The 288,358-nt window shown below is 37.7% G+C and overlaps 2 protein-coding genes and 2 long non-coding RNA genes across 7 annotated transcripts; 3 read left to right on the forward strand and 1 right to left on the reverse strand.

The window, feature by feature from the left end:
- Positions 1–4,133: 4,133 nt before the first annotated feature.
- On the reverse strand, positions 4,134–64,548 carry SH3BGRL2 (SH3 domain binding glutamate rich protein like 2). The gene is made up of 4 exons (XM_015073996.3): positions 63,994–64,548; positions 28,928–29,113; positions 12,199–12,279; positions 4,134–9,246 (listed from the first exon to the last, which is right to left on the reverse strand). Exons 1-4 carry the CDS (start codon positions 64,531–64,533, stop codon positions 9,235–9,237), a joined length of 819 nt encoding a protein of 272 aa, XP_014929482.3. The 5' UTR covers positions 64,534–64,548; the 3' UTR covers positions 4,134–9,234.
- LOC113598790 (uncharacterized) lies at positions 41,844–55,858 on the forward strand. Of its 2 annotated transcripts, none has more exons than XR_008298509.1 (4): positions 41,844–42,296; positions 47,303–47,427; positions 52,112–52,400; positions 54,080–55,858. It is a non-coding gene; the product is annotated as an uncharacterized LOC113598790 (long non-coding RNA). The 2 variants fall into 2 exon arrangements; XR_003419510.2 differs by having other exon boundaries at positions 47,314–47,427.
- LOC113598791 (uncharacterized) lies at positions 64,183–69,879 on the forward strand. Its single transcript, XR_008298510.1, has 2 exons — positions 64,183–64,432; positions 64,775–69,879. It is a non-coding gene; the product is annotated as an uncharacterized LOC113598791 (long non-coding RNA).
- Positions 69,880–96,066: 26,187 nt separating this feature from the next.
- LCA5 (lebercilin LCA5) lies at positions 96,067–239,904 on the forward strand. Of its 3 annotated transcripts, none has more exons than XM_027057368.2 (8): positions 96,067–96,227; positions 182,636–182,978; positions 187,684–188,213; positions 223,259–223,396; positions 232,437–232,533; positions 233,241–233,383; positions 235,509–235,641; positions 237,364–239,904. In XM_027057368.2, the coding sequence occupies exons 2-8, from the start codon at positions 182,780–182,782 to the stop codon at positions 238,233–238,235; spliced, it is 2,112 nt and encodes a 703-aa protein (XP_026913169.1). In that variant the 5' UTR covers positions 96,067–96,227; positions 182,636–182,779; the 3' UTR covers positions 238,236–239,904. The 3 variants fall into 3 exon arrangements, with proteins under 3 accessions (XP_026913169.1, XP_053078515.1, XP_014929480.2); XM_053222540.1 differs by lacking the exon at positions 96,067–96,227 and adding an exon at positions 145,557–145,954; XM_015073994.3 differs by lacking the exon at positions 96,067–96,227 and adding an exon at positions 167,007–171,770.
- The last annotated feature ends 48,454 nt before the right edge of the window (positions 239,905–288,358 follow it).

Raw genomic sequence — 288,358 nt, forward strand, 5'->3', positions numbered from 1 at the left:
CTCCACCACATGCTAATAGTGGACAGAATTCCTTTAAGCAGGTGTCGCTCACGAGTAGGACGTGAAGCTTTCTCAGTTGGAGGGTGAGGGAGGGACACCACAGGAGGAAGGCGGCTCTCCTGTGCGGTTGCTGCATAGTGGGTCACTGGTGTGGGTCTGATAGTGCTGCCTTAACTCAAGGCACGTGGCCCCAGAGCACATGGCCCCACATCGACCCTGAGCTCTGGCCTGGCAATAACCTCCCTGCAGCCCCCTGACATGGACACGCTCCAGGTCTTCTGTCTGCAGTGGCATCTCCACTCCCTCTGCAAGCACACATGCCTCGCCATAACTCGAGGTAGCTTCCTGTTGCGTGGTGACTGTAGACTTGGGGAAACCAGTGAACCTCTGTGCCCTCTAGTGAGCTGCAAATATAACTTCTCCAAGGAGCTCTGAGGCCCAGCTTCTCTTCTGAGTTTGTCCTTCCTCGGGTATTCTCCCTAAGCCACAGGGTACGATATGCTTTCCTTGTATCTGATAGTCACTCCTTTATCACTGTTTGGTGATTCTTTATATTTAACTTACTGTTTAAATAACCATGTGGTGTTTATCTCCTGGTTGGTAACGGACTGATAAAACACATTTTACTTAGCAACTGGTAACTGTCAGCAGAAAGGACACAAGGAATAGAAGTTACTAGTGATACAATAAGAAAACTAGACTTTTCAGTTCATGGCCATGTTTTTAATTACCAAATAGACTAAACACATACTAAAATAGACTAAAACACATACTAATAAGCCATGTATTTTATTTGACTGAAAGGACAGGTTTTATATAACAAATTTATTTATACAAGTTAAAAAGGACATACACTAATTCCTCTCTCTCTTTTTATAATTCCTCTCTTAATAAACCTGACCCAAATCAAATGGTATACAGTAAAAAAACACTGGGGCGTCTGGATGGCTCAGTGGGTTAAGCGTCCGACTTCAGCTCAGGTCGCGATCTCACAGTTTGTGAGTTCCAGCCCAGCATCAGACTCTGCTTGTCAGTGCAGAGCCTGCTTTGGATCCTCTGTCTCCTCTCTCTGCCCCTCCCCCACTAATGCTCTCTTTCTCTCTCTCTGAAAAATAAACATTAAAAAAATAAATATAAAAATAAAAATAAATAAAAACACCAAGAAAAGCAACTTCCGAGATACTAAACAGTGAACATTTACAAAGAGTTACAAAGAGTACCACACTTTCATCATCATGCAAACGTAAACACTGAGTCTCATCAAACTCACACACTGGTCTTAATACAGGATTAGAGACAACGGATCTGGTTTTTATAACATCGTATTTGGGCTTAACTGGTGACTGGTAGTTATATCAGTGAGATACCCTCACTGAAACAGGAAAGTGCTATTCTCTCCTTTCTCAGATGTTTACCAGGCGAAAGATACAAGCTGACATACCAATTAAAACAACAACAACAAAAAAATGACTTCCTAGCACACAGAATTCTTGGGCTTTGGCTGGACAGCTTATTTGGTGACTCTTAGTTCAACACAAATCATGCAAAGGATACTCTTCCAATCAGCAAAAAATTAGAATGTAAATTAGAACTATACTGAAAATATTACCCAATAAAAGGTTATTTGCAATGAGAATGCAATAAACAGTTTTCAGCAATGGTGAAAACATTGGGGAAAAACAGACCTTCACCAACATTTGAAATCTATTTTCTGCTAAAATTACCCATTTTCAGGAAGACAGCCAATTCTTTAGGTAGACACCACTTCCACCCAAATTCCGCTATCACAACTTGTCATTTTGCCTGCATATCCATCTAATTCCAGTAGTACCTCTGTCCACCCTCCCTGTAGATGTTTACGTTTTGGGGTTCTAGAGGACTGAGTCCTTATGGAATCGTCTCAGAGGTACCCTGGTCCCCAAATGAGTTAATGATAGGGAACAAGTTTCCAGTTGTCATTCAGCAACCACCCACAAGTCTGGATGCTGTAGTCATTTCACCTGCCAAATATGTAACTGTTAAAATTCTGTTTGCCCAGTCACCTCATGATGAGGCTGGGAAATCTGTCAATATTCAGTTTATCATTTATGATTGCCATAGTGTAATAATAAACGCTTACTAGGCGTGTAGCATAGTACAGTGAGGGAAGCTGCAGCTGGAGTCCCTCCTGGGGAGTAAAAATATTGCTGTTATCATCACTTCTGCTACCCATACCAGTTGGCCATATCTGTGGCCAGGAGCAGATTGTTTAAGAGTGGTTTACCACTAAAGATAGGCAGGGAGAGAAAAAACGGTAAGTCTGGTCTAGGATAACAGAATCAATGCCAAATTACTGGTCTTTTTGCCCCAGCTATTGATCTCAGAGTCATCTTTGAATCTAGTTATAGGCTGTCCCAGAGCCCAGAATCTATATTTCAACCTAGTGATGTGATCAGTACATGGAATGAAATGGACTGATAATGGAGAAAAATACTATCCCAATTTAACAGACTTGGGATAATAACATCAATAAGCTAAGTCAAATTAACATGAAAAATGTTCATCTATAATGCATCTCAGACAAATTATGGAGTTATTCCATCCATCCTCAAAGGATAAATCCTACATAGGTATGGTAGTTCAGGAGAATGACAAATAATGAGCCCCAAGGCAACACACAAAGCAGCTACATGAAACACAGTTGGCATCTCTTGACTTGCAAATTCTCCTACTTAACAACTGTCACCATCAATTATTTCAATAACAAATAATACAGGTTTTCTCCAAAAATTATCTTGCTAAGAGTAGAAACAAGAAAATGGTTTCAAACCCTGGGCAAAGAAAGGCAGATCTTTTTCCTTAATACTCCCATTCTGTTTTAACATTTGGCAATGAGCCCAGAAAGAAACTTTCAAAAAGCAGATTATCCATATATTCTTATGAGCTCAAATGAGTTTTACAGATACAGACAGTTAACATTTTAGGTAAACTAGGATAAAATCCTACTGATACTCATCACTGTTTTGCAGATTATAGATGCATCTGTATGGTTCATTAAATTCCCTCTTAAGAAAAAGAAAACACACACACACACAAACCACCATGCCTTTGTTCACAGATGTGAACCAATTCAATATAAGACACCAACTTTGTAAGACAATAAACGAACAAGAGGTTGGATACACAGAGAGATGCCCCCATATTACAACACACACAGATTACTCCTCTTCACTACGAAAGTGCTTTAAGCTAGAAGGGCAAAAAAGCAAAATGAGAAAAACATTTCTCTTGGCAGAAGGATTAGAAAATTCTATTCCAAAAGATGTTCACATTTTCTTTCATTTTACAAACGAAGGAAGGAGATACTTTGCAGATTTTGTAAATTCTATTGTAAATTCAGGTAAAGAGGCTGGTACAGAACAGTACTGTCCAATAGAACTATGATGCAAGCCATACATGTAATTGAACATTTTATAGTGGCCACCTTAAGAAAAAGTGAAATTAATTTTAATATTTAATTTAACCCAAAATATCCAAAATATTATCATTTAAAAATGTAATCAATCTAAAAATATGATAGTTTACATTCTTTTTTTCATACTAAGTCTTCTAGTATGCCCAGGTCCTTAGTCTATTAAAAATGCTATCTACTGGTCAGCAGAAGCCTCAGAAGACAAGGCTACATTGTAATTTCTTGTTCTTAATACCCACCAGTTTATACACACAAAAACAAGATATACAGACAACACACTGGGTTATATTCACAGGATACAGATCTATCTCATTCAGCTTAGGGATTATTTAATTATGAGTACAGGTTCGAAAACAATCTCCTGTGACTTAAATAAACCTTTCTAATGTCCTTTTAAGTATAACATCATTTTGGCCTAGTGTTAAGTCTCTATATGTTGGTATACCAAGGAACTGTGCATATATAAATATGCAGTCTATATAAAGATTTCCTTTTGATAAAATCTTGTTGCAGAAAACCAAATATGACATTAATTTGCTACCAAATAACTAGAATTGATGAGCCTTAAAATAGCTTCAGAGAAAGAACCCTGCTAGAGCATAATAGTGGTTTCCAAGGTATGTCTTCTCTTGGCTAATATGTTGACAAGCTGAAAATTAGCACACAATCAGAACACACAATATATACATTTAGCTTTATTTTTTCCAAACAGAATAAAATTTCACATGCTTTTCATACTTCTGTAAATAGCTTCAGAAGATTTTTCTACTCTAAATATAGTTTCTCTTTAATAGTTAAGTAAGTGTTAACTGATAAAAGGTAAGTATAAAGAACTTTTAAAAACAATTAAAAACAGAACACAATAGGAAAAAGGGTAAGAGACATGAAGAAGAATTTCCAAATTCCTACTTAGGAATTACCATAATGAAACATGTTCAGCTTATTAGTAATCAAATATGTGCAAAATGAAACCACAATGAGATATCATTTTACACTTTTCGGCTTGTCAAAAATTTGATTCTGATGATCCCAAACACTGGCAATAATCTCGAATACTGAAAATTCTAGGATACCAGTGAAAGTGTAAGTTGGTACCATGACCTTGGCAAACAATTTGGCCTTATCTATTAGAGTTGATAATGTGCTTTATTGTACGACACAGCAATTCTACTCAAGGTAATACATTCACTCTTGGGTATGTGCACCAGAAGTCATAAAAAAGAATGCTCCACTGCCTTTTTCTTTTTCAAAGAAAGATGTAGTTCAATATCCAGCAACAGGAGAAGGGAAAAATTTTGATACAGTCATACAATGAAGTAATACATAGCAGTGAAAATAAACAGGATACTTGTTACAAAATGATAATGCCCAATTGCAATGAACATACAAATGACAGAAGAATACAGTTTAATGCCATTTATTATTATTTAAAGGTATATACATGTAGGTAAAATGATAAAGGACAGAAAGGCTATGATCAACAGAGCTCAGGACAGGGGACCCACTCTCAAAACAGGGATGGGATAGGGCCAGAGAAGAGCACACAGTGCCTCAAAGGAGAGGCAATGAGCTGGTGGCAGGCACACATGGGTTTTTTTATTACTCTTTATGTTTGTGTGTGTGTGTGTGTGTGTGTGTGTATTCTATTGCAGGAAACAATTTTTAAACCAGAAAGCATTCTAACAAACAAAAAAAATTGCACGTAATGTTTCAGAAGACAAACTGTCATCTGGAGCGCCATAAACTGACCTTGACTCTATCATTCACCACTTGTAGTAACTGCTGCTCTTGCTTCTCTGTTTCTCTCCTCCTTCAGGATGGAGACAGATAGTGCCACCCAGATAGTGCCCATTACATTCCAGGGGCTCAGCAAATGCTGATTGAAAGAATGACCAAACTAACCTGACCTGCATTTCTAGAAAGACCAGGGAAACTGAAATGTGGCCTACAAGTGGGCAGTGATTACTTTGGCTTATTTGTTTTCACAATTTAGCACATTTCCTGCAAACTGACAGCCTGTTCTCTTTTATCTTCTCCTTCACCCTCCTTCTGTCTTGGTGTTTAAGGTTTGAAATAGCTCAGAGATGAGATCAGCCTCAGACTTTGCCTTCAGAATGCTTTCTTCTGCTTTCAGAGAGGGCTGTATCAGAGGGGGCCGTGCTATTTAAGGGTTGCAGCAACACTGTACTTGGTTTTTTGCACCCAATTAAGGGAACAAATCCACCAATCCAGCTTCAGTGTATGCAGGAAACCACAGTCATCTGTTGGAACCAACCAAGGGAGCAAGAGATTTAATGCCGTCCTGGGTCACTGTCGGAGATGATTCTGTGATCACCTCCCAACACAAACACACAGAGGACCACAAACATGAATGTCTCCTCGAATGGTCAGATGATCCATCTGCATTTTCCCAAGTAACCCACAGCATTCAGGTATGAGATTCACAAATGGGGGTAGAAATATAGCATCCCAACAAAACAGGAAGTCTTCAACCAAATACAGAACTAAAATTAGAAAAGGTATAAGAAATGGTAGGGAAGGGGTGCCTGGGTGGCTCAGTCGGTGGAGCGTCCAATTTTGGCTCAGGTCATGAACTCGTGGTTCATGAGTTCAAGCTCTGCATCACGTCAGGCTCTGTGCTGACAGCTCAGAGCCTGGAGCCTGCTTCTGTGTCTCCCTCTCTCTCTGCCCTTCCCCCACTCGCACTCTCTCTCTCTCTCTCTCTCTCAAAAAATGAATAAACATTAAAAAAATGGTAGGGAATAAACACTCCATTTTCAGAATACATGTTTCCTGGAATTTATTCCTTTTTAATGCTGAATAGAAAATCTGAGATTTCACCAATGCCTTTTGAGACAAACACATACACATTGAAATCTAAAAACAATAATTATGCAGATCAAAGTAGGCCCTGACACTTAAGAAAAGGTGTTATATGAAAAGCATTTCTAGAAAAAGCAAAATGCTATGTAGCAAAATCAAATTAAAATAAAAAAACAGAAAGAGGCTTTGGTACCTTTAAATAACAAAGGACAAAAATAAGTTTAGTTCATTATTAAATTCATGTAATATAAAAACATCTAGGTGTTTGAAGGAATCTATAAAACAGAAACAAATCTAAAGTGTATCAGAGCCTGAGAGACAAAAAAAAATCTTCCTTTTATCCTCTTTGATTTTAATAGAACACCAGAATTTGGAAGAATTTATTTTCCCAACTAAATTTTCTTTTGGTCTGCATATACCTAGCAGGATGGCACTCTGTATTTGATCTAATTTTAAAATGGCATTTTATTTTTAGCAGCACATTTCCTTTGTCCCAATAAGCCTACTACAGGAAATAAAAATTGTCTTGAAATGCCTTTGATACTACATCTATGTCTCCAATATTCCCACCTAGTTCTTTCCTAGGTTTTCAAGACTGTGAATATTCAAATCTAAAGGCAGTTAGTTAAAGAAGGGAACAAGAATCATTACATGTTTGGAATTTAGCTGGTAAAACAGTACAAGTAAAGAAACAATATTCTCTGAATACAATGTGGTCCCAGAAGGCAATATGTCATTACTCTGCAGAGCCCAAGTATTGCGGTAAACGCCATACCGTGTGCTTTTACCTCACTCATAACAAGTACAATACCAGCCAGGACTGGTCTCTCCTAGTTCTGTGCTGATTAAAAAAAAAAAAAAAAAAAAAAAAAAGGCGGGGTGAGCGTTAGACGATGTGTAACTGGTAGCAATTTAGCACTACTATCCATCTAGTCTGTTCAGGAGAGCCATTCTGGTCCTACTGTGACCACAGTAATTCAAAAGTTTCAAGATGAACAAACGTGAGTAGCTGTCTTAGTCTAGCAAATATCATGTTGATCCCACAACCCCAGAATTTCCCTCAATCTTACCAAGTTGGTTCTTAGCACTCACTGGGAAGAGAAGACTAATGTAAGTTAGCTCACTGTAGCATTAAACTTTGAAAATTGTTGATATCTGAAAATGAAAGTCTAGGTCTTATCAGAAGACTCATTTACTCAAACACAGTATCCAGTTGAAAAAAAAGTTTCCTGGATAGTCCCTGGGATTTAGCAAACGGAATATGACCTGGAACTTATTTAATAATGCCAACTAAACAGTAATACCCATAATTTCACAACAGCTTTCCTTGGAGAGAAAATCGTGGATCATGTATTTGTTCTAGTCAAGTAGAAATCTGTGGCATGCTTTTCTTCTGGTTGTAGTCCTGGGCTGGAAATCTCAGGCTGGGATTTCAGCTTTAGCATTCAACAAGTCCTTTAGAGTAGTCCACATTTAGTTAGTTGGAGGATGAAACAACACATGTGACAGGGCTTTCTTCTATTCTTTCAATTTCTTACATCCTGCTCAGAATCTGACCAACAAGTCCTGCATTGGGATGCTTAGAACAGCAGGATATTTTAGGCAGCCCTCTTGGAATTTATCCTATTTAAGACTGCTCATGTTTGGCAATTAAAAACTCTGAAGACTGTAAGCAGGGATAAGGATGGAGAAAAGCAGCCTCTGCCCTAACGGAGTAGACATGTTCAGCATCCACTCCAAAGGGAGTAGAGATTTTACATGCCAAGTACAATTCAGAGCTACTCTCTGACAGCCTTTTTCTCATATACACTGCTCTGAAAGCCCACTGGAAGCCATATATGGAATGAGAACATGTATCTACATTACTCTGAAAAATCTGGGACCGTACATTGGTCAGATATGTGAGCAAAGCTAGAGGTTCAATGAAAAGCAACACAGGAAAAAAATTAAACTGTACCACAATATTAGTATCTTTTAGTAAACCTCATCAAGGGTTCACAAAATATATCCAACCAAGATCTTCCTTTTCTCAAAAAAATATAATCCATTCACAAAATAGACTAAGCAGCTATTAGTTAGGGAAGCTGCATTTAAAAATATGCTATTTATGCATAAATAAGTTGCTAGAGCTGAAAATCCCTTCAGATAGGAGTCAGGTAATTTCCCTATAAATTTACTATCTAATTAATTTGTACACCTTCTAAAATATACCTTTTAAGCTGTCTTATATATTTAAATGAAATTTTTCTCTTGCAAGAGATAAAGAAGCCTATCTTTTACAAAATAGCAACTATTTTTATCCCTGTAACTTGGTCCCGATCACACATAGTTGCAGCAGTGATTTTTGGAAACATCTGTAGGAATTTGGAGGATTTATGGAAATAAGTGTCCATCACCAAAGGCAGCCAGAACATCTAACTTTTTCTATAGGTGCTATTACAAAGCACCAGAATCGTGACATTTGTGATTTTGCAGCAAATTTTTCAGCTCTTTGTCAACCAGCAAATCTTTCTTTCTGATCAAAAGATTTCTAATAGCCTGGCAAACTAATTTCGAGGATACAATCCAGGCAGCTTAAAGAGAGGCCAGTCTGAACAATACTGGCATCAAATACAGCCCAGGGCAGATCCAACATTTTCTCTCCAGTGGTCCCACCCACTTATTTTTCAGTCATTAAGGAAGCACACCTGTAACAGGTAAAATCTAGTACCTCCAGGTGAATGAGGCAGCTGCAGGCAATTCTGAAAATAACAAAAAACCCACCACAGTCCTGATTTGGTTTTAAGCAATCATGCAATCCCCCATTATACCCATGTCTTCCTAAAACACCTCTCCATGGCAAGCAAAGTTACTGATGATGCATGTGGCTTTAGTCACAGTGATGCATTAGGTAAGCAGGTGTGTGCTGAGTACCAGGGGGTGCTCCAAAATGCATCTCCGTCATCTTCCACTTGTCTTCTCTAAGATTCTGTCTATTTATTAAAAAAAAGAAAGAAAAAAGTCAGTTATTGCATTGGGTTGACAAGAAAATTAACCCTGGCAATGACATTTTAAATGTCAGGAATGGCGATGTTGGAAATCATAATAATCACCCCCATGTGATTGAGGAATGCAAATCCTAGCATTCAGGATCAGCACAGATTTATGATATCCCACCGACCTCCCACATATAAAAGTGGAAAGAAGCCACATGTTTCCAGAGACTGCCGAGACTGCTCTCAGAGGCACTGTTCCACTCGTACCCAGGTGAGTGGGGCATGCATGGGTCCTCCACTCAGGGGGCCTGCAGAGGGCGACCATAGCTGAAGAACAGCACCAGCATGGCCAAAATATGCTGCCGCCCCAACTCCCCAAGTGCCACCTCTGGCCCTCCCCCCGTGACAGCTCCATGTTTCAACCACAACACAGACACCTGGCATAAGGCGGCTTCCGAGACCTGCTCTAGGGAGCTGGGGCTGCTCAGTGCCCAGGATTTAGTAGTTATGACATATTTTGAGGATCACCCCTGAATAGCAGGGATCCCAAAGCAGAAACTTCTCCAGGCCCTGCCTTGAGTCTATTTAAACAAGAAACCTGATGGTGTTCTACCTGAAAATTATTGGTGAAATGGCCTCCTTTTCTCCTAGGTACCATCTTAAGAAGTTGTGACGTTCTTTTCCTATCATCTCTCTTCTCTGTCACTGTGTAAGAGCAATCACAGATGCTAACAGTGTTTTTATACGTTCCTTGGCAGGCTTTCTAGCCCTATTGTTTATGTACATATACTGCAGAGAGGGTAGGGAAGGAAAGGAGAAAAGAGGGCTTCCACCTTTTAGTACATTCTCCCTGTGAATGCTCTGTCTAGGCCTTTGAGTGTGGATTGTGGACTGAGTGTGTACACTCAGGAAAAAAAAAAAGGGGGCACCTGGGTGGCTTAAGTGTCAGACTTAGGCTCACATCATGATTTTGCAGCTCGTGAGTTCGAGCCCCACATCGGGCTCTGTGCTGACAGCTCAGAGCCTGGAGCCTGCTTCGGATTCTGTGTCTCCCTCTCTCTCTCTACCCCTCCCCTGCTCACACTCTGTCTCTGTCTCTGTCTCTCTCTGTCAAAAATAAATAAACATTAAAAAAAATTTTTTTAAATAAGTAGGAAGGGGGAAAAGGTTGAATTACTCTTAAAGATATTTTTCTTTCTCCCCTCTGCAGATAAAGTGTGAGTTGCTATTAACCATTAAGGCCCTGAAAGATTCACAAGACAGGGTGGTACAAACAGTGCACCATGGACTTATACTCTACTTCCATGTGCTCCTGCTCATAGGACTGATTCGGGGGCCTGAATAGGTGGGCTGAATGGGTGGAGTTGCCCAGGGCCTTTGGAATGATCTACTGAAATCAAGTAAATGTCAATGGCATCAAGACCAAGTTTAATACTATGACCACAAGTCATGTGAAAACGCATGTTTTATAGATCATGGACTTTCTGAGAAATTCATGAGAGAATAAATATTTTTAAAGAGTAAAAAAGTCAGCCCTCAAGTCTCCAAGGAATTTACATCTTCAGGAAAAATGAGAACAAAGATGGCAAACACACAGTATTTTTTTTAAAGGTTTTTGCATAGATAATAATGTCCACTAGATTTATGTGTCCATTAGATTACTCCCACCCCAGTTTTTTCCAGTTCTTTGAAGATAAATCTGGATTGTTTAATATCTTTGGATGAGATATGTTATAAAAATACTACAATTTTCCTAACAAGTATTCCAATGTTCCATCTTTATAAAAATAGTTTTAAGAACCTTTAAATATTACATGTGTGGGTTTTGCCACTGTTTAAAACATATGCATGGAAACCACCCACAACCATCTGTGGACTTACTAATGTAAAAACAAAGCAAGATTTCACATTGGCTCTGAACTGCAGGTGCTGGTGTATAATTTATATTATTCATGGTCTCTGCTTTCCTTCCATAGGTGTTCTAGAAAGGGTACAAATCCTGGGTAGCCTCAAAAGACCTATTACTTACAGACATCAAAGTACCCAGTAATGTACTCTCATTTCAATTCAGTGTTAAAAATAGACGTTTTAGAATTCAGTCTCACTTGAAATACAGTCAAAACCTCAACTGCTTTGTATATAAAGATTGCAAGGAAAAACACACACAAAAAGTTAACATGCTGATCTCTGGGTGACGGAATAATGGGTGATTTTTATTTTCTACTCTACTGTATATTTTCCTAATCTTTCTAAATGAACCTAGGCTATTTTCATGATCAGAAAAAAACCCAGTATTTTTTAAAGGAGGGAATAATCAAAATATTATCTTATTTCATAAAGAAATACTATTTCTTATTTTGAAAGTGAATCTCTGTGCTTCACAAAGTTGTAATAATACATATAAATAACTTCTGGTCTAAACATTAGAAAAGCTTGAGCCTTTTATGTTCCATAAAAGACACAGGACATAATAAAGTAGCTTTAAAAAACATGTTGATTAGTTTAGGAACTGTAGCGTTTTTTTTTCAAGTTGACCATTTGTTATTACAGACCATCTCCTTTCCAGTGTAAATGAGTTAAATGTGCAGAAAACCTTAAAAATATGGCTTTGATTCTGTTGTTTCAAAAAATGTAAATCTGCACTTTGAAACAGAAAGCACTTACTCCCTTAAATTCTTCTTGGAAAAAAGGGGTATAGATTATAAATAAAATAAATTATAAACAAAAATAAACTCTAATGTACAACAACAGTTGAAAATTGGAGGAAAAAAACAAAAAACCTGGGCTTCTTTGTGCGTGTTTACACTGGGCAGTCCCTAATGTGCATTTGAGAAAGTGAAACCTACAACTTTAGGAGACTACATGTGCATTCCCCTAACACCTTCAGTCTCAACCCCTAAGGACAATTCAAGAGAGATGAATTTTAAAACAAGAGAAGATTTTACCTACCTTTGATGCCAATCGTGATTTCAGGCCTAAGAACGAATAGACTGTGTTGCTTTCCTTTGATTCAAAAAAACTGTCATAATCCTAGAAAAAAGAGGAAGAGACAATAAACAAAAGCAAATAATAATTGGTATGTGGTGCTTCTGAAAAATTCTTTATGGAAACAAAAAAAATGTACCATTGCTTCATCCAGGCCAGGGAAGAGCTACATAAATCTACTGGATTTGCTCTGCTTGAGCATAAAACTTTCTCTGAGTATGATGATGAGGTAAGCATGTTGTTAATGCAAGGCCTGTGATAGGACTGAAATGTAAAACACTGACAACACAAGGGAAACCGGAACATGTTCCCTTTCTCTCATGTGCTAAACTAACATTTGTGTAAAATCACTCTAAGATTTTACTCTAGTGCATCAATAGGAAAGGCTGACTCCCAATTCCATTCTTGATATTTTGTTATCTAGGGCTTTAAAAAAAATCACTGGGTAAACACAAAGCCATAAAGGTCTCCATGTGTCAATGCAAGTGCTTCTATTCTGCTTTTGAAGTCTGCCACATTCTTTCAGACTATGTCTTCAGAGAGAATAAAAAGATCAAATAAAAACTAAAGGAAAGCAGATTCTCTATAACATTTATCTTTGCTTCAGACCTGGAATCATTTTTCTCTTTCTACTTTCACAAGAGAAGCCATCAAGAAATTCTGACCAATATGTTCATCAATTGTTTCTTTTCAAAAGTTTGCATATGTGTTATTGTATGGTTTCTGAGTTAGTGTAAAGCAGTCTTAAAATCTGTAAAAGTCCCTTTGATAACTTGACCCTAAGGATAAATATTGCAAGCAGAGCATGATCAGAATCATTTTTAGCCATCTGCTATATAACAGGTGCCTTACAATCAATACTTCATTTAATCCCACCACAGACCACCAGGTTGGAGGCTGGCTCAAAGCAAAGAAATATTGTACCCAAGTTTGATAGGCAATCTGTGAAAAAGCTGAGATTTGGGGCCAATTCTCCCTGACACTGAAATCGATGCTTTTTGTCTTCTGTGATGCTTCTTGGCCAAGAAGAAGCCAGCTATGGGGCACCCTGTATACCAGAGTCATTAAGCCCTAATGAATCCACTGCTGAGCCAAGCCAATGGCATCACAAGTACTCCTGAAATCTGTCTAGCAATCTAAATGAGAGACCATGACTTACAGAATAAAGATCTGCTTCTTGCAAAGGATGCCTCAGTGGTGAACAATCTTTTAATTTTTCACTCTGTATAGAGGCTCTCTTGTTCAAATGCTTTAGCAGGTTGAGTCTCATGTGGTTTTGAAGGTAGCTTCATTTTCATTCATGATCATCTCAACCTCGGGCCTTACACTCGATGTTCCTTCTGAAGATCTTCAGGTGGTAGCTCCCTCTGCCATTTAGGATCTGGCCCAATACAGTTCACCTCTAAAGACAGGCCTTCCTTGACATGCTAAGAAGGAGCAATCCATCTGAAGAGGGAGGCTCAGCAAAAACCCACTTCAAAAATGGCATTTTAAGTTGAAATCTGAAGGATACGTACAGGTGACCAAGTAAAGCACTGGAACAGGGGATTCAGGACAGGGAACAGCACTGATGAAGAGCAAAGCTGGCAGGTCTGACAGGAATAAGCACAGGTCAGACTATGTAAAACCAAGAAAAAAATTTTGAATTTTATCTTAAGTATAAAAGGAAATCATGTGTGGGTTCCAAGTAAGGGAGCAGAATGATCTAGTTTCCTTTAAGAAAATAGAGAATTTAGGGGCGCATGGGTGGCTCAGTCGGTTGAGCGTCTGACTTCAGCTCAGGTCATGATCTCACGGTTTGTGAGTTCAAGCCCCGCGTTGGGGTCTGTGCTGACAGCTCAGAGTCTGAAGCCTGCTTCGGACTCTGTGTCTCCCTCTGTCTTTGCCCCTCCCATGCTCATGCTCTGTCTCTCTCTGTCTCTCAATAATAAATAAACATTAGAAAGGAAGGAAGGAAGGAAGGAAGGAAGGAAGGAAGGAAGGAAGGAAGGAAGAGAGAGAGAGAGAGAGAAAGAAAGAAAGAAAGAAAGAAAGAAAGAAAGAAAGAAAGAAAGAAAGAAAATAGAGAATTTGGGGTGCCTGGGTGGCTCAGTCAGTTAAGCATCCAACTTTGGCTCAGGCATGATCTCACAGTTCATGAGTGTGAGCCCCACATTAGGCTCTGTGCTGACAGCTCAGAGCCTGGAGTCTGCTTTGGATTCTGTGTCTCCCTCTCTCTTTGCCCCTCCCCTGCTCTCACCCTGTCTCTCTCTCTCAAAAATAAATAAATATTTTTAAAAAAAATTAAGAAAATAGCGATTTTAACTGTGTGGAGAATGGCTCAGACAGGCCAGCAAGAAGGAAAATGGGGAAAAGTCAGAAGAGTACTGTAGTAAATCCAGGTAAGATGGTGGCAGCCTGAACCAGACCAATGATGGTGAAGAGAGAGAGAGAGAAATGCAGACAGACTGGAGACATACTCTATATTCTGGAGGAAGAATTTTTCGTCTATGTGCTGCTGAAGCGAGTAGAAGGAGGAAGAATTGATCATACTCGACTCTGGAATTGGGGGACAGAACTAGGGAGAATTAAGACTTGGAGCAGCTCTGAGTTTTGTAACTTGATGGGAAAGACCAGAGAAAAACCAGATGTAAGAGTAAGGTTGAAGTGGAGTTTCAAAATGTTAAGTTTGAGAAACTATATGAGACAGACAATCAAGTAAAGAAGACACCAACGGGGCAGTTGGAGGTTATGAGAGTTTCTAGTGGCTCTAGGATATTACAGATTTCATAGAATTTTACAAAAAATTTTACAATTTTTTGTAAGAAAAACCACGTCACAATTAATACAGGTCTAGCAGAACTTCTGCAAAATCCTATGAACCAAAAATGTTATAAGCATTCTTTTCAACAATGGTATTTTCGAACAGTTGAGTACCATTTCACTGATCGGGGTTCAAGAAATTATCCTGTTTGGTGCATCCTTTCTCTGCCTTTAACATCACTATGGCAAGCAGGTTTCTTACCTGAATATTGAATTGGATCCTCCCAACAGTTTACAAATTGTCATTAAGGTAATTAACTCCTTCCAAAGACACAAATATAAGATTTGGTAATTAACTTTAAAAGCAGAAAAACTGAGGGGTGCCTGGGTAGCTCAGTCAGTTAAGCATCTATTTGTCTCAGCTCAGGTCATGATCTCTTGGTTTGTGAGTTCAAGCCCCACATTGGGCTCCATGCTGACAGTGTGGAGCCTGCCTGGGATTCCCTCTCTCTCCCTGCCCCTCTCTCTGCCCCTCCCCTGCTCACTCTGTCTCTCTCTCAAAAATAAATAAACTTAAAATTTTTTTTTAAAAAATAAAATAAAAGCAGAATAATTGAAAGGAAGTAATTTTTCTTTATTTAAAAAAAATTTTTTTTAACATTTATTTATTATTAAGAGACAGAGCCAGAGCATGAGCAGGGGAGGGGCAGAGAGAGGAGGAGACACAGACTCTGAAGCATAGAGCCCGACCCGGGGCTTGAACTCACAAACTGCGAGATCATGACCTGAGCTGAAGACGGACGCTTAACCGACTGAGCCACCCAGGCTCCCCGAAAGGAAGTAATTTTTAGAGTGAATGTTGGGACAGTGCCTGACACACACCAGGTTAAGCAGATGAAATGAGTTGTGTTTGCTAATTAATGACTGATGTTACATGTTTTAGGTAATCTCATATGAGTAACATAATTTGAGTAAACCCTATTTCTACTCTATTATGGGTTTTTAAAAATTATGTAAATTTGTTTTCTGATATTTAAAAGTCTGATGAATCTCAAAGTGTAAAAGGTTTAATAAATTATTTTTTGTCATATTTAGGCAGAGTAGGTGATGGATAATTTAAAATCTAGTATTTTTTAATTGTTAATACCTCCTTTCAGAGACAATACATTAAACAGTATGACTGAAATAATTTAAGAGTGAAATAGTATTAGAAATTTTAAAATCATGTCCTATTAAAGCTGTAAGTTCTTATGCCCTTAGGCATTCCCCAATATAAGAGAAAGATCCACTTTCTTATCAAATCCATTTCACTTATCAGGCTTCTATTTTTAAAAAATATATTAAGACTCTGTACTGCAAAGTTAAAAGCATTGTATTTTAAAAACCCAATATAAAGTTTCTAAATAGGCTTGCTGAATTCCTTATAGTTAAAGATGCTTTCTCTAAAGTGTTTATAAATACACCTGCAAATTACACAATCAACCATCTATAACTATAAAATATAAAGATCAGTTAAAATCATCTTTGGAAAAGGGTACAAACATACAAAGCATATTCAAGATAAAATCGCCCAGTTTTAGAAGCTGGAACATTTTTATCACACATAAGACAAAAGATGAAAAACTCACATTGTTTTTAGTGCTAACTGCCTATGAAAAGAGAAATTTCTGGACTATATAGGTATGTTATCAACATAACTGAGCACTGGTACTAACAGACCATCTATCTAAATGCTGCAATTTTAAGAAAAATACGGCAAGCTAAATAGCTGTTAAGAAGTGGGAGGCGGGGGGAGTTTCTGTTACCTATACTTCTGTTTGCATTCCAGGAAAAACCAATGTTAAGAGAATTTATGAGCTCATGATAAAATTTACAACAGGTAAAATGCACAATGGTCTCATTCTTCCACAGAGCTTACTTAAGTACATTACCCGTACACCATGATTAGACTATTATGGACTAGACAAGCATTTGAGACAAAGACCTTAAAGTTCTTTGCCCTTTTAGTGTTCCCTAAGAGAACAGTGAGGAAACCCACAGCGGCCACGCTGTAAAGCTGTACTGCTTCCCACGCTTAGTCAATGACAAGTGACAGACTCATATTATTTCCACATGCCAAGGGCATATCCAAACAGGAGGCTGTGGGGAATAAAAACAATACAAGGCCTACAAGGAAACGGCAGCAATCAGTTCTAAATGAGCGAAAGCAAATCTGGTTTACCCAAAAGAAGAAAAAAAAATTTTAATTTTTTTTAAGACTACAAGAATTACTGCTGCTGCTGCTAAAAATGGGCAGAGGCTCATTCTTCCTAAAATTTGTTTCAAGCCTGAGGGTAGCCTCTGAGCAGAATGTCTTGATTTAGTGGGTAAGGACTATTAATGCTATGTTCTATTTTATAAAATCTTGACATAGAAGGAAAAAATAGTTGACAGTTGCAATCCTGGTACAGTATGTAAGATGTATTGTCTGAAACAGCTTCATTCAGCAATTTCTGTGCCAAACACCAAATATGGGTAAGCCCAAAGCAGACGATTTTAAATTTCTTTTTTTTTTTTTTAATGTTTATTTATTTTTGAGAGAGACAGAGACAGAATGTGAGTGGGTTAGGGGCAGAGAGACAGGGAGACGCAGAAGCAGGCTCCAGGCTCTGAGCTGTCAGCACAGAGCCCAACACGGGGCTTGAACTCACGAGCTGTGAGATCATGACCTGAGCCGAAGTCAGACATTCAACTGACTGAGCTACCCACGCGCCCCAAGGATTTTAAATTTCTAATTCATGTTTAACATTTCTTTTATTTCCTTTTTAATTTTTTTTAACGTTTATTTATTTTTGAGAGAGACAGAGTGCAAGCAGGGAAGGTACAGAAAAAGAGGGAGACACGGAATCCAAAGCAGGCTCCAGGCTCTGAGCTGTCAGCACAGAGCCTGACAAGGGGCTCAAACCCACGAACTGAGAGATCACGGCCTGAGCAGAAGTCAGACGCCCAACCGACTGAGCCACCAGGTGCCCCCGATGTTTAATATTTCTGACCATACTAGTACAAGATAGCAGGGCAAGAGGATACATCTACCCAGGCACCAACTGAAACTGGATGGGGAAAAAACTTTGTACTAAACATAGGAAAAGGAACCAGCAATAACATTTAAAAAAATACCCAGAGGAGTTAAGTGAAAAGGCTAAAATTAATTAAGAGAATCTCTTGGCTATTGACATTTATGTCATTCTCCTTTAAGCCACAGGGACTTGGTAAAGTAGATACATACCCTCCTCTATGCTCACACAACTAAACAGCTCAATAGAGATACTAATATCTTTAAAACAAAATAAATATTAAGTATGTTTATATATTTTATAATAGTTATTAGGTCACAGAGGAGAATGTGGCTGCTATAATCTTTGCATGGGGGAGAAATGAAGAAGCTGTAAGAATGCAAATTTCTCTTCATCTTTCAAGGAAACAAATGCAGTCTAATTTTTACATCAAGGAATATAGGTACAATGTGTATTCACACAGAGTGGTGGTAACTCAGAGAACTACAAAGAAGAACCTCACAAGAGAGGCTATATCTCATGGGAATCAGGGGAGGGCGCATATAAAGAAAGGGCAGAGGAAAAGTGTCTTTGCACTTTTGACCCTCTTTACTGTTGTAACACTGAGAGTATTAACATGCCCTTGGTGTCTTAATAGTTTTGTTTTCTTTTCATTAAGTCTAACTGCATACACTCAGAAAGAGAAACATTTTAACAGAGAGAAAACCGCCCATGTGGACACTATTTAAGATCTCCTATTAAACATGCAACTGGGGCAGCCTCAACCTGTCTGGATGAAGGTCTTCAGTATTCACAGCACAAGCCATCATTTTCATGAAAGACGTGTCCCAGGGATTCATCACTGTAGAATACTGCGGCAAACATCTCAGTGAGGTGAAAATGGGAGATTAAACATTTATAGACAGAAGAATAAAAACTACAGCTATACAAAAGAGATAAAACCGCAAAGAATATCTAATTAAATTGTTATGCTTCTGGGCATACAGCTGATCAGCAAGTGATAAAGAGGAATTTATATCACCCCTTTCCCCACCACCCAACCTTCTTCCTTTCCTAGTATCTGTGAGGATGTCATATAAGATTATTTACAGTAAAACATTTGAAGATTCTCCTTGATTAGATAAGTTACCTTTTAGAAAGAAGGCTTTGAATAGAGATCTTCAAATTCAGATTAATTTTTTTTTTTTTTTTTTACTGTTTATTTTTGAGAGAGAGAGAGAAATAGCAGGGGAGGGGCAGAGAAAGAGGGGAACAGAGGATCAGAAGCAGGCTCTGCACTGACAGCACAGAGCCCCACATGGGGCTCAAACTCACGAACTGTGAGATCATGACCTTACACTTAACTGACTGAGCCACCCAGGCACCCCTCAGATTAAGTTCCTAAGAAAATTCTACCTGTGAAATAGGTGAGTTTCTAATTGAGGTGATTTTCCAAATAGATTTCATTGTAAAATTTAGAAAAAGGTTCAATAAGATTCCCTTTGAGACATTTGCCTTTGACTTTTATTAATAAAATGGAAATGCAAATGCTCAGAACTGACAAGGCGGGGCTGAACAGAACAGGTTAGCTACCTGCTCCGCTGAAAACATCTGTGCAGCCATTCACCCATTCACATGACTAATTCTGGTAAGTATGTTCTGGGTTCCTAACACTATGCAGATACTAAGATAGACATGCCTGCTGAGGTGAGCACAAGGAAGCTTGGAGACTGGCTGAGGGGAAAGACATGAAAAAAAAATTTATGACATAAAGGTCATAATAGGAATGAGGCACAGGTTTGCTGGACCTGGGGGAGGAGCAGTGATAACCAGAGCCCTAGTTAATTAGAGAAAGCTCAATAAGAAGGCCCATTTGAATTGAGTTCTGAGAGAGAAATAGGGCAGAATTAGATAGGAAATAAAAGTCACAGGATTTAGTAACCAAGTGGGTATTGAGGCAAAGAAAAGTGAGTTTGGGGTAACTTTCAGGGCCTTCCCTTAATTAACATGTAGATGATGTAGTCATTAAGCCTACATAAATAGCATTCACATTTTAAATGTTTATTTTTGAGAGAGAAAGAGACAGAGAGTACGGGGAAGAGACAGAGAGAGAGAGAGACAGAGGATGTGAAGCAGGCTCTGTGCTAACAGCAGACAGCCCAATGGGGGCTTGAACTCACAAACTGCAAGATCATGAGCTGAGCCAAAGTTGGACGTTTAACTGACTGAGCCACCCAGGCACCCCAAAACACCCATATTTTAGAAACAGAGCACAATCTCCTGTGAATAACAATGAAAATTTTAAACTTTAGCTTCTTTTTTTTTTTTCCTTTTCCTTATTAACTCCAAGCAGAGTTCTAGTAACACAAGTCACTGCCAGTCAGGCTTCCACATAGGCCAAAATTCTCACTATGTTCCACTCCATATATCCATCCTGCCAGATAATATACTTGATTTTCACAGGGGAGATTTGGAAAACAGCTAATCCTGTGTTTCTCAAATGTGACCACTAAAGAACCCCAGGAGGTGGAGGAACTATGAAGGGACCATCTAGAACAGGGGTAAACTATGGAGGGGCTTCTGTGCTGAGTGTGGTTTGACATTTTTAAATGGTTAGAAAATAAAACAAAGACCACCAAACCAAAAAAGAAGATGCGGCATAGAACTGGTGGCCTGAAAAGCCTAACGTATTTACCAGGGGGCCAATCCCTGATCTAGAATATTGGAGAATATATTTTGAGGCAGCTTCTATGAAAGCGAAATTCTTTGAAGTCTTGTTCCATCTTAAAATTCATGGAAACCCAGCATCCTGCCCCATAATATATCAGTGTTTCTTCTGCTATTAAAAAATATGCTTTTGGGAAGTGCCCGGGTGGCTCAGTAGGTTAAACATCTGACTCTTGATTTCTGCTCAGGTCAATCTCATAGTTTGTGAGTTCGAGCCACTGACAGTGTAGAGCCTGCTTGGGATTCTCTCTCTCCCTCTCTCTCTCTGCACCTCCCCTGCTCATGCTCGCTCACACACACTCTCTCTCTCTCTCTCAAAATAAATAAACATTCTTTAAAAAATATGCTTTGGCAAAGTACTCAAAATCTTCAAGCCAAATGCTGCTCTGGGCAGATAGGCAATCTTTATTCTAGAACCTTGGGCACCCCTAAGAAACTTAACTTTGGTTTTACTATCAATACATATAATAATCATCTCGTTTTGACTTTTACTAGTTTTCATTTCACCAAGTGACTTTTTCTTTACTTTGAACCCAGCTTCTGGGTTCAACAATAACCCTTCACATCTTGATAATAGTATACCCCCAAATATTTTTGCTGTTTGACTGATGACTCTAAGGGAAGAGAGAAAAGTGACTATAAGGAAAGGAAAAAGAGTAGAATAGCTTAAATGAGAATGTACTTTATAAAATAACATTCTTCAGAACAGCTTGCCAGTTGCAAACAATTATTTCAAGTGACTGGAAACAACTAAATAGTCCACAGTGAGGGAATGATTAAGTTAATTATAATTATCCAACCCAGAGAATAATATGTAACCTCTAAATATATGCTTACAATGACAGGGAAACTATTTTTTTTAGAGAACAAAGCAGGGCACAAAATGGTATATATAGTATGATCAAAAATAGGATTTTAAAAATTTTAATCAATTTGTAAGAAAAGAGAAGTTGCATTGACCAAATGTTTGCAGTTGTATTCAAAAGGCAGTATTCATTGTCCCCCCTTCCTTATTCTCATTTTCCCAATTTTCTCTACTTCCATACTCATTTTAGTGCTAAGAAAAAAAGAAAAAACAACAATAACGTTGGATAACCAACTCAATATGAAAATCTCTTTAAATATCTCTTTCCAACAACTTCTTAGGAGACTTTTGCTGAAAGTCATTTCTTATATTTATGTGTGGAGATGTGTGTGTGTGTGTGTGTGTGTGTGTGTGTGCATGTGTTCAAATTCAATATATTCAGATATAGACATATATGTGTGTGTTCAAATTCAATATATTCAAATTCAAATATATTATTTAAAAATATATAATCATATGTATGAATCAGGGATTTGAAAACTGACAATTAAGGGACTTGGTTCTGCATGCTTCAAAAAGATGTCCAAACACACTTAAAATATATTATCCCAAGCCAATCTTCTCAGAAGTCTTACATAACATTGCATTTGGAAACAATACAACTACATACATTTAGGTGCTCTGTGGTTCTTTTAAGCTTCCACCAATGGTAAGAAGCCACTAACACATCTCCTTGTCTCCTTTCACGGGAAAGAAAAAGATGCCACAAGGAACCACTGCTGGTCATTTAGACTTTCTGAAACTCCTTAAGAGTAATCTAACCCATCTCTAGTCTACTTTCAGGCTCCAATTAACCCAGGTAATATGAGGAAAGGCAGTCAGAGTTGGCCCGCAAATCATTACTTAACCAAACTAGTCAACAGCTTTAATGTAAACGTTATTTGATTAGCAGTAGACCCAATGCTTAGGTACAAATTTAACATCTTACAAGTATCATCTAAAAGTACCAAAAGAGTAATTCAATAGTTTTAAAATATAAACAATCTTGCAAGTTGCCCCATGGAAAATGATCAAAATGGTTATTTTTCTATAAAAATATTCTTCCATTGGGGTGCCTGGGTGGCTCAATCAGTTAAGCATCCAACTCTGGATTTCGGCGCAGGTCAGGATGTCACATTTCGTGCTGCAACATGGAGACTGCTTGGTATTCTGTCTCTTCTCTCTGCCCCTCCACTGTGAGTGCATATGCATTTTCACATGCTCTCTCAAAATAAATAAACGTTTAAAAAAAAAAACCCTCAACAACAAAAAATCAAATAGCCTAATTAAAAAATGGGCAAAGAACCTGAATAGATATTTCTTCAAAAATGATATACAAGTGGGCAATAAGTGTATGAAATGCTCAACATCACTAATCATCAGAGAAATGCAAACCAAAATCACAATGAGGTATCACCTCACACCTAAAACATGACGAAACAAACAAAATAACAAGTATTGTTGGGGATATAGAGAAGTCAGAATCCTTGTGCACTGCTGACGGGACTGTAAAATGGCACAACCACTATGGAAAACAGTATGATGGTTCTTCAAAAAATTAAAAGTAGAACTACCATATGATGCATATATATACACGTATATATTGTGTATGTGTACACACATATATATTGGGATATAGATTGTGTATATCTACACACATATACATTGGGATTGTTGCATTTTATACACACACACACACACACACACACACACACACACACACACACACACCTGAAAGCAGAATGTCAAGGAGTTATTTCCAAACCTATGTTCAAAGCAGTACTGTTCACAATAGCCAGGAGACAGAAGCAACCCAATTCATCAACAAATGAATGGACAAAAAAATATGGAATATACACACAATGGAAGACTTAAAAAGAATTGAAATCTTCTCACATGCTTCAATGCTATAGGAGAAATGTTTGTATCTTCCCCCAAAATTCACATGTTGAAATCTTCATGCCCAAAGGCCTTTAGGAGGTGATCAGGTCATGCGGGTGGAGCCTTCAAGGATAGGAGTAATGCCCTATAAAAGAGCTCCCTTGTCCCCTTTCACCATGGAAGGAAGTTGGCAGGAAGTTGGCAGTCTACAATCCAGAAGAGTGTCTTTGCCAGAACCCAACCCTTCTGTCACCCTGATCTTAGACTTGCAGCTTCCAGAACCATGAGAAATACATTTCTTATTTGCAAGATACCCAATCTGTATGTATAACCCAATTTTTGTTAGAGCAGCCTTAATGGGCTAAGACATACAACATGGATGAACTTTGAAGACATTATGCTAAGTGAAGTGACTAGTCACAAAAGGACAAACATTGCATGATTTCACTTCTTTTTTATTATAAAAAAAATTTTTTTTTAACGTTTATTTTTGAGAAAGAGACAAAGCATGAGTGGAGGATGGTCAGAGAGAGAGGGAGACACAGAATCCAAAGCAGGCTCCAGTCTCTGAGCTGTCAGCACAGAGCCCAACGCGGGGCTTGAGGTCATGAATCTCGAGATCATGACCTGAGCCAAAGTCGGATGCTTAACCCACTGAGCCATCCTGGCACCCCTGTATGATTTCACTTCTGTGAGGTGTCTAATGTAGTCAAATTCACAGATAGAAAGCAGAATGATTGTTATCAAGGTCTGGGGGGGAGGGGACAAACAGGAATTATTTAATGGGTATAGAGTTTCAGTTCTGCAAGATGAAAAAGTTCTGGATATCTGTTTTACAACAATGAATATATTTAACACTACTAAACTGGACACTTAAAAGTAAGACACTAAGTATTACAATATATGTTTTTCCACAATAAACGTTATTAATAAAAAATAAAATAAAAATATATTTTAAAAATCCAAAACTTTTTTTTTTTCCTGAATAGGAAGGAAGAAAAGAAATGAACGGGTAGTAAACATTTTCCTTCCGTGCAGATGTGTGTATTTCATTTCTGGTGCACTCCACACAGGCAAGTTCCACAGAGAGAGAACAAAGTTTAAACCCTAGACATGAGGACCTGAGCTTTCCAAAATCCAAATCAGACACTAAAGCCCATCAGAAAAGTCTAGGTGCTAGGATGTTTACCTTTAGATTACCCATTTCCAGAGAAGACTCTTGCTCATGGTACGGCTACTCCCAGAAAATAGCAAGAACAACCAGTCTGTGCAATTTGGATTCCTGACCACAAACAACCGAAATGGACATTAGCAACTTAACAGGAAAAGAATTTATGGCAGTACAGTGGGAAGTTCTAAACCCACATTAAAGCTGGAGAACCAGTTTATAAGAAGAATTTCTATGTCTGGGTAGCCAAGAACACACCCAGGCCACACCCCAGGGTCGGCCCCATTAGCACACTAGCCATGGCTATCCCTGACCCCAAGACCCCTGTCCAACTGATCCTGTGTTTCTACATCATACCCTCAATGTTCAAATTCTGGGGTGGGAAGAACTGACTGGGCATGCCCACGAGCTTCCATTCAGTGGGGAATTCTTACAACAGACGGATATTCAAATACTAAAGGGCAGAGAAAAGGAAATTACCTACACTGATTACCAAGTAGCTTAGCAAATGTTTATGTCTCACATGCCTAGCTCACCCAGTTTAAAATACTACAAAGTAGTAAGTTTCCAGCCAATTCCAGGAAATAGGAGAATCTTCATGCTCACTGGATCCTGTCACTTGCAATGCGGCAGGTTTCCACGAGTTATCCAACCAGATCAGACCACTCATAAACTATCACTGGGTAAAGCAAGGTGCACAGGGGCGGGTAGGATGAATGTGACCATGGTTAGTTGCTCTCTAATGCTTTTGCTTTTGTCAAAGTCGAATTTACTTGACCGTGATAAGAGCAGACACTGTCTTCAAAACTCCTGCTAGAACAGACTATAAAGACAGAGCGTGGACTGGTGTTGCTGTCACTGTCACCATAGGACTAACATTGCTCAAGCAGAGAAGATGCCATTTATCCAGCACAGTTTAATCAATGTGTAAGCCCCTAGTCGGCTCCCAGACAGTCTATCTGAAAAAATTTCCATAGACTCTGTAGAGCAAAGATACACAGAGATTTAGAAAGTCGTAGAGAAGTGAAAGCAAGGTTAAGCAATTAACTTTACTTCACACTACAGTCTTTTCTTCATTCATACATTCCTCTATCCAAAGGGCTCTCAAGACTTCTACTTTCACAATGATAGAGCAAAGATGTCTCTTCCTTTATCTTGAAAAATCAACAAGAGTTTTTTTAAAAACCAGAAACACAATTTTTAAAAAATAAAACAGGAGACATCTTATAGCTCTGAACCACAACATACACAGGAAGTGGGGAGAGAGACAGTGAGGGGCATCAGAGAGCAGAAGATGGGTCAAACCTCAGTGTTTGCAAAGCAGCATCAACAAGACACAAGCTGCAGGGCCCCAAAGACATCAGGAGCTGGAGGCATCAGCTACTGTGAGGGTGGGGTGAGTGGGCAAAGATAAGAAAACAGGGAGATGGTTTGAAAGTCTACATAAGCAGCAGTTAGATCCCAGGGTGCCTCACTCTCCCCCAAAGGAGCTAGAAGGTACACCCTTAATAAACATGGCTTCTGGAAGCAACAAACTTAGAAACACCAGAATGGAAGACAGTGGGGTTTCAACAGGGATATGAAGAGAAACTGTGCATGGCAGAGAGGGAGAGCCTCCAGTGTCTCACCTACAGGTCAAGAACTCCAGTAGCCAGGCTGATATCCCCAAAGCAAGAGACTGAAGGGCCATTCTCTGGAAAAGCTAATCTATCATCTGAGAAAAGACCAACAGATTTTATTATCAGTATCTGCAATGAGAATGCTAACAGGCTACCCAGTCATCCCTACAGGGAAGTGGGGGAAGGGAGAAACAAGCCCACATGGGTATATAAGGACACCTGCAGCTTCTAACTAGCTTTCTAGTGCCTCACCTCTTAAACAAAAGACCAAGATCACCAGAGATCTGAGGAAAGCCTACCACACTTGAGAGAAAAGACCAAAATAAAGTGAAAACAAGGGAATTAGTAGGACAGGGACAGTACTGGTAAGAGAAGACCGCAAAGAAATCATATTTAATATCTCACTGAGCTAAGATCTGGTATTCATCTCATAAAGGTGCATTATTAAAAAGAGAAAACCAGAATGTAAGGAAGGGAAAAAAAAAGATGACATAAAAATTCAATGAAAACATTCAGAGGTAAGCTAAAGAAATCTCCCAGAAGTAGAAACAAAGAGGACAATAAAAAATATATATATATTAGAAATTCACTGTAAGAAGTCCACTATTTAAATTAATGTGTATTCCAGATAAAGAGAACAAGGAGAAAAAGCAGGGGAAATTTTTTCAAAAAAAAATGCTACAAAAACATTTAATAATCATGTAGTTCTTGGAGAAGGACCTACTGAGCACTCAGCGCTGTGAATGAAAAATAGATAATAAAATTTTAGGATACCCATATGATAAGAGATTAAAAATCTGCATAGAAGAAACTGGCAAAAACATACAAATCAAGAAAAATGTCACCAGACTTCTCAACTGCAGCACCAGAAACCAGATGATAATGATGCAAAACCACCAAAATTCTTTCCAACCTAAAATTCTGTAATGAGCCAAATTACCACTCACCTACAAGACCACAATAAAGGAATTCTCACATCTGTGAAGGCTGAGGAAAATAAAGCTGTGAGATTTTTGTTTTAAGCCTTCTAGCCCTATTTGACTCACAGTTCTGCGTTGTTCTGAACTGTACAGTTCACACACATTCTCAACTATGCCTCATTTTGGTTTGCAGGTACAAGAGTACATTTTCTAGGCCTTGTAATCATGAATGGGATACACCCTCAGTTACCACATACTTCCCCTAATAAAATATGAGATCACAATACTAAAAAATTCCATAAAAATAGTAATCTTTATTCTTATATAATGTACTTAAAAAGTATTTTATAGCCACAAATATCATGTGAAGTAAAATAGATATTATCATCCTTTGCTTCAAGATGAGAAAACTGAGGGACTCCTGGGTGGCTCAGTCAGTTGAGCATCCAACTCTTAATTTTGGCTCAGGTCATGATCTCATGGTTCGTGGGATCGAGCCCCACGTCAGCCTCTGCGCTGACAGTATGGATTCTCTCTCTCCCTCTTTCTCTGCCCCCTCACCTACTCAGTCTCTCTCTCAAATTAAAATTTCAAAAAAAAAAAAAAAAAGATGAGAAAATTGATTCTTTAAGAGAAAAATGACTTTTCAAAGGTGTCAAAGCCAACATAAAGCACTAGAACTCAAATCTAAGTCTAGTGCCATGTTTGGGATTCTCCTCTGACATGAATGTAGGAACTCTGTGCACAATCTTTATCTCCTTCTCTCTTCTGTACATGGGAATGGTTTCACCTCAAGGTATGATAAGCACGATTGTCCCTTTTCTCCACTCTTCTACAACCCAGCTATTTATTTCACCGTAAGCACCTCAGCACTGTTGGCCCTTCCCCTTCTCCAGGCCATCCTTAAAGAACTGGAGTACAGGTCCCAAAGTAAATACTTACGTATATACTGAGAGTATAACAAAAGGCAAACCTTAACTACTCATTAGAAAGAAATTTCTCAACTTTTTTTCTTAACCCAGTGAGAAGGAAAAGAGATAATCAGACAAAAGTGACTTCATCTTCTCATATGCTACATACAGGAAAAAGGCACCTAATAATGTATTTTTGATGTTCATAATGATCCATCTGGCTCATTATCATAAAAAAAAAGAAACTCTGGTTTATAATCAGTTATTAACAGTTTTTTATACCATACAGGGATAAAGATTCAAGGATAATTATCCCGTCCACTCTGCTCCCAAAATGTATTAATCAAGAAATATGCTTCGAGGGGCACCTGGGTGGCTCAGTCAGTTAAGCATGCGACTCTTGATTTTGGCTCAAGTCATGATCTCACGGTTCATGAGTTCGAGCCCTGCATATGGCTCTGCATTGACAGTGCAAAGCCTGCTTGGGATCCTCTCTCTCCCTCTCTCTTTGCCCCTTCCCTGCCACTCTGTCTCTCTCTTTCAAAAATAAACCTAAAAAATCTACATGCTTTAAAATTTAGAGCACAATAAACACACACACACACACACCCCTTCCCTTCTCACCACTTTACCACTTTCCCCAAACAGACAGGAACACTAAGACATGTATGTATTCACATTCACACACAGTCTGCAACCTTGGACTCATATACCCTTCTATTAGACTGTGGGCCTGAATGGCCCAGGGTGAAGAAAGCACAGTCCTCACTGAGAAAACCCAACTTCACTCTGGTTAACTGTGTTTTCAATCAAGCAAAGAAATAGTGTGGTAACAATCCAGCTACTTACTCCACAGTATCGGTCACCATTAAATATCTGAGGTGGCAGAGGATTGCCCTGAGCAGGCTTCTTTTCTGGGGGGATGTTTTTGTACATCCATTGTCTTTGTTCTTCTGACATTGTGATATCCACCTCCTCAAATTCTATCTTGTTGGCTTCCAGAAATCTAACCACATCCTGCTGTTTCTTCTTTATCTAAAGAGAGAAGACAGACAAATGAGAAATGCTTATCTGAAACAATATGCAGATATTTCCAAATTGAACTAGACTTGATTTCTCATGGTCAGAGGTCACCAATGCAAAACCAAGAGGCAATTTTCACAGGCACCAGGCACCGTCCACTCACTGGGTATCCAGCAGAAGTCTAGACAAGTCCTGACACGATGATTTCTTCACCTAGACTCCCCAGAACACTGGGGCACAGCCCTGATCACCTGGAAGGATCAGATTATGCATGAGGTGAGGGACTTCGTTCTCAGAGGGACACAACCACTGCCCCTCCTAGTTACAGAAGCTGACATTTTACAGTCATGAAAACTCCCTCTGCAGAAACCATTTGAAAACCAGGGAGAGCCCATATGAGATGTCGACATTTCACTGATTCCCGGGAGCAGCAACATTTCTATTCCCCTCAGCAGTCTCTTTCAGGTATTCCACAGCGGTAGCCACTGTCATGAAAGCATCCTTTCATCAATTCAAAAGAGAAAAATGTTCTCCACTTCTAAGGTGAGAGTAAACAACAAGCATCAGCTGACTTTGAACTCTGTATTCCTTAACTCTCTTTGTTCCTCTCACCTTCATGTTTCCTTCTTCAGTCACTAGGGGTCAGGTGTGCTCCTGAAGAGCTGCAAACACATCTGTAGGTTTTCAAAATCTTACCGGTTTTATTTCAGGGTACATATTAAATAATTCAGATGGGGCAACAATATTCAATATCTTAAACACAGCATGTAAAACAGGAGACCACACGCCTGCTTTTTCTAAATGATTCTAGGAAATGTACACAGAGACTTAACACAACCTAAGTGGTGAAGTAAATTTTATAAGGGCCAAAGAAAAGAATCATTTTGAGAGGGCAAGCCGCCAGAAAGACCTCTCATCTAGAAAATGAAATGCTTGAAGAACAAACTTTCACATACTGATTGCCTCCACCAATTTCCTCCAACTTCCTCTCAAAAGCCTCAATGACATGTGCTTCTGAGATGGAAATTTGTTGTAGGTCATGAGCAAAGAGATTCTGATCACTGGGTTGAAGTCTATGAATGAGTAACAAGATTGTACAGTTAGCATGGACAGAAATGGCTAGCAAAATACAGTATCTTTACCCTCGACGATATGAGAAAACAAGAGACCTAGTATATGGTTATAAATCAAAATGGATACATTATCTTGTTTCTTGAACCAAGCTATTTCTCATTTCTGAAAAAGTTAACTTTTTTCCCCTGATACACAATTTTCAGAAATGTAGTTATGTTATTTCGAAACTTTGGCTTGCAGAAAAAGTATTATCCATACTACTTAGTTTCCCCTTACAACCCTACAAGGCAGATAAACAAGGTTGATGCTGAGGTCAAAACTGGTCACCTATTTTGATGGAGGTCTTAGTATGTATTCTTGTCAAGATAATCATGTCATTCTCCTATTTAAAATCCTTCTTTAATGAGTCCCCATTGCCCTTGGAAGAATACATACATTTCTTAGCATAGCACAATGTCCTTCATGATCCACCTCCTTTGATTATAAGAGCAAATGTATTTGCATTTTTAAAAGTCTAGAAATTGTAAAACAAGCAAACTGTCAACATTTAATTAGAGGAAAGGGTCAAAAATTAATTAGAGGAACGGGTTTGGATTTAATGTCCATAGGTAGAGCTTTACATATCCAACATATTTCAAATGTTCATGAGTGATCAAAAGTGAACCTGACACAGTCAAACCTTAGTTTTCCATATGATGTATGTACACATAATATCCACCCCACCTCCACGTCTACCTCGAAAGGTGAATACCCTAAAACTCACATACTCTTAATACTAGGCTATATCAAAGACACACAGTTTCTCTACATCCCAGCCCCCTAGCCCTACACATACACATACACACACACACACACACACACACACACACACACACACACAGCATTTATTGCTTAACTATAATCCCCTACTGCTCACTGGTCATTCCTTTCATACGATCACACTCGATAAAAAGAGCTGGGTCTTGCCCCTTTCATTCAAGAATGTACCCTGTGTACTGTCGTGTCATTACAAATTTTTCAAGGGCACTTAGGTGGCTCAGTCAGTTAAGCCTCCAACTCTTGATTTCAGCTCATGTCATGTCTCACGGTTCCTGGGATTGAGCCCCTGAGCACACTCTCTCTCCCTCTTTCTACCCCTCCCCAGCTCACATACACACTCACTCTCTGTCAAAATGAACATTGTTTTTTTTCAAAAGCATGAATTTTTATATCTGCCTAGCAACCTATCATGTAGATGTTTTCAGTCAACTACTATTCAATTATTGGTATTTAGCATATTTGTAACTTTCAGCACCAGAAATATCATGTAGTGAACATCTTTACTTAAAAATCTTTGACAGTATCTCTCAATACTATTTTAGGACAAAACCCTATGAATGAAACTCAGATCAAAGGGCAGAGACGTTTTTCGGGCTCCTGGTGGACCCATGCTAACCTGCTTTTCAACAAGTCCTTGTCAATATGTTCCCATTAGCAATGTATGAAAGTGTCCATGTCTCAACACCCCTCCCTCCTTACAGCCAATATCTGAAAGATGTATCACAGAATGTTAAAATCCAAACAATGGGAGGTGACGGATGTGTTAATTAAACTAACTGTGGTAATCATTTCACAATATATACAAATATCGAATCATTATGTTATATACCTTATACTTATAGAGTATTATATGTCAATTATATCTCCAAAAAATTGAGGTGGCGGAAAACAAATTGGTTGCTGTTAAAAAAAAAAATTCAAGGGGCTCCTGTGCGGCTCAGTCAGTGGAGCGTCGTCGTGCTCTTGATTTCAGCTGAGGGCAGGATCGCAGGGTCACGGGATTGAGCCCCATGTCGGGCTCTGCACTGCACATGGAGCCTCCTTAGGATTCTCTCTCTCTCTCTGTCTCTCTCTCTCTCTCTCTTTCTGCCCCTCCCTGACTCATACATGGGCTCCTGCACTCTCTCTCTAAAGTTAAAAAAAAAAAAATGCATCATTACACACTAACACTGCTCAAGAAGCAAAGGACAGTTACTAACAAAGGTGAGAATTGACAGCAGCATATGGAGTAAAATGTAAATAATTGTATCTCTGTTTTAAAAGAGGAAAGCAGGGGAGGCACCACCAGGTTTGGGCTTCAAAGAGATCACTTTAATACTATGCAACTTAAAAAGAAAAAAGGAGGAGTTCTGTACATACTCTTAACACTGCTATGAAAAGATCTCCAAGACAGATTAGTAAGTGAAAACACAAGGAACAGAACTGTGCATAGACTAGGAACATTTTTTAAAAATAGAGAAAATAAAAGAACACATTTATACTTAACGTTAAAATAAGCTCTGGAAGGTTATATAAAAAACCAACAGAAATAGTTGTCTGGGAGCTAGGAAAGTAGGGACTGGGGGTGACGGAGGAAAAATGGGAGCAAAAGTCTTAGCTCTCTACGTGTGTAAACTAAACTTTTTTGCACAGTGTGAATATGTTAGTATCCAAAAGATTAAATACAAGAAAATTATGTAGAGAAAGAGAGCTTCACATAGAAGGGAACAGGAGTATGTAGCCATAGAGATGTAGTATTTTATATAAATTGGGTTTTCCAACAGGAGATGGAAGCCCCACAACTCAGAGCACGTTGTTACTCGTGGGCCTTCATGTTTACTCACACTTCTTCTAAGAAAGGCCAGATGATGAAAAATCATTTTTTTTTTTTTAAAAAAGCTAAGGCCACAGAAAACTAACCAATACTACAGCAAATCACTCAAATAAACAAAGGACAAAATTTAACCCAGGGAAGGAAGTTTTCAAGTGGATATCTGTGGCATTAGCATGAGGAAGGAAGGAGAGTCATGAACAGATACCACGAGCTATTTTGAGATCTGCAGAGGCGAACGTGGCCTGGAACTGTGGGAGCCCAGGCGTCCGTGGCAGGGGGACAGGCCACCTCAGGTGGCAGGGACTTGGGTGAAGAGATGGGACTGCTGGGTGGGACCCCAGGTAATAGGCTTCCCATGTGGCAACAGGAAGCTGCCAGGGATGCTGCATGTGCTGGCATAAACCCAGAGTTCAAGTAGCAATAACATATACCATCATTTCCTTGACTCCAAGGGCTTTTCCTCCCCACATTTCAAGTATCCTGAAACAAAATGTACCTTAAATCAATATCAAAAGCCATCTGAGGAGCAAATGGGAAAGAAGTTAATTGTGGGGCAACAGTAGCTGCCTTCACCCATGTCAATTTAGCTATGAGTGCAAGGTACCTATAACTCAGGGGGTGTTTGTTGTTGTTTCTTTCTTTTTCTTTTTTTTTTTAACACACTTAGAAGCCATGGAAGATAATGCTAGGTTTTTACCCAGTAGCCAATTTCCCTTTCTTTTTTTTTTTTTTTAACGTTTTTATTTATTTTTTGAGAGACAGAGACAGAGCACGAGTGTGGGAGGGGCAAGGAAAGAGGGAGACACAGAATCTGAAGCAGGCTCCAGGCCCTGAGCTGTCAGCACAGAGCCCAACGCGGGGCTCGAACCCACAAACTGTGAGATCGTGACCTGAGCAGAAGTAGGCGCTTAACCAACTGAGCCACCCAGGCGCCCCAATCTCCCTTTCGTTCTTAATAATAGAAGGCTGGTATTGTTTAGGAAAGCAATGTGCTCTGCTACAAAAACTTGTTTTACCCAGACTCCTCTGCAGCCAGGGGTCATGACACAGAATGAGACAGAAGGCAGATGTTCTCGGGAAGGCTCTACTTGATGAATAAAACCACAAAGCCCAATTTGTCCTCTCTCGTCTTGCAGAAATGCAGAAGTAGTGCCTGGAGGTGCAGAAACCATTGTACAAATGTGAAAACAAACGCCATATGCTAAGGATGGTCAAGCAGAAAGACAGGAGCTTGGGTCCTTGATATTTTATAGCTGCCACACCAGTCTTGTGCAGCCCACTCTAAATCTTTCTGTATTAGACAAATAAACATTTAATTGCTTAAGCCACTCGATCAAAGTTTTTCTATAGCCTGCACTCAAACACAATGCTACCTGAAGAAATTCTTAACTGCTACTTAAAATGTCTTCAGAAATACTATAGTATGATGGATTGAAAATAAAAGCTATTACTGCCTAGCAGAGCCTAGAAATAAATGCTGTAAGACATAAATTTAAGTGAAATGAATATTTGTCACTGAATAAACATGAATTTTCATTATTTTCTTCATAAAACAACCACAGGAAAAAAAAAGAAAAAAGAAAAGAAGTCGTTGGACCCAAAACAGGAAGATATCTACAAAAGCATTAGAGTTAGATTTTATTATGTTATTCACACACACACACACACACACCATTACACATCATCCAAAGCAACTAAAGGGAACAAGTGCTTCAAAATCTCTTAGGCTAGATCATGGGAAGGCAAACTATGGCCCACGGGCTAAATCTAGCTCACAACAGGTTTTGTATGGACCATGGCCCCAAATGGGATACTTTTAAATGTGGCTGAAAAGAAAATAAAAATAATAGTATCACATGACATGTAAAAAATACATTAAATGCAAATTTCAGTGTCCATAGATAAAGCTGTATCGGAAGATAGCCACACCCACTCATTTCCATACTAACTGTGGCTGCTTTGGCCCTGACAATGACAGGGTTGAGTGCTGCAACAGAGGCCTCATGGTTCCCAAAGCCTAAAGAAAAAGTCTGTCCTTTACAAAGTGTGCCAACCCTGGGCTAGACCACAGATCTCCATTTCCGGCTCAAAGTTCAATTCCTTAGTGAGGCCTTCCCCAACAACCAGATTTTACATTTTTACCAGTGGCACTCCATACACACACCCCCTCTCCAACTCCCTACTTCCCTTCAAGGCTTCATTTTTCACCATAGCACTTAGTATCTGATATACTAGTGGTGTTTTCAGTGTTTTCTTTCTTTTCAGTATTTCTTCCTCTACCTGCCCTAATAGAATATAAATTCCATAGGGTGAGGGATGTTGTCTGCTGTTTTGTTCATTGCTGTACCTCCAGGGCCTAGGATGGTGTCTAGCATATAGCAAACACTCACCAAACAGTTGTTAATACACAGGAACTTCACACATGGAAGGGCTGGCGTGACAGGAAGGCTTCATCCTGACTCAGCAATGTTGGTTCTCTCATCGTTTACCTTACATATCACCTCCTTGGAGAGTCCTCTCCAACCACCTTAGCTGAAGTTTTATTGTCTAAATCTATTACAATTTTATTTACTTATCTGTGTACTTGATTTTATGCTCATCTCTCTCCCCACAATGTCACTTCTGTAAGCAAGAGACTGGCAACGCAAGAGGCGTTCAGTAAATATTAACTGAATGGATGATTAAAGAATTATCACCCCAGCCCTGACATCAAAGATTTCCAGGTGATGTTCAAGAGATCAAACTGAGTTGGTAATTTAACTTAGGAACAAATGTAACTGAAGTTTAGCCAAAAAGGAACGTAGATCAAATGCCAGTATTTCTCAATTAATGCTAAAGCTGTATGATTTTAAAAAGCAGTGTCTCTAGGACGCTACATGTAACTGTAAATTGCCTAAATAATTCAGAACAATCTGTAGACCCTGAATGTGAAAAAAGCTTTCCTTTAACATTGACAATGATACTGAAGAAGAAAGTTTATGTGACTATACGTTTAAATAAATGCTGTTGTCAGTTCATTTCAAAAACTGCAAGTGCATAATGTAGTGTTTTGTTTGGCCCAAATGTTTTAATTAAACTGCTGATATATTTGCAAATTGACGGCAATTGCGAACTAAGCAAATAGGTCAGTGTTTCCCTGACTCTGCTTCCAACTGCCACGATAGGATTCTATCACCCCCACCCACTTCCCCCAGTATCTCCAGCAGCTCTGAAGCAAGCTTCGAGACAGCCATCTTGGTCCAGCTGCTTCAATAAATGGTCTGAATGTGTTCCCCTCAAAATTTATATGTTGAAACCTAACCTCCAAGGTGATAGTATTACAAGGTGGGGGCTATGGAAGGTGATTAGTTTACTAGGACAGGACCCTCATGAATAGGGTTAGTGTCCTTATAAAAGAGACCCGAGAACATCCCTGCCACTTTCTGCCATTGAGGACACAGCAAGGAATCCCGCAGTCTGCAACCAGAAGAGGGCTTTCACCAGAACCCAACTGTGCTGGCAACCTGAACTTGGGACTTCCAGCCTTCAGAACTGTAAGAAATAAATTTATGTTGCTTGTAAGCTACCCAATCAATTTTGTTACAGCAGCCCAAACAAAGACAATGAACCTTTACCCTTTCCACTCCAAATCCTGGGCCTGCTGAGGACCCCAAAGCCTGCACCCACGCCTTGGTAACCTACCCCCACAGGCGCCTGGGTGATAAACTGTCTGGGCTGGTGCTGCTGAATTGGCTGACCTGGCATGAACACTCAGTGACCCGTGAAAATCTTAGTGAAGATGTTTGTAGCTCTTTCACTGGCAACCTCCTGGCTCCAGGAATCCCTAGCGACTGGATCTGCGGCCAGGCTAAGTAAATTACATTGTACTTCAGTTAGATTTACCCCTACTCTGTGGCACTTTTAAGTAAACTTGCACTCCTTCACTCTCTCTTCTTGTCGGATTAGTTCTTTCCCAGACGGCTGACAATTTATGTAATTAAGTAGCCCTTCCAGAAGAATCCTTCCATATGCTTCTAGGCATGCCTGGTCATGTTTGAATTCTGGGGTATACACAGCTGTTGCTGCACCTTGGGACCTTGAGAGTCACTAGCAAATAACAAGAAATAATCAATTTGAATAAGATAGTTGTTTTTTTAATTGAGATTTAATGTGCACAATTGTGGGAAATCAAGTTTAAAGACAACTAATTGTGGGAAATCAAGTTTAAAGACAACTGAAGTACAGGCGGATGACAGCAAGGAAAACTGGGGGCGAGAGGGGAGTGTGTATTTTTGAGTTAGACTGTCTGGGTTTTAATCCTGGCCCTATCTGTTGGGTAGCCTTGGAGAAATTACAAAGCTTCTCTCAGCATTAGTTGCCAAATCTGTGAAATGGACCCAGTATCTTTTTGCATAGGTTCATTGGGAGGATCAGATACAAAAAGAGCTAAGCAATCGCAGGCACTTGCTCAATTGTTCCATTCATTCAAACACATGAGCTTTTCTTTCGTGGCCCTAGATGGGGCCCTCTGCCAAAAACATGAAATGACTTCTGGGTACTTTCAAAGGTTTTAGGTATTCAATGTAACAGTTCTTTATTTCACTTACTTTCACACTTCAAATACACATTTTTCTTTTTTCTGACTTACAGCAGATGTAGGACTCATTAGGCCCTTTTATGTATCTCACATGGAAAAAGTCGAAGGCAGAGGAAGAAAACCAAAAAGTAAAAATTTTCCTAGAACAACACAACTTACAATGGAGAGACTGGACTAAGGGGAAGTAGAGGGAGGGCTCTAAGACAACCCCTTTCCACTACGGAGGGAGAAAAGACTGATGACCTTTCCCTTGTAAGAAGACCCTTGCTACTTCTAGCAATTAAGCAGAGTATCTCAAAGATACATAATTTCATGGCAAATTCTTTAACAGTTCACTGTTGGACTCACTAGGCATTCTACTGTCATAAAGAGGATGCAAATGGCAGAAAGTATTATGGCAGACACTGGACCAGTTACCCCTTTTCTGTGAAGGCCAAAGTTCCAGAGGGAGACACAGAATCTGAAACAGGCTCCAAGCTCTGAGCTGTCAGCACAGAGCCCGACGCGGGGCTCGAACTCATGGACCGCAAGATCATGACCTGAGCCGAAGTTGGACGCTCAACCGACTGAGCCACCCAGGCGCCCCCCAGCCACTCTTGTAGCTGGGCAGCTCTGTGACCCAGATCTAGCCCCTGAGGTGTGAGCCAAAGTCTGCTGGGTAAAGCTTCTGGTCAAGGCTTTGCTCTCCTGCTCAAGCATATGGATTCAGGTGTTAGGCCCTTTGTCCCTGCCCTTCCACCTCCTTTCTGCTTGGAACCTCAGTGTGAGGGCTAGAGACGTGCTGGCAGCTTTTCCGCCATGAGCCAGTAAGCATCAGGAAAAGGCCAAGAGAATGCTAGAAACACAAGCCCTGAACAAATCAGCCTCCAGAATTACAAAGAGAGAAAACTTCCGTTCTTTTGAGATCTCATTGGCCATGTTCTCCCTTACCTGCAGGTGAACACATTCCTAACGAGAACACTCACCGCTAAGGTTTCATTGTTGGGAAGTAGGGCAGGGTGTAGAATAAACCCCAATAAGCCATCTGCTAACCGTCAACATTCTAACACTGTTTAACTAAACAGGAAGTTACACATAAAGTACTGTGTGTCTGGTGTCTATTGCAGTTTATCTTACTAGAAAGCAAATACCAGGTTACCAAGCCAAAGATAGCAGTGCGAGAGGCTGTCTAGCAAGAGATTGAAACAGGAGTTTTAAGGAATCAGAGTGTCAGAAAGAGATGGATTATGCAACACAGGACAATTTTTGAAACAACCAGTATTATATGTTGTATTTTAAGGCAATAAAATTTTAATGATGGAAAAACTTGTGCTTTTTCACCTATGTACCATTAGCACAATCCATGCTACTCAACAGGCACTCAGTGTGTTTATATTAAACACAGAAACATTACTGAGTTTGAATAAATACCTTTAACATATTTGCTTTTGAATCAGTCAACATTTTCCATGCTGTTTTCTTAACCAATTTGCATTAGTTTCTTTTTCCTGTTTTTGTAAGTCATCTTTGCAATGTAAGTACTTTTTTATTTAAAAAAAAACCCACCATAATCCCATCATCCTGAAGTAATTATTTCTTATAGTACCTTCCAAGGACACAACATTTAGAAATATACTTCATAGGGGCGCCTGGGTGGCTCAGTCGGTTGAGCGTCCAACTTCGGCTCAGGTCGTGATCTCACAGCTCATGAGTTCGAGCCCCACGTGGGGCCCTGTGCTGACAGCTCAGAGCCTGGAGCCTGCTTCGGATTCTGTGTCTCCCTCTCTCTCTGCCCCTCCTCCACTCATGCTCTCTTTCTCTCTCAAAACTAAACATTAAAAAAAAAAAAAGAAATATACTTTATATAGTTGCCATAATAACATACACATTTGCGGTAGGATGTTTCAGTTTTATTACAAATATTTTGTTTTTATAATCTCCATAGTTATCTTATTGCGTGCATACATTCTATTAAGTACTTTAATGTTTAGAACATTATCCTACCATTGGAAATTTAAGTGTGTTCCAAGGATTTTTTTTTTAATTAAAGAAGAAAACTTGGGGCACCTGGGTGGCTCTGTCGGTTACACATCTGACTCTTAGTTTCAGATCAGGTCACAATCTCATGGTTCATGGGTTCAAGCCCTGCATCAGCACAGAGCCTGCTGGGGATCCTCTCTCCCTCTCTCTTTCTGCCCCTCCCCTGTTTGTGCTCTCTCTCTCTCTCTCTCAAAATAAATAAATAAACTTAAAAAAAATTAACAACTTTTGCATGACCGATGAATGGAATCAGAAAAATGATTACCACTGTTCTTTAAGTATAATGGTGCTCGTCCTCCATCTGCATCTATGTATTTTTGGGTAGTTACCTTTTCAACAATGACAACTGTTACAGCAGACCTGCAAATTGTAGTATTGATTGTTAGCTCACATTGTTCTCAGTAAGAAAAACTGTTTCTGATGGGAGAAAAATAATTTTTTATCATTAAAAAATAAAATTAATAATATTGTTTGAACTGTGCCCATGACATTTATTGCTATTTTGTGGACATTTTATGATTTACATCTTTTATTGGCATAGGAGCATATACACAGCATGCATTTAAAATACACACATATGGGGATATGTACTCAAAGAATTTTTAAATTTTTTTTAATGTTTACTTTTGAGAGGGAGAGAGCAAGAGCGAGCAAGCACAAGTGGGGGAGGGACAGAGAAACACACAGATTCCGAAGCAGGCTCCAGGCTCTGAGCTGTCAGCACACAGCCCAACGTGGGTCTTGAACTCACGAACCCTAATATCGTGACCTGAGCCAAAGTCAGACACTCAACTGACTGAGCCACGTAGGTGCCCCTCAAAGAATTTTTAAGTTATGATTGGGGTATGTGATCAAAAACCTTTACGGACTACTTCACTTAAAAAAAACCGTTGGCGGGGGAGGCGCCTGGGTGGTTCAGTCGGTTAAGCGTCCGACTCTTGAAAGTTACCAGACTGATAAAGAAATTGTAAAAATCTAACCTGAGCTTCACTGTAAATGTGGCAGCACACTATACTGCTAATATATTTTCTATGGGTTAACATAAATAAGACATGGTGCTAAATCTAGACTCAGAAAAGACAGGAATATAAGCATATACAATTGAATCAGGCGAGGGAGAGAAATCTTAACATCTGGGCGATATCCTTTATAATCTGTTTTTTCTTCATACTAGTCCTTTTGCCCTTGAAGACATCACATACTTCCATGACTTCAAATCTCACCTGTAAGACTTAGAAATATATATCTAGGGGCGCCTGGGTGGCGCAGTCGGTTAAACGACCGACTTCAGCCAGGTCACGATCTCGCGGTCCGTGAGTTCGAGCCCCGCGTCAGGCTCTGATGGCTCAGAGCCTGGAGCCTGTTTCCGATTCTGTGTCTCCCTCTCTCTCTGCCCCTCCCCCGTTCATGCTCTGTCTCTCTCTGTCCCCAAAATAAATAAACGTTGAAAAAAAAATTAAAAAAAAAAAAAGAAATATATATCTAAACTATATCTAAAACTTGCATTTCAAAATTGGCATCTTTCACAAGGGTCAATCCCCCAGTTCCAGAGCCTTTCTGGAAATGTATGCTTAAATGTCCCAGCATCACCTCAAACTTGATGGCTAAAACAGAACAAAAACAATGTTGTCACAAAGTCAACCCACCAGTCCACCCTTTTCCCTGAACTTTCCTGTTTCTATCAACAAAACAACACTTTGTTGATGACTCATCCTGACAGGAGAACTGCCTATACAAGTCCACAACTTAACGTCATTACAAAAATAACCTACCTAAATGAAAACCACACACTCTGTTATTAGACGAGATGAAGGGAGCCTCTCTTGTGCTCAGTTGGGCAGCACTAAAAATGGGACAGTGTAAAGAATAAAGAAGGTGGGTGGTAAGTACGGCCAAAGCAAGCTTGGCTCTGAGGTCTGTGAGGGGCCCTGGTCCATCTGGGACTTTGCTCATGATGCTTAGAACACTGTGATAAAGATGCCAAGGGCAGTGGCCTGATCCTCATTTGGGCCGCTTAGTTCTGAGTCATGAGCTAGTCCTGGACAGACAGAAATGGATGGATCGGTATCACCTTGGACAAGTTCCTTATTCTATCAAAGCCTTAGTTTCCTCATCTGTGAAATGCAGATCATAATTCATCTCAGAGGATAGCGATGAAAATTAAATGGCATAATGCTCACAGAGTTGTACACGGCCCACTGAAAGAACTCAGTACATGTTTTAGTTATTATTATAACTTTTATTCTAGGGCCACAAACCTCATTCTCTATTCTGTTCTTTAGCAAGTATATTCTGCTAGTCAACTGGGGATACCTGGACCCAGTACAACTCCACAGCCACCTGGCTTCTCTTTCTCCATTCGTTCCTTGATTCACTTGTGTTCATTCCGCAGGGATATTCTGAAGGTCTAGGAGGTGTTAGGCCTGTACCAGGCCTGCCTCTGCCTTACTTCAGCTCATTTGCAAGTGAGCTGTGAGTTACAGGAAGTCAATATCCAAACTATAAAACTTGATTCAAATGGACAATCCACTCTTAAGGATTGTACATTTTAGTAAGAATGGGTTTCCCTTTAAATGTGAACATGCTTTCTCACCAGTAGAACATGCTCTTTGAGGGTTTATTTTCCACACAGGTTCATGTTCATGCACATGCTCCCATCCTTGCCTGGGCAGCAGGCTACAGCGGACTGAGAGGGATGAGCACAGAGGAGACCCTTGCACAGGGGCTTGTGGTGAGCAGAACAGAGTTCCACAAATAGATGCTATTCATTGTTGTGTGCTCACAAGAGTAACCTTTTTGATTTTCCCGTCTCTGTTGCATACAGGAACTGAGAGGAGGAATGGGAAAGTTAAAATGACAAAGTGGAACAGGAAGAACAGGAGATTTCAGCCAAGGTAAGAATTGACAGATGTCCCCACACTATACTCTCAGACTTAAAGTCAGTACCGGTGTATTTGTTTTTAAACTGGTGGTCAATGTCAATTTAAACACCTTTTTATTGTGAGTCATAGTTGTCTCTCTTTTGGAATCACAGATTAAGATCAAGAAGTTTATGTGTAATTAAATCCAATCACTTCATTTAGTTCCCTAACTGAAACTTAGGAAGGGTGTCAGAGTGCATGGTCTACTGTCCTTGAGTTGAAATAATTCAGAACAGATGAGAGAGAGGTTGCCACTGCCCTGCCACTGGCAGAACAATTGTTTCCACGAACTTGGCTCTAACCACCATTAACGAAAACGTCACCCGTACGTATTTCCTGATTGGGAACAAATATTTTCAGAATAGCTTAGTCAACTCCTTTCACATTCCGGATCATGGGCTGGTGAGACATTATTTGCTTCTAATTCTTGGCATAATTTTAAAAGATAGCTGAGTAGGACAATACTAGGACTGAATTAAAATTTAAAAGATAAGTCTGTAAAATCTGCCACCTTAAGCTTAGTCGTTTCATTTCTCAAAACCATGCTTACATGTTTAATCCCACACGATTACTTGTTCATGTTAAGAAACTAAACCAGTATCTTTCCCAGCCCCCCTCCCTCTCTAGGACTGCTCCAACAGGAGCTCCAACAGCCAGACCTTCCTCCAGTTTCCTACTAACCATGAAGTCATCACCTCCCTTCTTTCCTTCAGCTGCTAAGTCCTTCAAATTCTCCTCCTCCTCCTATCTTTCCTATTTCTCCCCATTTCTAAAGGGCCTATTCTGCTGCTGGCCAGACAGTAAAATTCTGGGAGTCTCCCAGAAATTTACTGTCCTACCCACTCCTACCCTTCTAAAGGCAGACAAGAGTGTTCTTCTCAAGCACATATCACTATCTTTTCAGAACTTTAGAATTCCTCATTGGCTCTTGATAAACACTGTAGAAAGACAGCTACACAGCGTCACACTCTTAGATTTCCAGGCCTCTCACCTTCAGAATCCTGGAATCTTGAAGTATACTGGATCACACATGATGCCTTCCAGCCAGAGAACCTCAGCTCACACCCTAGACCCTTTGAGAACTGAATACAGCCTGTAATCTCTTCTCTTACCATCTCTTTTCCCTAAATTAGGCAAGTTTACCTTGTTTGGCAAGACTTCTACACACATCTGAGTCCAAACACCTTGCTTACATCTTTATTTTCTATCTTCTCAGACATTTTATACTTTTTGTAGAGCTACACACACATTAACACATATTGATGTCACTTACGGTATTAGCTGTGTGTAGCACATCTCCCAAGAGAATTATCCACATAGCATATACTCAAATATCATCTGATATGTTGTCTCTGGGGCTTGTGGGAAAGAACAGATTCTAAGGGGAAGACTGGGTGCTTAAGATTTACTCACATTTCAGAAAACCAGAAAATTCAGAAGATCTTAGTGATGGTACCACTACCCACTTACCTGCCCAACACAGAAACCTGGACTTCATCTTTGATTATCCCTGATGATGCAATTAATCAAGTCATGGCCTTTCTTCTTTCAAATTTTTTCTTGAACCCATCCATGCTTCTCCATTTTCACTCCTACTAGCTCATACCAAGTCATCGTCTCTCATCTACAGCTTCCTGTGTCTTCTCGTAGCCAGATTTCCTTAGCCAAACCGCTTTTCGCAAAGAAGCTAGTATTTTTATTAAAGTATAAACCTAATGGTTTCATATCTCTGTTTAAAAACCTCTCAGGAACTTCCCATTAACCTTGAGATGAAAGGAAACTTCCATGCCCAGGCCCACAAGGCCCACCTCTCTGGCCTCATGCCTCTCCTCCCTCCCCCTGCAGCAATGGCTCTCGACCCGTAGGTACATCTAGATCACCTGGAGCGCTTGTCAAAACAGATTGTGGGGGTTCCTGGGTGGATCAGTCAGTTAAGCGTCCGACTTCGGCTCAGGTCATGATCTCGCGGTTTGTGGGTTTGAGCCCTACACTGGGCTCTCTGTGTGACAGTTCAAAGCCTGGAGCCTGCTTCAGATTCTGCATCTCCCTCTCTTTCTCTACCCCTCCCTGTCTCATGCTGTCTTTGTCTGTCTGTCAAAAATAAATACACATTAAAAAATTAGAAAAAAAAAAAACTTGTATTACTTAGCAAGGTGAGGCCATAATAAAACATTATCAAATGGAATGAAAGATGTGGTTGGTTTGATTTTATTGTTTTTACATTCTCTATCAAGATTACATGTTTAGTTCCTTAAAGAAAAAAGTCAGTCAAGTATAAAATATGAATTCAGAATGCCACTATTTTATAAGACTATGAAAATTACACACAATTGCTCATACACGTGCCTATTAATTAGAGGATACTACATAGAAGAGCTAGTCTAGCAAAACTTGCTATAATAGTCAAAATCCTCTGTAGTAAGGAGGAAATCCTGCTGAGGACAGTATTTTCCACAGGCAAGAATCACCGGCCTTCAGCCAAAAGCCATGCTGTTATCGATGGCCAGAGATACTACTCCATACACACTGTGTTGTTGTTTTTTTTAATGTTTTTATTTATTTTTGAGAGAGAGAGAGAGAGAGAGAGCGTGCACACACAAGTAGGGGAGGGGCAGAGAAAGAGGGAGACACAGAATCAGAAGCAGGCTCCAGGCTCTGAGCTGTCAGCACAGAGCCTAATGTGGGGCTCGAACTCATAAACCACGAGATCATGACCTAAAGTCAGACGCTTAACCGACTGAGCCACCCAGGTGCCCCCACACTGTGTTTTTGGATATGTTATTCTTGTTTCCACATCAGTTAATCCTCAATTGTGTAGAAAGTGATCCTAAGAGATGATCGAGAAACTACTGCCACTTAGGTTTGAAAAGCAATTTGGGGGACACCAGATCGTTTTCACAATTACATTTTACACGGCATCATATAATTAGTCCACATTTCCTTTGTAGGCACAAACTCATACCTCTATGAGAAAGTCTGGATGCTCTTACCTACATTCTGTGCACCTGTCCTATGTTGGGTTGACCATGTCATCAGCTCAATCCTCCCTCTTTGGGCTACCGAGGAAAGCTATGTGCCATTTCTGCTAAAAACTCCAACCATCTAGCTTCAGCCACACATTTGATTCAGTTTCAGTCCCACACAACTGCCACTGGGAGCTCTTATAGCTTTCTCAGATCTCCACAGGCATGCACCTTTCCCACAGATGACCCTAAGTCCTGCATCAGGTAAGATGAAGTCTTAAAGAGTACTTCCAAATTGTGGTGTTTCCACCTCAAATTTCTCTGTATCTTCAGCCATATAATTCTCCATTCCATCTTGACTCAAGAGAGTAAGTGGTGAAATTAACAAAGGAGAATAAGAGAGAAAGAGAATCTTGGGGGGTGGGGGAGAAACAGAGAGGGAGCGCGCCATCCACAGAGAGCCAGAAAAAAGAAAAACCAAAGTCCCCTTAAAAGGTAAAAGTCTTTGTTAACTCACAGATGTTTATGAGACCTTGTGGAGACCTTGCAACGTGCTAGGCTGCCCTAGTAACTAAAGGAATATAGGTGACAAAACCAGGTCTCTAATTTGCTGCAGTGCATAGTCTAATGGGGGAGGGGGGGTGGAGGAAGATAGGGCTTGTTAACAACTAACTTTCATACGAAACTGGCAGTCATGGAGGGGTGCCTAAAGAGCCAGGGCAGTACTACATGGGAAATGAAGGGGGCAAGGCCATGAAGCTCAGGGATACGTATGCACAGAACAAAAGCCCAGTATCAGAAATCTAAAAAGGAGGAATATACGGGGCGCCTGGGTGGCTCAGTTGGTTCAGCGTCCAACTTCAGCTCAGGTCATGATCTCACAGTTCATGAGTTGGAGCCCTGCGTCCGGCTCTGTGCTGACAGCTCAGAGCCTGGAGCCTGTGTTGGACTCTCTGTCTCCCTCTCTCTCTCTGCCCCTCCCCGACTTGTTCACGCACGCGTGTTCTCTCTCAGATAAACATTAAAAAACAAATTTAAAAAGACTTAAAAAATAAAATAAATAATAAACAATAAAAAGAAGGACTATAAATTAAATGGCTCCTAGGATGATAGGGGGAAGGAGCCTCCAGGTGGGTATTCTATGGGAAGGTAGAGAGAAAGGAAATGGAAGGCAAAAGATGGGGGCAACAAGGGGACAGAGGTAGGAGCAAATAAGCTACTTTCTCCTGGAATTAGAGACTGTGGTTTTCTGGATAATTGAAAGCTCATCCCTTCAAACACAAATTTATTTTGACTTTATTTTAAACTATTTTTAGTTTAGAAATCTTTCTAAAAGGCACCACATGGGTTCCTGCATTGTTTAGCAGAATACATCAAAGCAAAACATGCCAAACCTGATTTAATCTGTTCTGGATGAAGAATCATCATTATAATCCATTTTTTGTACTTTGATGTGGTGCACTGACATTCTCAGGGCCCACTTATGTGTAAAAGTCTGTTATTTTACTCTATACCAACTAGAGCCTGCAACTGTGCTTCTGGAATTCTCCAGTTCTGCCTCCAGGAGGCAGCTGTCACTTCTCAGAGCTTCCCTTGGTGACTCCTCAATGGAGCTGAGAACACTGCTGTGGCCTCTGTCACTCAGTTGTCTGAGGTGAGGCTCTGAAGGGCAGACCCCCGGGGCCACAGCCCAGCCCCAGCCCCAGAGTATTTGGAAGAGGCCCCTCTGCTTCCTGCCAGGGCTCCAGCTTCATTCCACATGGGGGTTCTAGAATTCTGATACGTGCATAAGGGAAGTAATACTATAATAAAATTATCTCTAATAACATCGATTCTTCATGCCACATATTTAAGAAGCAGTGAAATACAGGTATCCCCAGTTTTTGAAAGTTCACACTATGCCACTTCACTTCTATGAAAGACCTACATTACTACCTCTTTTCCCTAACTGAAAGGAATCCAAAGACGATTTTCACCTTTATGAAAAAGGCAAACAGCGAAAACAGCATTCAGCAGTTGTTTTGCAGGAAGCCTTTACAGAAGCAGAAGGCACCCCAGCAGCGAGACCAGCACCCCCAAGCTCCTTCCCTGGAACTACATACACTCAGCAGCTCAGCATCAGGCTGCCACAGCTTTGAACCGTGAGCATCTGTGCTTTAATCTCTATTTATTTTGTGCATCTGTTAGCAAGATGTGTCATAAGGTATCAAAAAAGCCTAAGAGAGGTTACTTTTTAGGGTTTGGGAACACTCAAACTTTTTTCACATAACTTAATGGTAATTAATTAATTGCTTCTTCGCTGTATGCCATTTCAGCTTCTGAAAAGTTTCATAGGAATGCTCTACTTTGGGAGAGCGGGAGAAACCTATAAATCCTGTCCCTCACAGCCTTCTGTTTTCCAAAGCAGACTTCCAAGTACATGTTCCATACCAATCCCACTCCCACATGGTCCTGAACTCTTGATAAGCTTGATATTTGATGCAGAAGCTACAGAAACAATATTTCTTTTTCATTCATTCAATAAATGCTACATGCCAAGTTTTCTAATAGGAAACCATTGAGGTATAAAAAGATGAATAGAACAGCCCTGACCTCCAAGAACTTAGAACTTGTAGTTCAAAGAACCTGGGTACAAGATAATTCTAACCAAGGGTGGAAACGTGTTGAGGCCCCAGGACAGCAGTTCCACAGGCTGCACCGTGGAGGGCTGCTTCTACAGCCAAACTGGAGGGAGGAGAAAGGGAGGCCAGGGGAAGACTTCACCGGGAAATGGGAGGGCTTCAAAGAAAGGAGGGGGATCTGGTCACAATGCAGGGTGAGCACAGGCAGAGCAAATGTTATGAAAAAAGGCACAGAAGGCAGAAGGTAAAAAAGCCTAGTGTATTTATATAGTAGTCAAAGGAACAGAGAGAGAAAATGCTGCAAAGGTAGGTGAGAATCACATCACAGAGGGCCCAAAACGCCAGGCCAAAAAGCTAAGCCTTGAAGCTGTAAGCTGAAAGGAGCCAAGAAGATTTTTAGAAGCTCTCTGCACCTAACACACAGACTTAATCTTGTTAAAAGGATGAAGCCTATTTCTCCCCTTTAATGGAAAAGGAATTCAAAAAGTGAATTATTAATCATCTCACCCCTGTTAATTATTTCTTAAAACCAAGCTTGCTAATAAAACAGTTCTGTGGAATTAAGTACAGTGCTTCTGTCTGTCTTGATCTCACACTATAGGAAATACATACAGGTGGAAAAGGAGTCGTCTAGTCTAAAACAAAGGGCAGCGCAGATATACAAATCAAATTCACTCTTTTGACAAAAAAGAACAGAGAGGGTAACATCTATTCCAGTTCACAAGCTTATACAAAATATTTTAGGGGAAAAAAACTTAATTTTCCACTTTATTTATTTAAGTGAAATTTTATTTTAGTGAATAAAAATAAATGAATTTTATTTCTTTTTATTTAAGTGAAATTTTCTAGAATCTTAAAAACAGCCACCTTCCCAACTCAAAAGAGGATGCTATTTTTCTGCCTAGCACTGATGTGACTTTCTTTGTCCTCATCCAAATAAACAGACATGCCCTTGAGACTTACCTACAAGATAGATAATTTCAGCATTACATTCCATATGACTCTGTGTTGCCTCTGTTTTCCATGTTCATCTTATCTCCCCAGTCAGATTAGTTGTTATCTGGGATGGGAAAGGACCATGCCATATACTCATTCTGCATCCTGAATATGATCAAACACTGTGCAATATAAGGTACTCATAAATATATGGGAACTGATTAACCAAATTAATTTCTAAAATATATATCCTTAAAGGCTCAATTCCGTATTATTCATATTGGTTCATATGTGGAATACAAGAAAAAAATTAAAAATTCAAAGCTAGAAGAGCTCTTCAACAGAAGGATCTAAACCAGTTCTTAATAAGTATCAACATTAGTTATTAGAGAGATGCAAATCAAAACCACACTGAGATAACACCACACACCCACTAAAATGGTTATAATAAAAAATGCAGACAATAACAAGTGTCGGTGAGGATGCAGAGAAACTGGAACCCTCATACATTGCTAGTAGGAATACAAGATGAATAGCCACTTGGGAAAACAGCTTTGCAATTCCTCACAAGGTTAAACATAGAGTTACCATATGAACCACCGATTCTTCTCCTAGGTGTATGTCCAACAGAATTAAAAACATGATTACACAAATGTTCACAGCAGCATTATTCATAATAGGACAAAAGTGGAAACAAACCAAATGTCCATCAACGGATGAATGAATGAACAAAATGTGGCATATTCAGACAATGGAATATTATTCAGCCATAAAAGGAAATGAAGTATTGATACATAGTATGACATACATGGACTTTGAAAACATTAAGTGAAAGAAGCTAGGCATAAAAGGCAATATATTGTGAGATTCCATTTATATGAAATGTCCATAATAAGAAAATCCACAGAGACAGAAAGGAGATTAGCAGCTGCCAGGGGCTGGGGGAAGGAAGGAATGGAGTGACTGCTAATGGTCATGGGTTTCTTTCTGGGGTGAGGAAAGGTTCTGGAATTAGACAGTGGTGATAACATAGGAAATATACTAAAACCCACTGAAACGTAGACTTGAAAAGGGTGAATTTTATGGTATGTGAATTATATCTCAATTAAAAACAACAATAACAGCCTGATGAGAAACCTGAAGCTCAGAGAAGCTAAGTTTCTTGTCTAAAAACACAAAGCTGATTAAATGGCATCACTGGGGGGGGAGGGGGGGGGTTAAAAAAAAAAAAAAAGAAAAAAAGAAAAAAGAAGCCTGGCTGGCTCAGTCGGTAGAGCATGTGATTCTTGACCTCGGGGTTGTGAGTTCAAGCTCCATGTTGGACACAGAGCTTACAAAAACAAAAAAACAAAAAACAAACACACACAACTATATCAAACAAACAAACAAACAAACATGCCATCACCAGAACCAGATTCAGTCTCCCAACTCCCAGTGCAGTATTCTAGGTCCATGTTGCACTGTTCTAGAAATATTAGGACAAGCAGTGGAGACTTGAACAAGTAATTTAATGGCTCATACCACATCAGAAGAGAACGATGAATGAAATGACCTCTTCAGTTCCTCCTAGTTTTAAAGCAATGTGAGTCTTCTCTTTGTAACCATTTCCTCTCTGCTACTATAGATTAGAGCAGAGGTTCTCAACCAGGTATGATTTTGCCCCCAGGAGATATTTGGGAATACATGGAGACATTTTTCATCGTCACAACTGCAGATAGAGGATACTCCTAGCACCCAGCGGGTAGAGACCAGGCATGCTGTTCTGTGTTTGCAAGGCACAGGATGACCCCACAATAAAGAATTACCTAGACCTAAGTGTCAACAGGGACACTGGTGATAAAACCTGGCATAGGGTGTGATCAACTTCATTTTTAAGCTTTTCCAGGAAGTTCTGTCCTAGAGTTTAATGACTTCAAGCAGCAGTTCTGAGATTAGAGTGACTGAGAGGTCATCACCAAGTACAGACAGGAAATAGACACTTTTTACTTCCTGGAATAATTAGGTTACATAGAGTCAAACATTCAAATGCCACAGTAGTCAGGTAGTCAACATAAAGGAATAAAGTCAACAAGCACCAAATAACCATTTAGGACTATTATTTCCTTGTTTCCAAAAAGAAAAAAAAAAAGAAAGCAAAAACAAAAACCTTTCACTGACTTCCATTCTTCATGAAACCAATAACCCTCTCAATATAATCTTGTGGTTTCCCACTTTTGATAAACATACATGCCAAAAAATACTTCCTACTACAGGCAAAAGAACAGCACAAGCTCAATAACAAATGGCTCAGAGTTGGGAGGAGAGGGAGAATGGTAGGGGGCGTGGAGAACCCCAAGGCCACGTCATGATGAAGGGGCAACTCTGACGGATCCATGCCATGATGGAGTGAGGCAATGGGTGAAGAAATCTTCAGATGTCTCAAGAAGAGTAGGAATTCTAGATTGTGTATGTGGAAGAAAGACATCACCCAGTATTTAAAATCTTTGGCTCAAAACCACTTTAAAATACTGTGTTAACTCAAAAAAGAAGGGGTTCTAGCCTCTGCAACTAGACTGTGACCTCTAGCCTACACTAACCCTAATAAACAATGTCAGTTTCAGGTCTTCCTACAGATGTGTTCCATCTAACTCAGAACCTATTGTCTAACTATAACAATAATCTTTTTCCTTACTTAAATCTTAATAGCTTATTCAGAGTTGAAGACTCACAAAAGACCAGAGAATTACTATAGACTTAAATGTAAATGAAATCCATAATATTATTAACGGCTGCCTCGTCATTAAGCTCCGACAACTTTACAAGTGGGGATACTGAGATCCAGAGAAGTTAAAAGACCTGCTCAGCCACCTTGCCACTTAGGAGCCATTATCTGAACCCAGGTCTTTCTACTTCTAAAATTCACATTCTTACCACTTATCATCTTGCTTGTATCACACAAATTTCTTCTACCAACTATGCTTATGAGGTTCCCTCAGTAAACTGCATGTACAGAATCTGATCTTAGAAAGAGGGATGGCTGACAATAAGCAAAGCACAAAGATTAGAATTATTAAACTGGGCAGATGAGGTGTATGAATGTACTCCCACTCCCGTGGGCCCCTCCTGCCTTCCCATGCATGGTGACTGCATCCCCACAGGCCCTCCTTCCCTCCCCTATAACCACCAACAGCCCTGCCTTTGGCCTCCTGCTTTCTACCCACTCTTTGCCTTGAACTCCGACCGTAGGCTGCAATATACTGATAAACTCTTTCCACCCAATTATTTACAGGGAAGAAAACAAGGAATGATCAGCCTGTGGAGAAAATGTCTCCCAAGAACCGAGAATCCCAAGCAGAAAGAATGAGAGCACACACTTGCACCACCACCATTTGTTCCAGTAGATCTCATGTTGCCCAAAAGGTCCCCAGAGATTAAATATCTCTGCCCTCGACCCCATCCTGGCCAACCTTTCCTTCTCCCACATCAGCCCATTACCTTCCCACCCATCCTGCTCCCTCCAGCTCAACACATCAAGTCAGCTCAACTCAATCACACAAAGCAAGAGAACTGCATTTGAGGTAAATCATGCAGTTGGTTTCAGGACATTCAGTGAAATATTCAACTGTGTCTTCGGAGCACTGTCTGTTCCAATTTCTCTTTAACCTCTGACTCCTTCCTCTGGGACATGACCATTAGGAAAATGGATGGCACAAATCTAGTGTCTGGACTTTCTGGATTCTATGACAAGGCAAGTTGTTGGAAATTTCTGAGCTTCAGTTTCCTATTCTACTAGAGAGAGTGAAGGGGGCTAGGGGATGAATATGAATGGCTACCAATGCCAAGTTACTTTGAGGAATACAAATTAACAAACATAAAGCCTTGAGTACTTCCTGCACATGGTGTGAATGGTAGTTGTTGTTCTTGTTACTATTAAAATTATTATGGGGGTGCCTGGGTGGCTCAGTCGATTGAGAGTCTGACATCGGCTCAGGTCATGATCTCACGGCTTGTGAGTTCGAGCTCCGTGTCGAGCTCTGTGCTGAACAGCTCAGACCCTGGAGCCTGCTTCGGATTCTGGTGTTTCCCTCTCTCTCTACCCCTCCCCCGCTCATGCTCTGTCTCTCTCTCTCTCTCTCAAAAATAAACATTCAAAAAAAATTTTTAATTATGAAATATTAGCTTTCCATTCCAACCATATTCCTTATATCTTTTTTTTTTATTTATTTATTTTTGAGAGAGACAAGAGACAGAGCTTGAGTGGGGGAGGGGCAGAGAGAGAGGGAGACACGGAATCCGACGCAGGTTCCAGGCTCCAAGCTGTCTGCACAGAGCCCAATGTGGGGCTCGAACCCATGGACGGTGAGATCATGACCTGAGCCGAAGTCAGACGCCCAACTGACTGAGCCACCCAGGCGCCCCTATATTCCTTATAGCTTTTATCAGTCTCTGCAGAAGCAAAGCCATTGCTTTCCCGTGCCGAGGACACTATGGCTACATTTACCTGCTCAACAGCTGAGTGGGTACCCCTGGAACTGCTCCTTAGCAGTCCTGCCCTTTCTCCTTTCTTTAGCTTGAGCTTACGCACTGTTATCCTAGCCTGTTTCTGGGTGTCCAAGGCACAGGTTCTCAGTGGCCTCCAAGCAAGCGCTTTTCTTGTGGGTAATGTGGGATAAAAGTACTGGACAAAAACTCTTATGACAGGGAGGGGTTCAAATCTGGATTCACTGAACCAAAAGATCCTAGGAATGTTAATCGCCCTCAATATTCTCAGCTGAAAAATGGGTATAGGAAACACAGTTTGTAGGGCCATTATAAGGATTAAATAACCTGTAGGAAAAATCCTACCACATTCTGGGCACAGGTAAACACTAACTTGTTCACCTGACCTTCCAGTGCTCCAAGGCTCAGCAAGGTGGACAGGCATATCTGAGGGTCCACCTATCCAGTGTCTTTCTCCCTTTCTGTCTCCACCAACTGTTCTCACAACCCCCCCCCCCCCACCACCTCTTTTACCACCACCTACCTGCCCATCTGCCACAGAGGGAAGCTCCCCACAAACATTTCACTAGCATCAAGATTCAGTGTTCAGTTTCACAGTCATGATAATCACTGTCTTCACTTACTTTTATTAAACAGAGAGATCCTGGCCCTTCTCTACCACCCTCCCCCTAGATTTGGGGTGAGATGTTTGCAGAGAATATTATCTATCCATCAATTCAACTTGGTGTCTCATATTTCTTTTCCCTTTTACTCACAGACTCAAAACACTCTCCATTCAGTTATGCATGGAAGAGCCGAAGATAGCACTGGCAAATACATGGCATAAGCCCTGGTCCTCCCTCCTCTGGTGCCAGATCAGACATCAACAATCAATCACACTGTTTTCCAGCTGATCCCAGACAAAGCTCCAAAACCCCTCTCCCAGCTCTACAGGCAGCCACCATCCATCAGTCAAAGCTGTCAGTTGAGATAAGATCTACTTGCTAAGTATAGGAAGACTTAAGTCAAACCAGGACTCTATATTCATGTATTAGGTACAGCAAAGAATAGTGACCAACTGCACAGTAGTAAGCACTCTGTAGGCAATGAATAAATATGTTCTAGTGACGTATGCACAACCTGCCATGCACCTATAAAATGTTCAAAAATTACAGAAGAACTCTAATAGGGTGATTTGTTTGGGGAATGACCTCAAATTGTAACTCTTTTATATTTAAATTTACTAAAAACTCTAAAATTATGGAAATGCAAACTGGTGGAGCCACTCTGGAAAACAGTATGGAGGTTCCTCAAAAAATTAAAAATAGAACTGCCCTACGACCCAGCAATTGCACTATTGGGATACAGGAGTGCTATTTCAAAGGGGCAGGCACATGCACCCCAATGTTTATAGCAGTGCTATTGACAATAGCCAAAGTACGTAAAGAGCCCAAATGTCTACTGACTAATGAATGGATAAAGAAGATGTGATATATATCAATGGAATATTACCAATGGTTAAAAAGAATGAAATCTTGCCATTTGCAACAACGTGGATGGAATTGGAATGTATTATGCTACGTGAAATAAGCCAGTCAGAGAAAGACAAATATGATTTCACTCAAATGTGGAATTTAAGATACAAAACACATGAACATAAAGGAAGGGAAGAAAAATAATATAAAAACAGGGAGGGAGACAAACCATAAGAAACTCTTACTAAAGACAGAGAACAAATTGAGGGTTGTTGGTGGGATGTTGGGTACGGGGATGGGCTAAATGGGCAAGGGGCATTAAGGAGGACACTTGTTGGGATGAGCACTGGGTATTATATGTAAGTGATGAATCATTAAATTCTATTCCTGAAATCATTATTATACTATATGTTAACTAACTTGGATGTAAATTAAAAATAATAAAAAAATAAGAATCAAAAATAAGTAAATACTCTAAAATTATAGCAGCATGCATCCTTGGCTTAGTAGGTACTATGTACTATATATAATTATTTGATGATTAAAGATCCAAGGTTATAATTTAAAATTTTTTTGTTTTATTATAGTAATTAATTTTTTTTTTTTATTAAGCCCTGCCTTACCCATGAAACTATACTGACTCCCAATGATAGCTAATCCTTGGATGGGGCAGAAGGAGGTGCTTGGCTTGAATATTAGCTAACTAACTCCAGAATTAAATAAATCAGCAAATATTCAATCCAAATAGTTACTTTGACTAGTAAGTAGTTTATTTACCATAAAAGGTCAGCACAACCCAAAACTTCTGTCAGCTGGGGACCCAGGCTGATGGAGTGGCCAATTCCCATTCAAGCAACTATCATAACGAATATAATTAGGAAAGAAGAGAACTAGTAAGCTTCAAATCACATAGGAATGCCATGAATGAAGACCATACTCCCACTCCTTGTGTAACTCCAAAAAGAAAACAAACTCAAAAAAAGCTCAAAAGCTACATTGGTTGTGTTGCTTTAGGGGTTTTTTTTTTGTTTTGTTTTGCTTTGTTTTGTTTTTTATATAGGATTGGTCTGCTGACTTTAACTGTATTTAACTGTATTTTAACTGTATTTAACTGTATTTGCCAAACACCATTGAACTGACCTGTCAGCAAGTCACTTAATTGGGTCTCTCTTCTTCTCAGCCCTCCACTCCAAAAGCCACTAGGTCCAAGATGACAAAAAGCCAATTCCAGATCTGAGTCATCGCTGGTAGGATATGGAAGCACGTCCTACCTAAAACCCTCTGCCCTCAGTCCCAGCCAACATTCCATTTCCGGCTTCAGGAGTGCTGAAGCAATGCTGGCAGAGAGCCACAAGGGTCCCACAAGAGACACACCCTGATGTACACCGCGCCCTGCCCTTCTAGTTTCAGGGGTCAGTTCCAGGAAACCCCCTTTGGGGTTGTTCCAGGCACTGACCCAGCCCAAAAGAGTTCAGTACCTTTTAGGAATGAATAAGCTGTCAACGGTAACAAAGGGAACCAGACCCAGTTCTAGTTTCCAGGGGCTGCACCAGCCTAAAAGGACCTGGGCTTGTTGGTAGGGGGACCCCTATCTGGCAGCAAGCATCTAGCAGAGCTTCGAGTCCTACAGCAAAGCAATCAGGAGCCCAGAAGGTGCTTTTCCTAGGTCGGCTGATTGTTTAGAGTCTGGAAAAATTAATCAAACATGAAAGAAAGAACAACACTAACTTTTAGTTGCCATAGTTCCTGAGCAATTAGTCCGTGCTGGCAGATAAAACTCAGATAAGCCTATTTTTGAAAGAGGACAGAAGGGAAGCTGCACTGGCTCAGACCACACAGCTGGGTTACAGCCGCTCCAAGGCTCCCAGTCCCCAAGCGCCACCTCTCACAGCCGCCCTAGCCACCTCCATGCCAGGCAACGGTCTGTACTGGTCATTGCTGGTCTAAACAATCACTCAACAGAAAGGTTCCATGACATGTTTTTAAACTACCACTAAAAAGAGGACCCAAAGAAGACAACTGTATATGATTAGAAGTGGAAAATCTCCCTCAAATATTAATAAGCGTTTGCCAGTTCACAGGGAAAAAAGTTGTTTTCACTAAATTTCTCATTTAGAAAGCTAGGTCCTTTTTCTTTGTAGCAGTGTAACAAAGCTAATCACAGAAAAATAATGTACCTAGGAATGTAATTTAAATGAGAATAACACGTTTCTAACTCACTCTGCAGCAAGGTAGCAGCCACCAAAGCAGCTCCTACTGAAAATTTGGGTCTCCTTTTAAGTTTAGAGTTTGGAGGGTGACTTTTTAAAAAAATGGACATTCAGCAATTAAAGCAATAATTTATTGGTCCCATTTTTTAAATCTGCATTTCAAAACAAAGTATTTTAAACTTTCATATATAATGATCCATAAGTCATGCTAATTTCTGTTTTGGGAAAAATGAAACATTCACTAAGAATCTAGACCTTTTCTATTCTGTCACCCATTTCTAACTGTACTGGGGGGGAACATGATTCATTTCAACATTTTTATAAATTAAACATGAAAAACATCTAAAGAAGAAATATTTCTTAATTTGGTATCTCACACTGCTTCTTATAGAACTGGCTTCCCCCCCCCCCCCCACTACAGTTGTTTTCCTTTCCTGTTTTTTTATTTTTTATTTTTTAATTATTTATTAATTTTTGAGAGAAAGAGAGAGAGCACGAGCAGGGGAGGGGTAGAGAAAGAGGGAGACACAGAGTCTGAAGCAGGATCCAGGCTCTGGGCTGTTGGCACAGAGCCAGACATGGGGCTCGAACCCACAGACCAAGAGATCATGACCTGAGCCGAAGTCAGATGCTTAACTGACTGAGGCACACAGGTGCCCCTGTCCTTTTCTGTTTTTGACCAAAAAAACTGAAAAACACACAAAAGACAAGACTCAAATGTTCTTAAATTCCCACAATATGGAAACCACCTCAAATTTCATATTATAAATATTTGTCAAAATTTCATTTCCTCAAATAAATAGAAATGTTTTCTGAAAGTATTCCAATACAAATGGATAAAAAGCCCCTAATTTCATACGAGTCCATGCCCTTGATTATACTTCTATTTCCAAGTTTAAAATATTATTGTAGAATGGGAAAATATCAAATTTGAGAAAGAGTAAAATGTACTAGAAAACCTGAGGTCAGGTCTTCATCTGGGATATTGATAAACCTCCCTTTTTAGCAAGAGACCTTACAACTACAATTCCATACAATTCCACATCCATCTGCTAACATGAAGATTCAAGAAATTTGCCTTCAGTCTATCCAATTAAAGGGAGAAAACTCCATTAATTAGTCTATTTCAGCACTCATATTCCATGCTGTTATGGGTTGAATTGTGTTCCCTGAAAAATGATGAAATCCTAACCACCGGTGCCTGTGAATGTAACTTTATTTGGAAACAGGACCTTTGCAGATGATCAATAAAGATGAAGTCATTAGGGCAGGCTCTATTCAATATGAACGTGTCCTTATAAAAAGGAGAAAGTTGCACATCATGACAGACAGACACACACACACACACACACACACACACACACGCACGGAGACCATGTGAAGGCAGATACCAAAAAGATACATCTACAAGCCAAAGAATGTCAGAGATTGTCAGCAAACCATGAGAAGTTAGGAGAGAGGCATGGGGCAGTTTCCCTCACAGCCCTAACAAGGAGGCACCCCTGCCCATACCCTGATCTAGCTTCCAGAACTGGGAGACAAATTTCTGTTGTTTAAATCCTTGATTTTGATACTTTGTTAATGGCAGCCCTTAGGAAATTAACACACTTGCCTTCCCAGCCTGACCTTCCCTTAAATCACATCCTCCTCCTTGCTCCCCCAACTCATTCCTGCTTCTCCTGGTCATTTCTCATATGCTCCCATCTCCCTAACCTCACTCCACACCCTCACTCACCAATGCTCTTTGGCACTGTTTTCTCAAGGATACCCCTGGCATTTTGCATGGGCAATTCTTATGGGGGACTATCCAGCCCACTGTAGGATGTCAGGCATCCCTGGTACTCTCATTGCCCCAAGGTGCCACCGTGCCCACACCGGAGAACTGCTCTAGAAACTTCAGAACTACCTGCCAGGTGGAGTTCAACTCAGGATCCCACCATCTACTGTGTATGATCTCATCAGGGCATTTAACTTCAGCTTCTTCATCTGTAAAATGAGAATAAATAACTACCTTGCCCTGTGACTCTGAGGATTCAATGAGTTAAAGAGGCTAATGAGCCCAGGCTTACCCTCACTAGCTTCTTCTGGCTTAGAATCACTTAGGAATTACTGCCCAGTCTTAGGCTGTTCTACATGGTCATATCCTGACTTTAACTGCTTGGAACTCCTTTGCGGGGCCTCCTCACAGTAAAGCTTCACTGAATACATTCAGTGCTTCACTGCTTACTGCATGCTTAAAAGTTAAGTCATACAAACCAAAGGGTATGCCTTCTACAGCTGCAAAGATCAAAACAACTCTGAGCATAGTTTCTTTGTGTTCCCCACCGCCACTCTCAATCCTACTTGAAAATATAATGGCAGCCCTGGGCAAAGCGCTGTATTTTCCAACTTTGTTTCCAATTTCTTTATATCTTTTGCTCCCAGTGATGGTCCCTCTCCAACATCCATGCATATACTGTTCATTTCACCCAGCTTCTCAGAAACACTGCCCAAGCCCGCATTAATCTCCTTATTTAAATGGTTTGCATCCCAAGGCTCTGAGGCTGAAAAGTGAGCATTGACTTGTGCCCTAAGGCCAGAGTTTAAGTCTGTTCTTCTGACTTCACATACACCTAGCACCTAATAGCACCTTACACAGAGCCTGGTACTTGGTAGGTTTTCAATGATTATTTGATGAATTCAAGGGTCAATGGATGCATCAATGAATGCATTGCTGAATGAACACAAGAATGAATACATTCAGGAGTCAGGAGACCTAGTTTCCGTTTAACCCTTGGATCTGCGTTGAGTGACACAAATGACCTCAGGATAAGCCACTGAATTTCCAAGCCCAAATTTCCTTCTCTGTGATTTTAGGTGGTTGGACTTCACTAGAAAATTCCTTTAGGTTTTCTTCCATCTCTAACAACTGAGCCCAGAAACTTTAACGAAGAGTGAAAGATTTTATTTCTTTTTTAGAGACATTTTACTCAAGACAAGCAGAGGGGTAAAGATTTTTTTTAAATCACATACCAGGGGCGCCTGGGTGGCTCAGTCGGTTAAGCGGCCGACTTCAGCTCAGGTCATGATCTCACAGCCCGTGAGTTCCAGCCCCGCATCGGGCTCTGTGCTGACAGCTCAGAGCCTGGAGCCTGTTTCAGATTTTGTGTCTCCCTCTCTCTGACCCTCCCCCATTCATGCTCTGTCTCTCTCTGTCTCAAAAATGAATACATGTTAAAAAAAAACAAAATTAAAAATCACATACCAGAGGTCCCTCCTTGCCAGAGAGCCCCTTGTTACCTGGGGACAAAAGACGTGGGACAACACACAAGCTGCAGATACTGAAGACGTCTCTGAAATGCCGAGCACTACAGAGTTTGTTATCAAGGGCTTCCTGCAGGAACTTAAAGTCTACCCTGTCCTCAAAAGAAGTCCACAGGGACATCTGCTGTCTGCCTTCTTCTACCAAAAGCTCCTCCCTTTCCAGCCTGAACAAGGTGGACCCTGCACTCTCTCCCTGGCTCCAAATCTAACTCAATTCCTCTCCCTGCCATCTGCCTAAGGCTCCCACATGCATATTTTATGATTTCTGGCACATTTCCTCCTTATCTGACATCCTGCAATGTATCCCTCAGCCCCTATATTATTTCTATCTCTGATAATGTGTTCTGAAAGAGGCAAGTGTCCTTGGGCTGTACTTTATTACTGGTGGTTTTCGCTATCCTATCTTATCTCCCCACCCAGTCCCCACCTAAATTCCTTGAGGACAAAGACTACATCCTCTTCCAATTGCCCACAAGACCAAGGACAGAGAGAGGCAAGGAGCAGACCCTTAGAAAATACTTGCTGAATGAATAAAATAATGAATGAATGAATGAAATAATTGACTGATGCCAGTATTTTTAAATTAAAAAGCCATATCAATGTATTTCCTGAATAAAGTTACCAGGACCCCCCCCACCCCCACCTTTTGGGTACACAACCAGAATAAATTAAATTTAAAAATGGCACTTTTAGAATATACTGTTTTCTTAGGACTAATTAAATGCCCTTCACAACAATATGAATGACAGCAACGTTATCACCTGCATATGAAATCTGATTTTTAGGTATTCATGGCATAATAATGTGGCATCTCTTTTATTTCCTAGAAAAAGCATGTTTTACCTGGAGCTGGAGAGGATAAAAGGGCAACCACCCCTTGGTGTTAATTATTACAAATACCACTGTTACGCATTGACGCTGGAGAATTCAGAGAAGTCAGAACAAGATGAGGATATTTTCTAAATAGATTGTTTAAATCTATTGCTGATTGGGGCAGAGAACCTTTCTGGAAATAACAGGAACCCACTTAGCAAAGTCAACTTCTAGTTACATTATTTCCTTGTGGTTTAACAAACTTCAGCTAGAACTAAACTGACTTGGAAGTCAAATTATTTGTTCTCCCATGCATTTGCTAGTCACAGTTGGTCACCAAATAAACAGGGCCAATGGTCAACATAACACGGCTGGAAGGAAAACATTACGGCTATGCCATCAAAGCTTAATATAGCTTAATGCCATAAGCCCTATTAGCCTCCCCAGGCCAACAGTTAACCTAAACAATTTCATTATCTCTTAGAAATCATTATTCTTGCATAGAAGCATAAACTTATCATCACCAAAAGTATAAATATTACATAATTACAAAAAAGCTGTATTAATATAGGAGATGATATTATAATTGGGAATTACTCAATGACTAAGGATCGTCTGAGACCTAAAAAAGTTAGGTCCATTGAGATAGAGAATTACTGTTTATGGGCTATATATATAACAGATTATGTCTTCTAGCTCAAATCAAATCATGTCAGAACACATACTAGTAGGCGGGGCAGTGAGGGGACCTGAGACATCACAGTAGAACACCAGAGGAAAAGAATAGACTCACTTTGGGGTGGGGGGAGGGGAAAATGGGTGACAGGCATTGAGGAGGGCACTTGTTGAGATGAGCACTGGGTGTTGTACATCAGCGATGAACCACGGGAATCTACCCCAAAAACTAAGAGCACGCTTTACACACTGTTAGCCAATTTGACAATACATTACATTAAAAATTAAAAAAAGGAAAACAAAAAGAATAAACTCACTTTGAGGCATTTAAAGTGCATTTAAAATAAAAGACACTGTTACAAGGGTTTATCCACATTTACCCAACTGATGAAGTCGAAGCAGTTTAAAGCTAGAATGTAATTCTGAGCAATTCATCACTATCCTTCATTCTAACTCAGGAAGAGATGAAGCACCTTATCCAAGCTTACACCACCGGCCAGATTCTGCATTAAAACTTAGGTCTCTTAAATCTAGATTCATGGACAAAACACATAACAGTAAATATAAAATTATTTATATTTTATATTTAAATATAAATGTTATATTTATGCATAGCAGGCAGGCAATAAATGTTAATGGATTTGAGGAAACAGAGATGCAAAATTCCAGAGCTATCTTGTATATTACCTGCTGATAGGCTAAGCCAAGTAACTGCCTGAAGTTTTGACTTTGACTTGTCCAAACTAACGTAGGCTTCTTAATACTATAGATCAGCATTTCCATAATCAAAAAATGCTACTGGAACAATTACTGAGCATGCTAGTTGGTGGTGAAACCAAAAAGTCTATAGCATTCTTATGACGAAGTGCATTTGAAAAACAAAATCTATGCACAAAACAATATGGGTTTCCAAACACATGAAGTGTAGTTCAGTAGAGAAATCTGTAAAAGACAGGAATGACTAAGCAACCACAAATAACTAGAAATACCAAAACTATCAGGAGTATGGGGACCACCACATGCCTGCATGTAAAGATAAGTTGGAATTTCCCATCTATTCCTAATGAAAAGGGGTCTTTTTTTGGTACTACAGTGTTGCTTTCTTTTTAAATAAAAAGTCTCCGTCGTTTATAAGGATTTACAAACAATATTTTATTCCATCCTCCATCCCACCTGCTTCAGAAACAAATTTTGGGACAATCTGGTTGTTGCTGGGCAGACAAGTGACCAAATTTTAAGCAACCAATACTGCAGTTTTGATGTTTTTGATTATATATCTCACCAAGGAACCTCGTGACAGCTTAACTCTTACTAAGGAAACCAAGTTTTAATAATCATGTAAAACATCCTGCTACATGTGTTATTACCCAGTGAGCTCTATCAAGTATACTACTGCATTTTTTCTTTGCAGTCTGACATCTAGCTATTTGTCTCTTCTTCCCAAAAACTTCTTCCTAAAAAAATTAAAAAGCCAAAATATCGTCCAAACACAACTTAAAATAATTAGAGAAACCACACTTTATACATCCTCAAGATGAAATTGACCACTGCACTACAAGGGGAAAGAAACCAAGCACACACATTTACATAAAGAAAATATTCATAGCATCCTAAGGAAAAAAAAAAAGACAAAACAAGTAAGAAAACCCTGGCACGACAGGACAAACCTAGTTTACAGTTCTCTTTGCTCAGGTTTAAACTAATGAACTGGGTGGAAAGGAAGGGAGGGTGAAGAGCAATTACTACTTAAACTTGTTTCATTCAGGAGCTAGGTTAGCAAACCAAGCAGCCTACATAAAAGCTGGTTATATAAAATATAACCAGGCCGAAGGTCCCACATCGGGAAGAACTAACACGAAGGGAAGCGGGACCCCCGAAGCTCTCAGAGTACCCCTTCCCCAAATTCCCAAATCACACAACTGGAGCTGGGGGTTTCCCGCAGACTCCATTTTCCCCGCTGCGCTGTCTCCCCCTCAGGCCGAGTTGAGTGGGCCTGTGGGCGAGCTGGGGTCCCCCACCCACCTTTGCTCCCCGCCCTTTTCATTGTTGTGCAAGTGTGATGGGTCACCTGCCCGGCGCGGGCTCCCGCGTCCGGAGGCGCAGCGCACCGAGACGCGCAGGGGCGTGCGCCGCGCACCTCCCGCAGGACACGCGCTCTGCGCTCAAGAGCCCCCCAGAGCCGACCCCCGCCCTCTGCCAGTCCCCACGGTGCTCACCGCCACGAAACCCGAGGAGGAGGCAATGAACACGCGGATCACCATCCTCTCGCACGCGCGGACGGACCGTCTGCCCCCGCGGGTTCGGGGCTGGCGGGGGCACGGAGGCAAAACCCGGCTAAGAGCCGCCGCCGCCGCCGCTGGGCAGATCGCTCGGGTCGGGGAAGATCGCGGGGACCTGACTCCCTCCCGCCGGTCCGCAGATAAAAGCCCAGAGCCTCCCGGCCGCTGGCCGAGGGAGGAGGGGGGAGGGAAGGAGGAGGAGGGAACAGTCTGTGGGGCGTGATGGGAGTTGTAGTTTCGGTCTCTCCCTGGAGTGCCTGGTGGGCTGAGCGCCTCGCAGCCCCTCCTTACTGCGTGACAATAGCGTACACACGCAGGTGGCTGCAGAGGACCCCGAGGCTGGGGCGAGGCTGTGACGAGGCTGTGACGAGGGGTGGTGAGGATTCTGGCGAAACGGGGAAAGAGAAAACTAGGCAAAAGGGCTTGGTTCAGAGTCCAAGCTTGGGTTCTGTGTTGTGGTTTAGTGATTTGGAGCATCCCCACGCAGAACCGCCCGACAGACTGGTTCGAGCCGCGGAGACCCACGGTCTTAGGGCGGCTAGCGCGCTGGGCAAGCCCAGACGACATGCGGCGGCGGGTGGAGCGGGCTGGGCTTTCAGGAGGTGGCCGCGGTGGGGGCGGTGGGGTGGGGCTGGGCGCTCCTCGGTTTTCCCCGAGGCTCTGGAGATTGCGGAAAGGTGATTCTTTTAGCTAAATGAGACGTTTTCTTTTTCTGTAGGCACTGCAAATTAGAAGCCTGATGAGAGCACAACTGATATTTTATTTTTCTTAGCAAAACTGTAATTGTAGTAGAAAAATGAATACCAAGCGAAATTGGAGTCCTTCTATCAACATTGGGAATCAGGACCCCACCCTCCCCACCCCCTACTCTGCACAATGGCTTCGCCTCTTTGCACCTAATATTTACAATTGAGCCAAATCTGTGCCGTTTTCAGACCCGCTGCACATTCCAACGCAGTCTCCCAGGAGGATGGTGTTAAATAAAAAGCTTTTATGTAGTTTGCTAATAGTTTAGGAATAGTTATTTAACAAGTGTTTTCTGTTTCAGAAAAGCGCAAGCCTTGCAACCGTTTCGTGGATGTGAACCAGTTTTCCCTGCAGTTACTGTATTTACTTTATTCCTTTCAGCAGGGGATTTTAGCACAGTTCTGGGAACAATGTTAATTAATAGTTCTAGAAAGAAAGAAATTAGATGATGAGATCTCTGGCTCTTTGGTAAATTTCTTGCACGAGTACTAATCATTTTGGAGCATTTGCGTTTTAGAGCAGTTTTTAATATTTCAAGTTTATAACCTTTCCTATTCTCTTAAGTTATTTCTGTAGTATTTTTTTTTAATATTTATTTATTTTTGAGAGACAGTGCAAGCGAAGGAGGTTCGGAGAGAGACAGAATCTGAAGCAGGCTCCAGGCTCCGAGCTGTCAGCACAGAGCCCAACACGGGGCTGGAACTCACGGACCACAAGATCATGACCTGAGCTGAAATCTGAGCTTAAAGCTCTGAGCCACCCCGGTGCCCCTACAGTATTCCTTTTTAATTTAGTACATTAACAGATGATACAATCCTAATGGGACTTTATTTCTTCTTAGTATATAATAACATTCAATGTAAGTTTTGCTGTAATTAATATCTCTCTGCATATGTACTTTAATTTAGCTACCAAAAATTTGGAAATGGATACTTTTAAGTTTTTAAATAATTTCCTTAAAAGTAGATACTGTGTTTCCTGTATAACTGCCACTCTTGAAAGTCAACATTTTCTTTAGTTTGGAATTATTCAGCTTTGAAGGTATAGTTAAACTCAACCAATAGGAACTCAGAGGCTATTCTCTGAAAGGTACCAAAGTGGATAAAAAGTTAAATAAGTCATTTCCCCAGCAGAACACCTATTGTCTGCAAAACAAAAAGGTACAGAAATAGCAGCAGAACAAGACCAATAGGTTGTTGTGTGGATTTAAAGGAAAGGGTGGCTTTTTAGAAGAGACTTTGAAGACGAGTAGAAGAATATCTACTGGCAGATAGGGGGAATGCAGGGTGAGAATATGCGGAATTTATGAGATCGACAAGGAGTTGGTTGTACTTCAGAAAGGGATAGGAGAGGTCTAGTAGGGATAATGTTGAAAATGTAGGTTTGAATGAATGCAACAGAAGGCTCTCACTGGGTTGTCTTCCCAGCTCCTTGCTCTTTTCTGAAACCTGTCCCTCAGCTCTGACCTAAGACATTGTAGGGGTGGCTCCCAAAGCCCTGTTCATACAGCAAGACCCAGACCGCTGGCCACAGCTAATTGGTCTAGGCCCCAAACTAGGCCAGACAATATCCCTACCCTAAGGACTTGGAATTAGCACCGGCAAAGAAAGAGAGAGCTTAAACTTTAACTTGTGACACAGAAGCTCAGAGCTTTCAGAAGCCACGTTCTAACATGGGAACCAGAGAAGCTGAAGAAGCTAGTCAGTAGGAAGAGAACAAAGCAGACTTGTGGATAGTGATGGAAATGAGTTTCAGCGAGTGCTGATAATGTTTTAGTCCAGGGGTCCTAAAATTATGAGCTGTGTGGCAAATTGTGTGTTTTATAAATAAAGTTTTATTGGAACTCATTTCTTTTCATATTGCCTATGCCACAGTGACAGAAACCATATGGCCTGCAAAGCCTAATACATTTACTATTTGGCCCTTTACAGAAAAAGTTTGCCAGTCCTTGTTTATGGCTCAACTTCTTCCTATACCCCTACTCATAATGTCTGCATAATATCCCTGTATCCATAGCATATATTTCTCATCTTACTTAAGCCACCTCAAATAGGTTTCAGTTTTGGGCAATCAAAATTACCCTCACTGAAAAGTTTATACTGAACTTGTAAGCATTCAGAGGAAGGAAAGGATATGATCAGAGCTATACTTCAAGAACATTACTCTGGTAATAGTTCTGGTTTATTCCACACTGATGAAAAAGTTTATATGCAGGACAAAGTGTTAGCAGTCCAGGGATCCACAACAGCTAGTGTGGAGTTGAGACCCGGAGTTAGTAAACAAAATGTAAGAATGAGTGAGAGTAGAAAGCAATCTGGGATATAAACTAGAGGCCCAAGATCAACACAAGGGTATCATACCACAGGGAGGATTAGGTGCCCATCTGACAAGTAAAGTCTGCAGATAAAGCAGGCAGCCAAAGCTTAAAGACAGAACTCAGAAAACTGAGTAGGTCATTAGGCTTTAAGCAAGCTGCCTCTGCATTGCCTAAGACTTGAACCTGTTTATAAGTCATGATAGGACATCTGGCTAGCGTGGGTTTTTTCTTCACTTTATTGACATGTAATGTTGTGTAAATTCAAGGTGTACAACGTGATGATTTGACATACATTTACATTGTGAAATTATCACCATAATAAGGTTTGTTAACAGCCTAGAGTGTTTTAAAACAGGAGTTTTTAACCTTTAGTAGTCTGGCAAAGTCTATGAACCCTTTCTCAAAAAAATAAGTTTCTAAATACAGAAAATAAAGGGGACAGGATTAGTGATATCGCAAAAACAGTTATCAAAATAAAGGAGTGCAGTATTTTTGTTATTTTTTGAATTTATTTCAGTTTAATTTGTTTTAACGTACGGTGCTATATTAGTTTCAGGTGTACAATATAGTGATTCAACACTTCCATACATCACCCAGTGCTCCTCATAACAAGTGCACTCCTTAATCCCCATCACCTATTTCACCCATCTCCCCCACCCACCTCCCCTCTGGTAAGCATCAGTTTGTTGTCAATAGTTAAGGGTCTGTTTCTTGGATTGTCTCTCTCTCTTTTTCTCTTTCTCTCTTTCCTCTTTTTCCCCTGGCTCATTTGTTTCATTTCTTAAATTTCATATATGAGTGAAGTCATATGGTATTTGTCTTTCTCTGACATTTCACTTAGCAGTATACTCTCTAGCTCCATCCATGTCATTGCAAATGGCAAGATTTCTTTCTTTTGATGGTTAAATAATATTCCATCGTGTGTATATACCACATCTTCTTTATCAATTCATCTGTCGATGGACACTTGGGCCGCTTCCATACCTGGCTACTGTAAATAACACTCCTGTAAATATAGGGTTGCACATGCCTTTGAATTAGTGTTTTTGTATTTTGGGGGTAAATACCAAGGAGCGTGATTACTGGATCATAGAGTAGTTCTATTTTTAACTTTTTGAGGAATCTTCATAGTCTTTTCCACAGCTTGGAAACACCAGTGGCATTCCCACCAACAGTGCAAAAGGGTTCCTTTTTCTCCACATCCTTACCAACACTTGTTGTTTCTTGTGTTTTTTATTTTAAACATTCTAATAGGTGTGAGGTGAACCACTGATTTTGAAGTATAATGAGAAGAAATAAAATTTTAAGATATTTGCAACAGTTGGAAAATATTAAAATACCTATGATTTCTGTTGGTAACAAAGTCACAGATGTTTGCTGCTATTACAGTGGTTTGTTGATACATTCATAATTGAAGGGATTAGTAAATTTCTGTTGGAGTCTGATGAAAATATAAAGATGTTATTTTTTTTCTCATTTAAGTTAATGAACTCCCTAAATTCTATCCACAAGTCTCTTGGGTGGGGTGGGGGACATGTGTGTCTAAGAACACCAGTTGAGGAAACCATAGTGTCTAAGTGTATTCAAATCTGTAAAAACCTATGAATTTGCCTAAAAAGCACATACAGAAAGAAACAAGAAGGAGCCATGAAGAGTCCTTTGGAGAACCCCTACATGTAAGAACTGGAAGGAGAACAAGGAATTAAAGGGAGTGGAGGAGCCATCAGAAAAACACAAAACTGAAAGAATACAGTAAACCTAACAGTAGAGTTCTCTAAGTTTAAGGAAGTAGAGAATAGCAAGAATGTTACTCAGCCTGAAAGTCAAGAAAGAAAATAAAAATAGAGGCTTTGAGTTTGTTAGCTGGGCAGCCTGTGTTCACATTTCAGCTTTGCCACTTAATTTCTTGGACAAATTATTTTGTACCTCTCTAAGCTTCAATTTTCATGTCTATAAAATAAGCATAAGTAATGGCTTTTATTCAATATTTTTATGAAGGTTAATTATGCTCAGGATATTCTCCAAATGATGGCCTATGGTATCTGTTTGAAGGGTATTCCCACTCTACCTGGTTACTGATGTTTGGACCATATCTGTGTACTTCCCTCAGTGTGACCTATATTGCAGCTTGAAAGTAATTTATGACATATGTGACCAGGCTTGGAAATACATAATGGGGATTTTCCAGGAATTTACAGTTGGAAAATCAAAAGACTAAGGCAATTGGTAGTAGGAACATAAAGGCAAATGCTGCAAGGGGGTGGAGTGGGGATAAGGAGCTTTGAGCAAGTTAAGGAATGAGGGAACAGAATGAAGAATAAGAGGAAGTTGGTCTGTAACAGGAGAATGGAGCCCCTGTGGAATGAAAAGTAGAAACGCTAATGAAGAGCTGGCCGCTGTCTTCTAGTCTCAGCTTCCATGAATCCAGGTGTACCACAGTTCCTGCCCTTGGATTGCTGTTTTATAACCTCCATCTTTTATCTTGAGCTAGTTTAAGTGGAGGGGTCTTTTCCTGACTACTGTAAATCCTAACCAGAATATCCATGTAAAGTATGGACAGTAAATCACTTGCCTGAGGGGCGCTTGGGGGAATCAATCGGTGAAGCATCTGACTTTGGCTCAGGTCATGATGTCACAGTTCAAGAGTTCAAGCCCCGCCTCAGGCTCTGTGCTGACAGCTCGGAGCCTGGAGCCTGCTTCAGGTTCTGTGTCTCCCTCTCTCTCTGCCTCTCCCCCCACTCATTCTCTCTCTCTCTCTCTCTCAAAAATAAAAACATCAAGATAATAATAATAATTTGCCTGAGGAGGGTCCAAGTGCAAAAGATTCATCATACGGATTGTAGCAAACAGCACAGCACATCTCAAAACTGGATTTTTGTCTGAAGTATTCTGATATTTCCATGTCAAGTTAATTTTTAAAAAACTGAGTTAACTAAGCCAAAATCTCCCCAAGACCTGTGCAATCCTCCTGTTCTCCAGGTTTCTCCCTCCAATGTAAATAAAACCTTGAGCCCAGTGTTTGGTGCACAATAAATCCACAAGAAGCACTAGGTGTTATTATAATAATCATTTGTTATTATTGCTGACCTTTGCGAGAGCACTGCCAGTGGAAAAATGGAAGCATTATCCAGACTGCAGCAGCCTGAGGACTGATGAGCCAATAGAAACCAGGGTATCGTCTTTTCTAATTGGAAGTTGGGGACTGATGAGAGGGGACAAGCAAGGACAGAAACTTGAAGGGGAATCAGGGACATTCTTCAGTAAGGTTTATCTACAGATTAAAGAGCTCTTCTAAACAGTCTGGAGTCTCAACTGTCCAGATTGTATTTTTAGAATGGAATTGAATCTGATTGATAATTCTGTTCTGTCAAAGCTGTCCTGTTTTTAACAGCATTTAATCCAATACTATCCAGCTCCCCAAGGATTTAACTTGAGGCACTCCAGTCACTACACCATGCCTGTCACAAATCCCTGCCCGGCTCCAGGCAGTTGTTCCTCTGAGAGCTGAGTTGGCACATTTGGCTGCTGATGGGTGAAGGATTTGTGGGAGAGGAGGTTATAAGCTAGAGGGCAGGGGTAGGTCAGAGTGGTTAAGGGCCAGGTCTCTGAGCCAGACCTGAATTAATGTCACAGATGTATGACCTTCCTTAGGCAATTCACTTAGCCTGGGACACCCCACCTTCCTCGTTGTTGTTGGGGGCTTTATGGAGAAGATGCGTGTAAGGTGCTTTTATACACAGTGCCGTAAACGTAGTTAGGACTCAATGAGTATTAGCTACTACTAATCACATAAAGTAAATCAGAGAATGGCCTTCATTTGCATAAAGCACATAAATTTCATAAATATTTCTGTTTCATGTCTGTGAGTTTAACTTTCTAAATAACAAGGATCTGGTTTGTATAAGCGTCTTTGTACAGTGCCATGTTCAGTTAAAGTACTTAACAAAAACTTTTTGATGTTAATGAAGTTTAGAGAAGGCCATACTTAAGATAAAAGGAATATCTGTGAAATGAAGCAGTAATGAAGTCAAATAATGGCAGCTTGAATTCCATAAGAGAATTCATCTGATGCTTTTATGTTGCTTCATCAGGCTCATTCTATTTTTAATAAAATAAAGGCTTAACAGGAACACGCTAATAGTCCCTGAACTGGATGGAACTTTCAGCGCTCATGTTTAAGAAATGAAGGGAAATCATAAAGTAGGGAATAAGCCTTGAAACCAATATTCAGGACATATTTTTGAATCTGTACATATTCAACCTAACCCAGAGGGCTCCCTATCCTCTCTGACAAGAGAAAACACTTTCATTTCTTCCATGCCTTATTCCCCCCAGAAACTGAAAAAAGGTATACGGGAAGAAAATTGGATGGCATAAGCCACCATCTTGGAACTATAACAAGGAGGTTTTGAGATCTGCTGGTCCGCTTGGAGGACTAAAAACCTTGTGTGCAGTTGATTTCTTTCAGCTATATTCATTCAGTATGTGCCAGATGCTATGCTAAGTGCTGGGAATTCAGCAGTAAATCAAACACAGCCCCTATCCTCACTGAGATTATGGCTAAACTGGAGGATGAAACGTGAACAATATGCTTGAAGGAAATGACTAGATTGTGGTGCTTTTTAAATTTTCTTAATCTGGAAGGACTCTCCTAATCAACTATTTTTAGAGACAGCGATATATAAAATTCTCCCCCCCCCCCACCCCCAACTCCCAAGATTACATTCCAGGTCAGAAGATGATATCACCATAACAAAATAAAAATTAAAAGTTGATATTACTTACATAGTTGTAGGCAACACAAGTTAGGAGAACTTCCAGTACTCTACAATGTTTTGGTTATTAGTTCACTGCCTTTATATAAGTGATTACCATATTGTAATAAACAAAAATTTACATTTAGGTTATTGTTGAAACTGAAATTATTTTGATTCCTCATGAATACATTGCTAATGAGTTTTCAGTTCGGTATAATTTCCTATTATGCTAGGCATAAAGGCCATTTAGACTAATTGCAACAGAGGAAGTATAAGAAAATGTTTATATATAGCTACAATTAAAGAAAATGGAAAACTAAGGTTAAACAAACAAAGTGTTATTGTTGTAACAATTATTTTTATTATTTTTCCTGTGATTTTCAAGGGCTTACTGAATGGAAATTGTGAACATTTGCTTTTAGTATATTTTAGTACCTTGAACCATAATGATTTCAACAAGAACAATGAGGTCTTTATGTTTATTTCTTGACTCTTTCCTTAAAAAAAAAAAGAAAAAGGATGAGAAAAAAATATAGAACACTTTAACATTAGGTTATCACTTCTTTTCCTCAGTTCTTTGCATCCATCCCTTTCCAATTCATTCGGGGAAACTTTCATTGTGGAAATCACTCTACTTCAGTCTCCACTGCAGTAAGTGCCTTTAGGTTTAAATACAGTCTTTCCAGAGGGAAGTCATTTTTGCATTAAGTGGAATTCCACTTAACAGTGATGTCAGAGGGGCGCCTGGGTGGCTCAGTAGGTTGAGCGTCCGACTTTGGCTCAGGCCATGATCTCACAGTTTGTGAGTTCAAGCCCCACATTGGGCTCTCTGCTGTAGGCACTTAGCCCACTTCAGAACCTCCATCTCCCTCTCACTCTACCCCTCCCCCGCTTGTTCTCTTTCCCTCCTTCTCTCTCTCTCTCACTTTCAAATTTAAACATTTTTAAAAAATCTAAAAAAAAAACAAAACACTGGTGTCAGGGAGCGAGACTTCCCTATTAATTCAACTCACCAGACCCAGAAGCCATGATCTGGCCAGATAATCACTAAGTTTATAACAAAATGAAACACTTAATAATGGAATTCTAGTCCTTCTTTGCCCCCTAGTTGTAAACCAGACATATTTGAAAAATTCATTAAATTTTTCTTGCCCCAAGAACAGTGTAGTGGAAAAGTCTTATTTTACTTTAACCGCAGTTTACATTTCCCCAAAACATACAGCTTTTTAAGAGAGTTTTATTTATTTATTTATTTTAATTTGAGAAAGAGAGAGAGACAGAGAGAACAAGCAGAGGAGAGGCAGAGGGAAAGAGAGAGAGAATCCCAAGCAGGTTGCAGGACTCAATCTCATAACCGTGAGATAACTGTGAGATCATGACCTGAGCTGAAATCAGGTGTCAGACACGTAACTTGCTGAACCACCCAGGTGCTCCCTTTTTTTAAAGACAATTTTAGGGGTGCCTGGGTGGCTCAGTCGGGTAAGCATCCGACTCTTGATTTGGGCTCAGGTCATGGCCTCATGGTTCATGGGCCCGAGCCCTGCATCAGGCTCTGTGTTGACAGTGTGGAATCTGCTTGGGATTCTCTCGCGCTCTCTCTCTGCTCATCCCCCCATCTTGTGTTCTCTCTCTCAAAATAAATAAACATCAAAAAAAAAGAATTTTACTTATTTATTTATTTATTTAAATTGGGGGGGAGGGGCAGAGGGAGAGAGAGAGAATAACATACAGCTTTTTAAAAGCCCAATCCATTCAATTCAATGTATTTGTTGAACACCTGCTCTCTATGAGTAACTTATTAAACTTCCTCTCTTCAGCAATTTGCATATCTTTAAAATTTAATAGTGATTAAGAAATCATCTGTCAAGATCAGAAAAATATTAATATGTCCTCATAATTTTTGAAAGCTTATGATTTTGATAGTTGTTCAATAGGAGGGATATTAAGCAATTTTAATTCCATACCATGACCGTTTATCAAGTTCCTACTAGGCAGTAGGCACTCTTTTGGATGTGGAGAATATCAAGATTCAGAAAACTGTGTGTTGGGGGTGGGGTGAAATGTTTTTGCCCAAAGTAAAGTCCTGGGTAGAAGCACAAAGGTCAGTGAGTGAGTGAGTGGTTGTGTGAGAACAATGCAGAGAATCCCCATGGGATATGGGTCCTTTGAAAGGAATCTTTGTAGTGGATCTGAAGTTTACTTGCAGTATGTGTCTTTATTGTTTCTGTTTTAGCTAGTAGATTAATATTTTAGGTAGTTAAAAACCTCATCAGCTTCTATTTCCCTGTGACTTGTTACAGTTTGCCTTTGTTCCTGGGTTAAGAGTAACAACTGTATACTCAGGGTCAAGGTTGAAGGTGGAAGATGCTGGAAGAAACAACTCTGCAGTACTGAGTAGCAACCTATGAGCCTGAAACAAAGACAAGCGTCCTGTGTCTGAAATGTACTTCTGTTCCCGTATCAGTGGATATATATGCAGCTGCATGTTTGGCCAAACCTGACAAATTTTCAGGAGCCATAGTGACCTTTGATTATTTCACATAATGAGAAGAGTGCAGGGAGCTGAATCCAGGTTTATTATAGCAGTCCTACAATGTCCTCAAAGTCCCCGACACTTCCCACTTTTCCTTTTGCCATCCTTAGCATGACGACATTCTTCCTTGGGTTTGTTGCTTCATTAACAACCAGGTGCCAGGTGGCTGCTACAGCCACAAGTATAGAATCTTCATTTCATACCCTCATCAAGTCATTAGAAGAAGGCAAGCAGAAAATATGCTTTCCTCTTATCACAGAGGAAAAGCTCTCCCAGAAGTTCCCTAGTGGACTTCTTAAACCTCATTGGTCACAACTTGGTCGCATAGCCACCTGCAAAGGAAGCTGGGAAAATGTATAACAGTAAGGAGAATGTGAGAGCCAAGATGGGTTTAGGTCTGTTGTCGTTCAACCAGTGGGGCTAGGATGCAGGGTAGGCATATCACAACCCAGACTACTGAGATTCTGCTAGCAAGGAAGGCACTGGCTGGGGGAGGGAGGTGAATGAAGCAGTGACTACGTGACTACTACAGTCATTTGCTTAGTGTGACCTTGAGTAAATTATTTAGCATCCGTGCCTCAGTTTCCACATCAGTAAAATGGAGATAAAACCTAAGTCCTTGCCTTGCAGTGGGGATTAAATGACATAATCCATGCCAAGTGCTTTTATTATTTTTTTAAGATTTTTTCTTTTAACTTAAATTGTAGTTAACAAATTTGCTTCAGAAGTAGAATTCAGTGATTCACTTACATACAACACCCACTATTCATCACAGCAAGCACCCTCCTTAGCACCCATCACCCATCTAGCCCATATCTCACCCACCTCCCTCCATCAACCCTCAGTTTGTTCTCTACTCTGTCATTAAGAGTCTCCCTTTCTTCTCTTCCCCACCTTCCCATATGCTAAATTCCACATATGAGTGAAATCGTATGACATTTGTCTTTCTCAGATGGACTCATTTCGCTTAGTATAATACATTCTAGTGCTTTTAAATAAGTGCCCAGAACATGGTAAGCACTCATAAGTATTGGTTACTAACAAAATGAGGCACTGTATTTTCCAAGGTGCTTGATTTTCAACCAAATTCCTCAAATTCTCTGGCACCGTGTGCAGAAGATATAGAACTAGAAAACATGACTTTCAACCCTCAGAGGAGAGTTCTTTCCACAAGCCTATGTTTGTTAAGATCTTATTGTTTTTTTAAGTAATCTCTATACCCAACGTGGAGCCCGAACTCACAACACTGAGATCAAGAGTCACATAGTCCTCCGACTCAGCCAGCCAGGTGCCCCACAAGATATAATTTGGGCCCTTTCTATTCTTCCCCTGCAATATCCCCTCATTCTTCTCCCTTTCTTCCATTCTCTTCCCTCCCTTTCCTCCCTTTTTCTCACGTTTACTCTTCCGTCTCTTCTTCCCATACATGTTCCTTTTCTCTCTCCTGATCCCCTCCCCTTCCTTTCAGACCAGGAAATAATCACTGCTTCACCCTGCTTGTGACTTCAAGCCTAAAAAGAATGCTGGCCGTCACACAGGACTCTTGTGAGTCCTATGAGACAGTTATCCTCCAAAGACTAATAGGTGATATATTCGGAGCTAAGTTAATTTATTCTGCATGTGCTGAAGCATAAGTAACTCACAGGCCAGCGGATAGTCATGCACTTAGCATGGGTGTATTCAAAGATAAACACACCTCATTGCATTGGTTTCCTTTTGTCATATCATACTCATACAGGCCAGAAGGAAATCATTTTAGGAAAAGGCAAAACCTTTTTAATTTAACCAAATTGGTTTACCCACCTTTTTTTCTAAAAGAGTAGGGCAGAAATAGGACAAATAACTTAAGAGGTGAACTTGCAAGGAATATATTTGCAAAAGAATTACCCAGCAAGGAAAAGTGTTTGTTTCTCATTCCAAAAAAAAAAAAAGAAAGAAAGAAGGAAAAGAAAAAGAAAAAAAAAGGCAGACCCTGATTCCTGTGAGATTGATGAGTATAATACAGAGTAGAAAAGGAAAACTAGCAAATGTATGTGGTATGAGCTTTGGAGATGAGCAGGGGGAAAAGTCAGCATAAAGCTGTCTACTTGAGGCTGTTCTGAGATTTCAGAGACATTCATTTTTGAAAATGGGAGCTCCAGCTTCATTGTGCAATACAATGCTTCTTCAACTGAATGATATGACTTCTGAATGTTAGTAAAATCCTGTGTTTCTTTGCTTTTTAATTGCCTTTAAATTAGCACAAGAGGGAGATGATCCTAGAGGCATTTGTGCCTTCTAGAGAAGAGAAAGTTAAAACCAAACTGTGCTAAAGCCACTCCTTTTCCTCATTCATCACTCCCCAGCTCTCCATCTAAACAGGATGAAGCCCAGGGTGCCTGCGGCAGGATCTGTGGGAAAATAGTCCCTATTTACCCTCATCTCCAGCAAAGCAAGTGGATGGAGGTGATGAATCTTCTGGGAATCTGCTGTACCTGGCCTTCCCTGCCTCCACCCAGCTGGAAAGGCTTCGCAGAGGTCAAAACTTCAAATGCCTATGAGGACTGGAAGGGTATAAACAAAGGCAAAAAGGGCCACAAGTAAGATAATACACACTAAGCTGCTTGTTTTTGGACTAAATAGCAACAACAACAGCATAGGACTGCTGAACAAAGCATGCAGTAATATAAAAAGAATGAGGAAGACATTACATACTTCTATGGATTCTCTGGGATACATGTTAATATTGTGAGGGAGGAAAAAACAAAGCACAGATCAGTGAATATAATTTACTTTCTTTTATATAAGAAGGGAGAGGAAATTACACACCCAGACATAAAATATCAGACTAACAGAAATAAAATAACTGGTTACCGAAAGAGGCCAGGCAGTGTGGAGGAAAGGGGCAAGGTAAAAGGGATATGGATGAATATAGGTGATTTCTCTATGTTTTATATAATTTTAATTTGAGCCATATAAGTGCTCAAACATGTTTTACCTGTTTAAATATATATAATTTATACAATATATAATATTTTTAATATAATTTATTGTCAAATTGGCTTACATACAACATATATATATATATATATATATTTTTTTTTTTTTTTTTTAAAGTAGGCTTCATAGCCAGCGGGGAGCCCAGCATGGGGCTTGAATTCACAACCCTGAAATCAAGACCTGAGCTGAGATCAAGAGTCAGATGCTTAACAGACTGAGGAACCCCCAAAATAAAATTTAATTATAAAGAAAAATAAAAGCAAACCAAATTTGAAATCAAACTGAAACAAATTAATTATATATCATATGAGTGACATACACAGGAAATTCTTTCAGGTGACTTTGGAACACATCTTGCTGTTTATCTGTAATTGAATATACTCTAAGGACAGAAAAGAAATTCCCCTCCAAAAAATGTCTAAAATTCACCAAGTAATTTTCTGGTGTTTCTACTTTAAATCTACTTTATATATAGATTATAGACTATGGCAAATAAGTAAATATGTTAGGTTATTAGTAACTGAAATTTTCTATATAAGAGAAAAGAGGTACAAATATAAAATCAAAAAAATTAAGAAAAAACGTGTAATATTAAATTTGAATTGGAGTACCAATGTGAATTAAATAGATATATTTAAATAAATACATTTCTTAGCTTTAGCCATTGAAACAGTTTAGAAGCAAAGACACTCCAATGGCAATGAGCCCACCAAGTAGAGAAATCTTGGTTTTTAAATGCTCTCCTCCAATAAAAGATTCCAGGGCTCCTTAGAGAAATGGCTGATTCTTGGTCTGGAGCGTGGAAAGTACAAGATGAGCCCAGAACATTTTCTTGTGCCATAGTGCAGGGCAGTGCTCAAAGAATGATGGGGACATCTCAAAGGACACAGGAGCCAGCTAGCTTGAAAGAGCTCCCTCTGTCCAAGTTTGAGGCAATTTGAGCACCCAAAATGACAGCAACTGATTATAAGGTTGAATAAATAAAAAGTCGCAAGTCCGCAGAACTGCTCAAAGAAGAGGGAAAAACTAATCTGCCACCATTGACAGCAACTTGCAGCAATTCCTTACTCTGAAAGTCAGCAATAAAAAAAAGAGGCACTCACCCGGCCTTTTTAGAGGAATGATAATTCATTCTAATAGGTAAAGAAAAGCTCTTGTTTACAAAGGTATGCCTATAAATAAATGAAACATAAATGATAATTTAGAAAATCACCATGTGGCAACCATCAATTAAATAATATATACAATTAAATAACTATCAATGATGCTTATGCCTTAAGTACAAGGATGTTGTGGAACATAATATCCATGGCTTGTCAAACAGATTTTCAAGGCATTCCCATACCTTTGCAATGGAAGGACCTGTGGACTGTCACTTTAGCCAAGTGACAGTTTTTGGTATCACTATTGTTGGACGACCTGGCATTCTGTGTCTCCTGATTCAAGTGATATGAAATACAAATCACCTATGAAGTATTTGGGTTAAAAATGTTTAGCCAAATTCCAATCCAGGCTTTAGACCCAACTTCTAGTTTACAGGAAAAATGGGGGAGGAGGGTTACATAACACCACAAGGAAAACAATCAGACAAGTCCAGAATATGGGTTATTCCACCAAACTTTGGTCTGGACTCATCTTAAAATCAATGTTATGAAATAAAACAAACATACCAAAGTTTAAGGGACTGTTTTTGTTTGCTTTGCTTAACCAAATACAATGAGTGAAACTTGATTAGATCTTGGTTCCAAAAAAAAAAAAAAACCCAAAAACTATAAAAGCTTTCGGAGGTAAGGAAATTTTAATCTGGACTGGCTGTTAATCTAAGGTATAAATAGGGAACTATTGTTAATTTTCTTAAGTATGATCGTGGTTTGTGGTTATGCAAGAAAATGTCCTTATTCTTAGGAGATGCAAGGCTAAATATTTAGGGGTGAAATCTCAAGATGACCACTACTTAATTTCAAAAATTCAGATAGATGGTATAAAGATAGATACAGAGAAAGACATGGAAGAATCAAATATGGTAACATTTTGGTAACTGTTGAATCAAGGTTTTTGGTATTTTTCATAATCAAAAGTTGGCTGAGGGTTGCCTGGCTGGCTCAGTCAGTAGAGCATACCACTCTTGATCTCAGGGTTATAAGCTTGAGCCCCACGTTGGGTATAGAAATTACTTAAAAATAAAATCGTAAAAAGAAAGTTGGCTGAAAATTAAAAAGTGAACTAAATAGAGTAAGAGAAAATATCTGGCACTTAGTAAATAGGTACTCCATGCATTTGTACTGAGCAGAGCTTCTCAAAGTGACAGGAACAGCATGAGAGAGGTGGAAAGGACCATGGAGGTCATCAGTCCACCCCCCTCATGTAACCATAGAAAGATGACGTCTGGCCTCTGAACATGGTGGTTGGAGCAGATTCAGGACTAGCCTCCTTGAGGCTATGTGGTTTTTCCCAGGAAGAGAATGTGCTCTGAAATCAGGAAGACAGGCATACAAAGCACCTGTGTTACCTCAGGTACGTCACTTAGCATGGCTGAGATGTATCTTCTCTCTCTATCCTCTTAACAGGATAATAAGCCATCTCATACATAGTCACTATGAGAATGAAATGGGAAAAATGTGTATGAAGAGCCTAGCACAGAACTACCACACAGCCAAGAATCCGTGTAAATGTTAGTTCTTGTTACTTCTGCCTACAGCTCTTCACCATGCTGGAGTTTTCTGCTTCCCCCAGGTTTTCCCATGGTTGCCCCCTTCAGCAGCCAGCTCACCTGGGCTTTCAGGAGAAAGGCTGGGTGCAGGATCCTAATGCAAATGAGCTCCTGCTTCTCCTTGTGGATATTCCACCGGTCACCTGATGGCCATCTGATGTGAGACATGCTGTGTCATTATGCTAAGAAACATCCTTCACAGCTGCTCCAGGACCTTCTGCCTCCCCAGCAGGACAAAAGAAGGTGATTTCAGCCGACATTCTTACAAGCTAAAACCCCGAAGAAATCAGGGGTGGTTTAAAGCAGATTTTTAAAGGAGAAATACAAAATATTAATAAAAATATAAACACAAAAATCATGTGACATTTAGATTGGTACAGTTAAATGTGTGCTACAACTCATATACATAGGAGGAGCTAACAGCTCCTGAAAGATAAATAACCATAACCGTGGAGGGTTAAATAAATATCAGGTTCGGCATTAGGCACTCTACAGGCACGATCATGCTCCATCGTCACAGCAACTCTTTGAAGGAGCTACTCCTCCCCTTTCACAGACAAGGATGCCAAGTCTCAGAGAGGTGAAGGGATTTGTCTAGTAAGTGACAGAGCCACATTTGCATATGGGTCTCACTCTAAAGCCTGCACTTTTTTGAATCCATAAAGTGCACCAGGCTGTGAAGTTACCTGCAAAGAAGTGGTCTCACAGAGGTCACTTGGTAATAAGGGTCTATTCATTCTGACTCTAACTGCTATTTTTCCATCCACATCAGCCAGGGAGTACAGTCAAGGTGTAGCCTGCTGACTGGCTGAAACCCAAACTCCTTTTGAGCCCCTGGCTTTCACTCCTGCAGCATGTGATCCCTGCAGTGGGCTTCCAAACTTAAAGCAACCATGGGGCCTCATGGGCTCTGGAGCAGAGAAATGACCCTAACCAATGCAAGAGCGTCAGAGTGTTGGTGCTGAGGCCCTGTCTACCGCAGATGTTAATAAGGACTCCTCAGAGCTGCCTCTGGAAATGCCTACATCAGTCCTTCATGGAAACAGCCTATGGGCTGAGCCCTGAGAGGGGACCCAGGAGTGGCTTACTTGGAGCAGAATCCTCTCCCAAGGAATAACCTCTCAGGCCATTTTGGGCCACTTCTGTGTGTGGGGAATAAGCTTAGGAATTCCCTGAGCTTGCACCAGTGGGTTAACAAGGCGTAAAGAATTACAAAGCCATAGGATGCTCACACCCAAGTTCAGTCGGGTAAACAAGATTAGGCAAATAAGGATACAGAAGGGAGGTAAAGGCCCCTAGGATAGAGGTGCTGGCAAAGGCCCCCAGAATAGAGGGGCGGGGGGCAAAGTCCCCAATACAAAGGTATATGAGGTAAGCAAGATTAGGTATTCAGGGTGAAAATGCCCCCCAATTTAGTACTATAGCAGAAAGCTGCTTTCACAGGAAGGAAGGACCAAATTAGGTAAACAGGTAAATAGGGCTATAGACTGCTGGCTTGAAGTTGTCCAGAGCTGAGCTGATTAACAAATGAAAGGTGCCTTTGTTGACCCTGAGGTTACTTGCTCTGTCTTTCTGGTCCCCAAGATCAGTTTAGGTAAACAGAGGTGGTGCCTCATGTCTGCTATAAACAACCTTCTACCTGGCCTCCTGGTGCCAGAGTTTTGTTTTGTATTAACCCAAACCCCTAACCCCAGATATCTTCAAGACCTCCTTTCCCTCATGTCCATGAGTTAATGTTCATATCATTGTCCCTTTGTACACGTTCATCACCATGCTTGTAAGCCTTCTGATCCTAATGAAAATGGAGCAAGGACCCTTAATCGGGACTCTTATCCTCTCCCGGACATTAGCCATCTCTTGCATTTTAATCCTGCATCGTGCTTTCTTGCTAGACAAGAAACAACTCTAGACACAGAGTCTATGACATCTATGGTTCTTTTTGTTTCTACTCCCAGAGTCCCACCAAATCAGAAAGTGGCTTTCAGCCCTCCCTGTGTACTGGCTGCTGTCTCTCCTGGGTTATAGTCCCAGTGCTTCATAAAACTACCCTTTTCCTCTCCTGGGGCCACTGACCTCCATGACCCACAAAATGCATACTTTGTTTCCACCAAAAGACCTGATTCAGGGTTAGTCTGTTTAAATCAGAGCCTTTTCTACACAATGTGCCAAATATGTACTCATAAGCACTCCTGAATCCTTCCTGGAACTAGTCTGGTAAGTGAATAAATGTGTATCAGCTATGTACAAAGCTTTGTTCTTGAGGGAGGGATGCCTAAGCTGCAGCAGAGGGTAAGACAAGGGTGGTTGCAGTATGAGGCCCAATGCAAATGCTGTCAGAATAATAGCAAACAAAATGCTATTTGGGTTTAAAAAAAGGAATCTCTGGCTGTAAGGGATAAAGAAGGGTTTCAAGAGGCCATGGCATTTTACAACATTTTTGAGCCCTGAGTATTGTGTCCAGGGAAAAAGATGAACAAATTCCTATCTTCCCCACCTTATCTCTTGCCATCCTTAAATATGCATTCTAGATTCCAACCAGGCTCAATCATTTTATCATACCCATGATGTTCTTTACCATTTTTCTTTATAATCATACCCATAATGTTCTTTACCATTTTTTGCCAACTCAGCTCTTTTCTACCTGAATCAACCCACCATCTCCAATTGGCTAAATCTGAATTACCTCCCAAGACTCATGCCGGGAGTAACCTTCTCCCGAATACTCTCTATTAGGCACCCCCTAACGGACTTTCATAGCAGCATGTGTCTGTCTTTATCCTTGATGGTATGGGGTGGTTATTGGCAAGGCTTCTGGAGCCGGAATGTCTGGCTGTGAATCCTGGATCCAACATCTATCAGCTAAATTATCTTTACTTGTCAAGAGGGCTGAGTTCATCCCTGCAAAGTAATTAGAATGGTGTCTGGTTATAGAAAGCACCAAAAAGATACTACTGTTACTACTGCTATTAGTGCCACCACCAACACGTAGCACAAATCAGTCTGGATTGAATTCTTATTTGTCTATTTGACACCTTGGCAAGATCTTCTTGAGCACAAGGACTATGTTGTAAACAACTGGGTATCTTCCACTCTTCATACATTCTCTAGCACATAGTAGCATTTAACATATACTTGCTGGAATTGGGAGTTGGTGGGTAGAGAGGGGAATGACTATGGGCAGGTCCACAGAATAAGACCAGAAAATAGTCTCCAGCACTTGCCATCTTTAAGTATGCATGGTCTAAGGCGTAGCCTTGTTTCAAGTGATGAAGGTAGGATGGAGGTCATCAGAGACAAGGAAGCATAGACCTGTGAATCCTGATGTTAGAGGCATCATTCAGATAGGCTTTTAGATCAGCAAGGTTGGAATTAGGGATATCCTGGGAAGACAGGAAATCCAAGGATGAGATGCTTGCATCAGATGGGAATGTGTGCAAGAGTTGGAAGATGTTGCTGCAAAGGAGGAGAGTAAATATGGCATTGAGAAAAGGAGAGATTGCTTCTCCCCTGTTCTCCACTCCCATTATATCCTTTATGAAGAAAACACACTTTGTTGGTTAGCTGCCTATTTGGAATCGTTCTCTGGCTTCCATAGCTTGTAGTTTGTACATGTGAGCATGCGTATGTGTATTAGCACACAGAGAGCTTCGTGTTTTGGAGTTACTGACCTCACTACCTTCACTCCCCCATCTCTGCCTACCTCAACTATATCCTATTTCAGTCCTCCTTGCCTTGGAATTTGCTGTTCTATATAAGTATTTGCTACATGACCTTGGAAAAGTCACTTCATCTTTCTGGTTTTTTGCATTTTCTGATGTAACATGGAAAAGTAGAACTATAATTTCTATGTCAGTATTTTTTTTAGTTTATTTATTTTGTTGAGAGAGAGAGAGAGAGAGAGAGAGAGAGCATGAGCAGGGGAGGGGCAGAGAGAGGAAGAGAGAGAATCTCAAGCAGGTTCCACACTGTCAGTGCAGAGCCTGATGCAGGGCTTGACCCCACAAACTGCGAGATCATGAGCTGAGCCGAAATCAAGAGTTGGATGCCCAACCAGCTGAGCCACCCAGGCTCCCCTCTATGGAAATGTTTTTAAAACTTCAATTCAAAACTTACTAATGGCTCAAGAAACTAATTTAGTGAGTCAAACATCAAACTATCAAATAGAACAAATAACAAACAATAATATGAAATAGAATATATATTAGATAGAATGTGTGTGTGTGTGTGTGTGTGTGTGTGTGTGTGTACTGGGTCATATGTAAATATATTTCTTACTATGGATCATGGTCAGAAAAGATTGAAAACTCTTCTCTTTATATCCCTTCATTCTGGCTCTAAAATTCAAGATGTGTAAAATAGTTACAACTTTTCTTTGAAACTTTAAGGGTGGAAATGAGCAGAAAAAAAATGTATTTTTTAGGAAGAATTACTCATGCCAACAGCCAGCAACTTCAGGTTGTGCTGACAAGGCAGTTATCCTGTTTCTTCAATTCAAGAAATTATTCATGATAGTGCAATGACAGGTGCCAGGTTTCTGGAGTAACACAGTATCTAGCTCAAAATTTCACAGTGAGGGGTGGGGGGAGCTCTCTGGAGCCTTCAGAGTCAGCCTCTCCTTTGGCTGAACATGGTTGACACCGTGTATCTGACAAAGGATGCGAGGGAGAAGGAAGAGCCAAAAAGAAAAGGAAGAGGAAGAGAAGTTAATACAGCACTCCCTTCTCCCAAATCATAGGACAATTATATAGTGTTTCCCTCCTGATGCATAAAATTTCACCATGACCAATCTAGTGCTGCGTGTGTGTTAATCATGATTCCTTCTAAAGATTGCAAGAGGTTTGCACACTAATAATGTGACATATGAGAGTGAGCTCTATAGTGAAGTGTGAGAGCCTGGAATTTTGTTGAAGTCCTGAGTGTGATTCACAGGGAACACAAGTTCAAGTCCCAGCTCTAAAGTTTAAGGTCTGGGTCAACTTTCAATGAGTGTTTTTTGAGCACCTATTAATTTAGCCTCATAAGTCTGTTTTTCATTTTTCAAAGCAAAGAGGATTGATTAGAACTTCGCCAAGTTGCCTTTCATATATACCACTCAACTGAGTAGATCCCACTGTGATACATTTATAAACTTTTTATTTTTTTCTTTCAATAACCCCATGACAGATTTCTATTCCTAGTTTTTGGATGTGGTGTGGAGAGTTAAGTGACAGGTCCCAAGTCATGTGACTAGAAACTAACTATGGTTTCTGCCTCTAGAGCCTTTTATACTAGTGGTTTTTAAACACTGGTCCTCTTAGGCCTGTTTGGGGACAGTGGCCCTGGCCTTACCCAGGCTTACTGATGCATAAGAAGATGGACAGCTTCTCAGGTGATTCTGGTTAGTCCCAAAGTTTGAGGACCACAGCATTGAACAAAGAGGTAAAAGAGCTTAGGACCCCCCTCCACACTCCCCAAAAAAGTACACCACACTTTACTCAGGAAGAGTTGATGAGATGGCTTTCCTGAGTGACCACAGTAGCATCTAAGACTTACAGGGCACGCACTGTGCTAGGTTCCTTATGGGAACTCTTACTTAATTGCAGTCACATTATGAAGTGAGTGCTATCCACACTTGAAAGTGAGAAGTCTCAGTTGAGGAGCTTGCCGTGGTCACATAGCGAGTAAGTGTCAGTGCCATCACCCAGGCCATGTGGCTCTACTGTCCCCACTTGGAACAACCACAGCAACATGTCTCTGAGAGCAATAAAGGACGCTGAAGCAGCACAAGAGAACAGGGAAGTGTGAAGACTGGGCAAAAGGCAATAAGTGAACTGAGAAGGAGGTCTAAAGATCCTGAATACAAATATTCTTCATTTTAGTGTTTCCTATCATTAACCTTAGTGAGAGAGTTAGAGGAACCAGACACATTACGTGGCTTCTGTTAGAAGGCAAAATGAGGAAAATGATACACTTCCAATTTTTAAAAAAAAAATTTTTTTAATGTTTATTTATTTTTGAGAGAGAGAGAGAGAGAGAGAGAGAGAGAGAGAGAGAGAGATAGAATGCGACCAGGGGAGGAACAGAGAGTGAGTTAGACAGAGAATCTGAAGCAGGCTCCGGACTCTGAGTTGTTAGCACAGAGCCCAACATGGGGCTCAAATTCGCAAACAGTGAGATCATGACCTGAGCCAAAGTCAGGCACTTAACCGACTGAGCCACCAAGGAGCCCTGATATATTTTCACTTTCTTATTTAAAAATCTTGCTTTGTCATCAAGGAAAGAGTCAGGACTTAGAGTGTGAAGACAGGGGCTAAAATCTGCTCTGTGTCAACCTGGAAACAACCCAGACTTGGATGGAGCTTCTGCCATTTGACAGGTAATGAGCTGGACACCTTCACCTTGACCACCTCTTTTAGTTCTCTGGATTTCCTTATCTACAAGAGGGGCATAACAATACCTACTTCATAGAGTTGCTGAAAGTATCAAATCATATTAAATATTTGGGCTGCCTTGTGAACCATAAGACACTTCACATGTGTCCAGGGACATTATTATCAATGTGCAGTTTCTTCATCATCATTTGTTTGCCCAGTACCCACTGTTCACCCAGCATTGCCTAGACATGGGTAAAAATGCAAATGCATGGGCAACACAACCACGAAGACCAAAGATGGAACCGTCAGAGATGGAGTATCAATACCTTGTCTTGTGAATAGCTCTTGTGGATTTGGTAAGCACCTTCTCAATATTGCGGCTGAAAACTGCAGGTTAGGGTGGTTAAATAAACTGCCCGCCCTCATATCTGTGTCTTTCTAAAGGCAGAACAAAAAGCAGAAAAGCAGTCTTTTTGGTGCCTATTTCACTGGCTCCAGATGAATGTGACTTTTTTTTTTTTTTTGCAAAACACAAAAGACGGAGAAGTGTCCTATCTATTATTACCTCTGAACAGTGAATTATCTGACAGGTAGGAGATCCAAATTTCATCTACTGTTTCCAACATTTACAGAGAGCCTTATCTCTAAGTACAAATGTTATCAGGTGTTGAGAAAGAATAGAACCCTTTCTCTACACTATTTTCCCAAAATGTCTCCAGAAACCATAGATTATAATATGGTATACTATAAACTGGAAAAAAATGTTCAAAAATTAGTTTATTTCACTCACTTAAGTGAATATCACCCTTTCATTCCCTAGGTTGCAGATTATTTTCATTTCTGATTCTGAAAAAGACAGGCTGGTTGATTTTTTATTAGCTGTGGTCTAAACAGAGTGCTGTTTGTCTTTGGGGTTCACAGAGTCCCCCAGAGGGATCTCCACACCTGCCCCTCAGGTCATGAAAGTCCCAATAAGACTCAGGTAATAGGGGTGCCTGGGTGTCTCAGTTGGTTAGGCATCCGACTTTGGCTCATGTCATGATCTCACATTTGGTGAGTTCGAGCCCTGCATCAGGCTCTGTACTGACAGCTATGAGCCTAGAGACTGCTTCAGATTCTGTGCCTCCCTCTCTCTCTCTGCACCTCCCCTACTCACACTCTTTCTCTCTTTCTCTCTCAAATAAATAAATAAACCTTAAAAAAAATTAAAAATAAAAAAAAAGACTCAGGCAATAAAAGTTTCAGTAAGACTGTCTTTCCTCAGCCTGAGGTCCCCTGGACAAAGCCACTGACAGTAGGGTCAGCAGTCGGATGTCCTCGTGGGCAGCCCCCAGGCCCTTAGATGGCTGGGAAGGACACAGATGCATGAGAGTGGAACTGGCTCATGTCTACTGAATTCATAGAATCCACTCACATTCCCAGCTTGATGAGTAGGCGATTTTTGGTTTTATGGGTTTTGTGGATTGCTAGAGGAGTTCTGCAACAAATATTGAACACTGAGCAAGTTGGGCTTCTCTGGAACCAAGCGGGTTTCTGAGCTCCTCTTTCTGCTTTCAGCCGATGTGAGCTCAGGAAATGGGAATTGATTTTATCCTAGGTAGAACTTAATTAGAGAGGACGTTTGTTGCCGCAACATCCCAAGCTTCATTTCAAAGTCAAATCAAAATTATTTTTGTATTATTCAGTGGTTTGGATTACTTAGATATTCCCAGCTTGTGCTTGAGCAGCACTGAAACAGAGAGTAGGTTGCAGAACTATCCTTATTGTTGAAACCAGTTACATTTTTTTCACTCACTTATTATCAGATCCTTGATAATCTGGAAGTTCCTAGATAAAGTGGGGTTAGGGCAACAAAACAATCGTGGGGAATGCTGGCAGGAACCATAGGCTGCACCTGGGAGAACGGAACTTGTAATCGACTGCACATACCTGTTCTCTTCCATGGATGGTGAAGTTATAAAAAATCCAGAGCCCAGCCTTGCTTAACATCATGGACTTGCTGATAGCCGGTATTTTGGGGGCCATGCTCATGCCATATTCTTTACAAATAATCCTCCCAGAAAATCAGCAAAAGCGGCAAAATGATTCATATTTTACAGATGAAGAGACCAAGGTTCTGAGTGGTTGAGTGACTAATCTGAGGTTACACAGCTAGTAACTGGCTCAGCTATTATTAAAGACTGAATTTGCCCAACACTCGAATCCATGACTGAATATTTTAAAACTAGAGACTTGAATTATATACTGTAGTTAATTTAAGGCCAATTGATTTAGCAAAGCTCTATTAGCTAAAAGAGTAGGAAAAAAAGCTGTTATTTGATAACAAAACAGCAACAACTACCATTTGTTGGGCACCTTCTATGTATCAGGAATATTTCCAGGCATCTCATATCTCTTATTTTATTTAAGCCACAAAATAGTCCTAGGATTGTTGCTCACCTTTATAAATACTTTACAGAGGACAGTGATACTTAGAGGGGTTACCTAGCATGCTTTCAAGGATCAGTTCAGAGGCTCTCAGGCTCCATACAAGAGGATTAGGCTATGGATCCAAGCTGTGGGTAAAGCAAGGATATAAAATTATAAAATCGTAGATTCTTAGAGCTGAAAAGGATAGTCAAGGTGACTTAGTCTAACTTCTTTATCTTTTTTTTTTAATTTTTTGAATGTTTATTTGCTTTTCAGAGAGAGAGAGAGAGTGTGCACAGGTGGGAAAGGGACAGAGAAAGAGAGGGAGACACAGTATCTGAATCAGGCTCCAGGCTCCGAGCTTCAGCACAGAGCTTGACACAGGGCTTGAACCCATGAACCATGAGATCATGAATTGAGCCAAAGTCTGACGCACAACCGACTGAGTCACCCAGACTCCCCTAGCTCCTTTATTTTCATATGGGAAAACCTAGGTTTAAAACTTTAGCAAAAAAAAAATCACACATCGCGTAGTTATAAATCAAAGACTAGTAAACAGACTCAATTCAGTTACTTAATTTTTATCTGGGTGCTTACTATGTGCCTCTCATGACCCGGTCTCCTATCTCTCGGATCAAGGACTTTTTCTGTCAGACTTTGTGTAGAAGGCAAGACGGGGCCTGAAATCATGCAGCTTACCCCTAGTCCTGCAGAGGATAAGCCTGGGGCCTGAAGAGTGAAGAAAACAGGTGTGACAGGGCTTGAAGAGGGTGCTGTAGCCATCCATTCACTCGTCGTCCATTCATACAATACACCTCTATTGAGTGTCTGCTCGTGTGCCAGGCACCACTCTTTTCTTGAACTGGGAAATATGACAGGTGTCTATGAAATTCCTGAACACTGTCAGGCCTCTTGTTAGAAGGCAGGACATGTCAGACCTTGTAGAGAAGGTCATGTGCCCAAGACATAAGATCTAAGTCATGGGAATGACAACAATTAATGAGAAAAATTTTCAACCTGCCCTGAAGCCAGAGGGGAGGGATCAGAGCTGAAGCATTAGTCACAGCTTGATCTTAAATGAGAAGATCAAAAAATAGCATTCTGGGGACACCTGGGTGGCTCAGTTGGTTGAGCCTCCAACTTTGGCTCAGGTCATGATCTCATGGTTCATGAGTTCAAGCCCCACATCAAGCTTGCTGCTGTCAGTTCAGAGACTGCTTCGGATCCTCTGTCCCCCCTCTATGCCCCTCCCCCACTGTCTCACACACGCTCTCTCTCTCTCTCTCTCTCTCTCAAAAATAAATACACATTAAAAAAATATCATTCTGAGTTACTTTCAGAATGATTTGTCTTGCATAAAATTAAGTCCAAGCCTTTTGATTAGATCCTCACTGGATGATTTCTTTTAACACAGTTAATAAGAATTATGAAAAACATCTGTTTCTGTAACAAAGGGCCATATTCATAAAGTTCACAGCTTGTGAACTGTGGGGGCATTTATGAAGATAAGAGTGCCTCTACTATGCATAAGGCATACAGAGCTCAGTTTCTTCATTAGCTTCCAGGTCATGAGATCTTCTCTGTCTCTCTAAGCTGAAAGCATAAACTCCTGAAGCACTTTATTTGTGAGTCTCTTTCATATTTACATATAAATATTTACATATGAATGCATATTTACATATATTTTACATATAATTTAAGAAATATGTTGAATGAAAAAATGCATGACTGAAAAAAGTGAACTCAATGAATTAAGTGACAATCCAGGGTTATATAACTAATTAACAGCAATCTTGGTCTTGAAGCCTCCATCTAATTTGTATTTCACTCTCCCAATTTGCTTCTTTGGAAACTTTCAACACCATTAAAAAAAAAAAAGAATGGTAATATTGTGCCTTCCTTTCTCCAGAATAAGAATGTCAGCAAAATGTCTTGTAATCTTTGAACAAGCAAATGTAAAGTCAATGTATGGGAAGGCAGACATTATCTCAGGCAGCATATCTCTCAACCTGCAACAGGTGGCATAATGACATTTCTAAAATTCTCCAATCTGACACTGAAGATGTGCCTTCCACGTGCATAAATGTAATAATAATTCCGTCTACTGGGATACATGAGAAATGAGATTTGAATAGCTTGCCTTCTTTGTTTGGATAAATGGATGAGAATAGTCTAGCCAATCTCTTCTAACTTTGTGTCCACAGGCATATTTGCTGCCTTAGTGGGAAATGAGACTGACTTTATTATAAAGGCAGACAGGCTGAAACATCACTGATTCAATGTTTTGGAATCCTGAAAACTAATGGAAATATAGTTAGGTGACTGCTTGGATCAATATGGCTATTGGATCAACCGTGTGTGAACAAATTTTTAATAATCGCCATAGAAAAAAGGATTGTGCCAATTCAGATGGCTCTGTTGACTTAACCATGCTGGAGGGCTGGGAAGCAATGAGGAATGAAAGGGACTCCTCTATTGGAAAAGCTGTCTGTCAGTGATGGGAGGCAGGAGTGTTGCAGGTGGAACCCTGAACCTGGAAAGGCAGGGCACATTCTTGAAGCAAAGCCAGTATCGGGTATGGCCATTCCTTCCCAACTAGTCAAACTTGTCTGGGTATGTATAAGCAATGTCCTTGGTAGGCAAATAGAGATTCTTCAAATAATGCAAACTTTCTGCCCTTTACATACATTTTCCTCCTATAGAACTTACATTTGGCAGCCAGTGCTACCTCATTACTATCAGCACACCAGACTCAAACATATATCCCAATTTACAAAGTCCTGAATTGCAAAGGAGCTTATCATATAAGGGAAAATCCCATTGGTAGCCAATAAGAAGCCATCTCTCACACCAACACTGAATGTATGTTTAGTGTAAATGATCACCTTGAATCTCCACCCCTCCCTGTTCCAGCCCCGATAGGAAGCAGAGTGTTAGGACCATGGAATGCTGCACCCTCAATCTCCCCAGCAATTGTGCAGGGTGTAGGAGATTAGTGTCTTAGCACAGGGCTCTGCATTTCAGCATTCTCTGGGAGTAGTGTAACAAAACTTTGCCAGGCATCAGAAAATCACCTAGGCAACTTAAATGCATATTTTCCAATTGTATCCATATCTGATGAATCAAAATTAATGCTGAGGAGAGTGGGGGTGCAGGTAGGATATCTGTAATTTCAGCAAGCACTCCAGGTGGCTCTGATATAGGTGATCTCAGCTCCTATAGCTGAGATAGGAAGCCAGATTCCTAGGTTGAATTTGGGGCTGGATGAGAGATTTTGTAGGTTGTAGACAGAATTTTCCCACTGAATACGCTCGATTAATGCAAGACACTGTCAGAATCTTTATAAAACCATTGTCGTAGTGTCCCATGTTACTATGTTAGTGCCCTTGGTTTGAATTATAATTTTTTGGAGGAGGCTCTGGATCCTATTAGGTCAGAACTTCTTAAACAGTTACCATGTGCCAAGACCTTTGGGCAACAAAACGCGTTAAATGTGTTTCCGGCCTATAGGAAGCTAACACTGAATCTAGACTGGGGAGAATAAGTCTCTCATACAGGAATAATCAGATGATAGTCTAGAGACTAGAAGAGCAAGACATGTTGAAGGTATGAGTCTGGTACACCTTGATTCAGGTGATGTTGGAAACTGGCCTCTTAGGAGGCCATAGGGAGCCTTTTCCAGTCTCTCATTACTTTTCTTGTGATTGATGAATCACCCATGTTTGCGGTGCCTCTGTGCTGGCACAGCTGTAGTAGGTTTAGGATCAGGCAGTAGAGGAGCACCTCCAGGCTCTGAGGGAAGAATTGAAGAAAGGCTGGAATAGCCAGGCCTGGGGGGTAAGTACTCAACAGGACTGTGGGTTTAAAGAAGGGAGGGAGGGAGGGGCGCTTGGGTGGCTCCCTCGATTGAACATCTGAGGTCAGCTCAGGTCATGATCTCATGGTTCGTGAGTTCGAGCCCCACGTTGGGCTCTGTGCTGACTGCTTGAAGCCTGGAGTTTTCTTCGGATTCTGTGTCTCCCTCGCTCTCTGCCCCTCCCCCGCTGGTGCTCTGTCTCTCTTTCTCTTTCAAAAATAAGTAAACATTAAAAAAAGTTTTCAAAAAAAACAAGGGAGGGAAATGATGAGGAATAAGAGAAAAAGAGATAAGTAGAGCCAGGAACTCTGCCTTCTGCAGTGTGCATTGGGATCCCAGCATGTGCTATTTGTCCAGCTGTGCATTCTGACCCTAATACTCCAGTACTCTGCTCTCCATCTCTGGATCGGTCCACCAGACTGCAGGCTTTCTCAGTTACGCATGCTCTCTTGCAAGGTTACGGTTCCCCTGCTGTGATTCAGAAGCTACAGGGAATCAGCCTGAGTTGGGGCGGGGCAGAGGAAGCTCCAGGCTGCAGAAAGCTTTAAGACCAGCTGAACCGAACATCATCAACAGAGATCACAATGAGGCTGGGAGCAATCAAGACCTATGTGCAAAAAGGTGTGTTGTGAAACAAGGTTATTTACATTCTTATAAAAAGAGTCCTGGGGGGAAACGGTGGGTGGAGTTCTGGTAGTAAAGTCAGCAGTGAAGTCCTTTTTAAAGGTCTGAAAAATTCTAAATATACACTGTAGAGGGGGTGTTTATCTCTCTCTAGTCCAATAAAGAAGCAAAGTGTGTTTTCCTTTTAAACAACTAGGAAAAAAATATTTATGTCTATCTCAGTACTGGAGCCCAAAGTTTAATTTTGAAAATAATGAACATCCAAAACCAAAATAGTTTTCTTAAAAAAAAAAGTGTGATGGTAGGTGACAGCAGCATTACTCATACAATGTGTACTACTGGCAGAACTTTCCATCCAGATTTTATTGTGTGAATAAATGATAAAACTTGTAGGGAGTGCCTGGGTGGCTAAGCTGGTTAAGTGTCCGACTTCAGCTCAGATCATGATCTCACAGTCTGTGAGTTCGAGCCCCACATCGGGCTCTGTGCTGACAGCTCAGAGCCTGGAGCCTGCCTTGGATTCTGTGTCTCCCTTGCTCTCTGCCCCCCCACCCCACGCTCTCTCTTTCTCTCTCAAAAAATAACATTTAAAAAATGATAAAAATTGTTAATTTATATAAAATCAACTGAATAAGGAAATTGTCCTGAGTTTAAATGACAAAAAATACAGTATTTAGTAAAAAGAAGGAGGAATATAGATTTCTGATATCTAAAAAGCCAAAAATGTGATTTCCTTGCCATAATAAACTGTGACAATTTAACCAGAAAGCAAATGGTTTCTAAAATTCTGCAAGAAAAAGAAAGAAAGAAAGAAAGAAAGAAAGAAAGAAAGAAAGAAAGAAAGAAAGAAAGAAAAATGGAGCACCTGGGTGGCTTAGTGGGTTAAAGTCCAACCCTTGATTTCGGCTCAGGTCATGATCCCAGGGTCGTGGGATCAAGCCCCATGTCACACTCCATGCTGAGAATGGAGCCTGCTTAAGATTCTCTCTCTCTCACTCTGCCCCCTCTCCCCTGATCGCACTCTATCTCTCTCTCTCTAAAAAAGAAAAAAAGGGGGGACAAAGAATTTTAAAGGGTCTGCCAACCAGCCAGGCACTAAGGGTCAGACTGTTTTTGTGATGCACCGGTGACAGTTCCAGTCATCGCCATTCCGCAGTGCTCAGCATGGTAGGGAAAATGCAATGTAACCAGAATTGTGAGAGCAAAAACGTCTGAACTCTTCCAGCAAGGGTATCTAATGCCCAACATGGAAAAAAGTTTTCGGGGCCCTGTGAATACAAAGGTAGCTATAGATGTGTATATGACTAGGAAGAGTTAGGAAAAACAAAATACACACCCCACCACCTAAAACCTAAACATTTTGTGTAAGGATTGTCCCAAGGCCTCAAGCACATCTGGAGATGTAAGCAGGGCAGACTCCTCCGAAGGACGCCTCACAATCCCCAACTGGGATCAGAAGGACACCAGGTGGTGTGTGAGTTTCCTGCAGCCGCCCCTCTCCCTGACCACTTCTGACCCCTGGAAAGGCCCTTTCTAGCCTTCGGCATCAGTTTTCCAATTCGGATGACGAATCCAACAGCACTTTAAAATTTCATTACATTATTGGTTATTTTAAATTAGTAGCCTCTGGATTCTTCCACTGGGGATTCATATGATTAAGACGGTAATCTTATGTCCAGGAGAACTAACTGAGGAAAAAATTGTCCGCCACGACTCTATTTCCAGATGAAATTTGCCTCCTAGTGACCAACTCTGCCATCATGCTTGCAGACACTGTTTTTATTTTCTGATTTAGTCTGCTGGAATGATTTCTCTTTTGAATGTGTTTAAACAAACTGACTATCATAACCACACATGTTCCAAGTTCTCTTCACAAAACTTGCGTTTTGACTCTCACGTGTTGAATGCTGCAACAGCCATCAATGGGTAATAACGCTTGTCCAGCTGCTTGAATTTCTGTGCCACACATTTCATATTGGCACTTAACACTTGAACTGGGGTACTCATTGAACTAATTTCCCACATTTTAAAATTGTGAATATTATAGCTTTACCACAACATCAAGAATTCAAGGTGGTTTGTGAAGTTGTGATCTTAATATTTGTCTGAAGAATTCTTCATGCAACTTCAAGGGCAGAGAGTAGGAAATTAAACTGTAATGGAAGACTGGAACAAGATTATGAAGTTACTCATTCATATGATTAGTAGTTCAACAATTTATTTATTTCTCACAATTCTGTGGGTTGCCTGAATGACTGTTCTGCTGATCTGTCCTGGCATCATTCATGTGGAAATGCACCCATGCGGCAGATTGGCTGCGGGTGGGCTCAGCTGGGGGCTGTGGGCCACAGCATCTTGATCTTACCACATGTAGGCTCTCTGTAGAGCCACCTTGAGCTTTCTTACAGTGTGCTGGTCTCAAAGCAGACTTCTCAGGGGGAACATTCGAAGAGTGTGAAGAGAGAACTAGAAAACCTTTTAAACAAAAGCTGTAAGACCTGTGTTACTTTTGCCACATTTTACCGATCAAAACAAGTCACAAAGCCAGCCCAGATCCAAGAGAAGAGAAAATAGGCTCCACCTCTTCAGGAGAGAAGTGGAAGAGCCACATTGCGAAAAGCTTGTGGGATGGGAGATACTGATGCAAGCCATTTTTACAAACCATTACTACACCCCATGTAACTAAAACAATGCACATTCCTTCTGCATGCAAAGGATACTGATCACCACCACCCCCTGGCTCCTCCCATTATGGCACCTGCTTCAAGTTTGGGATTCAGTCATCTCAAATGTCTCAGATTCAAATGCAGAAGGATGACTTCCCTATGCCCTTGTGTGCAGCTGCTCAGATGTGCTTTTCTCCATCTGGAAACTTGTGAACAAAAGGTAAGTTTGTGCTCTCCACACACCCAACATGCAATGATGACACATGGACAGGAAAACTGCAACAGACAAATGATTATATGTGGTGCACTGTGGGGGTCCTGAAGAGAGCAGAAAGTAAGCACGGAAAAAGTGGGAAGTTCCTGTTATGCCCAGAATTCATGATCCCCAAAGACCACTAGGGAGCCGAGTCCGATGCAAAAGCAAAGAGCCTTTATTCGAGCTAGCTCGAGCTCAATCCCCTACCTGCACCTACGCAGCGGTGAGATACCAGGGAGAGAGAGCGAGTTTCAAAAGGACAAAGGTTTTATTGGGGCCTGGGGGCAGTTGGTGAGGTAATGGCTATGGCCTCAGCCGATTGGCTGGGGAAGGGTCCTGGGGAAGGGTCCGAGTCCTGTTAGGCAGGTGAGGGGGGGGTTACTCAAGGGGAGGAGATGTGGTCAAGGTGAAGGACACAGAACAAGATGGAGTCGGCCGGCGTAGGCCCGCCTTTTCAGTTCCCATCCTCAGGTAGATGGATTAGGAGTCCTCAAGTCATCTGGTGAGGGGTAATTATGGAACCACCACCATTTCCTGAGCATTTACTATGCCAGGCACTGTTCTGAGCATTCTCCACATACTTTCTCATTTAACCTTCATCGCTAACTTGAGAAGAGAGGAACCTATTTGGCAACTGAGGAAAACCCAGGCTCAGACACAATAAGTGAACTAATTCATCTAAGCCCCATGGCTAATGTAGTTGGAGGTGGGAAAGTTGAAAATAGCTTTGAACTTTCTAGCTTGGATATTCACTGGGATAGGGAAATAGAACAAGCGATAGGAAGTGGGAGAGTTGAGTTAACCTTTGGACGTGTGAATTTTGAGGTACCTGCAAGGTATCTATGGGGAAGAACTAAGGGCTAGAAATACACAGGAGTGATTGGCCTTCTTTAGAGATTTTTCAGTCTTTGAATTATTCAAACCTTAAATATGAGTCTGAATTACAATGTTTCCATCATAAAACTGCATTTTTTACTTGTCTCTCTTTTACTTAAATAAAGAAGTTGGAAAGGAAACAATTTGGGGATGAAATTGGCAAAATCCAAGACCTGCTCAATTTCAGCTTGTCTTGGTTAAAAGTGGCTTATTTGTGGCTGGCATTTCTCATAAATCATTCTGTGGGCCATGGGTAGGTGGGGTGGCTCAGGGCTGGTTTTTCTGCAGTACAATTCTCGCCACAGTTCCCTTGAACTTGCACAAGAAAGCTCTAATTCTAGTGAGGGATGGATTTAGAATATTCATTTCTTTGCTGGGGAGAGTATACTCTTTGCATTGCGCCACATTGGAGGAATATTGGCTCTTTGGTCAATGGAGAGTCTCCTTTCCTTGTAGAGGATAGTTCTTGTGTTGAGTCTACCTTTGGTTTCTTTGTAAATCAATTGCAATTGAAAACATATAAATGTCTCAACTGCTGAGCCATTGCCTAATTGTAAGCTTAATAGAAACAACAGCCTCTCAAGGATTGAAAATCAGAGCCATTGCAGTACTTCTGATATTTCTTGATACCCGCAAGGGGGATTGTACTGGCATCCTAGAGGGCTTCATGTGGAATGAGACGTAAGAACAGTTGTGTGGTGCTGCAGTTTGATTTAGAATCACTCTCTTAAAAAATGACAAAAATAACTGGTGTCCCTGTTGGGTCCATTTTAATATTTAGCTGGCTGCCAGGTTCTATCACCCTTTGGTGTCTGGTAGGCAAGAACACAGACGGTCCAGTAACCACAGCAGCAACACTTTGACTTGTTTTCTGCCTGTCAGCTTTTTTCAACATCATATTCCTTTCAAGGCAGAGGTTTTCTCTTGCACTCATGCTCACTTCGTCTCTCTCGTCCTGTTTCTTCCTCCTTCTCCCCTCTCTCCTTGCATTTTCAGCAGACTAAAAAAGAACAAAGAAGTTTCATATAACTTCCTCCTGTTTTTTTCAGTTTCCAAATCATTCAACCTTAAATACGATAACGTTTCTATCATAAACAACATTTCTTACTTGTCTTTCTTTTACTTAAATAGGAGATATGGAAGAGAAAGCAATTACATGGCTACAGATTACTAAAATAAGTCCATTCTTTAAAAAAAAGTTTATTTATTTTGAGAGAGCAAGCACGAGTGGGGGAGGGGCAGAGAGGGGGGTGGGGAGACAGAATCCCAAGCAGGCTCCGTGCTGACTAACATGGGGCTCCATCTCACAAACTGTGAGATCAGGACCTGAGTTGAAATCAAGAGTCAGATGATTACTGAATGAGCCACCCAGATGCCCCAAGATAAGGCCATTCTTAAACCTTTGCATTTAGGCAGGATCCCATAAGCCCAAGTAGGTAAGCATGCATCCTTAAGGACTCTTGAAGGCAGATTCTGCTACCTCTTCCACCCTCACATTAAAAGTCTTGCTTGAAAAAAACAAAACAAAACAAAACAGACAAACAAAAAAAAAGTCTTGCTTGATGGGGCACCTGTGTGGCTCAGTCAGTTAAGTTCTGACTTTGGCTCAGGTCATGATCTCACAGTCTGTAGGTTCGAGCCCCACACTGGGCTCTCTTCTGTCAGCATGGAGCCTGCTTTGGATCCTCTGTCCTGTCTGCATGGCCCCTGCTCACATTCTCTCTCTCAAAAATAAATAATTAAACAAAAGAAAATTTAAAAAAAAGTCTTGCTTGACACTTTCCCCAGGGCCTCACTCTTAGGTACATTTATTAAAAATCTGCTGCCTGTATTCCAATTTCCCCTCTGTAACATTGCTAAGCAGGATATCTGACAAATATTTTTGAGTTTCTGCACCTCAAAAATCAACTTTTTTGTAGGATTACTTCAGGACTCTAAACTTCCGTGAAACATCTGTAGGCAGACATGACATTTTATCTCTTTTTGTTTTTTAAATGTCACCCCCTCAGGGAGTCCTTCCTGAAATTTGGTTATTTTCCTATATTGTGTCTTTAATTGTGATTTATATATTTATTTGTTTGATTTGTTGTTTATTGTCTGTATCTCACAATAGACTCTAAACTCTGTGAGGGCAGAGACCATTTTTGAAATGTTTAACGTTGTATTCCCAGTATGTTATACAGGATTTGTTTCTTTGTAAGTATTAAACAAATAATTTTCAAATGAATGAATGAACATTTTCTATTTGATAAACTCCTTTTAGATTTGATTGCAGAACAAAACCAAACCCATTTTTTGAATTTAAATTGTTGGTATGGTTTCTGTTTCCCCTTTTACTTTGGCTGCTAAGGAAGCTCAGGTTAACGCTCAATCAGTATGCCTTTATTTGCTAATGAGCATAGTTGATTCCTTTCTTTTGCATGGCTTTTATTTTCTACTATTATAGTTGTATTATTTTTGTTTTTTATTATAAGCCACCTCAAATATTTCTTGAAGGCAAGAACCATATAATAATAATAGTTAAAGTAAATATAAGATACTTTATAGTAAAATGATTTTTCAAGAACCTCCTGGAGACAATAGTGTGTGCTATGAATGGTTAAGGCTATTAAATAATGATGTGAACAGTAACCAAAGAAACTTTAAATTGAAAAGGCCTTTTTACTCTTCAGTTATAAGGTATTAGGTGAAAATAAGTAAGCATTACATATAAAACTGATCATATTCATCAGGAAAGTAGTTAAACTTTCGAAAGGTAAAATCCACTTGAATTGCTGGAACATTACTACATTATTTATATATCATATTTATATATATTTTTTATATATCTATACACACAAGAATGTATATATACATGTATATGTTCTTGCAGACGCACTTAAAACTCCTTCCCTCTGTGACCTATAAGATGCCCTGCTGCCTTTTTCTAGAGAGAAAAATCCTGTCTGAAAAACATAATTCACAGATTTTACCACCTTAGGTAAATGGTGTTGGCAGTTGATCCCGGTTTGCAGTTCAGGGCATGAAATCCTTCAGCTGACACTGAGATTTGTTTACAGCTGGCGGAGGTAGGGGGGAGGGAGCCTTCGGAGGGACTCTTGTGATGCTTTTAATAATCTGTGGCCAGAAGAAGAAGCAGTGGTGAGGGAGCAAATCAATGACATCAGTGTCACCTGGGAAGATGGTATGACAACTGATGATTTATTAATAGAAAGGACAAGTATGGGAAAATGTCACACTTAGAAAATAAATGATTAGTGGCAAGAGAAGCTGGGAACCCATTTCAGATGAAAGAAAGAAGTACTTTTCCCAGCAACAAGACAGTATCTACTTCTGTGCCTGAGGGGGCAGGAATGAAAACAAGGATAGGTTTGGTTTTCTCCCTGGGTAGAGAGTGAAGGAATGGGTAATGTGGATAATGCAGTTTTTTTTTAAATGTTTTATTTATTTTGGGGAGAGAGCACATGAGCTGGGGAGGGGCAGAGAGAGAAGACAAAGGACCCCAAGTGTGAGCCCCATGTGGGGTTCAAACTCACAAACCGTGAGATCATGATCAGAGCCAAAGTCGGACTTTCAACCGACTAAGCCACCCAGGTGCCTTGGATAATGCAGGTTTTGAACCCAGTAAGGAACGGAGGGTCCACTGGCTTCCTCAGTCCCTGTTCCTGGTTCTCTGGGGTGGGGGGATATAGCCAGGGGACAAATGGAGAGTGATTTGCCTTCTCCTTACTGTTACTTTTCCTCTATGCATAGCTAGGAATAGTGTCCATCACCCAGAGTTCCATCTTGCACCTGGGAAAACATTTGGTTGCCAAGCGCCTGTTTTCTCAACCCTCATATCATTTCCTTCTAGGATTCCACATTCATGCTGGGCTAATAATAAGGTGCGTTGCTCTCCAGTTGTGTGAGGGAGGTATATAATCACACCCACATTCCTTGGGGGTTCTGAACCAACTGGAAAAAAACAAACAACCCTGGCATGTAGATAGTATTTGTTTTGTGATGTTGGTTGTGGTTTTTGGCCATTTCCCCTTCCTAGTAGCACCCAATTTCCTTGTATAGAATGTCCTCTCCTCCACTGTGGCCGGTTCCCATGGGACAATTGATAAACTGCCTGCCCTGTCCTGGTCAGTTGAATCCACCCTATAGTCGCACATTTGGGCCGCACCAGTCTTTTGTTCTCAAGACAGAAGCTGCTATAAACATACTTGCACATGTCTCCTGGTGTTTGTGTGAAAAGAGCGGCTTTGCTAGGTCATAGGGTACGTACATGTTATTGCCAAAGTGTTTTCCGAAGTGGTGCTTCTGATTTGCACTCCCATAAGTAGCAGATGACAATTCTCACTGTTCTGTGACCATGATAACACTTGACACTTTCCAAAACTTACATTTTCCCCACTTGTTTTGAATAAAATAATATATCATTGTGGTTTAATTTGCATCTATCTGATGTTGAAGAGGTTGAACATTTTTTATTTTTTTTGTAACTCTACTGAAATGTAATTCATATACCTTACAATTCACTTATTTAAAGTGTACAATTCAAAACCTTTTTGTTTATTTACGGAGTTCTACGGCCATCACCACGAGCAACTTCAGAACATTTTCATCATCTCCCAGAGCATTCCTATAGCCACTAGCAGTCATTTCTCACCCTTCACCCACCCCAACCCCAAATCCATCAGTCCTGGTAACTTTCTGTCTCTATAGATTTATCTACTCTGGACATTTCCCATAAATGAAATCATGTGACATGTGGTTCTTTGTGAGCAGATTCTTCTACTGAGCACAATGCTTTTAAGCCTCATCCATTTTTTTTTTAATTTTTTTTTTAACGTTTATTTATTTTTGAGACAGAGAGAGACAGAGCACGAACGGGGGAGGGTCAGAGAGAGGGAGACACAGAATCTGAAACAGGCTCCAGGCTCTGAGCTGTCAGCACAGAGCCCGACGCGGGGCTCAAACTCATGGACCGCGAGATCATGACCTGAGCCGAAGTCGGCCGCTTAACCGACTGAGCCACCCAGGCGCCCCGAAGCTTCATCCATGTTGAGAGTGTGCCATGATCAGTACTTCATTACTTTTTATTGCCAAATAATAGTCCGTTCTGTGGACATGCAACACATTATCCATTCATTAGTTGAATAATATATAGAAATCCAACATGCATTGTTTCCACTTTTTTTTTAACTTGTTTTCTTTTTTATTTTTTTTAATTTACATCCAAATTAGTTATCATATAGTGAAACAATGATTTCAGGGGTAGATTCCTTAGTTCCCCTTACCCATTTAGCCCATCCCCCCTCCCACCACCCCTCCAGCAACCGTCAGTTTGTTCTCCATAATTATGAGTCTCTGCTGTTTTGTCCCCCTCCCTGTTTTTATATTATTTTTGTTTCCCTTCCCTTATGTTCATCTGTTTTGTATCTTAAAGTCCTCATATGAGTGAAGTTATATGATATTTGTTTTTCTCTGACTAATTTTGCTTAGCATAATACCCTCCAGTTCCATCCACGTAGTTGCAAATGGCAAGATTTCATTCTTTTTGATTACTGAGTAATACTCCTTTATACACACACACACACACACACACACACACACACACACCACATCTTCTTTATCCATTCATCCATCGATGGACATTTGGGCTCTTTCCACACTTTGGCTATTGTTGATGGTGCTGCTATAAACATGGGGGTGCATGTGTCCCTTCAAAACAGCACACCTGTATCCCATGGATAAATGCCTAGTAGTGCAACTGCTGGGTTGCAGGGTAGTTCTATTTTTAGTTTTTTGAGGAACCTCCATACTGTTTTCTAGAGTGGCTGCACTAGCTTGCATTCCCAGAATTGTTTCCACTTATAAACATTGTGTACAAATTTTCATGTGGATATATATTTTCCTTTCTCTTGCATATATACTAGGAGTGGAATTGCTAGCTCATATGGTTAATTTTATTGTTAACCTTTTGAGGAACTGCCAGTGGCTACAGTTCCATGGTGGCTGTGCCATTTTACATTCCCATCAGTAGTGTCGGAGGTTTCCAGTTTCTCCATATATTCACCCATATAGTATCTGTCTTTTGATTGTAGTCATCCTAGTGCATGACAAGTGGTATCTCAGTTTGGTTTTGATTTATATTTCCCTGATAGCTGGTGATGTTGAGCATCTCTTCATATGCTTACAAACCATTTGTATATGTGTCTTCTTTGGAGAAATGTCTATTCAGATCATTTGCCTATTTTAAAAATTGGTTTCTCTTTTTATTATTGAATAGTAAGAATTTGTTACATATTCTATTTAAAATGTCCCTTACTATATAATAGAATTACCAAAAATCTTCTACCATTTGTTAGGGTGTCTTTTCATTTCATTTTCTTATTTATTTTTAGTTTTAGTTTTTAGTTTTAAATTTATACCCAAGTTAGCATATACTGCAACAATGATGTCAGGAGTAGAGTCCTTAATGCCCCTTACCTTTTTAGCCTATCCCCCTCCCACAACCTCTCCAGCAACCCTCTGTTTGTTCTCTATATTTAAGTCTCTTATGTTTTGTCTCCCTCCTTGTTTTTATATTCGTTTTGCTTCCCTTCCCTTATGTTCATCTGTTTTGTATCTTAAATTCCTCTTCTGAGTGAAGTCATATGATATTTGTCTTTCTCCGAATGATTAATTTCACTTAGCATAATACCTTCCAGTTCAATCCACGTAGTTGCAAATGGCAAGATTTCATTCTTTTTGATAGCCGAGTAATACTCCATTGTGTGTGTGTGTGTGTGTGTGTGTGTGTGTGTGTATATATGTGTGTATATATATATATATATATATATATATATATATATATATATACCACATCCACATCTTCTTTATCCATTAATCCATCGATGGACGTTTAGGCTCTTTCCATACTTTGGCTATTGTCAATAGCACTGCTATAGAAATTGGGATCCATGTGCCCCTTCAAAACAGCACACCTGTATCCCTTGGATAAATACCTAGTAGTGCAATTGCTGGGTTGTAGGGTAGTTCTATTTTTAATTTTTTCAGGAGCCTCAATACTGTTTTCCAGAGTGGCTGTACCAGTTTGCATTCCTACCAGCAGTGAAAAAGAGATCCTCCTTCTCCACATCCTCGCCAACATCTGTTGTTGCCTGAGTTGTTAATGTTAGCCATTCTGACAGGTGTGGTTTTGATTTGTATTTCCCTAATGATGAATGATGTTGAGCATTTTTCCATGTGTAGGTTGGCCATCTGGATGTCTTCTTTGGAGAAGTGTCTATTCATGTCTCTTGCCCATTTCTTCACTGGACTATTTGTTTTTTGGGTGTTGAGTTTGATAAGTTCTTTATAGATTTTGGATACTAACCCTTTATCTGATATATCATTCGCAAATATCTTCTCCCATTCTGTCGGTTGCCTTTTAGTTTTGCTGATTGTTTCCTCTGCTGTGCAGAAGCTTTTTATTTTGATGAGGTCCCAATAGTTTATTTTTGCTTTTGTTTCCCTTGCTTCCGGAGACATGTTGAGTAAGAAGTTGCTGTGGCCAAGGTCAAAGAGGTTATTGCCTGCTTTCTCCTCTAGGATTTTGATGGCTTCACCTGTCTTATGTTTAGGTCTTTCATCCATTTTGAGTTTATTTTTGTGTATGGTGTAAGAAAGTGTTCCAGGTTCATTCTTCTGCATGTCGCTGTCCAGTTTCCCCAGCACCATTTATTTGCTGAAGAGACTGTCTTTATTCCATTGGATATTTTTTCCTGTTTTGCCAAAGATTAGTTGGCCATACGTTTGTGGGTCCACTTCTGGGTTCTCTATTCTGTTCCACTGATCTGAGTGTCTGTTTTGTGCCAGTACCTTACTTTCTTCATGATTACAGCTTTATAACATACCTTGAAGTCCAGGATTGTGGTGCCTCCAGCTTCGGTTTTCTTTTTCAGGATTGCTTTGGCTATTTGGGGTCTTCTCTGGTTCCGTACAAATTTTAGAATTGTTTGTTCTAGCTCTGTGAAAAATGCAGGTGTTATTTTGATAGGGATTGCATTAAATATGTAGATTGCTTTGGGTAGTGTCAACATTTTAACAATATTTGTTCTTCCAGCCCATGAGCACGGAATATTTTTTCCCTTTTTTTTTTTGTGCCTTCTTCAATTTCCTCATTAGCTTTCTATAGTTTTCGGTGTATAGCTTTTTCACCTCTTTGGTTGGGTTTATTCCTAGATATTTTATGGGTTTTTTTGTGCAATTATAAATGAGATCAATTCCTTGATTTCTCTTTCTGTTGCTTCATTATTGGTATATAGGAATACAACCAATTTCTGTGCAGTGATTTTATATCCTGCAACTTTGCTGAATTCATGGATCAGTTCTAGCAGTTTTTGGTAGAATCTTTCAGGTTTTCCATACAGAGTATTGTGTCGTCTGTGAAGAGTGAAAGTTTGACTTCCTCCTTGCTGATTTGGATGCCTTTCATTCATTTGTGTTGTGTGATTGCAGAGGCTAAGACTTCCAATACTATGTTGAATAACAGTGGTGAGAGTGGACATCCCTGTCATGTTCCTGACCTTAGGGGGAAATCTCTCAGTTTTTCCCCATTGATGATGATACTAGTGGTGGGTCTTTCATATATGGCTTTTATGGTTTTGAGGTATGCTCCTTCTATCCCTACTTTCTTGAGGGTTTTTATCAAGAAAGGATGCTATAATTTGTTAAATGCTTTGTTTGCATCTATTGAGAGGATCATGTGGTTGTTATTCTTTCTTTTATTAATGTGATATATCACAGTGATTGATTTGCAGATATTAAACCAGCCCTGCATTCCAGGAATAAATCCCACTTGGTCATGGTGAATAATCCTTTTAATGTATTGTTGGATCCAGTTGGTTAGTGTCTTGTTGAGAATTTTTGTACCCATGTTCATTAGGAGATTGGTCTGTAGTTCTTTTTAGTGGGGTCTTTGTCTGGCTTTGGAATCAAGGTAGTGCTGGTCTCCTGGAATGAGTTTGGAAGTTTTTCTTCCATTTCTATTTTTTTGGGAACAGTTTCAAGAGAATAGGTGTTAACTCTTCATCAAATGTTTGGTAGAATTCCCCCTGGAAAGCCATCTGGCCCTGGACTCTTGTTTTTTGGCAGATTTTTGATTACTGATTCAATTTCTTTGCTGGTTATGAGTCTGTTCAAATTTTCTATTTCTTCCTGTTTCAGTTTTGGTAGTTTATATGTTTCTATGAATTTGTCCATTTCTTCCAGATTGCCCAATTTGTTGGCATAAAATTGCTCATAATATTCTCTTATTATTGTTTGTACTTCTGCTGTGTTGGTTGCAATCTCTCCTCTTTCATTTGTGATTTTATTTATTTGGATCCTTTCCTTTTTCTTGGGATAAAACTGACTAGAGGTTTATATATTTTGTTAATTCTTTTAAAGAACAAGCTCCTGGGTTCATTGATCTGTTCTACCGTTTTTTGTTTTGTTTTGTTTTTTGTTTTTTGTTTTTTTGGTTTTGATAGCATTGATTTCTGCTCTAATCTTTATTATTTCCTGTATTCTGCTGGTTTGGGGTTTTATTTGCTGTTCTTTTTCCAGCTCTTTTAGGTGTAAGGTTAGGTTGTGTATCTGAGACCTTTTTCCTTCTTTAGGAAGGCCTGGATTGCTATATTCTTCCCTCTTATGACTGCCTTAGCTGCGTCCCAGAGGTTTTGGGCTGTGGTGTTATCATTTTCATTGGCTTTCATGTACTTTTAAATTTCCTCTTTGACTTCTTGGTCAGCCCATTCATTCATTAGTAGGGTGTTCTTTAGTCTCCAAGTATTTGTTAGCTTTCCAAATTTTTTCTTGTGGTCAATTATGAGTTTCATAGAGCTGTGGTCTGAATATATGCAAGGTATGATCTTGATCTTTTTGTACTTTTTGAGGGTTGACTTGTGTCTCTGGAGAATGTTCCATGTGCACTGGAAAAGAATGTGCATTTTGCTGCTTTAGTACAAAATGTTCTGAATATATCTGTTAAGTCCATCCAGTCTAGTGTGTCATTCAAAGCCATTGTTCCCTCGTTGATTTTCTGTTTACATGATTTGTCCATTGTTGTAAGTGGGGTGTTAAAGTTCCCTACTATTATGGTATTATTATCAATGAGTTTCTTTATGTTTGTGATTAATTGATTTATATATTCGGGTGTGCCATATTTGGAGCATAAATGTTTACAATTTTTAGATCTTCTTGGTGGATAGACCACTTAGTTATGATATAGTACCCTTCTTCATCTCTCGTTACAGTCCTTATTTTAAAATCTTGATTTTCTGGGGTGTCTGCATGGCTTAGTCGCTTAAATGTCTGACTTCGGCTCAGGTCATGATCTCATGGTTCACGAGTTCGAGCCCCGTGTTGGACTCTATGCTGACAGTTCAGAGCCTATAGTCTGCTTCAGATTCTGTGTCTCCCCCTCTCTGTGCCCTTCTGGTACTCATTCTCTGTCTGTCTATCTCTGTCTCAAAAATAAATAAAACATTTAAAAAAAATCTAGATTGTCTGATAAGTATGGCTACTCTGGCTTTCTTTTGGTGCCCATGAGCATGTTTGATGGTTCTCCATCCACTTAATTTCAATATGAAGGTGTCTTTAGGTCTAAAATGGGTCTCTTGTAAACAGCATAGAGATGGATCTTGTTTTCTTATCCATTCTGATACACTATGTCTTTTGATTGGAGCGTTTAGTCCATTGATGTTTAGAACGAGTACTGAAAGATATGAATTTATTGCCATTGTGTTGCTTGTAGAGTTGGGAGTTTCTGGTGGTGTTCTCTGGTCCTTTCTAGTCTTTGTTGCTTTTGGTCTTTTTTTTTTTTTTCATCTTTTATCCTCTGAGAGAGTCCCCCTTAAATTTCTTGCAGGGCTGGTTTAGTGGTCACAAACTCCTTTAATTTTTGTTTATCTGGGAAACTTTTTATCTCTCCTATTTTGAATGACAGGCTTGTGGATAAGGAATTCTTAGCTGCATATTTTTCTGATTCAGCACATTGATTATATCCTGCCACTCCTTTCTAGCCTGCAGAGTTTCTGTGGATAAGTCTGCTGTGAACCTGATCTGTCTTCTCTTGTAGGATAAGGACTTTTTGTCCTTGCTGCTTTCATCATTCTTTCCTTGCCTGAGTATTTTGTGAATTTGACTATGATATGCCTTGTTGATGGTTGGTTTTTGTTTAATCTAATGAGAGTTCTCTATGCTCCTGGATTTTGATGTCTGTTCCCAGGTTGGGAAGATTTCTGCTAGGATTTGCTCATATAACCCTTATACCCCTTTTTCTCTCTCTTCATCTTCTGGGACTTCTATGATTCTGATGTTACACCTTTTTAATGAGTCACTAAGTTCTCTAATTCTTATATCATACTCTTTTTCCTTAGTTTCCCTCTTTTTTTTCCTGCTTCATTATTCTCCTAGTTTGTCCTCTATATCACTGATTCACTGCTCTGCTTCATCCATCTTTGCCACCGTAGCATCTATTTGAGATTGCAGCTCAGTTATAGCATTTTTTTATTTCATCCTGACTAGATTTCACTTCTTATATCTCTGCAGAAATGGATTCTAATCTATTTTCAACCCCAGCTAGTATTCTTATTATCATGATTCTAAATTCTGGTTCAGACATCTGTTTTGATTAAGTCCCTGGCTGTCATTTCTTCCTGTTCTTTCTTTTGGGGTGAATTCTTTTGTCATTTGAACGAGGAAAAGGAATTAATAAAGTAAAACCAATAAAAATTTAAAAATTTAAAACCACACCAAAAAATCAAATAAATGAAGCTAGATCCTAGGTGTATTTTGGTCTGGTTGTTGAAAGAAGATTGATAGATTAGAAAAAAAAGAGAAAGATAAGAAAAGAAAAAAAAAGAAAATGTTTGAAAATTTGAAAAAAATGAATACAATAAAATAGAATAAAATGAAATAATGAAAGTGTAAGTGAATTTTAAAAAATTAAAAAAAGTAAAAAATACAGTAGAAAAATTTAAGAAAAATCTTTTTAATAAAAATGGAACATAAAAATAAATTTTTTCTTTTTGTATTCAAGAATAAGAAAAGAAAAATTTAAAAAATTGAATAGATAGACCAGCGAACAGAATGAAGTACGATTGAAATTACATCTGGTTTCTCCTAGAAGTAAAACTATGAAGCACTTTATAGTCTGTAAATTAAGCAGTCAGGCCGACTTGTGTTGTTCCTGAAGAGCGAGTTTGGCCCAGTTCGGCGGGACTTAGTGTAACAGCTCCATTCTCCACTAGATGGCACTGCTTAGCTTACTGGGGTGGATTGCTGTGGTGCATGTAGGCATCTATGCACATGCATGGTAGGGGTGAAAATGGTGTCACCCAGCTACCCAGTCTCTATTATCAGAGCTCTGTGCTCTCCCAGACAGGCAATCAGGCACACCTCTCCTTTGTCCCTGGCTTCCATCCACTCCCTGCTTCTACACTATCCATGACCAAGCCATCAGGCTGCCACCTCTCTCCTGAGTTTTATCTCAGATGCAGCTGTATTACCCAATCCTTCACTTCTCGGGTACTACGGCTTTGACCTACTCAGATTTTCTGGGGGAGAATCTCGCTGAGCAATGGCTGGGTGCTGGCCTGCCCCCAGGAACGTTTAGGAGACCACACTGCTGCCAATGCCCAGAGACTGCAGCTGGGTGCCAACCCATCCCAGAAAAAGTTCACACGATCCTGTAGCAGCAGTGTTTCAGGGATTATGGTAAATCACAACACACATCTGGTGCCAGGCTTCACCCTTAATGTCTTTGATCCAATACCAGCAAATGTGGTTGTTTTCCAGGTCCTCTAGGACCTTTGCCTGTGGTAGGGCTGCCCAGCCTCTACCAAATGTCCTCCCAGCAGGGAAACCGCCACTGCCCATGTGACTCCAAGGGGTCCTTGGACCTTGCTCTCTGCTCCCGGGGATTTGCCCTTCCCACCAGAACTCCTCCAGTTATCAAGCTGCAGAGTTCCAGAATCTGTGCTCCCACTGTTTATAGAGTCTTAATGGAATTAAAAACGTCTCCTTTCTCCTTTCTCCCTTTTTTTTCCAGTCCCTTGCAGCTGTTTCCACTCTCCCTTTTCTCTCTAGCTGCTTTCCGGGGGGGGGGGGTGTTTTTCCTGTACTTGCTCCCCCCTCTCCCCCAGCCCCAGCTCTGTTCTCTCTCCATAAGCAAAAACAGCTCCCTGCCCTCCACGGCTTCTCTCTCCCCAGTGCACCTCTCCATGCTGTGTACCTGCCGAGTTCTGTGGTTCAGGTTGTGCAGATTGTTGTGTTAATCTTCAAATCAGTTTTCTAGGTGTGCAAGATGGTCTACTGTTGATCTGGCTGCATTTCAGGGATGAAAGATGCAAAAAAAAACCTTCTATTCTGTTCTGCCATCTTGGCCCCTCCCCCGTCTTTTTATTTTCTTGATAGTGTCCTCTGAAGCAGAAAATTTTCAATTTCAATAATGTCTATTTTATCATTTTTTTATTGTTGCTTTTGCTTTTGGTATCATATCTAAGAATCCATTGACTAGTTCAAAGTCATAAAGATTTTTGTCTGTACTTTCTTCTAGAGTTTTATGGCTTTAGATCTCACATTTAGATGATAAATTTTGGGTTAAATTTTGTATATCGTGTAAGTTATGGGTCTAACTTCATTGTTTTGCATGTGGATATCCAGTTGTCCCAGCACCATTTCTTGAAAAGACTATTCTTTCTCCCCATTTAATTGTCTTGGCATACTTGTTGAAAGTCAATTGACCCTAAATGTGAGGGTTAAAACTAATTCTATTTTAATGATCTTTATGTCTTTTGTTACACTAGTACCACATTTTCTTGATTACTGTAGCATTGTTGTAAATTTTGTAATTGGGAAGTATGAGCCAGCCAAATCTGTTATTTTTCAAAACTGTTTTGTCTATTCTGGGTTCCTTAGATTTCCATGTAAATTTTAAATTCATTGTGTTGATTTCTGCCAAGAAGCCAAGTATGACTTTAATAGGGATTGCGTTGTTTGTGTAGACCAGTTTGGAGAGTATTGCCATCTTTACAGTATTAAGTCTTCCAAACTGTGAACACTGAATGTCTTTCCATTTATTTCAGGTCTTCTTTAATTTCTTTCAACAATATGTTATAATTTTCAGAGTATAAGTTTTGTACTTCTGTTAAGTTCATTCTTTTTTTATATTTTTTATAGTTTATTTATTTTGAGAGATAGAGGGATAGAGAGAGAATCTCAAGCAAGCTCCATGCCGTCAGCATGGAGCCCGATGTGGCTCTTGAATTCATGAACCGTAAGATCCTGACCTGAGCCAAAGTCAGACACTTAACTGACTGAGCCACCCAAGTGCCCCTGTTAAATTTATTTTGAAGTGTGTGGTACTTTTTGGTGCTATTGTAAATTTTTTTTTTAATTTCACTTTTGATTTGCTCATTGCTACTGTGTAGAAATACAATTGATTTATAGGTATTTATAGTTATTGTATAGGTATTGTGTCCTGCAACCTAGCTGAACTTATTTTTTGGTTTAGTGGTTTTTAACAGACACTTTAGGATTTTCTACAGAAGAAAGATGATGTCATCTGCAAGTAGAGATAATTTTACTTCTTTTCTAATCTGGATGCCTTTTGTTTATTTTTCTTTCTTAATTGCCCTGGCTAAAACAGCCAGTGCAATGTTGAATAGAAATGGCAAAAGCAACATCTTTTTCATTTTTCTGATCTTAAGGGGAAAGCATCCAGTCTTTCATCATTAAGTATGATGGCAGCTGTGGGAATGCAAGCTGGTGCAGCCACTGTGAAAAACAGTATGGAGGTTCCTCAAAAAAACTAAAATTAGAACTACCCTACGACCCAGCAATTGCACTACTAGGCATTTACCCAGGGGATACAGGTGTGCTGTTTCGAAGGGACAAGTGCACCCCCATGTTTATAGCAGCACTATCAACAATAGCCAAAGTATGGAAAGAGCCCAAATGTCCATTGATGGATGAATGAATAAAGAAGATGTGGTATATATATACAATGGAGTATTACTCAACAATCAAAAAGAATGAAATCTTGCCATTTGAAACTACGTGGATAGAACTGGAGGGTATTATGCTAAGTGAAATTAGTCAGTCAGAGAAAGACAAAAATCATATGACTTTACTCATATGAGGACTTTAAGAGACAAAACAGATGAACATAAGGGAAGGGAAACAAAAATAATATAAAAACAGGGAGGGGGACAAAACAGACTCATAATTATGGAGAGCAAACAGGGTTGCTGGAGGGGTTGTGGGAGGGGGGATGGGCTAAATGGGTAAGGTGCACTAAGGAATCTACTCTTGAAATCATTGTTGCACTATATGCTAACTAATTTGGATGTAAATTTTAAAAAATAAAAAGTAAAACAAGTTAAAATAAAAAAAAAGTATGAGGGCAGCTGTGAGTTTTTCATAGATACCCTTAATCAGACTGAAGAATCTCCCTTCTATTTCTAGTTCATTGATTGCTTTTATATCATGAAGAGTGTTGAATTTTGTTAATTGCCTTTTCTGTGTCTATTGAGATGGTCATATGGTTTTTGTCCCTTATCATACTGTATGATGCATTACATTAATTGATTTTAGATGTTAAGTTTGATCATTTTAAAATATATTCACAGACCATTTGTGTTCTTCTGTTAAACACTGTTCATGTTGTTTGGCCTTTTCTACTGGATTGCTTGTCTTTTTCTTACTGATGTATAATAATTTTTATATAGCCTAAATATATTTATCAGTTATGTGAGTAATGAAATATTTTCTCCAGATTTGTGGTTTGTCTCATAAAACCCTGTTGTTGTGAGGTCTTTTGATGAACACTAGATCCTTAACCTCAATGTTATAAAATTTTTAAATCTTTATGGTTTGTACTTTTGAAGACCTAAGAAATCTTTCTTGGGGCACCTAGATGGCTCAGTTGGTTAAGTGCCCAACTCTTGATTTTGGCTCAGGTCATGATCTCATGGTCCTGGGATTGAGCCCCACATTGGGCTCTGCACTGAGCATGGAGACTGCATGGGATTCTCTCTCTACCTCTTTCTGCTCCTCTCCCCTGCTTGTGTGTTCTCTCTGTCTCAAAATAAATAAATAAACTTAAAAAAAAAAGAGGGGCACCTGGGTGGCCCAGTTGGTTAAGCATCTGACTTTGGCTCAGGTCATGATCTCACGTTCATGATTTTGAGCCCTGCATGGGTCTCTGTGCTGACAGCTCAGAGCCTGGAGCCTGCTTTGGATTCTGTGGCTCCCTCTCTCTCTGCCCCTCTCCCGCTTGTGCTCCTGCTTCTCTTGCTCTCAAAAATAAATAAACATTAAAAAAATTCTTTAATAATAAAATTTAAAAAAATCTTTCTCTTCTGGTAATTATATTCTCCTTAGTTGTCTTGCCATTCAGTTAAATCTCTATTCTACATGGAATTGACTTTTTTAAAGGAGTGAGGTAGGAACAGATATCTCATTTTTCTATGTGAATATCCAATTTTTTTTTTAATAGCCAGTTGTTTTGGACACAATTAATGCAACTCCTCCAATTCACTCAGATTCACCTTGCCCAGAGTCCTCAGCTGATTACTCTTGGTGAGCTCCTGGTGACTCTACGGCTGCTGCAGCTGTTGCCTCGTCTACCGGTGCTGCCATTTATCTCAACTTTCCCCCCGGCGTGCCAGCTGCAGCATTGCCCCATCGTGTCTGTTGTCATGGGAGTACCAGTGGATCTGGCACCCAGGCCCAACCCAGATGGACTCATAGAGTGTCTGGCTCCTCCTGCCACTGCCTCCTCTGGATAAAATCCAACACTACAAGGCATGGGATCTTGGCATGAGTGTCCTATAGGTGAACCAAAGGGACCGAGTGATAACAGCCTGGAATTGTGGTGGGGTTAGTGCTTTCTGAGACAAACTTTAAGCAGTGAGGAATAGAAGACAAGTGAAAACCAGCAGATTAATTCTCCTCTCATCCTCCCTCTGGTAGACTGTTGTGAAGCATGATGCTTCTGAACAGCCTGTCTTCAAATGTTCAGCATGACTGAGCAGTGAGCACCCAGCTGTGTCTCTTTGTGAGACTCAGAAATGTATTTGTTTCACCCTCCTTTCCAGCCTCACTGTTCTTCACTTTTTGTTGCCCTGGGATTAGATGTCCCAGTAAAGAAGTAGCCCTTAAGCTTTACCCCAGACTCTAGTTTCTTAAAAAAAAAAAAAAAGGACTAAGAAAATTTTCTTGGTTTTTTATTTACTCACCTACCTGCAATGCCTATTATAGCATAAATCAAGTTTCCCTAAATGTGTCTGTTTCAAAAGTGTATATTTTGTTCCATTGATCTATTTGTGTAGCTTTGCCACTACCACCCATTTTCAAAAACTATTATTATAGGGGCACCTGGGTGGCTCAGTCAGTTAAATGTCCGACTTTGGCTCAGATCATGATCTCACGGTTCATGGGTTCAAGCCCTGTGTTGGGCTCTGTGCTAACAGCTTGGAGCCTGGAGCCTGCTTCAGATTCTGTGTCTCCCTCTCTCTCTGCTCCTCATCCACTCACACTATCTCTGTCTCAAAAATAAACATTAAAAAATATTTTTAACTATTATTATAGTTTGATCATATGTCCCCAAAGCTCATTCATCTTCAGGTGATTCAGGGTCATAATATGTTAAAAATTTAGTACTTACCTGGATTCATGTTATCATGAGCAGAAGAGTTTATATGAAGTTGAAATAATATGTTCCTTAGCTGTTTGATAGAAGTCACCTGACAACTCTATGGGGCTTGACATTTTTTTCTGGGAAAAATTTTGAATTACCACTTCAATTTCTTTCATGGTTAGAGATTATTTCTTAATATACTTACACTTGAATCAGTTTTGGTAAGTTATATTTTTTCAGTTTTGATAAGCTGTATTTTCAAGTTATTGATATAAAGTTCACAATTTCCTTTTATTTTCTGTTCAACATCTGCAAAATTTGGTATTATTTCCTTTTTCATTTTTAATTGTGCTTACTTTGAATCCTCTCATTTTTCTTGATTAAACTTGCTAGAAGTTTGCCAATTTCATCAGCATTTTCAAAGAACCAACTTTTGATGTTCTCACTCCCATTTATTGTATATTTTCTCTTTTATTAATATCTTATAATTATTTTCTTGTTTATGTCTTTAGTTTACTTTTTGAGTGTATTCTATTTGCACTTTAAACTTATTTTTTTATTTTTAATTTTTTTCACATACTCATTTATTACCACCATTTACATGCTTCCAATCAAACCCAGAAATCTATGTATAAGAGCTGAAAAGATATAAAAACATCAAGATTCAGTTTTATGCACTTTCCTCACACATTTGCTCACACTCTTACTTCATTTATTCTCATTCTGCTCTTCTTCCAGCTAATGTATAACTTAGTGTTAAATTTTTTCAAGATCAAAAACTCTCATGATATGAATGAATCATTTGCTTCTCTGTACTACCCTATATTCCTGTAACATACTTTTTGACCTATTGCCTTTTTCCCCCTATTTTATTTATTTATTTATTTATTTATTTATTTATTGTTTAATTTACATCCAAGTTAGTTAGCATATAGTGCAACAATGATTTCAGGAGTAGATTCCTTAATTCCTCTTACCCTTTTAGCGTATCCCCCCCCACAACCCCTCCAGCAATCCTGTTCTCTATATTTGAGTCTCTTATGTTTTGTCCCCCTCCCTGTTTTTATATTCGTTTTGCTTTCCTTCCCTTATGTTCATCTGTTTTGTATCTTAAATTCCTCTTGTGAGTGAAGTCATATGATATTTGTCTTTCTCTGACTAATTTCACTTAGCATAATACCCTCCAGTTCCATCCACGTAGTTGCAAATGGCAAGATTTCATTCTTCTTGATTGCCAACTAATTCTCCATTGTATATATATATATATATATATATATATATAACACATCTTCTTTATCTATTCATCCATTGATGGACATTTGGGCTCTTTCCATACTTGGTTATTGTCGGTAGCACTGCTATAAACATTGGGGTCCATGTGCCCCTTTGAAACAGCACACCTGTATCCTATTCTCAGGCAAATACCTAGTAGTGCAATTGCTGGGTCGTAGGGTAGTTCTATTTTTAGTTTTTTGAGGAGCCTCCATACTGTTTTCCAGAGTGGCTGCAGCAGCTTGCATTCCCACCAACAGTGCAAAAGAGATCCTCTTTCTCTGCATCCTCACCAACATCTGTTGTTGCCTAAGTTGTTAATGTTAGCCATTGTGACAGGTGTCAGGTGGTATCTCATTGTGGTTTTGATTTGTATTTCCCTGATGATGAGTGATGTTGAGTATTTTTTCATGTGTCAGTTGGCCATCTGGATGTCTTCTTTGGAGAAGTGTCTCTTCATGTCTTTTGCCCATTTCTTCACTGGATGATTTGCTTTTTGGGTGTTGAGTTTGATAAGTTCTTTATAGATATTGGATACTAACCCTTTATCTGATATGTCATTTGCAAATATCTTCTCCCATTCCATCAGTTGCCTTTTAGTTTTGCTGATTGTTTCCTCTCCCGTGCAGAAAATTTTTATTTTGATGAGGTCCCAATAGTTTATTTTTGCTTTTGTTTCCCTTGCTTCCGGAGACATGTTGAGTAAGAAGTTGCTGTGGCCGAGGTCAAAGAGGTTGTTGCCTGCTTTCTCATCTAGGATTTTGATGGCCTCGCCTGTCTGATGTTTAGGTGTTTCATCTACCTTGAATTTATTTTTGTGTATGCTGTAAGAAAGTGGTCCAGGTTCATTTTTCTTCATGTCGCTGTCCGGTTTCTCCAGCACCATTTGCTGAAGAGACTGTCTTTATTCCATTTGATATTCTTTCCTGTTTTGTCAAAGATTAGTTGGCCATACGTTTGTGGGTCTATTTATGGGTTCTCTATTCTGTTCCATTGATCTGAGTGTCTGTTTTTGTGCCCTGTTTTTAATTTTTTTATGTACTTATTTTTTTGTTTTTTCTTTTTTTTTTTTTTTGAGACAGAGAGACAGCTGTTTCAGATTCTGTGTCTCCCTCTCTCTCTGCCCCTCTCCCATTTACACTCTGTCCCTCTCAAAAATAAACATTAAAAAAATTGAAAATAAGAAAATTTAAACCAAAAAATAGATGAATTAAAAAAAAAAATCCAGCCTGACAAGCTTTGTTTTCTAAGTAGAGACGTGAGTACTTTAAAAATACTTTTGTTTGACTAGTCGTATATTTGGGGTTTTTTTACTATCTTATTTCATGTTTACTAGTTTTCTTTTTTTATCTTTTGTTTCCTCCTTTTCTTCTTTTTTCTTCCTTTTTCTTATTCTATTTCCCTCCCTCTATTTTTTTGGAAATGTTATAATACTCAATATCTTTTTTTTTTTTTTTAATTATTACTCTTGCTGGAGCACCTGGGTAGCTCGGTTGTTTGAGTGTCTGACTTTGGCTCAGGTCATGATCTCATGGTTCATGAGTTCAAGCTCTGTGTCAGGCTCTATACTGATAGCTCAGAGCCTGGACCCTGCTTCATATTCTGTGTCTCCCTCTCTCTGCCCTCCCCTGCTTGCTCTCTGTCTCTTTCTCAAAAATAAATATTAAAAATTTTTAAAAAATATAATTATTACTGTTACCATTTAACATGCCTACTTCAAGTCTAAAATAATCAATATATTTATTATTCTTCCTGATAATATAAAGATATTAGAATGATTTAGCTGCTATCACCCACTTATCAACTCATATACTATATGCTTAGTATTTTGACTTTATTCTGGTTACCTTTCACAAATTAGACATTATTGTTATTATTTACCTGTATTTATGCTAATACCTTTGCTCACCATTCCTTCTTGCCTCTCACACAATCCATTTAGGATCACTTTCTGTCTGATTGTATCTTTTAGTATTTCTTAGATTGAGAAATTGTTGGTGCTAATTCTCTAGTTTACAATTGCAGAAGTAATGCCTTTATTTCACTCATTCTTGAAAGAAAATTATAAATCTAAACTGATATGTCATGTGTGTGAACACAAAGACCTAGAACATAAAGATATCAATTTTACTCCAAATTCACCACAGTTGAATTATACCAAGTTTTTTCTTGTTTTGTTTTGGTTTATGTACCTTAACAAGCTGATCCTAAAATAAAGAATTAATTAGAATCCTTCCAATGATATGGAAGATCAAAGGGCAAAGAATAGCCAAGTCATTCTTGAAGAGAAAGTACAAAATGAGGGCTCTTCCAGATATGAAGACTTACAAAGATATGATAATTAAGATACTATGGCGTTAGCAAAACAACATAGAGAGAGCAATGGAAAGAAGAGAGTCCAGAAACAGAGCCAAACACATATAGTAACTTGATATTTAATATTGGTGGCATTGCAGATCAGTGGGGAAAGATAAGCCATTGAATAAATGCTGCTGCGATAATGGATAGCTCTCTGTAAAAAGTGAAACCGGGTTCCTACCTCATACCATACACAAAAATCTACATCAAGTCGAGTAAAGACCAAAATACACAAGGCAAACCTTTCAAACTTTTAGAAGAAAATACAGGAGAGGCGACTGGGTGGCTCAGTCAGTTGAACGCCAACTTCAGCTCAGGTCATGATCTCACGGTTCATGGGTTCAAGCCCTGCCTGAGGTTCTGTGCTGACAGCTGAGAGCCGGAAGCCTGCTTCAGATTCTGTGTCTCCCTTTCTGTCTGCCTTCTCCCTGCTCATTCTCTGTCTCTCTCTTGTTCAAAAATAGAAATAAAAAAATAAAATATAGAAGAATATTTTTGTGCTTTCAGGATCGGGAAAGATTGTGTTATCAAGAAAAAGAAATTCAAATCTTCAGGGAAAAGGCAATGAATCGATTAGACCACATTAACATTTAATGTGCACCTGAAGACCCTGTTTTAATTTAAAAGTGAGTAAAGACAGGCCACTATCTAGAGAAGTTATTTGAAATACATATTGTCAACCAAGATTTAGTATAGGGTGTGTGTCTCTCTCTCTATATATATAAAAAAGTCTGCAAATCAATACAAAAAAATTCAAAAGCAATGGATATGAACAAGCACTTTGCAAAATAGAAAACACATGAAAAATGCTCAATCTCATTAGTAACTAAGGAAATGTAAATTAAAATAAAAATGGATGCTATTTTATATCCATAAAATTGGTAAAAAATGTCATCTGACAATACCAAAAGCTGGAAAGAATTTGGAACAGTGGGGACTTCCACTTATTTGTGAAATTGTATGTAGGTATAACATACATGTTACATGTGTGTGCACAAGAACATCATATGTGTACACAAAGATATCAGATATATTAATGAAAACTGGAAACAACCTAAATGTCTGTCAATACAATGATGGAGAAATTTTAGTATAATCACATGGCAGGAAAAAAATGAATGGATACTAAATGCATTCCCAGATTAGATTTTGGAACAGAAAAAGGGTATTAATGGAAAAACCGATGATATCCAAATAAAGTCTGAATTTAGTTATTTGTAATGTACCAATGTTAATTTCTCAATTTGGACAAAAGTACCACTGCTGTGTGGGATGTTAACACTGAAGAAAATTGGGAGAATGATGTATGGGTGCTATCTGTACTCTGCAATTTTTCTACAAGACTATCTTAAAAGAAAAAGTATATTTAAAAAAAAAGAGAGCAACTTGTATCATTATGGATAAATCTCACAAGCACAATGTTGAGAAAATAGCAAGTTGCAGAAGACCCCTGTGGTATATAACCAACTATATAAATTTAGAAGCATTCAATACAATATTATGTCTTATTTAATGATACAAATATAGGTAGTATCATGTTAAGCATGCATATGTGAACGATAAGCACCAATTCTGAATATTAATTACTTCTTGAAGGTGAAGAACTAACATATGATAAGGAAGGTTAATGACAGAATTAAACTTTTTTTGCAGGGTTTAATTTCTTAAGTTGGGTGATGTGTACATAAGCAAATTTTGTCACGAAATTCTCCCTTTAAATTACCTGGAATATCTGATAATTTAAAAAAAAGTTTCTTTAAAATGAAGAGAGGAGGAGAGAGAAGGTAGAAAGGAGGGAAGGCAGGAGGAAAGGAAAAAGAAGAAAGAAGAAAACAGTACTAAATATAAGGAGATTTTAAAAATACTGCTTTCTGAATGATTTGAAAGTCTCACTGAGAAGAGGTTTTAACAACCTGTTGTAGTAATCTTTAAGGATTGGAGTTTGAAGCACATTTAGGACAACAACCATCTGAAACAGAATCTCAGGGAAGCTGGCATAAAAGTTTAATTCCTAGGCCCAAGATCCCAAGAGATTTGAGTTCAAGTAGGACCCAGGAACTTGAACTTTTATCAAACTGTTACGTGTTCTCATACCATTTAAAGTATGTCTGTATAGGTAAACTGATTTGGTTTATTTCAGGCATGCATTGATTCCAAAAATTTCTTATTTGCACACACACACACACACACACACACACACACACACACACACATATATATATATATATATATGAGCCTGAATGTGTGTATATGAGTTATAGGTTGCCTAAATTAATGAATGGTCTCAATTCAGAGATATCGACCAAGAGATTAGCTAGCTACATAGTTATCCCATACAAAGTTTTTAACCATTTTTGTGCTATGGACCCTTTGAGAGTCTGGTAAAGTTGTGGATCCTCTTCCAGGATAGTGTATTTAAATGAATAAAACAAATTGCATATGATTATAAAAGAAACACATTTTATTGAGATATAGTTGCAGATTATTAAAGTAAGTGAATTTGTGGCATATTAATGTCTACTTCTTTATTAAGGCATCGAATAACAAGATATACATACCACAGATGTAATAATTCATAATTTGAAAGTGGTGGCATCAAAGTCACAGATAATGTTTACACTATTATGGTTTGTTGCTCAAGTTCACAGTTAAAGAAAATGCTAAGTTTCAATTAGAAGTTTGTGAAAACAATAATAGTCTGTAGATCAGGGTCAGGACTCGAATGAGGTGAGCAAAACATTCACACTTCTGAGCACCAAAAACATCAGCTATCAAGATATTTTAAAGCAATATTTAAAAATTCAAAATTAAGGGACGCTTGAGTGTCTCAGTCAGTTAAGCACCGGACTCGATTTTGGCTCAGGTCATGATCTCATTGTTCGTGAGATCGAGCTCAGTGTCAGGTTCTGTGCTACCATGTGGAACCTGCTTGGGATTCTCTCTCTTTCTCTCTCTCTCTCTCTCTGTCTCTCCTCTTCTCTCTCTCTCTCTCAAAATAAATGAATAAACATTTTAAAAAATTCAAAATTCAGACAAAAAAATCATGATAAACAAAGTACCGAGATTCCTAAATAAAGAGAGGTCAGTATAGATCCTCTGAATACTATCCACAGACCCAAAGAATTCCACACAAGAACTCCTACCCCAGGTTAAGAATTCCTGCATTGTAGGCAGGAATTCTTGCTTTTCCCACTTTTCTACTACTTATTTGATATTGTTTGGGGAGATCCATCAAAATCTTGCAAAACTCACTTTTGCATTAATAACCTTTGCATGTGACAATGAATACAAATAGGTTTTTCTGTTTAGGTGCTACATAAATTCCTTAAACTAAAATTAAGTTTTAAAAGCTAAAAAGTCTATGTTAACTCTTTGGCAATGGTGACAAAGATTAACAAAAACAGAAAAAAGTAATTTTGACATCTTATGGTTTTTTTGTTTTTAATCTAATAAAGGCAAATCATTTAAAGTAATTCTGATTATTTCTCTTATGAGATTTCCTACTGTGAAAATAAATAAGTTAGTGATGGTGATTCTATAAGGAGCAAAAAGAAATGTTCAGGAGAATGTGCTAGCGGGTTAGGGACACTTCTCCCCCGATCATTGCCTTGTAGAAACCCCAACAGAGAGAGAACACTGGCGTTAATGTGCTTTTATTCTTTATTAGGGAACATGCTCTTTTGAGAGTTATTCTTAAGCAGAACACATATTTCTGTATTCAGTTGTTTCCTCTGCTAGAAGAACAACAACAGCAACATACACTATAAAATGCTATAATTCCTTCTGGTATTTTTGGAGGACTTTGATTTATTTTATTTTCAATTTGTTCTTCCATTTGTTGCTTCCAGTACTGAGGCTCCACCTAGGGCCCTTTTCTATAATTACATTCATATGCATTAACTCTAATCTCTTTTATGACGGCAATATGGAAAACAGTTATGCAAATAAGAAAGAGTGGTTGAGCCTTTGTTTTATTCTAAGCATGTGTCTAACACATACAAATTGTATTTGGTCACTCCCAAGAACAGAACACTAAGGCAGTGAACCAGCACAGGCTGCTGGCCAGGCGAGGCCGTGGCTCACATCTCATCTCTGGCCTTGGAACATTGCCCTCCAGGAATGCAGCCGGCTAACCTTTGTGACAGGTGACCCCAGCCCAAGCAGAGCGGTAAAGTGGAGAAACAATAACCTCCTTGTGCATCACAGGGCTGGCCACCCAGGAAAGGTGGGAAAGGCTTAAGTCAGATAAAGGCAGAGAAAGATCAACCGATTTGGTATTGAAGTTACAAAACAACACCTAAAACTGTCTCCCCCACCTTTTATGTTTCTGTCTATTAATCAGTTTTCAGCATTTTACTCCTACTCCAATGGGCGATTTGTTTTTTGATTCCCTCTCTCCAGCAGTGAGTAATATAGAATGATTTGAGCTAGCACCCCAGAGTGTTTTGACTCACACCTGCCATCTGTCTGCTTAGTCACTGTGCAACCATCCTTCCCCTAAGTGATGATTTCTATTTGATATAAGAACTGGCAGGCAACAATGGTTGTGTTAGGAGATTGCTGGATTCCCAGTTTTCTTTATCCTTGTGATGATAGCGGCACAGTGCATTAATGTTTCAGATATTCATTTGGCTTTTTCTGGGAACTACCATATGTTCCTAAAGATACTTAGTGTGGGGAGAGTTGTAAAAAAGGAGGAAGGGAATTATTTTTGAAAATGTTATTTTAAAATTGTAGACCATTACCACTCAGCATAGGGCAAAGTAGAAATCTCCCAATTTATTCATATGCAGAACTAATACAAATAATTGCAGCCCTCAATTTCAGCAAAATTACCCTAACTTTCTGCATGTTCCCGTTGATAGTCTTACTCTGTAGAGTTTGGGTATAAATTCTGTATGGGAAGATAGAGCTATAAAGAGTGAATTCTGTTCACATAGTTACTGGAACCATACATACAAAGCAGAAATTATGCATAAAGTGACCATTGTATGTACACATCAGACTAGGCAAACAAATCCACTTTAGAATCAGAATACAACCAGAAGCACAGTTATTTAGCTGAACACCTATTACATGGTAACCAAAAATTCCTTTTGAATTATTTCCATATATGCAAAGAATATATACTACACATATGTATAGTATAAATAAGAAAAATAAACATGCCCACCACTCAGCTTAAGAATGAAAACTAACCCTGCCTTGCATCACCATCCCTCTCACCTTATTCCACTCCTTGCTTCCAAGGTAACCATTATCTTGAATTATGGGTTATTGTCTTTGTTTTTCTTTGTTGTTAAAAAAAAATGATGTCTCCCTAAATAACATGTTTGTTCGGTTTTGCATGCGTTTGGATTTTATACAAATGGAACTGCAATCTAAGTATTCTGTCACTTTCTTTTTCATTAGCATTATGTTTCATTCATGTAGGTGCAAGAAACTATAGCCCATTTGTCTTCACTGCTATATACTAAGTATCCCATCATATGTATCTATCACAATTTACTTATACAGCCTCCTGTCAATCGTCCTTTGGGTTGGCTCCAGTTTTTTACTGGTAAAAACAATGCTGTGTTGAATATTTTAGTATCTGTACCCTCTTGCACGTACATGAGAGTTTTTTTTAGATTAGGGTAGATATTTAGGGTTGAATTGCTGGGTAAGAGGCAGATGTAGCTTCAACGTTACTAGATAACGTCAAATTCTTCTCAAAGGGGGTTTAACAAATTTACTCTCTCGTTAGCCATATAGAAGAGTTCCTGTTGTCCCTCATCTTCTCAAACACGTTGATTGCTCAGGGTTTAAAATTTTTGCCAATATTTTGGGTGTAAAAGTATTTCAGCCTTTTCTTGATTATGAGTTAAATTGGACATCTTTATATATTTATTAATAATTGTTTTTCCCTCTTCTGTAAAATGGGCATCTTTTTTTTGGCCATTTTTCTATTAGTTTGAGTGTGTGTGTGTGTGTGTGTGTGTGTGTGTGTTGGAGTGTGTGTGTGTGTATATATATATATATATATATATATATGGAGAGAGAGAGAGAGAGAGAAAGAGAGAAAGAGAATATGAATAATTTGTTCTCACTAATATGTGTTGGAAATACATTCCCCTGACTTATGTATTGTCTTTTCACATGTTTAAAATGGTGTCTTTCAATAAACAGTAGTTCTCATTTTAACAGACTTAAAGTTAAAAATTTTATATGTACTTAATTCACCAGGAATTTATTTTTTTGTTGTGATGTGGGTCCATATAGAAAAAGATTGTCCAGGGGTGCGTGGGTGGCTCAGTTGGTTAAATATCTGACTCTTGATTTTGGCTCAGGTGATGATCTCATGGTTTGTGAGATCAAGCCCTGCATTAGGCTCTGCACTGACAGAGTGGAACCTGCTTGAGATTCTCTCTCTCCTTCTCTCTCTGTCCCTCCCCTACTCATGCACATACACTCACACTTTCTCTCTCTCAAAAATAAATAAACAGACAAACAAATAAATAAATAAACTTAAAAAAAAAAACTAAAAGATTGTCCAGGCATTATTAAGGTGTCCATTTCTTCCACACTTCTCTAAAATTGCAGCTCTGACTTCTTTCATATATGTGAGGGTCTACCTCTGAGATTCCAATTTTTGTTTTATTGATATGTTTGTCTATCTCTGCCCCAGTAACACACTACTGAAACTTTAAATAATCCTGGAAACCTGGTGGACAAATTCTCTCCATCCCCAGATGCACATTTTTTTCTTTGACAGTATATTGGCTATCCTTTTTCCCCCTTGGTTATTCTTGGTCTTTTGCTCTTTTGTATAAATTTTGCTATCGGTTTATCAGATTTCACAAAAACAGTTCAATAAACTTTTTTCAGGTTTACTCTCTTTCCTTATGATTTTTCTATAACATAGCCTGAGTTTGCACAAATTAGTGTTAAATCATTTCAAAGGAATGCGGAGAGATTAAGGAATGAGCATCATTCCTTAACTCAGTAGCATCAGTCCTAAAACATTTAATTAGCAAGATTTTATTTTGTTTAAAAAACATGGAACATCACAGCCTGTAGGAAACCAGCTGAGATCAATGAATGGAGATATGTATTCTATCTCAGCTAGCTCACTTTTGAATTAGGCCTATCTTGGGAAAATTTAAGCTTTCAATAAAATCAGTGAACAAGTGTTTATTCATAAGCAATTATAATGTACACAGCCCTGTTCTAGATACTATAGAAAATATGTAAATGGAGTAAAATATGATTTAGATCTTCTAGGGATTTATAATTTATTGTGGAAAGAATTGATAAAAAATAAAATGCCGAACTTTAGTTCTGACCATGAGCTATTACGGAGTAAGTTCAGAGAAAGGAAGGCACAGTACAGATTGAAGTAATCAGGATAAATGTCATACTAAGGAAGTAGGATGTTGTTAAAATAAGAAGGAAGGGAAGAGCAAGCACTATAACTGGCCAAATAATTTTCTGCATAAAACTGACCATCACTAATAAACTTTACTTAGTCATTGGTTCCCCTTCCACCTAGTTCTAGCTGTATAATCCATCATAGCCAACAGTCTATTTTTTTCAAGGAATTTCCCTGGTTTGCTTCTTGTTTCCACACACTGCCCATCACCATTCCCAATTTTGACTTGTCTTTGAATGGAAGAAATATTAATTACTCATTATTTGTTGTTAGTGAGTGAACTTGAAATTTTATTATATTTTAGAAAATGGTGACAATTTGAAGTTTGGTAGGCAAGTTGGTTCGGCTCTACGTATTGCATTTTTTTATTGTTTTCTTTGTGAGTTTTAAGATTTCTTGGTTGGAATTAAAATTTAACATTAAATAAATAATCTAAGGTCTTTTGTTGAAGCTTGAAATATGCAAGGTTGAATGGTGGCCAAATGAAGAAAGCATAGAAACACGTATTTTCAGAAAAGATTATGATGTTTTTTCCTCCATGGCTTTCAATATAATTTTCCCTCTTCTTGCAATGAATTTCCTTTCCACCTGTCTATGTGTAAAACCTTAAGTGCCCTTTAAAACTGAACTCACGTATCACTACCTGTTACAGATTTGTTTTTGTTTTTTAAATGTTCATTTATTTTTGAAAGAGAGAGACAGACAGAGCATGAGCGGGGGAGAGGCAGAGACAGAGGGAGACACAGAATCCAAAGCAGACTCCAGGCTCTGAGCTGTCAGCACAGAGCCTGACTTGGGGCTCGAACTCACGATCCGCAAGATCATGATCTGAGCCGAAGTCAGATGCTCAACTGAATGAGCCACCCAGGCGCCCCTGTTATAGATTATTTTTAAAATTTCTTCCCTTATCCCCATGACCTTGGATAAGAAGTCCCACACTGACCACTGACTTTTGACTTCGCCAAGTGACTTGTTTGTCCAAAGAAAATGGCAAACGTGACACAGAGACTTAAAAAGTGATTACACATTAAAACTTACTTTCTCTTGCTGCTTTTGGAACTCAGAAACCATGTTAAAACATGGGCTAGCTTGCTCCATGTTGGAGACATGTGGCTCAATTGCCCATTGCTTCAGCCATCGACCATATATGTGAGTGAGGCCATTCATAAACAACTAGATCCCAATGACACACCAGGTGAGTGTAGACACATGAATGAATCCAGGAGAGCCTGTTCAAAAATGAGCATCCAGATATATCCATCCAATATTACCAATCTACAGATCTGTGAGCTAATAAAGAATTATGTTTTCAAAGGATTATTTTTTGGAGTGGCTTGTTATAAGCAAAAATGAACTGATATAAAAATTTGTGTCTATAAGTGGGGTGTTGCCAAAACAAATATCTAAAATATATGACAGTAGCAGCAAGTGGAAGCTGAGGAAGCTGTGGACCAAGGCTGGTAGCAAAGACAGGAATAGTAACAAGAAAAGCATTAGCAAAGGCTGGAAAAATGTTGAGCAGACTATGAGTAAAGGCTGGAATGACAATAAGTAAACTGCTATGGCAGGCTGAAAGAATGCTGACCCATGTTATATATTAGTGAAAAAGTTTTTAAAACTGCCACCTGGAGTACCTTGAAAGATAGAAAATACATATTATAAGCCTGTGTATCTGACTAAAGAGATTTCCCGACAGTGCCAACTAGTTTCCGGTCGCTATATATCAGAAAGTGTAATAAAAGAGCTCAAGCAGAAACCATTCCGTTTGTAAATAAGATTTAGAAGATAATTACCTTAAGGAGAAACCTTAAGAATATAAAACTTTACTATACTTTATTCAATTTTTAGGGTTTTTTTTAAATAAAGATTTTATTTTTAAATAATCTCTACACCCAACGTGGGGCTTGAATTCACGACTCTGAGATCAGAGTCGCACATCCCTCTGACAGAGCCAGTCAGGCACCCCTTAACTTTTAGACTTTTAAATCCAATGTTAATTTGTACTTTTCTCGAGTTTGAAAATTTTGTGTTTTTGCTAATTCTGCCATGATGGTTTATCAGAAAATGTGAATTTCTGAGGCTACAAATGAAGTAATCAAAGCAAAGCAATTTGCCCAACTGCACAGCGAGTAGTAAGGCTGGGATTTGATCTCGAGCTATCTGGATTCTAAATTAGCATTCTTTTCAGGACATCTTTTCTTCTTCCCTGTTTTCCAAATTCTTTCGAAAAGAAGAACCTTCCATTGTTCAAGTTATTTAACTTAAGATAAAATGTATACTATATTATCATTTATAAGGGTTCTCAAAAAATACGCAAGTTTCACAGAAGTGAATCCTTTTAATATTCAAGATGGGTGATAGAATGATACATTATGTATGAAGGGCTAGAATATGCTTTCCACTTTTGTAATTATAATAGAAGAAATTATGGTGTGCCTGCAGTTTATGCTGTTGAAGGTGGACTCTCTTTGATATGTGACCCGTAATGCTCTCTTCGTCTGTCTCCTGCTGCTTCTGGCTTAGCGTCTTCCTCTTTTTCTGGATAAGTTTTTTCTCCCTTTTTATTTGGAAAATTCCCATTTAGATTAATGAAATGGAATTTTTCTTGGCAGGAGAACAAGGAAGAAATGGATTTTCAACAACAGGAGGATATAATATTAAACCTACTTAGGAAGGGAGGAATACATTCAGTTAGGATAATTGCTCTTTCTTTTTCCCATCCACAAAGGAAAGAGAACTCTATTCTTGGAACAACTTATATGTTATTTTCCCTAGAATCAGAGAACACAGGTAATAAATTTCTTTAAGTCCTTCATTCTCTGAATTTCCTCATAATCTTCATTCTCTTGGAATTTGGAAAAGAGAAAATTCTCTATTTAAAACATGAATGCAATAATAATGAAGCCTCCTACAATGACCATTATGTGTGGCAGAAGGAACTTTAAGAATATAAAACTGCACTGGGATGTCTGGGTGGCTCAGTTAAGTGTCCAATTTTGGCTCCGATCATGATCTCACAGCTCATGAGTTCAAGCTCCTCATCAGGCTGTGTGCTGACAGCTCGGAGCCTTGGAGCCTGACTTGGATTCTGTGTCTCCCTCATTCTCTGCCCCTCCCCTGTTCACACTCTGTCTCTCTCTCTCAAAAATAAATTAACATTAAAGTTATATATATATATAATGCACTGTATATTATAAAATATTAAATTGGGGCACCTGGGTGGCTCAGTCGGTAAAGCGGCCGACTTTGGCTCAGGTCATGATCTTGCGGTCTGTGAGTTTGAGCCCCGCGTCGGGCTCTGTGCTGATAGCTCAGAGCCTGGAGCCTGTTTCAGATTCTGTGTCTCCCTGTCTCTCTGACCCTCCCCTGTTCATGCTTTGTCTCTCTCTGTCTCAAAAATAAATAAATGTTTAAAAAAAAATAAATTTTTTAATTCAACATTAGTTTGTATTTTCCTTGACTTCACAAATTTTGCCTTTTACTACTTGTTTCATGTTTTTTTATTTAAAAAAATTCATGCTCATTAAATGTAGTTGATGTTTTGTCATTTATCAAGTATCTGAAATATTGTAGAAGAAAGAGAATTAGAATACAACTCACAGTTTATCATATTATTTGGTATCATTACAAGGCATGTTTTCTCAATAGAGGCACTATTTATTGGCACTTGGGGAAGAAAAATAATTCCTTGTACGAGATTCTTCTGAGCATTGCATTAGCTTACCACCCCTGGTCCCAACATACTGAATGCCTGTAGGGCCCCAGAGTCATTATGATAAACAAAAATGCCTACACACATTTACAAATAGGGAATGGTATTGTCCCTAACTGAGTGGGATTCATTGGTATAGACAAATTTGAGAAATCTAAAACTCTCTCTTTCCCCCCCCTCTAAATTTCTTCCAACTAATTATGGAATCTCTAGGGGAAATCTTACTTGTACTCATGAAATAGTCCTCTCCACTCCCACGTGATAGCAGCTAATTTTCTTCTTCCTACTTCAACATTCTGCAATGATGTCCATTCACCCTACTGTGTGCTTAAGTGACATTCTCCATATTCTAACACTCTGAATTGAAAGAAATATCTGCATTGAGGTACATTTCACATTTAGCCACAGGAGCCAGAATATTTTGTTACCAAATCTCTTTTATGCCACTGCCAAAGCATCTGTCTGATTTTTAGCATTTTACCTCTGTGATCTAGATGTTGGAAATTGTTGCTCAGAACAGTTGTAACCCAAATTTATGTCTTGACTCCCTCATGACCTATGTTATATAGTGAGTTTTCAGATGAATGCCATACATTTGGAAATCAGTGAGTTACTAGGCTTTTGCATCTAAAGTCTGGCAAAATTATTAATTCTTTTGATAAAAGGGTGGGAAGATTAATCTTAGAGTATTAGAACTGAATTAGAGAGGGGTGCCTGGGTAGCTCCGTCGGTTTAGTGCCTGACTCTTGATTTCCACTCAGGTCATTATCTTATGGTTGTGAGATTGAGCCCTGAGTGGGGCTCTGTGCTGGGAGTGGAGTCTGTTTAAGGTTCTCTCTTTTCCTCCTCTGCCTCTCTTCTGCTTGGTCTATCTCTCTCAAAGAAAGAAAGAAAGAAAGAAGGAAAGAAAAAAAAGAATTGAACTGGAGATTGGGAATATGGTTTAACCTTTCATTTTAGCACTGCCCAGAGAACTGAAAGAAGTTATCCAAAGCTACACAGCCAATTAACTGCAGAATGGAGAACCTTACCCAGACTGCTTGTCTTGGTCTAGTGTTCTTTCTCCCACACCATGATATTTCTGATCAAAATCAAATTTGTGGGCACCTGGGTGGCTCAGTTGGTTAAGCATCTGACTCTTTGATTTCTGCTCAGGTCATGATCGTTGTGGATGGAGTCCCACATCGAGAATCCCCTGCTTGGGATTCTCTCTCTCCCACTCTCTCTGCCCCTCCCCTGCTTGTGCTCTCTCTCTCTCTCAAAATAAATAAACTTAAAAAAATTAAATTTGTGGTTCAAATAAATCATAGTTCATAAATATTTCAAAAAATTACTTAACTATTGATATAAGACCAAGTTCTAGGTACTTAAGATAGAATGGTGAGCAAAACATAACACCACCGTTATCTAGCTTACAGCCTGGTTAAAATAATCACATAGCTGATGATTATGACATTTTGTAACTGTTTGTTCCTGCATTAATTCATTCAACAAATATTTCATAAGCACTTAATATTAGGTCATCACTTTTCTAGGCACTGGGAAAGTGTCAGTGGATCAGAAAAAAAATTCCTGTTCCCATGGAACTTAAAGGATTCATTTAAAACTGTATTTCTTTTTAAATAAATAAATAATAAATAAATAAATAAAATATGAATATAAATTATTCTAAATATAAAACATTAAAGTAGATTTTGATTTTTGCCTCTAAACTCTGTGACTTTAGCAAAGTTGCATAACTTTCCTGGGTCCCAGGAAACAGGGGAAATAGACTAATCCCACACTACATAGTATGGTAGCCACATGCCAGCGCTGAAATCCACAAATCCTTTTGGAAGCCCTGGTTCCTTTCAACAGGGCATGACATTAGAGACCAAGACGTGGGCACTGGGTTTACTTGCGGTTACTAGAACGTTTTGTTTCCAGGCTTTTTCACTGGGCAGAGCTCTTCCTTTTTCTTTTCCTCCAGAGTGCCTGTCTTCTATTTATCTCAGTCATCTCTAGCTGCTTCTGTGTCTTTCAGCCTGTTTGCCTCCTTTTTGCATCTGCAATATACTCATTCTACCCATCAACCCTCATTCTTGATTTGCCCTTCTTTGACAGATCCAAATAGATACATGTTGACTTATTTCTTTTCTTCTTTCATTCTGTGCCCTGGAAATTCAGTCTACCTTTTTGTAGGTGTGTGAGTGTATTGTTGGATTGCTACTTTTATTTTATGCTTTCCTTTTAATAGTTCTTGCATCAGATTGGTCTACCAGTTAGAATATAATATTCTCCCAGCAGTTTCCTTAGTCCTTTTTTCCTGTTACAACGTTCTGGACTAAATCTTTTTATTTTCTTTAATTTGAGCTTTCTTCATTAAATCATTCATTTATATGTGTGTTTGTGGCTGTGGTTGGTATTCCAGATAATAGAGTGAAAGAGACAGATACCCCCTGCACTTGTAATTCTAATCAAAGTCTATGCCACCAAAATTGTTTTTACTTGGTGATAGCTACATTGAGAGTCATTGTATTAGTCTATTTTTGCATATGTTTGAACATTCTTTTCATTTTAAATGTTTTTATTTATTATTTTTGAGAGAGAAAAAGAGAGCGCCCCCAAGCGCCAGCACACAGGCACAAGCAGGGGAGGGGCAGAGAAAGAGGAGGACAGAGGATCTGAAGCAGGCTCTGTGCTGACAGCAGAGAGCCAGCCAGATGTGGCTCCAACACACAAACCGGTGGGACATCATGACCTGAGCTGAAGTCAGTCACTTAAACAACTGAGCCATCCAGGTGCCCCTTCAACATTTTTTATAATACAAAGTTAAACTAAAAGACACCCAAAGTGCTGAGAGTGTACCTTATAAGTTCACCTCCGTTTGTTATCAAAATCTTTTGCTGAACAACAGCTGTCTTAGCATTAGTCAGTCAGAAGGTCAATTAAGGATATTTATTTTATGGAAAACTTATGTAGAGTTTTCACTTTTTTTAAGTAAACGTACCACTATATTCAGTTAATAGATTCTGTGGTTTAAATACCTTCACATCAATTGTTTCCTCCCTTCAAAAAGGATTCTACACATCACATTTATATGATGTATTTATGCAACCACGGGACTCTGGTCCGGACACCAGGATGTAGTGCTATCCTTACGTGTGCAAAGCCCTATGCCATCGCCTGTTTACAGTGGTTGATCCTCCTGTGTATGGATGGACTGTGCCCAAACTGCTGATTCTACAATCTCTCCATCTCTGGAGCCGAGCTGTCTTCAGAAGCTACAGCAGCAGGCTCCACACACATCCTTCCACCTGTTGTTCTTTCCCCACGACTATGTCACCTACTTCCTTGCATGTATCACTCATTTACGCCAGACTAGTTTGGCACTCATAGCGAAAACAATGTGCTGATGTGTCTAAATTAGTTTTCTCTCTTAGGAGATTCTCACTTATGATACTAATTTGCATCATAAATATTTTCTTTCTTGATTCCAAGAAAAACAAGAGCCCAGTCAGATGAATGATCACAAGTCCTCAATCACTGAGGTTCAAAATAATAAACTGTAATATACATAGTAGTCTTTCCATTCCAGCCTGATTAATTCCAAACTCCCCACAATCAGGATCACTTTTCTCCTTGGAAGCATTCTGGAAAAAGTTTGCATGCCAAATGAGACATAGAACTGAATAATTGTCTCATAAAATATTAAAATATTCTTAGAAAAAAGATTCTCTGGACATCTAATGTTTGCTGGTTGAAGCAAGGTTGTGTCCCAGCAAGCTTATCTGCTACTAATTACAATGCTTCTTCCTCCAGAACACATTTACTCGAAATATAAGTATTCCAAACATAATTACTCTTGGAAGGCTATTGCATGATAATGGTTGTGACAATCTGGGAATATTCCCAATGGAATAGCTCCAGTTTGTTCATTGATCTATTAATAGTTCTGCATGTTTTTTTTTTCATGTACAGATGTTCTTTGAAAACCTATGCTAGATGATTTTTCCTGCTCAGTAAGAATTTATATCTTCAGTATTTTAATAATTTGGGTATTTCAATATCTTCTCCTTAGTCACAAATTTTAATTTTTCTTGTCATGAACCACTAAATTAATCATAACTTTAACAGGCAAAAAAATTACAGATAGGTATTACTTTTAATAAAAATTAAAACATGACCCACAGTTACAATTCTGTATTTCTTCTTATTTGTCATCAATAGCAAGTGTTCTTTCTTTTTTTATAGATAAGTAATATTCCATTATGTGAAACACAAAATCTTTATCCATTCATCTATGGATGGACACAGGTTGCTTCCATATCTTGGCTATTGTAAATAATGCTGCAATAAACATAGGGTGCATTTATCATTTTTAATTACTATTTTCATTTCTTTGGGTAAATATCCAGTAGTAGAATTACTGGATCATATCATAATTCTATTTTTAATTTTTTGAGGAACCTCCACACTGTTTTCCACAGTGGCTGCAAGGGCTCCTTTTTCTCCATATCCTTGACAACACTTCTTATCTCTTGTGTTTTTGATTGTAGCCATTCTGAAGGGTATAAAGCAATATCTCATTGTGGTATGTGTGTATGTTTTTTTAAGTTTATGTATTTATTTTGAGAGAGAGAGCACCAGCAGGGGAGTAACAGAGAGAGAGAGAGACAGAGGGAGAGAATCCCAAGCAGTTTCCATGCTATCAGTGCAGAGCCTACTCAGGGCTCGAACTCACAAACCGTGATATCATGACCTGAGCCAAAGTCAGGAGTCAGATCCTTAACTGACTGAGTCATCCAGGCACCCTCATTGTGTTTTAAATTTGCATTTCTCTGATGGTTAGTAATATTGAACATCTGTTTATGTATGTGTTGGCCATGTATATGCCTATGTGTTGGCTATTCCTCTGCCTATTTTTTAATTGGATTATTTGAGGGGTTTTTTTGGTGTTGAGTTGTATAAGTTCTTTATATATCTTGGATATTAACCCCTTATCGGATATATGATTTGCCAATTTCTTCTCCCATTCAGTAAGTTGCCTTGCTGGTTTATTGATAGTTTCTTTCACTGTGCAAAAGCTTTTTTATTTTGGTATAGTCACAATAGTTTAATTTTGCTTTTGTTTCCCTTGCCAGAGGAAACATATCTAGAAAAATGTTTCTATGGCCAATGTCAAAAAAATTACTGCCTGTGTTTGTTTTTCTTTTTTTTTTCTTTCTTTCTTTCCTTTTTTTTTCTTTTTTTTTTTTAGGAATTTCATGGTTTCAGGTATAACATTTAGGTCTTTAATCCATTTTGAGTTGTTTTTGTGGATGGTGTAAGAAAGTGGTTTAAGTTTCATACACATGCAGCTGTCGAATTTTCCCAACACCATTTGTGGAAGAGGCTGTCTTTTTCCCATTGCATTTTCTTGCCTCCTTTGTCATAGATTGACATAATTATTCATAATTATTCATAAAAGCATGGGTTTATTTCTGGACTCTCTGTTCCATTGATCTATATTTCCATTGATCTATATTGATCTATACGGTGCCAGAACCGTACTGTTTTGATTACTACAGATGTGCAGTGTACCTTGAAATCTGGGATTGTGATATCTCCAGCTTTGTTCTGAGCATGGCTTTTTTATTGTCTCCTTACAGGCATTTAATATTTTTATTCTTAAAATATGAAATAAGTGGAGAAATGAAAATGGAATCTACGTGGACATAATTATTTCATTTTGAAAAATTTTAAAGGCTTCTAATGTTGTTAGACTTTTCCACATTTGTTAATATGTATTAATTTCTCTTTAGGCAATTGTCCATATCCTTTGACTTTTGTGCTTTGTGGAGTTTTCTTTGCCTATTTTTAATCTTAGGAAGTTTCCTCTTTGCAGAAATTTGATAAAAATTTACTTTAATTTTATGCTGCTTTTTATATTTTGAATTTTAAATTTAATTCTTAAATTCATTTGGTATATATTTAATGAAATGGTACAGTCCAAGTTATAAATAAAGATCTCTAAGCCCATGACTTTTCCCAGAATCATTTAATGAATAATTCTTTCCTTTTTTCTTTGGCTTGGGACATTAACCTTATCATATATTTTAATTTTGTGTTAGTACTACTTAAAAATTTTTGTAACATATGATATTTTAATGTCTGGACAGGCTATATCTCTCTTCATGATTATTATTTTTAATTTTTAAAAACTCAGTTTATGTGTTTATTCATCTAAAAAATTTAAGATCAGGGGCAACTGGGTGGCTCAATCGGTTAAGCATCCTACTTCGGCTGAGGTCATGATCTCACAGTTCGTGAGTTCAGGCCCTGCATCGTGCTCTGTGCTGACAGCTCAGAGCCTGGAGCCTGCTTCAGATTCTGTGTCTCCCTCTCTCTCTGTCCCTCCCCCGCTCATACTCTGTGTCTCACTCTGTCTCTCAAAAAATGAATAAATGTTAAAAAATTTTTTTTAAATAAGTAAAAAATTTAAGATCATTTTGAATACCTTAAAGAAATGGTTTTGAAATGTCAGTGAGCCTATAATTCAATTGGAGATGATTTGACACTTTTAAATTACTCAGTTTTCTTTTCCAGAGACATGGTATATTTTTAGTTTTTCTTTACATAGGTCACAGAAGGTGACTATTGTGACTGAAATATCTTGTCTTTTACATTATCTAGCCAGATATTGGCAGATATATAATGACAACATCTGTAATAGCCATATTTGTCTATATAATAATATCTATCTCTTTCATTGTCTACCTTGATATTGGCATGTATATAATAATAATATAATATTATTAATATTAATAATATAATATTATTAATATTAATAATAATATAATATTATTAATATTAATAATATAATATTATTAATAATAATAATATAATAATAATATAATAATTCAGCCTTGGGGTTTACTAAGCAATTATCTTATTTAACTTTCAAAACAATCTGAGGAAGTGGCGTTATGGTGTCCATTTTTGGACAAGGAAAATAGAGTTGAGTAACTTGCCTCAAATTGCAACTTCTGGGTGACAGAGCCAAGTGTGTGTGACCTCTGACTTCATAGTCTGCACTGTTAACCATACCACTTTACAATATAAAAACCATTAAATTTTCTATTTTTCACTTATATTCCGATTGACTGAACTTCAGGATTTAGAGAAAAGTACATTTGAATTACAAATTTCAAGTCAGCATTCTTTATTCCCTGTTGCAGACTCCTCAATAAATCCTCTATTGAATTTCAAAGAATACTCCGGAAACAACAACTCTCAAATGACTGTCAGTAGAATGTCAAAAGAAGATTAGAAAGGCTCTATTAATATTTTTGCATATATTATGTCCTAAGTACAAACTTTGCAATTTAAAAATTACGTCTCCCTCCTACCCTGGAATTTCTTGCTTCTGGACATGTCTAGAAACTCCTACTTAATTTTTTTACACACTAGACAACCATTATAATGACATGATGTTAATATACCTACCATGCTCACAACAGGAAAAATAAGAGGAAGAGACAGATCATTTCCTCTCCAAAGGCCATTGAGAATTGTGTTCATGAGCTGGAGTTTCTCAGCACCACTCAACTGGCCACCTAACTAAAATGACCATGAAAAAATGACTGATAACATATCAAATAACATTTGTTGCTTGTGAACAACAACTATAACATTTCTTCAGGATGAAAAAAGGCTAAAAATCTGACCAGATCATATAATTTTCTCAGAAAAATGTACATTATCAAAGATAGTGTGCTGACAGTGTGGATCCTGCTTGGGATTCTCTACCTCCCTCTTTCTCTGCCTTTCTCTCTGTCTCTCTCAAAAATGAATAAATAAACTTTTTTTTTTCAAAGATACTTCATGGAAGAGGAAGGAAAAAGGCCAAGTCTTACAAGATTAAGTCACCCAGGATCTTGGCTATTCTGATGGTATCTGTCCATCATGGCTACAAGCATCACCCATCTTGTTTGGATACATCATGTTTGCATGACCATCCAAGTGGTAAAAAACAAAGAAACACATCAAAACCAAAACACATTAAATTTTTGGTCCCTTCTCTTCACTGGGGCCACAGGCATGAATTATTTTCATTTAGATGATGAATTTATTCTGCACAAAGTTCATTTGGACATGTGAGCATCTTGTCTAAAACTGAGGTTTTGTTGTGATTTTGAAGGGGTTCATCAGAATTCAGACTTGCAAAATATCTCCATGTGTAAGCAAACATACAAACACCATCTTCTTTTCTTTGTATTTTTGATCAGAGTAATATCAGGACTAGCAGGTATAAACTCAGAGGACATAGCAAAGATGGTGAAACTAGAACTTTGTCCTTGATTTGCATTAGCTATGAACCCTGTCTCTTCTTTCTTCATTTGGCTGTGTAGACCGTGTAAGTGCTTCTGAAAGGAAAATTCCAGCAATAACTGAAAAGCAGCTTCCATATGAAAAACTCTCTGGGAGACAGAATCCTCTCCAGTCTACTGCAAACACAATGAAAAGGGCCTAAATCACCAAGACAATGAAGGGGTTGATTCCACACCATAGGGCACAGTATCCTATGCTTAGAGTAACTGCTGTCCAAAATACCGCTATCAGTATGAGAAGCCTCTAACCTATCTTGAATATCAAACAATCACTATAGTATGCTTAGAAGTGAATTGTGAAATTTGTAAGATGTAAAGCCTCTGTTTTGATAGCTGGGAATATTCCCGAAGCAACTATGGATTCTCCTAAACCAGTACTTTTCAAACTGTACTGTGCATACAAATCACCTGTGATGAAGATTCTGGGGTCTGGAGTGGGACCTGAGATTCTGATTCTCAGCAATGCTGGTACTGTTTGTTCATGGACACCACTTTGAGAAGCAAAACCTTGGCCCAAAAAAACAGAAAAAACACAAAAAAACACATCTCAGCTGACTTTTAGATAGCTCACTGGGAAGTCCGCCATGGTTCCTTTAATATTTCAATAACCTCTACCTCTCCATTATACAGTAAAGAATTGGGGATGAGGTTTTGTAATTCCAAAGAACTTGTACATAGTTTAAGTCATTACAGCTTGCAACAAAACAAGCCCAGCAGAGAGGTCGTAAAAAAGGTGCTTCAAAAAGTAAAAAACCACCACATTTTGGAAACATCCAAAAATTCTCAAATGTCCTTCATCAGTGCTTCTTGAAATGTGGATATTTTTGAAGTGGCTCTTTCCCTGTAGTAGGCTGGCATGCCACCCTTTTGATGTTTAATTAACACTGAGTCCTTGACCACTGACTTTTATAGAAAATCTTTGCTGGATGTTGCACGAAAGAATGTGCTCTTTTGAGACACTGGCAGAAAATGTATTAAAGTAAAAGGCACAGCAACAGATGCTATGGTCATGACATTGAAGTACAAGTAAAACAGGTTTGCTGAAGGCACTGATAGTTGTGCCAGCATGTAGGCTACTATGCAGATGCACCTTCTACGGTAACCATTTACTTTCTGACCATATTCCGCATTATGTGACAAGTTCTTCCTGTGGAGCTACTCAACAGCCCACATGGCCTGGGCTCCTTGATCAAGTAGGAACAACATAAGATCATGTCTGGTTTCTGGGGATGTGACCAGCGAGTGCACAATCAGGAAGTAGCAGCTTCAGGCAGAGTATGTCCTACTGGGAAAGGTCTCATTTGTGATCTCTGCAGTGGTCAGATTTTTATCTGGTTGCAATAAATACAAGAGGAAAAATGAATATGCATGCTCCTCATCCTATAGAAAAATTTAGATAAACAGGATCATAGTGGGGGACAAAATCCAGGAGTAGCTCAGTAAACTCTGTGGCTCGTCAAACTTTCCATTCTAGTGTACATTCAGAATTTATTCCTTTCTGAAAGTGGTGCCAGCTTCCTCTCTTCGGTTCCAACTTTTGCTTCTTCCAATTACCAGTGACTGTAAAGTCCAGCTTTCCTTCTTGGCCTCTTTGATTCTCCTTTATGCAGCTAAATATTGTTTTAAATTCTTTATTTGCATGTATAATATTTTACAGCAAACCCATGGTCATGACATTTTTTTAATCTTTTTTTTCTACTGTAAAAATAATGGAGATAGGAAACTTAGAAAATGTAGAATTATAGATTCCCCCCCCAAAAAACTGTCCATAATTCTTATCATTCAAAAAGAACCACTAATAACACTTTAATGTAACATTTTACATTTTCCAAATACTTAGCATTTAAAATTAGTTTGTTTTTATGAAAGCAATATCAACACTTGGAAGCCCTTTAAAATTATACAGATGTGTCTGTGTAAGACTCCTAGCCCCTTCTCTCACTTCCTATGCCAAGTCTCACTCCCCAGGCATAATAATTTTCATCAGATTATCATGACCATTGGATATATTATTTTTGACCATTGAATATTTTTAAGGGAACTTTGTTTGTTCATTTGCTTGTGGTGGTTATTCTTTAACCTCAAAGAATACATTTTACTTCTATTTCTTGACTTACTGATTTTAGGCAGTATTCATCAACTTGTAATAAAAGATGAGGAAATTAGGACATTCCACCTCTGTTCTTCCTGATTTTTGTTATACTTTTAAATTATTGATGCTTGTAATGTTTATATTGTTTCATTGTTTTCATTTTAAAATGTAGCTCTTCTATGCTGTGTTTATAAATTGAGTTTGGAAATGTAAACCCAGGGGAATGAGAGAGAAAGAGAGGGACAGGGGCAGTACTTCTTTAATTAGTTATGCTGATGATATCCCCATCCTGAACTGACTTTTGCAAATGTTGCCTCTGAACTTGGAATTTCTCTGGGCCTCCTGTGGAAACAAGTCCTTTTTATCTGTGAAGTTTAGGGTTATAGTGTTTCACTTCTCTATGTATTCCTTTAGTCTGATCCTATTTAGTTTCTATCTTCCAGAATTTTTTCAAACTTTTGGTCAATTGCTATCTCCATTTTATGACCCCTCCCTTAATCATATGTTCTTAATCTTTAAAAAAAAACTTTTTTTTTTAATTTACTTAATGGCTCTCCTATTATTTTACTGAGACTTCGAGAGGCCAGTGTCTAGACAGGTATGTGCAATTCACCACCTAGCAACAATTTCTCCTGTATATCCATTGCTTGGTTTCAGCCATCTTATTATGAGCCTTGATGTCTTGCTGATTGGATTAATTGATTTAGACCTTAATAAAAACAAAGCCATAGGATCACATTAATACTTATTCAGATGCCAGGGACCTGGAGTTCCCTTTTCATCTTTGTGTCTATCTTCTGCTGTACTCCCTACATCCTCTCATTGTTTCTTCTGTTAGATCCATTCTTTTTTTTTTTTCCTTAGAGTGAAAGAGAGAGCAAGCTCCAGTGAGGGAGAGGGATGGGGGGTGGGTGGAGGGAAGAATCTTAAGCAGGCTACACACTCAGCATGGAGCCTGATGTGGAGCTCCAAGTCCACAATGCTGGGATCATGACCTGAGCCAAAATCAAGAGTCAGATGCTCAACCGGCCGAGCCACCCAGGTGCCCTTTGTTAGGTCCATTCTTGCCCTAACCACCTACTTATGTGGTTCCCATAAACCCACTCTGCAAAAACCAAAGAGAAATTGAGCAGTAATTATGGCCCCCCTCCTACTCAAAATTTCATTCATTAATATTTTTTTAAGTATATTTTTAGTGCCTACTCTGTGCTGGGCCTATTCTAGGTACTAGGCATACAGCAGAGAATGAAACAGATGAACTCCCATCCTTACAGTGCTTATATTCTGGAAGGCAGGGACATATTATATCCTGTAGAATTACAGTCATCCACACAAACTGGCAAACACTAGAAGCATAAAACGTGTAATGCTGCCAACTTAATAAACACATCATCAAAACTCCTGGCTGTCTTCTAACAAATTACTAGGTAGTTAGAATCACTCTGGTCTACAGATCAGTGGACATTTAAGAATGATAATAATCACATTTAAAGGAACAAATGTTATAATTCAATTCTTAAAATTTTAAAACAATACTGACATCCTATACTAGAGTAATGGTTAAATAAATTATGACATATCTGTAAAGTGGAAAGATGAGACTATCATAAATGATATTAAAGAAGACTTTAAGATAGATGACCAAATTGTTACTATTAAGCAAATAATCATGATATAAAATTATATATATATAGTTTGTATGTTAATTGGGCTGTCTCAGCTTAGTGGATTAATAAAAATAGTGTCATTCCCCCCCCCCCCCATCATTGCTTTCAACTGTGCTGTATTGAATTCCAGATTAACATCTTGGACAAATTCCATAAAATTCTGGTTACTTTCAGGTTTTGAAGTGTAGTCCAGTTTCAAAACTTCAGTCTTAGGGGCATGTGGGTGGCTCAGTCCATTAAGCGCCCAACTCTTGATTTCGGTTCAGATCATGATTTCACAGTTGTGAGATTGAGCTCCATGTCAGGCTCTTCACTGACAGGGCAGAGCCTGCTTAGGATTTTCTCTGTCTCCTCACTCTCTCCTCTCCTCTCCTGTCTCCTCCCCTGCCCCCCCTGCTTGTTCTCTCTCTCCCAAAATAAACTTAAAAAAAAAGAAACCTTCGGTCTCATTTCTGATTCAATCTCTTTTCTTTCCCTCCTGTAATAGAAGCTAGAACTCTGGACGTGACAGAAGTAGGGGAGATGATACTACTGGCTCTGGTGGGAGGATGGGGCAGTCATCCACCTTTATATGTGAATGGTCCACAGGTCAAGCTGGGAGGCATCACTGGCCTCACTCTGGTTCAGCATGTTCGTATCTGAGACCAGTGTCTCAGAAGACAAGATGGTCTCTAAGCACATGAAGTGTACCTCCCTTGGCATAATGCTCAGCTTTACCCAATTCTTTTCTGCTGTTGTGAGGAAGAGAGGGACAAACTGGACTTCCAGGTTGAGCAGGAGTTCACTCTCTCAGCTTCCTCTCTGGGTTGTATGTTTTCCACCCCGTAGCCTCCTAGGGCAACCCTGTGCTCATCTGCCTTCCTCTAAATCTTCACTCCTTTTATGGAATCATGAAACCCAGACATCCGTGCTATGGCCTTTAAGATCATGAAGAACCAGACTGGGGCCAGGAGCCCTCATTTTCTCAGATAAACTGTCTTTAAACCCTATTTGTAGTGTTTTTTCAATTCCCACCTTTAGAAATTTCTAGAGTAGAAATGGACATTACTTTTTTATGGATGCCCCCATGAACAATGGAAAAATCTCCTAAAAATCTCACATGCTTTATTCCAATGGCAGCACAAAGCTACGAAACAGCTACAACAAAGGAGCAGACACAAGTCAGGAATCTAGATGCCAGTCTCTCCTTCAAGGCACCTTATGGGTGTCTATGAATCTTTTCTGGGAGTTCCTCCCCTAACCCCTACCCACTAGGCCATTTCTTTGGTGAGGTGAAGGTGAAGAGAAGAGTTTTCTAGGGTTGTGGTTGATGGTAGAAAGGCTGGTTATATACTTTTTTAATAAGCCCCAGTAGAATGTTTTGAGTCCTAATTATTTATGGCTTTTAAAAGCATGACCTCAGCTTTAGATAGTAGCCACAACTCTAGGGTAACAGGAAAAATCCCATGCAAGATTCCATTTCGCAGAAAGTGGAGAGGGACATTTTCAAACTTAGTAACTTTTTACTTGAATATTTGTATTGTTTAATCTGTGTTAGGTAAAACAAAAATCTTAATTCATTCAACTACTATGATTTTCCTAAATATTGTGGGTTATGTCATACTGTTCGAGTCTACCTGGCTTCTGTTCCCATTTATTAACTTAGTGTTATAGACTAGACCAAGGCACATGAAATCGCTGCGCTGTTCTCCCCACCTTGCTGCCTGATCCAGATACCATGACCTTGACTTTTGTCCTGTCACTAAGAGCAGGCAATTGGTCACTATCCCTTGATGAGAAGAAATGGAGTTCAGTGATGCCAAACAAGACAAATGGGACCATGCTTCCTGCTATCTCATTTCTAACCAGAGCCTGCATATCCAGGTGCCATGGTCTTGTCTCAGGATCCAATATGGTGAATCACAAGGTTATTAATACTCAGTCACAGTCTAGACTTGCCACAGATCCCACTTTCTCTCTTGAGTGTTCAGGAAGGGCAGCTGGTGCATCAGCTTCACTAAACTCTAATGGCAGAGTGTGATCAATCACTACTTTCTGCCTATGTCAATTCACTAAAATTTCTTTTATCAGCAATAACAACAATTTTAAATTGCAATATTTTTAAAATTGTGGTAAAACGCACATATATATGCAAAAACTTTACTGTTTTAACTATTTTTTAAATTTAATTTTGAGAGAGAGAGTGTGTGTGTGTGCACTAGTGCACAAGTGGGGGAAAAGGGGCAGAAGGAGAGAGAGAAAGAGAGAGAGAATCTTAGGAATCTGACTTGGGGCTCAATTTCATGACCATGAGATCATGCTGAGCCAAAATCGAGTTGGATGCCCCTGTTTCAACCATCTTTAAGCATACAATTTAGTGGTGTTAAGTATATTCAAAGTGTTGTATAACCATCACCATTATCCATTTCCAGAAATGTTTTCATCATCCCAAACAGAATTTCTGTATCCATTAGACAATAACTTCCATTCTGTCCTCTCTCCAGTTCCTAGATGCCTCCACTTTCTGTCTCTGGGAGTCTGTATATCCTTGATATTTTTTATAATATTAATGTTTTTCCCAAGGTTTACTCACCTCTGGGTACACTGATCATTGAATGTCCAGACTTTTTTGGGAAATATTTATTTATTTATTTTGAGAGAGAAAGCATGCATGAGGAGGTGGAGAGAGAGAGAGAGAGAGAGAGAGAGAGAGAGAGAGAGAGAGAGAGAGAAAGAATTCCAAGCAAGCTCCATGCTGTCAGCACGGTGCCTGATGTGGGACTCCATCTCATGCATGAACCATGAGATCATGACCTGAGCTGAAATCAAGAGCTGGATGCTTAACCTCCTGAGCCACTCAAGGACCCCAGAGTGTCCAGATTTTTGAATCAGGAAAGTAAGAGAGGGTACAGCTAACTTAAGAAAAGTTTACAAGTGCATGCCTCCCCCAGAAAGTGAGGCAGGATTCTGGCTGTAACTACCGCACAACTGTAGAGAACTGAGTTTCCTAGGACTGCTAACTTCCTGATTTTTGCTCTTTGTTTGTATTGACTACATCATATTTTTAATGTAAAGAAACTACGTCACTAGAAAGTCAGTGTTATTTATAAACAGAAGAAACGATGAGCACTGATAGAACTTAAGCATGTTTATTACATTATAGCTAGAAACTATTGCATGCAGTTTGTGTGCAAAAAGCTAGCTCTTGTTTTTTGTAAAAAATACGATTAAGAAGTATTAGCAAGGTACTAAAGACTGCCAGCAGACTGAGATTTTTTCCCCTAAGTTAAAAAGATTCAAAGCCATTTATATCAATAGATTATATCAATAGACTACTAAAGTGATTTCAAGGATCACTAGTGTCAAATGGTCAATATTATGGGCAGCACTACTTTGTGAACATTTTACCCTTTTTGTCATGTTTCCCTAGTGTTATGTAGGTCCTCCACCCTTACTTAGCCTAATAAAAATTACCTATATGCATGTAGTGAGAAGGAACATCAAATAATATGTTTTATAATTTCTTTTCCTCTGGAATCATATTTCTAAAATTATTTTCCTATTGACTTAATTATCAAGAAAAAAAATTTCAGGTGCTGAGATCAAAGATTATTTGAACTTACCAAGGCATAAAAGGTTAAAAAAAAAAAAAAGGAAAGAAAGAAAAAGCATGTTAATTCCTCTTTAATAATTCAAGATTTCAGTGATCTGAAAGCATGGGGGGGGAAATCACCTGAGTAATAAAGCATGCATCATTTGAATGGATTAAAGTTCAAATCACTGCAAAGCGGCTTATTTTTCATCCATCACCATGGATACAAAAGGACAGCTGAAGTGCAGGCATCTGACATCACAAGCATGCCCAAACATGCCCAGGAGGAGAGCTGAGCCAGTGCCACAAAGGACAAGAAAAGCAGTGAAGGGAGGGGAGAAAAAGGCAGAAGGAAAGGGTCATTGTTAAGACGATGAAACAGAAGTTCAGTTGGGAGGATTAAATACGGGGAGGCTCAAGGCCATCTGAGAAGCTTGGAGACCAGCAGTTGTTTATACCGACCTTTTAATACCTTCTTAGCCAGAAATAGAAACAGAGGGGACTGAAAGAGAAGGTATATCAGATAATTCCCTTCTCAAACAGCAGTTTCGATAATTTCTTTTATGTTCTTCTTATGTTTAGCCTTTAATTTAACTAATGTTCTAAAGCTTTGACCTGCCTGGCTCACTTATTATTAAAAATCAATCCCCCAAGTTATTGAAGACTCCAAATAACAGCTTGAAAGACAGTGGAATCAAGTACCTACAGGACAATAGAAAGTGGTAAATATTGAGAAAAATTACTATTTTGGGATATTAAGTTCTTTTTCGTAAGAAAGAAATAAGTTTTACTTTATTTTAATTTTTTTATTAACTTAAAATTGTGTTTCCTATCAAAAGGCAGTCCATGTATTCTCTGCTGAATAGCAGGTAAGGACCTGAACTCAGGAATACTGGATTCTGAGGTGTGCTGGTGAAAGGTTTGTTTAAACAACCAGTTCTCTGGGGAAATCCTGGATTTGTAGCACTTGCTGACTTCTGTGGTGTAAATATTTTCACCATGGCTGATTTCCAGCTACCAACATGGTGGCAACTGGCTTGCAAAATTTCTAAAGATGTAACAATTGGGTCTTATGACTGAGTGCCGTCTAGCTCTAGCATACCAGGGACTGGGTTCTGTACCAGCTCTGACGCCAGCTTGTGGTGAGATTTTGAGCACCTCACTGGGCCTTGGCTTCCTCACCAGATGAAGGGGTTGGAACTGGGTTAAAACTCTAATTGTTAACATTCTGCACCAGTTTGCCCTGTGGTTTGAGAGAGGATTCCAGGGGCTGCTTTTGGAAGGGGGTGTTTGAGAGATGCTGAACTGTTAGGGTTCTATCTCCTCACATCCACTTCAACTTTGCAGGCCCATTCTGACTCTTTCACAGAGTATTTTAGATTTCTATGTAAGGTACGTACTATTTGAAGAGAAGCTTTTATTACTAAGGGAAAAAAAATCAGAAAACCATTTGAATAATTGATCTCAAAGACCCCCTTCCATTTATGAAAATCGATGATACTATGAAACTTAAAATGTGAGTCAAACACCAAGATAATGATGTCTGTGGATAGTACTGGACTTTCCTCTTTCTTGGTTAAATCTTAAACTAATACTGGTTGAAAGAGTCAACAGTGCCTGAGTGGAATTATATCCGTGGAATCATAAGTTTTTTGTTTTTTTTTTTTTTAATAAGGAGGATCTTAGAGATGACTTCCTCCAAGTGTTTTCAAATATGCCCAAAGGGTTCATCAGAACCCCCTCAGAAAAGGCCTCTGTGTATCTGCATGAGTGTGCATGAATACATTAAACATACTGTAACCTACTTGTGGCCCCTCCCCTTCCCACTGCCATGCCCCCTTCAACAGAGAAGCGGCCCATATGCTTCCTGTTTTTGAAATGTTGGGCTTCCATACAAGATGTCTTTTGAGGACATCCTCCTGGGGGGAGGGGGAAGAAGTAAAGACAACTGATTAATGCCAGTTGCTTTGTTTAACAGACCAGAAACCAGGCTTTAAAGAAAAGGAACACCTTGCCACTATCCTACAACCAGTAACAGGCAGAGTCATGTCTAGAATTCAGGTCTCTAGGTTTCCAGGCCAATATTTCCTTTTTCAGAAGCTGGCTACCTGGCAACAGTACTTCCCATTATATGTCTCTGTGTAAATAATCTAATCCTATGTTGTCCCAATAGGGTAGTCACAACCCACACGTGACTATTGAGTACATGAAGTGTGGCTAGTCTGAATTGAGATGTGTTCTAACGGTAAAATACACACTGTCAAATTCTTAGTAATAAACAATAGTGTGAAATAGTTCATTGATAATTTAAAAATAGATTACATGTTGAAATGATAATACTTTAGATATGTTAAATAAAATATATGATAAATTTCATTTTTAAAACTTATCATAACGTGACTACTAGACAATTTAAAAATAAATATGTGGCTTGTGTTATGTTTCTATCAGACAAATCTGATTTAACCTAGGGTCAAATTTCCACACCTATTAAAAGTAGAAAATATCTGCCCTTCTAATTTCTCAGGGTTGTTTTAAAATCCAATGAAGTAATCTTTGTGAAAGTGCTCTGCAAAATGCTACTCAAATATAAGATCATACTTTGAGGCATTTTAATCTTTCTTGGCCACCTATTGTGTTAATGTTTCCCTGGAAGGCAGTAAAAATTTTGTGGACTTTTTTCTTTGCTGTTGTTTATATGTTTTGGGGGGGTGGAGGTGGGGGAGGAGGTAGATAATAGTGTAGGTTACAAATGTTATAATGAACACATTAATTCTGTCTTATTTATATTCTGCGTGTGTGCTGAGCCCATCTACTCATTAGCCTCAGCGTAGAGCCGTATAGATTGTAGATGCTTCTTACATGCAGTGAGAATCTCAGTTTGAGTGACAGACCTCAGAATCCTCCTGAGAAAGAACTTTTCCAAAGGGAAGAGTCAAGCATGGCTAACCTGATCAAGAGCTGTCAAAGAAGGTAGTGTCTGACTATAGCACAGTGACCTGTTCAAATCTATTCCAGGCCAGCTCCCTACTGTGTTTGTGCCATAATGCAGGAGATATGAAAACACTTCCACTAACTTATATAAAACATCTGGACATAACAAATGTCACAGTTCAGAATGCTATAACAAAAGTACCATAGCATAGCCTGGGTGGGTTAAACAACAGACATTTATTTCTCACAGTTTGGGAGACTAGAAAGTCCAAGATCAAGATGTCAGCAGATCTGGTGTCTGGTGAGGACCCAATTCCTGGTTTGCAGACGGCTGACTCATTGTATCCTCACATGTCATTTATAAGAATAAAGGATACTAATCCCATTCATAAGGGCCTCATCCTCATGATGTAATTATCACCCAAAGACCCCCATCTCCTAATATCTCACATTGGGGGTTTGATTTCAACAAACACACTTTGGGGGGGCACAAACATTTAGTCTATAACAGCAAGTAACACCTCACTAGGATCCATCTAGCAGAAAGTAACACACAGGGAAGGGGGCATTTCACTTTCACCTCTAAAGCTTGGTTCTAGAACACTAGATCAGTCACGATACTGTCAGGAAACCACACTAGATTTGTTTATTTGTATTTATTTATTTTAAATATTTATTTTTTTTGAGAGAGAGAACAGGTGTGTGTGTTTGCGGGAAGGTGCAGACAGAGAGAGGGGGACAGAGGATCTGAAACCACACTAGGTTTCTTTGTTTATTTTATTTTATTTTATTTTATTTTATTTTATTTTATTTTATTTTATTATTTTATTTATTTTATTTTTTAAATTTTAATTTAATTTTTTATTTTTTTAAATTTACATCCAAATTAGTTAGCATATAGTGTAACAATAGTTCAGGAGTAGATTCCTTAGTGCCCTTACCCATTTAGCCCATCCCCCCTCCCACCACCCCTCTAGTAACCCTCAGTTTGTTCTCCATATTTATGAGTCTTTTCTGTTTTGTCCCTCTCCCTGTTTTTATATTATTTTTGTTTCCCTTCCCTTATGTTCATCTGTTTTGTATCTTAAAGTCATAATATGAGTGAAGTCATATGATATTTGTCTTTCTCTGACTAATTTCACTTAGCATAATACCTTCCAGTTCCATCCATGTAGTTGTAAATGGCAAGATTTCATTCTTCTTGATTGCCAACTAATACTCCATTGTATATATATATACCACATCTTCTTTATCCATTCATCCATCAATGGACATTTGGGCTCTTTCTATACTTGGCTATTGTCGATAGCACTGCTATAAACATTGGGGTCCATGTGTCCCTTCAAAACAGCACACCTCTATCCTATCCCTTGGGCAAATACCTAGTAGTGCAATTGCTGGGTCGTAGGGTAGTTCTAATTTTAGTTTTTTGAGGAAATTCCATACTGTTTTCCAGAGTGGCTGCAGCAGCTTGCATTCCCACCAACAATGTAAAAGAGATCCTTTTTCTCTGCATCCTCGCCAACATCTGTTGTTGCCTGAGTTGTTAATGTTAGCCATTGTGACAGGTGTCAGGTGGTATGTCATTATGGTTTTGATTTATATTTCCCTGATGATGAGTGAAGTTGAGTATTGTTTCATGTGTCAGTTGGCCATCTGGATGTCTTCTTTGGAGAAGTGTCTCTTCATGTCTTTTGCCCATTTCTCTCCTGGATTATTTGTTTTTTGGGTGTTGAGTTGGATACGTTCTTTATAGATTTTGGATACTAACACTTTATCTGATATGTCATTTGCAAATATCTTCTCCCATTCCATCGGTTGCCATTTAGTTTTGGTGATTGTTTCCTTCACAGTGCAGAAGCCTTTTATTTTGATGAGGTCCCTATAGTTCATTTTCACTTTGTTTCCCTTGTTTCTGGAGACGTGTTGAGTAAGAAGTTGCTGCAGTCAAGATCAAGGAGGTTTTTGCCTGCTTTCTCCTCAAGGATTTTGATGGCTTTCTGTCTTACATTGAGGTGTTTCATCCATTTTGAGTTTATTTTTGTGTATTGTGTAAGAAAGTGGTCCAGGTTCATTCTTCTGCATGTTGCTGTCCAGTTTTCCCAGTACCACCTGCTGAAGAGACTGTCTTTATCCCATTGGATATTCTTTCCTGTTTTGTCAAAGATTAGTTGGCCATATGTTTCTGGGTTCTCTATTCTGTTCCATTGATTTGAGTGTCTGTTCTTGTGCCAGTACCATGTCGTCTTGATGATTACAGCTTTGTAGTTCAGCTTGAAGTCTGGGATTGTGATACCTCCTGCTTTGGTTTTCTTTTTCAAGATTGGTTTGGCTATTCAGGGTCTTTTCTAGTTCCATACAAATTTTAGGAGTATTTGTTCTAGCTCTGTGAAGAATGCTGGTGTTATTTTGATAGGGATTGCATTAAATATGTAGACTCCTTTGGGTAGTATCGACATTTTAACAATATTTGTTCCTCCTATCTAGGAACATGGAATCTTTTTTGATTTTTTTGTGTCTTCTTCAATTTCTTTCATAAGCTTTCTATAGTTTTCAGTGTATAGATTTTTCACCTCTTTGGTTAGATTTATTCCTAGGTATTTTATGGTTTTTGCTGCAACTGTAAATGAGATCGATTCCTTGATTTCTCTTTCTGTTGCTTCATTGTTGGTGTATAGAAATGCAACTGATTTCTGTGTGTTGATTTTATATACTGCAACTTTGCTGAATTCATGAATCAATTCTAGCAGGTTTTTTGTGGAATCTTTTGGGTTTCCCATATAGAGTATCATGTCATCTGCAAAGAGTAAAAGTTTGACCTCCTCCTGGCCTATTTGGATGCCTTTTATTTCTTTGTGTTGTCTGATTGCAGAGGCTAAAGCTTCCAATACTATGTTGAATAACAGTGGCAAGAATAGACATCCCTGTCTTGTTCCTGACCTTAGGGGGAAAGTTGTCAGTTTTTCCCCATTGAGGATGATATTAGTGTTGGGTCGTTCATATATGGCTTTTATGATCTCAAGGTATGTTCCTTCTATCCCTACTTTCTTGAGGGTTTTTATCAAGAAAGGATGCTGTATTTTGTTAAATGCTTTATCTGCATCTATTGAGAGGATCATATGGTTCTTGTCCTTTCTTTTATTGATGTGATGAATCACATTAATTGTGTTGTGGATATTGAACCAGCCCTGCATCCCAGGTATAAGTCCTACTTGGTCGTGGCGAATAATTTTTTTAATGTATTGTTGGATCCAGTTGGCTAATATTTTGTTGAGGACTTTTGCATCCATGTTCCTCAGGGAAATTGGTCTATAGTTCTCCTTTTTAGTGTGGTCTCTGTCTGGTTTTGGAGTCAAGGTAATGCTGGCTTCATAGAAAGAGTTTAGAAGTTTTCCTTCCATTTTTATTTTTTGGAACAGCCTCAAAAGAATAGCTGTTAACTCTTCCCTAAATGTTTGGTAGAATTCCCCTGGAAAACCATCTGGCCCTGGACTCTTGTTTTTTGGCAGAGTTTTGATTACTAATTTGATTTTCTTACTGGTTATGGGTCTGTTCAAATTTTCTATTTCTTCCTGTTTCAGTTTTGGTAGTGTATATATTTCTAGGAATTTGTCCATTTCTTCCAGATTGCCCATTTCATTGGCAGATAATTGCTTATAATATTCTCTTATTATTGTTTTTATTTCTGCTGTGTTGGTTGTGATCTCTCCTCTTTCATTCTTGATTTTATTTATTTGAGTCCTTTCCTTTTTCTTCTTGATCAAACTGGCTAGTGGTTTATCAATTTTGTTAATTCTTTCAAAGAACCAGCTTCTGGTTTCATTGATCTGTTCTACTGTTTTGTTTGTTTTTTTGTTTTTTTCAATAGTATTAATTTCTGCTCTAATCTTTATTATTTCCTGCCTTCTGCTGGTTTTGGGTTTTATTTGCTGTTCTTTTTCCAGTTCCTTAAGGCATAAGGTTAGGTTGTGTATCTGAGATCTTTCTTCCTTCTTTAGGAAAGCCTGGATTCCTATATAATTTCCTCTTATGACTGCCTTTGCTGTGTCCCAGAGGTGTTGGGTTGTGGTGTTATCATTTTCATTGGCTTCCATATACTTTTTAGTTTCCTCTTTGACTTCTTGGTTGGCCCATTCATTCTTTAGTAGGATGTTCTTCAGTCTCCAAGTATTTGTTACCTTTCCAAATTTTTTCTTGTGGTTGATTTCGAGTTTCATAGTGTTGTGGTCTGAAAATATGCACAATACGATTTTGATCTTTTTGTACTTGCTTAGGGCTGATTTGTGTCCCAGTATATGGTCTATTCTGGAGAATGTTCCATGTGCACTGGAGAAGAATGTGTATTGGTCTGCTTTAGGATGAAATGTTCTGAATATATCTGTTAAGTCCATCTGGTCCAGTGTGTCATTCAAAGCCATTGTTTCCGTGTTGATTTTTTGATTAGATGATCTGTCCATTGCTGTGAGTGGGGTGTTCAAGTCTCGTACTATTATGGTATTACTGTGAATGAGTTTCTTTATGTTTGCAATTAATTCATTTATATATTTGGGTGCTCTCACATTTGGTGCATAAATGTTTATAATTGTTAGGTCTTCTTGGTGGATAGACCCCTTGATTATGGTATAATGCCCTTCTGCATCTCTTGATACAGTCTTTATTTTAAAGTCTAGATTGTCTGATATAAGTATGGCTACTTTGGCTTTCTTTTGTCATGATAGTTGGTTCTCCATCCCCTTATTTTCAATCTGAAGGTGTCTTTAGGTCTAAAGTGGGTCTCTTGTAAACAGCATATCAGTGGATCTTGTTTTCTTATCCATTGTTACTCTATGTCTTTTGATTGGAGCATTGAGTCCATTGACGATTAAAGTGAGTACTGAAAGATATGAATTTATTGCCATTATGATGCTTGTAGAGTTGGAGTTTCTGGTGGTGTTCTCCGGTGCTTTCTAATCTTTGTTGGTTTTGGTATGTATGTATGTATGTGTGTGTTTATATTTTCATCTTTTCTCCCCTCAATAAGTCCCCCTTAAAATTTCTTGCAGGGCTGGTTTAGTGGTCACAAACTCCTTTAATTGTTGTTTGTCTGGGAAACTTTTAATCTCTCCTTCTATTTTGATGACAGACAGCCTTGCTGGGTAAAGAATTCTTGGCTGCATATTTTTCTGATTCAGAACACTGAATATATCCTGCCACTCCTTTCTGGCCTGCCAAGTTTCCGTGGATAGGTCTGCTGCAAACCTGATCTATCTTCCCTTGTAGGTTAGGGACTTTTTTCCCTTCCTGCTTTGATGATTCTCTCCTTGCCTTAGTATTTTGTGAATTTGACTATGATATTCCTTGTTGATGGTTGGTTTTTGTTGAATCTAATGGGGGTCCTCTGTGCTTCCTGGATTTTGATATCTGTGTCTTTCCCCAGGTTAGCAAAGTTTTCTGCTATGATTTGCTCATATAACCCTTCTACCCCTATTTCTCTCTCTTCCTCTTCTGAGACCCCTATGATTCTGATGTTGTTCCTTTTCAATGAGTCACTGATTTCTCTAATTCTTAAATCGTGCTCTTTTGCCTTAATCTCCCTCTTTTTTTCTGCTTCATCATTCTCCATAAGTTTGTCCTCTATATCCCTGATTCTCTGTTCTGTCTCATCCATTTTTGCTGCTGCTGTATCAATCTGTGATGGCAGCCCAGTTAGAGCAATTTTTATTTCATTCTGACTAGTTTTTACTTCTTTTATCTCCGCAGAAATGGATTCTAATCTATTTTCGACTCCAGCTGGTATTCTTATCATGATTCTAAATTCTGGTGTAGACATCTTGCTTGTATCTGTGTTGGTTAAATCCCTGGCTGTCGTTTCTTTGTGCCCTTTATTTTGGGGTTAATTCCTTCGTTTTGTCATTTTGAAGGGAGAAAAGGAAATAATGAGGTGGAAAAATTAAAATTAAAAAAATTTTTTAAATATTAAAATTAAAAATTAACACACACACACACACAAATCTAATAAATGATGCTAGATCCTAGGTGTGTTTTGGTCTGGGTATTGAAAGTGGTTTATAGATTGGAGGAAAAAAGGGGGGGGAAAAGGAAATTGTTTGAGAATTTGAAAAAATGAATACACTGAAGTAGACTAAAATGAAATGATGGAAGTAAAACAGAATTTGAAAAAAAATTTACACAAAACTAAAGAATATAGTAGAAAAAAATTAAAGAAAAATAATTTTAATAAAAATTAAAAATAAAAATGAATTTTTTCTCTTTCTGTCTTCAAGAAAAAGAAATGAAAAAGAAAAAAAAGAAGAAAAATGAAATTGTTTGAAAATTTGAAAATGTGAATACACTGAAGTTGACCAAAATAAAATGATGGAAGTAAAATAGAATTTGAAAAAATTTACACAAAAATAAAAAATGTAGTAAAAAAATTAAATAAAAATATTTTTAATAAAAATTGAAAATAAAAATGAATTTTTTTTCTTTCTGTATTCAAAGAAAAGAAGTGAAAAAGAGAAAAAAAAAGAAAGAAAATTGAATAGATGGACCTGCTAACAGATTGAAATAGGACTGAAAGTACTTTGTTTTCCCCTAGAAGTCAGTCTATGTAGTTCTTTACAGTCCATAAATTAAGCAGGTGGTGAGACTTGTGTTCTTGAAGAGTGAGGTCAGCCCAGTTGGGTGGGGCTTAGTGTAACAGCTCCATTCTCCACTAGATGGCACTGCTAGCCTACTGGGGTGGATTGTTGTGGCACTTGTAGGTGCGTATGCGCATGTGAGGGAGTGGTGTCATCCACTTACTCAGTGTCTAGTATCAGAACTGTGTTCTCCTTGATCAGCAATCACAGACTGGTCCTCTGTCTTCAGCTTTCATCCTCTGCCCACTTTTTCACTGTCTGTGACCAAGCCCCAGGTAGTAACTCTCTCCCGAGTTTTGTCTTAGATGCAGGTGTTTTCCCCAGCCCTTTCTGAAGGACTGCAGCTTTGACCCGTTCTGCCCCTCTGTGGGAGGGTCTCACCTGGACTGCACCCAGGAACGCTTGCTAGACCCTGCTGCTGCCAGTGCCCTGAGACTGCAGCCAGGTGCCAGCCTGCCCCAGAAAAAGTTTGCCAGATAGTGTAGCAGCAGCTTTTCAGGGATTATGGAAAATTACAACACACATCTGGCACCAGGCTTCACCCTTAATGACCTTGTTCCAGTACCAGCAAATGTGGCAGTTCTCTGGGGTCTGCTGGGACCAGGTGGCCTCAACAGTCTCTACCAAATGCCCTTCCAGCAGTGGAACTGCTTTTCCCTGTGTGGCCCGAGAACCTCCCGGACCCCACTCTGCTCCTGGGGATTCTCCCTTCCCACCAGAGCACCACCAGGTATCGAGCTGCAGAGTTGCAGACTCTGTGCTCTCCTTGTTTACAGTCTTAATAGAATTTAAACCCTTTCTCCTTTCTTTCTCCCTTTTTAGTTTAGTCCCTATGTCTGTTTCCAATTTTCCACTTTCTCTCCAGCTGCTTTTCAGGAGGGGGGCTTTTCCCATATTCTCCCCCCAGTCTCCGTCCTCTCTCCACAAAAGCACCTCCCTTCCCGCCATGGCTTCTTGCTCCCCACGTTCACCTTTCTGCGCCGCGTACCTGCTGAATTCTGTGCTTCAGGTTGTGCAGATTGTTGTGTTAATCCTCCAATCAGTTTTCTAGGTGTGTAGGATGGTTGTGTTGGTCTGGCTGTATTTCATGGACGTGAGACACACAAAAAACTTCCATGCTGTTCTGCCATCTTGGCTTCCCCCTCTTGTTTATTTTAAATGTTTATTTAGTTTTGGGAGAGAGAGAGAGAGAGAGCGAGCGAGCAGGAATGCGTGCACGAGCAGAGAAGGTGCAGAGAGAGGGGAACAGAGCATCCAAAGCAGGCTCTGAGCTTACAGCAGTGAGCCTGATGCAGGGCTCACAGAAAATTGGTATAAAGGTGTTGAAAGGCTAAAAGATCACAAAGAGAACGCTGAGGTAAACCAGATATTTGTAACTGAAGAAAAGAGTTAACCTGTGAGGTTAAGGGAAGAAAATAATTGGGGTTGGGGTCACTGGAGTGTAGGAACTCAGAGAAAAGGCCCCACAGGGCTGGTATCTACACTCCTAGGGGAAGTTCTAAACATGTAGATCCAGAAGCAGCCAAAGACATGTTACAGTAGAGCCAACTGCTGGTGCTGTAATAACATTGGTAGAAGCATGGACATCAAGAAGGAAATTCTTTCTCACCAACTCCCACCTTCCAACCTTTCCCTAATGCTTCCTATTGTCAGAACCTAGCAATGAACTAACTAGCAAGGGTTCTGGGTAATGTAGCTTGTTGAGTCCTAGCCCCAGCACTATATAATAGAATATAGAAAGGCAGGGTAGGATCTGAGAAACGGTAGGCATACTTCTGGCATTATTCCAGTTCACCTTTGTAGTGACATAGTCGTGGTGAATCAGTGACAGCCACCAGTGGGTTCTGGAAAGAAATGGGATAGACTGTTGCATGATATAGCAGTGGCCCTGCTGTTTTTCCTAGCAAGGACCACCAGTGAAGGTAGATGTGTTTTTAAGTATGAGACACTCTCCGGGAAGTCCCAGAAATTATCATGGGAAAGTCTTTTGACGGTGGAAGTACTATAAATCAGAAGGGGTCAAAATACAACAATATTTGGTTGATAGTATCTATATTTACATCCTGGAGAGCTTAAGATTGCATATATGTTTCTTAGATGAATTTTAAATTAAGTATGCGCCAGACTGGTCCACGAACCTATACTAATTTTCCTTTGGAGAAACAGCTCTCTCAGCTCTTCTGGGAAAACACGAAAATTCAGGAGACTTGATGACACCTTTTCTACCTTCTCCACTCCAAGCAACCACTTGGCCACAGTAATTATTACATGTTCAGGTATAAGCAATCAGAATAAATATTACCAGGATTTCAATTGGACCAATGAGAAAAGAGGTGTTCTTTTCCCCATGGGGTTGCTAGGTGACTAGAGTAGAGTGTAAGTTTGGAGCTTTGGTGTTAATACCTGGCTTTCTCTAAAGCCTGTCTGATATAAAAATTTTCCTATGTAAGTACATGAAAAACATAAAGAGAAAACATAAAAAAGGTTTTAAATAAAATTTTAATGATATTCAGCATATGGATCTAACTATATCTAGAGATAGGTCTACTTCTAAATTTTTCTATTATATAAGTCAATGTATTTTTTTTTAACTAAGTCATTTAAAAAGTTGAGGTAATGCTCACATACAATGAAAAACATCTATCTTCAATTTACATTTTGATGAGTTTTGATACAGGAAGCATTCTTTTACCTCCACCTCTGTCAAGATATAGCATATTTACAACACTAAATTTCATTCCCTTCCAGTCAATCCCTACCCTATCCCCATAGTTGATTGTTCTGATTTTCACCAGTATAAATTAACTGTCTGTTTTTGAATTCACTATTAGTGGAAATATACAGAATATATTCTTTTGTGGTTGACTTCTTTTGCTCAACATAACCTTTGAAATTCATCATGTTCATCGGTAGTTAATTCTATTGATGACCAGCATTACATTATAAGGATATACATTTTAAAAATTCATGCTCATGTTGATGGATATTTGGGTTGTTTCCTGTTTTATTTAATATGAATAAAGCTGCTATAAACACTGTTGATTAAATATTTTTTGGATATATACTTTTGTTTTTCCCAGGTAAATACCTTGGAGTAAAATTAGGACATGTTAGAGATACATGTTTAACTACATAAGAAATACCATCTGCATTTTTACCTGGATATCCCATGGATACCTCAAACATAGCTCCCAAAATACTTATTACTGTCCTTTACCTCAGACTTAAATTCTGTACTTACTGTCTTGGTGAAGGGTGCCAGGTGTCTTAGCCAGGAATCAGCATATTTGTCAATTAAAATTAAAAATTACCTAGCACACTAATTAAGTTATAATAACTTAATAATTATTAAATATTAATTAATAATTATCTAGCATATTTACTGTAAATTTAAAATATAGTCACCAATTTTAACAGAATTTCCTATGTATTATTTTTAGTAAAGGACAGGCAATTGTCCACTAAGAAAATTGTATTGACATTCTCCCTTTCAAATCTAACAATGTGAATAAGAATAGAATTATGGTTTCCTTCAATGCTATTTCTACTGCTTTGGAGGTAGCATTTAACCTATAGGTCAATTTACTTAAAGATAGAATTGTGGAGTAATGAAATCTGAAAACATGTATTAAAAACTAGCTTAAACCAACTTTTGATTTAGATCTTTTCATGCAAAACAAAAGCAAAAAACCCCACATTCAAATAAATTCCATGAAATTGAGAAACTAATAATGATTTACTTGCCAATTATGAAAGAAGAAAAATACTAGTAAATATCTCAGTGGTTTTTTTTTCTCCACTAACAAAATTAACTTGTAAATTTCATCTAGCAATCAAAAAAGATTTATCATTTAAACAATAATCAAATGGTACCAGCTTTCTGTACTGCAAAGGCAAATAATAGCAATCAATTAGACTCAATTTGTATTTATAAGATCAAATCACTGTCCCTAACTTGTTTTCCTAAGCCATTCAATTTCTTTTAAACACCTAGCATGTTTAAAAGTTAGTATTATATACTGACAACCTACTATTTACCTGTAATTTCTTTTTCTTTTTTATTGAAAAAAAAATTTTAATCGTTATTTATTTTTGAAAGAGAGAGAGAGGGAGACAGAGTGTGAGGCGGGTAGGGGCAGAGGAAGAGGGAGACAATTTGAAACAGGCTCCAGGCTCTGAGCTGTCAGCACAGAGCCTGATGCAGGGCTTGAACTCACAAGCTGTGAGATCATAACCTGAGCCGAAGTTGGACTCTTAACTGACTGAGCCACCCAGGCACCCCTTACCTGTAATTAGTGTTTAAATTTTTCTAGCAATATGCATACCAGAAGTTAAATTTAAAAGTTTTAAATTTTGTATTATCATCTATCTAGGTAAAATGTATAAAAATTGTGCCAATACTTTTTTTTTTCTAAAGAAGTATTAAATGAACAACTGAACTTTAGCTAAGGATAATTATACTGGTGTGCTTTCCAAGATATGATTATTTATAGTATGCCCCTTTTAAAATGTAGTCATTGTAATTTCTGGATTGTCTAGAATTGGAAAGTCTACCTATTAATTTTATGAAACTTCTGACATAGAGTTCAAATTTCTTAGTTTCTCCATACAGAAAATGGATTAATTTTATTGGTAAGCACATCTAGGAAGATTTTAATTAATATTATCTGTATTGTCACATAGCATTAAGAAAGGCAACTGAGGTCTTGTAGACAATGAGCAGTTAGCAATATAATCAATGTGGAGATACTGTAATATCAATGTAAGCCCAAAATATTAAAAATAAAACTTCAAAGTCCCTAATGATCATTAGTATAATTCCTTTCATAAACATAATCTTTAAAAACAATAAGAAGTCTGATTCCTGTTAAATATAATTTCAAGTGGCGTAATATAAAAATGTACTTTTGTTGGCTTGTTTTTTCTGAAAAGCAGAATTCTATGTAGTATATAATGGAATGAGATATCAAATAGTATTATCTTAGAAAATCTAATCCTATCAAAATGATTATGTCAAAACCAGGTAACATCATATAAAAATTTCAGAAATTATCTCAAACTTTTGGATAACTTTTTAAAAAATTAGTTTAATAAGCTGGTTTTACTTATGGAGATTTAGAAATCCTTTGGGTCTTTATTCAAGGTCAAATAAATTGATAGTCACTGTTAACTCCAAACATGATAGAGTGAATAAAACTGCACATTGTAAATACTTTGAAAATGTGTTATATACAATTAGACAATTTTTTGGAGACTTCCAACCTTTCAAATGCTTCCTTGCTTTCTAGCAATTCTATTAACCTGTGGGTGAAACACATTAAAGGAGTTAAATTTGAAGCCTGGAATTTAGCTGACCTAGGCTTGATTCTCGCCCCTACCACTTACTACTTTAGTTATCTCCTGGAAGATTCTCTCATCTGCCTGAATCTGTTTCCTCAGGTATAAGAATGAATAACAATACCTGTCTCAAATCAGGAATGTAGAATGAGATTATATTGCCTGGGTATTGCCCGTGCAAAATAAATGTCAGTTTCATTCTCAGCTGTCCTTGAGTGCTAACAACCTTCATTTGACTCTTTGGGGAGAGACGTTTTGTTTTTTTCACCTAAATACACGAGGCATGTTTCTTGACCCTCAGCTATTTCCTTTAAAAGTACTCCACCAAAGTGTTGCACTGCATAATATTAACTCTAAGGGAGTCAGTAATAACTAGCGAGCTATTGTAACGAAGAGTATTAGCAAATTTAAACTGATGAGAAGTTACTTAAGTGCACTTTAGGTATTACTCATCTTTATTTTTTCACTGACAGACAATTGCTATCTTCTGCTTTCCATACAGAAAATTGCACTTAATTACAGTAATGTTTAGGTGGGTTAGTCTGTAACTTGAAGTAAAATATATTGACGGGATAAAATGAAAGCTTTGAAATAGTGCAAAACTGGGAAAACGAGGTCAAGCAAGAAACAGAATTACCGTAATTCATGGTGAGAAGATTGATTAGAACGCATTTGCCTTCAGCCTTCAAGATTTAGATTCTCTACAGAATGGAGGTAAAGCCCAGTTTTCAAGAAACTACCAATGGCGAATAAAATAGCGTTCGGTGTTAGGCCATCTTGGTAATGACAAGGTTCAGAAAGGCTTAATTAAAATAACCTTCACTGAAGAGAGGATTTTTTTTTTTTTTTACTTTCCCTACCTCCTGCAATTAATGCAGTTTAATGCACTGTCAATTGTTTAAAGGGGAAAATATGCCATACTGCAGTTCTCAACAGGTTACTGACAAGCGCCAGATTTATTAAAACAAAGAAACAAACAAACAAAAAACCTGTGCAAACGTCTCAAAATCATTCCACCTCCAACCCGTTCCAAAACCTAAAAAAATCACTTTCAAGCCAAAGTCAGGGCGTGTTAATGATTTACCTCGAGGCAGGAGCATTAGTACACTAACTACACCTACTCCTAAAAATACGCAATCTCAGGGCTAAGACCGAGAAGGAACTGGCTGTTTGCTTATAATTTAAAATCAAATGCGTTCCCAAAGGAATTCGAAAAAATTTTCAATATTTTCAATCACGCATTTGCTGATTTCTACAATTCATTACACCACCGCCCTTTCTCCCCCACCCACACCCTGCCCTCAAGACCCAAAATCCCTGCAAACTCCCTTCGCCCAGCTGCGTAAAGGGCCCGGCGCTTGACCGGGTTTGGGCGCAAACCACTTCCGTACACTCTGTCCGCGCTACAGCTAAAGCGGTCAACCAATGGCTGCCTTCTCCTGTATTCATCGTCCCGCCTTCCGATTCCACTGAAGCCAATAGAAAAGGCCACCTGGTGTCGGAGGCCAATGGGAGATTGGGGGGCGGGCGACATTGGCTGCAGCCGCGTCGCAGTGCAGTATGGGCCTCCGTCTCCGTTACCCTGGTGCCCAAGTCGCCGGGCCCGGCGCTGCCCGGAAGCTGCTGTCCCCGCCCCTATTTTGGTCCTGCGTTCAAACTTCCCGCACCCCGGCAATCCCGGCGCCCGTCCCCCAATCTTTGCAGCAGCAAGGCACCCTCTCTTCGACAGCTAGACTCTGAATCTCCAGCGGGGAGTTTGCTCCGCGGAGAGAAGGCAAGGAGGCGGGACGCCGCGTCGGATCTGAGGAGGGCCGGGGCGGGTTGGGGGTGGGCTTTGGCGTGGGCGTGGAGATTGGGGAGTTGGGGGTGCGAAGTGAGGCTGTGACTGGAGCGTGGAGGGCTGGCCTTTCGTGGATGGAGGCCTGCGAGTTAAAGCAGGGAGGATGAAAGGATTAGGGATGGGGAGGGTTTTAGGGACGCGGGGAGAGCAGAGTCCTAGGAAAAGATGTGAAGAGCCCGTCAGCTGGGAAAGGACCAAGAGGATGGGAGGTTTACCTACACGTGGGGGGGATTGGGAAGTTAGGAGGAGACGGAGTTGGGGAAGGGTTGGTTATTTGTTGGAATCAGGAAAGGAGCTTATTGCAAGAGGATCTAGAGAAGGGGTTAGGAGTTATTAGAAAACCTTAGAGGCCTGTGGCGACTGAAGGTGGGAAAGGAGGGACAGAGCCGAGAAGGGAAAGGAGGCTTTGAGGCTTTCGGTATCTCTGGGATAAAAAAATGGAGATTAAGACTATGGTTGGAGTAGAAAGGCCCATTCATTTGTCCAGGGTTTAAAATTGTTAACATGTCTTTCCGGATGAGAGGAGGAAAGATGCTTGGCAAAAAATGCGCCTACTTGGCACAGATGAGTCACTACTCAAGCAGTCTTTAACAGTGGTGAAGATCATGGGTCCTGAGTTTAAACACCTCTCATACACTTGTGACCTTGGACAAATTACTGACATCAATTAGTAACGAATTATTGGCTAGTAACAAATTACTAGGGGCATATATATTTTTTCTATTTGGGAATGGGAGTAGTAGATATTATGAGGATTATTGAGATGTTCATACCTATACTTAGGTAAATGAAAACAGTGGATGGTTCTGTTAAAGTGGGTTTCTTATTGGAATTTGGTTTGTGTGAGCAATTCGATGGGCTGAATTTATTGGAGATTTTCTTAATCTTTTCCTTCGTTGTCCCTGCTCTGAAAGTCTGAAGAAAGTTTTGGCCCCTCTCCCTAGGAAAATATACTTGGGCACATACATGTTATGCCCGTCCTTTACCTGCAGGTTAAGAACTTCGGTTGATATATCTTTGGGATCAAAAGTCATCCTTCAAATTGTTGTTGTTGTTGTTATTATTATTATTATTATTTTGGCGGGAAGGGACTACATGCAGTTTGGGAAAAAGGGTACAGTTCTGGAGAGTGTTTACTTTCTTTAGTGTGTTGTTATTTTAATCCATATTTTTTTCCAGTTACAGTTCCATACTTGTATATTACTATTCTGTTTCACCTTGGGCTTTTGTTGCATGTTGACTTACATGTTTATCCAAACTCACAATAGGAAATAAGTTTGTTTTGAGATTCTGAATTGACAAAGAATCATTTCAAATATCAAAAAGTAATTGGTGACTTTGGAAAAGAGATTTTTCTTCTTTTGTCAGAGTCACATCCTTCCTTCCTTCCTTCCTTCCTTCCTTCCTTCCTTCCTTCCTTCCATTCAAGTTTATTTGTTTTGAGAGAGGCAGAGACAGTACAAGTGGGGGAGGGGCGGAGAGAGAGAGAGAGGGAGAGAATCCCAAGCAGACTCCTCACTGTCAGTGCAGAGCCCAGCCTGATGCAGGGCTGAATCTCACCGACTGAGAGATCATGACCTGAACTGAAATCAAGAGTTGAACAGTTAACGAACTGAGCCACGCAGGCGCTCCAGAGTCACATCTTTTCTGTTAAGCAGTCATGGAACAGTGTAAGACACAGAAGTCCATTAGAAGATGCTATTCTCTTGGGGCACCTGGGTGGCTCAGTTGATTAAGCATCCCACTAATCCCAGGGTCCTGAGATCTGGCCTCTGTCTGTCTCTTCGCTGAGCGTGGAGTCTGCTTGGGTTTCTCTCTCCCTCCCTCTGCTCCTCCCTGGCGCGCGCGCACACACACACACACTTTCTCTCTCTCTCAAATTAAAAAAAAAAAAAAAAAAGGATGAAAAAAAGAAGTTGCTCTTCTGGCACCTGGTTATTCTCCTGCGTGTTATTACCCATTTTCTTTGTGGGATGCTCCTCCTCTGCTCATCATTTAATTATCGTGTTTCCTCATAAGTTAGTCTGCTTTCTCTTCACTCTGTGTTCTTTTCTTGGCTGAGTTCATCCTCAGGATTCTGGTAGTCTTGGCTTCCACCATCTATATTTTATTAATATACTCTCAATTTTTATCTCTATCTTGGAACTCTTGAATTAGCTCTAAATTTGTATAGTTAATTTTTGATATTTCCAAATAGATTTCCCACAGGCATTCTAAAGTCAGTCTGGCTGATATTAAACCATCACCTTTCCCCACCAAACTTGTCCTATTGAATGCTACCATATGTACCCAATTTTTTAAGCCCAAAACTTTGGAATTCATTTAGGTTCTTCTCTGTTCTTATAGTCCACATACAATCTGTCTCCTAGTGCAGTTTGTTTTACTTGATAAAACATTTCTTAATTCTGTACTCTACATCTCTACTTACCCACATTAGTTCAAACCACTATCATTTGTCTCCTGATTTCAAGAACAGCTGGTCTTCTGCCTTCAGTCTTATTGGCCTCCAATTCGTGGGTTGGAGATGGATCTTTGTAAATGTCAGATCTGGTTATTTTATTTTATTTTATTTTATTTTTTTGACTAAAAGAGATTCATTTTATTTATTATATTTTTTTGCCAGTGAGATTTTTACTTATTTATTTATTTTATTTTGTATTTTTTAAAATTTACATCCAAATTAGCATATAGTGCAACAATGATTTCAGGAGTAGATTCTTTAGTGTCCCTTACCCATTTAGCCCATCCCCCCTCCCACAACCCCTCCAGTAACCCTCAGTTTGTTCTCGATATTTATGAGTCTTTTCTGTTTTGTCCCCCTCCCTGTTTTTATATTATTTTTGTTTCCCTTCCCTTGTGTTCATCTGTTTTGTCTCTTAAAGTACTTATAAGTGAAGTCATATGATATTTGTCTTTCTCTGACTAATTTCACTTACCATAATACCCTCCAGTTCCATCCATGTAGTTGCAAATGGCAAGATTTCATTCTTTTTGATTGCCGAGTAATACTCCATTGTGTGTATATATATATATATATATATATATATATATATATATACACCACATCTTTATCCATTCATCTATTGATGGACATTTGGGCTCTTTCCATACTTTGGCTATTGTTGATAGTGCTGTTATAAACATGGGGGTGCATGTGTCCCTTCGAAACAGCATACTTATATCCCTTGGATAAATACCTAGTAGTGCAGTTGCTGGGTTGTAGGGTAGTTCTAGTTTTAGTTTTTTGAAGAACCTTCATACTGTTTTCCAGAGTGGCTGCACCAGCTTACATTCCCAAGATCTGGTCATTTTAATCCTAGAAGATATTTTGTTTCCAACCAACTTCTTTGTATGATATAAAGGTCCTTGTAATGGTCTCTTTGACTTGATCTCGTCTCATTTATTACTTTGTCACTACCCTCCCTAGCCAATGCAGTCATTCTAAATCAACATTGTCTAAAAGAAATATAACGTGAACCATATACAGAATTTAACATTTTTTCAGAGCCACAGGAAAATACAAACTGTGAAATTTTAATAGTATATCTTATTTAACCCAATAAATCCAAAATACTATTTTAACATATGATTAATATTTAACAATATTCTTAAAAAAATTTTTTTAATGTTTATTCACTTTTTGATAAAGACAGAGCGTGAGTGGGGGAGGGACAGAGAGAGAGGGAGACACAGAATCCGAAGCAAGCTCCAGGCTCTGAACTGACAGCACAGAGCCCGACGCGGGGCTCGAACTCACAGACCTTGAGATCATGACCTGAGCTGAAGTCGGACACTTAACCGCCTGAGCCACCCAGGCACCCCTTAACAGTATTATTAAGGAGATATTTTATGACCTTTTTTATGGACTAAGTTTTCAAAATTCCATGTGTTTTTTATACTTATAGCATATCTTGATTCTGACTAGGTAGCTCAGTAGCCACTGTATTAGATAGCACAATTGTGTACTATTTGCAGTTTGATGATATTCCACACTTATAAATGCCTTTTACTTTTGCAAATGCTGCTTCCTCTTATTGAAATTGGGTCTTCTCTCACCTCATCTACCTGCCCAACTCCCTCCCCACGCCCCCTCTAAAAAAAACAATCCACAAATACATGTACTTGTGCATAACCTCTGCTAATACCTAAAGATTCAATTTAGGCCTTACCTGGAATTGTCCCCAAACTCCCTCTGTCCTCTAATCTTAGTTGTTTGTTTGTTTCTTTATATATATGTATATACATACATATATATACACATGTATATACATACATATATATACATATATGTATGTATATACATATGCAAATACATATATGAGCTCGAAGCAGGGTTCCATCTCATTAACCAAGAGATTATGACCCGAGGTGAAATCCAGAGCTGGATGCTTAACTGACTGAGTCACCCAGATACCCCTTTCCTCTAATCTTAGTTATAAGTTTACTTAGCCTGCTTTACTTTTTTGGTCATTAGTACTCATACTCTTGCATTATCTTTTTCTTCTTGTATTGGAGTTTCTTAATAGTAGGCTATCAGTTGTATCTTACTTAATTTTGTATCTCCATTCATAGGTTGGTGCCTGGCATAGTAGGTGTTCAGTAAATGCCTTATGCATGAATGAATAAATCTTCTGTGATGTTTTCATTTGACTGACTAGACTTTGGGAATGCATGCTGTAGTTAAGATGCTTTAATTTGACCCACTGTTTCAAAATCAGCTTTAAAATGAAGCTGATTATGCCTTAAATTTTAAGTGTAATATATATTGTGATCTGACCTAGAGTCTGGGAAACCATACTTAAAATCTAAACATAGTTTGATTTTAAAGCAAGAGTAGGTATTGTGTAGGGGTGTCTGGGTAGCTTCGTCGGTTAAGCGTCTGACTTCGGCTCAGGTTAGGATCTCACAGCCTGTGAGGTCCAGCCCTGTGTTGGGCTCTGTGCTGACAGCTCAGAGCCTGGAGCCTGCTTCAGATTCTGTGTCTCCCTCCCTCTCTGTCCCTCCCCCACTCACACTGTGTCTGTCTGTCTCTCTCAAAAGTAAATTAACATTAAAAAAAATAGTAGGTGTTCTGTAAATAAAGGTAGGATAAAGAAATGCTTAGGGGATATCCTGGAAAATATAGGTAGAAGAGTGAAAACTACTTGGTTTTATTATCTGTTTATAATACTTTATCTCTTTATAGGAGAGAAGCAGTTGCAGTTTTAAATGCAACAATATTGTTTTTACCTTTGTCTCATCTTCAGTTATTTCCATTCCTTTTTGAGAGATCTCCTTATTTATATCTTTCTCTCTTAGTTTGTTTTCATTTTACTCATCTAGTTGTCTGTTGTATGAGCTCTTCTGCTGGCAGGAGAGATAGCCAGGCACCAATGTTTTACACAAAGAAGCCTGAATACAGGGAAATGACAGGAAATTAACAGTTCTTTGATTTTGTATAGTTTTTTTTTCTTAAAACTAAGAACTTTTCTTTTTTGTTTATTTTTTTAAAATTTAATGTTTATTTATTTTGAGAGAGAGAAAGGGAGACAGAGCACAAGAGGGGGAGGGGCAGAGGGAGAGGGAGACATAGAATCCAAAGCAGGCTCTGGGCTCTGAGCTGTCAGAACAGAGCCCGATGCAGGGCTCAAACTCACAAGCTGTGAGATCATGACATGAGCAGAAGTTGGACGCTCAACCGACTGAACCACCCAGGCACCCCTAAAACTAAGAACTTTTCTTAGTCACATGAATCAGCTAATCATGATATTCCATATATAGTAGACTTTTGGCTTAGGTCTGCTTTCTGATTCGTTTGAAACTTTATATAAGGAGGCTTCTGGTACTGAATGGGCTTTTGGTCATCTTTTTCTGACCTGTTATGTGTGACCTATACTATTTGGGACTTTTTTTTTAGAAATAAGTTAATTTTTCGATGAAAAGTGATGTGTTAGATTTGCTGGTTTTCTAGCATCGCCATAGTAGCACTCCAGGCCATTTGTGCCAATACATTGGCTACTGAGCTAGCTAGTCAGAATTGAGATATGCTGTAAGTGCAAAATACACATGGAATTTTGAAAACTTAGTCCATAAAAAGGACATAAAATATCTCCTTAATAATACTATTAAATATTAATCATATGTTAAAATAGTATTTTGGATTTATTGAGTTAAATAAGATATACTATTAAAATTTCACAGTTTGTATTTTCCTGCAGCTCCTGAAAAAATGTTAAATTCTTTATATGGTTCACATTATTTCTTTCAGACAATGCTGGCTTAGAATGATTGCATTGGCTGGGGGGTAGTGACAAAGTGATAATTGTTAGGAAATAAACAATTCTTAGGAATTGAAATTGGGCAAGACTTGTAGTTTTTCTTTTTTGCTTTTATCTAGTTACCCTTGTATAGATAGGGAAAGCAGATGAATAACTGTTAGTTAATTCATTCTCCATCACAAAGAATTAATTTAAATTAGCTGGAGAACTGTATGTGGAACATAAATCTTCAGTGTTCTGTTAATTTAGGTAACTTTCTCTCTTAAGAGAAAAGTTTGGATGTGGGATGTGAGGTTAAGAAGGAATTCATGATCCTTAGATTTGCAACATAAAATCTAGTAGATGGATGTGCCATTTAATGAAATTAGAAAAATAGGAAAGAGTGGGTGTAGAAAGAGGACAAACATGATTTTGGTTTTGGATATGTAAGTTTGAAATGATTTTCAGATACCCAGGTGGAGTTGTCAAATATATAGGTGGATATGTGAATCTGAAAGAGTAAATGAAGTCTAGATGAGATCACCTAAGGAGAGAGTGTAGATAAAGAAAAGAAGGCCAATATGTGGGGACTTGGGTTTTCCAACATTTAGAGATAAGGAAGAGGGGGCAGACTCAACAAAAGAGACTAAGAAGAGACAGCCAGAGAGTTAGTAAGAAAACCAGGAAAGCAGCTGGCTATGGGAGCCTAGAAAGAAAAGAGACTTGTGGAAGGAGGGAGATGGTTAGTTGTTTCAAATGTTGCTGTAAGATCAAGGATGAATAGTATGGAAAATTGGCTACTGGATTTAGCCAAGATGAATGGTGGGGATGAAAACCTGACTAGTTGGATTCAGATTCTGGTTGGGAAAGTAGAGATAACATTCTAGATTCTAGATTACTCTTCCAAAGAGATTCACTGGAAAATTAGAGTAGAGCAATTGCATCATAGATGCAATTGAATGTAGAGGTACACAACAGCTTTATTAGAGCCTCTGTTGATAGGAATGGTCCTATACAGAGGGTAGCAGGGCAGAATCCTTGAGATAGAGAAATGTGGGAAGGGAGATAGGTCAAAGGTTTAGCTCTGAAAAAGAGCAGAAATGTTTCTTTAGTTTTAGTGGTGGGAGGGCAACAGTATGAGATAGATGCTGATGGAGATGACTTCAAAGATGAGGCAGTTCTCATCTGATTGTTGATATTGAAATACCAAATGGATTACTCAACTGAGAGAAAACTGTACAGTCATACCTCATTGCACATTGATATGCTTTGCATATACTGCCTTTTTTTTTTTTTTTTTTTTACAATTTAAAGATTTGTGGCAACCCTGCATTCAAGTCTATTGGCACCATTGTTTCAATAGCATTTGCTCGCTTTCTGTCCGTGTCACATTTTCTTAATTCTCACAGTATTTCAGACTTTTTTGTTTTTACCATATTTGTTATGGTGATCTTTGATTAGTTATCTTTGATGTTACTACTGTAATTGTTTTGGGGTGCCATGAACTGCACCTGTGTAAGACAGTGAACTTAACTGATTACTGTGTGTATTCTGATTGCTCCACCAACCAGCCGTTACCCCATCTCTCTCTTCCTGTCCTTGGGCATTTCTATTCCCTGAGACACAGCAAGATAGAAATTAGGCCAGTTAATAACTCTATGATGGCCTGTAAGTGTTCAAGAGAAAGGAAGATTCAGACATCTCTCACTTTAAATCAAAAGCTAGAAATGACTTAAGCTTGATGAGAAGGCATGTCAAAAGCCAAGATAAGCCAAAAGGTAGGTCTCATGTATCAAACAACCAAGTTGCAAGTGCAAAGGAAAAGTTCTTTAAGGAAATCAAAAGTGCTGCTGCAGTGAACACATGAATAAGAAAGTGAAACAGCCTTATTGCTGATACAAAGAAAGTTTTGGTGGTCTGGATAAAAGATCAAACCAGCTATAACAGTCTGTAAGCCAAAACCTATTCCAGAGTAAAGCCCTAACCCTCTTCAGTTCTGTGAAGGCTGAGAGAGAGCTGCAAAAAAAAAAAAAAAAGTTGAAGCTACAGTAAGTTGACTCATGAGGTTTAAGGAAAGAAATCATCTTAATATCAAAGTGCAAGGTTAAGGAAGTGCTTATGTAGAAGCTACAGCAAGTTATCCAGTAGATCTAAGATAATAAAGATGGTGGCTTTACTAAACAACAGATTTTCGGTGTAGACAACAGCTTTCTATAGAAACAAGATGCCATCTAGCACTTTCATAGCTAGAAAGGAGAAGTCAGTGTCTTCAAAGCGTTAGAGGACAGGCTGACTCTTGGTATGAGCTAATGCAACTAATGACACTAAGTTGAACTAGTGATCATTTACCATTATAAAAATTCTAGAGCCCTTAAGCATTATGCTAAATCTGTGCCTCTGCTTTATAAATGGAAGAACAAAGCCTTGATGATAGCGCATCTGTTTACAGCATGGTCTACTAAATATTTTAAGCCTACCGTTGAGGCCTACTGCCCAAGAAAAAAGACTCCTTTCAAACTATTACTGCTCATTGACAATACAGCTGGTCACCCAGGAGCTCTGAGAGGGACAGACAGATTCATGTTGTTTTTATGCCTGCTAACACAGCGTCCATTCTGTCTCCCTGGATCAAGGAGTAATTTTGACACTCAAATCTTATTTTGAAAATACATATTATAAGATTGTAGCTGCTATATGTTGTGATTCCTCTGATGGATCTGGGCAAAGTACATTGAAAACCTGGAAAGGATTCACCATTCTAGATGCCATGAAGAACAGTTATTTGTGGTCTATATATTAACATTAATGGAAGTTTGAAACAAGTTGATTCCAGCTCTCATGAATGACTTTGAGGGATTCAAGACTTCATTGGAGGAAGTCAATGCAGATGTGTTGGAAAGAGCAAGAGAACCAGAATTAGAAGTGGAGCCTGAAGATGTGACTGCCTTACTGCAGTGTCATGATCAAACTTGAACAGGAGTTGCTTCATATGGATGAACAAAGAGTGATTTCTTGATATGGAATCTTCTCCTGGTAAAGATGCTGTGAAGATTGTTGAAATGACAACAAAGGATTTAAAATATTATATAAACTTAGTTGACAAAGTTGCGGCAGGGTTTGAGAGAATTAATCCCAATTTTGAACGTTCCAAGAGTAAAATGCTGTCAAACAGCATTGCATGCTACAGAAGAATTGTTCATGAAAGGAAGAGTCAATCAATCAGTGACACAAACTTTATTGTCTTATTTTAGGAAATCACTGTAACTACCCAATCCTTCAGCAACCACCACCCTGATCAGTCAGCATGCATCATTATCAAGACTTTCCACTGCAAAAAGATTACAATTCCCTGAGAGTCCCAATGATAATTAGCATTTTTTAGCAATAAAGTATTTTTAAATTAAGATATATACCTTTTTTTAAAGACATAATGCTCTTGCAGTATGGTTTAAACATTTATATGCATCAGGAAACCAAAAAATTCATTTGACTATTTTTCTTTCAGTCTTCACTTTATTGGAATATTCGTTTTATTGTGGTGGTCTGGAATTAAACCTGCAGTATATCTGAGGTATGCTTGTGGTCCATTTCAAGGCTTACTGTCTTAACTCTGTAACCTTAGGTAAATTGTAATCTTGGGTAACCCAGTTTGTTTTTATGGGTGCTAGTTTTCTTAATCTGTTCAAAGAAAAGAGTGATCCCCCAGGTTTCATTCCAGTGCTAAGTTGGTATGTAATCTTATTAAGCTAGAGTACTTATTTTTATTTGCTTATCCTTTTTTTAAAATTACTGTAGTACAGTTGACACAGTGTTACATTAGTTTTAAGCATACAGCGTAGTGATTTGACAACCTATAGGTTATGCTATGCTTACTACATGTGAAGTTACTGTCACCATACAATGCCATGACGATACCTTTGACTAGATATTGTATGCTGTACCTTTCAACCCCATGACTTATTCATTCCATAACTGGAATACTGTACCTCCCATTCCCCTTTACCCATTTTGCCCATCCCAGACACCCCACCTCCAACCCGAGTAACCACCAGTTTTCTGTATTTATGGGTCTGTTTCTGATTTTTAAAAATTTGTTCATTTGTTTTTCAGATTCCACATATAAGTGAAATCATATAGTATTTGTCTTTCTCTAATTGATTTATTTCATTTAGCATAATACCCTCAGGGTCCACCCATATTGTCAGAAATTTCAAGATCTCATTCTTTCTTATGGCTGGGTAATACCTCATTGTGTATATACTACATCCTCTTTATCCATTCGTCAGTGGATGGACACTTGGGTTGTTTCCATATCTTGGCTATTGTAAATAATGCTGCAGTTAATGTAAGGGTGCATATATCTTTTTAAATGAGTGTTTTTGTTTTCTTTTGGTAAATACCCAGTAGTGGAATATCTATTTTTAATAGATAGTGGTATTTCTATTTTTAATTTTTTCAAGACTCTCCATACTGTTTTCCTCAGTGGCTGCACCAGTTTACATTCCTGCCAACAGTGCATGAGAGTTCTCTTTCTCCACATCCTCTCCAGCACTTATAATTTTTCTTTTTGGATATAAGCCATTCTGACTGGTTTGAGGTGATATCTTATTGTGGTTTTGATTTGCATTTCCCTGATGATTAGTGATATTGAGCATCTTTACTTGTGTCCATTGGCCATTTGTATGTCTTTGGAAAAAGTCTATTCAGGTTCTCTGCCTATTTTTTAATTGGATTGTTTGGTTTTGGGTGTTGAGTTGTATAAGTTCTTTATATATTTTGGATATTAACCCCTTAACAGGTGTACTAGGTTGCCTTTTTGTTTATGGTTTCCTCTTCTGTGCAAAAGTTTTTATTTTGGTGTAGTCCCAGTAGTTTACTTTTGCTTTTTGTTTCCCTTTCCTGAGGAGAAATATCTAAAAAGTGTTGCTACGGTCTATATCAAAGAGATAACTGCCTATGTTTTCTTATAGGAGTTTTATGGTTTCAGGTCTCACATTTAGGTCTTTATTGTGTTATTTATTTTTGTGTATAGTTTAAGAAAATGGTCTACTTTCATTCTTTTGCACGTACCTGGTCAGTTTTCCCAACACCATTTATTGAAGAGGCTGTCTTTCCCATTGTATATAACCTCCTTTGTCAAATGAATTTACCACACAAGTGCGGGTTTATTTCTGGGCTCTCTATATTGTTCCATTGATTTATGTGTCTGTTTTTGTGCCAGTACTGTCTGGGATTGTGGTTCCTCCAGCTTTTTCCTTCCTTCTCAAAATTGCTTTGGCTGTTCGAGGTCTTTGTAGTTCCATTCAAATTTTAGGATTATTCTAGTTTTGTAAAAAAAATACTGTTGGTATTTTGATAGGGATTGCATTGAATTTGTACGTTACTCTGAGTAGTATAGACATTTTAACAACATTAATTCTTCTAACCTATGAGCATGGTGTATTTTTCCATTTGCTTCTGTCATTGTCAACTTCTTTCATCAGTGTTTTACAGGGCTTTTTTTTTTTTTTTTAGGTTATTTATTTATTTTGAGAGAGAGAGCAAGAGAGAGACAGACAGAGCTAATCCCAAGCAGTCTCTGCCCTGACAGCACATAGCCTGACATGGGGCTCAAACTCATGAATTGTGAGATCCTGACCTGAGCTGAGATCAAGAGTCAGATGATTAACTGACTGAGCTACCCACGCACCCAGTGTTTTATAGTTTTGAGAGTATAGGTCTTTCACTTTCTTGGTTAAATTTATTTTTAGGTATTTTACTCTTTGTGGAACAATTGTAAATGGAATTTGTAAATAAAATTCTGCTACTTTGGTATTAGTGTATAGAAACACAACAGATTTCTGTATATTATTTTTGTATCCTGCAAATTTATTGAATTAATTTACTTTAATAGTGTTTTGGTAGAGTCTTTAGGGTTTTCTGTGTATAGTTTTGTATTATCTACAAATAGTGACAGTTTTTTTCCTTTACCAATTTGGACACCTTTTTAAAATTTTCTTGTCTGATTGACGTGGCTAGGATATCCAGTATTATTTGAGTAGAAGTGTCACAAGTAGACATCCTTGTCATGTTCCTGATCTTGGTGTAAAAGCTCTCAGTTTTTCAGCAAGTATGGTGTTTAGTTGTGTGTTTGACATATATTGCCTTTATTATACTGCAGTATGTTTTCTTTTAACCCACTTCGTTGAAAGCTTTTGTTCAATAGATGGCTTGAACAATTTTGAATTTTGTCAAATGCTTTTTCTGTGTCTAATGAGATGATCATATGATTTTTACCCCTCATTTTGTTATGTGGTGTACCATGTTAATTGATTTGCAGATATTGAGCTATCCTTGCATTCCTGGAATAAATCCCACTTGATCATGCTGAATGATTGTTTTAATGTATTGTTGAATGTGGTTTGCTAATATTTTGTTGAAATTTTGCATGTATGTTCGTCAGGTATATTGACTCGTAGTTTTCTTTTTCAGTAGTATCTTTGGTTTTGGTATCATGGTAGTGCTGGCCTTATAGAATGTATCTGGAAGCTTTCCTTCCTCCTCTGTTTTTGGAATAGTTTGAGGAGAACAGGTATTCTTTCTTTTTTTTTCTTTTTTTTTAAGTCTTTAAGTTCCAGTTAGTTAACTACAGTGTAATGTTAGTTTCAGGTGTGCGGTTTAGTGATTCAGCACTTTCATATAACATCCAGTGCTTATCACAAGTGCACTCCTTAGTCCCCATCGCCTATTTAACCCATCCCACCACCCATCTCTCCTCTAGTAACCATCAGTCCATTCCTGGTTTGCTTCTCAGTTTTTCCCCTAAGTTTTTTTGTTTTGTTTCTTAAATTCCAGATATGAATGAAATCATAAGGTTTATTTGTCTCTCTGACTGACTTATTTCACTTAGCATAATACTCTTTTGCTCCATCTATGCTATTGTAAATGGCAAGATTTCATGCCTTTTTATGGCTGGGTAATATTCCATTGTGTATATATACCGTATCTTCTTTATCCACTCATCAGTCAGTGGATACTTGGATTGTTTCCATGGTTTGGCTATTGTAGATAATGCTGCTATAAATATCAGGATGCATGTATCACTTTAAATTAGTGTTTTTGTATTCTGTGGATAAATACCTAGTAGTGCAATTGTTGGATCATAGGGTAGTTCTATGTTTAACTTTTTGAGGAACCTCCATACTGTTTCGCAGAGTGGCTGCACCATTTTGCATTCCACCAACAGTGCAAGAGGGTTCCCCTTTCTCCACATCCTTGCCCACACTCGTTGTTTCTTGTGTTGTTGATTTTAGCCATTCTATCAGGTGTGAGGTGATATCTCACTGTAGTGTTGATTTGTATTTCCCTCATGATCAGTGATAATCAGCATCTTTTCTTGTGTCTGTTGGCCATCTATACATCTTCTTTGGAAAAATGTTGAGAGTAGGTATTCTTTAAATTTTTGGTAGAATTTACGTGTGAATACATCTGATCCTAGATTTATTTTTGTTGGGAGTTTTTTGATTATCAATTCAATTTTTTTTTTTTTTTACTAGTAATCAGTCTGTTTAGATTTTCTATTTCTTCATGATTCAATTTTGAAAGATTGTATATTTATTTAGGAAATTAACCATTTCTTCTAAATTGCCCAATTTGTTGTCATAAATTTTTTTCATAGCATTCTATTCTAATTCTTTGTATTTCATTTGTTACATCGCTTTAATTTCTGATCTTATTTATTTGTGAGTTCTTTTTTTCTTGGTGAGTGTGGCTAAAGGTTTGTCAATTTTGTTTTTCTTTTCAAAGAACCAGCTCTTGGTTTCATTAATCTTTTCTTTTTTTTTAGTCTTTATTTCACTCTGATCTTTATTATTTCTTTCCTTTTACAAGCTTTGGGCCTTTTCCTCTTGAAGCTTCTTTAGGTGCTGGGTTAGATTGCTTATTTGAGATTTTGCTTGTTTCTTGAGGTAAGTACAAATCATTATGAATTTCCCTCTTAGAACTGTTTTCACTGTGTGCCAAAGGATTTTGGACTGCTGTGTTTTCATTTTCATTTGTTCCTATGTATTTTATTTTCTTTTGATTTCTTTGTTGAGTCATTGGTTGTTTAATAGTTATACTTTGTAAGAAAAATTAGTAGTTGTTTTATTAGTTGCCTTACTTCATCTTCCTTTTTCTTTTAGCCTAGTGTTTAGGGTCTTTTTGTTTTTAATTTGTTACTTTTTGTTTGCTTATGTGGACTTTTTCCGGCAATACTATTAGCCAGGCAACATCGTTTCCACAAGGTCTAAGTACTAATTATTTATTTATTTTTTTATTTAAAAAAAAAAATTTAACGTTTATTTATTATTGAGAGAGAAAGAGCATGAGCATGGGGGGGACAGAGAGAGGGGGAGACACAGAATCTGAAGTAGGTTCCAGGCTCTGAGCTGTCAGCACAGAGCCCGGCGTGGGGCTCGAACTCACAAGCTGCAAGATCATGACCTGAGCTGAAGTTGGACTCTCAATGGCCGAGCCACCCAGGTGCCCCACTAATTTTTTAAAAGTAAATTTTCATAGGTGTCTAAGAGTCTATTCCTTGGGAAGGCTTAAGTCATTGAGTGCTATATTTTCTAAGGAATGTTTGTTTTCATGAAGGATTATAACATATTATAGGATGTCACAAGTATACGTAGGTTAGAAATACCCACCAGTTGGTTGAGCATCCGACTTCAGCTCAGGTCATGATCTCATGGTTTGTGAGTTCAAGCCCCATGTCAGGCTCTGTGCTGACAGCTCAGAGCCTGGAGCCTGCTTCAGATTCTGCCTCTCTCTGCCCGTCCCCTGCTCACACTCTGTCAATCTCTCTCTCAAAAATAAATAAACATTAAAAAAATTTTTAAAAATAAAAAAAGAAATACCCACCTTAGTTCAGAATAGATCCTAAATCAGAAACTGGGTAAAGATAAGATATTCTCTAGTATTTTTGGGGGTTACTCTTGAATTTTGTCACTTTTAAAGTTTCTCATATAATTAGCATGCAATATTTTTAAGGAATATATGAAGGATATATATTCATATATATTATATGTACATATCTTTTATATATTCCCTAAAGGAATAAAGGGCATTATGACTTTTTCTTAGTTGTCTCTCTTTGATGGAAGAGCCAGACCCTGCTCTAAAAGAACTCACAGTGTATTCTTGCTCAAATTGCTTTCCTCATTGTCTATAATGGCATCTGTACCATCACTAATTTTTGTTGACTGACTTGGTGTATGAATTGCAGTTGTATGGATTTTGGAAAAGTGATTGCTTATATCAAGTTGCCTTAAAAGGGTGGGAATAACTTAGAAATAATTGGCTTAAAATATATTTGTTACATTAACAAATTAAAGATGTAGATTTGTATTTTTCTCCTCTCTTCTTGAAGACCACATTAAAACTATATTAAAGAAGAACAACAGAATGAACCTATAACTTTGAAGGGATGGTTGGGTACTCTCTGGTAAAACATCACAGCACATTTTCTGAAAGAGGAAAAGAATAATGATGGATGAAACACTAAAACAGAGAAAACTATGTCAAAATATTCAAGAGGGAACTATAGCAAAGAAAGTTCAGATATATTTAACAGGATCTTAGAGAATCTTAGCATTTAAAGTCAGAGACCAAGGGTAACTAAAAATGGGAAAAATAGTTGAAATATATAACTATATATATAGTTATAACTATACAACTACATAACTATATATATAGTTATAACTATATAACTATAGTTATATAACTATATATATAACTATATAAATATATAACCATATAATAGTTATGCCTCCTTTTCCACTGAATCCCATACAGAGTGACTCAGTATAATATTCCCTGCTCTTCACCACTCCTTTTCTTTCCAATCAAAAAATACAGAAGTCATTTTTTCTGGAAATAAAAATAAAGACAACTCTAAAGGAGAAGTACAGTTGTCATGGTGGACATTTGTATCTGGACATTATCCCTCCTCATCTAGGGGAGCCCCATGGAAAATGACTGATTCTCTGCTGTTCATCCTAAAGCATAGTGTGCCTATCAGGAACCCCTACTCATATGTACTTGTTTTCCATTCATTCTCCTTTTTCTTCTTATTTATCAGTGGACAACCAATAATTACCTTCAAAAAAATAAAACCAGCAGTATTATAAATGAAAATTCTATGGTAAAGAGAAAAACTTTCACCATGTGAAACAGATAGTTCCTGAATCAGAAGAGATCTTAATTTAAAACAAACAAAATGGAGGCACCTGGTGACTAGGTTGGCTAAGTGCCCGACTTCAGCTCAGGTCATAATCTCACAGTTCGTGAGTTTGAGCCCCACTGGAGCCCCGTGTTGGTCTCTGAGCTAATAGCTCAGAGCCTGGAGCCTCCTTCAGCTTCTGTGCCCCTCCCCAACTCACACACTGTCTCTCTCAAAAACAAACATTAAAAAAAAAAATAAAAAATAAAATGTCTAGTGTTCTCAGAGAAATAAAAATGTATTGCCTCAGTAAAGCAAGAACAGAATAATTATTAAAAAATCATAGTAAGAAAGATTTATTGGAAATTAAAGTGTTTATACAAATTAAAAACAATAAACAGAACAACCCTGGATAGTTAAAAGATAAGTTGAGTAAGTTTCTATTTGAAAATAGAAAAACAGAGAGCAGGTTTGTTATTTAGTCAGTTATTTAGTCAGTTTTAAAAAGAGTAAACAGGAAAGTGGGTTATCAGAAAAGTAACATAACATTTCTAGTGCTTAAAGATACTTGTTTCAATATTAAAAGGAGGAGGGAGATAAAGGGGCAACACAATCAATGAAAAAAATGACCCACACGTAGGCACGTTGTGGAATTGCAGTATAAGAGGAGGGAAAATTCTAGAAGCTCCTAAGGAGGGGGAAAAAAAGATAACCTATAAAGGAATGAGAATCAGATGAGCATAACTAGAGTGTAAACTCCATAATGGCAAGGATTATTGTTGTTGTTGTTTTCTTTATGGTTACATGGTAAAAGTTCAACAGAAATACATGTTGAATAAAAGAATGACTGTAACATCTAGCAAGAACCTCTTCAGGGTTTAGAAGACAGTGGAGCAGTGTCTTTAAAGTTCTGAGAGAAAATGACTTAACTTAGAATGCAGAACCTATGAAAAGTATCAAGTTGGAGGACAAAATAAAGACGTTCTCAGGTATATAAGGACTCAGAACATTTACCTCTTAACCTATCTATATACCCTTTCTGTTGAAGTTATTTGAGGATATGGATCAGTAAAATGAGCAAAACTAAAGACGGTGACGTGAGCTACTAGAAATGGCGGATCAACTCAGAAGTACTATAAAAGTGATTCCAGAATGACAGTGGTATAACAGATATACAAAGTAATTGTTTAAAGTAGAATAGGAAATAATTGGTCCCAAGGAAAATGTCTTTAAGAGGAAGAATGGAATGGATTCAGCCTGTAGATAGAATGACTAGGAAGCTGGGTAAATATTAGTGATATAGAAAGGTGGTTTTTTCCTTTCAATAGGATAAAAGGACAATTAGGAATTCTAAGGAAAAAACCTTGCATAACCCAACAAGCCGTTGCATGTTGCAAACATTTAAAATGAGTCACAAGTTAAATCCTCATCTTTTATAGTCTCAAGTTGCTAATTCAAGAAATAGCATAAGCATGAAAGTATAAGCCATTAAAATAGTTATTCCAGGGAGAGGGACTTGAATGATGGGTCAGTGGATGTTTCCTTTTTTTAAAACTTTATGCATATATTTGAGGTGGGATGGGGGAGAGTGAGTGTTGGTGCATAGGAGGTAAATGACAGGTAATGTTTTGTGGGTTCTACCTTTTGCAATGAAAAGTTAGGCACCTCTGATTAAGATGTGATAGGTCATAGGGAGTTGCTTCTGCTATATGCATATAAACAAATAATCCCCATCTATACCATTTAATCAGCTTTTAGTTATATTATTGGAATTAAAACAGTTTTGACAAGGAATATCAATCAATTTACTGAATATCTTGTATGTTTGAATTGTAAATAGTTGATTTTTACCGAGTGCTTATTGTGTCATAGTTATTGAATTATCCCCATTTAACTGTCATAGCAGTTCTCTAAGGAAGTTACTATTATTATTGTCTTTAAAGATGAGATCATTGAGATTCAATGAGCCAAGCACCAGTATATGCAGCTTTAAAAACTTGAGTTAATTAAAATTCAACAAAATTAAGAAATTAGTTATTCAGTCACATTTACCACATTTCAGGGTGCCCAGTAGCCATATGTGGCCAGCTACCATACTGGACAGCACAGATTATAGAACATTTCCATTCTTGATGAAAGTTTTATTGGACAGCCTTGCCTTACAGAACCCTTCTTTCCCCCCCCATTAAGTGTTTCTTTATCTTTTTCCTTTTTAAAAATATAAAGCATTATGTATGCAAATTTGTAATCTCTCTTTGATGAAGAAAGACTATACATGATTTCTCCATATTCTTGTGCTTAATACATTGTGGAGGTGACTCCAGACTGCAGAAAATACACAGAGGTAGTCCTCATTCCCTTAGTAGCTTGATAGTATTGTACTTCACTGTGTGGTTATATGTAGCTGGTTCCTCATTGATGGTCCTTTGATTGTTTTAGTTCTCTACCACTGTAATACTGCTGCAATGAACAGTAGTAGTGCCACCTTGTGCATATGTTTCTTGCATATAGTGCTAGAAGCACTATACTTGTAATAGTAATTTCATCAGTGGGATTTTTTTTAATATTAAAAACGATTATTCCAATTAAAAAAGTAATTAATTTTATTTTAATAGAAAATAAAAATATATAAAGAGAGAAAAAATCATCTAAAATCCATGCTGCTCAGACACTATTTGGGTGTATATATATCCCTTACTTTGCAAATATTTTTCACTTCATCAGGGAAGAGTACTCCTTACTTTTGGGTTTTTGGGTTGTTTTTATGAATATGTGTAGTTGAGATCATATTATGTTCACTAGTTTGAATTTTTTCTTTACCATAGTAGTATAAACATTTCCTCTGGTAACACAAACGTTTTATAAGTGTTTCTAACGACAGCACGATATTATGCTGTATTGATTTTTACAATATTCTTAATTATTCTGCTATTGTTAGAGATTTTGTTTGCTTCCTTTTTTTTTTTTAAATTGTACTGCATATTTGATGGGGGGTGGGAGGGAGGGGAGGGTGGGTGATGCGTATTGAGGAGGGCACCTTTTGGGATGAGCACTGGGTGTTGTATGGAAACCAATTTGACAATAAACTTCATATATTGAAAAAAAATAAAAAAAATTGTACTGCATAAACATTTGTGCATAACTTTTCCCCTAATTTTAGGATTATTTTCTTATTACATAGGAATGGGATTATTGGGCCAAAGGTTAAAAGCATAATTAAAGTTTTAATATATCTCGCCAACTTTTTTCCCCAAATATCCTGTGGATCTTTTTTTTTTTAATGTTTATTTATTTTGAGAGAGAGTGCGAACAAGCGTGAGTAGGGGAGAGGCAGAGAGGGGGAGAGAGAATCCAAAGCGGGCTCCATGCTATCAGTGCAGAGCCCAATGTGGGGCTCAGTCTCATGAACCATGAGATCATGACCTGAACTGAATTCAAGAATTGGGTGCTCAACTGAGTGAGCCACCCAGGTGCCCCACTGTGGATCTTCTCTTGATAGGCATTCCAGCAGCATTAAAAAAATATTTAAGTAATCTCTACACCCCAGCGTGGGGCTCAAACTCATGACCACTGAGGGCCCCCTGGGCACACCCTGCCCTTTTTTCTTTGAGTGCACTGCCGGCTATGGGTCTTAACATCTATTTGCCCATTTAACTTTTGACCTCATATTTTTCTCGTGGGGTCATAGGAGTTATTTATTTATATGTTAAGGATGATAACTATTTTTCTGTCATATTGCAACTTTTTCACCAGGTGTTTAAATTTGGTTAATTTTTTACATACTTTAATTTTACATTTTTATGTAGTTATTTTTGTTTGTTTGTTTCTAGTAGTAGGCTTGCCTTTACCACTCCCTGCCTCCCCAGAAAAGAAAAAAATGGTGAATAATGGTCATTATTCATCTGTCAAAAATCAGCATTTGTGTTTATTATAAATCTTAACATTCAGGGGAGTCAAATTCAGTTAGCATTTATTCAGAAACAATTATATATTAGGTACTTTGTATGTTCTCTGTCCAAGCTACAACATTCTGTCTTTTCTATAGACTGTAAATAACAATGTGAAAATAGGGATGAATTGAATTATAGCCTCTTTTAAACATTATAAGCAGTATTTATTTGCTTTAAGTATCTTTTATTATAATAAACTATAAAACCTATTTCACAAAATATAATGAGTTTCCTTCCCTCTTTCCTTAATTGTAAGAACAAATATGTATCTTCTGGTTGCTAATGGGGTAATCTCTACTACAGATATCTGGAGAAAACAAATTGCAGACGTGAATATTATCACCAGGATCTGAAGACTCTAAAGGTTGCTCTTCAGGCTTGTCATGGATTTTTTTGGAGAAAGGAAATCTGTGAAATTATGTGAATAGAGAACATTTTTCAAAAACCATGGGGGAAAGAGAAAGAAGTCCAGATAATGATCAAGAAAGTAAGACAGACAAACATTATTACTCTTATTCTTCATCTGATTTGGAAACTACTCAACAGTCTTCTGGCCGGTCATCGCTAGTCAAGTCCTCTTCACCTAAGAGTAAAAAGGGAAAAAATCCTAAAAGACAGATTTCAGATAGCCAAGTACATCACCAAGGTAAGCATTCTAAAAGAGAGTCTAGAAGACTCATTTTAAGTGTTTAAGGAAAGTTGTATGAATGAAACTCTTCTATTACTATGTATATTGATATGTGCATGGAAATGGGCTGATTTATATATATGTGTGTGTGTGTGTGTGTTTGTGTGTGTTAATACACATAGTTTTGTATATATAGTTGTTGCTTATGGTGCTGTGTATTATCCTTTGTTATAATAAAAATCATACTATATACAGAAGAAACAACTGTACAGAAGCCTTCTCATTTTGTTTTATTCTTTCTAAATAAATTCTTGTCTTGGTGTTTCTGAGGTACTATACAGGCAAAAAAAAAATCGCAAAGTAGTACCTTTTTAAGTCTCCACTTTTAAAAAGCAGCAGAAGACATTGCTATAAAATACTTAAGGGGCATTTTTATAGGTTGAGTAAAATTACTTCATCTAGGTTACACAGCACTTACTACAAAAGTTCAAATTAATTCTAGAAATGGAATTTGGGACTTGGGACCACCACTCTGTTTTCTATTAAACTGTGTTATAATGCAAACAAGATTAATCATTAGAAATAATTTGTCTTATTAAAATGTTACTAGTCTGGAACTACATATTAATACATATTTGACAAGGCAATATTCTAGAAATCTCTTCTTTGTCTTAATGAATTTCTGGTCAAAAAACCTCTGATGTACTTAGTGACAAAATATGTAAGGACTACCGTAGAAAAATACACTACAGAATTATAAACTAAGGCAAATGAGTTAATTATAGTGTTCATTAATAAATGCAGCACAGCTATAACAGCCCCATTTAGAAAGATTATATAGTTTAGATTGCAAGGCAGGGAGGGGTAAAATTGGGAACTGAAACAGGGGCCAGGTCATGAAACACCTTGAATCCTATAATAATATATTGACTGTCTGTTTCTGTGGAGAAATAGTTAGCTATAGAATAGATTTAAGCAGGGGTGTAATTAAATTTGCCTTTATAAATTTTTACTTTGAAAAGTAACATTTGCTTTGAAAAAATCAGCAAAGAATATATGTTAATTTTGAAAGCAACCCTTTCATGGACCCCTGATCTAACTTCCCAGGGATGTTCATACTTAGAACAGTTGAGTGCTTTTTCTTTCTCTTCCTTTCTTTCCTTTTCATTCCTCTTCATTTATTTCCTTTCTTTTCTTTCTTTCTCCAGTACAGTGCTACAAGTTTTTTGGTCTTTTCCTCAGTGTGAGCCTCTTGTTTTGATTTTGTGGTTGAAAGCATGATCTGATATTAAACTTTTGCTATCTAATTAAGAATAAACAGACTTTAGGGTTGAATCTTAGACAATGCCCATTTACTCCTGAGAAATAATTTACATACTTCGTGAATTACTTGCAGGAATACTTTAATTTTTTACTACTTCCCCAAATTAGGAATTTAGGAGGCTACCTAATTAAAGAGAAATTCTTAAACCTTACCTTATTTAAGAAGATAATTGAGAAAAATCTATGAAAAACAGTTCCAACATCACCCAGAAAAATCCGTTATTGTCTTTAGTCTGACTTTTACTATTTTCTGCTTTGTATTGCCTTCTGAATTAAAATCTGTGGTAATTTGTCTACCTTAGATCAATCAACAGGACCATAGCAGTTACACTTAAGCACTTTAGTGTTTCCTTAAACACTGAGTTAGTGTTAAATAGAATATGCTATTTAAGTTGCAACTGCCAGTGTATACTAAACTAAGGAAAGAACACATGTAATTAAAACAGCATCTTGAACACTTGAATTTGTGGATTTGAATGTTTGATAGCATATTCTTCCTTTCTCTTTTTAATTATCAGCATATCTAATTATTTTTAAAAATGAAATTGTTCTGTCAAAAGTTATATGCATAATGATAAAATTTGATGATAGTTTAGGTTATACATGTTTGTATATTACATGTTATATATGCTTTCTATCTCGTGTGTTACCAATAATATAAATATCGAGTTTTTTTGTAGATATGTAATTCATCTTTACTACATTTTTTTTAACTGCATGTTTTTTAAAGAGTCATATTTTATTTTTATCACTTGAAGGAAGCAAAAAAGCAATACTTTCTCACCCTCTTTTTCATACTGACTTAGCAAGGGGCAAATGAAGATATACATGACAGTCAATCATCTTTTCTCTTCTCACTTGAATTAGCACTGTGTTTCATCTTGATAGTCTTAAAAATGAAAATAAGTAAATGGCATTTAGGAAATATTTTTGAATTAGGTTAAGTGTCCTTTTTATGATCAGTTTGTAGTCATATGAATAGAATATGCTGTAAATCAATGTTCCAATTATTAGGATGTGAAAAAGTTGGTTTTGGAAGGCCTTTCTGTTTGACTGAATAGCTGAAGTATATTAGAGGAAAATTCTGTCAATTCTTATGTAGGCTTTAACTTTTCAAATAAGTTTCTATTTGTATGAAATCTTGTTTGCTGAGCAATATGATTTTATACATAAAACAGAAATTTGGAAGAATTACTACTCATCTTTATAATCATTTTTATGTATAAAGTTTCTGTCATTCTAAGAGTTGAGTACATATTCCATAATAGTATATGGATACCAAAACTGTTACTAACTCAGTATGTTGGGAAAGAAAGAAAATTGAAATGATGGATGCCCCAATTTAAAATTAGAGCAGTGCTATCCACAGGAAATATAATGCAAGTCACAAATGTAGACCACACATGCAATTTTATATTGTCTGATAACTACATTAAAAAAGAAAAACAGGTAAAATTAATTTTAATAATATACTTCATTTAAACCAACATATCCAAAATATTATCTTAATTAATTAATTAATTAATTTTTTTGGAGAAAGAGTGAACGTGCATAGGAGAGGGGCACAGGGAGAGGGAGAGAGAGAATCCTAAGCAGGCTGCACGCTGTCAGCCCAGAGCCTGATGCCTAGCTGGATCTCATGAATGCTGAGATCGTGACCTGAGTCAAATCAAGTCGGACGCTTAACTGACTGAGCCACCCAGGCACCCCCAAAATATTATTGTTTCTAAATGTAGTTAATATAAAACATTATGTTTGGAACATTGTGCTTGCTTTTTTTTTTTTTTTGAACTAAGTGTTTGAAATTCAGTATGTACTTCACAGTATACCAGATCTCAGTTTGGACTGCCCACGTTTCAAATCTCTCAGTAGCTACATGTAGCTAGTGACTACTACTATATTGGATAGTGTAGTTTCAGAGTTACAAGTAGGCTTTCCGTCATTTATTATCATTACCACTTCCTTTTGTGTATTCACACATTTTTAGAACTGGAATCCCAAATCAGTACACATTCAAAACACAGTCATTAGAATCTTCTGTTTTTTAAATGAAATTTTGTAATGTAAATTGTAAATATTATTTGTTTAAATAATGGAATTAAGGTATCCATGACTAGAGAGATGGGTAGGGAAAGGTTAAATTTTCTAGTTTTTCTTTTCTTTTTTTTTTTTTTTTTCATCTGGAATGCATTTCCTTCTTAAAAACTGCAGTCACCTTGGAGATTAAAGTTCATTATTCTCAACTGTGGCAGGCTTCCAGATGCCTCTTTTAAAGGACAGGGGCTCTGTACACTGGGGCCTAAGTTTAATGAACTTTTAGTGTAAATAATGACATTCCAAATTTTTGCGAAACGTTATTTAATATGTATAGTTTAAGGATTTCATATGCATATATTTTTTAGGGTGTAGTTTTTTTGTTTTTGTCTCGTTCTCAAATTGCATCAAATGTTTTTGATTGAACCTTACACAAAAGAAAGCCCCTGAGCAAGCATTTAAAATCATGTCTGTACTGCTAAAAGTGTTTTTCATTTTTAATCGCTGATAAATGGGATTAGGTTCTTATTGTGCCAGAGAATATTTGTGGAGAACTTCCTATTTTATATGAATTCTTTGTTTAGTCCTCACAACAACCTAGTTATATAGGTGCTGTTATCCTAATTCTATGGGTGGGGAAAATAGACCTGGAAAGATTTAGCCGAATTGCCTAGGAAGTTCTTAAGTGGTAAATCAGAGTCCCAAACCCAAGTCTTCTTGTTGTATAATATGTTGTAATCTTCTTTCCCCAAATAAAGAAAAAGTTCTGGTTAATTTAGAGAAAATGTACATTTCATTATTCTGAATTATAATCCCAAATATCTTGGCATAAATTACTTGAATATCACAATGTTTTGTCCAGTGTTTATTAAACACCATGCTAATGGTGATGATGACCATGTTTGAATTCTGGCTTGCCATCTTATCTATAAAGTTGAAAATGGTAAAGCCTGATACTGGCATTAAAAAAAATGTTTTTTTCAATGTTTATTTTTGAGAGAGACAGAGTGCGAATGGGGGAGGGGCAGAGAGAGGGAGATACCGCTGATACTGCCATATTTTAAAGCAGTGTAAAATAATTCCCTGTAAACTATTGAGATATCATTTTGATAAGTCAGAATATTCTTGACCTTTCTTAAAAGATTCTGAATGTTTCTTAATAAAAACATTAGTATATAAATATATGTATATTTATATACATTAACATTATATTAAGATCTCTAAAACCTGATACTTAAATTTTGTAAGGTCATTTTTTAAGGAACAATATAATTAAAGAATGTTATGGATCCACTTGTGTTAGAATGAATAAGTAATATTACATTGGTAGGGCTCTCACTTTACATTGTTACTGTTTCCTTTTTAGCCGCTAGGAAGCCAAGCCCTAAGGATCCACCAAACAGAAAGGGAGTCCGAGTGGGATTTCGCTCCCAGAGCCTCAATAGGGAGCCACTTCGGAAAGATACTGATCTTGTTACAAAACGGGTTCTTTCTGCAAGACTGCTAAAAATCAATGAATTGCAGAATGAAGTAACTGAACTCCAGGTCAAGTTAGCTGAGCTGCTAAAAGAAAATAAGGCTTTGAAAAGGCTTCAATACAGACAGGAGAAAGCCCTGAATAAGTTTGAAGATACAGAAAATGAAATCTCACAACTTATTGCTCATCATAACAATGAGATTACAGCACTCAAAGAACGCTTAAGAAAATCTCAAGAGAAAGAACGGGCAACTGAGAAAAGGGTGAAAGATACTGAAGGAGAACTATGTAGGACAAAATTTTCCTTGCAGAAACTGAAAAAGATCTCTGAAGCTAGACACCTACCTGAACGAGATGATTTGGCAAAGAAACTGGTTTCCGCAGAGTTAAAATTAGATGACACCGAGAGAAGAATTAAGGTAAAACTTATACAGCTTTAATTGTGCTGTTTTAATATCGTTTTTCATTGGGTATTTAAGAACATACTCTGTTAAGACTGCTTACTGAAGTTCAGATTTGCTTAGAAATGAAAACTATTTCTTTAATATTTTAAAAATTATCTTTCTGAGGAAGATTAGGAAAAAATTAAGATTGTATATTTAAGAGCAAGATACAAAAAATTTATACATTAATGGGAAGGTTAATGAATGAATGAGTGTTTAATTCCACGAATCTTAGTCATTTTGGGTAAGTACATCATTTGATTACTGGAGTGTTTCTCTAAAATTGAAAACAGTACACTAATAGCTGTAGTGTATAAAACTGACATTTGGGGCCATTGTGTAAGAAATGCCACAAGAAAAATACTTTGTTTTTATTTCTTTGAACATTTGTAAAAGACATTTTTGGCAGCAGAGCATATCCTTATTCCCCCAAATAGAAACTAACATGAGAGGTGGGTAGAAGAATGTTGAGTTACTAGCCTGAGAATACAGTAGAACGTTTATTTTTTTATTTTCATTTTTATATTTTTAGAGGGAGAGGGAGAGGGCGTGTGAGTGGGCAAGGGGCGGAGGGAGAGGGAGCATGAGTGGGAGAAGGGAAGAAGGGGAGAGGGAGAGAGAGAACCTGAAGCAGGCTCCATGCCCAGTTCTGAGTACATGCAGGGCTGGCTCGATCTTAAGACATGCAGTCATAACTTGACCCGAAATCAAGAGTTGGATGCTTAACTGACCGAGCCACCCGGGCACCCAGAAAGGTATTTTTCTTGGGGCACCTGGGTAGCTCAATCGTGCCAAACTCTTGATTTTGGTTCAGGTCATGATCTCACAGTTTGTGGGATTGAGCCCACATTGAGCTCTGCACTGACAGAGTGGAGCCTGCTTGGGATTCTCTCTCTCCCTCTCTTTGCCCCTCCCCTGTGTGTATGCATGCATGCCTGCTTGCTCTCTCTTTAAATAAATAAACTTTAAAAAAAAAGGTATTTTTCTTATAACAAGTTGGAAAAAGAGTACTATCCCATGATTGTTATACAGAGAATTTATATTAGATGCTAACTCATATGTATGTATATCATGTGCACATGATAAAATTACATATAAGTAAATGCATATACAATATACACATGAATGTGAGTGTGTGTGTGTGTGTGTGTGTGTGTGTGTGTGTGTGTGTATGTGTATGTGTGTATGTGTGTGTCAAACAGAAGCCCTGAGTCAGGGCTTATTAAAACTGATGAGTAGTTTGGAAAGCCAAGGTAGGGGAAAAGTATGGGAATAATGCCTTCTGTGACAGCTCTCTGAGGAAGGGCAAGTCAGAACTACAAGTAAATTAGCTTCTGTCATGTATTAATTGGGTGTTTTTAATACAGGGTATGTTATTGTACTTCTTTGTATAGTATACCGTGTTCAATATACCAATGCTAAGCCCAGGAGCAGTGGCTTACTAATAGATTGTACATAAGTGGTTAGAAAAAGTATCTAACTTACTCTATAAAATTAGCAATTATTATCTTCTGCTTGACTGCACAGAAGATACCATATTGTGTAGGCTTCACCAGTGATCAACCCAAACTGCAGAGCAAACATATGGAAACATTTTTTTTTTTTTTAAGGGGCCGCTTACCTTGAGGTGGCTTGGAGGTAGGGGCTGAAAGCAATTACTGTCACAAAAAACAACAAACATTTTAATTATTTTTAAAGGGGAGTATAAAATGTGCCAAATCATAGGGTTTGAAATTGGGAACCAAGAGCACAGAATGCTAATAATGATAAAAAAAAAAACAAAAACCACCTCTGTGTGTGTTTGTATAAAACTAGAGAGAACATGGTATTGCATTGTACACACATATACATACACATATGTATGCTGTGATTCTCTCTTACAACCAGTTATGAAGGAGGCTTATAGGGTGTTGGGGGAAAGAGGAGAAAGAAGGAAGAGAGGAAAAATAAATCTGTGGATTCTGAGTAGTAGATGGAGGTTAATTATGTGGCTGCCCACTTGGGAGCATGAAAATCAGTCATCTGTAATGATATCTTTGAAATACTTGTTAACTGTATAGGGTCCTCAATTTTTTTTTCTTACTGGATTTAAAATGCTTTTAACTTTTTATTTTGAGATAATTATAGATTGATACGCAGTTGTATGAAAATTATATGTAGAGATCCTATATACCCTTCTTCCAATTTCCCCAGCAGTAACATACTGCATAATTACAATATTGCAGCCAGGAAATTGGTTTTGATAGTGATACAATTCATCAACCTTACTCAGGTTTCATTAGTTTTGCATGAATTCATATGTGTTTGTGTGTGTGTATATGTTTAGTTCTCTGCAGTTTTATCACTGTGTAGATTTATGTGACCACCACCAGAATCAAGATGCAGAACAGTTCTATCACAAGGATCCTGCGCTATCAACTTTTATAGGCACAGCTACCTTCTTGCCTTCCTTCCATTCTAACCTGTGACATCCACTAATCTGTTCACTGTTTCTTTAAATTTGTCATTTTAAGAATGATATATAAGTGGAATCATGTAGTATTTAAGCTTTTGAGATGAATAGATTTTTTTTTTCCTAGAGCTCCATCCAAATTGTTGTATATATCAATAGTGTGTTCCTTTTTTATTCTTGAGTAGTATTCCATAGTATGGATGTACCACTGAGTGTTATGGTGTATCCCATTGGAGGACATTGGGGTTGTTTCCAGTTTTTAACTATTAACTAATAATGCCACTATGAGCATTCCTCTACAGTTTTTTGTGTAAACATAAATTTTCATTTCTCCGGGATCTGTGCCTGAAAGTGTACTTGATGGGTTGTATGATAAATACATTTTTGGTTTTGTAAGAAACACCATTCTCTTTTTAGAGTGGCAGTGTTATTTTACATTTGTACTAACAATGTATATGTGATCCAGTTTCTCCACATTCTTGCCACCATTTGATGTTCTCGCTCTTTTATACTGTAGCCATTCCAATAGGTATATAGTGCTGTGTCGTGGTTTTAACTTGTATTATTCCTAATGGCTGAGGGTGTATATCTTTTCATGTGCTTATTTGCCATCTATAGATTCTATTCATGTTCATATTTTTTGCCTATTTTTAAATTGGATTGTTGGTACCATTGATTTTTGAATCTTTATATATTCTAGGTAATCTAGGTCCTTTGTCAGATGTGGGGCTTGCAAATATTTTCTCCCAGTCTGTAGGTTGTCTTTTCATCTTATTCACAGGGTCTTTCAGAGGGAAGGTTTTAAATCTTGATATAATCTAGTTTATTAGATTTTTCTTTTATGGATTGTACTTTGGTGTCAAGTGTAAGAATTCCTTGCCTATTTCTATCACCCTTTGCCTGTAGCTCCAGAGATTTTTTACTGTGTTTCTATCCAAAAGTTTTATGGTTTTATGTTTTCTTTTCTTTTTTTTTTTTAATTTTTAACTTTTTTTAATTGTTTATTTTGAGACAGAGAGAATGAGTGGGGTAGGGGCAGAGAGAGAGGGAGAGAATCCCAAACAGTCTCCGCACTGTCAGCACAGAGTCCAGTACGGGGCTCAGGCTTACAAACAGTGAAATCATGACCTGAGCCAAGATCAGGAGTCAGACGCTTAACTGACTGAGCCATCCAGGCACCCCTATACTTTACTTTCAAGTTCATTTTGAGTTGATTTTTGTATAAGATGTGGGGTTTAGGTTGGGATTCTTTTTTTTTTTTTTTTCTTTTTTTGCCTGTGGTACCCAGTTACTCTAGTACGATTTGTTGAAAAGACTATCCTTCTTCCTTTTAATTTGGCACCTTTGTCAAAAACCAGTTGGGGAGGGGCGCCTGGGTGGTGCAGTCGGTTGAGCGTCCGACTTCAGCCAGGTCACGATCTCGCGGTCCCTGAGTTCGAGCCCCGCATCGGGCTCTGGGCTGATGGCTCAGAGCCTGGAGCCTGTTTCCGATTTTGTGTCTCCCTCTCTCTCTGCCCCTCGCCCGTTCATGCTCTGTCTCTCTCTGTCCCAAAAATAAATAAACGTTGGAAAAAAAAAAATTAAAAAAAAAAAACAAAAAACAACCAGTTGGGGATATTTTTGTGGGTCTATTTCTGGATTCTGTAGTCTGTTGATCTATGTATGTATATGTCCCTCTGCCAATGTCAGACTTCTTCATTATAGGCGACATAGTAGGCCTTAACATCAGGTAGTGATTCCTCTTATGTTATGCTTTTTTTTTTTTTAACTTTGGCTATTTTAACTATTCTGGGTCTTTTGCCTTTGCATATAAACTTTAGAATAAGCTTGTTTTTGTCTACAAACACCTTCTTGGGATTTTAATGGGAAATGCATTCAACATGGATCAATTTGTGTAGAATTTATATGTGGAACCTTTCTACTCTTGAACACAGTATATTCATTTATTTCATCGTCATCATTCCCAGGATATAGATCCATACAGGTTTTTTTAGATTATACCTAAGTATTTATTTTCTGTAGAGCAATTGTAAATACTTTCAGTTCTTTCTAGATGAGGAAATTATGTTTGGACTTTTATTTTCAAATTTCAAAGCTTATTTTGTTGTAATAATTATTTTCACAAGGAGTTATGAATATTTTATGCACATGAAGGAAGAGCTTGGTTTTAGCAGTTTACTTTCAAATATTAGGAGTGTTGAGTTAATTAGCTGTAAGCCCCAAAGTTTGGTTGGGAGATACAAGCTACTTCATTTATATTGTGTTTGAAGTTCTATTGGAAATGACATTTAATATGTAATTATGAACCTACTATGCTCAAATCAGTCTTATTTCAGCTGTCATACCATACTGAAAATTTTTTTCATTTTTTAAAAAATTTAAATCCAAGTTAGTTAACATATAGTGTAATAATGATTTCAGGAATAAAATTTAGTGATTCATCACTTACATATAACATCCAGTGCTCCTCTCAACAAGTGCCCTCCTTAATGCCCATCGCCCATTTAACCCATCCCTCCACCCAACACACTGCCAGCAACCCTCAGTTTATTCTCTGTATTTAGGAGTCTCTTATGATTTGCCTTCCTTTCTGTTTTTATCTTATTTTCCTTCCCTTCCCCTATGTTCATCTGTTGAGTTTCTCAAATTCCACGTATGAGTGAAATCATAAGATATCTTTCTCTGACTGACTTATTTTGCTTAGCATAATACCCTTTAATTCCATCCACATTGTTGCAAATGGCAAGGTTTTATTCTTTTTCATCACAGAGTTGTATTCCATTGTATCTGTATATCACATCTTCTTTATCCATTCATCAGTCGATAGACATTTGGGCTCTTTCCATACTTTGGCTATGGCTGATAGCACTGCTATAAACATTGGGGTGCATGTGCCCCTTCAAGTCAGCATTTTTGTATTCTTTGGATAAATACCTAGTACTGCAGTTGCTGGGTTGTAGGGTAGTTCTATGTTTAACTTTCTGAGGAACCTCCATACTGTTTTCCAGAGTGGCTGCACCAGTTTGCATTCCCACCAGCAGTGCAAAAGGGTTCCTCTTTCTCCATATTCTTGCCAACATCTGTTGTTGCCTGAGTTGTTACTTTAGTGATTCTCACAGGTATAAGGTGGTATCTCATTGTGGTTTTGATTTGTATTTCCGTGATGATGAGTGATGTTGAGCATTTTTTCATATGTCTCTTAGCCACCTGGATGTCTTCTTTGGAAAAGTGTCTATTCATGTCTTTTGCCCATTTCTTCACTAGATTATTTGTTTTTTGAGTGTTGAGTTGGATAAGTTCTTTATAGATTTTGGATACTAACCCTTTATCTGATATGTTATTTGTAAATATCTTCTCCCATTCTGTCGGTTGCCTTTTAGCTTTGCTGATTGTTCCTTTTGCTGTGCAGAAGCTTCTTATCTTGATGAGGTCCCAGTAGTTCATTTTTTGCTTTTGTTTCCCTTGCCTCGAGAGACATGTCAAGTAAGATGTTGCTGCAGCCAAGAAAAAAGAGGTTGTTGCATGTTTTCTCCTCTAGGATTTTGATGGCTTCCTGTCTTACATTTAGGTCTTTCATCCATTTTGAGTTTATTTTTGTGTATGGTGTAAGAAAGTGGTCCAGCTTCATTATTCTACATGTTGCTGTTCAGTTTTCCCACCACCATTGCTGAAAAGACTGTCTTTTTTCCATTGGATATTCTTTTCTGCTTTGTCAAAGATCAGTTGGCCATATTTGTGGGTCCGTTTCTGGGTTCTCTGTTCTGTTCCATTGATCTATGTGTCTGTTTTTGTGCCAGTACCGTACTGTCTTGATGACTGCAGCTTTGTAATGCAGCTTGAAGTCAGGAATTGTGATGCCTCCACCTTTGGATTTCTTTTTTAACATTACTTTGACTATTTGGGTTTTTTTCTGGTTCCATACAAATTTTAGAATTGTTTGTTCTAGTTCTGTGAAAAATGCTGTTGTTATTTTGATAGGGATAGAATTGAATATGTAGATTGCTTTGGGTAGTATCGACATTTTAATAATATTTGTTCTTCCAATTCATGAGCATGAAATGTTTTTCCTTTTTTTGTGTGTCTTCTTCAGTTTCTTTCGTAAGCTTTCTATAGTTTTCAGTGTACAGATCTTTCACCTCTTTGATTAGGTTATTCCTAGGTATTTTATGGGTTTTAGTGCAATTGTAGATGGGATTAATTCCTTGACTTCTCTTTCTGTTGCTTCATTATTGCTGTATAGAAATGCAACTGATTTCTGTACATTGATTTTATATCCTGCTACTTGGCTGAATTCATTAGTCAGTTTTAGCAGGTTTTTGGTGGAGTCTTTTGGATTTTCCATGTAAATATCATGTTGTCTACGAAGAGTGAAAGTTTGACTTCCTCCTTGCTGATTTGGATGCCTTTTATTTTTGTTGCCTGATTACTGAGGCTACGACTTCCAACACTATGTTGAATTACAGTGGTGAGAGTGGGCACTTCTGTCATGTTCCTGACCTTAGGGGAAAAGCTCTCATCCTGATTGAGGATGATATTGGCTGTGGGTCTTTTGTATATTGTCTTTATGATCGTGAATTATGTTTCTTCTATCCCTACTTTCTTGAGGGTTTTTATCAAGAAAGGATGCTATAATTTGTTGAATGCTTTGTTTGCGTCTATTGAGAGGATCATGTGGTTGTTATTCTTTCTTTTATTAATGTGATGTATCACATTGATTGATTTGCAGATATTAAACCAGCCCTGCATTCCAGGAATAAATCCCACTTGGTCATAGTGAATAATTCTTTTAATGTATTGTTGGATCTGGTTGGCTAGTGTTTTGTTGAGAATTTTTGCATCCATGTTCATCAGGGAGATTGGTCTGTACTTTTTTAGTGGGGTCTTTGTCTGGCTTTGGAATCAAGGTAGTGCTGGTCTCCTAGAATGAGTTTGGAAGTTTTTCTTCCATTTCTATTTTTTTGGAATAGCTTCAAAAGAATAGGTGTTAACTCTTCATTAAATGTTTGGTAGAATTCCCCTGGAAAGCCATCTGGCCTTGGACTCTTGTTTGTTGGGAGATTTTTGATTACTGATTCAGTTCTTTACTGGTTATGGGTCTGTTCAAATTTTCTATTTCTTCCTGCTTCAGTTTTGGTAGTGTATGTGTTTCTAGGAATTTGCCCATTTCTTCCAAATTGCCCAATTTGTTGGCATAAAATTGCTCATAAGATTCTCTTATTATTGTTTGTATTTCTGTGGTGTTGGTTGCAATCTCTCCTCTTTCATTTGTGATTTTATTTATTTGGATCCTTTCCTTTTTCTTTTGATCAATCTGGGTAGGGGCTTATCAATTTTGTTAATTCTTTCAAAGAACCAGTTTTCATTGATCTGTTCTATTGTTGTTGTTTTTTTTTATTTCAGTATCATTGATTTCTGCTCTAATCTTTATTATTTTCCTTCTTTTCCTGGCTTTAGGCTTTATTTGCTTTCTTTTCTAGCTTTTTTAGGTATAAGGGTAGGTTGTATATTTGATACCTTTTTCCTTCTTTAGGAATCCCTGGATTGCTACATGCTTCCCTCTTGTAACTGCCTTTGCTGCATCCCAGAGGTTTTGGACTGTCATGTTTTCCTTTTCATTGGCTTCCATGTACTTTTTCCTTTTCTCTTTAATTTCTTGGTTAACCCATTCATTCTTTAGTAGAATGTTCTTTAATCTCCAAGTATTGGCAGTCTTTCCAAATTTTTTCTTGTGGTTGATTTCAAGTTTCATAGCGTTGTGGTCTGAAAATATGCAAGGTATGATCTTGCTCTTTTTGTACTTGAGGGCTGATTTGTGATCCAGTATGTGATCTATTGTGGAGAATGTTCCAGTGCACTTGAGAAAAATGTGTATTCTGCTTTAGGATGAAATGTTCTGAATACATCTGTTAAGTCCTTTTGGTCCAGTGTGTCATTCAAAGCCATTGTTTCCTTGTTGGTTTTTTGCTTATATGATCTGTCCATTGCTGTATGTGGGGTGTTGAATTTTTCTCCTGGTACAGTATTATTATCAATGGGTTTCTTTATGTTTGTGACTTATTGATTTATGTATTTGGGTGCACCCACGTTGGGGCATAACTGTTTATAATTGTTAGATCCTCTTGGTGTATAGACCCCTTAATTATGATATAATGCCCTTCTTCATCTCTTGTTACAGTCTTTATTTTAAAATCTAGTTTGTCTGGTATAAGTATGGTCACTCCAGCTTCTTTTGATGACCATTAGCATGAGGGATGTTTCTCCATCCCCTTACTTTCAATTTGTAGGTGTCTTTAGGTCTAAAATGAGTCTCTTGTAAGCAGCATATAGATGGGTCTTATTTTCTTATCCATTCTGATACCCTAGGTCTTTTGATTGGAGTATTTAGTACATTAACATTTAGAGTGAGTACTGACATACTAACTCTTTTCTAAATGGAGGAGCCTCAGCAGCCCACCTGAGGCTAATTCCTACCTTTTCATACTTCCTAAAGCCTTTGGCCCAATTTGTAATTATATTTTCCATAATCTCAGTGATCAATCCAGAATTTGAAATCTGTACTCTTGAGTTTCTTGATTTACTGTGAAAATTAGCTTTTGTTTTTGTGCCTCATACATTTATTCATATTTTATTACTTTATCCAACGCAAGGTTAATCTTTTTTCTTCAAACTCAATAGGTTATAGTCAGTACCACTAATTGGATAAAGGAGACCTCTAGGAGCTCAATTGTGGTGTTTCATTTTACACAACTAAAACCCAGGAAAGTCCTGAGTATCCCTTGAAATTGCAGTGAAATAGTAGTGCTATCTTTAAGGTCTATGCTACTGTTTCTTAAGAATGACTGTATGGTGTTTTTTGTTTCATTCGGTGTAGCTTTTTCTTTTATGTTCCTTAGGCTGGAACTCATGGCAGGCAGGTTTGTTTATTTGTTTAGTGATCGTCTCATTCCAGGAAGGATTTCGGGCCATGATTCTTACTCCCTTTTGAGTTATATTTTCTTTTTAGAGGACAGGACAAAAAGCATTTTCCAAGTTACCTATAAATAATTTAGCTGTGGAAAAACATCCCTCTATCATCCTCTCTCTACGTTGGGTGCAGGCTTATTTTGTTAGTTGATGGAACTGAGAGAATGCACAGAGTCCCCATGATTTAGGAGCATGGTAGTTTAGAAGTAGATACATGTTTAGGGAGACAAATAACCAAAGGTATGAGTGGAGACAACCACCCATGACCTCTATTTTTTCTCTTGTGTGATATGGTCTGCCCCAAAATGGACCATATACCAGGGATGAAGAACTGCTTGATATGGTTCAACTTGTTTAATTCAGTACAAAGGGGCAGACAGCTAAATCAGACTACATATTTATTTCTTCATTTATGGTTGGCTTTATACCATCATTTTGGGTTTTACTTCAGTTAATTTACTGCATGGAGTTGTGTCAGTAGTAGCCCCATTTTAATATATTAACTTAAATATTAAGTTATATGTATTATTTAATAGTTAAATAAAACTGCAGCAAAGTATAAAAAAGCTGCAAAAAATATAAAAGTGTGCTTTTATAGCAGAAAAACATTTTTAGTTATATAATGCAGTGATTCCCAGTTTGTGGTCTGAAGACCTGTTGATATGTTTAAACATTACAGACCCCCCCCCTTCCCCAGGAGCTTTTGTTTATGTGGGTATATCAGAAATGAAAACTGAGAACATTTAACTATATTTCTTAATTTATTTAAAAATAATAAACAACTGACTACATGTTATAAGATTTTTTTAATGCAAAATATTGTATTTTCTAAACAAAAAATGAGAGAACAGTGGCATTGTTTTCTATATTTGCAGTTTTATTCAATGTCAGGCTTAATATAGAGGACACCTGCATACTTAAAGCTGCTTCTGCATTCAGTCTGTTGCTGTATGTTATTATGGTTGATAGATATTTAAAAGATGCAGCCTCACACAAATGTCTATAGGAGTAAGAAAATGGAAGAACATTTTAGAAGCCTTTTCAGATAGCTAGATAGGCCTCTTTGATACTATATCAAAACATAGTAAGTGGTGTTTCTTATAGGTTTGTTGCAGAGTGGAATCTGAAGCCATGGATCAGTGAACTTTTTGTACTCTGTCATATCACTTTTGTATTTGTTCATTGTATTAGGTAGATTTTCTAAATGCCGACCATTTTCTTTATATATTATCACATCTTATATATATATAGCCTTTGGAAAATTCTAACATATATTCATGATGATGAGTGAAAACAGCAAATAATATTTCATTATAAAAGGGTTCTGAACTTGCAGACTCCTGAAAGTGTCTAAGGGACCTTTAGGTGATCCCTGCACCTCTTGTTGAGAATCACTGATTTAACATAAATAGTTCTTTATTAGCAAGTTCATTTGTGATTACCCCCAAGTGCAGTTTCTTTTGATGACTGCCAACCTGCATCCACCATGGCTTACGAGGCCTGCAACTGGCCTCCAGTAGCAGCTGAAGGTAAAGGCACTAATTCTGTCCCCATTCCTCATTAGAAACACAGAGCTCTGGTTGCATTCCTCATCTAAGGGTACAGTAGCATACGGTCATAGGGAAGACCAATAAAGCAAATACCATGAATTGTAACTATCTTAAGAATCCTTAGTCATTAAATAAGAAATTATCTACAAAGTTTTATGAAAAGATCATAAATGTAATGATAATTATTCATGCTATTAAAAGGATACCAGTAAACTGTAGGGTGCACACTTAATACATTAAAAAAATCCAACCCTGTTTTAGCATTGAATTGGCACAGAGTAAACTAAATAAATTACCTTGTTAGAAAAACATTATTAACAAGGCTTTCTCTCCCTTTTTAGAAATTTTTAAAGATTTTGGGGAGTGATTTGAGTAGCCTGAGTATCATACAGCTATGAAAGGAGGTTTGAATACTCTTCTTTTTCTTGTGATAGATTTTCCTGTTAGAGACTAGCATTCAAATTCCCTTGACCCTAGAGCTGCCCTTGAGTGGGTATTTGTTTCTCCGTGATACAAACATTATAGTCCTCCAATGTAAACCATTTTCAAAAATAAGAATTGATTCATCATTATCTTCTCTTACTTTATTCAGAACCAGAATGGAACTGTCTAGTATTGGGTCCTTTTCCTGCATCTTTCCCTGCCATACCTTACTCTTGTGTCTAGGTATCTGCTCTAAGCATTTTCTGTCCTTTCACCCTTCAGAAACCGAAAGCCAGAACGGCCCTCATTGCCTCACTTACTTGGTCTGTATGATTTCTTTAAAAATGAAACTAATTAGCACATTTGGAGGTCAAACCGAGAAATCAGTTTTGTGTTTGTCCCACTCTGACTTAGTGCAGGTCCCTTAATTGACAGGTTTCAGTTGTTTCATCTGAGGAGTGAAATGGAATGATTTGAGCATTCTTTTGTTTCTGAAACCTGATGAGTATAAATCATGTTTTCAAATCTTTTATGGGCCAAAAGCATTTTTAGCGTGGTAAACCATATTTATTAAAAAATAATGAAGTCCTTATTATGTCTGTTGAATATTGGGAAAATGAAAGATTTTTAATGTTAAAAAAAGGAACTGCTTGTAAAATATAATAGCATTTGTTGAGATCTTACTAATTTTTTATTGTATAATTATTCAAGGAATTGGCTAGATTTTGTTATATTGTTTACAAATATTTTTACCAATTTTGGTGGGAGTGTATTTACAATGAAATTATGGGATCTGTGATTCAGGGGTAAAGTTTAATACTCTTTATCCAGAGAATAAATTTTACAGGATCCTTTCAAACTATCCATTTAGTTAGAACAATTGTTATAGCAATTTTATGTTAATATTTAAATTAAAATAATGTTTCTGTTGAAAAGTAATACAAGCATTACAAAAGTCCTAAAAATTCAAATAATACAGAGAAGTAGACAACGAAACATCACTATCCTTTCTGTTATCCTTGTAGACTCCTTTCCAAGAAATAATCACTGTTAAGAAATCATCTCAACATGTACAAGTTCAGGGCGCCTGGGTGGCTCAGTCGGTTGAGCGTCCGACTTTGGCTCACTCAGGTCATGATCTCACAGCTCGTGAGTTCGAGCCCCGCGTCAGGCTCTGTACTGACAGCTCAGAGCCTGGAGGCTGCTTCTGCTTCTGTGTCTCCCTCTCTCTCTGCCCCTAACCCACTCGCATTCTGTCTCTGTCTCTGTCAAAAATAAATAAACATTAAGAAAAAAAAAATGTACAAGTTCATAAAGATCCTTTTTTTATTCACTAACTATAAATGGGAGTGTACCATGCACACTGCTTAGTATGTTGTTTTTACTGAAACATATTTTGGTATTCTTTACATGTTACATGTTATTGTGTGTATACATACAAGATTATATATATATATACACACACACATATATATATATATGTATATATATAAACTCACAGCATGAATAAAATCTGCCTCATTCTTTTTTTAAGTTTTCCAGGTATATTGAGATATAATTGACATACAACACTGTGTAAATTTAAGATGTACAGCATAGTGGTTTCCATATATTGTGAAATGATTATCATAATAAGTTTAGTAAGCATCCATCATCTTATATACAGTCAGTGAAAAGAGAAATCAAAAAAAGAAAAATAAATGTTTTTTTCCCTGTCATGAGAACTCCTGGGATTTACTCTTGTAACAACTTTCATATATGTCATATAGCAGTGTTAATTATAGTCACCCTGTTGTACCTTACATCTCTAGTATTTATTTATTTATCTCATACCTGGAAGCTTATGCCTTTTGACCATCTTTCTTCAATTCTCCCTCCCCCCATTTTCCTCCTGGTAACTCCAAGTGTGATTGCTTTTTCGAGGAATTTTCTTTTTGGTTAAATATGCCATATGTAGGTGAGATCATACAATAATTGTCTCTTTATGACTTATTTTACTTAGCATAATGCTTTAAAGGTCCATCCATGCTGTCGCAAATGGAAGGATTTTCTCATTTTTTATAGCTGAATAATATTCCATTGTATGTATGTGTATACGCCACATCTTTATCCATTCATCCATTGATGGACACTTAGGAAGTTTTCATGTCTTAGCTATTATAAGTAATGTTGCTATGAACATGGGGGCACAGATATCTTTTAGAGTTAGTATTTTTGTTTCCTTTGGATATATTCTCAAAAGTGGAATTGCTGGACCATAGGTTCAGTGTAATTTTAGTTTTTTTAAGGATCCTTCATACTGTTTTCCGTATTGGCTATACTAGTTTACAGTCCTACCAACTGCATAAGGGTTTCCTTTTCTTCACATCCTTACAAGCATTTGTTATCTCTTGTCTTTTTGATTCTGGCCACTCTTATAGGCATGAGGTAATATCTCATTGTGGTTTTGATTTGCATTTCCCTAATGACTGGTGCTGTTGAGCATTTTTCACGTATCTGTTGGCCTTTCACATACCTTCTTTGGAAAATGTCTATTCAGGTCTGCCCATTTTTAAGTGGACTTTCTTTTGGTATTGAGTTGTAGGAATTTAGGAGTTCTTTATATATTTTGGATTTTAACCCCTTATCTGATAGGTGGCTTGCAAATATTTTTTCCCATTCAGTATGTTGTCTTTTTAATTTGTTGATGGTTTCTTTTACTGTGCAGAGACTTTTTAGTTTGGTGTACTCTCTTCTTGTATATTTTTTATTTTGTTGCTTGTGCTTTTGTGTTCTGTCCAAAAAATCATCACTGTGATCCATGTCTTAGAGCTTTTTTCCTTTGTTTTCTTATAGGAGTTTCATCTTTTCTGGTCTTATGCCTAAGTCTTTAATCCACCTTGAGTTAATATTTAAGAGTAGTGTAAATTAGAGGTCTAGTTTCATTCTTTTACATGTGAATATCCAACTTCCCTAGACCATTTATTGAAAAGACTGCTTTTCTCCATTAAGTATTTTTGGCTCTCTTGTCAAATATTAGCTGACCATAAATACTTGGATTTATTTCCAGGTTCTCATTTCTGCTCCACTGATCTCTTTGTTTTTATGCCAGTACCATACTGTTTTGATTACTGTAGCTTTATAGTATAGCTTGAAATAAGGAAGTGTGATGCCTCCTGCTTTGTTACTCTTTTTCAGGAGCACTTGGCTATTCAGGGTCTTTGTGGTGCCATGCAAGTTTTAGGATTTTTTTTTCTATTCCTTTAAGGAATGCCATTGGGATTTGATAGCAATTGCATTGAATTTATAGATAGCTCTGGGTGGTATGGACATTTTAACAATACTATTAATTCTTCCCTTCTATGAACACAAGTTACCTTTTTCCATTTATTTGTGCCCTCTTTGATATCTTTTGACAGTGTCTTGTATTTTTCAGAGTAGAGATCTTTCTTCTCCTTGGTTAAGTTTAATCCTAAGTATTTTATTGTTTTGGTGCTATTATAAATGGGATTGTTTTCTTTCTTTTTCACATAATTTATTGTTAGTGTACAGAAACATTACTGATATTTGTAGATTAATTTTGTATCATTCTAACAGTTTTTTGGTTGAGTCTTTAGGATTATTTTTTATATATAAATTCATGTCGTCTCAAATAGAGACAATTTTGCTTTTTCTCCCCAATTCTGATGCCTTTAAAATTTTTTAAAACCTGTTTGCTATAGGTAGGCCTTCTATTAAATAGGAATGGTGAGTGGGTACCTTTGTCTTGTTTCTCGAAGGAAAAGCTAAAGCTTTCAGCCTTTCACTATTGAGTATGGTATTAGCTATGGCCAACATATATGGCCTTTATTATGTTGAGGTATGTTCCTTCTATACCTAATTTGTTAAGAGTTTTTATTATGAACATTTGATAATACAATTTGAATAAGAATTATGAATATTTGTTGATAAAACATTTTTGTCAAATGCTTTTTCTGTATCTATTGAAATGATTATATGATTTTTTCTTTCATTTTATTAATGTGTGTATCACATTGTTGATTTCTATATGTTGAACTATCCTTGCTTGCATTCCAAGTATAAATCCCACTTGATCATGGCAAATGATTCTTTGAATGTGCTGCTAAATTTGATTTGCTAGTATTTTACTGAGAATTTTTACATCTGTTTTCACCAGGGATATTGTTTTTTTTTGTTTGTTTGTTTTTCTTCTGATAGTGTCCTTTTCTGGCTTTGGTATCAGAGTGATACATGCCTTGTAAAATGAGTTTGAGAGTATTCCCTTCTCTTCAGTTGTTGAAAAAGTTTGAGAAGGATTGGCATTAATCCTTCTTTAGATGTTTGGTAAAGTTCGCCAGTGAAGCCATCGGGTTCTGGGCTTTTCTTTGTTGGGAGATTTTTGATTACTGGATCAATCTCCTTACTAGTGATTCATCTCTTCAGACTATTTCTTCCTGACTTAGTCTTGGTAGGTTGTATGTTTCTAAAAATTTTTCCATTTCCTGTGGTTGTTGAGTTTATTGGTGTATAGTTATTCATAGTAGCCTCATGATTCTTTATATGCCTGTGTTATCAATTGTAATGTCTCCCTTTCAGTTATAGTTTTGTTGATTTGAGTCTTCTCTGTTTTTTCCTTTGTTAACTTTGGACTCAGTTTGTTCTCATTACAGTTCCTTAAGATGTAGATTTGGGTTGTTTATTTGGCATGATTTTGCTTCTTACTGTAGGCATTTATTGCTGTGAACATCACTCTTAGAACTACCTTTACTGGATCCCATAAGTTAAGGTATGTTATGTTTCCATTTTTGTTTGTCTAAGATACTTTTAAAATTTCCCCTTTATTTTTCTTTGATATACTGGTTATTCAAGAGTGTTAATTTCCATGTATTTGTGAATTTTCCAGTTTTCCTCTTGTTAATGATTTCTAGTTTTATACCATTGTGGCTAGAGAAAATACATGGTATGAGTTTAATCTTCTTGAATTTGCTAAGGATGTTTTGTGGCCTAACATGTAGTTTATCATAGAAAATGTTCCATTTTCACTTGAGAATAATGTGTATTCTGTTGTTGTTGGATATGCATACGTTAGGCCTGTTTGGTCTATAGTTTTCAAATCTCTTCTTTCTGTATTAATTCTCTGTCTAGATGTTCTATCCAGAGTGGGTTATTAAAGTCTCCAACTGTTATTTGGTATTGCTGTTTATTTCTCCTTTTAGTTCTATTGGTTTTTACTTTATGTATTCATGTACTCTGATCCTGGGTGCATAAATATTTACAATTATTATATCCTCTTGATGCATTGATCCCATTATCATTATATAATAATCACCTTTGTCTCTTTTTACATTTGTCAGTTTAAAGTATCTTTTGTCTATATCTGCCACTGTTTTTTTTTTTTCTTTTTTTCTTTTCTTTTTTTTTTTTTGGATATCATTTATTTGAATGACTTTCCATCCCTTCTTTCGGTCTTTGTGTGCCTTTAAGGCTATAGTTGGGTCTCTTGTCTCCCATCCAAGTAGTAACCAGGCCCCACCCTGCTTAGCATCTGAGATCAGATGAGATCCGGCGCTTTCAGGGTGATATGGCCGTAGACTGGGTCTCTTGTAAGCAGCATATCAATGGATTAAAAAAAATTTTTTTAACGTTTTTATTTATTTTTGAGAGACAGAGACAGAGCATGAGTGGGGGTGGGGAGGCAGAGAGAGAGGGAGACACAGAATCTGAAGCAGCCTCCAGGCTCTGAGCTGTCAGCACAGAGCCTGAGGTGGGACTTGAACCCATGAACTGCAAGATCATGACCTGAGCCGAAGTCAGACGCTTAACTGACTGAGCCACCCAGGCGCCCCGGATTTTTTTTTTTTTTTAAAGCATTCCACCATCATTTCTATATCTTTTGATTGGTGAACTTAATCTATTTACACTTAAAGAAATTATTGATAAGTAACAACGTACTAGTGCCATTTTGTTAATCATTTTCTGGTTCTATGGATCTCTTGTTCCTTGTTTGTGATCCTGTTGTCTTTTTTGTGTGTTTTGATGTCTCGTGTTGTCAGTATGCTTTGACTTCTTTATCATATTCTTTTGTGTAATTACTACAGATTTTTTCCTTGTTTATCATTTTATTTATAAATCAAATATCTTTAAACTATAACCCTCTATTTTAAACTAATAAGTTAACTTCAATAGAATTCCTGAGCTTTACACTTTTACTTCTCTTTCCCCTCATATTTTAGGTTAATGTTACAATTTACATATTATTTAATATTGTGTAACTAATAAGATTACTGTAGTTATGGTTATTTTTACTGTATTTTTTAAAACTTTTAATCTAGAGTTGTAGTTGAATTATGCATTGAAATTACCATATGACAGGATCCAACTTTGACTCTGTATTTACCATTACCAGTGAATTTTACTCTGCCTTCTTATGTTTTTATGATATTAACTAGTGTTCTCTTATTCCCACTCAGCTCCCTTCAGCATTTGCTATAAGGCAGGTGTAGTGGTGATGAATTCCCTCAGGTCTTATTTGTTAGGGGGAGTCTTTATTTCTCCATTGCCTAAGGACAGCTTTGCCAGGTAGCATTCTTGGTTGATGGGGTTTTTTCTTGGAATATTTTGAATATGTCATCCCATTCTTTTCTGGCCTGAAAAGTTTCTGTTGAGAAATCCAAAGATTATCTTATGGGCATTCCTTTGCGTGTAATTTCTTCCTTTTCTCTTGATGTTTTTAAACTGCTGTCTTTGACTTTGTACAATTTTATTATAGCATGTCTTGATGTAGTTTTATTTGGGTTCAAGCTATTTGGGGTCCTTTGGGCTTCTTGAAACAGATCCCTTCTGCTTCATTCTCTTTGAAGGTGGTATATTCTTCCATTGTATAGAAACATTATAATACGTTCAACCTCTTCCCTTACTAACATATATGTTAGGAACTTGTTTTGATAGTGTAATTATACATGGCAGTGAACTTAAGTCTTTGCATGCATATGTAAGTATACTAATGGAAATTCCTGGAAGTGGAAATCTCTGGATCAGTAAAGCATTTTCAAATCACTTTTGGTTATTTGTTAATATAAGGAATCTAAAAAATGCTACTGGATAATAGTTTTTCTTATGGTAATCAAGTTAAGATCTTTTATGATTAAATTGGCTTTCCTTGTGATATCATTCAAGAAGATTTTTATTTTATTTTAATTTTTTTTAAATGTTTGTATTCATTTTTTAGAGACAGAGAGAGACAGAGTACAATCAGGGGGAGGGACCAAGAGATAGAGGGAGACACAGAATCTGAAGTAGGCTCCAGCCTCCGAGCTGTCAGCAGAGAGTTGGACACGGGGCTTGAACTCACTAACCACGAGATCATGACATGAGCTGAAGTCAGTCACTTAACGACTGAGCCACCCAGGCGCCCCAGAAGATTTTTAAAAACATGTATTTTTATGAAAGCATCTTTAATATGGAAACATTGATGAGTTGTGCCAACTTGTCAGAAATTATTGGCTCAAAATTTAAGACCAAATAAAAAGTTGTTTATATTTAATTATGCTGTTGATGAATACCTACTTCCTAAGGTGTTAAGTTCCTAATGGAAGAGAATTTTATACATGCACACATACACACAAACTAGGTTCAGATTCTGGTTCTATACTGGGCTATCTTTGTGAAATCCAGTACCACTTAGATTAGTTGAACCTAAGTTTCCAGTCTGTAAAATCTTGCAGGTGGTGATAAACAGTGTTAGAGGTAAAGTTCATGATGATTCTAGCTTACTACCAGCTACTTACTAAGCACCTAATGTATGGATAAAAAATAAAGTACACTCAGAGAAAAGTATGTTATTTAAAAGGAAATACATCAGAGCATGGTAGTATTGGAGACTTTGAAAGGACCATGGAAATTGTTTTTTGCATTGGTTTGCAAATGAGCTCAGTGTACTTCAAGGGTTCTATTGTTTTTCAAAAAATTTTTGAAAGTACTGATTTCATCCATTGGTTTTTCAAATTTTAGCATTTCTTCAGAGGCAGCCAGATAAAGGCTGAACTATTCCGTGTGGTGTCTGGTGAGTTAGGTTGCAGAGAGTGCTTCAAAAACTCACTTGCCCCGCAATCTGATGCAGCCCCTGAAACACCTTCTTGGGGAACTGTCTAGTCCAACTTAAGCATTTAACAGTTGAGGAAGCTAGGACAGAGAGATGTTATTTTTCTTCTTCTAGATCACATAGAATCACACAGGTCACTAGAATCACAGGTCTGGAACTAGAACTACAGTCTGCTGTGTCCCATTCTTTTGCTCTTTCTAGTCTATTATCATTTTAGTAAAATCTTATCATTTTATCACATATTTAAAAGCTGAGTAATAGGATTCTCTTGTAATAGTACATTTGAGTTTTATCATAATTTTATAACATGGATAAAAATATTAAAATTTGGCTATTTTATCAGTATCTTCTGATAAGGTGATGCACATGCTGGAAAAGAAACATTTTTTTTTTCAAAATCTGTCATATCTTGTTAATTCTCTGTATACAATTTATTGAGTGGGAACCACTTCTGAAACCTGTTTTATTTTTGGTATTAACAGTGCTCAATACTGTGGAGTAAAATCTAACTGTATGTTGGAAGACAATATCTCAGAATAAGCAAAGGCTTATAAACATTTTAAAAGAAAACAACAGCGATTTCATTAGAGTAATAAGACCAAAGCCCACTGCTTGTAATGCTCAGAGGAGGTATAACTATTAGATTCCAAGTTTGCTTCTATCTTGTCCTGCTCAAAGCAGATGAAGAAATAATAAGAGATAACTCATTTAAATTAGCTCAGTTTCCACATTCGAATGTATCATCCCCCAGAGGACTGAAGAACCTTATGAATATGGTTTCAGAACCTTTGTCAGTATACATTAGGGACTTAGGAAGACTAGGGATAGGTAAGAAAAGTGAGAAAAAGCAAGCACCAGTGTTTTCAAAGGCATGGAGAGGAAGATGTTAGAAGCTATTAATCAGTAAACTTAATGCCAATCTCTACCAAATTTTCGAATATGTTTTGGAACATATTTCTCACTTAGAACTACCTTACTCTTTTCCTTATTAGACTGCAAGATTGGTACATCAAAAAAAAATACTATATCTACTAATTTTTCTATGTACATAAAATATATACATTCAATTCTAAATTATATATTATAAACTATACAGTATATACTACATACTGTACTATACCACTTATGTAGTACATATTATATACATCTATATTCTGTAGGTATGTACTATATCTACCAGATGGTAGTAGATACAGTAAATGTTTCTTATGTTTTAATGGAAAAATGTGGACTAGTTGAAAATGTTAGAAAGCTTTACAATTGGATCAGTAACTGAGCCTAAGGGGTGCCAGTAAATAGCTGTCAGGTTGGAGAGAACATTCTTAGGTGAGTGCTTTGGAGTGCCATTTTAAGCCCCAGCCCTTTGTCAGCATATTTATTGGTCAGTTTGACTAGGCTCCTTAGGGGTAAGAACAGGTCTTATTTGATTTTGTATTTGCAACATTTGACATTCTATCTGGCTAGAATTAATATTTCTTAAAGGAATGAGTGGATAGATGGATCAATGAAAGAAAGTGGCATTCATGGCAGGTTTCAGAAATAGGAAGGACAGCTAATTTGATGGATGACAAGTTTAAGATTGAATTGATCAAAATCTGGCCCCAAACAAGCAAGATAAAATTTAATCTGGTTAACTGTTGAGTCCTCAATTTTTTCCATCTGTTTTGTGGGTATCATATGGGAGACTTGATTTGAAAGTAATTGAAGTTTTAAAAAAAGCATAGCATTTTAGTTGTTGAATCTATGGTCATATAGCTGCTTAAAAAGTTAACAGAAGGAAAAAAACCAATTAACCAATTATGCTGGTCCTCAGGCTCTAGGAAATAATAATAATTAAGTTTACTGGCCAGATAACATTTTAAAACAGACACCAAATTTTAGGTAGCAGACTGACATGTATAGAGCAAGCAGGAGAACCAGAAGTAAAAAAAAAATGGGAATATAAGAAACAGTGGAAGAACCATGGAAGTGTGAATAAGATTCAGATAAAGGGAAAATGTAATGTGTTTTCAGTAGTTAAAGAGCTGTTTTGTTGGAAGAGGAGAAATGGATATGCTCTTGGATGTTGCTGAAGGTAGTACAAACCTAACATTTTTAGGTTGAATAAGCAGGTTTCTGCTTATTCATAAGGAGGAGCTCCAAAATAAATTGGAATTGTCCAATGATAATAAAATCAGTGCCCTTTGAATTACTGGACTTTCTGCCATCAGAACTATTTGTACAGATGCTGAATGACCACTTACTAGTAATATTGTAAAGCAACTATTCTGTAAGGTGGGCTATGGTCCTTGTTTACCCAAGGGTCTAAATCTTCAGCATTTAGAATAACTCATTCAGAATAACTTAGCAGATTAAAACAACTGCCATTTATAAACCTGTGTGAAAACATGCAATATTAATATTTTTATGTAAATATATATTGCTTTATTAATTAAATAGTAAGTGGGGGGTGAGATTAATTATCCTTTGGATTTGCTTGCAAAAGTTGTTAAGTTATATAAACCTAAAAAGTTACAATTCTGTGATCTTTCCTTTTGGTGAATTATTAGTTAAATATTTAAATTTTTTCTTAAAGACATTTTTAAATTGACAGTAAAGTAGGAGGAAAAATACTTGTAATCCTTCCAGTAAAAGATAACCACTATTTACATTTTTTCATTATATGCCTTTAATTTCTAAAAGCACTTTTAATGTTTTTCTTAAGAAATATTTTGAACATACAGAAAAGAGAATATTTAAAACAGGAACCTACTTAATAGCTTGTTACTTTTGCTTTAGATCATATACTTAAAAGATGTTACTTTAAGGTTTCCTTGTAGACTATTCTCTAAAACATCCCTTTCTCTGCTTTCCCTCCACAGAAGTACTTTTCTGAAGTTGATAGATATATCTCCTTTGTATTTTATTTTCATTGAAACATATTTTTAGAAATTGTATTTTTATTTTTACATAAGTAGCACATATGCATTATTAAAAAAACTTGAAAAAAATAACTAAAAACATTATTTCACTCAGATATCACCAGTTTTAGCATTTTAGTGTATATCCTGGATCTTTTCTGTGTGTACATTTTGTGTATATTAGATGTGAAGAAATTTGGTTCTATTACCAGCTTGCTAGGAATTTTATTTTAAATCATGGATAATACTGAATTTTATTAAATGTTCAAATGCTTTTTTTCTTCTATTGAAATGATTATTTTTTCTCATTTAATTAACATGGAAAATTACATTCATTTATTTAAATTACTCTCATCCTTTGCTTTCTTGGTATAAATGCTCTTAGTTGTGACATAATTTTTGTACATTGCTGAATTCCTTTGGCCAGTATTTGGGATTTTTGCAACAATCTTCACATATTGTGAATGAAGAATGGCTTTATTTTTCAGGTTGTCTTTATCTAGTTTTGGCATCATGATTATAAAAATTCTCAAAGAATGACTTGGAGAGCTTTTCCTTCTTTCTGTTCTTTTTTCAGATTATAAAAGATAGGGAATATCTGTTTCTTAAAATTTCATAGATATCACTTCTGAAACCTTCTGGATGTAGTGCTTATTTGTGAATTTATTTTTGTCTTTCTGTTTTTTTTTCCATTTCCTCACTTCATTTAATAGTTATAGATTGATTCAGATCTTGTATTTCTTTTCACTTTTAGTAATTTATATTTTTCTGAAAAATTATTCATTTTATTTCATATCTTGCATTTGTTGGCATTAGGTTTTTCATGGTGTTTATGATTTTTAAAATATGTTATTTTTATATCTATATGCTCCATTTTTATTTCTAAAGTAATGAATATGTATTTCTCCTTTCACTTGATATAGCCTGCCAAAAAAATTAGCATTTTTTAGAGACTTACTTTTAGGTTCAGAGTTGAACTTAAAACATGTTCAGGGTTGTTTTACCTTTCTAGTGAATTTTTTTATCATTAATAACTCCTCATCTCTTTCTAATAATGCTTCTTGTCATAAAGCCTTTTTGGTCTACACCACTGGTTTTTCTTTTTTGGGTAATATTTTTGCCTAATGCATTTTTTTTCTTTCTTGGGTGTGTGTTAATGTTTTATCTGTGCTGGTACAATATTTATATATTTTTAAAAAGAATCTAATAACATAAGACCATCCCTTTCAACATTATCCATTTACATTTGTTGTGATTTAGTGTGATATTTGGATTTACATGAGTTCTCTTTGTTTTCTTTTATTGAAGTACAGTTGATACACAGTATTACATTAGTTTCAGGTGTATAACAATAGTGATTCTACAACCTTATGCTCACCACAAGTGTAGCTACCATTAGCCACCTAAGAATGCTATTACAATACCATTGACTAGATTCCTTATGCTGTACCTTTTCTCCCCGTGACTTAATTCATTTCATAACTGGAAGCCTATACTTCCCACTCCAATTCACCCATTTTGCCCATCTGCTACACCACTCCCCTCTAGCAACCACCAGTTTGTTTTCTGTATTTATGGGTCTATTTCTGCTTTTTATTTGTTTTTCACATTTCACATATAATTAAAATCATAGGGTATTTCTTTGATTTATTTTACCTGGCATAATACCCTCTAGGTCCATCCATGTGATCACAAATGTCAAGATCTCACCCTTTTTATGGCTGAGTAATACTCTATTGTGTATATATACCACATCTTCTTTATCCATTCATTTGTCGATGTATACTAGAGTTGCTTCCATATCTTGGCTTTTTTAAGTAATGCTGCAGTAAACAGGGGTACATATATCTTTTCAAATTAGTGTTTTAATTTGTTTTGGATAAGTAGTAGAATTATTGAATCATATGGTATTTCTATTTTTAATTTTTTGAGGTACCTCCATACTATTTTCTACAGTGGTTGCACCAATTTACATTTCCAGCAACAGGTGCATACAGGTTGCTTTTTTCTATATCCTTGCCAACACTTGTTATTTCTTAACTTTTTGATTCTAGTCATTCTGACAGGTGTAAGATGATATCTCATTGTGGTTTTGATTTGCATTTCCTTTATGATAAAGGATGTTGAGCAGTTTTTCATGGGTCTGTTAGCTGTCTGTATATCTTCTTTGGGAAAAGTCTGTTTGGGTTCTCCACCCATTTTAACCCGATTTGTTTTTGCGGTGTTGAATTTTATAAGTTCTTTATGTATTTTAGATATTAACCCCTCATCAGATATATTATTTGCAAATATTGTCTCCCATTTTCATTTTGTTGGTTCCCTTCTCTGTGCAAAAGCTTTTTATTTTGTTGTAGGCACAGTAGTTTATTTTTGCTTGTGTTTTCCTTTGCTTGAAGAGATATATCTAAAGAGATGTTACTGTCTGTATTATCTTCTAGGAGTTTTATGGTTTCAAGTCCCACATTTAGATCTTTAATCCATTGTGAATTTATTTTAAGAAAGTGGTCTAGTTTTCCCAGCACTATTTATTGAACAGACTGTGTTTTCCTCGTTGAATGTCCTTGCCTTCTTTATTGTAGGTTAAGTGGCCGTATAAATGTGGGTTTATTTCTAAGCTCTATCCTCTTCCATTAATCCATATATCTATTTTTGTGCCAGTACCATACTGTTTTGTTTACTATATTTTGTAGCATTTCTTGAAAACTGTGATTGTGATGCTTTTAGCTTTGTTTTTTGTTTGTTTGTTTGTTTGTTTGTTTTCCCTCAAGATTGGTGGACTATTTAGGATCTTTTGTGGTTTCATACAAACTTTAGGATTATTTTAGCTCTGTGAAAAAAAATGCTGTTGGCATTTTAGTAGAAGTTGCATTGAATCTTTAGATTGTTTGGGGTAGAATAGCCATTTTAACAGTATTCTTTCAATCCGTGAGCATGGAATACTTTTCCATTTGTTTGTGTCATCTTTATTTTATAAGTGTTTTATAGTTTCCAAAGCACTGGTCTTTCACTTGCCTGGTTAAATTTATTTCCAGGTATTTTACTTTATGTTTTTAGTGCATGATTGTAAAGGGATTTTTTTTTTTTTAATGTTTGTTTTTGAGAGAGAGAGAGAGAGAGAGTGCGAGTGGGAGAGGGGTAGAGAGAGAGGGAGACACAGAATCTGAAACAGGCTCTAGGCTCTGAGTTGTCAGCACAGAGCCTGACGTGGGGCTCAGACTTTTGGAGTGTGAGATAATGACCTGAGCCTAAGTTGGACGCTTAACTGACTGAGACACCCAGGGGTCCCAAAGGGATGGTTTTCTTAATTTCTTTTACAGCTACTTCTTTATTAGTGTATAGAAATGTGACCAATTTCGGGGCGCCTGGGTGGCTCAGTCGGTTAAGCGGCCGACTTCGGCTCAGGTCATGATCTCGTGGTCCGTGAGTTTGAGGCCCGTGTCGGGCTCTGTGCTGACAGCTCAGAGCCTGGAGCCTGTTTCAGATTCTGTGTCTCCCTCTCTCTGACCCTCCCCCATTCATGCTCTGTCTCTCTCTGTCTCAAAAATAAATAAACGTTAAAAAAAATTTTAAAAAAAGAAAGAAACGTGACCAATTTCTGTGAATTTTGTATCCTGCAACTTTACTGAACTCATTTATAACTTCTAATGGTGTGTGTGTGTGTGTGTGTGTGTGTGTGTGTGTGTGTGGAATCCGTGGGGTGGGGTTTTTTTATGTATAGTATCATCATGTCCTCTGTAAATAGTGACTTTTTTCTTACCAATCCAGATGCCTTTTATTTCATTATGTTTGATTCCTGTGGCTAGGACTTCCAGTACTATGTTGAATAAACGTGGTGAGAGTGAACATCCTTGTTTTGTTCATGTTCTTAGAGGAGAATTTCTCAGTTTTTTACCATTGAGTATGATGTTAGCTGTGAGTTTATATGGCCTTTATTATGTTGGGGTGTGTTGCCTCTAAACCCATTTTGTTGATAGTTTTAATCATGAATTGATGCTGAATTTTGTCAATTTTTTTTTTTTTTTTTTTTTTTTTTTTTGCATTTTGAGATGATCATATGATTTTTATCCTTGGTTTTCTTGATGTGGTTTATTTGCAAATATTGAACCATCTTTGCATTACTGTAATAAATGCCACTTGTTTGTGGTGATGGTCCTATTAATGTATTATTAAATTAGGTTTCCTGATATTTTGTTGAAGATTACTAAGGATTTGTTGATGTATTTGGAAGCTTTATTTCCTCTTTTATTTTTTGGATTAGTTTGATAGGTGTTAACTCTTTTTAATGTTTGGTATAATTCACCTGTGAATCCATCTGGTCCTGGACTTTTGCTTGTTGGGAGTTTTTTTATTACCAGATCAATTTTATTACTAGTAATTTGTGTGTTCAGATTTTGTTTGTTCCTGATTCAGTTTTGGGAGAGTGTGTGTTTGTAGCAATTTATCCATTTCTTTTAGGTGGTCCAATTTGCTGGCATATAATTTTTCGTACTGTTGTATTATAATCCTTTGTATTCTGTGGTGTCTGTTGTTACTTCTTTCATTTCTGATTTTAAATATTTGGATCTTTTGTCTTATTCTGATGAAAGTTTTATCAATTCATTTTATGTTTTCAAAGAACTAGTTCTTGATTCATGGATCTGTGTTTTTTTTAGTTTGTTTATTTTTTGTTTTGTTTTGTCTCTAGTCTCTATCTCATTTATTTCTATTCTGATCTTTATTATTTCTTTTCCTCTACTCTCCTGGCTTTGAGTTTTATTTGTTCTTTTTCTAGTTCCCTTAGGTGTAGGGTTAGATTGATTCTTTGAGATTTTTCTTGTTTCTTGAGATAGGCATTATCACTATAAATTTCCCTCTTACATCTGGTTTTGTTACATGCCAAAGATTTTGGAACATTGAAATTTCATTTTCATTTGTCTGCATATATTTTTTTATTTTCTCTTTGACTTTTTGGTCGACGCATTGGATGTTTTGTAGCATTTTGTTTATCCTTCATGTGTTTGTGCATTTTCCATTCTGTTCCTTAGATTAATGTTTAGTTTCATACTGTTGTGGTCAGAAGAGGATGCATGATAGGATTTCAGTCTTCTTAAATTTACTGAGAAATTGTTTTGTGGCTTAACATGTACTGTCCTGAAGAGTGTTCATTTATACTTGAAAAGAATGTGTACTCTGTTGTTTTGTATGGAATGTTTTATCTGTTATGTCCATCTGATCTATTGTATCATTCAGAGACATTATTTACCCTTTGATTTTCTGCCTGGATGATATCCATTGATGTAAGTGTGGTAATAAAATTACCTACTATTATTGTATTACTATCAATTTCTCCCTTAATGTCTTAATATTTCCTTCATATATTTAGATATTTACAATGTTTACATCCTTTTGTTGGAGTGACCCCTTTATTATTTATGTAATGCCCTTCTTTTGGCCTTATTATACTCTGTTTTAAATTCTATTTTGTCTGATAGAAGTATTGCCAACCCACTTTTTCTTTTGCTTCTCTTTGTATCATATCTTTTTTCAGTGCTTTCACTTTCAGTCCATATGTGTCTTTAGGAGTGAAGTGAGTCTCTTTTAGACAGCATATAGATGGATTCTGGTTTTTTATTCCTGCTTGCCCTCTCCCATATCATTTGAGTGGAGCATTTAGACCCTTTATATTTAAAGTAATCATCAATAGTTATGTACTTATTGCCATTTTATTAATTGTTTCTGGTTGTTTTGTTTGTTATCTTCTCTTCACTTTTTTCTTGTGATTGATATCTTTCTGTAGTGTTATGCTTGGCTTTATTTTTTTGTGTATATTACAGGTTTTGGGTTTGTGTTACTATGAGGTTCATTTATAACATATTAAGTATATAGCAGTCTATATTAAGTTGATGGCCCCTTAAGTTTAAACACATTCTAAAAGAAATCCTTTTTTACCCCCTCTTCCATTTGTTATATTTTATACCCTTTTATTCATAATTTTTAATTTTACCTCGAATATAGATTTTTCTTTTCCACTTAAAGAAGTCCCTTTAAAATTTCCTTTAAGGCCAGTTTAGTGGTGACAAACTCCTTTAATTTTTGTTTGTCTGAAAAACTACTCTCTCCTTCTATTCTGAATGATATCCTTGCTCATTGGAGCATTTTTATTTGTAATTTTTTTCCTTTTAGCACTCTGAATATATCAGCCACTCCCTTATAGCCTTTAATGTTTCTGTTGAAAAATCAGCTGATAGCCTTATGGGGTTTCCCTCGTATGTAACTTTTGCTTCTCTCTTGCTGCCTTTAAAATTCTCTCTTTAATCTTTGACATTTAATTTTTATGTGTCTTGGTGTGAACCCCCTTGGGCTACCTTGTTTGGAACAATCTGTGCTCCTGAATTTGGATGTCTGTTTCCTTACCCATATTAGGAAAACTTAGAGCTATTGTTTTTTCAAGTAAATTTTCTGCCCTTTTCACTGTTCTCCTTCTGGGAACCATATAATGCAAATGTCCGCTTGGTGTTGTCCATGAGATCATGTAAGCTATACTAACTTTTTGAATGCATTTTTCTTTTTGTTCTTCAGCTTGGGTGCTTTCTGTAACCCTGTCTTTCAGATTGCTATTCCAGTCTTCTGTATCTGCTAATCTATTGATTACACTAGAAGGAATTTTCATTTCTTTATTACTCAACTCTGGTTCTAATGTATAGTTTTTATCTCATTGTTGAAGTTCTCACTGCATTCTTCCATTCTTCAGTCCAGTGTGGACATCTTTACGATCATTACTTTGAATTCTTTACTAGCTAAATGGGTTTATCTGTTTCATTTAGTCCTTTATCTGAGGTTTTTGTCTTGTTCTTTCATTTGTAGTATATTTCTGTGTCTCTTTATTTCCTTGACTTTGTTTCTGTGAATGAGGCAGAATAGCTACTTCTCTTAAACTTAAAGGAGTGGTCTTATATATGGTCACATCCTGTGTAGACTGTCTGTCCCTGGTACTTTAGGTTAGCTGGCTGAAGCTGTATCAGCATGGGCTGTGGTTCTTAGGACACTTGAGCTGGGCCTGCCCTAGGATGGCCAGAGCTGAAGTGGGTATAAGCCAGGTCAGTCCTGGGTCTCCCCATGTAGAGAGCACCCTGGAAGGATAGCCAAAGTTTTGTAGCTGCAAGCTGTGAGAATCCCAGGGCTCTCCTCACAGAGGGTGGCCTGGCATGATAGCTGAATCTGAAGTGGGTGCTAACTGGGGTGTTTTGGGACTCTCCCTGTGGGCCAGCCAGGAGATCCTCCTCAGGGGCACCCTGGCAGTGTGGCTGAAGCCGAGGTTGGGCACAGGTAAGTTTCAGCAGAAACTTTACAGGCCAGAAGGGAGTGGCACGATACATTCAAAGTGCTGGGGTGCCAGGGTAGCTCAGTTGGTTAAGCATCCAACTCTTGATTTCCACTCAGATCATGATCTCAGGGTTCATGAGAATGAGCCCCACCTCAGGCTGTGCACTGACAAGGCAGAGTCTTCTTGGGATTCTCTCTCTTCCCTTCCCCTGCTTGTACAAACACTCTAAATAGATAGATAGATAGATAAAACTTATTTTTTTTTTTTAAAGTGCTGAAAGGTTATCTGGCAAGGTTATCATTAAGGATTGAAGGAGAGGGAAAGAGTTTTCCAGACAAACAAAAGTTAAAGGAGTTCATTGCCACTAAAATGCCCTTACAGGAAATGTTAAATTAAGTGGAAAAGAAAAGCCATAATTAGAAGAACATTATAAAAGGAAAAGATTTCATGAGTAAAAGCAAACACACAGCAAAGGGAATAGAGCAGATCACTTACGAAGCTGGTATGAAGATTGTAAGACAAAAATAGCAAAATTAATTTTAACTAAAATATTAGATAGGGATAAAATTAGATAAGGGGACACACAAAATAGAAAGATGTAAAATATGACAACATAAACATTAAACATGGAGGGAGGAATAAAAATGAAGTTTTTTTAGAATGTGTTTGAACCTAAGTGACCATCAAATTAAGACTGGTATATACTTAGCATGTTATAAAAAGAACCTTATGGTAACCACAAATCTGAAACCTATAATAGATATACAAAAACATGAAGAAAAAGTAAGGGAAACAAAACAGTAATAAAGTCAGTCATCCATCCAAAGGAAAGAGAGCAAAAGAAAAAAGAAACACAGAACAACTACAAAAACAAGCAGAAGACAGTTAACAAAATGGCATAAGTATATATGTATTAATGATTACTTTGAATGTAAATGGCTTGAATGCTCAAAAGACATTGTGGTGGGGGTGGAGGGAGGGTTGGGAGGAATGGATAAAAAAAAACAAGACCCCTCTATATGCTGTCTACAAGAAGTCAATTCATATCTAAAGACAGACTGAAAGTGGAGAGAGGGAAAAAGATAATTCCATGCAAATGGAAGTGAATATAAAAAAACTGGGGTACCAATACTTAGACAAAATAGAATTTAAGACAGACTATATTAAGAGACAAAGAAGGGCATTACGTAATAATATAGGGGTTAATCCAAGAAGAAGACACAACAATTGTCATTATCTATGCACCCATCATTGGAGCATATACTTATAGACATAAATGGAGAAATTGACAGTAAAGTAATAATAGGTGGGGATTTTAACACCCCACTTATATCAATGGATATATCATCTAGGCAGAAAATCAGTGCCTGCTGACACATTAGACCAGATGGACTTAACATTCCATCCAAAAACAGAATACACATTCAAGTACACATGAAACATTATTCAGGAAAGATCACATTATGCTACAAAACTAGTCTCAATAAATTTAAGTAGGTTGAATTCATGTCATGCATCCATTTCTAGCCACAATGGTATGAAGCTAGAAATCAATCACAACAAAAGAATATGAAAAAAACACAAACATGGAAGCTAAACAACATGCTCTGAAACAACCAAGAGGTCAACAAAGAAATCAAAGAGGAAGTAAATATAGAGAGACAGCTTAACAATGTTCCAAAATCTTTGGGATGTAGCAAAAGCAGGTATAAGAGGGAAATGTATAGTGATAAAGGCCTACCTTACGAAACGAGGAAAATCTTAAATAAATAGTATACCTAAAAGAACTAGGAAAAGAAGAATAAACAAAGCCCAAAGCCAGTAAAAGGAAGAAAGTAATAAAGATTGGAGCAAAAATAAATGAAATAGAGACTTAAAAAATAGAAAAGATCAGTGAACCAAGACCTGGCTCTCTGAAAAAAAGAAGTAAATTTGATAAAGCTGTAGCCAGATACATCAAGAAAAAGAGAGAGGACCTAAATAAATAAAACCAGGAATGAAAGAGAAGTAACAACTGATACCACAGAAATACAAAGGATTTTAAGAGACTAGTATGAAAAATTATATGCCAACAAATTGGACAACCTAGGAGAAATGGATAAATTCCTAGAAACATACCATCTTCTAACACTGAATCAGGAAGACATAGAAAATCTGAATAGACTGATGACCAATAACAAAATTTAAAAACTCAACATACTGGGGCGCCTGGGTGGCTCGGTTGGTTGAGAGACCGACTTCAGCTCAGGTCATGATCTCATGGTTTGTGAGTTCGAGCCCTGTGTCGGGCTCTGTGCTGACTGCTCAGAGCCTGGAGCCTGCTTCTGATTCTGTGTCTCTCTCTGCCCCTCCCCCACTCACGCTTGGTTTCTCTCACTCTCTCAAAAATAAATAAAAAAGAAAAAAAGAATTAAAAAAAAAAAAAAACTCTCAACATACAAAAGCCAGGGCCAGATGAATTCACAGGTGAATTCTCACCAAACATTTGAAGAAAAGTTAATACCTATTTTTCTCAAACTTCCAAAAAATAGAAGAGGAAGGAAAGCTTCCAGATACATTCTACAAGGTCAGTATTACCTTGATATCAAAATAAGACAAAGACATTACAAGAAAAGAAAACTACAGGCCAGTATCCATCATGAATCTAGATGCAAAAATCCTCAATAAAATATTAGAAAACTGCATTCAACAAAATTTTTAAAAAAATTATTCACCATGATCAAGGATCATAGATTTATTCTAGGATATCAGGGCAATCCTGTATTCACAATTCAATCAACATGATACACCACTTTAAACAAAAGTGATGGATAAAAATCATATAGTCATGTCAACAGCTGCAGAAAAACGCATTTGATAAAATTCAACATCCATTCATAACAAAAACTCTCAAAGTGGGTGTAGAGGGAACATACCTCAATATAATAAAGGCCATATATGACAAATTTACAGCTAAAATCATACTCAGTGGAGAGAAACAGAGCTTTAAGATCAGTAAAAAGACAAGATGGTCTTGTTCTTGCCACTTTTATGCAATATAGTACTAGAAGACCTAGGCACAGCAATTGGACAAACAATGAAAGGCATTCAAACTGACAAGAAACAAGTTAAACTTGTCACTGTTTGCAGATGACATGGTACCATATGTAGAAAACATGACTTGACCAATAACTGTTAGAATAAATGAATTCAGTGAAGTTGCAGGATACAAAATTAATATGCAGAAGTCAGTTGTGTTTCTATACACTAATAATGAAGTAGCAGAAAGCAAAATTTACAAATTAACATAGGGGTGGAAAGAGAGAGGCAAACCATAAAACAGACTCTTGAGGGATGCTGGAGGGGAGTTGGGCAGGGGATGGGTTAAATAGGTAATAGGGACTAAGGGGGGCAGAAATAGATCTGTAAAGACAGAGATCAAACTGATGATCATTGCCAGAGGGGAGAGTGGTGATAAGATGGAGGTACAGCCTTCCAGTGTGGAATAAATAAGTCACGGGAATAAAAAGTACTAAAAAGTACAGCATAGAGATTATAGTCAATGGTATTGTAATAGCATTGTAGAGTGAGATGTTAGCTCTAGTTGTGGTGAGCACATCATAAGGTAGAGAGTTGTGGAATCACTATGTTGTACACCTGAAACTAATGTAACATTGTGTGCCAACTATACTTCACTAAAAAATGTCACCTTACAGAAATACTTTTTTATATGTACTCTCCCCTACCTCTCTAGTTTTTGGAAACAGATTTTAGATATCCGGTTGTTTTATTCATAAATATTTCAGCTTGTATCTTTCTGAAATATAACGACCTTTAAAACAATGCCATCATCCAGTACCAAGAATGACATCTAAAAAATGAACAGCTTTATAATATCTTCAAATATCTAGTTAGTACTCAAGTTCTCAATTGTTCATTAGCTATTTAAAGACTTTAAGCCATCCATGGGTGTCTGGGTGGCTCAGTTGGTTGAGCATCTGACTTCGCCTGAGGTCATGATCTCACAGTTCGTGAGTTTGAGCCCCCCATTGGGCTCTGTGCTGACGCCTCAGAGCCTGGAGCCTGCTTCAGATTCTGTGTCTCCCTCTTTCTCTGCCCCTCCCCCGCTCATGCTCTGTCTCTATCTCTCTCAAAAATAAACATTAAAAAAAAATTTAAAGACTTTAAGCCATCCCTAGGGACGAGAAGATCTACATATCTAACAGTACTGATAAAATCAGGGACTTTGAAATAAAAGGCATATGAAAAAAATACATACAATTAAAAAAAAAAAAACAGCTGACAGACTGGAAAGAAAAAGTGTGGTGACAGAGTGGCGGGAGGTGTGTGCTTACCACCTGATGCTTTGGCTGTGCCCATTGCCAGTAGGGGATCCTTGAGTTGTGGAGGGGGAGGTGTTTCCCAGAGGTTCATGTATGATGTCTTGTCAGAATCATGGGGCCTCCAGCAGGAAACAGCATTCCTTCAGTTCTCTTTGCCTCCTTCCCTTTCCTTTCCCTCCCCACAGTCACTATGGTCTCTCCTCACAGAGAGTAAGTCCCGCCAGCTGCAGCACATGTGGCCAGGCAGATGACCACCTACCACCTTTACCTTCTGCCTCCTCTGCCAGAAGGTCATATGGGCCTGCCACCACCTCTGCCACCTATACCACCGGCCCTGGCTCCACAGCCTCCTCTGATGTATAGTTGAGCCACTTTCAGGCGCAGAGATGGATGGCTCCCTCAGGTGTCCTGATGTGCTGTGCGGAAGTCTTTTGGTTCAGTGATGGATACTTGCTTTGTGGATCTGATTAGCTGTAAATTGAAAGGTGGGGAAGAAAAGGAATGGCTCATACCACCATGATGTTGATGTCACTTAAAAGAAAATATTTTAACCTGAATCTTTTCACAGACTTTATGGAAAATGTTTGAAGACCATGGAAATGACTAGTATTTTTATCTAGAAATAATTTGCAAGGTAATTTCTGCACCTCAAATAGTGCCGTATAATATTATGCAGCTGTATATATTTGCCTGAACTCTGATTCCCAAATATCCATGTTTCTCATCATATCTTTGGCTGAATTTGCAACCAACATAAATGACTATTCATGTATGCTTCAGACAAATGCTTAAGAATTTATTTACAAATCATTGTAAAAAGCAAAAAAAGGACTACCAGGTTAAGGACCTTATTAAATTGTTGGTAGATCTGTTTGCCAGTTATTTTATGTTCATGAACACTAAGCGCAGCCTGATTTGTAGGTCTTGTATGGTACCACTAGAAACATTATTTCAGTGCTAAGTGCAGTGTTTTAATCTTCGGTTATTTTCGAGTATAATTTTTTTATATGTTTATATACACATCATAGGAACTATCCAAAAACCTTGAGCTGAGTACCAACAGTTTCCAGCGACAGTTGCTTGCTGAAAGGAAAAGGGCATATGAAGCTCAAGATGAAAATAAAGTTCTTCAAAAGGAGCTGCAACAACTGTATCACAAATTAAAAGTAAGTATTTAATTTCATATTTAATTTAATATAATATATATATTAGTTGGAAACACAATATTTTAGGAGGAGATCCAACCTGGTGGAGAAGTAGGGGGACTCAAAGTTCCCTCATCCCTCAAACACAGCAGTGTTGAGGCCAAAAGACTTTGAATTCCAAGAGTCCGGGCTGCAGAATGACAAAACATCCTGGGGACCCACGGGGACAACCTGGCGGGTCATAGTTGCATGATTGTAAACTGGGAGAGATAAAACAGGCCACATAGGCACGGATGGGAGAGTTCCCCTTCTGTGGAGAGACAAAGGGAAGAGAAAGAGAGTCTGAGGAAGCATAGGACTATATCTGGACAAGAGAAAAACCACGGACTGGGATGGAGAAAGATCCAAACTCTAACTGTAGGACTTCCTCTGGACTGGGGGCTGGCTGCCCAGTTTGCGCGTGTGGAGAGGATGGGAGCCAGCCCCTGGCTTGGTAACTAGTTCAGAGGCACAGTCCATGGTGGGAGAAAGCTACCCCCTCCCTGTATTGCTGTGGGAAGAAGGTATATAACCGTTTCAAAGGACAAAGATTGCCTGCTCCCATCAGCCAGAGACCACTTATTGGTGGCATGGAGCAGTACTTCCCCAGAACTAGGGCATGCAGAGCAGAAGCCTTTAAGACGTCGGGATTTAAATCCCAGCAGAGTGCCAGGGAGGCATGAGAGTCGGCGGAGTGGGACAAACCGCGCATGTGGCACTGAGGTGGTGCAGAGCAGCACTTCCCCGGAACTGGGGTGCATGGAGCAGGACTGTTTAAAACGTCAGGATTTAAATCCCAACCAAGCGCCAGGTTGGCGCGGGAGTCAGCAGAGTGGGACAAACTGCCTCGTTCACGCCTGTGGCACTGCGAGGATGGCCTGAACAGAATGGTTTGGGACACCCAGTCCATGGAGGAGAGACTGGGGTGTTGCCATTTTTCTCCCCATCACCAACAAGGGGGGCTTCAGGGAATGGACAATGGGCCCACAGTGTAGGCTTGACCCACCTACGCCAAACCACACCCCTCTGCACCTGGTAACTTCGTATCTACTGGAGCAGGATTGATGCTGTGGAACCAGACAGCCCCTCCTCCAGACCAGCACTTCAACCGGTTCCAAGGCACCCAGCGGTTTTGCATTTTCTGATTTAATTCTTAGACAATTCTTAGTACATATACAGATTCTTTTCTTCCTTTTCTCTTTCTTATTTCTTCCTCTAGTCTGGTTATTCTGGTTGTTGGTTTGTTTAAGCAGACATGTTTAATCTATTCTCTTTATACCTGCGCCTCCTGGCAGGTATACCTCTTTATACCTCTTTCCCCCTCCTCCCTGCCCCTCCCCCCCCCCAGATTAACCCATAGAGTTTCTCTGCCTGGTCAGTTTTTTCTTTTTCCCTGCCCCTGTCATCTCTCTTTTTGTTTGGTATAAGGCCTCTTCCATCAATAATGCCACCACCTTTTGTTTTGCTGTAGCTGGTGTTTTTTTAGTTTTTTCTGTTTTTTTGTTTGTTTGTTTTATTTTCCAGGGCTACTTGAATGAAAAAAAGCAAAGCACACCTGGTGGAGGGTCCAAAACATCACTACGAGTAGGGAGATAAAGAACCAGAGTCACAACAACAGAGAGCAAGTAACACACTCCAAAATACACCTCCTGAAGGGCCAGGCCCTGGGCAATGTATGACCCCTCTTTAATATAGTAGTGCTCGTGGGTGCAGGACACATAACAAGCTTTTAAAACATAAGGGACAGAAAACTAGCCAAAATGACAAAACGGAAGAATTCTCCTCAAAAGAAATTCCAGGAAGAAATGACAGCTAAAGAATTGATCAAAACAAATATAAACAATATAACTAAACAAGAATTTAGAGTAATGGTCATAAGATTAGTTTATTTTGCACCTCATTTATGGCATTTTTTAATTCGTCATGACTATTTTTTAGTTCCTTGATCTCTGCAGCAATGGATTCTCTGCTGTCTTCTAATCTTTTTTCAAGCCCAGTGATTAGAGGCAGTGACAGTGAGGATTGAAGAGGCAGAGGGGAGAATAAGTGAAATAGAAGATAAAATTATGGAAAAAAGATGAAGCTGAGAAAAAGAGAGATAAAAAATTCTGGACCATGAGGGGAGAATGAGAGAACTAAATGATTCAATGAAATGGAATAATAACTGTATCATAGGAATTCCAGAAGAGACAAAGAGAGAAAGGGGAAGAAGGTGTACTTGAACAAATCATAGCTGAGAACTTCCCCAATCTGGGGAAGGAAACAGACATTGAAATCCAGGAAGTGCAGAGAACTCCCTTCAGACATGACTTGAATTGATCTTCTGCACAACATATAATGAAACTGGTAAAATACAAAGATAAAGAGAGAATTCTGAAAGAAGCTGGGGATATGCGGGCCTTAACCTACAAGGGTAGACATATAAGGATAGTAGCAGACCTATCTACTGAAACTTGGCAGGCCAGAAAGGAGTGGCAGGAAATTTTCAATGTGCTGAATAGGAAAAATATGCAGCCAAGAACCCTTTATCCATCAAGCGTGTCGTTCAGAATAGGAGAGAGAAAGATTTTCCCAGACAAAAACTGAAGGAATTCATCACCACTAAATCAGCCCTACAAGAGATCTTAAGAGGGACTCTGTGAGTGGAATGTTGCAAGGACCACAATGGGCCAGAGACCGCACTACAAGCATGAAACCTACAGATAACACAATGGCTCTAAATCCATATCTTTCAATAATAACACTGAATGTAAATGGACTAAATATTGCAATCAAAAGACATAGGGTATTAGAATGGATTAAAAAGAAAACACCCATCTATTTGCTGTCTACAAGAGACCCATTTTAGACCTGAGGACACCTTCAGATTGAAAGTGAGGGGATGGAGAACCATCTATTATGCTACTGGAAATCAAAAGAAAGCTGGAGTAGCCATACTTATATCAGACACACTAGATTTTCAACTAAAGGTTGTAACAAGAGATGAAGAATGGCATTATATCATAATTAGGGGTCTAATCATCAAGAAAACTAACAATTATAAATGTTTATGCACTGAATCTGGAAGCACCCAAATATATAAAACAATCACAAACATAAGCAATCTTATTGGTAAGAGTGTGGTAATTGCAGGGGACTTAATACTCCACTTACAACAGTGGACAGATCATCCAGACAGAATATCAATAAGAAACATGAATGATACACTGGACCAGATGGACTTGGCAGATACATTCAGAACTTTTCATCCTAAAGCAGCAGAATATACATTCCTCTAGAGTGCACATGGAACATTCTCCAAGATAGATGACATACTGGGTTACAAAACAGCCCTCAATAAATACAAAAGAATTGAGATCATACCACGCACATTTTCATTTTTTTTTTCAATATATGAAATTTATTGTCAAATTGGTTTCCATACAACACCCAGTACTCATCCCAAAAGGTGCCCTCCTCAATACCCATCACCCACCCTCCCCTCCCTCCCACCCCCCATCAACCCTCAGTTTGTTCTCAGTTTTTAACAGTCTCTTATGCTTTGGCTCTCTCCCACTCTAACCTCTTTTTTTTTTTTTCCCCTTCCCCTCCCCCATGGGTTTCTGTTAAGTTTCTCAAGATCCACATAAGAGTGAAACCATATGGTATCTGTCTTTCTCTGTATGGCTTATTTCACTTAGCATCACACTCTCCAGTTCCATCCACGTTGCTACAAAAGACCATGCACATTTTCAGATCACAATGCTATGAAACTTGAAATTAACCACAGGAAAAAGTTTAGAAAGCCTCTAAATGCATGGAGGTTAAAGAACATCCTACTAAAGAATGAATGGGTCAACCAGGCAATTAAAGGTGACACTAAAAAATATATGGAAACAAATGAAAATGAAAACACAACAATTCAAACCCTTTGGGATGCAGCAAAGGCAGTCCTAAGAGGAAAATACATTGCAATCCAGGCCTATCTCAAGAAACAAGAAAAATTCCAAATACAAAGTCTAACAGCACACCTGAAGGAACTAGAAGCAGAACAACAAAGAAACCCCAAGGCCAGCAGAAGAAGAGAAATAATAAAGATTAGAGCAGAAATAAACAATATAGAATCCAAAAAAACAGTAGAACAGATCAGTGAAACTAAGAGCTGGTTTTTTTGGAAATCAAACAAACAAACAAAACAAAATTAATAACCCCCTAACTAGACTTCTCAAAAAGAAAAGAGAGAGGACCCAAATAGATAAGATCATGAAGGAAAATGGATTTATCACAACCATCCCTCAGAAATACAAGTAATTATCAGAGAATACTATGAAAAATTATATGCCAACAAACTGGACAACTGGAAGAAATGGACAAATTCCTAGACACCCACACACTACCAAAACTCAAACGGGAAGAAATAGAAAATTTGAACAGGCCCGTAACTAGTGAAGAAATTGGATCAGTTATCAAAAATCTCCCAACAAATAAGAGTCCTGGGCCAGATGGCTTCCCAGGGGAATTCTACCAGATATTTAAAACAGAATAAATACCTATCCTTCTCAAGCTGTTCCAAAAAACGGAAATGGAAGGAAAACTTCCAGACTCATTCTATGAAGCCAGCATTACCTTGGTTCCCAAACCAGACCCCACAAAAAAGAATTATAGGCCAATATCCCTTATGAACATGGATGCAGAAATTCTCAACAAGATACTAGCAAATCGAATTCAACAGCATATAAAAAGAATTATTCACCATGATCAAGTGAGATTCATTCTTGGGGTGTAGGGGTGGTTCAGTATTTGCAAGTCAATCAATGTGATACATCACATTAATAAAAGAAAGGATAAGAACCATATGATCCTGTCAATAGATGCAGAAAAAGCATTTGACAAAATACAGCATCCTTTCTTAACAAAAACCCTCAAGAAAGTTGGGAAAGAAGGAACGTACCTAAACATTATAAAAGCCATATATGCAAAGCCCACAGCTAATATAATCCTCAATGGGGAACAACTGAGAGCTTCTCCCTAAGATCAGGAACATGACAGGGATGTCCAGTCTCACCACTCCTGTTTACCAAGTGTTGGAAGTCCTAGCGAAAGCAATCATACAACAAAAGGAAATAAAAGGCATCAAAGTTGGCAAAGAAGAAGTCAAACTTTCACTTTTTGCAGACGACATGATACTCTACGTGGAAAACCTGAAAGACTCCACAAAAAGGCTGCTAGAACTGATCCATGAATTCAGCAAAGTTGCAGGGTACAAAATCAATGTACAGAAATCAGTTGCATTTTTATACACCAATAATGAAGCAACAGAAAGAGAAATCAAGAAATTGATCCCATTTACAATTGCACCAAGAACCATAAAACACCTAGGAATAAACCTAACCAAATATATAAAAGATCTGTATGCTGAAAACTATAGAAAGCTTACGAAAGAAATTGAAGAAGACACAAAGAAATGGAAAAACATTCCATGCTCATGGATTGCAAGAATGAATATTATTAAAACGTTAATACTACCCAAAGCAATCTACACATTCAATGCAATCCCAACCAAAATCGCACCAGCATTCTTCTCAAAGCTAGAACAAGCAATCCTAAAATTTGTATGGAACCACAAAAGACCCCGAATAGCCAAAGGAATTTTGAAGAAGAAGACCAAAGCAGGAGGCATCACAATCCCAGACTTTAGTCTCTACTACAAAGCTGTAATCATCAAGACAGTATGATATTGGCACAAAAACAGACACATAGACCAGTAGAATAAATAGAATAGAGACTCCAGAACTGGACCCACAAAAGTATGGCCAACTAATCTTTGACAAAGCAGGAAAGAATATTCAATGGAAAAAAAGACAGTCTCTTTAACAAATGGTGCTGGGAGAACTGGACAGCAACATGCAAAGAATGGAACTGGATCACTTTTTTACACCATACACAAGAATAATCTCAAAATGGATGAAAGACTGAAATGTGAGACAGGAAACCATCAAAACCCTAGAGGAGAAAGCCGGCAACAACGTCTTTGACCTCAACTGCAGCAATTCTTGCTTGATACATCTCCAAAGGCAAGGGAATTAAAAGCAAAAATGAACTGTTGGGACCTCATCAAGATAAATAGCTTCTGCACTGCAGTGGAAACAATCAGAAAACTAAAAGGCAACTGACAGAATGGGAAAAGGTATTTGCAAATGACATACCGGACAAAGGGCTAGTATCCAAAATCTATAAAGAAGTTATGAAACTGAACACCTGAAAAACAAACAGTCCAGTGAAGAAATGGGCAGAAGACATTAATAGGCACTTTTCAAAGATGACATCCAGATGGCTAACAGACATGAAAAAATGTTCAACATCACTCATCATTAGGGAAATACAAATCAAAGCCACACTGAGATACTACCTCACACCGGTCAGAGTGGTTAAAATTAACAACTCAGGAAACAACACATGCTGGTGAGGTTGTGGAGAAAAGGGAACCCTCTTGCACTGTTGGGAATGCAAACTGGTGCAGCCACTCAGGAAAACAGTGTGGAGGTTCCTCAAAAAATTAAAAATAGAACTGCCCTATGACCAAGCAATAGCACCACTAGGAATTTATCCAAAGGATACAGTTCGTAGGAGTGCTAATTCATAGGGGCTGTTTATAGCAGCACTTTCAACACTAGCCAAATTATGGAAAGAGCCTAAATGTCTATTAACTGATAAATGGATAAAGAAGATGTGGTTTATATATACAATGGAATACTACTTGGCAATGAGAAAGAATGAAATCATCCCATTTGCAGCAACATGGATGGAACTAGAAGGTATTATGCTACGTGAAGTAAGTCAGAGAAAGACAGATACCATATGTTTTCACTCATATGTGGATCTTGAGAAGCTTAATAGAAGATCAAGGGGGAAGGGAAGGGGAAAAAATATAGTTACAGTTAGAGAGGGAGGGAGGCAAACCATAAGAGACTCTTAAATACAGAGAACAATCTGAGGGTTGATGAGGTGTAGGGGAGAGGAGAAAATGGGTGATGGGCATTGAGAAGGGCACTCCTTGGGATGAGCACCGGGTGTTATATGTAAGCGATAAACCACGGGAATCTACCCTGAAAACCAAGAGCACACTTTACACACTGTATGTTAGCCAGTTTGACAATAAATTATATTTTAAAAAAACACAAAAAACCTTAACATTTTAAAACACTTACTCATATTTGTGGGGGCCAGGGTGGCTCAGCCGACTTCAGCTCAGGACATGATCTCACAGTTTGTGGGTTCAGGCCTGCATTGGGCTTTCTGCTGTCAGCACAGAGCCTGCTTGGAATTCTGTTTCCCCTCTGTCTGCCCTTGCCCCGGCTTGTGCATGTGCTCTCTCTCTCTCAAAAATAAGTAAAACGTTAAAAAAAAAAACAACTTTAAAAAAATGTTTAAAACATTTACTCATATTTGTAAGTTGGTACTATGTAATTTACACCAGGGTGCCTGGGTAGCTTAGTCAGTTGAACGTTCAACTCTTAATTTCAGCTCAGGTCATGATCTCATGGTTCATGGGATTGAGCCCCACCTCGGGATCTGGGCTCTGTACCCTGCTAGGGATTCTCTCTCTCTCTCTCTCTCCCTCTCTCTCTCTCATGTTGCCCCCACTCCAGGCATGCATGTACAGGCACCTGCATGTTGTCTGTCAAAATAAATGAAAAAATTTTCGAAAGGAGTTACTTAATTTATCATATATATTGGTTGAAAACTCAACATTTTATTGTTTTTAACTTTTTTTAATGTTTATTTATTATTGAGAGACAGAGACAGACTGTGAGCAGGGGAGGGGCAGAGAGAGGGAGACACAGAATCTGAATCAGGCTCCAGGCTCTGAGCTGTCAACACTGAGCCTGACGCGGGGCTCAAACTCACAAACCAAGAGATCATGACCTGAGCCGAAGTCAGATGGTTGAGCCACCCAGGCGTCCCTAAAAAGTCAACATTTTAAAGTATATTTGTAAGTTGGTACATTGTGATTTACAAAATTCTAATATTCTCTTTGGTACTTTTAAAGAAAAGTTTTGGTAATATAGTCACTATAACACATGCCAAAACTGAAAACATTGAATCCTAATAGGAATGATATAACTGAAATAAGTTATGAAATCCTAAAAGGAAATTATGGGAACTGGAGTTTTTCCCTGTTGCATGGTTGAATAATCCAATGTTCTTCCTCAGATAACCCCATGATTATTTTAAAAGTTGTTTCAAGTAATGCCCTTCATTTTCACAGTGTTGAGAGGAAGTATTCACATTATCTAATTTTGTTAAAGGTGTTCTTAATTCTATCCAGAGGTCATTGATGGCTGGAAATTTTGTGCAAAATTGAATGTTTATTCATTATCTTACATAGAATTTTCATTTTGTTAATCAAATTCTCAGACCCATAGTCCCAAAATGATAAAGAATACTGTGTTTTAAAAAACGTCTAGTTTTGGGGGTGGCTCAGTCAGTTAAGCATCCAACTTCAGCTCAGGGCTCCAGCCCTGCATTGGGTTCTGTGCTGACAGCTCGGAGCCTGGAGCCTGCTTCTGTTCTATGTCTCCCTCTCTCTCTGCCCCTCCCCCACTCGTGCTCTGTCTCTCAAAAATAAATAAACATTGAAAAAAAATTTTTTAAACCTCTAATTTTTAACTAATTCAAAACCCACATTTGAAAGATGCTAACAAAATTATTTTGGTCTCTGTTACTAAGTCTGAAAAACAGTTTAAGATAGTTACTAGCTCCATCAGGTAGGAGTGGGTAGAAAATGAATTTTGCCTTATTTATGCTCATTTATTTTGATTGCCAGTACATATTGCACTTTTTAGGGAGAACCATTTCTCTGCCCTAACCTAGATGTTCTAGAGACATTCCTTTCTATAGTTTGGTAGGTAAGAAGGGAAATTGAACTAGGTATAATATATTCCAGTTTGGTGAGGAAAATACCAGTTGATGAGGTGAGAATTTTTGTTTTATTTTACACTGATACTCTACATCCTTAATTGTATTATGGGTTTCTTTTCAGGAAAAGGAGAGAGAACTGGATATAAAAAACATATATTCTAATCGTCTGCCAAAGTCTTCTCCAAAGAAAGAAAAAGAACTTAGATCAAGAAAAAATGGTATAGTGGCTATTACTGTTGAAAAACATATTGTAGTTGTCACTTATTAATAGTAAAATCAAATAATTCTGAAGTAGAAGGCAGGCAAAGGGGAAAAAACTTCTTTGAAGTAAACTTAAATTTCCTCGTAGCTAATTTTCAGAAATCTTGTCAACTTTCTGTTTTTCCTGAGGTCATTAAATTATGTTTTACATAATTTTTAATTTTTTTCTTATAATTATTTTTGAAACTTTTATGAAAATATGTAAGAATACTTCTGAGCGGAGATTGATTATATTACAATGAACCTTTATTATGCATCACTTAGCTTTAATAGTTACATATTTTACTAATTTTACTTCATCTATTTTTTTCTACTTCTAGAGTATTTCAAAGTAAATCCTAGCAGTCATTTCACTCAGAAGTACTTCGGCATTATGCATTTTTTTTTGCTTTTTTTTAAACAAAAGTATAAATTTTCCTTTTTTGAATTGCAGAAAGTTAAAAACAAATTTTGTAAAAGCTTAATACGCTTTACCTGTTTAAATTGTTCTTGAGTCACAGAATTGCCAGTTAACCCTAGAAACAAAAATAGTAATAGTGGGTAGGCACAGAGCTGAGCAAAACATGCATTATCTCATGTAGATGGTGAACATATAGCAGTTAAATTCCATGTCTTAGCACTGTTCAATATGATTAGAAAAATTCTTTTGTAATTTTCATGGTAGCTGCATGCCAAAGTGATTTTATAGACCAGTGTACAAAAGGAGTACAAACCAGTGACGACTTCGAGCTGGAAGAATTTCCTATAACACCACAAACAGTTATGTGTTATGAAAACAAATGGGAAGAACCTGAACGTCTTACTTTGGTGAGTTTAGAAACATGATTAGGTACTAAACTCTAGGTTTGAAGTTATTCCAAAAAACATAGTATCAAGTGTTTTAAAAGTTAGCAATGAAGCTAGTGCCATAATTGAAAATATGCAAGTAGCCTTTTCAAAAGAGGTAACACCTACGTATTTTATTAAATCCCTTTGGATCAACTCTTAGTTCTCATTGCATCTTTCAGATGCTTCAGGAAGGTTAGTTGTACCTTCTGGATTGGAGATAGCAGTTTCTTACCTTTTATGTCATCTAATAAGAAGAAGAAGAATCAGATATCTACTAATCAGATATCTAATAATCAGATAATCTAAAAATCCTCCTTGCCCTTATATTTAATAGTAAATTATAGTACTTTTCAAATGATTTTTTACAATTAGTCAACATATTTTTTTGGCCTTATTATATGAGAATTTTATAGATTAATTGAATGTTGAGCAAAGTCTTTGCAGTTCAATCTGACTTTATATAACTAACCATTTAAATTAGAGCGAAATTCAGGGGAGTCTGTATTGGACCTTCATCGAAAAGGACTTTTATACTGAATACCAGAAGGTTCTTTTCTCTAAGAGAGTTCTATATTTTGTGTTTACAATTTAAATCCCAAAGAAAATGATATACCAGGGATCCAGCATATTTCACATATTCCTATGTTTTTGTGCCCTGTAAGTTTCCCAGTGACCCTGAGCTCTTTTCTTGTGGTAATACCAGACAGGATGGTCTGATTTGATTCTTGGGCTGTATGTGCTAAGTGTCTTTCTTCCTATATTTTCACTGTCATTGAAACTAGATCATGTTTTCTTTTTGAAAAGGGTAAAGTGTGGAATAGAAACTCATTCTTAACTTTAAAAGGATTAAAAAATAGTCTTTATAAGATTCAGCATGAACAGTAGCAACCTGATAGGGTGAAAAGAGTACAGCCTTGGAGTTAGCACTGTTTTTTAATTAAATTCTGGTTCTAACATTTTAGTTGGGACTTCCTGGAGCCTCAGTTTCCTAGTGTATAAAAGAGGGATGGGCTACCCATCAGGGTTGTGGTAATAACTAATCACAGAGTTTATAAGGCTCTTAAGACTTCCTGCCACTTTAAAGGGTCTTAGCAAATGGGAATGTTATTAAAGTACAGACCAATAAGTTCCTGTTGGAAAGAGACCCCAAATACAGTGGCTCAAACAAGTTGCAGATTTTCTTTTTTATATAATAGATCGAAGGTCAGTGTGTAGTCCAGGATAGGTAGATAGGTTTATTCCTTGGCAGTCATCCTTTGTCTTAATGTTCTTCCATCTTAAAGAGTGTAGTCCTCCTCTGTATGGTTGGAATTGGCTTACCACCCTTGTGAGGAGGAGGAACAAAGTGGAGGGCAAGCAGCTTTTGTTTTTATAAATGTGATCGGAAGTTGCATCTGTACTTTCACTCACATCCCTTTGGTCCGTTTAGCTCCAAGGGAGGTTAGCAAATGTAGTCTCTACTTGAGCAGTCCTATGCCCTGCTAAAACTCTCAGGGATTCTGTAACTAAAAAGAAGAGGAAAATTGATACAAGGGACAATTCTCTGCTATACCTTGTAATAGGTATTTTACTTTTATTCAGAAAAATTACACACACGGTAAAGGGACCATAAGGAACAAGTAATTTTGGGTTTACATTTTATTTATTTAAATATTTATTATAAAATTTATAGTATAAACTTGAAAAATTCAGTGCAGTTGTTACTGCCTGTATTATATAGCTCAGCACCTTCTCCCATGGCCTCTCCGTACGTTGTTAATAGCCTTTTCTGGTTAACTGAATTAATCGGATTTTGCTGTGAAAATGTACAAAGCAAGGATACTTCTGAAACATATCTCTTCAGAATTGTTTGTAGAGTATTGGGTTTAATTTTATTGGTTCTGATATGTCTTCTACTTTTTAGAAAAATTTGAACTAAAATAATCTTATGTGCCTTTGAAGTATCTTTCAGAGGGTGGTAACTTGTGATTTACTGCTTTATTAAATTAAAATTTAGTTTCTAACTTGGTGTCATACTTAATGGGAGATAAATCTATGATATTTAAATGGCTTTTTCTCCCTTTTAACTTGTGAACTTGCATTTAAAAAAATATATATGTAATAGGACCTGGAATTGCAAGAAAGAGGTGAGCATGAAGAAGCAGGGATGCTAAACCCAACTGTGAAAAGAGAAGAAAAATTTGTGAAAGATCAAGGATTCCGTGTTGTAAAACAGGAGGTTGAGAAGCCGGAGGATGGTAAGAAAAGAATTTGTTTAATCAAGAGATGAATCAGCATCTTTTGGTAAAGAAAGGGTTAGCATCCCTTAATATTCTCATATTTTCCAGCTGCACAGTGAATTGGTTATACAGAATAAGAAAAGGTTGATACAGTGTTGGGGGATGGTCTTTTAGGAGTCAAACATTTCAATACAGTTTTTAAGGAAGGGAAAAAATGACTGTTAAGTTGCTCTTTGGGGTTAGGCAATAAGGACAGTTACCTTCAGAAAGTTCGGATGAAGTAGAATTCCGATGAAAGGGAAAATTTTTGTGTATAAATTAACTAAAACTTGATGAAGAGATAATCAAAGACAATACACTTTATTGGCTTGGCCGTCAGACTGGCCAAAACATGAAAATCAATGAATTATGAGGCCCCGAATATATTCCTGTAAGTTTTCTTTGGTTTCAGTATGTAAAACAAATCTTTAATGTATTCAACCATTAGTATGGAAGTTTAGGGAACCAACTCATACAGTTTCAGATATTGAAAATGAAGTTCAGGAATAAATTCATTTCCATCTGGATAAAATGTCTTAAATGTATAGGTGAGAGGGATCCTGGACTTTAATCCTCTGCATATATTTCATTAGTCTTACAGAGAAATCCTTTTTTTTTCCCCTTAAAGTTAATGGAACATAAAACTGTCGCCTAACTATTGCTTCAGTTACTGTATATATGTGTATTTTTAGTGTCTGTTTAGAGCAATGTAACAGGTAAATTAGAAAATCTATTCCTGTTGGCTAATGCACAAAGGGAGATGCTTCCACATGTTAAAATATAGAATAGAAAATTAGGTAGTATGTCCGTTGTGTCTAGGTACTGAGAAAAGGAATAAAGTAACAGAAGACTGGTCCTTTCTTTCCATCTTATTGATTTTTTTTTTTTTCTGGAGTTTGTATAGAATGGTCTCTAACATCAGTGAAAATGTTCTAAAGCTTCTAAAAGTTGTATATCTCATGCCCATACCTTAAAATACTTCCATGTGTATTGTTCCCAAATAAGGACATTTTCTTACATCATTCCAGTATAGTTTTCAACTTCAGAAAATTTAACTTTGATACAACACATTTCTCTAATCTGCCGTCCATATTACAGTTTTGTCAGTTGACACAGTATTGTCCTTAATAGCATTTTCTTCTCCATGATATGATCATGAATTGCATTTATTTCTCCTATCTCTTCAGCCTTCTCTAAATATTTTGTGAGATTAACATTTTTGATGAATAAAGACCCATTTTTTAAAAATTCCTCATTTGAGGTTTATCTGAAGTTTTCTCTTAGATTCAACCTAATGTATCTTCAGTAAGAATACTATATACATGATGTTGTGTCCTTCTCATGATATGACATCTAGAGTTTCAGTTTATTTTTAATTTTAAAATAAACTCACCCCATCCATCTATCACTCTCTATTCAGTGTACCGCACTATATTAGGTATAAAAAATAGAGACCCTTCTTCCCTATCTCTAAACTGAAGAACAAAATTCTTCCTATAAATGTGAATTTTAAATGCAGTACACATTAAGTATATTCTTTTTGAATTCCAGACTATCAAGTATAGCAATGAATTTACAGTGTTCATCTTCACTGTGCTGATAACTAAGTTAGATAGACTGTTTTGTAAAAGATGAGAATTGAGTTTTCCTAAAGATATTGACTCCTAGAAAATCTCATTTTTTTAATTTGATTTCATGCAGAGTGGGAAAGAGAAGAACTTGCTAAAAAGGAAAAAGACAAGGTATCTTTGCTGGAGAGAGAAGAAAAGCCCGCATTGGAAACTGGAAGATACCAAATGGAAATGTACCAAATTCAAAACCTTGGTAAATTAGAAGAAGAGGAAGAAGAAAGGCTGAAGAGAGAAATGCTACTTGCTAAACTGAATGAAATCAACAGAGAACTTCAAGATTCTCGGAATCTAAAATGCCCTCCTCTGCCATTGCCACCTGATTTGGAATCAAAACTGCACTTCCCAGAGAGAAGCCCCAAAACATCCATGTTCTGTGAATCCTCAGAGAGAGTGTTTAATGGGCATCATTTGCAAGACATCAGCCACTTTGCTACAAAAGGAGACGGTCAGAATCCAGGAAGTATTAGAAGCCCAGCCTCTCCAAATGAGCTTGCATTTGGCAGCTATGTGCCTTCATTTGCAAAAAACACATTTGCAAAAACGTCAAATCCATTTAGCCAGAAGAGTGGCCTTTTGGATCTCCAAAGAAACAGTATAGAGAAACTTGGTAAAGACAGTGTAGATTTAATTACAAGAAAAGAGAAAAAAGCTCATCTGATGGAACAGTTATTTGGTGCCAGTGGCAGCAGCAGCACCGTTTCCTCTAAAAGCAGTGACCCAAATTCTCTGGCTGCCAGCAAAGGAGACTTTGACTCTCTCAGTTTTCCCCCTGGGGATAAGAGCAGTAGGGATAGAGAACGTGATGAAAATGATGACTTTTTCCTCAGCGAAGGAAGAAGTTTTAATCTAAATAGACACCGATTGAAACATGCAAACAGTAAACCAGCAGTAAAAGTAGTTGAATCTGTAGAAGATGAGATTGAAGAGGTAGTCCTGAGATGACTGATGACAGTATATACTTTCTCAATTGTAAATATTAAAATATTTTAATACAATATTTATTATACACATTTAGAATTTTTAATATGAAAAGTCCTTATTAAGGAATGATTTTTAATAGAGAAATACAGTGTAAATGAAAAGTAGATCATATCATGCCACATAGCTAGTTTGCCAAGAATGAAGGAGACTTTTGAATGAAACCAAAAATAGAGATGTATCTTACTTGGTTTTGACTTTTTATTTACAAATTGTTTTACCTTTTAATCAGATCTATAGGAAGTTTTACTCCATTGGAGTTCATATTTATTTCCTATTTTTATCCCTATTTGTTTACTTATTTTTGGTCATATCCTTACTGACCTAAATATAGTCTTCCTCCTGAAAGTTGAGTGGAAATTAAGGGTGAGAGGCTCTGGGTTAGGAAGCATAGCTCCCAGATGGTGGAGAGCTGGTGCTACTTAGCAGCCCTGTGCTCCGTGGGCAGGACAGGGGTCCCTTTCTAACAAACAGGGCAAAGCTGAGCTACTCTTAAGTGGGAGCAGTGACAACACAGGGGCTGCATTTATGAGCTGCATTAAATCACTTACCTACGTCTGTGCTAACATCTTAAATTCAGTAGACATTTGTCTGTTTGCATGGATAATTCCCCTATCATGGCTCCCGGAGGCTTGGGTATCCTCTCCTTGTTCTCCTACACTCTTTGTATCACAGTGACTGGGTTTGAGATTTCATACCCAAATACACAAAACTGAAGAGATTTCATCCTAATATAGAAACTCAATTATGTTTCCAGAGTATGTAACTTGGAAATTCTAGTATATATTTTAAGGTTTGAACTTATGTCAAAACCAACAATAGACAATGAGAGTGTAATACTGTTGGACTTGTAGGACTAATTATAAAGCAACCTTGGGTTAAAAATGTTTTAGAGGTGGGCTTCTGCCTTGCTAAGTAGGGCGGATGTTTTTCTGTTGAAATGCATTGGTCTTCTTTTGCTCTTTGTAGCTCACTTCATCTGCAGAGGAGTTGATGACCTTGGACTGCTGGGTATGATTGGTCTTTAAGAAGCAGTAATATACCACCAACCATGGAGAAAACACTGTTAAAATGAAGAGTGGTGGAAATTGTCAGGGGAAGCATAAAAAAATGTAGATTGACACTTATTCTAAAGTGAGCTTTTTTTCCTTCAAAAATTTCAAAAATTTAGTATGTATTTGCTAATGGTATGACTTCTGATGCCAAGTATATATACTGATAGATGAGGGGACCAGAGTTACTGTTTTACCTTGAGTTCTTATGAATGCTGATTATTGAATATAATTTCATAACTATTTGGCAAGACTTACCTGGATAGGTCTCTAATGAAAAGATAGGCTATCTGTCATCTTCTAAATTGTGTTACTGTCATTGATTGGGAACAATCTCCCAGAAGTGCTAAACTACATTAAAATTTTTTTTTAGTAAAGAGGTTTGATGTCTGATTAAAAAAAAGCTTGTTGCAAATCATTCTAATATATGTAAACCACATCATAATTCAGTTCTTGATAAAATATTATGTAATGTTAATTTTGTTCATAGCTGCTAATTTTTCTGCCAAAAGTATTCTGATTTTTAGGTTGTTTTAAGAGGCTTTTTGAAAGCCTTTTAGTAAAGTTTTATATTGAGATCATTTAATTAGTCTCTTGCTTTTTTTTCTACATAATGTTTTCTAGTCTCTTTCACCAGATATAACAAGACAGGGTTTTTAAACCTAAAATTAAGTTACAGACTTAGAAGTATTATGGTGTTAGGCATTAGAATTGGAGATTAAAATGCACACAACAGGTTTTTTTTTTTTTTTTTTTATGAACAAACCTCATAGTAAATCGTTTTTTTTCTAAATGTCAAGATAAATTTGTTATTTGTACTCAGAACTCTTAACTAATAAAAACTAAACACACACGATGGCTGTTTGAATGATACCTTAAGTCACTCAAGAAATTCATGGTAGAAACAGGACCCGCAGTGTTAAATTTTACTTCTTTACTCACCTTTTTCCCCCGTCCAGTATTTTTAATTAAAGTAGATGAATTTGCCCTAAATCAGGTTAGACAGTATGCTAGTCTTATCAGATAATTATAGTTTTAATTAATCCTTTCACCCTTAATAACTATCCTAATGGCATATATTGCTCATAATATAAAAAAGCGGGGAAGGAGGATTAAATTGAATCATAAACTTATTTCATGTCTGATTCGCTAGTTCTGACCCTCCTCACCATCTCCTATCAGACATACTCACCTTCTGGTATCCCTGGTTGAGTGTCAGTCAGATACAGCATGCAGATCTGCCCTATGGAAAGGGGAAGGGAAATGTGTGTTACAGTCACAATGTGGATTTTTTAGGATTCAAAAAGGAACTGTAAATTGTTAGGAAAAGATCTGCCTTTAAAGCTTTTTCCTTTCTACACAACAAATGCCCCTTTCACATTAAAGTCTCCTTTTATATCATTTGAAAGTGCTCTCTTTTTAGTAAAGAGTGTGTAGTCATTCATTAATGGGGTGCCCTGCATGTAGCAGGTGCCAGGAGAGTAAGACAGACCCTGCCCTTGCCCTCACAGTGAATGCAGAGCACAGTGAGCCAGACTGCACAGTTCCATCCCTGCCCTCCCACCCACTCTCTGAATGTCCTTGGGTTGCTCAGCTGTTACTGCTCTTTTATAACACTTTTTAAGGTAGTTATGAGGGATGAATGAAATACTTAGGTTGATGCTTGGCAGGGTGCCTGGCACATTATAAGCACTCAGTAAACATCAGCTGTTATCTTAGGTGATTGAAGTTCTTTTAGGGTATAATTGGAAAATAGAGCATAGGTATGTACATACAACATACTGACACTACACTTTGCACAAGATAACGGGCCAAAAAAAAAAAAAAAAAAAAACCACCCGAATTACCATAAAACATCTATACTAAATGTGTTGTACCTCTTAGCTCTGCACTTAGAACTTTCCTTGCTTCATTCATCATTGTGCAGTCAGCCTCATAGCAGAAATAAAATGAAATACAGAAAACATAGCACTTTATATTGCATAAGGTGATAATTTGCACCCCAGCTCTCCCACAATGTGTGTATCCTTGGATAAGCTACAAAACCTCTTTTCACCTCCTTTCCCCCCTCCCTCATGATATTGCATACATTAAATGAGTTGATATGTGAAAAACAACTATAAAGGCTCAAATATTGATGTTTTAGAAAGGTAATGTAGAAACAGGGAAGAGAAGTGATACTTATTGAATGTTGGGCATTACAGTTCGTGTTTTTATGCATGTGCTTTAGCTCATTTAATCCTCACAAAGTTCTTTCTAAAGTGGATACTTACTCCCATTTTACACTCGGGCTAATAGACTATATTCAATAGTCTCAAGAAGTCCAAAGAAAGAAGATATTTTAGAAAAGAATTTTGCATTTACTCTTTAAGTGGTAAATAATGGAAACCCAAATCAAACCAGCTTAAAAAAATATTATTTTTGGCTTCAATATGGAAAGCTCATTGATCTGGAGGTTCAAGTAACAGTGCTTTGTCCACCTCTTAGCCTGGCACCCTGCATCTGGCACCGACCTCAAAAAGAAAATCTTTCCTATACCTCCAGCAAAAATCTGGTGGGCTAGTTTATATGCCCACCTATAGGGCTGGTGGCTTTGTGTAGGGGAAGGATGACACCCTTCTACCTCTCTTCGTGGAACGATCACAACTTCCACAGAAAGGGGGAGGCATTTTTCCCTGATGAAATTTTGGACATAAAAAAGCAATTTGCTTTACAGTTATGGTGGATTTGGTTCCAGACCACCACAATAAAGTGAGTTGAATTATTTTTTTGGTTTCCTACTGCATATAAAAGCTATGTTTATACTATAGTCTATTAAGTGTACAATGGCATTATGCCTAAAAGTAAATGCATACCTTAATTAAAAAGTATTGCTAAAAAAAAAAAAAATACCGTCATCTGAGCTTCCAGCAAGTTGTAAATTTTTTTGCTGGTGGAGGGTCCTGCCTCAATGGTAATGGCTGCTGAGTGATCAGAACGGCGGTTGCTGAAACTGGGGGTGGTGGTGGCATTTCCTGAAGATAAGACAATGAAGTTTGCCACATCAATTGGCTCTTCTTTTCAGGAATGATTTCTCTGTAGCATGTGATACTGTTTGACAGCATTTTACACACAGTTGAACTTTCAAAATTACAATCTTTTGAAACCCTACGGCTGCTTTATCAAGTAAGTTTATGTGATATGCTAAACCCTTTGTTATTTCAGCAATCTCCACATCTTCAGTAGATTCCATCTCAAGAACTCCTGTCTTTGCTCCTCTGTAAGCAGCGGCTCCTCATCCCTTCGGGTTTGATCATGCGATTGCAGCAATTCTGACACATCTTCAGGCTCCACTTCTAATCATAATTCTTTTGCTGTGTCTACATCTGCACTTAGTTTCTCCACTGAAGTCTAGAATCCCACAAAGTCATCCGTGAGGGGTAGAATCAACTTCCAAACTTCTGTTAATGTTGATATTTTGACCTCTTCCCATGAATCACATTTTTGATGGCATCTAGAATGGTGAATCCTTTCCAGAAACTTTTCAATGTACTTTTCCCAGATCCATCAGAGGAATCATTACCTATGGCAACTAATGGTCTTAAAAAAATGTTTCTTAAATAAGATTTGAGTGTCAAAATTACTCCTTGATCCATGGAGAGAGAATGGATGCTGTGTAGCAGGCATGAAAACAACATGCATATCACACGAATATCACTGTATGTCATCAGAGCTCATGGTGTCTAGATATATTGTCAATGAGCAGTAATATTTTGAAAGGAGGCTTTTTCTGAGCAGTAGGTCTCAACACTGGGCTTAAAATACTCAGCAAACCATGTTGTAAACATGTGCTATCATCCAAGCTTTCTTGCATTTATAGAGCCAGGCAGAGTAGATTCATCATAATTCTTAAAGACCCTAGGATTTTCAGGATGGTAAAAACACTGCCTTGACCCCTGAGAAGAGAGTCAGTCTGTCCTGTGAAGCTTTGAAGACAGGCACTGACTTCCCCTTTCTAGCTCTGACAGTCCTAGATGGATCTTCCAATATAAGGCTATTTCATTTACATTAAAAAATCTTGTTTAGAGTAGCCTCCTTCATTAATGATCTTAGCTAGTTCTCCTGGAGAACTTGCTGCAGCTTCTACATCAGCACTTGCTGCTTGATCTTGCATTTTATGTTTTGAAGACAGCTTCTTTCCTTAAACCTCATGAACCAATATCTGCTAGCTTCATACTTTTCTTCAGGAGCTTCCTCAACTCTCTCAGCCTTCATAGAACTGAAAAGAGGGCCTTGCTCTGGATTAGGCTTTGGTTTAAGGGAATATTGTGGCTGGTTTGATCTATCTAGACCACAAAACTTTCTCCTTATCAGCAATAGTCCATTTCACTTTCTTATCATTAATGTGTTCACTGGAGTAGCACTTTTAATTTCCTTCGAGAACTTTTCCTTTGCATTCACAACTTGGCTGTTTGGCACAAAAGGCCTAGCTTTTGGTCTGTCAACCAAAAGCTTCCAACATGCCTTCCTCACTAAGCATAATCATTTCTAGCTTTTGATTTAAAGTGAGAGAAATGTGATTATTCCTTTCACTTGAATACTTAAGAGACGTGTAGGATTATTAATTGGCCTAACTTCAATATTGTTGTGTCTTAAGGAATAAAATGCCCAAGGGGAGGGAGAAAGATGGGAAATGTCCAGTGGAATAGTCAGAACACACGCAACAGTTATCGATTAAGTTTGCCATCTTATATGGGAGCGGTTGGCATTCCAAAACAATTACAACAGTAACATCAAAGATCACTGATTAGATATTTTTATATGGTGACAGATGATAGCTACACTTGCTATGAACATAGCATAACATACAGACTTGTTGAATCACTATGTTGCACACCTGAAATTAATGTAACATTGTGTGTCAGCTGTATTTTAATTAAAAAATCACTAGAGATAACCATACAAATAAAATGAAAATTAAAAATATTACAAGAATCATTAAAATGTGACAGAGGAATGAAATGAGCAAATGCTGTTGGAAAAATGACACCAACTTGTTCAATGCAGGGTTGCAACAAACCTTCAAATTATAAAAAATGCAGTATTTGTGAACCGCAATAAAGTGAAGCACAATAAAATGAGGTGTGCCTGTATTTTCCAATTAACAATATCTAATTAATGGCTCTTATGGAAAAAAAATATCAAAAGGCTCTTAATGGAACAAGCATTAGTTACTCAAAACTCCGTATCTCTAGCAACAAGCCATTTTAGCAATATGATTACAACCATGGGGTTGCACTATGAAGTTAATTCTGTTGTTGAAGGGTGAACTGTCCCATCATTATTGTAAGATGAGTATGTAAGACATTAACACTTTAGAGTTCACAGAGGAGTTCCAGAAATGTACTTTTTTTGTACCAAATGCTACATTTGTGAAATATATCTACATATAAATGAACATACTCTATTTCAATCTAGAACAAAACAAAACTTAGAAATGGGTAGCCAGGATAGGGTAGAAACAGTTGGGTTGGAGTTTGCCACTTACTAATTAAAACTTTGGTCAAATAATTTAACTTTTCTTAAGGTTTCCTCAGATGTGAAATGGGGCTGATCATAGTTTACAGTTATTGTGAGGATTAAATGAGATGATGTTTTCTTGAGAGAAGAGACTAAGTAAAACAGGCATGTCAGTAGAGGGAGAACATTACCTATTAAGCATTTTCTTTTGTTTCTGTATCAATACCCCAAACTTTTCTGTATCAATACCTCAACAGAAGCTTGTCAATATGGTATCTTAAAAACTAAATGTGATATTTTACCCTATAATCTGCCATCTTTGAAGTCACCTTGTCATTATGGACCCACGCGGAGGTTGCGGTCGCCCACAGAAGGACTTTGCTGCTCCCAGGAACAGGCAGCCTGTGGGAGAAGCAGCTTTACACACATAGTTTTGCTTCTCCAGTTGTTTCCATGGAGGAGTAACAGAAATAGGAGCCCCTGCTCTGGTCTGAAAGCAGAGTATTAGAATTCAGGAAGAAGCCTCTCTGCTAGTATAGCTAAGGGGGGGTGTCCTGAATAGCATGGCCAAGGGCAGCTGTTTTTCTTCTCTCTTTAACTGACCTGAATATCAAATTTCAGAATTTTTGTCCCAGTTAATATGGATCCTGGTAAGGCCTACTTTTCACACTATCTGTAACAGGACATCATAGACTTCAGGGTTTTTTTTCACACTGATAAAAAGAACCTGAGAGTTACCATATATACACAGTTGGGATACTGAAAACCTCTGGGTACACCTAGAAACATGGGTTTATTGTAGTTTTGTTTTTCTTCTACAAGGACTTCCCTCCGGTTCTTAAATTTACCTCCAACAGTTTGTTTCTAATGTCAGTGACATCCTAATTTACTCTCCTAAGCACTTACAGAAGAACTCCTTCAATAATCAGCACAAATCTCTATGTTCTGTATCCAAAATATTTTTCAGCAGAGAAAGAGAATCAGTAGAACCAAAGAACATATGCCAGGAGAATCTGTTACCACTCAAACATTACTACTGGGGTCCAGAATCAATGGGGCCCATAACTCTGAGGTCTAGTTTTAAATAAACAAGTTTGCTTTATTCTTTAGGCATTAGTTCTCAAAGTGTGTCTCCTGCCCACCCCCCAAGCCTCACCAGTGTCCCCTGGGAACTTGTTAGAAATGCCAATTCTTGGGGCGCCTGGGTGGCTCAGTCGGTTAAGCCTCCAACTTGGGCTCAGGTCATGATCTCGTGGTTCGTGAATTCAGCTCCGCATTGGCTCTGTGCTGACAGCTCAGAGCCTGGAGCCTGCCTCAGATTCTGTCTCCCTCTCTCTTTGCCCCTCCTCTGCTCTCTGTCTCTCTCAAATAAACATTAAAAAAAGAAATGCCAATCCTTAGGTTCCACCTTAGACCTCCTAAATCAATGACTCTGGGTGTAAGGCATTCTGTATTTGAACAAGTCCCCCAGGGATTCTGATGCAACTCAAGGTTGAGAACCAGTGCTCTGAGCTAACACTAGTAGGTGAGGGGTTGAGGGGCATTTCTACTTAGATTGGCTACTTGCAGGGTTTTGCAAATTGAAATTTAGCACAGCTTGGGATCACAGTGTGAATGTACAGTATATGAACTCACCTTTGTCCCTCACACTGCACTTTTTTTTTTTAAGTTTATTTTATTTTGAGAGAGACAGAGAGCATAAGCAGGGGAGCGGCAGAGAGAGAGAGAGAATCCCAAGCAGGCTCTGTAGGGTCAACACAGAGCCCAATGTGGGGCTTGAACCCACGAAACCATGAGGTCATGACCTGAGTGAAATCAAGACTCAAATGCCTAACTGACCAAGCCACCCAGGCGCCCCCTCACACTACACTTTTTGGACCAGAAACAAACCACTGTCTTTTTTATGGCTACAACAGTTATGGTCTATAACAGTCAGTCCTCTGTTATGTATCAGAAGAGTTGAACTAGTCAGGGAAGAGGAATGCCAATGGAACCACCAGCACCAAAAAGATGGAGTGGTTCATATGTCATTCCTCTATCATAGCCTATCATCCCTAAGCTTCCAGAAAAACCCTCAAAATGTTGTCCTACCGCATTTCCTGAAGAGCTAATCAATATGGTTTAAATTTGACATTCTTTGTAGGGCATGCACTTTGGTATAGCAACAAGTTTATTAAATTTAAAAGTTTAGCTTTTTCAAAATTTGAGAAAAAAGTGTGTGTGTGTGTGTGTGTGTGTGTGTACTTAATGTTCCAGGCAAGTAACTTCTTTGCTTGCGGTTTAAGAAACATTAAAATTATCTAAATGAAATTGGCCTATAAACAGGGAATATGTTAAAAATTAGAAGTATTCAAATTTCTCATGTGTCCACTTTTTGCATCTTTGAAGACACATAAATAAGAATTCTGATGTACATCCAGAGGTAGTACCTACCTCTACCTACACAAGTAGGCCATGTTTTATGAATTTGGATTTTGTTTGCTATATAAAGTCTCCATCTGCCTTTCTCTGACTTCCTTGATTTATATGGCTGTTACCAAAAACCCCCACCTCATCAAGGACATACCTGTTGCTGTATAATCTGTTATAAACAGATATAGATATAAACAGTTAAAGATGGTGCCCAGTATTGGGCCATGCAAAATAGTGATGGTGGTGATGATGAGGTAGGGGGAGTGGTGGGTGAAGGAAGTGGTGGTTATGAAATTAGCTACATTTCCAAATGTGTACTCAAGAGAAACATTGTTTTTCAAGGGCTTAGTTCCCATAAAATGCATTACACCACTAGGAAATGTACAATTGGATGGGCCATTAAAAATGTAGTGGGCTTGTACAACTTAAATATATTCTTAAAGCTGTGATTATCCCAATGTAATTTTGGCCTTGGACTAGCAATCTCTTAGTCAATATAATATTGGTTCTAACACTCACAGCAATCGTAACTTTACCAACTTCCTGGTGGAATTATAATTTTACCAATTTCATTTCTACTCTATTGATAAGCAAGTTAAAAGTTATCTTTCAGTTATGAAATTCTCCCCTTACATTCCTTCGCCTGTTCTCATTTTCAGCTGTGACTTAATTTCTATTTCTGTTTTTAAGTGTTTTTTTGATTAACTGCAAAGTTTGATAGAGCCAGCAGCATAATTAAATCGGTGTATATTGTCATTTGGGTCTTTCCTGAGCTTGCTGAAAGGTTGCTAGGATACTCTCTTAAAGATACAGTTCTCTTGATTAATTGCAAAACCTGGATTGCCCAAGTAACATTTTTATTAATTCATAAAAATACAGGTCAGGATTGCATTAAATTTATAGCAAGATGAGTGGTATATATCTCTGGATGCTTTTAGCTTTACAGAAATGTGTCTAGGTACACTTATAAAGAATGTGTTTTGAATTACAATTTAGTGGTTAAGAATTAGTCACTTTTAGTTAAGGGAGAGTATTCCTTTGTGTTGTACAATGTATATGGGTTTGGGACTGAAAGAACTCTGAACTTTAAATTGCCACTAGGAAATAATCCATGGTGTAATACTGTAGACATCCTACTGTAGTTATTAGGATTATAATTATTGACATATTCAATTCCAGAATTTCATATAAAGTACAATTATTGTTTCTGGTTGATTTAATAAAATAAATCAAGAAACTGATAAACAACTTCATCTATAATAGTTTGATGTGATATGGCCAGTTGTTTCAAAGGTTAAGGATGAGCAAATGGCTTTAAATGGTTGGCATTCTTCCAACAATTGTTTTATAGCTAATAAATCTGAAAATAACTATGACTGAACCTACTCAACTGTCAATCATCCAGTTCATCTATTCATTCACTTAAAAGCCTCCAAACACTTTATGGGGCTTATATTATATACAATGCACTTTAGTAGAAGTCAAAAGTGGATTTTTAGATGACATGAGGCTTTTATTTCAGGACAGCAATTTTTATACTAATATGGAAGATAGATTACACCATTCAAGAATTGCACATAAGAAATAAGAGAACATAAATAACTAGAAAATAATTAACAAACTGGGAATAAGTACATACCCATCATCATTACTTTAAATGTAAATGGTCTAAATGCTCCATTCAATAGATAGTATGCAGGAATGGTTAAAAAATAGACTCAACTATGCTGCTTATAAGAGATTCACTTTAAACCTAAAGACACACACAGATTAAAAAGTGAAAGGATGGAGAAAGATTTTCCACACAAATGGAAGGAAAAAAAAAGCCAGGATAGCAATACTTAGACAAAATAGAATTTAAACAAAGACTGTAATAAGACACAAAGAAGGACATTACATAATGATAAAGGAATCAATCCAACAAGAGGAGGTAACAATTGTAAATATCTACGTACCCAACATTGGAGTACCTAAATACATAAAGCAAATATTAACAGACATAAGGGAAGAAAGTGACGGCAATACAATAGGAGGGGACTTTAACACTTACATCAATGGGTAGATCATCCAGACAGAAAATAAATAAGTAAACAGTGTTTTTGAAAGACACACTAGACTAGATGGACATAAAAGAGATAGAACATTCCATCAAAAACCACAGAATACACATTCTTTTCAAGTACACATGGAACAATCTCCAGGATAGACTACATGTTGGGCCACAAAACAAGTCAATAACTTCAAGAAGACTGAAATCATATCATGCATCTTTTCCAACCACAATGGTATGAAATTAGAAATCAGTTACAAGAAAAAAGAAAAAAACAGAAAAAAAAACACAAACAAGTGGAGGCTAGACAGCATGTTAGTGAACAGGCAATGAATAAACAAAGAAATCAAAGAGGAAATAGAAAAATACATAGAAACAAATGAAAACACAATGTTCCAAAAACCTTTGGCATGTAGTAAAAGCAGTTCTAAGATGGAATTTATTTATTTATTTATTTATTTATTTATTTATTTATTTATTCATTCTTCCATCCATCCATCCATTCATTCAATTTATTTTTAATATGGAAATTTATAGCAATAAAGGCCTACCTCAAGGAACAAGAAAAATCTCAATCTCAATCTCACCTTGTCCCTAAAGAAATTAGACAAAGAAGAACAAAGCCCAAAGCCAGTAGGGGAAAAAATGATAATAAAATCAGAGCAGAAATAAATGAAATAAGACTTAAAAAATAGAAAAAAAATCAAGGAAAGCAAGAGCTGGTTCTTTGAAAAGATAAAATTGATAAACCTTTAGCCAGACTCATCAAGAAAAATAAGAAAGGACCCAAGTAAATAAAATTAGAAATGAAAGAGAAGTAACACTGACACCCCAGAAATACAAAGGATTGTAAGAGACTACTACAAAAAAATTATATGCCAGCAAATTGGACAATGTGAAAGAAAAGGATACATTCCCAGAAGCATACAATCTAACAACACTGAATCAGGAAGAAATAGAAAATCTGAACAGATCAATTACAAGTAACAACATTGAATCACTAATCAAAAAACTCATAAGAAACAGAAGCCCAGGACCAAATGGATTCACAGGTCAATTATACCAAACACTTAAAGAAGAATTAATACCTATTCTCCTCAAACTAATCCAAAAAATAAGAGGAAAGAAAGCTCCCAAATATATCAACAAATCCTCAATTATCTTCAACAAAATATTAGCAAGCCTAATTTAATAATACGTTAAAAGGATCAGTCACCACAAACAAGTAGAATTTATTCCAGGGATGCAAAGATGTCTCAATATTCACAAATCAATCAATGTGATATACTTCATCAACAAAACAAAGCATAAAAATCATATGATTATTTCAATAGGTGCAGAAAAAAAGCATTGACAAAATTCAACATCTGTTCATGATAAAAACTTTCAACAAAGTGGGTGTAAAGGGAACATACCTCAACATTAAAAGACCATATATGACAAACCCACAGGTAACATCATACTCAATTGGGAAAAACTAAGAGCCTTCCTCTGAGATCAGGAACAAGATTAGGATTCCACTCACCACTATTATTCAAGATAGCACTGGAAGTCCTTGCCACAGCAATCAGACACGAAGAAGAAATCAAAGGCACCTATGTTGCTAAGGAAGAAGTTAAATTCTCACTATTTCAGATGACATTATTTCATACAGGGAAAACCCTAAAGACTTCACCAAAAAAAAACCATTAGAAGTTATAAATGAATTCAGTAAAATTGAAGGATACAAAATTAATACCTGGAAATCAGTAGTGTTTCTATACACTAATAACAAAGTAGCAAAAAGAGAAATTAAGAAAAAAATTCCATTTACAATTGCACCAAAAAGAATAAAATACTTAGGAATAAACTTGACAAAGGAGGTGAAAGATTTGTACTCTGAAACCTATAAAAAACACTGATGAAAAAAACTGAAGATGACACAAATGGAAAGATATTCCATGCTGATATACTGAAAGAATTAATATTGTTAAAATGTCCATACTACCCAAAGCAATCTAAAGATTCAGTGAAATCCCTATCAAAATACCAATGATCTTTTTCACAGAACCAGAATAGTCCTGAAATTTGTGTGGAATCACAACAGACCCCAAACAGCCAAAGTAATCAAGAAGAACAAAGCTGGAAGTTCCACAATTCCAGATTTCAAGACAATACAAAGCTGTAGTAATCAAAACAGTATGATACTAGCACAAAAATAGACACATAGATCAATAGAACAGAATAGAAAGCCCAGAAATAAATCCACATGTATATAGTCGATTAATCTATGACAAAGAAGCAAGAATATACAATGAGGAAAAGACTGTCTCTTTAATAAATAGTACTGGGAATATTGGACAGCTACATGCAAAAGAATGAAAGTGGACTTCTTTTCTACACATACACAAATAGATAAAAGACCTAAATGGGAGACCTGAAACCATAAAACTCCTAAAAGAAAACACAGGCAGTAATTTCTTTGACATTGTCCATAGAAATATTTTTTTTAGATAAATCTCCTCAGGCAAGGGAAACTAAAGCAAAAATAAACTATTGGAACTGCACCAAAATGAAGTTTTTGCACAGCAAAGAAAACTATTAACAAAATGAAAAGGCAACCTACTGAAAGGAAGAAGATACTTGCAGATGATATATTTGATAAGGAGTTAATACTCAAAATATATAAATAACTTACACAACTCAACACCAAAAAATGATCTGATTAATTTGTTTTCCAAAGAAGGCATACAGATAGCCAACAGGCACATGAAAAGATGCTCATCATTAATCATCAGAGAAATGCAAATCAAAACCACAATGAGATATCATCTTACACCTGTTAGAATGGTAAAATCAAAAAGACAAGAAATAACAGGTGTTGGCAAAAATTTTGAGAGAAGGGGCCCCATGTGCACTGTTGGTGGGAATGTAAATTGGTGCAGCCACTGTGAAAAACAGTATGGAGGTTTCTCAAAATTTTTAAAATAGAAATACCATATGATCCAGTAATTCCACTCTTGGGTATTTACCTAAATAAAACAAAAACACCAATTAGGGAAGATATATGTACCCCTATGTTTACTGCAGCATCATTTGCAATAGCCAAGATATGGAAACAACCTAAGTGTCCATCAATTGATAAATGGATAAAGGAGATGTGAATAAATAAATAAATAAATAAATAAACAAATAAATAAATATTACTCAACTATAAGATTTAATAAGAATGAAATCCTGCCGTTTGCAACAACATGAATAGACCCAGATGGTTTTATGCTAAGTGAAATAAGAGAAAGACAAATACTGTATGATTGCATTTATATGTGGAATCTAAAAACAAGGGAATAAACAAACAAAAAGCAGAAACAGACTCATAGAAACAGACAACTAGTAGTTGCCAGAGGAAAAGGGGATAGGGGAATTGGCAAAATGGGTGAAAGGGAGTGGGAGACATAGGCTTCCAGTTATGAAATGAATAAATCACAGGGATGGAAGGTACAGCAGAGGGAATTTAGTCAATGGTATTGTAATATTGTTGTATGGTGACAAACGGTGAGCATAGGGTAACTTGTAAACTTGTTCAATCATCATGTACACCTGAAATGTAACTGTGTGTCAACTATACTTCAATTAAAAAAAAAAAGAAAGAATTGAAGAGTAATGGTACAAAATGGTAATGTAGATTCCTCCTGACTTTGTTCCTTCTCATAAAAGAACAAGCAACAACTACTCATGGACAAGACACCAATGAGACAATCTAGAAACACAGGAATGAGGCTGAGGCACCCGTCCTCCCATCATACACACCACAGAAATTGAGACAGACTGCATTAGAAGGGTCAGAAGAACAGCTACACTTCCCCACTGTAGGAAGAGAGAGCCCAAGAAGTACATCCAGAACCTTCAGCATTGTGGATCATTTTGTGGGAGCCCTTACTCTGGTTTCGTCCCATGGAGATCACAGGGCAATCTGCTGGGCTCAACTACTAAGAATCAAATTGTGATGAACAAGTGGGGAGGGGCTTCTAATAACCAGCACTCATATCTTGGTAGACAGAGTTCCCACTAGCACGGCTGAAATAGTAATCCCAAAGAGCAGTTCTGCTCATCTGCAAACCAAGTCAGGGGAGGGGGCAGTCTGACCAGGGAACTCAGTAGGGTGCAGGTCTCCCTAATTTGGGTCCCCAAACAAGGATTTTTGCTGTAGCCTGGCCTTCCCCCGCTCAGCAGAGGTACTGAGTCATAGCCCCATCTGCTGTAAATTGGGGCTCCCGGCTCCCAGCTCTCCCTAGCAGAAAACCTGTTCAAGAAAATTTAGGAGTTGGTGGAGTGGGCCTTCCTAGGCCTCCCTAGCGAAGAGCCTGTGTTATAGCCCCACTTGCTGCAGAGCATGGCCCACAGCCCCATCCGACAGGAAGGGTTGGCAGGAACACTGTGTAACCCAGCAACTCTGGAGCTAAGAGGTGGATGAACAGAGCTAATGGTCCCCAGAGTAAAGCCAGTGGTCCTGTTCTGCCAGGGAACTCGGGGCACAGGATAGCTTAAGTCAAGATCACAAACAAAGAGCATTAGTGGCCTTATACCTGTTTCACTTGCTGCACCTGGACAGGGAAATAATTCATAGCCTCACCTGTTAGCAACAGGTGGGTAACGCCTCAGTCCACCTGACCAGGGAAACTTACCAGATCACATGGGAAGCTGTGTAGCCCATCCAACAGCCCGGCTTACAGTAACACTTGAACAGAAAGCACAGCCTGTGACTTTCTTTGTCTACAAAGCAAAACCAGTAGTGGCTTCACCAGACCAGGTATTCGATGTACACTCTTGCTTTCTTTGGGTCTCCAAACAATGAGTTGTGCAGACCTGGGTCCTGTCCTGCTGCCCTGTCTACTGCTGAGTATAATACTTGGTCATGACTGTCCACTAAACCTGAGTAGAGAGTCTAGGCAATAGCAGAGCCCATCCTACAACCTCAGTTGGGAAGGGAATCAAGCCAGCAGTCCCAGCAGCTATTCTGAGTATCACACCCCTGACCTCAGAGTGTAAACAGTTACCTTGCCCCAAATTAGACCCTAATAGCAGGTCCCATCTGCCCCAGGACATTACCAACAGACATGTCCAGAAACCCAGACCAAGCTGGCTGGTAAGGAGCTGTCTCTGCTATAGTGAACCTGTAAAGTCTGGAAATAAAGACCACTTACCCGAATGTACAGATACCAACATATGAATCAAGGATCATGACAAATCAGGTAAATATAACCCCACGAAAGGAAACTCATAAAGCTCTAATAATTGATCCTAATGAAGTGGAGGTCTATGGACTGTGACAAATTCAGAATAATCCTCTTAAAGAAGTTTAGTGAACTACAAGAACACACAGAAAACTAAAGAAGATTAGGAAAACAATGCATAAATAATATGAGAAGTCCAACAAAGAAATAAAAAATATATTTAAAAACCCAATTCCTAGAGCTGTAAAATATAATAACTGAAGAATTCAATACAGAGCTTCAAAGGCAGACTTGGCCATGCAGAAGAAGGAATGAGTGATCTGGAAGATAAGACTTTTGAAATTATCCAGTCAGGGGAATAAAAAGAAAAAAAAATGAAAAAAAATGAAGAATGCCTCTGGGAATTATAGGACACAATAAAAAGAAACAATATCCACATAATGGGAATTCAGAAGGAGAAGAGAAAGGGACAGAAAATACATTTAAAGCAAAAATGGTTGTAAACTCAAAGAATTAAAAATAGAACTATCATATGATTCAGTAATTCCACTTCTGGGAATATATTAGGAGGAAACAACACTAACTTGAAATGATATCTGCTTTCTCATGTTTATAGCAGCATTATTTACAATCACCAAGATATGGAAACAATCTAAGTGTTCACTTACAAATAAAGTAATTGTGGTATATACATATGAGAATGGAATATTATTCTGCCATAAAAAATGAGAAAATCTTTCCAATTGTGAAAACATTAATGAACTTTAAGGTCACTTTGTTAAGTGAAATAAGTCAGACAAAAAAAGAGATAAATACTGTATGATCTAATTTATGTCTGGAATCTAAAAAGATAAAAAAAAAAAACTTGTAGAAAAAATGATCAGATTTGTGGTTACCAGAGGCAGGTGGTGGGGTGGGTGGAGGAATTGGAGAAAGTTGGTGAAAAGGTACAAACTTCCAGTTATAAGATAAGTAAGAACTCGGGATGTAAATGTACATAATGGCTATACTTAACACTGCTGTATGATATGTAGGAAAATTAAGAGAGTAAATCCTAAGAGTTCTTATTATAAGAAAAATATTTTCTTTTTTCCTTCTTCTTTCTAGTGTATCTTTAGGATATAATGGGTGGTAACTAAACCTATTGCAGTAATTATTTTACAATATGTATAAGCCAAACCGTTATGTTGTACACCTTAAACTTATACAGTATGTATGTTAATTATACCTCAATAACGCTAGAAAAATGAGAGAATCAATGAAAATACACTATAGATTAATTGTAGAGTTATTTATGAGAGATAATCGGTAAGTACTTGGTTATCAATTAGATATGGAGGACAGAAGAGGGGGGGACACAGGAGGCTGAGGAGGTGACAATGACAGACTGAAAGGAGACTCTGAAGACAGATTTGGGAGGTAGAGGGTGAGATGAAAAGCTCCTTCGGAAGCCTATTGAGTTTGTTGCGGGACGTCCAAAAGGACAGGTTGAACCAACAAAGGGAAAATCTACACCAGAGATACCGATTTGGGACTCAGTCACATATGTAAGGAATTTGTAGCCATAGGTCTGCGCAGGGTTACCCAGTGTGTAAAAAAAAAAAAAAAAAGGTGTAAATGGAAGTAAATCAATAATAGCAGAGATGATCATGTCACTTTTCCTAAAGATCATTGCTCACTTTGAGTTTAATAAATATCTGAAATATACAATTGATGAAGTTGCTGGGTCTTTATCCCTCCTTTCCTACCTTCAAATCTTTCAGAGTAAGAAGCGTACCTTTAAAAAAAATAGGAGAGGCTATCAGTTGTTAAACATTTTTAAGAAGAAGAAATAAGTTCATTGAGAAAATAGACAATACAGATAAGCAAAATAACACAAAGTTACCCTATAGTTCTACCACTAATTTGAAATGCCAATTTTAGTGTGTGTGTGTATGTGTGTGTGTGTGTGTGTGTGTGTGTGTGTCTCAATTTTTGGACTTTGCATCTTGTTCCAATCGGCCTTTTCCCAGATCTTACTGTCACATCTTTTTTTTTTTAAAAAATTAAACGTGGGGTACCTGAGTGGCTGAGCTGGTTAAGCATCCAACTTCGGCTCAGGTCACAATCTTATGGATGTGAGTTCAAACCTCACAACAGGCTCTGTGCTGAGAGTACAGAGCCTGCTTGGGATTCTTTCTCTCTTCCTCTCTCTCTGCTCCTCCCAAACTTGTTTTCTCTCCTCTCTCTCTGTCTCAAAATAAATAAATAAACTTTAAAAATGTAAACATTTTGAACATTCCATGGTTCAAACACCAAATGATATTAAAAAGGTATATAGTGAATTCTTTTTCCTTTCCTTGTCCCTAAACAGTTACACATGCACACACGTGAGAATCCTTCCAGAATTTATGCCAATGCAAGCAATATGAATTCTTATTCTTCCTCTTTAGTAAATGAAAGGTATATACTATTGTGTAACTTGATTTATGTTACACTCAATATATACCTTGGAAATTATGACATTATTTCTACATGTGAACTTGACTACCTATAATACCCAGTTATTTAATCAAACACCAATCAAGAGAACATCACATGAAGATGGAGGCAGATATTGAAGTGAGGGCCACAGCTAAGGAATGGGAAGAATTGCTGGAAACCACTAGAAGCTGCAGGAAAAGCATGAAACAGATCATTCACAGGGCTCCAGAGGGAATGCGGCACTGCCAACACCTTGATTCCAGACTTCCCTCTCTTAGAACAGTGGAAGAATACATTTCTGTTGTTTTAATTTTTGTTATTATTACTATTATTTTGAGAGAGACAGACACAGAAAGAGAGTGCGGGCAGGGCAGAGGCAGAGAGAGAGGGAGACACAGAATCCGAAGCAGGCTCCAGGCTTCGACCTGTCAGCACAGAGCCTGACATGGGGCACACACTCACGAGCTAGGAGATCATGACCTGAGTCAAAGTCAGACACTTAACTGACTGAGCCACCCAGGCACCCCAGATCTCTGTTATTTTAAAGCCAGTTTGTGGTGATTTGTTGTAGCAGCCCTGAAAAATTAACATGATGATCTTTTCATATCATTATACAGAAAGTATCCTCGCTTAAAAAAATTGCTTCATGCTATTCCATTGTTATGGATATCCAAAATTAATATACCGGTCTTCTATTGATGGACACTTGGGTTGCTTCCATTCTTGGCTATTATAAACAATGCTCTGTTGAATGGCTTTGTACATCAATTTTACATATATCTGCAGGACAGATTCCCAGAAGTAGAACTGATGGGCCAGAAGGTATACCATTTGTTATTTTGACAGTCACTACAATATTATCTTCCGTTGTTTTAACCAATTTATCCATTCATAAGCAATACTAGTGCCCTTCTGATAGATATCTCAATACAGTTTTTATTTGTGATTTCCCTTATTAAGTGTTGGGATTGTGTTTAAAAGCCGTTTACATTTCTGAACTGCCTGTTCATATTCTTTTCCCATTTTTCTGTTAGGTTATTAATCTTTATTTCTAGGATTTATTTCTACATTGGAGATATCAGACCTTTATCTGTTGTATGACTTGGAAACATTTCCCAATTTGTCGCTTTTGATTTTGCTTTAGGTTATTAATCTTTATTTCTAGGATTTATTTCTACATTGGAGATATCAGACCTTTATCTGTTGTATGACTTGGAAACATTTCCCAATTTGTCACCATTGATTTTGCTTATTGTGTTTTTCTTTTCACCATGCACAATTTATTTTTATGCAAAATTTATCATTTATTTTGAATCATTATAGGGTTATAAAATAATTATTTTAATCTAATAATTCTTTTAATTTTCTGTAGAATTTATATTTGTGTATACTATGAGATACAGTTTCAACCTAAATTTTTCCCAATGGCTATCCAATTGTCTTAACACTATTTGTTAAAAATCCACTTTTACACTTTGATTTGAAATTCCACCCTTATCGCATATGAAATTATTTTATGTATTTGGACCTATTGCTGGAATTTCTATTATTTTCCTTTGGTTATCTATTTATGGGCTAATATTAATTACACTGTTTAATGTTTTTTAAGTTTATTTATTTTGAGAGAGAGAGCTCACACACAAGAGTGAGCAGGGAGGGGCAGAGAGAGAGGGAGAGATAGAATCCCAGGCAAGCTCCATGTTGTCAGCACAGAGCCTAATGTGGGGCTCGATCCCACAAACCGTGTGTGAGGTCATGACCTGAGCTGAAATCAGGAGTTGGAAGCTTAACTGACTCAGCAACCCAGGGCTCCCCTACACTGTTTCAATTTTTGAAACTATAAAATAAATATATCTAGTGATATATCTAAGTAGTACTAAACCTTTTGCTTCACATCTCATGTTTTTCAGAGTTTTTCTTGATACATATTTTTTTGCCTTACAAACTTTAGAATCATTTGTCTAGTTTTTAAAAAATGTTTTTGTGTTTTAAAAGATACTTCTATAATTGGCGAACATCTCAAAATATGTGTTTCCCTTTGTTCAGTTCTTCTGTATCCTTCAGTGATATTTTAAAGTTGTTATTGTTTTGTATATTCTTACACATTTCTTGTTAAGTTCATCCCCAGTTGTTTAAGTTTTTGTTGCTATTGTAAATGGTAACTTTACTTTCATCATATATATTTTTTTCTGATTACTATTTGTATATGTGAAGCTATTTTTTTTTTCAGTTTTCCATTGGATAGTTTTAGCTGTTGGTTTCCATTTCTCTTGTCTCTACTTTCTTTCTCTTGGTTGATTCCATTTTCTCTTTCCTCTAGTACAGTATTCTATGTAATAGTAGTGATAGTGATCATAATTGTTTTATATATAATTTTTGGTGGGGATGCTTCTATTTTTTCCCTTTTAAGCATGATGACTTAGGGCTGAGACAGATTTATCATGTTAAGCAAATAATAATCTTTTCCAATTTTATTTAGTATTTATAACCAAGAATGGCTGTTGGGGCACCTGGGTAGCTCAGTGGGTTGAGTGACCCAACTCTTGATTTCAGCTCAGGCCATGATCTCCTGATCATGAGACTGAGCCCTAAATTGGGCTCCACGCTGAGTGTGGAACCTGCTTGGGATTCTCTCTCCCTCTCCCACTTCCCCTCCCCCACTCACGCTTTCTCTCTCTCAAAAAGAAAAATAGCTGTTCAACTGTTTTCCAAATGTTTTGGTGGCAATAGGATTATATAACTGTCTTTTTAGGTCTAATAACGTGGTAAGTTATATTTGAAGAATGTGCTTCTATTTCTCCTTGCAGGTTTTGTAATTTTTGCTTTGTAAAATTTATAGAAGTATTATTTGGTGCATGAAAGATTCATAATTATATACTCACTGTGAATTGTGGCCATTAGATTTAACGAAGTCCTTATTTTTGTGCATAGTGTACTGCTTTTGGTCTGAGTTCCACCTTTTTTTCTTGATATTAACATCTTGATCCTATTTTTGGGAGGTATTTGACTAGTATTTACTATAAAACTTTCTGGATCTTTTCTGTTTTAGATATATTTCTTGTATAAAGCATAGAATTAGGTTTTATTTTGTGATCTAGTCTGGAAATATTTCTCTCAATATGTACATTTATCTATTTCATTGATATTCAGACAAGCTTGATCTTTGTTCCGTTGTATTGTTGATACTCAGATAAGCTTGATCTTTGTTTCATTATATTTTTTTATGTGTCCTGTTTTAACAGCTTTTAAAATGTCTTTCACTAAGTGGTTAGTTTTCTTTGCATGTACATAAGCCTATGTGTATTTTTTCAGATATTAAGAAAGGTTTAAGGTTTTGTTTTTTCTAGTACCTAATACTCGTAGCCCTCTACTACTTTGGACAGTACCTATTAATTCTCTATCCAGCAGTGTTAAAAAATTAGCACGTTTCTTTCCCCTGACCCATCTTCTCCAACAATAGATTTTAGTTGATAATATTACTTCTTACTCTTTATATTTTTAAATATCATTATATTTCTCCTTCTTGGATTGTCTTGGATTGTCAGTTTTAAATGATATCTTTTAACTCTAAACTATTACAGATGAAGCAATTAATATACTTATTATAGCTCCTATTTCATTCTCCTTTTTCTTCCCAAGTTTTATTGGGTTTATAATTCTCATAATATCAGGACATAAAACATTTTTACTCTGTGCTGATATCCTATTATGCATTTGCTTTAGTCTTCATTCTGCAGTTAAAGGTATTCAGCACTCATAGGCACCCTTTTGTGGTGATGTTCTGAATCATCTCTCAGTCACCTGAAGTTTATTCCAGCACAGTGGGACTCTCATTGTCATCTGATTGGTGAACTGGGTTCCAGAGACCATCCCAAGGTGAGCTTTCCAGGACCACACTTGATTTACCTTGTATTCCTCTAAGAAGGAAAGGTGAGCCTGAAATCAGAGCTCATGCACAAGGAGTTTATTTGAGAAGTGACACCAGGAAGCTGGAGAGACCAGAGAGTGAAACAGGAGAAGGAGGGAAATCCAACTTATAGATAGGTTATTGGACTGATGATCCTTAATGAGAGACTGATCTTTGATCCCACAAGGATATTCTGAGGACTATACTAACGGTGTCATAGCATTGTCTCCTTAAGGGACAAAAGGAAGAAGTATTACTCCATTGACTCCCATTCCCATTGGTTGAGGGCCTTAACTTCCCCAAACTTCCTGGTTGAGAACCCACGAGTGCAGAATATGCCTCACCCTTGAGATACATTGCTACATGCACAAATAGTTGAAACCTATGTGGAAATATTAGCCATAGATATAGATGGAATCAGAGGTGAGACCAAGAAGGATTTGGGGTACACAAGAGGCATCTGATATAATTCATTTGAACTTTCTGAAACTGATTTTATCTCTTTGACAAGGAGGTCAGGATTATTTAATATTTCTTATCTATTTTTGAATTAATTTTATTGTCACTTTGCATTGTTAATTTCCAGTTTTATTTTTACAGCCAAAGAACATGGCAGATAGAATTGTCACTTTTTTATTTTATTGAAATTCTTTTTGAGGCTTAGTAGATGATCAAATTTTGCAGATTTTTTTCCCATGAATATATGAAAAGAATGCCTATCTTCTCTGTAGAGCACAAATTTCAGTATATCTCTTCATTCAAACTCTTATTATTTGTTCAAATTCTCTATCTCCTATTCTAGTCTTTGCCTTTTGTTCAGGTAAAGACTGAAAGAGAGTGTTTAAGTCTCCCTTTTGGAATGCAGTTTTGTCAATTTCTTCCTATATATTGCTTTAATGTATTTTCATTAAAGTTAATGGCCGCTATTTTGGAGGTTTGGAGTGTGTAATTACACATAGCTCTCTCCTTTCCAGCTTATAAACTATTGAGAAAGATACTCAGAAATCAGATTGGGATGAAATATTAGCTTCATTGCATGCTAAACTGCATTGGAGGATTAAAGTTGGATTTCTAGCAAAAATTGACTTTCTATGACTTACTTTATTTGTCATACATGGGGCAGGTAGGATGGAAAAAGGCAGTAGCCCAGACTTTCTGAATAGTGGGGGGGACAACATTGAGGCTGGAAAAGCATCTCAGGGAGTGTATCATGAAGTCATGTCTGCATAGCAAGCACACTATTTTACTGTTCATTCTAGTGGCTTGGGTGGGAGGACTGAATTTCTCTGAAGTCACACATTGATGTACCATTCTATGCTCTAAGGAGGTTTCCACATGGAACTCACTTTAAGTAGGTGGTTCTAAGCATGCCAAAGAGGAGCCCATGAATGCACAATGATCCTTTTCTGATTTCACTGATCCAATAAGTCATCCCTGTGGAAGGCACATAAGAGAGCTCAAGGGGAAGCACTTCTGGAGGTGTGGGACTTAATTAGTTCTGAAAGCCGGGGAGTTTCTATTTCAAGGGAGGCAGGCACTCAGAGAGGGGAAAATAGTGTCTCTCCCTGTTGACATTACTGTGTAATTTTTTGCATGATTAAAAATCTCCTTTTATCTCTAGGTAACTAACTTCTTTTACCTTGAATTTTATTTTGGTGTTGATATCAAGCCCTCCTACTTCTCTCTGCTTTGAATTTCTCATTACGTCTTTGTCTATCCCTTGGTTTATTTTATACTTTCCATATAATTTTGTTTTTCATAGAATGCTTATAAAGAGCATATAGCTGTATTTTTTTTTTTAAAGCCAATACAGTGCTTTAGCTTTTTACACTTAAGAGTTGTCACTTCTGGCTTTTGTTTTACATTTGTCATCTAATAATAGGATTTCTTGATTTTTTTTCTTTATTAGGTTTTTTTGTCTTTCTCTCTGTTGATTTGAAAGCTATTAATCATAATACTTTTATGTTACCTTAAAATTAAATATGTAAAGGTGAGCCTGCGTAGCTCAGTCAGTTAAGTGTCTGACTTCAGCTCAGGTCATGATCTTGTGGTTCATGAGTTTGAGCCCCGCATCAGGCTCTGTGCTGACAGCTTCAGATTCTGTGTCTCCCTCTCTGCCCTTCCTCCGCTCACACTGTCTCTCCTTCTCAAAAATAAATAAACATTAAAAAAATATTTTTTAATTAAATATGTATGTATGTATGTATTCATTCTTTCATTTATTTTCTATATTTTTCTATTTGTGTCAAGAATAACCCCCCTCAGTGTAGAATATAAAAATTAGCATACTTTTTCATTTCCTCCTTTCCCACTTAGTTTTTTGTCGAAACATTGTAAGATTTTAAATTTATATTGTTATTATTTTACTTTATCTTCCCTTTCAAGACTTTTGCCTAATATGAATATTAAGTTTAATAACCATATTAACAATTACTTAGACATTAACAGTTTTATTGGTTTTTACTGCGTGCTGACTTTTCTTTTATATCCTGCCTTTGCTTTACAAATTTTTATTTATTTATTTATTTTGGTGTCTCAAATATTTCCTCAGTAAATTATAAAGTACTACGTTACTTTAAGAATAGTTACCAAGACTGTATTTTTGCCCTCAAATTGAAGTAAACTAGCATTCCTCAAATAATGACTGTCTTTCTGATTGAGTTTGGAAAATACAAGAGTAAACAAAATTAAGCATGCTTCTTTATTGCAGGCTTCTCAGAATCTGTAGTGCACAATTATATATTATGAATCTTTAAAAGGACCATGCATCATTTCCTATACTTGATACCACTCCAGTTCTCTTGGTATTCAATGTTATAGAGAAGCACTATCATTCTAATTCAAATGTCCTCCCCTTAGCAATGTCTTTGTTTGCCTAGATTTTATTTCTTCATTACTGAAATGAAATGTCAACAGGACATGTTTACTGTAGGTCTTTTTTTAATCTTTCCTGGTACCCTGTATCTGAGTGTAGTGCGTAAAACAAACTATTCCAGAATATTCTGACCAGAAAGGATTTAATACCGGGAACAAGGTGCTTATGAAATCAGAACTGGAGGAGCAAGTTCTAGGGGCTTCTGCGTCTGACTCCCAGAACACTCCTGACCAGCCCACCCAGGGCACCACTTCCTCTGCAGTAATCAGAAGGCCACCTGACTTTAAGGATGCCTAAATGCAGCTCCAATTCAGAGAACTAAAAGCCAAGTTCAGAAAGCTACCATCATTGCAGTTGATGGAACTGGAGCCTGGAATCTTGTTCCTTCAGCCCCTGCAAGCAGCTGGAGACTGTGTTCTCCAGTCTTGGATGCCAGCAGAAAAAAATGCCCCAAATTGAAGGCAGAAAGCTTTCACCCTATTGCATCTAGAACCCTTGGTATGAACAAGTATGGGGATGTGATTTTTATCTTTCTAGTCTTTGGAGCTCAGGAAAATCATGGTTTCCTGATTGGTAGAATCTTGGACTGCTGGCTGGACTAGTCTAATGGAGACCGAATACCTCCAGTGATTGACCCTGTAATAGGTAAGGCTTCAGAAATAGTCCTAGGGATTTATTTTCTTTATCAGAAGACCAATGGGGCGCCTGGGTGGCTTAGTCGGTTGAGCATCCGACTTTGGCTCAGGCCCTGATCTCGCACTCTGTGAGTTTGAGCCCCGCGTCGGGTTCTGTGCACACAGCTAGGAGCCTGGAGCCTGCTTCCAATTCTGAGTCTCCCTCTCTCTCTGCCCCTCCCCTGCTCATGCTCTGTCTCTCTCACTCTCAAAAATGAATAAATGTTAAAAAAATTTTTTAAAGAAGACCAATAAGTAATTCTGATGGCCATGAATATTCTGGACCAACGCTCACTTAGGTAAACAATTCCAATGACTCCTGCCAGGTCATCTTTCCTTGTCTATCTCATAGCACTTTGCACCTGTTCCCAAAACTGTCCCTGTTGTTCTGGTCACCAAGACAGTGCTCAAATCCAGGAAAACAGAAATAAAATTTGCAAGAATAATTGTCCCATTGCTTAAAAGAAACATACTGAATGCTCTACAGTTGAATAACTACCATGTTCTGGTAGGGAGTTTTAATACATACAGGTCAAGTTCCTTTACTTACCTGATACAGTCCTCAAGCCCTGTCTCTCAGTTCTCCTGACCTGACACAAAGCAGAATCCTCTTATCTTGACCAGTTTTCTTGAATAGCCAAAGAACCATGGGTGTTTTCTTAAATATCCTATATGAGACACTCTAAAAGATACACATTTAGGGGCACCTGGGTGGCTCAGTCAGTTAAGCACCCGGCTCTTGATTTTAGGTCAGGTCATGATCTTGTGGTTCTTGAGATCAAGCCCCACATTGGGCTCTTCACTGATAGTGTGGAGCCTGCTTGGGATTTTCTCTCTGCTCCTCCCCTGTTCACGTGTACACTCACTCACTCTCTCTCTCTCAGAATAAATAAATATTTAAAAACAAATAAAAGATACACATTTACTCACAGCTTTCATCACCCCTAAGAGCCATGAGAAAATTCGATACTTTCTAGCCAAAAATTCTTACCAAGATGGTGAACATTTTAAGATACTGTCGCCAGAAAGATCTTGGAGAAGAGAGACCAAAGGGACGTACTTCTGATTTCCTATTGGTGTTATTTTATCAGATTGCCTTGTTGACACATGGCATAGGACCAAAAGGAAAGTGGATAAGTGACATAAGCAAAGAGCATTGGCTTACAGGGAGGGAGTCAAGGGTTCTTAGCTAGCAGAGTATACTCAAGTCCAATCATTTAATTTCTCCCTAGCAGCAAGATGGGGATGATGATACTTGTCCTGCCTACCTTGTGGGGTTGCTGTCCATGTCAATGTGTCTACATCCAAGTATTGACAACAGTAAAGAGCAACATAATAATAATTAACAGGACAAATGGAGCTCGTTTGTGAAAGTGAGAAGACTCAGTGGTTATGGAGTCCCTAGGAACTCACCAGCACACTCCCCAGGGCCACAGGATTTGACCTCAGACAGTTTAGTGCATAACACAGAAACCACCATTTCTGTTCAGTGGCCAAGGCACTGAACTAAAACGCTACTGACCTTCAGTTGTACACAGGCTGTATCTGCGTTGCCCAGGCTAGAAACTTTCTCGCTCACCCACCCAGAAGCTCCTATGTGCAGCAAACTCTTCAAGAGCCATTTCCCCTGAAGAGGGGCCTTGGTTCCAGAAGAGAATTCTGAAACACAGAACACTTCCCACTGCATGCTGAGACAGAGCAGTCAGACACAGGAGTGCTACAATTCCTGCCCAGCCAGTCATGGGGCCATGTTGTGCTGCTGATCAAACCTTAGGAAGTATGTCTTTGGAACCTACTTTAAAATAGCTTCTTAGCTAACCAGAATGAATCAGAGAGGGAGGGATTTTTTTGTGTTAGCCTCCTGCCCTGGAGATGAAAGGAATCTATACTTTTCTGGATCTTTCTTTTCCAAGAACCATTCAGAAGGGAAATAGAACTTTTAACTCTAGCCTGTGAAGCTCAAAATGCTTCCTAGGAGTTGATAGAATGGTGTAAGTGAGCCGACTGCTTCCAGAAGCTCTACACACCTGCTATTCTGATGATGCACCTTTAACTTCGGTGGTAGTTTGTGGAACCTGCTAAGAATGATGTTATTTGCCATAATTCTCAGATTTCTTCAAACTAACGTGTCACATCTAATTAATATGGTGCAGTATTATTACCGTGCTCTACTCACCACAGCTGTCTCTGCTGAAATGTGACAGTTCACCTGGATTGTCCCAAAAGGTGGGGAAGAGCTTAGCTGTGGATGATATACTATCTTAGCAGATTTGTATATCCATTAATATTTAAGCTGATGTCTCTTCAAGTGTTTTAATATTCCAATAAACAGTAGGGAAAAAAAGGATATTTGAAAATTAATTTTCCTACATAATCCTAATCATGTCCCATGAAGTTTTTTTTCTTGCTCTATTATATACTAATCACCCTACTGAACTCACAAGGTTAGTGTGAGGGTCAGGTGAAGTATTATATTTGAACATTCAGAGTAAGCTGTCATGCATGCTCCAGGCATATGTGCTCAGTACTAACCTAAACTATGATCTTTATTGCCTGAGAAAACGGGACCTGACTCTGAAGGAAGAGTCTTAAAAACATACACAGTGCCCTATATGCAATAGCTTTGGTAACAGAATAAAATATTTTAAACTCATCCTCATCTATCTCATTATGACAATAGCTTTGGTGCTATACCTTCTATCTGGAATTAACATTCATCTGTACTTATTGACTTTGTGTCTCTAAGGCAGATATTAATCTTTAAGACTCACCCTTCTCCTAATAAAAAAAATACAATAATAATGCCTAGTATTTTTTGTAACATTATCAAGCACTTTGTGAATAATTCTCTGTATATCATGCAAAATGGATAGAGGGAAAAAATATAAGAATAAACCACAAAATTAGATTGACAAAAATCTACAAGTGTTTCATGTCATCATTTTTTTTTTTTTAATTTTCATGTGTTTCAGCCAAACTACACTACCTTCGTCTTCCAAACCAGCTGATGTGACTGTCGCGCCAACATGCAAGTTTTCAGAATTGGCCCTGGGCAAAGAGCGGACAAGGCATTCCTGCACTCAATTCTACACATTTTTCCTTCGGTGTAGCACATTTTCCCAAGATACCTACCTGGATCCCCTTCTGAATTTCCCATCTCTCAGAATCCAGGGTGTCCACCCTTCAGTTCAGAAACCATTGCCTTTCAAGCAACTTTCCACAAAGATGGTGACAATAGTTCACAGAGAGCAGAAACAATTAGGGCTGAAGGATGATCTGTTTGCTCTACCAGTAGAAAATTTATGTGGGAAGCTACGAACGGTACTTATGATGAGGGCTGGCCTGTACTCTTTTTACAATCTTGAGTCCATTTTGTGAATTACAATTAAGTAACACCTTTCACTGAAAGAATGCTAAATTAAACTTCGATATTGAATGTACCTCCGATGGATTTCCTTTAGAGGGCACTATTGATTCTCTGAAACCATGGAAACCTTTCTTCATGTTTCCTTGGTAAAGTTGGCCAATTTTGAAATCATATTGGGTTTCAAATCTACTCATCTAGGCTATTAGTACCATTCCCATTACCAAATCTATACTTTAAATATATGGTCAATGTGTAGAATAGTTCAGAAACTAGACTAGAATGCTGGTTGTTAGGCCAAGTCATCAATACATGTGTAAGTTCTACATTTGGAAACCTCAACTGGTTTATTTGCTTTTGAAAATTCATTAAGTGGGAGCTTCCATTTGTAAGTTGATGCAAAATTTAAATTAAACAATTCAGTCTTTTGTTTAGAAAGACAAATTAGCATCTCTTTGGAAATTTATGTCTCATTCTAGTAATAGATAATTATTAACATATTTTTGGAAGAAACCATGTATTTTCATTCAGACATCCATTAAAGTCTGGAGATATTCTACTAAAATTTCTTCTTCATATTTCTTATGTTTCATAGACTCTGCCAATTCAAAGAATTTTGATAAAGTCCCTAGGAGAGAACTTTTCTTTTTTCATTCTCTAAAGTTAACAGAAATATAAAATTATAAGCTGGCTCACTGCAGTCTTTACCTAATTTCAAAATAACGGAAAACATGAAATATTTCAAAGCTCAGAAACATAATCTTTCCAATACAAATACATTCATGCCACCATCTACCAGGGTTTGCTTAGCTTTCATATCATAAGATACTATTTCAACACACGTGCCTTGTGTAATAATTTCTTACTAATTCAACAATATTCTAGGATAGTAGTGGCTAGTAGTCTCACAGGTATTCTATTAATTAACAAATGAAAAAGTCACATATGTAGTAAACATAAGAGAAAAAGCTGATGGATATTCATCATTCGATAAATTAAGTATAAATTATCAAACCAGAATTTAAGACTCTTCACAGAATGGTCCCAGTCTATCTTCCTAACCTTTGTTTCCTCTATCAGTAACCTAGCGTCCCAGCAAGTGACATCACCCACCATTATCTGGACATTTGTGCTTCCCCATATTCTTCCTTTAACTGATCCAGAGTCTTTCACTTGGAATGCATTTTCCTCCCCAGCTTGTCCTCTCAAAACCCAACAAAAGTCCAATCCATCCTTTAAGTGGCATTTTTGAATAACTCAACTGAGTCTCCTTCAGAAGTGATCTATCATTCTGTGAATTTCCATACTAGTTAGGTATCATATCCATGTGGAATTGATCAATTGTGTTTTGTATTTAAGTGGCTCAGGTGTTTATTTCATCACTCTTTCTAAATTACAAATTTTTTAGTTTGTTTTGGTATCTGTATCAAGTCTAGTGCCCAGCATGTGGTAACAGCTCACTACGTATTTATTCAAATTAATTGAGTTAAACTGAGACATTATTGCCATTTGTTTAATGAGGGAGCATGGAAAGCAGAACTTGGACAGTATGGGAACAGAGGGGTGAGGATAAATGCCAGAGACATTAAAGGTGAAGTGAAAGGCCTTACCAAATGATTGAATGTAGAAAGCACTCTGTCATTCTTATGTTCTCTTATTTTATTTTAAATTATTACACTTGTCTGATATAATACAATATGTATTCCCTCACTAGAATGAAGGTCATCTGTATGGCCTTCAAAAAGGTTTTGTATGGTCAACAAAAACCTTTGTTGAGGTTATCATTATATCTACAGCACATGGAAGAATTCAAGATATATTTTAGATACTCAATATTTGATGGGTGAATAAGCTAACAAGGATACAAAGGTAACAGCAAATTGTCCTGCTAGAAGGATAGCAGCAGCATCAACAGATTAGAGAAAAGAGAAGTAATAAGTTTGGAGAGGATATGATGATTTCAATTTATTTAGAGATGCACATATGGATATCCAAGCAGAGATGCTGAGGAAGCAACTGAAAATTGGTATTGTCATTTGAGGAGAAAGTCAGACTCAGATATGTACATTTGGGGCTTAAGACATAGCTGTAATTATTGAAGCCCATGGGATTACATGATGTTGTGAGGGGAGAATGTAGGAAGGTCTACTTTGGTTATTTCATTGGGAAGCACCAATGCAGAGTGGCAGAGCTAAGAGTCCAAATGTGAGTGAGAACTGGTCATACAAATAAGAAAACCAGAGATATGCTATGTCCTTTTCTTGACTAACCTCTGTGCTATATTTGACATCATTGAATTTTTCTTCCCACTTAGCTTTGCCATTCTTTATGGTTCCATTCTTCCTGTCCCACACTAAGTGCTGTAGATTTTTATCTTTTGAATTTATTCTACCTTCTTTTCACCCATCATCATAGTTGTAGCTCAGAAACATCATCATCTTTATCCAAATTCTTTTTTTTTTTAATTTGAGAGAGAGAGAGAGACAGGGGGGAAGAGGGGCAGAGACAGAGAGAGAGAATCTCAAGCAGACCCCATGCTCAGTGCAGAGCCAGATGCAGGGCTCAGTCCCATGACCCTGGAATCATGACCTGAGCTGAAATCAAGAGCTGGATGCTCAACAGACTAAGCCACCAAGGCACCCCAATCCAAATTCTTTAGTACCCTTCCTTACCAGTCCACCAGCTTCTGGATACATGACTGCCTATTTCATCCCCCAAAATTTCACAGAAATGATATAAAATAGAAGCCTGTCATGCTAAATAGTTCCATTTTTCTTTGGCTATCCTTGATCCTAATTACATTGTCCAGACCCTTGACTGACCTGGCTTCTGCGTTCTTGAACAACTCAACTCTTGCCCCTCCCCTCCATTCTCTACCATCCCCCCAACCATATCAAAACATTTATAGTTCCCTGATTGCACCATGATATTTCCTGTGCCTTGGGCATTTTCCAATTCGACGAACTCCTTACTGTTTCCTAAAAACAGTCCAAGAATTGTCCCTTTTTTAGCTTCATGGACTCTTAGATTTAGATGCTTACTCTTCTCATGTGCCTTTAGTATGGCTTTCATCTGTTGTTTCACTGGCTGTCTTTCCACTAGACTTTATTAGCCTCCTTGAGGGCAAGGACTGAATTCTTTCAATGTTTGCATTCTCAGCATTTATCCCAGTGTGTGGCACGTGGCAGGTGAGTGATAAAATTTTGAAAAAATTCAAGGATGAGGATGTAGTGATCAGAAAAATTGGAGCCTGATCAATGACATTTGGATTCATTTACAGAGAAATGACTCAGAGAGAAGATTTGGTAGTGTGGTTAAGACAGAAGCAAGATGACCAAATTGAGCCAATGAAGATAGACTGTGCTTTCCATAACTGTGGTAGGGAAGCTAAGGTAGCTTGGTGGAGTAGCAGGTTTGGGGAAGCTTTAATTTTAAATTTTAACTTAATTCATATTTAATTTTTGTTTTTTGAGTGAAGAAAAATGAGCATTAGCAAATGGCCAAATAAGAAGGGAGCTGTTGTTAATTTTTAAAAAAAGGATAAATTAACAGGGAAAAGTCCCATAGGAAGGAGGAAGAGAAGGACTGAAAGGCACATGGTCAAGTAGACTTTGTGATGATCTAAAGTATCTAGTGCCCCTTCTTGTGGTAACTACCCTTGATTTCAAGTATCTCTTTCCAAGTCTAAGACCACCAGATGATTAACTCCAGGAAGCTCTATTCCCATCATATTTTATATGAAAGATGTAGAACACAGTTCCAGAATAGAAATTCATATGAATTGTGCCTCCTGAAATTGTGGAATTGGACAATGCTGCCTGGGTACCCCAAATTCTATATGTATTCCATATTTCTACAAATAGAGTATGGATTCAAGCTTAAAATAACATGACCTTCTCACTTGACCTTAGTTACGCATTTAGGGAAGGCATTTCATCCGATTTAGACCAGTGAGATATGAGAGGGATTTTTTTTCAGACTTTTCAAAAGAAGCTTCTCTGCTCTTCTGAGAGAGGTTTTAGAACCAATTCTTGTTCTCTGCTTGAATGTACAAAATGAATCATGTGGCCCTGGAACTGGTGCAGCCATCTTGTGATCCTGAGGAGCCCTAACCTTAAGGTGAAGTTGATATCAGCAAAGACAGAGAAGAGAGCACTGAATAAAGTTTCTCATGGCACTCCTGAGCTGCTGAAGTCTGCCATCCTTCTGGACTTTGCTACAAGAACCTGTAATTCTTCTTTATTGTTTTAAGCCAGGACAGATACAAAGGAAGCTGTGATAGCCCCAGAAAAAAGAATTACAGACCCTTCTTCCTCTGAAACCAGAGGGTGAAGATACAGAGAAATGATAGAGAAATGTGAAGTTTCTTTTGTGACATCTATTTGTGTGTTTTCTATGAGCCAGAAAATATATTTAAGACTGTATACTCTTTTTTTAATAAGAATTTATTTAATTTATTTTTTAATTTACATCCAGGTTAGTTAGCATATAGTGCAACAATGATTTCAGGAGCAGATTTCTTAATGCCTTAAGACATTTTCTAGTCCTTACCCTCAAAGATGGTTTTCAGAGATAGGTAAAGATAGAGAAGGCTTACTTATCAATATGGGAAGGAAATAAATGGAAAAAAAAAAACCCTGAATATATTCCTGGACAGAATCAAGATTCAAAATGAGTTTGACAGACCTGGATATAGAGTAAAACAAATGAAACATGGCTTAGGATATGGTAAGGATTAATAGAAAGGCCGGAAGCTAAATCAGAGATTGTTATAGCTGTAGAGATCCTGTTTTGGATTCAAAGAATAAATTGAATTAATTCAAATTGGAGAAGATGGCCTTTAATAGTTTCTCACATAGAAATTCTCTGAAAAAGTTTTAGTTGACTTCATGTCAATATGAACTGTGGCCTTTGCTGGACAGACATAAAAGCAGCAAACAAGACCATTGGATACTGGCTGGCCTGATCACACTTGGAACATGGGTCTACTCTTGATGACCCACCTTAAGAGGGATGCCAACAACTCAAGACAGGAAGGAGTCAGGAAAGGAAGGAAGGAAGGGAGATCGAAGAAACTATGGATGTTATAATGAAGAAAACATTGAGGAATCAGGGTAGCAGTCTTTAACTAGCCAAAGAACGAATTATCTAGTGAATTAATGAGTGACTGAATTAAATGATTTCAAAGGCCCTTCAACTCTAGGATTTAATGATTTATGATCTTTCAAACCATGTCTAGTTTGTGCAGAGAGAACCACAACTTAACGTGGTCTAAATAACCTTTCAGTGTTTTCTGTGTATATTTACACATATTATTGATTCATGTATTCATATTCTACATATTTTTCTTAATCACATAAGGACTATTTTATGTGTACTGATTATAATTGATTTTTTTCACTTAACATATAGGAAACATTTTTTGAATGTCATTTTATGACCTGACTTTTATAGATTATGCAGTGTTTATGTTCCATAATCATGCAATCAGCCCCCTATTTTTAGGCACTTGCATTGTCTCCAATTATTTAATAATTATAGGTGACCATGTAATGAACCTTCATACTTTCTCTTCAGCAAAAAAGACTCAGCTTTAAGTAGAAGTTTCCATGACTCCATCAAACAAATCAAAAATCAAGTCAAATAAAAGAAAATAACTTACTCTTGACATTTAAAAAGCATCTAATTTTCCTTATAATTTTACTTTGCCTGGAAACATTTTGAGGCAGGAATTCTGGCTTTTAAATATTCTAGGCAGCAGGGAACACACCATTCATTTGATATGTTTTTTTTTCCCATTTATAAAATTGTCCCCTTCATGTTAAAATTGCCTCAGGATACAAGTACAAAATATAAAACATTTAATTAAAATATATAAAGCAGAACACTAGTATGGTAGCATAATCAATGTCAATGACAATATGAAAATATAATAGTCACTTTTGGAGATGTAGGAATAAATCGTAGGTTAGTTTTAAAATATAGGATATGAAGTATTTCAAATTACAGTTCAACATAATAAGTTAGAGAATCGCACATGACCACATTAGATACAAACTGCATTATTTTAAAATAATGCTGTTTACTTTCCCTGTTTATTTCACATCACAATTCTGAGATAAGTGCGCTAGAAGCAAAACACTTAATTCGAGAGTTTTTGGCCCCAAAATCAAAAAACAGATGTAGGTAGGTATAGGCACATTTGAAAAGGCTTCCCTTTGCAAATAATGATTGTTTTTATGAATTCAAGCCCTTTTATTTTTGTGCTATATGATTTAGTTAGACAAGTGTTTGTGGAAAATATCTTATTTGCAAATAAAGCCCTTACCACAGAACTCGCTTTGTAGGCATAAGCCCAAAGTTGGGCCCAATCTGCTTTTTCCAAAGAATTAAAAAAATTTTTAAGATAGGCAATCCTTATAGAAACCTGTAAACATGATTAGGTTGAGCTATGACTCAAAATGGCAAAAATGTCCATACTAAAACTTCTTCTCGTTATCTGAGAGGTTTCTTTTACTTTTCCTGCAGGAAATAGGTTAGCAAAGAAAGGAATCTCAAAACAAAAACCACCTGAGAGAGCTTTAAAGGGAACTGTTCTAAGGCTTTGAGGCAGCCTTACCTAAATCACATAGTCACTTTCTTTGGGGATAATTTAATATTTGTTAGAAATTTCATTTTTTGCAACTATATGGCCCAGAATAAGTCTTCAGTATGCTCTCTCCCTGGTGGAGAGGGGCAGTCCCTATGTCACCATGGAAATCAGACTTTTAGTTTTGGCCTCTGAGATGACTTGTATTTGTTGTAATCTTCCTAGCAAGAAGCTGTCCTTGCAAAGAACATTCTCCGGTGACCTGGCACCATGAGATTTGCCCAGGGATTTCTGTAGAGTTTGTCAAGCTGAGAATGAAGATATGCCACAGACTCTGTTCTCATTTTTTAGAGCCCAGTCACTATGATGGCCTGACTTGACAGTGGCTAAGAAGAGGGTATTGGAGACATAGATTGTTTTTGCTTATAAACTTATAAGATTTGGGGAAAGAAAGAAGAGACAGAAATGAGAGGGAGAACTTTAAAAAAGACAAAACTGTGTCACCTCAGTGTGCAGTAATGAATTAAACTTACTGTTGGGGTGCCTGGTTAAGTTGATTAAGCATCTGACTCTTATTTTGGCTCAGGTCATGAACTCATGGTCATGAGATCAAACCCTGTGTCAGGCTCCATGCCCAGCAAGATATTCTCTCTCTCTCTCTTTCTTTCTTTCTCTCATTTTCTCTATCTCAAAATAATAATAATAATAATAATAATAATAATAATAATAATAACTTTACCCAAAGAGAGGTCAGGCTTTTACCCTTGGTCCTTAGGGGGTGATCTCTAAATTTTTGAAATGTAATCCCTGATAAGAGTATCTGAGAAACTTGGATCACACCAATAGCCTAGCAGTGTGATTTAGGGTGGGGACTTTGGGTCATGTGTCATCAGCTAGATATCCAGAGAGGCTGGATACTAAGGTCAGCAATGTGGATGACCAATCAGGTTTATGTAACTGAGGCCCAATCAAAACTCTGCACATCAAGGCTTAGGTGAGTTATCCCAATTGATACTTTGTGTCTATTTTCTCACATTGTCACTGAAAGAGTTAATGCTGTTCACACTCCCCTCAGAGAGAGCAGTAAGAAGCTCTGAGTTTCAAACTCTCCTGGACTGTGCCCCATGCATGTCTTCCTCTGGCTTATTTTAATCTGTTCTGGTGCACTGTAATAAACCATAAACCTGAGTATAATGCTTATGCTTTCAGTGAGTTCTGTGGGTCCTTTTAGTAAATTACTAAAATGGAGGGTAATCAGGTGAAGGCCCCAAACCTGCACTTTGTGTCAGAAGTGAGGGTGGTCTTGTGGACTGCTCCTTAACATTGCACTCAGCAGCAACCTAGCTCCCTCCATTCTTCCTCATAATAACCCACCTATAAGCTATGTCACTCCTCCTCCATATCTCCTCTTGGGCACCCACCCCACTAGTCTATGACCCAGCATGTTCAATACTATGTAAGAATATAAGCTTGCCCCACCAAAACATTTCTCCTTAACCTTCCACTATCCTCTGCTTTGTTTAATCTGTTCTGGTGCACAGTCTCTTCCAGCCTGGCTGCTCCCACTCTGCTTCCCTCTTACAAGAATTACTACGTTTACTCAGGCTGTTTACCTTGCCTTGATTGTCTCCTTCCCCTTATCTCATCCAAATCCTACCTGTATAAACATTTAAAAAGAGAGAGATAATTTCAATAGATACATTAAAAGCATTTGACAAAAGTACAACATCCATTCATGATTTTTTAAAAACCCCTCCAAAAAGTAGGTTTAGAGAGACTATGCCTCAACATAATAAAGGAAAGGACTTCTATGAAAAACCCACAGCTAACATCATACTCAATGGGGGAAAACTGAAAGCTTTTATTCAACACAGTACTGGAAGTCCTAGCCACAGCAATCAGACAACAAAAAGAAATACAAGACATCCAAATAGTTAAGGAAGAAATAAAACTTACATTATTTGCAGATCACATGATACTATATAGAGAAAACTCTAAAGACTTCACCAAAAAAATTACTAGAACTGATAAATGAATTCGCTCAAGTTGTAGAATACAAAATCAATGAACAGAAATCTGTTGTACTTCTATACTAATAATGAAGCAACAGAAGAAATTTTTTTTAAATTCCATTTGTAATTACAGCAGAAATAATAAAATACCTAGGAATAAACTTAGCCAAAGAGGTGAAAGACTTGTATTCTGCAAACTATAAAACACTGAAGATGACACAAACAAATGAAAAGATAGTCCATGCTCATGGATTGGAAGAAAAAATCCAAAGCAATCTATAGATTTAATGCAATCCTTATCAAAATACCAATAGCATTTTTTCACACAACTAGAACAAACAATTCTAAAATTTACATGAAACCATAAAAGACCCCAAATAGCCAAAGCAATTTTGAAAAAGAAAAACAAAATTAGAAGTATCAAGTTCTAGACTTCAAGTTGTATTACAAAGCTGTAGGAATAAAAACAGAATGATACTGGCACAAAAATAGATACATAGATCAATGGAACACAATAGAAAACTCAGAAGTAAATGCAGAATTTTATGGTCAATTAATCTTTGACAAAAAAGGAAAGTCTATGCAATATGAAAAAGACAGTTTCTTCAACAAATGGTGTTGGGAAAACTGGACAGCAACATGCAGAAGAATGAAACTGGACCACTTTCTTATACTATACACAAAAATAAACTCAAAATGGATTAAAAACCTAAATCTGAGACAGGAAATCATTGAAATTATATAGGAGAACACAGGTCGTAACCTCTTTGACATTGGCCATAGCAACTTCTTACTAGATACATCTCATGAAGCAAGGGAAACAAAAGCAAAAATAAACTATTGGGACTACATCAAAATAAAAAAAAAATCTCTGCACAGCGATGGAAATAATCAACAAAACTAAAAGGCAACCTATGGAGTGACAGAAGATATTTTCAAATGACTATCTGATAAAGGGTTAGTTTCCAAAATATGTAAAGAACTTATACAACTCAGCATCAAAAAACTAAACAATCCAATTTAAAAATTAGCAGAAGACATGTACAGACATTTCTCCAAAGAAGACATCAGGATGGCCAACAGACACATGAAAAGATGGTCAACATCACTCATCATCAGTGAAATGCAAATCAAAACCACACTGAGATATCTCCTCAAACATCAGAATGGTTAATATAAAATACATAGGAAACAAGCGCTAGTGAGGATGTGGGGAAAAAGGAATCCTCATACACTGCTAGTGGGAATGCAAACTTGGGCAGCCACTATGGAAGAGAGTATGGAGGTTCCTCAAAAATTTAAAAATAGAATTACCCTATGGCCTAGGAATTGCACTACTGGGCATTTACCCAAAGAATACAAAAACACTAATTCAAAGTAATACATGCACCCCTGTGTTTATTGCAGCATTATTTACAGTAGCCAAATTATGGAAACAGTCCAAGTGTCCATCAACTGATGAATGGATAAAGAAGATGTGTTACACGCACACACACACACACACACACACACACACACACAGAATATTATTCAGCCATAAAAAAGAATGACATCTTGCCATTTGCAAGGACATGGGTGGAGCTAAAGAGTATAATGCTAAAAGAAATAAAAGATACAATGATTAAAAGAAATCAGTTAGAGAAAGACAAATACCATATGATGTACCTCATATGTGGAATTTAAGAAACAAAACAAACGAGCAAAGGTAAAAAAAAAAAAAAAGAGAGAGAGAGAGAGAGAGAGAGAAAGACAGAGAAAGAGACAAACCAAGAAACAGACTCTTAACTATAGATAACAAAAAGATGGTTATCAGAGGGAAGGTGGTTGTGGGGGGATGGGTGAAATGGGTAAGGGGATTAAAGAGTACACTTACCATGATGAGCACTGAGTAATGTACAGAATTGTTGAATCACTCTATTGTACAAACGAAACTAATATAACCCTATGTTAAATATAGTGGAATTAAAATTAAAAACTTAATAAAAATAATTTTAAAAAGAGATGGAAAAACTATAATGCCTTGGAAATTTTATTTGAAATAAATTCAACAACATCGCTTCTTGGTCTTTTGGCTAAGATCAAGTGTGAAATAAATTCAACACCAATTATTAACTGATAAGATCCAGGGAGAGATAATAGTCTATAGTGTAAGGTAATGGAATAGACACAACACCAGGTATCACCAGGATCCAAACCACAAAAGTGTTTTGTCTAATTTTCAGAATGAGTAAATTTTGCTGATATTTTATTCTACTGGGGATCCTCACTATGGAAATGACAAATGTTATAATTAGTCTTATTCTCACAAACAGCATTTTCTTTATACCTAGATAGCTGGGTGGCAGTAGTGGAATATTTTTGACTTCATCTGTTCTAGGTTAATGATATCCCTGGATTTGAGGTCTCTTTGATAACACAAGTACAAGTTGATTGAAACGTAACTTGTCTCATTCTCAATTTCCTGAATGTTTTCTTTGTTTTTTTCCCCCCTCTTTCTTTTCTTCTCTTTTCTTTTCTTTGTAAAGACTTAAAGAATAAAATAAAAATACAACCTTAGCCAGTTATGACTCCATAATGGTCAAACACAGAAATATACAAACTAACGAGAAGCATCACAGCTTTTGAATTGCTGATGGGATCACTGTATTTCTTTGGTTACCTGCCATAAAATTCACAGTTCTAGCCCTAGGGCTCAGGTGGGGCTGGTGGCGTCAGATTGCTCATTTGCAGTCAAGAAGATACACCATCACACCAAGCTACACACTACTGCAAACCATCCCATAATACTTTTATAATTCATATATAAATAGGTAATATAATTTATATAATATTATAATGGTAGACTTACAAAATGGATAGTGACTTAAAAGCCCTTTTGAAGAAATTTCATGTCAGGCTTGCTTCAAGTGTTCCAATTCTTAATACATCACCTTATATCATATTTGTACTTGTTTGTTCACAAATAAAGGATCTTTACAATATTTTTTTAGGTCCTATTTTCACCTCTATGGTAGAATGGAAGTTCTTAAAATATCACTTCCTGACCTTAGTTGGATGTTTACAGATCTTCCTTGCTGCCCTTTCATCTCAGTATAGACAAGAGATACCTTAAAAAATATAGTTTAAATCTGACTGGTAGCCCACCCCTGTATTTAGGAAAACCCCAGTTCTTTAGCACTGGGGAAGATGCTTTAACATAGCATATAGCTTTTCTATCTCTTTTCACTTCAGAGCTGCTCCAAAGTTCACATGTCCTTAGGCAACTGTCAGGTTTATCAGATAATGTATGAACAGCTGTCAGGTTTTTGCTAAGCTTACCACTGCCTCAAATACAGTTCAACTCCTACTCTCTCTCAAGGGGCTCTTTCTATCATATTTCTTTTTTCCTCCATCAGCATCAGCTTCCCTCTTCATTTCTCTGCACCAGCGCAGCCTCTTCCACACCCTTGACATGTTTTTCCCCACCCAGAATGATGCCTTTTTCTTGCCCCATCTCCAAAACCTAGCAGTTCTTCAAAGCAAGCCCTGGTGACTTCCTCCATATTAGGAAGGCCCCTCTGCTAAAACGCGTAATTTTAATTTCTCACCTCTTTGGCCTCCAAATTAACTTATATGCTTATGGAGTGTTTAGTCGGAAGGGTCTTTGGGGGCCTTTCTGTTCAACCTCTCTCCAAATGTAATAATCCATACCAGCCCATGCCTGAATTGGGAAGGGAAGCATGCTGCCCTCCCTCCACCCCTACCCACACCCCTACTTCCAGTCTGACTTCGGACAGGTATCTTGTTAGAAGTTCTCCCTTACAGTGAGACAGAGTGTGCTACCCGGAAACCTTAATTTTTCCTCTCCAGCAGAATCAAATACAATGAAGTCACGTTTATCCAGGGGCTTGTTTTTAAAGTAATCAGACAAGACGAGTTCAGTATTACCTTTGGAAATCCCAGTTCAAGAAATTAGAAACTGTAATCCAGGAATTATAGTAAATATGGTTTTATGTACATAGTCCCTTCTTTTAGAACATCCATCATGGCCATTTTTTCCTCTATTTTTGGAGCAGATTTCTATTTCCTCTGCTGATCTGCAAATGTATTTGCTGGCTTGCAGTTAAAGGCCATTTATGTATAAAACACATTTTTTTTTAAACTCTACAATCATGTTAACATAGAGAGATACTCACAAGATAAGAGGCATCAGGGAGTGAAGTCCAGTTGAGATAATGTAGGTATATATTCTCTCCAGGATACATCTACTCCCTCTCATAAATGATAGGGTTCACATATTTAATAGTAACTCACAGCTCTCTCCAATTATTTGTGTTACTTTTGTCATTTTGATGGACGATTTCCACTGCCTCCCACTGTTCCTCAGTGGTTTTGTTCTTTTACCAGTCAACTGATGTTGGTGCCATAAACTCTCTGGGTTTTCTGAGGCAGAGCATAGTCTGAGACAGGTATGTTGAGTTGAGGTGAGAATGGGACAGCCAAGCAGAGAGTGTCCAGGAGGCAGACAGACAACTCAAGTAACAAAGCTGAAGTTTGGGCAAGAAATCAGAACACTGAAGATTTTGGAGTCACTCTCAGGAAGGTGACAGTCTTGGACTCACAATTAGATTATATGCATTCTAGGGGCACAGACTGCTCCATATGAAGCCTCATATCACGAAAGCAACTCAGCAAGCACTAAACAAATACTCATTGAATTACAATTGGATCCAGGTTCTAGGGAGCACAGAACAAAAAAGCAATTAACTTAGGAAAAAATAGGGAGAGTGATTTGAGCATGTTACATTTTTACGAACAACAGAATTGCCTTCCTCTCCACCTTACCTCTAAACAGGCCTGCATGAGGGGTGCCTGGGTGGCTCAGCTGGTTGAGTGTCAGACTCTTGGTTTTGGCTCAAGTCATGATCTTGCCATTTGTGAGTTTGAGCCTCACATTGGGCTATGCAGTGTCAGTGTGGAGCCTGCTTCTCATTCTCTCTCTGTCCCTCCCCCATTTGTACTCTCTCTCTCAAAATAAATAAGCTTAAAAAAATAATAAAATAAACAGGCACACATGACCATACATCCACATACTGCTCATACAACCCTTAAAAACTAGGCTATGCAGAATTTTTCAAGTGCAGGGGGGGATAATGGGTAAGTGAGGGATAAATGTAGAGGGCTTCAGGCTCCCCACTTCACCTCCAGCAGGACAGCTCTTTTTTAAATATATTATTTATATTGAGCCCCCTAAAGACTTTCTTTGACAAAAGGATTTGGAAGAAGAAAGATGGAGAATAAGAAGAACAAAGAGGAGGAGGGGGAAAATGTCATGGTCCCTGCTCTAGCCCCAGTAGAAGACCCATATGAAAAAGATATCTGGGCAAAGGAGGCCGCAAGCCTGGGACCACCCAAGCCATCATTCTCCGGGTTAATAGCTAAATGACACTCAATCTGCCCCTTGCTTCCATTCCTTTTTTTTTACTATTTATTGTTGAACTGATAACATGAGCTGTGGGCAATACTGCAGAAGAGAAAGCAATAAGAGAGCTCTATCAAGCCTAGTTTTTGTACTTGAGAATAATGAAATGTGATTTTTCTCTTTCCAGGGCCTGTCTAATGGCAGAGAAGTCTTGATAGTCTTTAGAATGCACCTAATCTATGGCTCCTGTTCAGTGAAAATTCCAAAAGCTCCTTTGCAGGGGAGAATATATACGTGGGAGTTGGGGTGGGTGGTAAAAAGCAAAAACGGAAGTTGCAACGCAGACGAATGGAGACGGGCTGGGTCATGCCAAAAGATGGCCAGGGGACCATCCAGCAGGAGTAGGTAGCAGATAAAGCTGGGCAACAGATGGGGAGCTCCTGAATGCCCAACTAAACAATTCTGAGTTCATTCTCTGGGCAATGAGCAACATTGTGTTTTTCTTTTTAAAAGAGTCATCAGAACAGAGCATTTAGAAGATTAACCTTGATGGAGGTAGGTAGATGAACAGATTTAGTTCATGAGGTGTTTCTGGTTTTCCTATCTCTACAATAGGGATAATACCAACATAGGGATGTAGGAAGAAAAAATGTAAAGTGATTGTTGCCATCACTGCTCTAAAGGCTGTGTGGCTGAAAGGTATATGTATAATCCCTGGTCTTAGACTGCCTGGGTTCAAATCCAACCCTACTTGTAAACTCTGTGACCTCAGGCAAGTAAATGTAAAATAAGGATGATAAGAAGAGTACCTATCTCAAAGGGCTGTTGTGAGGGTTAAGGTTAATAAACATGACTTGCTTAGAAAGTACAATGCCATTGTCCAAACAAGAGATATCATTAGGATATTGCCAGAGGGAATGGAAAGGAGCAATTAACTGTGAGCTAGATTATTTAGCTAGAATATGATGACAACTCTTTGTGTGTGACAGATAAAGGAGGGTAAAGATAGCAGTGACAAATCTCTTCTTAATGACCTAGAAAAAGTGGTGTCATTAACAGGAATAGAGACAGCAGGAGGATCAGCAGATCTAGAGGACAACTCAGGGTTTTGTTCTGGGGTGCACTGAGTGTGCTGACAAGATATCCATATGAAGCTACCTAGCAGGTAGTCAGTATTGCGAGACTAGAACTGAAGATCAAGGCAACGGCTGGATACGTGGGACTGAGGTGTTTATGTGAAGTTATGACACTGACTGAGATTACTAACAAGAGAGTAAAGGAAAAAGATGACAGAAGATAGAAATTTAGGAAGCCCAGAAAAATCCCTTTGGTGGCTAGTTTTAATGTATAAAATGTTGTCTTCCCAGTACATTACAAGAATGGGGAGGAAGCTATGTCTTATGGTATGTAAGAACTTTTCATGTTAACAAAATATTGGCTCATTTTAAATAATTCATAAATACAAGAAAGTGCAAGAGGAGCAATAATCATCCTAAATCCCACTACTAACATTTAGGTGCATTTCCTTCCAAAAAAAACCTGTACATTCTATCTCAATGGGAATTATGCTGTTAAAGAAGTTTGGTATTCTATTTTTTCATGTAGAAATTATATAATCCCCTCATGAGAATTTTCTCAGGCCTTTAAATATTTTTCTAAAGTATTATAATGAATGGCTACCTTACATTTATACACACATTCCTTAAAACTGAGAAGTCAAACCTGTGGTCAAGGAGCATAATCGTTTCTATTTGAAGTTTAGAGGGAAGAGTAATAGCTGGAACTTCCTATAACTCCTCCCATCTCACCAGACTAGGCTACAGCTCCCTCATGCTAAGAAAATATAACCACTATAGGAAACACTAAGACTGGAATTAACAAGAACAGCTGTCAACAAAACCAAGTGTATTTGTCATTCACACTGGGTCATTGCCAGTCAGAATTTTCTTTCTAGAAACAAATATAATCCCAGTGGTGTTTGAAAGCCACATTGAGTACTCTGAGAAATGCGCAGTGTCGCTTTTTGGCCAGAAGGACTCTCCCATTTTCCACATTTGTAGTGAAGCCTTCATTTGAATAGGTGTTCTCAGGCTGGTCAGGTACCCAAGATAACTTCACACACAATTTATAACAGTACAGGACAGAAAAAAATTAGTGTTGATTTTATGCGAATTTCACAAGCTAAACAGACTATTGGAGAAGAAAAAATTGGTAAACCGTTCCCCTAAGCTTGTAAATTTGAGTTATCTGCCAAGGTGTAATATATCAACTTTCCCCATTAAGTCTCTTTATCAAAACAATCTTCCTTTGTTTATTCACCAGAAAGCAGAAGTGAAATTAAAACTTCGTAGGCTTTATAATAAAACATAAAGGCCAAACTGTGGAAAGATATGTAAATTCTCTTTGAATCTTGCCTCACCTGCTCACTGTCAAGATAAATCTCTTAGCACACAGAATGTGTATTACAAATTATTTGTTTTTAGTAGGTACTATGAAATTATTCAGATAGTACACAAGGCAGGCTTGTCAAAAGAAGGGGAGAAAAAACTATATTTAAAAGAAATACAGAATCCAAGGAAAATATCTTCTTTTTCCTTCATGCATGTTGTCCAGAATTCATGTAGCTTATTTGGTGCAGAAGAAAGTCAGACTGTTTCAAAGAATGGGTATAGCACTGGTTGTGGCTAAAGCATGAATTTAATTCACAATCAAAGAATTTTTTTTTTTTTTTAGAGAGAGAGAGAAGTGTATTCTCTATTGAAACTGCAATAAAAATAGAATATTTTATTTTAAAATTTTAAATGATTATTTATATTTGAGAGGGAGACAGACAATGCATGAGTGGGGGAGGGGCAGAGAGAGAGGGAGACAGAATCTGAAGCAGGATCCAGGCTCTGAGCTATCAGCACAGAGCCCAACTCGGGGCTCTAACTCAGGAGCTGTGAGATCATGACCTGAGCCAAAGTCAGACACTCAACCGAGCCACCCAGGCGCCCCCCAAATAGAAGATTTTAGAAAGACATGAAACAAACAAAAAACTTTACTTCAGAGAAGGAGACTAACATTTCCTCATCTTTTCCTTTTTGCCATGGGAGGAGCATGCTTAGGTTAGCTGTTGGGTCAAGGAAGATGAGAAACTTTGGAGCACACCTGGGCACAACCCTAAACAATCCACAGGTGGAAAGTGCGAAATTAATGCTAATTCTCCTACGCAATTGAGATTTTATGGTTGTTTGTTATGCAATGTTGTTGTGGTAATAGCTGACTGATACAACACATATTTATATACTATTGTTTTAAGCTCTTTACATTCATTCAGTTATTTAATCTGCAAAACAACCTTATGAGTTAAATACAAGTATTATCACCATTTTATAGTTCAGGAAGCTGAGAAAGCAAGTGGTGGAATCCATGACACCTGGTCCCAATGTCTGAGTTCTTAAATGCTACCTCTTGTTACAAACTGCTTATGCTTCCATTCACCCCTTTGAAAATTTTCACTCACCTAAAGTTAACTTTCCCCCCTAACCTAACAGGTGCTAACCTTAACCTATTTCTTAGATCCTTTACATCAGTGGTCTTCAAATTTACTGTACATGTACCTTCTAAAAGAAATTTAAACTATTAAATTGAATCATATGCAACTGCTATTTTTTAGTGAAAAATAGTAAAATATCAGCAGTCTCATCTGATTTAACCTCCACCTTCAAGCATTGTTAAAGTAACATCAAAATTTTTTCATTCTAGGGGCGCCTGGGTGGCTCGGTCGGTTAAGCGTCCGACTTCGGCTCAGGTCATGATCTCACGGTCCGTGGGTTCGAGCCCCGCGTCGGGCTCTGTGCTGACAGCTCAGAGCCTGGAGCCTGTTTCAGATTCTGTGTCTCCCTCTCTCTGTGACCCTCCCCCGTTCATGTTCTGTCTCTCTCTGTCTCAAAAATAAATAAACGTTAAAAAAAAATTAAAAAAAAATTTTTTTTTCATTCTAGTTTAAATTGTTACAAGGAGTAATTTTGCAAGAAATTTTACAAGTAATTTTACAAATTGTTACAAGAAGTAATTACAAGAAGTAATTTTAATAACACTGAAAATGTTGATTTTTAAAATAAAAATGTATCATGGGAGTGACTGGGTATCTCTGTCAGTTGGGGGTCTGACTCTTGGTTTCAGCTCAGGTGGTGATCTCACGGTTTGTGAGATCAAACCTGCATCAGATATTCTCTCTCTCTCTCTCTCTCTCTCTCTCTCTCTCTCTCTCTCTCTGCCCCTCCCCCCCTCAAAATAAATAAACATTAAAAATTTAAAAGCATCACAGTGTTAACATATCCAATAGAATTGAAGTAGCAGAGTGATTTTTTTTATTGAGGTAAGATTCACATAACATTTAAACCATTTTAAACTGTACAGTTCTATGAACAACTATATACCAACAAACTGGACAACCTAGAAGAAATGGAAAAATTCTTAGAAACATACAGCCTTTCTGAATCAGGAAGAAATAGAAAATTTGAATAGATTGATTACTAGAGTAAGGAAACTGAGTCAGTAATTTAAAAATCTACCAACAAAGGAAAGCCCAGGAACACATTTCTTCACTGGTGATTTTTATCAACATTTACTTTATTTATTCATTCATTCATTCATTCATTCATTTATTTATTTATTTATTTATTGAGAAGGAGAGAGTGTGCGTGCAAGTGGGGGAGGGCCAGAGGGAGAGGAAGATAATTTTAAGCATGCTCCACACCTAGCATGGAGCCCAATGCTGGACTCAGTCCATGACAGTGAGATCATGACCTGAGCTGCTATCAACAGTCCAACACTTAACTGACTGAGCCCCTTACCGACATTTAAAGAAGAATTAACATCAATCCTTCTCAAACTCTTCCAAAAAATTGAAGATGAGGGAACACTCCCAAACTCATCTTACAAGGCCAGCATAATCCTGATACCAAAGCCAGATGGACTACCAAAAAAGAAAACTACAGGCCAATATTTTAATTAATATGGATGCACAAAATCTCAACAAAACACTAGCAAACTGATTTCAGCAGCGTATGAAAATGATCATTCACCATGATCAAATGGGATTTATCCTTGGGCGGCAGGGATGGTTCAATACACACAAATCAATCAATGTGATTATAACAGAATGAAAGAAAAAGGATCATATGATCATGTCAATGATGCAGAAAAAACATTTGACAAAATTCAACAATTATTTATGATAAAAACACTTAAATTGGGCATAGAGGAAACATATCTCAACATAATAATGGTCATACATGACAAGACCACAGCTAATATCATACTCAATGGTAAAAGGTTGACAGCTTTTTCTTCTAAGATCAGGCTTAAGAAAAGGGTATCCACTCTCACCACTCTTATTCAACATATTCCTGGAAGTCCTAGCTAGAACATTCAGGTAAGAAAAAGAAATAAAAGACATCAAAATTGGGAAGGAAAAAGTAAAATTATTTTTATTTGCAGATGACATGATTTTATATATAGAAAGTCCTGAAGACCCAACTAAGGAACTGTTAGAATGAATAAGCAAGTTCATGAATGTTGTAAGATACAAAGTTAACATATAAAAATTAACAGCATACATTAACAATGAATTTTCTGAAAAAGAAATTGATCCCATTTGCAATAGCATCCAAAATAATAAAATAATTAGGAATAAATTTAACCAGGGAGATGAAAGATCTCTACTTTGACAACTATAAGACATTGAAGGAAGAAATGAAAGAAGACACAAATAAATGGAAAGATAGACCATGTTTACAGACTGGAAGAATTAATATGGTTAAAATGTCCATACTACCAAAAGTCATCTATTGATTTACTATAATACTTATCAAGATTTCAATGGCACTTTTACAGAAGTAGAGAAAACAATCTTAAAATTTATATGGAACCACAAAAGACTTTGAATAGCAAAAGTACTCCTGAGAAAAAAAGAACAAAGCAGGAGACATCATACTTCTGATTTCCAGCTACACTAGAAAGCTACAGTAATCAAAACAGTATGGAACTGGCATCAAAACAGATAAATGGATCAAAGGAGAAGAACTGAGCCCAGGAAAAACCCACACATAAACAGTCAACTAATATTTGACAAGGAGCCAAGAATATTCAATGGAGAAAAGGCAGTCCTTTCAAAAAATAGTGCTGGGAAAATTGGATATTGGTATGTGAAAGAATGAAACTTGATCCCTCACAAAAATAAACTCACAAAAATGAACTAAAAAAAAATGTTTCAATACTTAAGTGAAAGACCTGAAACCATGAAACTCCTAGAAGAAAACATAGGAAAAAGGCTTCTTGACATGGATCTTGGTAATGATTTGTTGGAAATCACACCTAAAGCATGAGCAACAGAATAAAAAAGAAACAAGTAGGACTACCTCAAACTAAAAAGAAACCATTAACAAGTTGAAAAGACAATCCACAGAATGAGAAAAAATATTTTCAAAGTATCTGATAAAGAGTTAATATCTAAAATATATAAAGAACTCACAACTCAATAGCAAAAAAGCAAATAACCCCATTAAAAATGGGCAAAGGACCAGAAAA

Source organism: Acinonyx jubatus, chromosome B2, assembly GCF_027475565.1.
Source record: "Acinonyx jubatus isolate Ajub_Pintada_27869175 chromosome B2, VMU_Ajub_asm_v1.0, whole genome shotgun sequence".
Classification (NCBI taxonomy): Eukaryota; Metazoa; Chordata; class Mammalia; order Carnivora; family Felidae; genus Acinonyx; species Acinonyx jubatus.

Excerpts from the sequence above, each read along its gene's own strand:
- SH3BGRL2 (XM_015073996.3), bottom strand. The coding sequence starts at position 64,533 with ATGCTCCAAATCACTAAACCACAACACAGAACCCAAGCTTGGACTCTG. Across the intron at positions 29,114-63,993 it reads CCTCCTCGGGTTTCGTGGCG|ATAAAGAAGAAACAGCAGGA; the intron begins GTGAGCACCGTG and ends TTCTCTCTTTAG. Across the intron at positions 12,280-28,927 it reads ATGGTGACCGATACTGTGGA|GATTATGACAGTTTTTTTGA; the intron begins GTAAGTAGCTGG and ends TCTTTTTTCTAG.
- LCA5 (XM_027057368.2), top strand. The coding sequence starts at position 182,780 with ATGGGGGAAAGAGAAAGAAGTCCAGATAATGATCAAGAAAGTAAGACA. Across the intron at positions 232,534-233,240 it reads ACTTAGATCAAGAAAAAATG|CTGCATGCCAAAGTGATTTT; the intron begins GTATAGTGGCTA and ends TTTTCATGGTAG. Across the intron at positions 235,642-237,363 it reads GGTTGAGAAGCCGGAGGATG|AGTGGGAAAGAGAAGAACTT; the intron begins GTAAGAAAAGAA and ends GATTTCATGCAG.